This window comes from Ranitomeya imitator, chromosome 4, assembly GCF_032444005.1.
Source record: "Ranitomeya imitator isolate aRanImi1 chromosome 4, aRanImi1.pri, whole genome shotgun sequence".
NCBI lineage: Eukaryota > Metazoa > Chordata > Amphibia > Anura > Dendrobatidae > Ranitomeya > Ranitomeya imitator.
Genome location: NC_091285.1, coordinates 575,872,315 through 576,138,853, shown reverse-complemented (window position 1 = coordinate 576,138,853; position 266,539 = coordinate 575,872,315). Strand labels below are relative to the sequence as shown.

The window sequence follows — 266,539 nt, the reverse complement described above, 5'->3', positions numbered from 1 at the left end:
AGCGCAAACTCCGTTCAGGTCGCAGAACTAACCATTGCCGCCTTCAAGATCCTTCTACTTAGGCTGGTGTCTGTAAAATTTGGCGAACGTCTGGATGGAAGACCAGTTTGCCGTTTTAAAGAGTTGTAGAACAGAACGCTGTGGTGTATCACCCAGGAGGCGCCTACTGCCCGGCAGAGTGTGCCTTAAGGTACCGTCACACTAGACGATATCGCTATTGATCCGTGACGTTGCAGCATCCTGGCTAGCGATATCGTCCAGTGTGACAGGCAGCAGCGATCAGGCCCCTGCTGTGATGTCGCTGGTCGGGGAAGAAAGGCCAGAACTTTATTTCGTCGCTGGCTCTCCCGCTGACATCGCTGAATCGGTGTGTGTGACACCGATTCAGCGATGTCTTCGCTGGTAACCAGGGTAAACATCGGGTTACTAAGCGCAGGGCCGCGCTTAGTGACCCGATGTTTACCCTGGTTACCATCGTTAAAGTAAAAAAACAAACACTACATACTTACCTACCGCTGTCTGTCCCCGGCGCTGTGCTTCTCTGCTTTAACCCGATGTTTACCCTGGTTACCGGCATCGTTGGTCGCTGGAGAGCTGTCTGTGTGACAGCTCTCCAGCGACCAAACAGCGACGCTGCAGCGATCCGGATCGTTGTCGGTATCGCTGCAGCGTCGCTTAGTGTGACGGTACCTTTAATCCCGGGGAAACAGGGAGGTGCTCTGCTCTTGACTTGGTACGCCTCCAAGTTTGCCATCTGGATCCAGGGAGCAATCGAGGCCAGGAGGCCTATAAGTCCTTCTCTGGAATGACAAAAAGTGAGTCGGTCTTCCGGAAGGGGGCAGCCCGAGCCAGATAGGCGCGTATTGCCCAGACCAGGTCCAACCTGTTCAGTGAACACTCCAGAGGGTGAATCTGAGCCAGGCAAAAGGCAGGGAGGACAATATTCTCGTTAAGATAAAAGGCGGACACCACCTTGGAATGGAATGAAGGCATTGGTTGCAAAACCACCTTGTCCTGATGGAGAACCGGGAAAGTGGGACCACAGGAAAGAGCCGCCACCTCCGATATGCGCTTAATAGAAGTGATTACCACAAGAAACACCACCTTCCAAGAAAGAAAACATAGATTTTTCTAAGCGGTTCAAATGGAGAACTCCTGAGGGCCTCCAAAACTAAATTGAGGTCCCAGAGATTAACAGGTGTCCAGTATGGAGGTGCTGCATGGGCCACTCCCTGGAGAAAAGTTCTGACCCGAGAACAGGATGGTAAGTTCTTTTGGAAAATAACAGAAAGTCCTTACACTTGGCCCTTTAGAGAACTGAGGGAAAGGCCTGAGTCAAGTCCCACCTGATGAAAGGCCAGAATAAAAGGGAGAGAAAAAGACATAGGAGCGATGTGATTAGCTTCACACCAATGGAAATATGCTTTCCAAATCAGATAATAGACCCAAGATGTGATGGCTTCCTAGCCAGGATCATGGTTTGAATCACTTGTCCTGAAAACCCAGATGCTCTTAGAACTGTGGTTTCAACAGCCGCGCCATTAAATAGAGCGACCGAGAATTCTGGTGAAAGATCGGCCCCTGGCAAAGAAGATCTGGTCTGTCTGGGAGCTTCCAAGGGGTGTCTGAGAGATTGACGACTTCTGTGAACCAAGACCTCCTGGGTCAATCTGGTGCAATTAGAATGACCAACACCCCTTCCGCCTTTATCTTTATCAACATCCTGGATGGGGGAGTATATCTTTGGCACCAAGGAAAGTGCGAAGAGCCAAGGCTAAGCGCCAGATTTGGCGCATCTAATGAATACGCCATTTCTGTGGCAGCTGAGGGCTGATGTTCTTAGTCTGGGAGGGGGCCAATATCCATGGCCCCATCTCAGCCTATTAATATCAGCACACAGCTGGCTGTTTAGCCTTTGCTGGTTAGTAAATATAGGTGGGAACCCACATCATAATATATAAATAGCTGTGAGTTGTTAATAATACTCTGGGAACCTTTATGGCTATTGGCCCTTCCCCAGAATATTGACACCAGCTCCCAGCTTTCCCTCAGCTTGTTCGGAAAATTAAAGGGAAGGTACCGCGTTTGTAGATCATTAATTAATCAATGTAATGTAGCATAACATGCTGTTATAACCCAGATTTGAATGCATGTAAAACAGATTTCGTGTGTTATATGAGTAGAAAGAATGCACTGGGGGCTGACATCTTGGTTTTGCAGCAGTAGCACGTCACTATCAGTGTCAGATTACGGCACCCCATGGACATAGGAGATAATAGACCGGCTCGGACCCTATCTGTAACATTGCAGCATCATTAGCAGTGAGCTGGGCACGCCTCTGTGGCTCACTGCTGTAGGTGTGACTAGCTGCCATTTTATAATAGCCCAGTGCTATTTGTTGAGCGCCACTTGCTCTCTATCGCAGGACAGAAGCACTGACTGCTCCTCTGTACTCCAGGCACTGCAGGTTCTGGGCAGACATCCTCTGCTCTCACACGCTGCCCTGTGTGCTTCTCCTGCTCTGTCTCCGCCTCCCCACTTGCACACAGTCCCAGTGATCTGCGGTAAACTGCACTCTCCCCCTGTGTCGCTCTACATCTCTGTGCGGCGTGGGGGGGTCTCTGTGCGCCGTGGGGGGTCTCTGTGCGGCGTGGGGGGGGGTGTCTCTGTGCGGCGTGGGGGGGTCTGTGCTGCGTGGGGGGGTCTCTGCGGCGTGGGGGGGGTGTCTCTGTGCGCCGTGGGGGGGTCTCTGTGCGACGTGGGGGGTCTCTGTGCGGCGTGGGGGTGGGTCTCTATGCGTGTGTGCAAGCATCGTCCGATGGGAGTACAAGTCCCATCGGACGATGCCTGCTACAATGACAGTACATACATACTCCATATATACATGCTACATACATGCTGCATACATGCTACATACATGCTACATACATACATGCTACATACATGCATGCTACATACATGCGGCATACATGCTACATACATGCTACATGCATGCTACATACATGCTACATACATGCATGCTACATACATGCATGCTACATACATGCATGTTACATGCATGCTACATACATGCCGCATACATACTCCATACATGCTACATACATGCTACATACATGCTACATACATGCATGCATGCTACATGCATGCTACATACATGCTACATACATACATGCTACGTACATGCTACATACATGCTACATACATGCTACATACATGCATGCTACATGCATGCTACATGCATGCTACCTACATACATACTGCATACATACTCCATACATGCTACATACAATACATTCATACATTACATACATATAGACATACAGTACATTAAACATAGATTTCATACTCACCATTACTTGTCATTTTGTTCCCCGAAGCCAGTGTCATCTGTAAAAAAATATGAAAAAAACAAACAACCAATATACTCCCTGTCTGCAGAAATCCACGAGTGTCCCACGACGATGTCCCGTGGAGAGCAGCAGCATCAGATAATGCGACTGCTCTCCAGGGGCTCCAGGAACACAATGACGGCAGGAAGGTATCCTTCCACCACTGTATTCCTCCGCCGCTGTAAAAAAAAAAGTGTCTCTGTCTCTCTCTCTCTCCCTCTCTCTCTCTCCCTCCCTCCCGGAACTCAAAAACCATGCGCAGTACATAGAATCGGATCCGGCTAAAAAACGGATCCGGTGCATCAGTTTGCATCCGTTTTTTCACTATTTACACCGGATCCGTTTTTTAGCAAATTTGCCGGATTGTGCCTGAAACCAAAAACCTGATATGTGAAAGTAGCCTGAGTGATGCACTGCAGGAGCCATTGTCTCCTGTCAGTGTGTCACTGAGGGTCCTATAGAGCAGTGACATCACCCGATGTCACTGTTCTATAGGGGAGATCGTCGTGGGACACTCGTTATTAATTGGACTATGGCGGACAGGTAGTATACGGTTTATTTTACGTTTTTTGCAGGCGCTGAAGTATGGTAAGTATGGTTAAATGAAGAATATTAAAATACTTTTTTCCTAATGTGTGTGTGTTTTATTAACCCGTTATTACTATTGGATTAATAACGGATAGGCGTCTTATTGACGCCTCTCCGTTATTAACCCGGCTTAATGTCACCTTACAATAGCAAGGTGACATTAACCCTTCATTACCCCATATCCCACCGCTACACGGGAGTGGGAAGAGAGGGGCTACGTGCCGGAATTGGCGCATCTTGCAGATGCGCCATTTCTGGGGCGGCTGCGGACTGGTATGTGTAGCCCGGGGGGGGGGGGGGGGCAATATCCATGGCCCCTCTCTAGGCTATGAATATCAGCCTGCAGCTGTCTGCGTAGCCTTTCTGGCTATAAAATATAGGGGGACCCCACGCAATTTTTTTGGGGGGGTCCCCCCTATTTTAATAGCCAGTAAAGGCTATGCAGACAGCTGCGGGCTGATATTCATAGCAGGCTACAGATATTGGCCCCCGGCCGTCGGCTTTCCCCCTCTGGCGCAGAAAATTGCACGGGCGCCCACGCGTTTTTTTTTTGTTTTTTTTTAATTCAACCCTCATAAAGGCCTCTTTCACACTTGCGTCGGTACGAGTCCATCGCTATGCGTCAGGCCGACGTACCGACACACGTTGTGAAATTTGTGCCTGACGTGGGCAGCGGATGCAGTTTTTCAACACTTCCACTGCCCATTCTGAAGTCTGGAAGGAGGGGGCGGAGTTTTGGCAGCGCATGCACGGTAGAAAATGGCGGACGCGCTGCACAAAAAAAGTTCACTTGAACGTTTTTTCGTGTCGACGGTCTGCCAAAACACGACGGATCCGTTGCACGACGGACGCGACCACGCGACGTGTGGCCATCCGTCACGATCCGTTGCTAATACAAGTTTATGGGAAAAAAACGCATCCTGCGAGCACATTTGCAGAATCCGTTTTTTTCCGCCAGATCCGTTTTTTTTCCATCGGATCCTTTTTTTCCCGCCTGATCCGGTTTTTCCCGCCGGATCCGTTTTTTTCCACAAGTTCCTATTTTTTATCTGCCAGTTCCGTTTTTTCCCGCCAGATCCGTTTTTTTCCACAATTTCCTTTTTTTTCTGCCAGATCAGTTTTTTTTACATCAAATCCTTTTTTTCCCGCCTGATCCGTTATTTTCCGCCGGATCCGTTTTTTTCCACAAGTTCCTTTTTTTCTGCCAGATCAGTATTTTTCCGCCGGATCCGTTTTTTCCCGCCAGATCCGTTTTTTCCCACAAGTTCCTTTTTTTCTGCCAGATCAGTTTTTTCCCGCTGGATCTGTTTTTTCCCACCGGATCCGTTATTTTCTCATTGAGTTGTATTAGAGCCGGATGGCCACACGTTTCATCCGTTTTTTTGCAGGATCCGTCAAAACAGCTGTTCCGCCGGACGGAAAACACATACAGAGGAACGATTGAATCGCGATTTCTCCCGCCGCTATTGCGGGCACATGTCAGCTGTTCAAAACAACTGACATGTCCCGGCTTTGATGCGGGCTCACCACCGGAGCCCGCATCAAAGAGGGGGATCTGACCTCGGACGTACTATCCCGTCCAAGGTCAGAAAGGGGTTAATAAATCAATGTAATGTAGCATAACATGCTGTTATAACCAAGATTTCATTGCATTTTCATTGCATTTGCACAATTCACAGCAGTGGGAGTGTTCGTCTGCCATATTCATAGAGCCCTCCTCTGTCGATTTGTCGCCTGTCATTAGGGTCTGCTAACAGCATTACTGCTTCAGAACAGATCCTAGATTGAGAGGAGTAAAATGCGTGAGAAAAGCCCGGGCGCTGCAGGCAGACTATCAGAGACTACAAAGACATCAAGGAGGCACAGTGTGGGAGCAGCATTATCAGAGTGGAGCTGTCACTAATCCCTCAAGAAGATAAGAAGGAGATCTAGGTATGCAGAGAATAGCCAGGCATTATGGAGGGAGGGGAGAGATACTTTAACCCCTTTCTGACATGGGACGTACTATCCCGTCGAGGTGGGGTGGGCCCCCATGACCATGGACGGGATAGTACGTCCAGCGCGATCGGCGGCGCTCACGGGGGGAGCGCCGCCGATCGCGGCCGGGTGTCAGCTGTTTATCGCAGCTGACATCCGGCACTATGTGCCAGGAACGGTCACGGACCGCCCCCGGCACATTAACCCCTGGCACACCGCGATCAAAGATGATCGCGATGTGCCGGCGGTATAGGGAAGCTTCCCGCAGGGAGGGGGCTCCCTGCGGGCTTCCCTGAGCCACCCGCAGCAACGCGATGTGATCGCGTTGCTGCGAGGGTCTCACCTCCCTCCCTGCTTCCTCCAGCCCCGGATCCAAGATGGCCGCGGATCCGGGTCCTGCAGCGAGGGAGGTGGCTTCACAGAGCCTGCTCAGAGCAGGCACTGTGAAGGCTGCAGCGCTGCATGTCAGATCAGTGATCTGACAGAGTGCTGTGCACACTGTCAGATCACTGATCTATGATGTCCCCCCCGGGACAATGTAAAAAAGTAAAAAAAAAATTTCAAAATGTGTTAAAAAAAAAAAAAAATATTCCTAAATAATGAAAAAAAAAAATATATATTATTCCCCTAAATACATTTCTTTATCTAAATAAAAAAAAACCAATAAAAGTACACATATTTAGTATCGCCGCGTCCGTAACGGCCCGACCTATAAAACTGGCCCACTAGTTAACCCCTTCAGTAAACACCGTAAGAAAAAAAAAAAAAACGAGGCAAAAAACAACGCTTTATTATCATACCGCGGAACAAAAAGTGGAATAACACGCGATCAAAAAGACAGATATAAATAACCATGATACCGCTGAAAGCGTCATCTAGTCCCGCAAAAAACGAGCCACGATACAGCATCATCAGCAAAAAAAAAAAAAGTTATAGTCCTGAGAATAAAGCGATGCAAAAATAATTATTTTTTCTATAAAATAGTTTTTATCGTATAAAAGCGCCAAAACATAAAAAAATGATATAAATGAGGTGTCGCTGTAATCGTACTGACCCGAAGAATAAAACTGCTTTATCAATTTTACCAAACGCGGAACGGTATAAACGCCTCCCCCAAAAGAAATTCATGAATAGCTGGTTTTTGGTCATTCTGCCTCGCAAAAATCGGAATAAAAAGCGATCAAAAAATGTAACGTGCCCGAAAATGTTACCAATAAAAACGTCAACTCGTCCCGCAAAAAACAAGACCTCACATGACTCTGTGAACCAAAATATGAAAAATTATAGCTCTTAAAATGTGGTAATGCAAAAAATATTTTTTGCAATAAAAAGCGTCTTTCAGTGTGTGACGGCTGCCAATCATAAAAATCCGCTAAAAAACCGCTATAAAAGTAAATCAAACCCCCCTTCATCACCCCCTTAGTTAGGGAAAAAATAAAAAAATGTATTTATTTCCATTTTTCGGCTAGGGTTTGGGCTAGGGTTAGGGTTAGGGCTAGGGTTAGGGCTATGGTTAGGGCTAGGGTTAAGGCTACAGTTAGGGTTGGGGCTAAAGTTAGGGTTAGGGCTATGGTTAGGGCTAGGGCTACAGTTTGGGTTGGGGCTAAAGTTAGGGTTGGGGCTAGGGTTAAGGCTACAGTTAGGGTTGGGGCTAAAGTTACGGTTAGAGTTTAGATTACATTTACAGTTGGGAATAGGGTTGGGATTAGGGTTAGGTGTGTGTCAGGGTTAGAGGTGTGGTTAGGGTTACTGTTGGGATTAGGGTTAGGGGTGTGTTTGGATTAGGGTTTCAGTTATAATTGGGGGGTTTCCACTGTTTAGGCACATCAGGGGCTCTCCAAACGCGACATGGCGTCCGATCTCAATTCCAGCCAATTCTGCGTTGAAAAAGTAAAACAGTGCTTCTTCCCTTCCAAGCTCTCCCGTGTGCCCAAACAGGGGTTTACCCCAACATATGGGGTATCAGCATACTCAGGACAAATTGGACAACAACTTTTGGGGTCCAATTTCTCCTGTTACCCTTGGGAAAATACAAAACTGGGGGCTAAAAAATAATTTTTGTGGGAAAAAAAAAGATTTTTTATTTTCACGGCTCTGCGTTATAAACTGTAGTGAAACACTTGGGGGTTCAAAGTTCTCACAACACATCTAGATAAGTTCCATGGGGGTCTAGTTTCCAATATGGGGTCACTTGTGGGGGATTTCTACTGTTTAGGTACATTAGGGGTTCTGCAAACACAATGTGACGCCTGCAGACCATTCCATCTAAGTCTGCATTCCAAATGGCACTCCTTCCCTTCCGAGCCCTCCCATGCGCCCAAACGGTGGTTCCCCCCAACATATGGGGTATCAGCGTACTCAGGACAAATTGGACAACAACTTTTTGGGTCAAATTTCTCCTCTTACCCTCGGGAAAATACAAAACTGGGGGCTAAAAAATAATTTTTGGGGGAAAGATTTTTTTTTTCAATTTTCACGGCTCTGCGTTACAAACTGTAGTGAAACACTTGGGGGTTCAAAGCTCTCACAACACATCTAGATGAGTGCCTTAGGGGGTCTAGTTTCCAAAATGGTGTCACTTGTGGGGCGTTTCTACTGCTTCGGTACATTAGGGGCTCTTGCAAATGCAATGTGACACCTGCAGACATTCCATCTAAGCCTGCATTCCAAATGGAGCTCCTTCCCTTCCGAGCCCTCCCATGCGCCCAAACAGTGGTTCCCCCCCACATATGGGGTATCAGCGCACTCAGAACAAATTAGACTACAAATTTTGGGGTCCAATTTCTCCTGTTACCCTCGGGAAAATACAAAACTGGGGGCTAAAAAATAATTTTTGTGGGAAAAAATTTTTGTTTTATTTTTACGGCTCTCCATTATAAACTTCTGTGAAGCCCTTGGTGGGTCAAAGTGCTCACCACACATGTAGATAAGTTCCTTAAGGGGTCTACTTTCCAAAATGGTGTCACTTGTGGGGGGTTTCTACTGTTTAGGTACATTAGGGGTTCTGCAAACGCAATGTGACACCTGCAGACCATTCCATCTAAGTCTGCATTCAAATGGCACTCCTTCCCTTCCGAACCCTCCCATGCGCCCAAACAGTGGTTCCCCCCACATATGGTGTATCATTGCACTCAGGACAAATTGGGCAACAAATTTTGGGGTCCACTTTCTCCTGTTACCCTCGGGAAAATACAAAACTGGGGGCTAAAAAAATAATTTTTGTGGGAAAAAATTTTTGTTTTATTTTTACGGCTCTCCATTATAAACTTCTGTGAAGCCCTTGGTGGGTCAAAGTGCTCACCACACATGTAGATAAGTTCCTTAGGGGGTCTACTTTCCAAAATGGTGTCACTTGTGGGGGGTTTCAATGTTTAGGCACATCAGTGGCTCTCCAAACGCAACATGGCGTCCCATCTCAATTCCTGTCAATTTTGCATTGAAAAGTCAAACAGCGCTCCTTCCCTTCCGAGCTCTCCCATCCGCCCAAACAGTGGTTTACCCCCACATATGGGGTATCAGCGTACTCAGGACAAATTGTACAACAACTTTTGGGTCCAATTTCTTCTCTTACCCTTGGGAAAATAAAAAATTGGGGGCCGAAAGTTAATTTTTGTGAAAAAATATGATTTTTTATTTTTACGGTTCTACATTATAAACTTCTGTGAAGCACTTGGTGGGTCAAAGTGCTCACCACACATCTAGATAAGTTCCTTAAGGGGTCTACTTTCCAAAATGGTGTCACTTGTGGGGGGTTTCAATGTTTAGGCACATCAGGGGCTCTCCAAACGAAACATGGCGTCCCATCTCAATTCCAGTCAATTTTGCATTGAAAAGTCAAATGGCGCTCCTTCGCTTCCGAGCTCTGCCATGCGCCCAAACAGTGGTTTACCCCCACATGTGGGGTATTGTCGTGCTCAGGACAAATTGTACAACAATGTTTGGGGTCTATTTTCTCCTGTTACCCTTGGTAAAATTAAACAAATTGGAGCTGAATTAAATTTTTTGTGAAAAAAAGTTAAATGTTCATTTTTATTTAAACATTCAAAAAATTCCTGTGAAGCACCAGAAGGGTTAATAAACTTCTTGAATATGGTTTTGAGCACCTTGAGGGGTGTAGTTTTTAGAATGGTGTCACACTTGGGTATTTTCTATCATATAGACCCCTCAAAATGACTTCAAATGAGATGTGGTCCCTAAAAAAAAATGGTGTTGTAGAAATGAGAAATTGATGGTCAACTTTTAACCCTTATAACTCCCTAACAAAAAAAAATTTTGGTTCCAAAATTGTGCTGATGTAAAGTAGACGTGGGAAATGTTACTTATTAAGTATTTTGTGTGACATATCTCTGTGATTTAATTGCATAAAAATTCAAAGTTGGAAAATTGCGAAATTTTCATAATTTTCGCCAAATTTCCGTTTTTTTCACAAATAAACGCAGGTACTATCAAAGAATTTTTACCATTGTCATGAAGTACAATATGTCACGAGAAAACAATGTCAGAATCACTGGGATCCGTTGAAGCATTCCAGAGTTATAACCTCACAAAGGGACAGCGGTCAGAATTGTAAAAATTGGCCCGGTCATTAACGTGCAAACCACCCTTGGGGGTAAAGGGGTTAAGGTACCTTCACACATAACGATTTCGTTAACGATATCATTGCTTTTTGTGACGAAGCAACGATATCGTTGACGAAATCGTTAAGCGTGACAGCGACCAACGATCAGGCCCCTGCTGGGAGATCGTTGGTCGTTGGGGAATGATCAGGACCTTTTTTTGGTCGCTGATCACCCGCTGTCATCGCTGGATCGGCGTGTGTGACGCCGATCCAGCGATGTGTTCACTAGTAACCAGGGTAAATATCGGGTTACTAAGCGCGACCCTGCGCTTATTAGTAACCCGATGTTTACCCTGGTTACCCGGGGACTTCGGCATCGTTGAAGACAGTTGCAACAATGCCGAAGTTGTTCCCCGGATCGTTGGTTGCTGGAGAGAGCTGTCTGTGTGACAGCTCCCCAGCGACCACACAACGACTTACCAACGATCACGGCCAGGTCGTATCGCTGGTCGTGATCATTGGTAAATCGTTTAGTGTAACGGTACCTTTAGTATGGCTGAGAGAGACTGATGGGAGAGACAGGTAGTATGATGAGTGAGACACATATGGAGCATGATGGGGAGAGATACACATGGAAAAGCAGGGGTGAGACACTTGGCTTGCTATGAGTGCCGACCACAGGGTGGCGCTCACAGCAGGCCGGCATCAGTAACCATAGAGGTCTCAAGGACCTCTATGGTTACCATCCTGACGCATCCCCAACCCCTGATCATGTGACGGGGGTGGACGATGCGCTCATTTCTGGCCGCGCGGCTGGAAGTGGTAGTTAAATGCTGCTGTCAGCATTTGACAGCGGCATTTAACAGGTTAATAGCGGCGGGTGAATTGCGATTTCACCTGCCGCTATTGCGCGCACATGTCAGCTGTACAAAACAGCCGACATGTCGTGACTTTGATGTGGGCTCAGCGCCGGAGCCCACATCAAAGGGGAGACACGACATGCGCAGAACCTGTTGCGTTTTTTACTGCGATGCGTTTTTTCCCCAGAAAAAACGCAACATATGCACAAAAATTGCGGAATGCATTATAAATGATGGGATGCATATGTATGCATTTTTAAATTGTTTTTATCGCATTTTTATAGCGAACAAACGCAAAAAAAATGCGAAAAATCCTGAACATGTGCACACAGCCTCAATGTGTATCTCCCCATCATACTCCATATGTGTCTCACTCATCATACTTCATGCCTCTTTCTCTCCCATCAGTCACTCTTAGCCATACAATGTATCTCTCTCCTCCCTCCATAATGCCTGGCTATTCACTGCAGACCTGGAGCTCCTTCTTATCTTCTTGAGGGATGAGTCCCAGACAGCTCCTAATGCTGCTCCATGCACACCAGATGTCTTCACTCTTCTTGGGTCCAGATGCTGCTGAGCCCACTGTGTTCTGCTCCTCTGTAAACAAGCTCTGACTCTGATGCAGTAACTGCTGGTGATAGCAGGTCACAGGGCAGTCACACACAAAATGGTGCTGCCCTGTGATGCTGCTCTTCTGCCCCAGGGATATTAGACCACCCAAAAGGGGAGGGAAATGGTGATGTCAGCAGTTACTGCCCCAATTTTGCTGCTGGTAAATCTTACTATAGCTGCTTGAGGTCTAAAACGGCAAATGCTCCCCCTAGTGGTAAATATGTATATTTGTAGAAAAATATATAATATTTTTCATATAGAAATGTTTGCAAACAGTGCAAACATTGCATTAATACATTTTAATTACTATTTTAAGCTTAATTTCACAAAAAAACAAAATACAAGAAAACTGGTGGCACCTTCCCTTTAAGGACCCCAGGCCTTTTTTTTTTTTAATTTAATAAGCGCGATACACAGGCGGTGCTGACTAGAACTCTCATCTTCATCTTGCTGATTGCAGAGAGACCAGGTGACAATGATAAGATCTTCATTCAGTACCCAGTGCTTGGGAACAGCGCAAACTGTACTGCTTTTTCCCAGGTGCTGGTATGTGTCACATGGCTGCCAAACACATGCTTCACACAGACAACACTGGTACTGGTTTTTCCAGTACCGGAGATATCAGGATGTGTGAAGGATGCCTAAGGGAATGCCATGCAATATTGCACATCATAGGCTGTGTTTATTGTGGCCGATCAATTAAACACACCTTCCGTCCCATCTCCTCCCTTCTCTGGCTCAATGATTCCAGGTCCCTCAATTAAAGAGGGGCGCATATAGCATGAAAACAAGCAGGTGGGAAAGTGTATTCAGTTGATTGGCCCCGTCAATGTGCCTTGAGCACCTGCACTTGGTTTCAGCAGTCCCTTTTAAAGGGATTGCCAACATCTTATTTTCATATAAAAATGGACTTGGCTTAATCTAAATTAAAAAAACCCTTATATATTACAGATTTTTAAAGAGATAAAACATAACTTTTATTCTATCTAAAAATATACACAATTAACTGTGCTGGCTACCACCACCCTAATATTTGTCACCTATTAGAAAAAACCTACCTAACAGTGGAGGTTGGCACCCTAAACACAAATTGCGAGATTGGCGCCCCCGCTCCACGACGGCTATCCCTCAGTCTCCTAGATATCCCTGTATTAGTGGGTCATGCAGACACCCATTTATGCAAACAAGGAAAAGGAGTGTATAGGGATTGCCATTTAGAGGACTGATAATGAGGTAGGCAAAATTGAAAAATGTGCAAAGACAGTGAAGACAATACTACATAGACAAAGTGACAAGTGCAAACAATTGATTCCTTGCTGTCCTGTTCCCTGTAACTGTATGACCTACCTAAAGCAGAGGTTGGCACCCTACTGGTCAGCGGAATGGCGCCCCCGCTCACGGTGGCTGTCCCTTGAAATCCCTGATATAACTAGGTTGATAACACAAGGGCAGCCATTAACAAAGTGTGAGGTAAGTATACATACAGAACAATGCCATAAGCCGATGCCCTAATTAGCATTTAAAGCACAGGATAAGTGCCAAATATTGATAACAGTAAGCTTAGGGATACTGAGGATTAGATGATAGTGATGAAACCTCAACGCGTTTCTCCATATTGGATCATCAAGAGGTGAGATATGCAGATGCATCTACATATCTCACCAGGTATCAGGTATCCAGACCTCTACTGCAGTATTAGAGTGTTGTTTTTTTTTTTTTACTATGCCCACATCTACTGGGTATTCCATCCACAGTGAGTCATCGCAGCAGCGGTACTAGTGCTCTGTTCCTATAAAATCTAGCAAAAAGAATCAGAATGTTCTGCTCTAAAAATCAATGACCAATCAGCAAAGACTATAAATTACAGCATGGCCAATCCCAAAAATACTAAAACTTAACATTTATTATAATATTAAAATCTAAGACCAACATATAACCAAAATTGAACAATACAAGTGCTCATGATCACCAGTGCTCGAGTAAAAAGATTTGGTTCAATCTCACCCATATGAGTTTCTCCTTCTTGTTCTTCAAAGTTTTATTCTTCTAGAGATAAATTAGCCTAGCAGGACAGAGCAGTAAGGGGGACATTTGGGTCTATTTCTCCTTGTCGTGCCCCTGTATATCTCCTGCCCTACCAAGGGCGTACTGCTGTATTTTACTTCTGAAGTCCTTCTTGAAGAACAAGAAAGAGAAACTCATATGGGTGAGATTGAACCAAATCTTTTTACGCGAGCACTGGTGATCATGAGCACTTGTATTGTTCAATTTTGGTTATATGTTGGTCTTAGATTTTAATATTATAATAAATATTAACTGGGTGGTCCAGGATCAAATCTAAATCTGCGAACTCGGCTTCAGGAAAATGGCCACCGTGATCTCCATCTGCGCACGCGCGGCTTCCCGCGGCCATTTTCCTGAAGCCCCGGGAAGCAGAGCACTACATCTGTGCACGCGCGGCCTCAGGAAGATGGCCGCCGCCACCGAGAAACCGGTAATTAACCCGGCTCTGCTGCTCACATTGGATATCGGGCCCCTGCGTCACCTTACCCATGGAAGGGACCCTGCTCACACCATACCACTCATTATCCCCGCACCTCTGCCGTCGCCACACCACTGCTGCAACCCCCCCATGGACACCAAGCCGTGGCGTCGCCCACCTAACCAGGAAGGGACCCTGCTCAGGTGCACGCCGTACCGCATCACCCACCTCTGCCGACAAAATGCCTCCTGTGACTCTGCTCTGTCACCGCCAGCCCCTAGGTAGGATACTGTAAATTCAGATAATAAGACGGACCCCCATCTTATAAAAAATCTTTTTTTCTGCAATTTTCACCCCAAATTTGGGGTGCGTCTTATGGTCCGGTGCGTCTTATAGTCCGAAAAATACGGTATATCATACGATGTGAAGTTATGAAAAAAACATAGTAAACATGCAAAAATGTGCAAGTGCTATATTCACAAAAGTCATTTGCTACTAGAGATGCATACCGTGCACGCCACACATAATATGGGCAAAAAGTGCTATATGCAGATATGATCAAACGCTACTTACTTATGAAGATTGAGGAAATGTTCCAGGACCGCCAAGTGCTTGATAGTGTGCACCCCGACGCGCGTTTCGGAAACACAGTTCCTTCGTCAGGGTGTGTGTGTAATGTGTGAACAAGGGGTTTATATACAAACATCAGAGTGAATACGAACGCCGATGTCAGTGCCCACAGTGTGTGCGGCGCATGCGCCGCTCGGACAACCCGGAAGCCCAGGACGCAGCGCCACGTGACCGGACGCACATGATAGTACATGGCGTTACCAAGGACACAGTGACGTTGCAGCCCAGACTCCAAAGTGCCGCACGCGCACTGCTGTATGGGAGATTACAGGTGTGAATACAAGTGTAAATTACAGGTGCAGCTAAAAACATGAGTGTGTGTTGTGGTGGGGTATGTATAATATGTAATCGAAAAATTAGTATCCAGAAATCGGAGGGAATACAAACGCTGATATTAGTGCCCACAGTATGTACGGCGCATGCGCCGCTCGGACGACCCAGAAGCCAGGGATGCAGCATCACGTGACCGGACACTCATAATACATGGCGTTGCCAGGGTCACAAGGACGCCGCGGCCCAGACACCGAGGCGGCAGACGCGCACTACGGTGGGCACGACGTGGGCGACTGTAAAAATAAGTGAAGGTGGTACTACAGTTGTGCATTATGGTGATGTGAATAAAGAAAGATATAATATGATATACCATGACAGTAGAGATTATATACAAAAATAATTAACATAATGAATTATAAATAATTACTCAAAAAAGAAAAGTAACTAAGAGGATACTAATATATAACATTATATAGAAGTCAGATAATCTCCATAATTGTATATAAAAAGGCATCAGGAAAGTGAATATATCGCAAAAATAGTGAATGTAATAAACAAATTGTAAATATTACATTTGACATCACAACAAAATTATTTCATCATTCAGATATATTCCAGCCGGAACAGGCATCAAAGGAAAGTCCGCACAGCCAGATCCAGGACATAAGCAGGAGAAGGACCTCCGAACCAAAGCAGATGTGTCACACGGATGGGAATCCCACCAGGGGGCCTACACCAGAAGAGCACCCACAAAGGTAAAAAATATCAATTTCCTATGATGATATAAAAGTATTAATGATTAATACAAGAACATTTCATTAATATACCAATGTCGGTCAAAACTATATAAATATAAAAGTGTATACATATACAAATGAATAAAAGTACAAAAAGTGTAAAAAATGTAAAGAATGTAAAAAATGTGCGTGTGTATATTGGTACATACACAATGAATAACTAAAGAACAATAAAAGTATATATAAATATACACACACGCACACATACACACACATAAAAAGGTATACAATGATGGAGTAAATTTATAACCAGGAGTGTCATAAAAAACGGGGCAAAGCTCAAATTTTCATTTAGGCCGTTGGGTGAGACTGTATCCAATAGCCAAATCTATTTTGTCTCTAATTGTGCCAAGGGTATACTAATGTTTCCCCCTCTCTCATTTGGTTCAATCTTATCTATCCCAAATACTCTTAGAAGGCATCACAATTATGGTATAACTTAAAGTGTTTAGGTATGGTTTTCAATACTGTGACATCTTTAATATCCCTAGCTGCTTGTATTCCAAGTACATGTTCACGTGTACGAATTTTTAGTTGGCAGGTCGTCATCCCTATGTATATAAGGGAGCAGGGACATACAGCATAGTAGATTACAGCACGTGATGTACATGTAATCGAGTGTTTGATCTTGTATGTCACAGTATCCTTGGCATTTTTAAAAACTTGGGATCTCATAATGTTGGGGCAGGCCACACATTTACCACACGGTTTGCAGCCCAATTGGGGTTTAGTCTTGGCTAAAAAGGTGGAAGATGATGTTGGGTCACTAATATAGTGACTTTTCAGAAGGGAGTCGCCAAGGTTACGTGATCGCCTGAATGTAATATCGGGGCGTTTACCAATATACTTGGACAGTATTGGGTCACTTTGAAGAATTGGCCAAGATTTTGTCAAATAATGACGCCTTAGGTCTATCTGGCCATGAAATTGAGTGATATATCTAATAGGCTGCCTCCTAGTTGGTAATTTCATGGTGTACAGGGCCTGATGTCTTGTAGTATGTTTAGCCTGATTATAGGCTTTCTTAACTGATCGGCGGCTATATCCCCGAAGAATCTGCCCTTTAAAATGTCTGCCTGTTTTTCAAAATCCTCTTCATTCGAACATACCCTCCGGAGGCGTAAAAATTGGCCAGTAGGTATAGAGTTTATCATAGCTTTGGGGTGTGAAGATGTCGCATGCAGAAATGAATTAACTGCTGTCGGTTTGCGATATAGATCGGTCTGGAGAAAATTATCAACCCCCCTCTTTACACTAACATCTAGGAATTCAATTTGATTCTGATCACATTTATACGTTAGATGTATGTTATATGGATTTTGATTAAGTTGAAGCATAAAGGATTCAAGAGATGTCAGTGACCCCTGCCAAAGAATAAAAATGTAATCAATGAAGCGTACCCATAATAGGATACTGTTCATTGCTGGCATCAGGTCAGACATCAGGAGGTCCTTCTCCCACAGCCCCAGGAATAAATTTGCATATGTTGGCGCAAATGACGCACCAATAGCAGTGTCCTGGAGCTGTAGGTAGAAGGACCCCCTGAATAGAAAGAAATTATGAGACAGGGAGAACTCTAAGAGTTTCACAGTCAATTCACTCATGTTTGTAGGTGTAGAGGAAGAGTCCAAAAAATAGCGAACCGCACGTAATCCATCACTATGGCGTATATTCGTGTAGAGTAATTCCACATCACATGACACCAGAAGAGTGTCATTATCGATGTGTAAGCCATCTATCTTTTTGAGGAAGTCATTAGTGTCCTTAATGAATGACGGAAGTTCCTCAACCAATGGTTGTAGCCTGGAGTCAATAAATTTATTAATGTTCTCCATAAGATTACCACAACCCGAAATGATGGGTCTACCTGGTGGTGTAATTTCATTTTAATGGATTTTGGGTAATAAATAAAAAGTAGGTACAGTCGGTTCCATGATTTGTAGGGCAGCGAATAGATCTTTAGTTATTACCTCTCTGTCCCTGGCCTCTTTAAGAATAACCAATAATTCATAACGAAATTTATCCAAGGCGTTAAAGGTTAATTTCTTGTAACAAATATCAAGCGCGTCTGGCGCTTCGGTGTCTGGGTCGCGGCGTCCTTGTGACCCTGGCAACGCCATGTATTATGAGCGTCCGGTCACGTGATGCTGTGTTGCGGGCTTCTGGGTCACCCGAGCGGCGCATGCGCCGTACATACTGTGGGCACTAATATCGGCGTTTGTATTCCCTCTGATTTCTGGATACTAATTTTTCGATTACATATTATACATACCCCACCACAACACACACTCATGTTTTTAGCTGCACCTGTAATTTACACTCGTATTCACACCTGTAATCGCCCATATCGTGCCTACAGCAGTGCGCGCCCGGCACTTTGGAGTCTGGACCGCGACGTCACTGTGTCCTTGGTAACGCCATGTACTATCATGTGCGTCCGGTCACGTGGCGCTGCGTCCTGGGCTTCCGGGTTGTCCGAGCGGCGCATGCGCCGCACACACTGTGGGCACTGACATCGGCGTTCGTATTCACTCTGATGTTTGTATATAAACCCCTCGGTCACACATTACACACACCCTCTGACGAAGGAACTGTGTTTCCGAAACGCGCGTCGGGGTACACACTATCAAGCACTTGTCGGTCCTGGAACATTTCCCCAATCTTCATAAGTAAGTGGCGCTTGATCATATCTGCATATAGCACTTTTTGCCCATATTATGAGTGACGTGCACGGTATGCATCTCTAGTAGCAAATTACTTTTGTGAATATAGCACATAGCACTTTTTGCACATTTTTGCACATTTACTATGTATTTTTGATAACTTCACATCGTATGATATACATTTATTTTCTGATTTTTATACACAATCAATTTTTTCGGTGTTTTTATCACTTTCTATAGTATATGCAGTATATAGTCCCCATTCTTTCTGGATACTTGTTTTGACTACTGGGGTATTTAGTATATAATATAAATTGACCTGCCTTCTGCAATTGAATATTGCATTATATTTCTCTTGATATGTGCACATGTAAAATATACATATACATATTTATATGATTTTATTCTTGTGTATTTTAATGGTTTTTTCTATTGCTTTGGAATAAAATATATATACTTTTAAATATTCTCTGTCATCTTTCCATTGGTCCGGTTCATGCTTGGAGCATGTTTTTTCCTTCTCTTTAGTGGTTTCACTATGGTTTTTGACACATTTGGTGACTCTGGGATTGCTATTAGGACTGAATTATATCAATTTTGCAATTAAGTATTGAATATTTCTATTGATAGTACCTGGGTGTCATTTCTGTGTTCATTTGATTAACATAAATACTGTGTTTTGCACAGGCCCTTCTCCTGCCCCGAACATGGATTTTAGCACCAGGGAACAATCTTGGCAGGGACAAATTAATGCGGTGTTTGGCAATAGTGGTAACCTGGTAACCACGAATGGTGGTATACAATTTGATGATCTCTTTTATGCATTTTTGGAGAATTATGTCCAAAGGCAGCTCATTCCAATAGACCTACGGATCCAGATTACACCATCATTTCCAGTTAATGATGAAGATTTTATTAATAAATGGGAAACTATATGCAATGAGACATCAAAGAAACTGATGGAGTTACTTATACAATTTTATATAAAAATTTTAACTGAGATTGATAAATCTCTGGAGGAGGCCCTTACAAAGGCCAAAGGGAGCCTAACCATAGAACAATTTGAAACAATCAATCCCCAATTGGAGAAATTGGTGGACCAGTGGGTCAAGGATATACAGGGTAAACAAACAAATAAATTACTTAGAGACAAGAGGGATCTTGCAAATGGGAGAATCTACAGATGGCGCAAGATGCCAACAAAGGACATGGTCCGTGAACGCACAATGTCTACATCATCTAGCGTGATCAACGGTGATATTTCATGTGCCTCCTCTTCCGCCTCAACTTCTGCTTCCATTGTTTCCACTCCTAAACGGAAATGGGAACCTCGTTATATATCAACAAAACGAAACTTTAGATATTCCCCCGAAAATAATGGAAACAATAAGGTACCGGTAATAATAATAATAATAATAATCTTTATTTTTATATAGCGCTAACATATTCCACAGCGCTTTACAGTTTTGCACACATTATCATCACTGTCCCCGATTGGGCTCACAATCTAGAATTCCTATCAGTATGTCTTTGGAATGTGGGAGGAAACCGGAGTGCCCGGAGGAAACCCACGCAAACACGGAGAGAACATACAAACTCTTTGCAGATGTTGTCCTGGGTGGGATTAGAACCCAGGACCCCAGCGCTGCAAGGCTGTAGTGCTAACCACTGCGCCACCGTGCCACCCACGGTAATTAATTTAAGTTCTCATGATTTTTCACAAACAGAACTTGATATACTAAATAGGGGTTTAATGTTCTGTCCTACAGCTAATTTTGACAAATTTACTGCCATCAAAGACTTGCATTTATTTGCGAGGAAACTACTTTTTAAACGACACTTTTATAACGAGGATACAAATTTATTATTCCCCACAGAGGAGGAACAGGAGGCACTGAATACTCTGGAAGAACTAGCACGTGAACATAACGAACCTGAGGGAGGTAAGATCCCAGATTCAATAAAACCACCATTCACGCAAATTTCCACCTTTATCATCTTGTTCCACCCTTGATATTTTTGTACAAACTGTAAGTAGGGAGTTTGATAAAATTCCACGCTACCCAAATATGGAAAATTTAAGCAAAAAGGAAAAAAGGAGTCTAATAAAACTACAGGGGATGCAGGATATTCTGGTTATACCCACCGACAAAGGCGGAAACATAGTGATTTGGTCTAAATCCCTATATGAGGCAGAAGCATTCAGACAGTTAAGGGTTGATATTTGTTACAAGAAATTAACCTTTAACCCCTTGGATAAATTTTGGAATGAATTATTGGTTATTCTTAAAGAGGCCAGGGGCAGTGAGGTAATAAATAAAGATCTATTCGCTGCCCTACAAATCATGGAACCGACTATACCTACTTTTTATTTATTACCCAAAATCCATAAAAATGAAATTACACCACCAGGTAAGGTAGACCCATCATTTCGGGTTGTGGTTATCTTATGGAGAACATTAATAAATTTATTGACTCCAGGCTACAACCATTGGTTGAGGAACTTCCGTCATTCATTAAGGACACTAATGACTTCCTCAAAAAGATAGAAGGCTTACACATCGATAATGACACTCTTCTGGTGTCATGTGATGTGGAATCACTCTACACGAATATACGCCATAGTGATGGATTACGTGCGGTTCGCTATTTTTTGGACTCTTCCTCTACACCTACAAACATGAGTGAATTGACTCAAACTCTTAGAGTTCTCCTTGTCTCATAATTTCTTTCTATTCAAGGGGTCCTTCTACCTACAGCTCCAGGGCACTGCTATTGGTGCGTCATTTGCGCCAGCATATGCAAATTTATTCCTGGGGCTGTGGGAGAAGGACCTCCTGATGTCTGACCTGATGCCAGCAATGAACAGTATCCTATTATGGGTATGCTTCATTGATGACATTTTTATTCTTTGGCAGGGGTCACTGACATCTCTTGAATCCTTTATGCTTCAACTTAATCAAAATCCATATAACATACATCTAACGTATAAATGTGATCAGAATCAAATTGAATTCCTAGATGTTAGTGTAAAGAGAGGGGTTGATGATTTTCTCCAGACCGATCTATATCGCAAACCGACAGCAGTTAATTCATTTCTGCATGCGACATCTTCACACCCCAAAGCTATGATAAACTCTATACCTACTGGCCAATTTTTACGCCTCCGGAGGGTATGTTCGAATGAAGAGGATTTTGAAAAACAGGCAGACATTTTAAAGGGGAGATTCTTTGAGCGGGGATATAGCCGCCGATCAGTTAAGAAAGCCTATAATCAGGCTAAACATACTAAAAGACATTAGGCCCTGTACACCATGAAATTACCAACTAGGAGGCAGCCTATTAGATATATCACTCAATTTCATGGCCAGATAGACCTAATGCATCATTATTTGACAAAATCTTGGCCAGTTCTTCAAAGTGACCCATTACTGTCCAAGTATATTGTAAACGCCCCGATATTACATTCAGGCGATCACGTAACCATGGCGACTCCCTTGTGAAAAGTCACTATATTAGTGACCCGACATCTTCTTCCACCTTTTTAACCAAGACTAAACCCCAATTGGGCTGCAAACCGTGTGGTAAATGTGTGGCATGCCCCAACATTATGAGATCCCACAAGTTTTTAAAAATGCCAAGGATACTGTGACATACAAGATCAAACACTCGATTACATGTACATCACGTGCTGTAATCTACTATGCTGTATGTCCCTGCTCCCTTATATACATAGGGATGACGACATGCCAACTAAAAATTCGTACACGTGAACATGTATTTGGAATACAAGCAGCTAGGGATATTAAAGATGTCACAGTATTGAAAACCATACCTAAACACTTTAAGTTATACCATAATTGTGATGCCTTCTAAGAGTATTTGGGATAGATAAGATTGAACCAAATGAGAGAGGGGGAAACATTAGTATACCCTTGGCACAATTAGAGACAAAATGGATTTGGCTATTGGATACAGTCTCACCCAACGGCCTAAATGAAAATTTGAGCTTTGCCCCGTTTTTATGACGCTCCTGGTTATAAACTTACTCCATCATTGTATACCTTTTTATGTGTGTGTGTATGTGTGCGTGTGTGTATATTTATATATACCGTATATACTCGAGTATAAGCCGAGATTTTCAGCCCAAAATTTTGGGCTGAAAGTGCCCCTCTCGGCTTATACTCGAGTCACGGTAGCGGTGGGGTCGGCGGGTGAGGGGGAGAGGGCGCTGAGGTATACTTAACCTAGTCCCAGCGATCCTGGCGCTCCCCCTGCCTGTCACACGGTCTTCTGTGCTGCAGCTCTTCCTGTCAGCGGTCACGTGGGACCGCTGATTAGAGAAATGAATACGCGGCTCCACCTCCCATAGGGGTGGAGCCGCATATTCATTTCTCTAATCAGCGGTGCCGGTGACCGCTGATAGAGGAAGAGGCTGCGGCACCGAAGACCGTGTGATAGGCAGAGGGAGCCGGACGCCGGGAGCAGGTAAGTATGTCATATTTACCTGTCCCCGTTCCACACGCCGGGTGCCGCTCTGTCTTCGCGTCTCTCCGCTCTGACTGTTCAGGTCAGAGGGCGCGATGACGCATATAGTGTGGCAGCTATGGGGCAATACTGAACGGCGCAGAGCACTATATGGCAGCTATGGGGCAATACTGAACGGTGCAGGGCACTATATGGCAGCTATGGGGCAATACTGAACGGTGCAGAGCACTATATGGCAGCTATGGGACAATAATGAACGGCGCAGAGCACTATATGGCAGCTATGGGGCAATAATGAACGGTGCAGAGCACTATATGGCACAGCTATGAGGCAATACTGAAGGGCGCAGAGCACTATATGGCACAGCTATGGGGCAATAATGAACGGTGCAGAGCACTATATGGCACAGCTATGGGGCAATAATGAACGGCGCAGAGCACTATATGGCAGCTATGGGGTAATAATGAACGGTGCAGAGCACTATATGGCACAGCTATGGGGCAATAATGAACGGTGCAGAGCACTATATGGCACAGCTATGGGGCAATAATGAACGGCGCAGAGCACTATATGGCAGCTATGGGGCAATAATGAACGGTGCAGAGCACTATATGGCACAGCTTTATATGGCACATCTATGGGGCAATGATGAACGGTGCAGCGCACTATATGGCACAGCTTTATATGGCACATCTATGGGGCAATAATGAACGGTGCAGAGCACTATATGGCAGAGCTTTCTATGGCACATCTATGGGGCAATAATGAACAGTATGGAGCATTATATATGGCACAGCTTTATATGGAGCATCTTATGGGGCCATAATGAACGGTATGGAGCATCTATTTTTATTTTTGAAATTCACCGGTAGCTGCTGCATTTCCTACCCTAGGCTTATACTCGAGTCAATAAGTTTTCCCAGTTTTTTGTGGCAAAATTAGGGGGGTCGGCTTATACTCGGGTCGGTTTATACTCGAGTATATACGGTACTTTTATTGTTCTTTAGTTATTCATTGTGTATGTACCTATATACACACGCACACATTTTTTACATTCTTTACATTTTTATTCATTTGTATATGTATACACTTTTATATTTATATATTTTTGACCGACATTGGTATATTTATGTAATGTTCTTGTATTAATCACTAATACTTTTATATCATCATAGGAAATTGATATCTTTTACCTTTGTGGGTGCTCTTCTGGTGTCGGGCTCCCTGGAGGGATTCCCATCTGTGTGACCCATCTGCTTTGGTTCGGGGGTCCTTCTCCTGCTTATGTCCTGGATCTGGCTGTGCGGACTTTCCTTTGATGCCCGTTCCGGCTGGAATATATCTGAATGATGAAATAATTTTGTTGTGATGTCAAATGTAATATTTACAATTTGTTTATTACATTCACTATTTTTGCGATATATTCACTTTCCTGATGCCTTTTTATACACAATTATGGAGATTATCTGACTTCTATATAATGTTATATATTAGTATCCTCTTAGTTACTTTTTTTTTTAGTAATTATTTATAATTCATTATGTTAATTATTTTTGTATATAATCTCCACTGTCATGGTATATCATATTATATATTATATCTTTCTTTATCTATTCACATCACCATAATGGACAACTGTAGTATCACCTTCACTTATTTTTACGGTCGCCCACGTCGTGCCCACTGTAGTGCGTGTGCGCGTCTGGCGCTTCGTCGTCTGGGCTGCAGTGTCCTTGTGACCCTGGCAACGCCATGTATTATGAGCGCCCGGTCACGTGATGCTGCGTCCCAGGCTTCTGGGTCGTCCGAGCGGTGCATGCGCCGTACATACTGTGGGCACTAATATCGGCGTTTGTATTCCCTCTGATTTCTGGATACTAATTTTTCGATTACATATTATACAGACCCCACCACAACACACACTCATGTTTTTAGCTGCACCTGTAGTTTACACTTGTATTCACACCTGTAATCTCCCATATCGTGCCTACAGCATTGCGCGTCCGGCAATTTGGAGTCTGGACCGCGAAGTCACTGTGTCCTTGGTAACGCCATGTACTATCATGTGCGTCTGGTCACGTGGCGCTGCGTCCTGGGCTTCCGGGTTGTCCGAGCAGCGCATGCGCCGCACACACTGTTGGCACTGACATCGGCGTTCGTATTCACTCTGATGTTTGTATATAAACCCCTTGATCACAGATTACACACACCCCCCGACGAAGGAACTGTGTTTCCGAAACGCGCGTCGGGGTGCACACTATCAAGCACTTAGCGGTCCTGGAACATTTCCCCAATCTTCATAAGTAAGTGGCGCTTGATCATATCTGCATATAGCACTTTTTGCCCATATTATGTGTGGCGTGCACGGTATGCATCTCTAGTAGCAAATGACTTTTGTGAATATAGCACATAGCACTTTTTGCACGTTTACTATGTATTTTTGATAACTTCACATCGTACGATATACATTTATTTTCCGATTTTTATACACACAATCAATTTTTTCGGTGTTTTTATCACTTTCTATAGTATATGCAGTATATGGTCCCCATTCTTTCTGGATACTTGTTTTGCCTACTGAGGTATTTAGTATATAATATAAATTGACCTGCCTTCTGTAATTGAATATTGCATTATATTTCTCTTGATATGTGCACATTTAAAATATACATATGATTTTATTCTTGTGTATTTTAATGGTTTGGAATAAAATATATGTACCGGTACTTTTAAATATTCTCTGTCATGTTCCCATTGGTCCGGTTCATGCTTGGAGCATGTTTTTTCCTTCTCTTTAGTGGTTTCGCCATACTTTTTGACACATTTGGTGACTCTGGGATTGCTATTAGGACTGAATTATATCAATTTTGGAATTTGGAATTAAGTATTGAATATTTCTATTTATAGTACCTGGGTGTCATTTCTGTGTTCATTTGATTCTCTTCATCTGGGCCTAGGGCCTCTTACACCATTCATCATGCCTCTATTCGAAGCTCTCTAAGCTGTGTCTCAGTTATCTGTTATTACCTTTTCCAGGTTCTACAGAATACTCCTTGACTTTCGAGCCTTGGCCGTCCTTTTTTTGCACAATACAGTGGCCGATCTCCAAGTCTCTCTGATGCTCGTTCATTTGACTACTCCTTTTAGTCTTCCCACCCTTGGGGACTGCTTTGGGTCATCTCATGGTTTCTTGTGTCCCCCAAAGAAGCAATAGCAAAGTTAAGATTTTGGGTTCTTACCTTGATCCAAGAAGTATTGTTTCTCCTTGCGGAGAGTGACATGTTAAGCATGTCGAGGTGAGGAGACTTAAAGCCGCAATGCTCCTCTGGGAAATATGCAAATTGTCTCTTCAGAGAGGAAGAGGACTAGAACTCTAGTATATAGTATAATGTTGCAGGGTATATATACTAGATTCCTTGATAGGGCGTTGATCCAGGGAACTAGTCTGATTGCCATATGTGGAGTCGGGAAGGAATTTTTTTCCCCAAAGTGGAGCTTACTATTTGCCACATGGGTTTTTTTTGCCTTCCTCTGGATCAACATGTTAGGGCATGTTAGGTTAGGCTATGGGTTGAACTAGATGGAAGTCTTCCTTCAACCTTAATAACTATGTTACTAACTATGTAGTGCCACCTATTGGAAGTAGCAATCCTAAGGCTGCCGTCACACTAGCAGTATTTGGTCAGTATTTTACTTCAGTATTTGTAAGCCAAAACCAGGAGTGGGTGATAAATGCAGAAGTGGTGCATATTTTTCTCTTATACTTTTCCTCTATTTGTTCCACTCCTGGTTTTGGCTTACAAATACTGATGTAAAATACTGACCAAATACTGCTAGTGTGACCGCAGCCTCACAATCAATGTCGACCCTTTAACGAGCCTTGTCACATGACTTAGGATAAGAGCCAAACCAGATCTCAATTTGCAGACACTGTTTCAGGATACTGCCCCTCGTCAGTGCATAGTGGAGATCTGGTTTGGCTGATTGAGAGGCGTCTGACCGGGATCCAAGAAGTATCGTTTCTCCTTGCGGAGAGTGACATGTTAAGCATGTCGAGGTGAGGAGACTTAAAGCTGCAATGCTCCTCTGGGAAATATGCAAATTGGCTCTTCAGAGAGGAAGAGGACTAGAACTCTAGTTCTTACCTTAAAATCTTTCTCGGAGCCTTCATTTGGACACAGCACCCACTATTTTCTAAATGCCTCTGTTGGGCCAGTCTGTATTTTGTTTTAAGTTGCTTCTCTTACGGCTTTCACTCTAACTGATCAACTTGGCTTCAGTTGGATGTGTATACTACTGAGGAGGAGCTAACTTTTTTATTGCCCACTGTCAGCAACATGATTTTTTGTGTCCCCCAATGAAAGCTCCAAGAAAGATTTTACAGTAAGAACCACATGGCTCCCCAAACCAAAGGCAGCATGAATAAGTCTGGTTGCAGTATTGCAGCAGTGCATGTTTTACGTTGAAATGCTGCAGGATTTCATAGAAAACATACTTTGAAGATTCAGTCGACTAGTCTGAGCCAGTTCTCGCAGGCTTCTATCCTCCCTGCTCCCATAAACTAACAGGCCTATCACTTTGGGTGTGTATAAGGATAGACCAGTCTGTCAGCGATTGGGGCAGGGATAATGCGCCAGGGACCTGCTTCTGACTAGTCATCCAAGACACAGACATCGTCCGGCCTTTGAAAGCAAGCTTAAGGCCGTGTTCAGTATTTGGTAAGTATTTTACCTCTGTATTTGTAAGACAAAATCAGGAGCCGGTGATAAATACCGAAGTGGTGACGTGTTTCTATTATACTTTTCCTCTGATCATTCCACTCTTGATTTTGGCTTATGACTACGGAAGTAAAAAACTGACCAAATACTGAATGTATAAATGTGGCCTAAGCGTTTCAGAGCAAGACATGCACAGCTGCATTAACAGAGCCAGTCTGATAACTGGTTCAATTTACGCTGAAAAGCATTCATCTATGGAGAGCAGCGTATACACATCACTTGTGATAGGGAGAGCGTATAATAATTGGATGTTATGGTGTGCAGCTATACACCCTTCATATACAGTACAGACTAAAAGTTTGGACACACCTTCTCATTTAAAGATTTTTCTGTATTTTCATGACTGAAAATTGTACATTCACACTGAAGGCATCAAAACTATGAATTAACACATGTGCTGGTTCAGTATGCCTTCAATGTTGAATAAATCTCCAACAGTGTCACCAGCAAAGCACCCCCACACCATCACACCTCCTCCTCCATGCTTCACGGTGGGAACCAGGCATGTAGAGTCCATCCGTTCACCTTTTCTGTGTCGCACAAAGACACGGTGGTTGGAACCAAAGATCTCAAATTTGGACTCCTCAGACCAAAGCACAGATTTCCACTGGTCTAATGTCCATTCCTTGTGTTCTTTAGCCCAACAGTTGTTGTAGAGATGTGTCTGCTGCTAGAACTCTGTGTGGCATTGACCTGGTCTCTAATCTGAGCTGCTGTTAACCTGTGATTTCTGAGGCTGGTGACTCGGATAAACTTAAACTCAGAAGCAGAGGTGACTCTTGGTCTTCCTTTCCCGGGGCGGTCCTCATGTGAGCCAGTTTCTTTGTAGCGCTTGATGGTTTTTGCCACTGCACTTGGGGACACTTTCAAAGTTTTCCCAATTTTTCGGACTGACTGACCTTCATTTCTTAAAGTAATGATGGCCATTAGTTTTTCTTTACTTAGCTGCTTTTTTCTTGCCATAATACAAATTCTAACAGTCTATTCAGTAGGACTATCAGTTGTGTATCCACCAGACTTCTGCTCAACACAACTGATGGTCCCAACCCCATTTATAAGGCAAGAAATCCCACTTATTAAACCTGACTGGGCACACCTGTGAAGTGAAAACCATTCCCGGTGACTACCTCTTGAAGCTCATCAAGAGAATGCCAAGAGTGTGCAGTGTGCAAAAGCAGTCATCAAAGCAAAAGGTGGCTACTTTGAAGAACCTATAAGACATATAAGACATATTTTCAGTTGTTTCACACTTTTTTGTTAAGTATATAATTCCACGTGTTAATTCGTAGTTTTGATGCCTTCAGTGTGAATTTAAAATTTTCAGTCATGAAAATACAGAAAAATCTTTAAATGAGAAGATGTGTCCAAAATTTTGGTCTGTACTGTATGTCTTTCAATGTGAATCATGATTCCAAAACAATCAAATCTGGTACAGTAAAAATCTCAGTCCTTTATTATACACACATATTCCATGTATCCATAATCCAGCAAGAACACATAGGTAACTCTGGTGGCTCATCACATGCCTCCGGATGCAGGTAATAAACCGTTATTTGGACGCCAGCCTTTACATATTGCCAGAAATACTTTAGTACTACAAAATAAATCATTGAATTCATCTCTTAAATACAGATTCAGAACCTGCTGATGCTAATTTGGGTAGTCAGAATCATAAGCCGTTGTGCCATGCTTTGTGGTAAGGAATGTTCATAGGGACTTTTGTGTGTCTCATAAAATATTCTAGAGGTGTAAATGACAACTGTCAGCCTCCATTACTAGTACTGTGAAGGTGATGGATGGTATAGAGCAAAGGCCCTGTCTAAAAAGACAGATGACACCAGAAAGACGCAAAAACATATCCCAAAGTTTACTTTGGACCCGGTTTGTCTTATTCAATGGCTCCTTCATGGGCACGTCTGAATCCCATTTTTTTCTGGATCCAGATGGAAGCACCAGTCAGAAACATGAACAGGCCCTAAGAAATACACATATTCATTTGTTCCCAGAAAGGAAAACAAAAAGAAAAAACAATGGAGGGGAAGGATGAAAAGAAAAACAACAAAAAGCTAAACAATAGAAGAGTTTTAAATTCCTCATTCCACAATCTTGGAAGAAAACCCCAAAACTGATAGCCATCAACGCATCTTCTTCTGCCGACTTCCCAAACGTCTGCGTCTTTGTTTGAGCAAGTGACGGAAGTTGATGACAAGTCCTGTGATAGAATAAAGGATTTAATTATTTTTCAGTTGTATCATCATTTTATTTTTAGATAAATGAACAAGAAAAGAATATTTGAGGTTTTATAGTAATAAAAATATTAAAGTCAAGCAACACATTCTCATTTTTGCATATTGATATTCGCATACTGGTTTATGAAATTTGTGGAGATCTTGTAAGGGCTTGCGAGGGATAGATTGATATATACATAGAATGAATCATATATATATCTCATTCTATCTCCCTTATAGTGTTGACACCCCGGGGTGTCACTAAGTGATTAGTGCAGGTTCTTGTTGAGTTATTCAAAATTGTGAATAATCTATCTGTATGTGAATGCATAAAATGTTCATTAACGTAGCTACTAATGCTGAAAATCTATATACTACTACGTTGTGCCTGTAATGAAGAAAACTTTTAAGTGCTTTATTCAGAGAAATTCATCCTGTCTTTATCCTTGATGTCTATAGCACACTGCTATAGCTCCTTACATGCTAGGGGTTCTGAGACTGAATCCCAAGAAAGCACAAACTTCAGGGGAAAAAATCATTAACCAGTTAAAAAGGTATCTTATGAGCACAGACAGATGCTGGGGGCTTTTCCTTCAAGGTCCTGAGCTGTTGAAGGAGCAGGTGCCCCCCATAAGGTGGAATCAGAGGAAGAGAAATCAGAAGGAAGACATCACTGTCCTGACTGAGCAACATGGCCTCCGAGACAAATCCCTATTAACACCTCATTGGTCTTAACGAAAATTATCATATAAACTTTACTAGCCAATATCTCCACAATGGAGATGAGAAAAAAAGAAACAAACAAAAAAAAAAATCAAACAGACATTTTATTTAGCTCCAAAAGCATGTTAACCTGACACATCATGATTTACTGGCTGAAATCTTGTGAAAGGTCTTCTTTAAATGCTAAGTGAGTGCATTCATATAATATACTAGTAGAATACCCGTGGCTTAGTTCGCAGAAAATATGTTAAATTGTTGGTTATGTAGCTAAAGTAAAATTTTGAGTGTCACCCTGAAATTGACATTTTCAGAGTGCTACAGTAATTTTTTTTTCCCACTTTCAATTTTTATTATTTTGGCATTTTGCTAATTTGTTGCAACATTGGAGTGAACAACAACTTTTTTTTTATTTCAACATTTTTATTGATTTTACATATTCAATACATATTATTTTTTAATTTAAATAGATTTTAATTAAGAATAAACATAAACATTACATTTTATCCATCTTCCAGTGTGTTACAAACAAAGTTTCTTCATTTTCAAAACCCCCAACAAATCCCAATCCCCCCCCCATGACAGCTCCTCTCCAATGATACTTTTATTACTAGTATTGATGACTCTATGAACCGCTTAACTCCCTTATGACCGCTTATTCGTCTAGCAATTTCCCCCATTCAAAGGCCCTCAGCCTCCCATTTCCTTTACCTATTCATCCCAGCTCGAGCCACGGAGACCACATTTTGTCAAACATTTCTATTTTCCCACGTCTTTTGTATACCCCCTATTCCAGTTTGAGACCATGTTTAACATATTTCAGGAATTCACCCCTTGCAGGTGGCTCCTCCTTGATCCAATTCCGTGCTATCACCTTCCGAGCCATATATAATAGCCTAGCAATTGCTATCTTCCAGGTGTTATCCACTCTAATTTCCTCCACATATCCCAGTAGGCACACTATCGGATCTCTCGGCACCCTGCATTTATACGCCCCTTCCACACGACTCAGTACTACCAGCCAAAAAGCAACCAGCCTTGGACATGTCCACATCATGTGATATATTCTTGCATTCTCAGTCCCACATCTCGGGCATTCAGAGTCAGCACGCAACCCCGCTCTGTGTAACACTTCCGGTGATTTATAGACTCTGTGCAAGATGTACAGCTGCGATAGTCTATACGGCTCGCTTAGTGACACTCGTGGAACCCATTCCATCACCGACTCCCAGGTTTCATTCTCCATTGGGCCTAAATCTCTCTCCCACTTAGCTCTCGCTTTTAGAGGAAAATCCAACAAATATGCATGCAGTAGGTCTTTATAAAGGGTGGAAATGACTCCCCTTGTGGTCCCATCCCCACACACGTATTCCAAAACTATGTCCTCTTGGATCCTAATGCCCTCGCCCCTGTTTTGAGCTCCAAAAGCGTGTCTCATCTGAGCATATTGATACTCCCCAGAAGGTCTCAGTCCAAACTCCCCCTGTAGCTGAGAAAAGGATTTTAACACTCGTTGAATTATCTGACCAACAAAATAAATTCCTTTAGCCTGCCACTCTGTCAGCACTCCCAGAGCCGCAAACTCTACTAAATTATTATTAAGCCATATCGGTGTAAATTTAGTCAATCCCGTAACCCCCCGAATCTGTCGCAGTCTGGTCCATAGCTTACGTATCAAAAACATAGTTGGATACAATTTCCCCAATGCTCCCAAGGAGCCATCCTCCAGACACTGCACCACCGGGCGTCGGTTTGTCACCCCTTCCATCAAGTGTTGTACCGCACTGGAGGACGCCTCCCGCGCCCAGCCCTTCAAATGCTGGCTTTGGGCTGCAAGAAAATATAAGTCAGGGTTGGGCAAAGCCAAACCCCCATCTTCCTTGGGTCGCTGAAGCGTCTCCAGGCTAATACGTGGGTATTGCCTCCCCCATATCAAGTTTCTAAAAAGAGCATTAATCTGCCGGAATTTCCCACGTGGAATCCAAACTGGCGCGTTATGAAGGACGTAAAGTATTTTGGGCATCAGAACCATTTTAATAAGATTAACCCTACCCACCACCGATAGATGTAACTTATTCCACGCATCCACTTTTGCCTTAAGCGCGCCCATGAGAGGGGTCAAATTCCTATACAAAAACTCCGTAACTGGCATCGAGATCCATATTCCCAGGTATTTAAAATGAGATGCCACCTTAAGCCGCCCTTCTCCCAATGGCTCACTACCACTCTCTTCCACCCCATCTACATCAAAGAGGACCGATTTATCCCAATTTATCCTCAACCCCGTCAAGGCACCAAATCTCTCAATGATCTCGATGGCCCCTTTCAAGGCATCATCCGGGTCCGCCAGGAATAGCAAAATGTCATCCGCATATAACGCTATCTTTTCCTCAACACTCCCATATCTAAACCCAGGGACCTCATCAGACTGTCGAATCTTGGCGGCCAGGGGCTCCACAGCCAGAGCAAACAGAAGGGGCGACAGTGGACATCCCTGCCTCGTACCTCTGGCCAACTTTATAGGCTGAGAAAGTTCCCCATTCACTCTGATTCTAGCTGTCGGTAATGAATATAGCAGTTGAATCCAAGACACAAATTGCGGTCCAATACCCATTCACTTCAACACCTGCCAGAGATATCCCCACTCCACACTGTCAAACGCCTTATGGGCATCCAAGGACGCAATAACCCTCCGGCCACAATTGTCAGACTTCAGCTGCAGATTCATATACAGCCTCCGCAGATTGACCGCTGTAGACCTGTCAGGCAAAAAGCCGGACTGATCCGGATGTACAAGGTTAGTAATGACACTAGACAGACGGGAAGCTAACACCCTGGCCAAAAGCTTGACATCGATGGTTAACAGAGAGATTGGGCGATATGACTCCAGTTTCCCCAGATCCTTATCCTCCTTCGGAATAACCACTATAATGGCCTCCCTCATAGATGCTGGGAGATACCCCTGGCATCCAGCCTCCTCCAGTACTAACTTTAATCTGGGAATCAACACTTCCCCCAAGCTTTTATAAATTTCGGCTGGTAACCCATCAACTCCAGGCGCCTTCCCATTGGCCATAGACTTCAGCGCCCGACTTAGTTCCTCCTCCGTGATAGGGGCATCGAGGCTCACCCTATCCTCCTCACTCAATTTCGGCAACCCCAGACTCTCCAAGAAAGTCTCTGTATCTCCGACTGACTCATCAACCCTGGAGGAATATAAGTCCGCAAAAACCTTTATAATCTCAGATGTTTCAGATATCTTGCTCCCACCATCAGAAACTAACGAGTGTACATATGAGGTACTTCGCTGAGCAGAAGCCACCACCGATAGCATGTGTCAAACTATTTCTCCCTCCTGAAAATAAGTCACCCTTTGAAACTCCCGCTTCCTTTCAGCTTTTCCCAGTAGAATCTTCTCCATATGAGTTTGCGTTGTTCTCAACCTTTTCCCTGCCTCGGAAGTTCCCAATACTACCATCTCGTCCTCTGCAGCCTTCAACTCCTCCACCGCCACTCTCTCTGCCTCCCTCGTCTTCCGCTTACACCTACTAATATCTCTAAATAGTAGCCCTCTCAGGTACGCCTTCATTGCATCCCAAACAGTTAGAGCATCTGTACTCCCATCATTTAAAGCAAAGAATTCCGTCACCTCCTTCCCTATACTTTCCAAGTCAATACTATGTAACCAGTTGGGATGGATCTTCCATTCTCTCCCGCTTGCGGCCTGTGTCCCCAACAACCCAAACTCCACCTCAATTGGACTGTGATCCGAAAGGGCCCTCGGCAGATAACGCACCTCCCCCACCATTGTGTCCAACAGACGGTTACCCAGCGCCATATCAATTCTGGACAGCGTAGCATGAGCCATTGAATAGCACGAGTACCCTCTCTCCCCCACATGTCTAACTCTCCATAGATCGATCATGCCTATTTCACGAACATAGGTACCAAATGTTGTAGTGTGCCCCCCCGACCTGTTCTGGGTGTTCTTATTTTTATCCCAAAAATCATCACAAATATTGTTCAAATCCCCAATAATTAGTAGTGGTAGCGGTCCCCATCGTTCCACCTTCTCCAACACCTCTCTAATCTTCTTGCTTGAATATGGAGGTGGAATATACATTGCCGCAACACATACCCTCACTCCATATAATATACACTGTATCGCCACATACTGACCATCCACATCCACACATACCTTCACCTCTTCATACTGCACTCCCACCGGCACCAATACTGACACACCCCTTGAGTACATCGAAAAGGTAGAGTGATACCCCTTCTGAATCCATCGTCTATTTAGTACGTCCACCTTCTCCCGTATCAAGTGTGTCTCCAGCAAACATATCATAGAGGCCCGTTGATCCCTTGCATACTGCAAGCTCGCAGCTCGCCTAGACTTATCCGCCATACCTCTCACATTCCAACTCAATATCTTAAAGCGGCCCCCTAATATATGACTCATCATCTTTAGTTATGTCGTTACTCCCGGTTCTGAGCTGTCTAACTTCCCTACCCTCCCTTACCCAGACCCCCCGTCCCCCGCACTCCCCTCCAATACTAAACATTCTGCCTCTTATCAAGAGTGGGGCACCATCACCCATTGCGAACACTCTTGTTAACGTAACCTTCTCCTTCCGTCTCCCGCTACCGTTTATAACAAAATTCGGTGCAATTCTTAAAAGAATAAAATATTTCAACATGTATTAAATTACAACTGCAAGGAAACTAAGTAAACTTTTAGTCCGCTGCACACCCTTCCTCCCTCGTAACCAACCACCATTTCAGCACTCCCAGGGCATTTACTTGAGTAATGCTCAGCTCCACCCTCAAACCTTCACATCCCCATTACCAATGTACTGTCAGTCACCAATCTCTTTTCCTTTTAACAGTGAAATACCCCCCGACCGGCCCACCCCATATTTTCAATCTCCTTTTCCGTTAAGCCTTTTAGCATTGAGATCTATCCACTGGGTAGCGTCCTCCGGCGTCTGGAAAAAATGAATCTTATCCAACGCAACCACTCTCAGTCGTGCCGGAAACATCATGGAGTATTGCACTCCCAGTTCCCTCAGCCGTCTCTTGATACCCGTGAACATCATCCGTTGTTTCTGTACCAGGGCGGAATAGTCAGGGTAGATAGCAATTCTTTGACCTCCAATTGTCAAATCCGTCATGTCTCTAGCCTTCCACAGGATAATGTCTCTGTCTCTGTAATTTAGAATTTTGGCAAGCATGGTACGGGAACTCGCTCCAGGGACAGGTGGTTTCGGTGGGACCCTGTGGGCTCTCTCTACCGCAAATACTTTTGTCAATGCTGCATCACCAAAGGTCTCAAGGAGCCAGCTTTCAATATACTCCGTGGGATTCCTCCCCTCAGTTTTTTCAGGGATACCCACTATACGGATGTTATTTCTTCTGGACCTATTCTCCAGATCCTCGTTTTTTGCAGCTAGCTCCGATATTGCTTGAGCAAACTTCTTCTCCACTTTCTGCAGCTGCACTATATGATCTTCCGCAGTACTCACTCTTTCCTCTATAGCCCCCACACGTTTGTCAATCTTCTGCAGGGCTGCATTTATCTGGGCTGTGTCACCCTTGACCTCCTGTAGCTGCTGGGTCAGGGATTGTTTGCATGAGGACACCAGTGCAAAAACGTCTCTGAGGGTGGGCTCTGCTCCTGGCACCGTATCCTCAGATCCCCCTACTGCCACCGCCATGCTGCTATCCCTGCTCCCCTGCTGTACCTCTTGCTCTTCTGCTGGGCTTTCCTCCTCCTCTTCTGTGTCAGCTCCGGCTTCCTCCTCTACTTTCTCTGCGTTCTCTGCGGCCTCCACTCTAGCAAACTGCTGGAGCTTTGCCGCCACAGCCATTCGCTTCTGGCATGCAGCGTTCTCCTTTTCCGCCTTCTCCCTGGCGTCGGCGCCATCTTGGCCGGTCCCTGCATCGCCGGCTCCGGCGTCTCTTTGCCTCCTCCTGGTCATACTCGCTGACCCCGGGGCCGCCGCTGTACACCGCCGCACTCCCGGAACTCTCCTGCAGCCGGTAAGCACCGCAAATCGCCGCTCAGCTGCGGCTTATGAGGATAATGGTGAGATTAGTAGCGGGAGCGCTCTGCCGCGCGTCCGCTCACATGGACATTCAGGCCACGCCCCTCATTCAAGACATATTATGCAGTATAAACTATTACAACTATTTTTTTAACTTTTTTTTTAATCAAAAATGAAAATGTATGCATCTTACTCAAACATATAAAACATTTACACCCAATTAACAACATAGTGCATCCCTTCCCCACTCTCTCCAGTGCAATTTATAAGTAGTTCACGGACAAAAGAGTAAAATTGGTTTACAGTTAAACAACTATCTATTGTAGTGCTTTTTGGTAAACAATGTTTCTGATTTTACCTTCAGGTGCATGTATGAAAAGATTTTTGGGGTTACCCACTCTAGAGCAAGCAGCGTACAACTGTCCATGTGAAAAACACGGGCTCTTCTTTAAGTGATTGACCTTGTGCTTTGTTTATAGTCATAGCAAATGCAAGTCGGATTGGGAACTGCAAACGCTTAAAATTGAAGGGCATGTCGCTTGGTAGCAAAGGAATACATGGAATGAAACCATTTGCTCCCTTAGTGTTTCCCATAAGAATAGTGGCTTCAATAACATTGGGCATGAGACTCTTTTTGCACAATCTTGTGTCGTTATCCATTTTTTGGGGGTCAAGGTTCCGAAGCAAAATTATTGTGGCTCCTATTCTTAAAGTGAGCTTATACGGTGGCATTCCAGGAGGCTCAGGAACTCCAAGGGATACATTATGTCTTGTTCACTCTCCATGGCTGAATCAATTGACATGTATGTGGTCCTAGACCAGGCAGCATTCCCTGAATTAATAGATTTATGGAGCTGACACTATTATTTTTAGGCGCTAGGATTGCACGTTCACAAAGCCACTGATATTTGTTAAAATTGTTACAAATATCAGGGAAAACTTGGTCAATAAGTTCCATTACTGAAGATGTCATTTCACAAAAATCTTACGGAAAGGAAATGAGACCAGTAGTGGAATCAGTAGGGAACCTGTCATTTCCAAGGCACAGTGGTTGGTGTGTAAATTTGTCCGCAGTTGTTTTTCCCATCAAATGAACCCGCATATTAGTAGGAAGAGTTTGCTTCTGAACATGTATCCACAGATAAGAAGATTTTAGACAGGCATTCAGCTCATCCGCTGGTGTTACTCCCTTAAGAACAGGTAATGTCTGGCAGAGGTCACCTGCAAAAATTACAACATTTCCCCCCATTAAACGATCAGTTCCCCGCAGATCTTTCAAGGTGTGATCAAGGGCCTCGACCGCTTTCTTGTGCGCCATGGTACATTCATCCCAAACAATTACTTTGCAAGTTTGTAATACCTTAGCTTTCCGAGAGCCCTTAATGATATTACAGACAGGAGTTTCTGACAGCGCTATATTAAAGGGCAATCCTAGTGCATCCTCCATCTAAAAGAGTGGCCGCAATCCCAGATGATGCAACAGCTAAGGCTATGGCACTGTTTGAGCGAATTTCTGCAAGCAGCAAATTAATGAAAAATGTTTTACCAGTACCTCCTGATGCATCTAGGAAAAATAGTCCCCCATTTCCACTGGAAATCTGAGCCATAATTGCCATATAGGCCGATCTTTGATCATCAACCAAAAGAGGCTTATTTAATATGACAAACTCTTTACATTTTTCCAAATCATAGCTTTTTTCTTGCAGAATAATATCAAAGTCTGGTCGATTTGGTGCTGGTAAAACCTAATTCTACTAGAGTTTTGATAGATATGCACCTTTCTTCTAACATCAAGAGGGCTTTGTTGAATATGTCAGCAGTGAAATACAAGTCTAAGTCTGGATTAACGCTCCTTTGCACTATAAGAATATCTTCGCTAACATATTCTTTGTATTTGTCCCAAAGCGCACAGGGATTGGAACATGCGCAGGTTGTAATTATTATAGCAAACAGAGATTCTTCCTGCAATGTCATGTCCCAGTATTGATGGTCTTCGACCAGACCACGCTTTTGGCATGCTTCCCTGTAAGTTTGACACAGCTCTCCATCAACTATTTTCAAACCTGTGAAAGAAGTTTGGTCCACGGACAGCGTGAAGCAGTAATCGGAGGTAGTAGCACTCTGCGGTTTGGATGCACTGTATACACACGTCCAAGAGCATCACTGGAACGTCCGTCCCATCCTGGGACCCTTGCACCTTGTTTCCTCTTGCAAAATACTTTTCTCGATTTATTCCATGTATAATATTTTGGAACATCTGAATATAATAAGTCCTTGCAAATGGATCTGCTTGACATAGGAGAAAGAAAGCTGTCAATGTTGTATTGGGTGGTCGAGCAGCTCTTTCCTCTGCATTGTTAGGAGTAAAATAAACTTGTCCATTTTCAAGATGGACACTGAGATGAACTACAGTCGGTTGCCTTTCATGGATGGAAAAATTTAATAATCACCACACGGCTTCATTACTACTTACCGTATTTTTCGGACTATAAGATGCACCCAGGTTTTAGAGGTGGAAAATAAGGATTACTCACCGTAAAATCCTTTTCTCCGAGCCACTCATTGGGGGACACAGAACCATGGGTGTTATGCTGCTGCTGCTAGGAGGCTGACACTAAGTTGAGACAAAAAAGTTAGCTCCTCCCCTGCAATATACACCCTCATGCTGGCTTCCAGAGACCCAGTTCAGAGTAAAAGCAGTAGGAGATCATTTACAACATATAACATAATATTAGAGTACAACATGTCAGAGTAAGCAAAGAGCCAAAAAAGAAACGAGCCATAATCTAACAGGGTGGGTGCTGTGTCCCCCAATGAGTGGCTCGGAGAAAAGGAATTTACGGTGAGTACACAAAAATCCCTATTTCTCCTTCGCCACATTGGGGGACAAAGAACCATGGGACGTTCCACAGCAGTCCCTGGGTGGGAAACTACATAACCGAATAACTCTGTGTACCAACTGACTATAAATGCGCTACAGCCGCTTGCAGAATACGTCTGCCAAGGGCCGCATCAGCAGATGATTGAGTATGGACATTGTAGTGCTTCGAGAAAGTATGCAGGCTGGAACACGTTGCGGCCCTGCAAATCTGTTCTGCCGACGCCTGATGCCGAATGGCCCAGGAAGCACCCACCGACCGAGTTGAGTGTGCCCTAATCCCCGCCGGGATAGGTCTGCCCCTGATCCAATAAGATTCTTGAATAGCTGACCGGATCCATCTGGCTATCGTGGCTTTTGAAGCGGCTAAACCCTTTCTATGACCCTCAGGGAGCACAAAGAGGGAGTCCGACTTACGGAAGAGAGTGGTTCTAGAAATGTTTCTCCTGAGAGCCCTTACTACGTCCAAGGTGTGAAGGGCCTTTTCAACCCGATGTCTTGGCTGTGGACAAAAAGAGGGAAGAACGATATCTTCATTAAGGTGGAAGGATGAAACCACCTTGGGTAGAAAGGACGAGATGGGCGAAGGACCACTTTGTCCTGGTGGAAGGTAAGGAAGGGGGCCTGGCAGCACAGGGCAGCCAACTATGAGACTCGTCTGATAGAGGTTACTGCCACAAGGAAAGCAACTTTCCAGGAGAGAACAGTCAGCGAAACATCTTGCAAAGGTTCAAAAGGGGACTCCCGAAGAACACTCAGGACCAAATTGAGATCCCAGGTCTCTAACGGCATCCTATAGGGGGGTACTATGTGGGAGACCCGTGAATGAAAGTTCTGACTTGCAAGTTAGAAGCAATCTTACGTTGGAACAACACAGATAACACCGAAATCTGACCCTTGAGGGAGCTGAGCGCCAGACCGGAATCCAAGCCGGACTGGAGAAAGACCAGAATGGAGGAAACTGAAAAGACAAGAGGAGAATGTCCATGGTGCCTGCACCATGAGAAGAAGGCTTTCCAAGTGTGGTGATAGATGCGAGTGGATGACGTCTTGCGAGCGCTAACCATGGTGGAAACAACTTCCTGGGAGAAACCAGCTTGAGTTAGGATCCAGGTTTCAACAGCCAAGCCGTTAAACGTAGGGCCCTTGAGCTCTAGTGGTAGATCGGCCCTTGGCGAAGCAGATCTGTGTGATCTGGTAGCCACCAGGGAACGTCGGAGACGAGTAGTGCTAGCTCCGCGTACCACGCGCGACGTGGCCAATCTGGGGCGACTAGGATCAGAGGAACCCCCTCCATCTTGATCTTCCGGATAACCTTCGGTATTAAGGGAAGCGGAGGAAACACGTACGGGAGATGGAAAAGATGCCATTGGGATACGAGTGCGTCTACCCCGATGGCCTGAGGATCCCGAGATCATGATATGAAATTGAGAACCTTTGCGTTCAGTCTGGACGCCATCAGATCCACGTCTGGAATCTCCCAGCGGAGACAAATCTGCTGGAAGACCTCCGGATGGAGTTTCCACTCTCCTGAGGCAAGACCCTGATGGCTGAGAAAATCCGCCGCCCATTTCTCGACGCCTGGGATGTGCACTGCAGAAATTATCGAGCGGTTGTTCTCGGACCAATGGAGAATGTGGGACACCTCCCTCATTGTCGCCCTGCTGTGGGTACCCCCCTGATGGTTTATGTATGCCACCGCTGTGACGTCTGATTGAATTCGAATTGGGCGACCCGCGAGGAGATAGTGGAAACGTCTCAGGGCAAATCTGATCGCTCGAATCTCTAAGCTGTTTATCGGAAGTCTTGACTCCCGAATCGTCCAGCACCCTTGGGCAGTGTGGTGGCAAAATACTGCTCCCCACCCGAGGAGACTGGCGTCGGTAGTCACCACTAGCCAGTGAATTGTGAGAAAAGACCTTCCTTGGCTGAGTGACGAATCCAAAGTCCACCATTTGAGCGCTTGCCTGATCCGCGGGGACAAAGGATATGGCCGATCGAGGGATAAGTGACTCCTGTCCCAATTGTCCAGCAGCGCCTGTTGCAAGAGGCGGAAATGAAGTTGGTTGAAAGGGACCGCTTCCATTGCTGCCACCATTTTCCCCAGGATCCTCATGGCAAATCGGATGGAATGAGGGGCGGGACGACAAAGTGTCTGGGTTCCCTGCTGGAGAGCTTAGGCCTTGGACCGAGGGAGCAGGATCAGCCCCTGGGACGTGTCCCGTATCATACCTAGGAAGGAGATCCGTTGGGCTGGTACGGGGGAGGACTTGTCCAAGATTATCAGCCAGCCCAGGCGTGAAAGAGTATCCAAGGTAATGCGGACGCATGAGTCGCAAGCATGATAGGACGGTCCCTTGATCAAGAGGTCGTCCAAGAATGGCAACACGACCACTCCTCGGTAGTGAATGGCCATGACTGCCGCCATGACCTTCGTGAATACCCTGGATGCGGTGACGAGGCCGAAGGGTAAGGCCGTGAATTGGAAATGGTCCTCATGGATGGCAAAACGCAGGAAACTTTGGTGTGGCGGGAAGATTGGTATATGGAGATAAGCATCCCTGATGTCGATTGATGCCAGAAACTCTCCTCTTTCCATTGAAGAAATGACCGACCGGAGGGATTCCTGAAGTACCGGACCTTGACAAATTTGTTTAGCAGCTTTAGATCCAAAATGGGGCGCACCGTCCCGTCCTTTTTTGGAACGACGAAGAGGTTCGAGTAAAAACCTCTGAATCTCTCATGCTCTGGAACCAGAACAATGACCCCGTTTCGCCGGAGACTTTCAATGGCGCAGTGAAGTGCGTGAGCCTGAGCCTCTGGATTTGGGAGGCGAGAAGGGAAGAACCGTGCCGGAGGGGAGGCGGATAATTCTATTTTGTAACCAGAAGACACCAGGTCTCTGACCCATTCGTCGTGGATGACGGAAAGCCAGACATGCTGAAAAAGAAGCAGGCGACTGCCTACTTTGGTGGTGTCGACTGGAAGACTCCCCGAGTCATTGTGAGGAGAACCTGGAGGGCCTGGTTCCCCTGATTCTGGGTTGCCTAGGTTTACCTCGCCAGGACTGGTTCGGCCTGTATGAGGGCCGGGTCTCTCTCTCTGTGCACGTGGTGATCGTCCTGATCTGAACGAAGTTGTTGGGGTAGACCAGAATGAGCTACTGCAAAAGGGCCGAAAGAGTTGCTGATGCTGAAAAGTAATCTTGGGCCTTTGCTGCGGGAGGAATTTGCTTTTTCCTCCTGTAGCATCAGAAATAAGCTGGTCTAACTTTTCTCCAAACCGACGTCTGCTCTGAAAAGGCAGAGAAATTAAGAACTTTTTAGAAGAGGAATCCACATGCCACTCCCTAAGCCATAGTGCTCTCCTAATGGTGACGGCGTTTGAAGCTGCAAGTGCAGCGCAGTTCGCTGCATCTAAAGACGCATACATCACATAGTCCCCAGCAATGGCAATTTGTTTGGCGAGATCCGCAGCCTCAGACGGAAGAGCCTGGTCCTGAATGGATTTTGCAAGGGCATCTGCCCAGAAAACCATTGCTTTTGCGACCCATGCCGCAGTGAAAAGAGGGGGAGAGAGGAACCTGAAGCTTCGTAAACCGAGCGAGCAAGGGAGTCTGACGGTCTGTGGGATTTTTAATTGAAGCCCCATCAGGTAAGGATAAAAGCGTTTTGGTAGCCAAGCGCAACACCAGAGGATCCACTAATGGAGGTTCCGTCCAATCTTTGACAATATCTGCGGAAAAGGGATACTTTGTTTCCAGGGACTTTTTTCCTGTAAAGCGCTTATCCGGTCGCTCCCTGTGTCGCCGGACTATGTCTATAAAGTCAGGATGAGAGGCGAACACCCTATGAGATCGCTTGGTTCTTTTAAAAGACACTTTAATCAATCGGGACCACATGGTTTCCCCAGCTCTGATTCCTGCAGCCCAGCGGTGGGGACATTTTTCTGCCTCCTGCGAGTCGGATCCCAGTGCGATCCCACTTGCCGCTGCTCCCTCCCCACGTTACATCCCTACCATAAGACGCTGCTCCCTCCCCACGTTACATCCCTACCATAAGACGCTCCCACTTTCCTCCCAGATTTGGAGGAAAAAAAGTGCATCTTATGGTCAGAAAAATACGGTATATACAGTGGGGCAAAAATGTATTTAGTCAGTCAGCAATAGTGCAAGTTCCACCACTTAAAAAGATGAGAGGCGTCTGTAATTTACATCATAGGTAGACCTCAACTATGGGAGACAAACTGAGAAAAAAAAATCCCAAAAATAACATTGTCTGTTTTTTTATCATTTTTTTTGCATATTATGGTGGAAAATAAGTATTTGGTCAGAAACGATCAAGATTTCTGGCTTTCACAGACCTGTAACTTCTTCTTTAAGAGTCTCCTCTTTCCTCCACTCATTACCTGTAGTAATGGCACCTGTTTAAACTTGTTATCAGTATAAAAAGATACCTGTGCACACCCTCAAATAGTCTGACTCCAAACTCCACTATGGTGAAGACCAAAGAGCTGTCAAAGGACACCAGAAACAAAATTGTAGCCCTGCACCAGGCTGGGAAGACTGAATCTGCAATAGCCAACCAGCTTGGAGTGAAGAAATCAACAGTGGGAGCAATAATTAGAAAATGGAAGACATACAAGACCACTGATAATCTCCCTCGATCTGGGGCTCCACGCAAAATCCCACCCCGTGGGGTCAGAATGATCACAAGAACGGTGAGCAAAAATCCCAGAACCACGCGGGGGGACCTAGTGAATGAACTGCAGAGAGCTGGGACCAATGTAACAAGGCCTACCATAAGTAACACACTACGCCACCATGGACTCAGATCCTGCAGTGCCAGACGTGTCCCACTGCTTAAGCCAGTACATGTCCGGGCCCGTCTGAAGTTTGCTAGAGAGCATTTGGATGATCCAGAGGAGTTTTGGGAGAATGTCCTATGGTCTGATGAAACCAAACTGGAACTGTTTGGTAGAAACACAACTTGTCGTGTTTGGAGGAAAAAGAATACTGAGTTGCATCCATCAAACACCATACCTACTGTAAAGCATGGTGGTGGAAACATCATGTTTTGTGGCTGTTTCTCTGCAAAGGGGCCAGGACGACTGATCCGGGTACATGAAAGAATGAATGGGGCCATGTATCGTGAGATTTTGAGTGCAAACCTCCTTCCATCAGCAAGGGCATTGAAGATGAAACGTGGCTGGGTCTTTCAACATGACAATGATCCAAAGCACACCGCCAGGGCAACGAAGGAGTGGCTTCGTAAGAAGCATTTCAAGGTCCTGGAGTGGCCTAGCCAGTCTCCAGATCTCAACCCTATAGAAAACCTTTGGAGGGAGTTGAAAGTCCGTGTTGCCAAGCGAAAAGCCAAAAACATCACTGCTCTAGAGGAGATCTGCATGGAGGAATGGGCCAACATACCAACAACAGTGTGTGGCAACCTTGTGAAGACTTACAGAAAACGTTTGACCTCTGTCATTGCCAACAAAGGATACATTACAAAGTATTGAGATGAAATTTTGTTTCTGACCAAATACTTATTTTCCATCATAATATGCAAATAAATTGTTAAAAAAACAGACAATGTGATTTTCTCGATTTTTTTTTCTCAGTTTGTCTCCCATAGTTGAGGTCTACCTATGATGTAAATTACAGACGCCTCTCATCTTTTTAAGTGGTGGAACTTGCACTATTGCTGACTGACTAAATACTTTTTTGCCCCACTGTACCTTCCCATCTGATACAGCATAATCTCATCAGATGTACGTTTTGGATTCTCTAGTTGGAAAACTGCCATATCACTGCCCTTGTTAACATAATTGCAAATGTATTTAATTGACTTAACAGTTACAATATTCTACACTAATGTGTGCCTCAAACATTTTTGAAAGCAGTGGAGAGTAAGGTACAACCCATCGATTATCTATTTCAATATCTGTGTTTTGTTTAACCCTTTTTAATCTGATTGTTGCAGTACTGTATATCCTCCCTGTTCAGGTTTCAGTCTTCTGTAAAGAGGATAACCATCATCTCCTGTTTGTGTTTCTACAATCAAGTTGCGAGGATACTTTTTAGTACATTTTCCTTCCTTCATACATGGCGATCTTGGGTTAAGTGGCCCACATGGGCCATGGATCATATTTTTACCAATAGTTTCAATAAGTACCGGGTCCTCATCTGGATTTGTACGCTCAGCAGAAATAACACTGTCAATTTGATCAGGGCGTATCTTATCCTTTAGCCATATCAGTAAATGAGCATGTGGAAGACCTCTAATTTGCCACTCAATTCAATACAGCGAACACTGACTTTCACCAAAAATGTAACACTTTGTAATTACATCCATGAGCTTGATCAGTTTTTGTTTAAAAACCCTTGCTGTTAAATCATGTCGATCAGAGGGGCCTTTACCATTCAGAAGCTCTTCCCTTATCTCTGGCCAAGTTGGATTACATGTAACTGTAATAAAAAATCAGGACGACCATATATCCGAACATATGTCATGGCATCCTGAGCATACTCATGCATATGTCTGGGACTTCCAGTAAATGTAGCTGGTAAAATAAACATACGCCCAATGTCATCCACGTTGCCATCATTAGCAACAGCATCCCTTAAATGAATGTATTCATCCACTCTAAGTTTTTGTTGGTTCAATTGTATGTATAAAAGACGCTCACTTTCCACCTTGGCATACATATCAATTATAAATTGATGAAAAAGTTGCCTACATTGTAAAATGTGGTTAGAAGACCCATGTCTGATCAATATTTGGTAGGCATAAAAGTCCATAGCCGATATTTTTTTATTGGTTGGCCTAGCAGTCTTGGGATCAGTCTGTGTTAGATTAAAGTGATAGCCATCTTGGACATTCCAAAATATTATAGGATATTGCAGAGCACCATATGATCTATGTGTTTCTGCAATACGTTGAAGATTGTCGCATCGTCGCTGAATAATTATATCTCGGCTTTGAAAGTCCTGTCCAACCAATAGCTACTTCGTTAACAGTGGGAGAATTAAATCGCCTTTCATGCTCCCCAACCGGTATCTTGTCTGCTCTTATTACAACTTGATATTCATCACTTGGCATTCTTTCTAAGGCTATTTTGAAAAGGTTTACTGATTGTTCTGATGGAAAAATCTTTGTGAATTCAACACAATCTCTTTTTTTGTCTCAAGTATAGCTTCACAATGTCTATCAGATTGCATTTGTTCGTCTCCCAAAAAATACATTTGTAAAAACTTTGGATCTTCTTTTGCTACAGGAAGTATTGAACCGATTTTGGGATATATTTGTCCCTGGACTTTAAAACATGGCATAAATTCTGCTTCCTGGAGTACAGCTATCGTACCAAAGGACGTCATCTGGAAAGATGAATGGCATCTCCTAATATTTGGCAGAAAATGCTTGGACTCGGGAGTTGTTCCTGACATGTATGAAAGTAGTGGTTCATGAGGTAGATCTAAAGGTGGCAAACTGACTTTGCCATTTGAGAAGCACCAGGCGATTCCAAGTTAAACTTCTTTGCTTGACAATGTTTGCATATTATGGCCATTTTGCCAATTATGACTTTCTGATGTGACAGATAGTCTTGAATTGGGTTGTAGTGAAATGCTTCCAAACTCAAATCAGCCTGCCTACATCTTTTCACAACATTCATCCTTTTGTTCAGATGTTTCCATATTCCTTACTTCAGCCTGCCTTATCCGATTCTTGTGAAGACGACATTTCCGTTGCTCTGATGTCTCAGCTGCCTTACATTTAGCCTGTCTCATCCGTTTGACACAATTTTGCTTTCTTAGCTTTTGGGTGAACTTGCCCAATAGATGGTCGTTTTTTGGGTGGCATTTTAAAAAACAGTCCTTAAGGTACCGTCACACTCAGCGACGCTGCAGCGATATAGACAACGAGCCGACCTAAACTAGATCGCTGGAGCGTCGCTGTTTAGGTCGCTGTAGAGATGTCAAACACAGCAACTCAAGAACGATGCAGGAGCGATCCAGTGACGTAACGGCGACTCACTTATCGTTTTCGCTGGTTGTTAGCTCCATGTAAAACATTGCTGGCGTCGTTGCTTTTGCTGTCAAACATGACGATACACGCCGACCTGACGACCAAATAAAGTTCTGGACTTCTAGCTCCGACCAGCGATGGCACAGCGGGATCCTGATCGCTGCTGCGTGTCAAACACAACGAGATCGCTATCCAGGATGCTGCAATGTCACGGATCGTTGTCGTTCTCATTGCAAAGTTGCTGAGTGTGACGGTACCTTTAGTATTATGAACCTTTAGTATTCACCCGACACTGATAAGAGATGTAATAGGATGAACAGTAAATACAAAGCAGCCCTCACATAGGATTACTATGACCTGAAGGAGCTCACATCTGAGTCCACCTCACAGGCAGACTTGTCTAGCTGCCCATAGCAACCAATTAGAACTCAGCTTTCACTTTACCTCAGCAGTTTCAGTGAAGTATGTGTGCTGTCTGTGATGTTTGTATGGTGTTTGTGAAATGTTTGTGTGTGGTGGTGGGGCCTCTTTAGCGCCGTCGCTATAATCCGCCCCTGTCAGTCACAACTGTTTACCCCTCAGCACTTTTACTTTCACCTTCATATTTCTCCATTATATATATAGGGCCTAACTTCGGGGACCCCAATCTCATGACAGGGTGACGCTAGCGAGATTTAACATGTGCAATATTTTGCTCCTGTGGGTGGATAGGGGGAGTGTCAAATATCACCCTAATCGGACGAGAACTGTGGATTTGTATAGAGCGGGCTACTACAAATTTTGAGTTTCATATATATAGATTCAAGAAGTATCGTTTCTCCTTGAGGAGAGTGACATGTTAAGCATGTCGAGATGAGGAGACTTAAGGCCACAATACTCCTCTGGGAAATATACAAATTGCCTCTTCAGAGAGGAAGAGGACTACAACTCTAGTGCCACCTATTGGAAGTAGCATTGACTGTTAGGATTGCTACTTCCAATAGGTGGCACTAGAGTTCTAGTCCTCTTCCTCTCTGAAGAGGCAATTTGCATATATATATATATATATAGATTAAAATTAACCTACGTGTGAGAAAAATTCCCTCCATAACTATACAGTACATGTGCAGTATAGCTGACTCAGCATACAAAATTGAACTGAAATCAGTAGATGGTAACCACTGCTTAGCTTTACGCCTTTGACTTAAATTTGTATCTTTCATCTTAAGGCTGGCCTCACAGCTCCAAATGTCATAGTCCCCATATGGTCTGTGATTTTCAGACTGGCATATGGGTTTCTTGAGTCTAAACAGTCTTATAAGAAGATCTTAAGTTCAGGTCAGGAGACGTGTGGATGGTCCGCAATTATAATTTGTGTCCGCCCTTTACGCATAACATTTGGTTAAACAGGTGGATGGCTTTTTAAAGCTGTGCCATGGTACTATTTACAGTAATGGTCAAAAAGTTTGGACACACCTGTTCATGCAATGATTTTCCTTGTTCTTATTGGAATGTGCACATTTAAGATATATTATCAAGATAGTAGCAATTTTTTGTTTTGGTTTAACCGACCTTTAAGTGCAGTCATGAAAAAAACAACTATCACTTTGATAAAACTGGCTTTCATGAGATCTGCCCCAGGAAAGGAAGACCAAGAAATATCTCTGCTGCAGAGGATAAGTTCATCAAAGTTACATAACTGCAAATTGACTGTACATTAGATAACAGCAGATACCTCAACATCAACTATCCAGAAACCACAGTAAGTATGGCTTTATGGTCAAATTGCTGCAAAGAAGCCACTATTGAAAACCGCAAACAGCAAGAGACTTGTTTTAGCCAAGCAACACAAGGAATTGAAACTAAATCAGTGGAAATCTGCACTGTAGTCTGATGAGTTAAAATTTGGGATTCAAAACACACATTCTCAGAATGGCTTCCACAGCATTCTGCACATACATGCCATACCATCTGGTTTACCCTTTGTCCTGTTGCAACACAAATGTTGTTACCCCAATGACCCAAAGCACACCACTAGGCTATCTGACTAAATAGAGGGATGGAGTGTTGCATCAGATGACATGGCCTTTACAATCACCCGATGTCAACCCAATAGAGATGGTTTGGGATAAGTTGGACCACAAAGTGAAGGTAAAGCAGCCAAAAAGCACTCATCACCTCTGAGAAGGACTGTACTTCCAGACTATTGGAAATATATTCTAGATGACTTTCAGGTGAAACTGCTTGAGTGAATACAAAGGGGTTGCAATGCTGTCAGAGTAAAAAGGAGACTTGTGTACTCACCGTTAAATCTTTTTCTCCGAGCCAATCATTGGGGGACACAGGACCATGGGTGTTATGCTGCTTGCCACTAGGAGGACACTAAGTAAACACATAAAGAATTAACTCCTCCTCTGCAGTATACACCCCCTGACTGACCAGTAATGACCCAGTTCGGTAGTAAAGCATTAGGAGTATAAAAAAAACAAGACAAGTAAACTATGTCAAAACCGAGGAACAAACAACAACATGCTGTGCCCCCAATGATTGGCTCGGAGAAAAAGATTTTACGGTGAGTACACAAAAATCTCCTTTTCTCCTATGCCTCATTGGGGGACACAGGACCATGGGACGTCCTAAAGCAGTCCCTGGGTGGGGAGCAATTGCACTGCTAAAACCCCATGTACCACTGGCTTACTGAAGTACCACTGTCTGCAGAATGCGCCTGCCAAGGGCAGCGTCTGCCGAAGTTGGGGTATGAACTTGATTCGTAAAAGTATGCAGACTGGACCAAGTCACAGCTTTGCAAAGCTGTTGTGCTGAAGCCTGGTGCCGAATGGCCCAAGAGGCACCGACTGACCGAGTCGAATGCGCCTTAATCCCTGCTAGGACAGGAGTGTTCCTGACGCGGTAGGATTCCTGGATAGTTGAGCGAATCCACCTGGCTAGAGTGGCCTTTGAGGCGGCTAGACCTTTCCTATGTCCCTCCGGAAGCGCGAAGAGGACGTCCGACTTACGGAAGGGAGCCGTCCGAGATATGTAGGAAGAGCCCTAACTACATAAAGAGAATGGAGAGCTTTCTCGATACGATGGGTTGGTGCCGGACAGAATGACGGCAAGACAATGTCCTCATTTAGGTGAAAAGAGGAAATGACTTTAGGTAGGAAAGAGGGAGAAGTCCTCAAAACTGCCTTGTCTGGGTGAAAAATCAGAAAAGGGGGTCGGCAAGAAAGAACCACCAACTCAGAGACTCGCCTGATTGATGTAATCACCACTAGAAAGACCACCTTCCATGAAAGGAGGGTCAGAGAGATGTCCTGCAATGGTTCGAAAGGGGCCTCCTAAAGAACTCCGAGAACCAAGTTGAGATCCCATGAAGCCAATGGCATTCTATAGGGAGGGACCACCTGGGAGACTCTTTGGATGAACGTCTTAACCGGCAGTCTGGAAGCGATCTTTCGTTGGAATAGAACTGACAATGCGGACACTTATCCCTTGAGTGAACCTAGGGCAAGGCCTGACTCTAAACCTGATTGGAGGAACTCCAGAATGGACGGAATGGATAACACCAGAGGAGAACGTACATGCGCATTGCACCACGAAAAGAAAGTGCACCAGGTGTGATGATAAATGCGCATGGATGCGGGTTTCCTAGCATGAATCATGGTAGAAGAAACCCCTGGAGAGAATCTGGCTTGGGCTAAAATCCAGGATCCAACAGCCACGCCGTCAAAGACAGGGCCCCAGAGTTCTGGTGGCAAATCGGGTCCTGTGAGAGCAGATCCATGCGATCTGGAAGCCGCCAGGGGACGTCGGCGACCATCTGGACGAGTTCCGTGTACCATGCACGGAGCGGCCAGTCCGGCGCAACAAGGATCACCGGTCTCCCCTCTGCCCTGATCTTCTTGATGACCCCCGGGAGCAGAGGAAGAGGAGGAAATATGTACGGCAGCTGGAACCGATGCCACGACACAACCAGAGCATCTGCTCCGATGGCGCAAAAATCGCGGGATCGAGCAATGAACTGGGGATTCTGGTTGATTAGCCTTGAGGCCATGAGATCCACATCCGGCGTCCCCCAGCGAAGACAAATCTGCTGGAAGACTTCCGGATGGAGGCACCACTCGCCCGACGCAAGACCTTGGCGATTGAGGAAGTCCGCTTCCCAATTCTCCACACCCGGTATGTGCATCGCCGAGATGAGCGAATGATTGGTCTCGGCCCAGCATAGAATGTGGGTGACTTCCCGCATGGCCGCGCTGCTGCGGGTTCCCTCTTGCCGGTTGATAAACGCCACCGCCGTGGCATTGTTGGATTGGATTCTGATGGGATGGCCTGCGAGAAGGCGGTGAAAATTGCATAAGGCAAGTGTGATCGCTCGAATTTCCAAGACATTGATTGGGAGACGCGACTCTTGCGTGGACCAACAACCCTGTGCCGTGTGGTGATTGAAAACTGCGCCCCAGCCCAAAAGGCTGGCATCGGTGGTCACCACTAACCAGCGCACTGGGAGAAAGGACTTCCCTTGGTTCAGGAAGGACTGTAGCGTCCACCACCTGAGGGTCTGCCTGACCTGTGGGGACAGACGAAAATGACGGTCGAGGGAAAACAGACTCCTGTCCCAGGCTAACAGCAGTGCCTGTTGCAGGGGACGGAGATGGAACTGCGCAAACGGAACGGCTTCCATCGCCGCAACCATTTTCCCGAGGATGCGCATCGTGAAGTGAAGGACTGGGCGGGAGAGCTTGCGATCTCCCTGTTGTAAGGACAAGACCTCTGGAGGGAGAATGACTAACCCGCGGGAAGAGTCCAGAATCATGCCCAGGAAGAAGATTTGCTGAGCCAGCACTGGAGATGATTTCTCAAAGTTGATTTTCCAACCCAGGCGAGAAAGAGAATCCACGATGATACTTACAGACTCCTCGCAGGCAGAATGGGACGGACCCTTGATTAATAGGTCGTCCAGATACGGAAGAACTACCGCTCCCGAGCGTGAAGAATGGCCATGACAGCTGCCATGATCTTCGTGAAAACTCTGGGGGCAGTGGCGAGTCCGAAGGGCAAGGCCACAAATGGAAGTGTTCATCCTGGACTGCGAAACGCAGGAACTGCTGATGAGAGGGAAAAATTGGGATGTGGAGATAAGCATCCTTGATGTCTATAGATGCAAGGAACTCTCCTTTTTCCAGGGACGTGACAACGGAACGGAGTGAGTCCATCCTGAAGTGTCGAACCCGTATGAACTTGTTTAACAGCTTGAGGTCCAGTATGGGCCGTAGAGTCCCATCCTTCTTTGGTTCTTTGGGACCACGAATAGATTCGAGTAAAACCCCCTGAACCTTTGGTCTCGAGGGACCGGAACGATGACACTGTCCCTTCGAAGCACCTGTATGGCCTGAAGATCTGATGCTCTTGATTTTGGGGGGGGAGGGGAATGGAAGAAAACTCGATTTTGCATCCGGAGGACACGAGCTCTCTGACCCACTCGTCATGAACTACCGAGAGTCAATTTTGACGGAACAAAAGAAGACGCCCGCCTACTTTGTCGGTGTCCGCCGGACACGTCGACGAGTCATTGTGTAGAAGGTTTAAGGGATGCGGATGCCTTAGGGCCAGAAGGTCTCGGTCTGGGTTTCCAGGAACGGTTAGGTCTGTATGAGAACTGGGGATTGACCAACTGGAGTTGTTACGAAAGGACTGGAATCGAAACTGTTGATTCCGAAAGGGCCGGGTAAGTTTTTGCTGAGGAAGAAATTTACTCTTCCCTCCGGTAGCGTCAGAAATTATTTGGTCTAGTTTCTCTCCAAATAAACGACCAGCTTGGTAAGGTAAAGAAGTCAGCGACTTTTTAGAAGCAGAATCTGCTCGCTACTCCCGGAGCCACAAGGCCCTCCTGATGGAGATTGCGTTTGCAGCCGCTTGCGCTATGCAATTAGCCGCATCTATGGAAGCGTTAACTACAAAGTCTCCGGCCTGAGCTATCTGGTTAGCGAGTCTGGCCACTTCTGGGGGGAGATTACTGTCGTGGACGGTAGAGGTTAACACCTCTGCCCAGGCAACCATTGCATTAGCCACCCAGGTAGCAGCGAAAGATGGAAGGAGTGCTGCTCCTGAGGCCTCAAAGACTGAGCGAGCCAGGTAGTCAATTTGACGGTCAGAAGGGTTTTTGACTGATGAACTGTCGGACAGCGATAGGATTGTTTTGGATGCGAGTCGCGATACGGCAGGATCCACAGAAGGAGAGAGAAACAACTCCTTCATTAGGTCCTTGGAGAAAGGATATTTCGCTTCCATGGCCTTATCGCTTATCCGGGTGTTCCCTGTGTTTTTGGACAATATCCTGAAACTCAGGGTGATTAGCAAAAATCTTTTCGACGCGTTTAGTCTTTTTAAAAGACACGACGTATTCCTGAGTGGATACAGATTCCTCGTCCACCATTAGCGTTTTGTTGACTGCCTCAATAAGGGAGTCAAGTGTCTCCTGACCGATCGAGGAGTCTTGAGTTAAAGATTCCTACGACTCGTATTCATGTACGCTGCGACCCTCGGAGGAAGGGGAGCGAGAAGTTGAGCTCAAGTGTGTACGGGGGGCGAGGCATGGGTTCTTTTCCTGGAACCCCGAGATTCCCGTAGTAGAGTACGCCCCCTGTGGTCGGACAGCCCCGTACCGGTGCCAGATTCCGCCACGGTCGAGTTCTGGCTTAGGGAAAGAGTCCAGTGCCTTGGCCAAAGAATCCATAGACCGTGACAAGGAAGCGGCCCACTCAGGAGGGTTAGGCTCGGCGGGGTCGGTGGAGACATTGGAGGTGGAAGCAGAAGGCGGCTGCGCACAGGCCGGGTCACAGTTCTGGCACAAAGGAGTATTGTGGGCACGTGGCTAAGCAGAATTGCAAGTGGCACATGAAGTAAAAAATACAGTGTGCTTTTTATTGCTCCTTTTTGCCTCCTTAGATTGAGACATAGTGTATGTCTATTCTCTACAATAAACTGCGATAGCAGGGCTATGGGTGCAGAGAAGGGGTTAAGCTTTTCCCTCTAGTGTGAAGCAGCTTACCCACGGTCCTGTGCTGGTGTCCCCAGGGAGGAAGAGAGAAGATCTAGCGTTTTCAGCCGATTTCTCCGCAGAAGTGGAGTCCCAAGATGGCGCCTGAGATTTGCAGGGCTCTTCTCGTTCAGAGCTTCGCGTTGAAGCGCCTGAGTAACATAGTAACATAGTAACATAGTAAGGCCGAAAAAAGACATTTGTCCATCCAGTTCAGCCTATATTCTATCATAATAAATACCCAGATCTACGTCCTTCTACAGAACCTAATAATTGTATGATACAATATTGTTCTGCTCCAGGAAGACATCCAGGCCTCTCTTGAACCCCTCGACTGAGTTCGCCATCACCACCTCCTCAGGCAAGCAATTCCAGATTCTCACTGCCCTAACAGTAAAGAATCCTCTTCTATGTTGGTGGAAAAACCTTCTCTCCTCCAGACGCAAAGAATGCCCCCTTGTGCCCGTCACCTTCCTTGGTATAAACAGATCCTCAGCGAGATATTTGTATTGTCCCCTTATATACTTATACATGGTTATTAGATCGCCCCTCAGTCGTCTTTTTTCTAGACTAAATAATCCTAATTTCGCTAATCTATCTGGGTATTGTAGTTCTCCCATCCCCTTTATTAATTTTGTTGCCCTCCTTTGTACTCTCTCTAGTTCCATTATATCCTTCCTGAGCACCGGTGCCCAAAACTGGACACAGTACTCCATGTGCGGTCTAACTAGGGATTTGTACAGAGGCAGTATAATGCTCTCATCATGTGTATCCAGACCTCTTTTAATGCACCCCATGATCCTGTTTGCCTTGGCAGCTGCTGCCTGGCACTGGCTGCTCCAGGTAAGTTTATCATTAACTAGGATCCCCAAGTCCTTCTCCCTGTCAGATTTACCCAGTGGTTTCCCGTTCAGTGTGTAATGGTGACATTGATTCCTTCTTCCCATGTGTATAACCTTACATTTATCATTGTTAAACCTCATCTGCCACCTTTCAGCCCAAGTTTCCAACTTATCCAGATCCATCTGTAGCAGAATACTATCTTCTCTTGTATTAACTGCTTTACATAGTTTTGTATCATCTGCAAATATCGATATTTTACTGTGTAAACCTTCTACCAGATCATTAATGAATATGTTGAAGAGAACAGGTCCCAATACTGACCCCTGCGGTACCCCACTGGTCACAGCGACCCAGTTAGAGACTATACCATTTATAACCACCCTCTGCTTTCTATCACTAAGCCAGTTACTAACCCATTTACACACATTTTCACTAGTAGTGGGTGAGTAGTGGGCGGGGATTTCAACTGCGGCCTAGTCTGGCTGAAAAAGCCGGGGACTAAATTTATAAAGTCTGCCGGCGGGCAGCGACGTAGAGCCGACTGATCGTTGCTGGCTTCCAGCCAGCAGCACCTCTCCCCAGGGACCCGGACCGCACCTTCCCACGCAGGCAGCGTGAGGAAGGTAACTACTCACCGCCACCGAGCAGAGATGCCGCCTCCACTGCGAGGGAATAAGCTTAATCGATCCTCCCTTTGCCGGGGGATGGAGAGCCTCTGTCCATCTTCATATGTGCCTGCCGCAGGGGACTTACGGCTGTGCCTGCTGCAGGGCACTTACGACTACTGTGGGGACTACATGACGCTGAGATGAGGGCTTGATTGCGGTGGAGCCCGGGAGATGCACATAAGAGCCCATGTGCTCGCCATCTTACAGGGGGGAGATCGGGACCGTATAGGAACCGTCGCCCTAACGTAGATTAGGTGTGCCCCAGTCGTCGCAGGAGAGGTACGGGGAGGTATACACACCGTGCTCGCCTGTTGATGGTTCAGGGGAGAGCGGACCCTAGAAAGGAATCCGTCGCCCCCTTCACTTCGTTAATTAAAAAATAAAAATTTACAGAAAATAAAAAACGGTGGGGTCTGAAAACAGACCCAAGTGCCTTCTACAGACACTAAGCAAGAACTGGGTCATTACTGGCCAGTCAGGGGGTGTATACTGCAGAGGAGGGGTTAATTCTTTATGTGTTTACTTAGTGTCCTCCTAGTGGCAAGCAGCATAACACCCATGGTCCTGTGTCCCCCAATGAGGCATAGGAGAAAACAGGATTTTGGTTGCTTACTGTAAAATCTGTTTCTCGGAGCCTCCATTGGGGGACACAGGAACCATGGGTGTATGCTGCCACTAGGAGGCTGACACTATGCACCAAAAAAGTTAGCTCCTCCTCTGTAGTGTACACCCCACCGACTGGGATTATACTCTTCAGTTAGTGAAAAAGCAGTAGGAGAAAAACAGTAAGGTTGAAACATAACGACAAACATGAGAACTGTAAACATGAGAACAGTCATAGAACAGCGAAAACTAACATGGGAGGGCGCTATGTCCCCCAATGGAGGCTCCGAGAAACAGATTTTACGATAAGCAACCAAAAATCCTGTTTTCTCTATCGCCTTTCATTGGGGGACACAGGAACCATGGGACGTCCAAAAGCAGTCCCTAAGTTGGGAAAAACAGACTTCCATCAGGTCAGAGGACTCACCACTGCCACCTGCAAGATCCTTCTGCCTAGGCTGGCGTCTGCCAAAGCGTAGGTATGGACCTTGTAAAATTTGGCGAACGTGTGGATGGAAGACCAAGTTGCTGCTTTGCAGAGCTGTACGGCGGAAGACCTGTGGTGCACCGCCCAGGAGGCGCCGACTGCCCGGGCAGAGTGAGTCTTTATCCCAGGAGGGGGAACTCTGTTCTTGACCCGGTAAGACTCCAAAATTACCGTTCTGATCCAGCGAGCAATAGTCGCCCTGGAAGTCAGCAGGCCTCTGCGCGTGCCATCAAGAATGACGAAAAGAGAATCCATCTTCCGGAAAGCGGACGTTCTATCCAGGTAGATCCTCACTGCCCTGACGAGGTCCAGCTTGTTCAACGATGGCTCCAGATTATGAGTCGGAGCTGGGCAAAAGGAAGGTGGAGGCCTGAGGACCACCTTGTCCTGGTGGATGACCAAGAAAGGAGGTCGGCAAGAAAGGGCCGCCAACTCGGAAACGCGGCGGATAGAAGTGATGGCCACAAGAAAGGCCACCTTCCAAGATAGAACGGACAGGGAAACCTCCCTGAGAGGCTCAAAGGGGGCACCCCTCAGAACGTCCAGCACAAGATTTAAATCCCATGAATCCACCGGGGCCCTGTACGGCGGGACAGCGTGGGCTACTCCTTGAAGAAAGGTCTTAACCTGTAGCCGAGAAGATAACGTCTTCTGAAAAAGGACAGAGAGCACAGAAATTTGGCCCTTTAGGGAACTGAGAGCGAAACCCGAATCCAGCCCTGCCTGAAGGAAGGCCAAGATGGAAGGCAGGGAAAAAGACATAGGTGAGACGCGGTTGCACTCACACCAATGGAAGCAAGCCTTCCAGGTACGATAGTAGATCCTGGAAGACGAAGGCTTCCGAGCCTGGATCATGGTGTGAATCACCCGGTCCGAAAGGCCGGACGCTCTTAGAACTGCGGTCTCAACAGCCATGCCGTTAAACTGAGCGACCGAGAATTCGGGTTGCAGATCGAACCCTGAGATAGCAGATCGGGCCTGTCTGGAAGGCACCAGGGGGCGTCCGCGAGAAGGTTGACGATATCCGAAAACCAAGCTCACCTGGGCCAATCCGGGGCGATCAGAATGACCCGCACCCCTTCCGCTTTGATCTTTTTCAACAGCTTGGGAAGCAAGGGAAGAGGTGGGAACAGATAGGGCAGTACGAACTGCGACCAAGGAATGGCCAGAGCGTCGACGCCCACTGCGAGAGGGTCACGCGATCTGGAGACAAACCGAGGAACCTTCCTGTTCATTCGGGATGCCGTGAGGTCCACATCCGGAGTCCCCCATCGAAGACAAATCTGATGGATGACCTCCCGATGCAAGGACCATTCCCCTGCCGCAAGACCCTCGCGGCTGAGGAAGTCGGCGGCCCAATTGGACACGCCGGGGATATGCACTGCGGATATCACCGGAACCGTTGCCTCTGCCCAGAGGAGGATCTTGGATACCTCTGCCAGGGAACTCCGAGTCCCCCCCCCCCTGATGGTTGACATAAGCCACAGCCGTGGCATTGTCTGTCTGGATTCGGATTGGAAGACCCCTGAGAATCCTTTCCCAGTGACGAAGGGACAGGAAAATGGCCCGAATCTCGAGAACATTGATCGGCAGAGTTGACTCCTGCGCCGACCAATGGCCCTGAACAGTCAGGTGGCGAAACACCGCACTCCAGCCGAGCAGGCTGGCATCCGTTGTCACTACTTGCCAGTGAACTGGAAGGAAGGACCTGCCCTGGGAGACGAGAGGTGACGCCAGCCACCAGTTGAGAGACTGTTTGACCCGGAGAGAGAGTCGGATCGGACGATCCAGGGAGAAAACAGATCTGTCCCACTGAGACAGAATGGCTTGCTGAAGAGGTCGCGAATGAAATTGGGCGAAGGGAATCGCTTTCAATGTTGTTACCATCCTCCCCAGAACCTTCATGGCCAAACAGAAGAAGGGAGGCCGAGGACCCAGGAGCAAGCGTATGTCCCGACGAAGGATGGATCTCTTGTCCTCGGGAAGGAAGACTTTGGTCTGACGAGTGTCGAAGAGCATGCCCAGAAAACCGAGGCGCTGGGAAGGAATAAGGCAGGACTTCTTCCGGTTGACCAGCCACCCGAAAAGGGCTAGGGTGTCGAGGACGATGGACAGATTTTCATGAGCCTGAGAAAAGGACGGAGCCTTGATGAGGATGTCGTCAAGGTACGGAAACAGGACCAGGCCTCTGACTCTCAAGATGGCTATCAGTGCCGTCATGATCTTCGTGAAAACCCTGGGAGCGGTTGCGAGGACGAACGGCAGGGCGACGAACTGAAAGTGTTCCTGGAGTAACACAAAGCACAGGAATCGGTGATGTCCTGGGAATATCGGAACATGGAGGTAGGCGTCCTGAATATCTATGGAACACAGAAATTCCTGAGCCTCCATGGAAGCAATTACTGAACGAAGGGATTCCATTCTGAAGTGATTCAGACGAACTCTCCAGTTCAACAATTTGAGATCCAGAATGGGACGAACCTTGCCATCTTTTTTTGGCACCACAAAAAAGTTTGAATAGAAATCTGTGAACCGTTCTTTTTCTGGGACGGGAACGATCACTCCGGCTTTGAGGAGAGAAGCGATGGCTGCAAAGAAATCGGGAATTAGAGCGTGATCTCTTGGAGGTCGGGATTTGAAGAAACGATCCCGAGGTTGTGAAACAAACTCTATTTTGTATCCCGAGGATACAACTTCCCTGACCCATGCGTCCTCTACTGAGGAGATCCAAATGTCCCTGAAAAAGAGGAGACGGTCGCCCAGCCAGGGTAGAGGACTAGGGTCTTGTCGCGAGTCATGCGGAGGTGGATCTTCCGGTCCTGGACCTGGAAGATCTACCCTGAGAGTAGTGGGGATGCCAGGAAGGAGTGGGTCTAAAGGACACCGACTTCTTCTCTTGATGTGCCTGTGGCCTCTGTTGCTGTTGGTAAAAGGAGTTGGACGCCTCGAAGCGACGAAAAGGTTGAAAGGACCGAAATTGTCATCTAGGAGGAGGGCGACGAGGTTTGGACTGGGGAAGAAGAGAACTTGTGCCCCCGGTGGCGTCCTTAATGATTTGGTCTAGTTTAGAACCAAAAAGTCGTGAACCCTGAAAAGGCAGGCTGGTAAGAGACTTTTTAGAAGACACATCCGCCTGCCAGGCCTTGAGCCAGACGGTCCGACGGATGGCACTAGCATTGCTGGATGCCTGAGCCGCACAAGACGCGGCGTCCAGGGAGGTGGAGACCAGGTATTCACTCGCATGAGAAATCTGGTCGGCAAGCTCCGCCAGCTGTCCGGGAGGAGCCACGTCCAGGATGCCCCGACAGAGCTGTTTGGCCCATTTGGATATGGATTTTGAAACCCAAGTGGAAGCAAAGGCCGGGCACAGAGTAGCTGCAGCTGCTTCAAAGGCTGATTTCGCGAAGGATTCTATAACCCTATCGTTAGACTCCTTTAGAGATGCTCCGCCGGACAGTGGGAGGACCGTGTTGGTGGATAGTCTAGAGACTGGTGGATCCACCGAGGGAGAGACAGTCCAATTTGCGGTAAGATCTGGAGGAAAAGGATATAAAACGTCAAGACGCTTTCCTCTCTGAAAACGTCTGGTCGGGTTCTCTCTTTCTCTGGTCATGATCTTATCGAATTCAGGATGCGGAGCGAAAAACTTGGAAGGTGGTTTAGACTGTCTAAACGAAGCCGCCTGATCTGCGGGTTCCGTAGAGGTATCCTTGATGCCACAGGTCTAATGTATCGCTCTAATGAGATTCTGAATCATATCCCTCATGGTAGCGATTTGGTTAGAATCCAGCTCCGAAATATCCTCTGAGGGCGCATCAGAGAACGCCTCACCAGACTCAAGGGAGGAGGACCGGGAGGAAGCCGCCTGCAGGGAAAGACCGTGTGGTGAGATGGAGCGGGAAGAGGACTCAGACCGGTGTTCCTGTCTGGACCTTTTGTGGCTTATAATGGAGGGCTCGGACGGAGGCTCCTGCGACCCGCTGGCTACTGCGGGGGTCTGCAGAGGTAATCGATCCAGCACGGACAACAGGGTTTGAGACACCTGTGTTAGATCGGCCACCAATTGTGACAGAGCGGAAGCCCAGCTTGGGGTGGGGGTATCACTCTCGGGCGGATCGGCCGGGGGATCCTGGGCAGTGGGAACAACCGGGTTGCTGCAGGCCTGACAGAGTGGAGAGGACTGACCTGAGGGAAGTTTGCAGTCACAAGACGAACATGCAAAGTACTTGACTAAGGCAGAAGAGGAAGAAGTAGGAGGACGAGAGCAGCCTCCCTTAGAGGTAGACATTTTGACGGGTCCCTGAAGAAAATGCCAGAGGGTTAGGAGACAGGGGGGCAGAGAGGAGTGTCAGTCTGCAGTGCAGAGCTACTCACGGCAGACGAAAACGGAATCCAGGTGAAGGAAGATGTTCGTGCGTGGTGGACCTCAGGGGAAATCTTCAGACAGGCAGGCGATATGAGCTCCTGCCGCAAATCAAGAAGAGGAACCGCAGGAAAACGCCAGACTGCGCGCTCTGCAAGGTGGTGGAGCAGTGATGTGTGGCGCCACAAAGTCGGGAGGGCGGAGCCTGCTGAGTGCCCAGGAGCACCAAGATGGCGCTGGTGGGCGGAGAAAGCGGGGAGAAGGTTGTCGGGTGGGAGAAAAGCCCGCCCGAGCAAACCGGAAGTGGCGGAGCCTCGGCGCCGGAAGTAGGCCCCGGCCGAAGCCGGGACCTAAGTTAGAGGCCGGCGCCGCCGGTAAAGAGAACCGCGGCACCGGAACAGTGCGCCGCAGGGACTAAGCGGCGCGGCAGTCTGCCAAGGCCACCGCGCAGACACAGGACACATTGCGGCTGCCGAGCAGTGCGGCCGCAGAGGGAAGCGGCGCGGCAGCCTGTCAGGCTGTCGCGATGTAAGTGAAGACCCCACGGCCACAGAGCAGTGCGGCTGCAGAGAGAGCACTGCAGCCGCCGAAGAAGGGGGCAGATCCAGTGTCCCTCCAGACTTCCGCAGCTAGAATGGAGCGCGGCCTAAAAGGCCGCCGCGCGAAGATTATGCCCGTGTGGCTGCCCCAAAGATCCCTAATAAAAAAGAAGGTAAAATTTGTGCATTTCCTAAGGGACCCTTCTCCCCCACACTGCGAGTGATCTGGGAATGGGAGGGGAAAATACTCACCTAAACATCCCACGCAGTTACTAACCTGAGGGGAATGAGACGTCCAGGAGCTGATGGACGTCCTCGTCTCCTCCAACCGACAGGCTCTGGTGGGCGAGTGGGTGGGGGACGGAGCCAGGACCGGACTTCTAAGCACGCTTGTGTGCTAGGATCTTGGTCCTGCTGAGGGATCTATGAGGATACGGGGTGGCAGTACACGCCGTACTCATAGTCCGCATAGTGGGACTACAGGTGTGACTGTTCACCCTGTATTGCTCAGGAGAACCTAAAAGAAAAACGACGCACATTGAGGTAGATAGGGGTCTAATAAAAGACCCGTGTCCACCTCCTACTGACACTAAAGGTACTGTCACACTAGACGATATCGCTAGCGATCCGTGACGTTGCAGCGTCCTTGCTAGCGATATCGTCCAGTGTGACAGGCAGCAGCGATCAGGCCCCTGCTGTGCTGTCGCTGGTCGGGGAAGAAAGTCCAGAACTTTATTTCGTCGCTGGACTCCCCGTAGACATCGCTGAATCGGCGTGTGTGACACCGATTCAGCGATGTCTTCACTGGTAACCAGGGTAAACATCGGGTAACTAAGCGCAGGGCCGCGCTTAGTAACCCGCTGTTTACCCTGGTTACCAGCGTAAAAAAACAAACAGTACATACTTACATTCAGCTGTCTGTCCCTTGCCGTCTGGTTCCTGCACTGACTGCTGGCCTTAAAGTGAAAGCAGAGCACAGCCACAGCGGTGAGTCACCGCCGTGTGACTCACCGCTGTGCTGTGCTTTCACTTTCACTTTACGGCCAGCAGTCAGTGCAGGAACCAGACTGCAAGGGACACACAGCTGAATGTAAGTATGTACTGTTTGTTTTTTAACGCTGGTAACCAGGGTAAACAGCGGGTTACTAAGCGCAGCACTGCGCTTAGTTACCCGATGTTTACCCTGGTTACCGGGGACCTCGGGATCGTTGGTCGCTGGAGAGCTGTCTGTGTGACAGCTCTCCAGCGACCAAACAGCGACGCTGCAGCGATCCGGATCGTTGTCGGTATCGCTGCAGCGTCGCTAAGTGTGACGGTACCTTAAGCTAAACTGAAGAGTATAATGCCAGTCGGTGGGGTGCACACTTCAGAGGAGGAGCTAACTTTTTGTGTGCATAGTGTCAGCCTCCTAGTGGCAGCAGCATACACCCATGGTTCCTGTGTCCCCCAATCAGAGGCGATAGAGAAATAGGGGTGCTTTGAGAAATCTAAGGTAAAACATACATTTTGGTTTGCTTCACGTGTTCCTCTACACCTTTCTATATGCATTATTTTGGGGTTTTGCCGCTTTGAGCCTGAATTTACAACGTGCACATTAAAATAAATGCAAGGAAAACCATTTTATGAACACGTGTGTCCAAATTTTTGACCAGTACTGGACATTGGCTGTTGAGCGATTGCACATTCAAATATCCGGTTCCATGTTGTCAGAGACTGCAGTGTAAGAGCATTGTGTGCAGAATAGTGATCCCGGTGACTCAGCCACAACAACAGTCACTGTAATACCACTGTACAGCCACAGTTTCAGGTGAAATCTGTGCCAAGTACAGTGTAAAAATATTACAGAATAAAAATAGTGATGATGATGCCACCCCACAATAGCCTTTTTGATCTTTGTGGGGCTAACTATAGAAATAAAAAAATTAATGAAATATTACGTATAACCTCCCTTTTCCATTAATTAGTATCAAAATGCAGAATATATGTAAAATGTGTATACAAATGGAGCAAAAACCCTGCATTAGTCATAAACGGAAGAATCATGTGATTAGCCCAAGAAATAAAAAACAGAACTTACCTAAAACTAAGATCAGTAGATAAATGTAAAGGAAGATGGAGAAGCTGATGTTTACATTCAGAGGAGATGGGAGATGGAGGCCAAATATCCCAGTCTCCGTAAATATAGGCATTGACAGGAGGACACAAACAGCTGCGGGAGAACGAAAAGTTAGGATCACATCCATATACGCATCGGCTATTACATTGGATAATCAGCAATCAATAGGTTAACAGCAGCAGAGGTCTCTAGTGTCCCAGAACTCCTTCCCATCAAATCCACAATGTGCACCAACAATAGGATGCCCAATTTAGGTCAGGATTTCCATGGACTGAAGTCTAACTACTTCCGTGCTTTCCCAAATTGTGGAATCGTGAGGGAACAAGCTCCAAATCCTCTGCTTATGGAATTTCCTGACATAATTTCAGCCTAATCTCACCTTGAGGCTGGAGTCACACTAGCGATTTTGATACAGGAAAGATATATATCTTGGTACCGTGTTAGCCAGTGGATAGTAAAATATTTAGAATTGAGAGTCCTCAGTGGTTGATACCTTTTAATGGCTAACTGAAAGGATGGTAACAAATTGCAAGCTTTTGAGACTACTCAGGTCTCTTCATCAGGCATAGACCACGCCTGAAGAGACCTGTGTAGTCTCGAAAGCTTGCAATTTGTTACCATCTTTTCAGTTAGCCATTAAAAGGTATCGACCACTGAGGACTCTCAATTCTAAATATTTTACTAGCGATTTTAAAATCAGTCTGATTTTGCTCCTGCAAAGTCAGACAAGTGCAATGCAAGTGTCATGTGTTTTTCATGCGAGTACAATCCGAATTTTCACACCTAGCATCCGATTAACATTCGAATGCAGTGCGATTGCAATGCGATTTTAACATGAACTTTTACATTTACACATCATTTTCAAAGGAAATATTGATCAAAACACACATTATATATATATATATATATATATATACACACACACACACACACACACACACAGTACAGACCAAAAGTTTGGACACACCTTCTCATTTAAAGATTTTTCTGTATTTTCATGACTATGAAAACTGTAAATTCACACTGAAGGCATAAAAACTATAAATTAACCCCTTCCCGACCTTTGACGCACCGTATGCGTCATGAAAACCTGTTCATGAAAACCGGTGCCAATCCGACCTGTGACGCAGCATATGCGTCATGGTCGGATTGCGCTCCTGCAGGCTGGGTGAAAGGGTTAACTGTAATTTCACTCGACCTGCAGGGACAGGGGGAGTGGTACTTGAGCCCAGGGGGAGGGGGGTTTCACTTTCACTTTCAATCAGAGCGATAGTAATATTTCACCAATGAAAATTGGTGAAATATTACAATCCAGCCATGGCCGATGCTGCAATAGCATCAGCCATGGCTGGAGATCGTGATCTGCCCCCCACCACCGATCTCCTCCCCTCCGTCCTGTCATCTAGTGTCCTCCGCTCCCCTCCATCCTCCTGCCCGCTCCCCCCGCAGTCCGATCTCCCACCCCCCCGCTGTCCAATCCCCCCCCATCATACTTACCGACCTCCCGTGTCCCTCCCGGTGTCCGTCCGTCTGTTCCATGGGCGCCGCCATCTTCCAAAATGACAGGCGCATGCGCAGTGCGCCCGCCGAATCTGCCGACCGGCAGATTCGTTACAGGTACATTTTGATCGCTGTGATAGGTTCTATCACAGCGATCAAAATAAAAAAAAATAATAAATAAACCCCCCCTTTATCACCCTCATAGGTAGGGACAATAATAAAATAAAGAAAAAATATATATTTTTTTTACCCCACTAGGGTTAGGGTTGGTTCACACTGCGTCTAGGCAGTCCATTAGACGGACTACGTAACACCGCGGCATAAACGTGGTGTAACGTAGTCCGTTACGGCCGCCATTGACAGCAATGGGCGTGCGCTAGGGATGTGCCATCATTGAGTGACGGACCCGGAGACCCGGGCTGCAACGTTTCTGGGTCCGTCACTGCTAGCGCTGTAAGACTCATGCTGGTGTGGTAGTTGGAGGCAGGTATATCTCGCCCAGGTGTTTGTCCTATGTGAATTAGGCCACTCAGTATCTTCAGGGTGCTAATGGGTTAATGATTGCAGGAATAAAAGATGACCAGCTGGGGGTTTCCAGTGTCTGCCTGGGGCACACAGATTGCCTGTCTGTGTGAGACAAACGTGAGTGAGAGCTCTGCTCAAGAATTGTGTGATGTTAGCTGGGTGGGAGAAGCCCCCCAGTTGTTAAGTTAGCAACGTGTTTGTTTAGTTAGTGCCGGACAGGCTAGGATTTGTTTTTATGTTTTGTTTTTCTGTGTTGCTTTCACTTTAATAAATCTGACCTGAGGTCAGCCTACTTGGAAACCTGCTGTGCGCCTCAGAAATTCAATGCACAAACCACGTGACCTTTGACCCCAGCAAAGGCGATCCCGGAGTGTTTTGTCACATTGTGGTGGAGAATGCGGGCATACTGTGGCACAGGCGACAGCATGGAAGACGTGGTGAAAGCCTTAGTACAGTCCACTGCCGTACAGCAGCAGGCCACTGCCGCACAGCACGAAGCTAATCGCTTGATGGCCGCACAGCTGAAGGAGTTAGTGGACATGACTGTTGCAGACTGCCAACTTCTCCAACAGGTGGCGCAGCGCCTGGTGAGCATGCCTGACGCTGACCCGGAAGCAGAGTCCAGGAGGATCCATGTGAGTCGATACTGGCAAAAGCTGACTGCAGAAGAGGACGTCGAGGCATACCTGACAACGTTTGAGCGGACAGCATTGAGAGAGAAGTGGCCGAAGGCACGATGGGCCGATTTGATTGCCCCGTTTCTCTCCGGCGAGGCTCAAAAAGCTTACCATGATTTGGACCCGGAGGTCGCTCAGGACTTTGAGAAACTGAAAGCTGAGATCCTGGCCCGGCTGGGTGTGACGACGGCTGTCCGGGCACAGAGGGTACATCAGTGGACATACCAGCAAGATAAACCGGCGCGGTCTCAGATGTTCGACCTGATCTACTTAAAGAAATGGCTGCAACCCGAGGTACTGACAACACCCGAAATAATCCAGCGGGTTGTCCTGGACAAGTACCTGAGAGTACTAACCCCAGCGCTGAAAAGGTGGGTAAGCCAAGGAAATCCCACGACAGCGGATCAACTTGTGGAGTTGGTCGAGCGTTATTCCGTGGCAGAAGGACTTCCCGACGACACCGCCAACCCCCGGTCTGTGCCTCCTCCTCGTGGAACCGGTAAGACTGTTCCAGGGACCACGGGTGAAGGAAAATCGCTTAAAACTGTGGGGGAGGAGTCCGGGACTGCTCGCACTCCGAGACCAAGAGTATTGGACGGTGGTCTCAGTAGGGGACCTGTTAGGTGTTTCTGCTGCCATGAGAAGGGTCATGTTTCTGCGAACTGTCCTGTTACCGCTGAACCCATGCAGTGCGACGTTATAGACTCTAGAAAACGCATGTCTTTGGTTACACAGCTAGTGAGTGTGAATGCGGGTCAAAATGATACAGCGAAACACCTGTGTGAATTATCTGTTGATGGGAAAAATGTTGTGGCATTACTAGACTCTGGAAGTGTGGTGACTCTGGTGAAAGCTAGTCTGGTGGCACTTCCGTCTGGTCTGTCTGACAAGTTTTCTGTGACGTGTGTGGATGGTGACACCCGCTCGTACTTAACAGCGGTCATATGGATTTCTACTCCCTATGGGACAGTGAAGCGCAAAGTGGGACTCGTTCCCGCATTGTTACAGGATGTAATCCTGGGTAGGGATTTTCCCTATTTCTGGCAGTTGTGGGAGAATCGGTTGCTCCTTCACGGTAGCTGTACCCGTGAATCTTCTCCCATGCCATCTGGAGGTCCCGAGTCCCTAGAGGAGACCCCACAGGAAGATGTTGCTCGGGAGGTTAGTGAATCTAACCTTCAGTACCCCTTCTCCGTCATGGCGGGGGAAACAGAGGAAACTGAGGAACCTCAGCGAGAGGCGGAGGCAGACAGCCATCCGGCACCCTGCCTGCCAGATTTGGGAGTCCAGGTGGATGACTTCCACAGCGAGAAAATGAAAGATCCTACCCTGACTCCGGCTAGGAAAAATGTAAAAATGATAGATGGGGTACCCGTAGAACCTGACACTAGGCTAGCGTACCCGTATATGGTTCTGGAAAATGATTTGCTCTACCAGGTAGAAAAAAAAAGGGGAAGACACAGTGCAACGGTTAGTGGTACCCAAACCTTATCGGCGGAAGGTACTGGATTTGGCCCACGGACATATAATGGGGGGACATCTGGGGGTACAGAAAACCACAGAAAGGATATTGCATTGTTTTGTGTGGCCTGGAATACATTATGATGTGCGTAACTATTGTGAGTCCTGTCCAGAGTGCCAAATCGCGGCCCCTAAATCTCAGTTCCGTAGCCCTTTGGTACCCCTTCCTATCATCGGGGTCCCTTTTGAGAGAATTGGGATGGATTTGGTTGGGCCCCTTCCCCGATCCGCACGTGGGCACCAACATATCCTTGTCATTGTGGACTATGCCACTCGTTACCCGGAAGCCGTCCCTTTGCGTAACACAGCTACCAAGACGATCGCCAAGGAATTGGTACAAGTGTTTAGTCGGGTGGGAATTCCAAAACAGATACTCACCGACCAGGGGACTCCCTTTATGTCGAGGGTAATGAAGGAGCTCTGCAGGCTCTTACAAATAGACCCGTTGCGTATGTCTGTCTATCACCCTCAAACAGATGGCCTGGTTGAGCGCTTCAACAAAACCTTAAAACAGATGCTCCAGAAGACGATAGACAAGGATGGGAAGAACTGGGATTACTTGTTACCCTATTTGCTGTTTGCCATTAGGGAAGTTCCCCAGTCTTCCACAGGGTTTTCGCCTTTCGAACTGTTGTACGCCCGTCGTCCCCTGGGACTGCTGGACGTCGCAAAAGAAACCTGGGAAGGTCAAGTCACTCCCTTTAAAACAGTGATCGACCATGTAACACAAATGCAGGATCGTATTGCCGCTGTCATGCCCATTGTTAGGGACCATATGTAACAGGCCCAGGGAGCCCAGAGGCAAAGTTATGATAGAGGCGCTAAGGTCCGTACATTTGCACCCGGCGAAAGGGTGTTGGTCCTAATCCCTACGGTGGATAGTAAATTCCTGGCGAAATGGCAGGGCCCATTTGAGGTCCGAGAAAGAGTTGGTGAAGTGAACTATAAAGTGTACCAGCCGGGTAAGAGAAAACCGGTACAGATTTATCATGTGAATCTGATAAAATCCTGGAAAGACCGCTCTGCCCTAACGGCGGATCTGCCCCGTCCGGTTTGTTCACCTACTGTACCGGAGGTGCAGGTTGCCGAGACTCTCTCAGAACGACAAAAATCTGAGGTTAAGCAATTTTTGTTACAGAACCGACAGTTTTTCTCCGAAAAACCTGGCCGGACTAAGTTGGTGAAACATGAGATTGTCACAAAGCCTGGCGTCACTGTTCATGTGAAGCCCTACCGGATTCCGGAAGCCCGCCGTGAAGCCGTCTCCCGGGAAGTGATGGCAATGTTGGACTTAGGAGTCATTGAGGAGTCACACAGCGCCTGGTCCAGTCCAATTGTGTTGATACCTAAACCGGATGGCTCCATCCGGTTTTGTAATGACTTTAGGAAACTGAATGCAGTTTCTAAATTTGATGCGTACCCTATGCCCCGGGTCGATGAGTTGATTGACCGGCTTGGTAAAGCCCGATACATTACGACCCTGGATTTAACAAAGGGGTACTGGCAGATTCCTCTGGCCGAGGCGGCCAGAGAGAAGACGGCATTTGCTACACCGGAAGGTCTGTTCCAGTATGTCTATATGCCGTTTGGACTTCACGGAGCTCCCGCAACGTTCCAGAGATTGATGGATCGAGTCTTGAGGCATCACAGACAGTATGCTTCTGCCTACCTGGATGACATCGTAATTTACAGCATGGACTGGGAAACTCATCTCCAGAAGGTACAAGCGGTGATTGATGACCTGCGAGATGCAGGTTTAACGGCAAACCCCAAGAAATGCCACATCGGGCTTGAAGAAGCCCGATACTTGGGCTACGTGATTGGCCGAGGAGTGGTTAAACCCCAGATCGACAAAATACAGGCAATTCAGGGCTGGCCACAACCAGTGAACAAAAAACAAGTACAGGCTTTCCTGGGGATTGCCGGCTATTATCGCCGGTTCATACCCAATTTTGCAGCCATGGCTACTCCCTTGACGGATCTTACCAAGGGGAAGGGTTCCGTCATGGTAAAATGGACCTCAGCTGCTGAAGAGGCCTTCCACAGCCTGAAACGGGCTTTGTGCTCTCAGCCCGTACTAGTGACTCCTGATTTCAGCAGCGAGTTTGTGGTGCAAACTGATGCCTCTGATACTGGTGTCGGAGCTGTACTTTCCCAGGTGAGGGACGGAGTCGAACACTCGGTCCTCTATCTCAGTCGTAAACTGAATGTACATGAGCAGAGGTATGCGGTGGTTGAAAAAGAGTGCCTAGCCATTAAATGGGCTCTCGACTCCCTCAAGTATTACCTGGCCGGTAGGAAGTTTAGGCTGGTCACAGACCATGCCCCTCTCAAGTGGATGCACCTCCACAAAGACCGTAATAGTCGGGTAACCCGGTGGTTCCTTGCCCTGCAGGCTTACTCTTTTACGGTGGAGCACCGACCTGGGGTGCAGATGGGGAACGCCGATGCCCTATCCCGAGTGCACTGTTTCAAGAGTGTTCTTGCTCGACCGGAGTGGTCTGAGCAAGGGGGGGGGGATATGTAAGACTCATGCTGGTGTGGTAGTTGGAGGCAGGTATATCTCGCCCAGGTGTTTGTCCTATGTGAATTAGGCCACTCAGTATCTTCAGGGTGCTAATGGGTTAATGATTGCAGGAATAAAAGATGACCAGCTGGGGGTTTCCAGCGTCTGCCTGGGGCACACAGATTGCCTGTCTGTGTGAGACAAACGTGAGTGAGAGCTCTGCTCAAGAATTGTGTGATGTTAGCTGGGTGGGAGAAGCCCCCCAGTTGTTAAGTTAGCAACGTGTTTGTTTAGTTAGTGCCGGACAGGCTAGGATTTATTTTTATGTTTTGTTTTTCTGTGTTGCTTTCACTTTAATAAATCTGACCTGAGGTCAGCCTACTTGGAAACCTGCTGTACGCCTCAGAAATTCAATGCACAAACCACGTGACCTTTGACCCCAGCAAAGGCGATCCCGGAGTGTTTTGTCACAGCGCAGATAGAGCTAGCAGATGCTCTATCTGCGCTAGCGCAATGCAAACGTCGGCACTTGTGCTAGCAGCAGCCCATTAGCGTATGTGCTGAATGGGCTGCTGCTAGCGCAGTGTGAACTTGGCCTTAGGGTTTCGGCTAGAATTAGGGTTAGAACTAGGGTTAGGGTTAGAATTAGGCTATGTGCACACGGTGCGGATTTGGCTGCAGATCCGTAGCAGATTGGCCGCTGCGGATTCGTAGCAGTTTTCCATCAGGTTTACAGTACCATGTAAACCTATGGAAAACCAAATCCGCTGTGCCCATGGTGCGGAAAATACCACGCGGAAACGCTGTGTTGTATTTTCCACAGCATGTCAATTCTTTGTGCGGATTCCGCAGCGTTTTACACCGGTTCCTCAATAGGAATCCGCAGATGAAATCTGCACAAAAACACTGGAAATCCGCAGTAAATCCGCAGGTAAAACGCAGTGCCTTTTACCTGCGGATTTTTAAAAAATGGTGCGGAAAAATCTCACACGAATCCGCAACGTGGTCACATAGCCTTAGGGTTAAGGTTGGAATTAGGGCTAGGGTTGGAAATATGGTTAAGATTAGGCTGTGGTTAGGGTTATGGTTAGGGGTGTGTTGGGGTTAGGGTTGGGATTAGGGTTAGCGTTGGGATTAGGGTTAGGGGTGTGTTGGGGTTAGGGTTGTGGTTAGGGGTGTGTTGGGGTTAGGGTTGTGATTAGGGTTATGGCTAGAGTTGGGATTAGGGTTAGGGGTGTGTTGGGGTTAATGTTGGAGTTAGAATTGAGGGGTTTCCACTGTTACAGCACATCAGGGGTCTCCTAACGCAACATGGCGCCACCATTGATTCCAGTCAATCCTGCATTCAAAAAGTCAAATGGTGCTCCCTCCCTTCCGAGCCCGGACGTGCGCCCAAACAGTGGTTTACCCCCAGATATGGGGTACCAGCATACTCAAGACAAACTGGGCAACAATTATTGGGGTCCAATTTCTCCTGTTACCCTTGTGAAAATAAAAAATTGCTTGCTAAAACAATTTTTGAGGAAAGAAAAATGTTTTTTTATTTTCACGGCTCTGCGTTGTAAACTTCTGTGAAGCACTTGGGGGTTCAAAGTGCTCACCACATAACTAAATAAGTTCCTTGGGGGGTCTAGTTTCCAAAATGGGGTCACTTGTGGGGGATTTCTACTGTTTAGGCACATCACGGGCTCTGCAAACGCAACGCGACACCCGCAGACATTCCATCAAAGTCTGCATTTCAAAAGTTACTACTTCCCTTCCGAGCCCCGACGTGTGCCCAAACAGTGGTTTACCCCCCACATATGGGGTATCAGTGTGCTCAGGACAAACTGGGCAACAATTGTTGGGGTCCAATTTCTCCTGTTACCCTTGTGAAAATAAAAAAAATTGCTTGCTAAAACATCATTTTTGAGGAAAGAAAACCATTTTTTTATTTTCACGGCTCTGCGTTGTAAACTTCTGTGAAGCACTTGGGGGTTCAAAGTTCTCACCACATATCTAGATAAGTTCCTTAAGGGGTCTAGTTTCCAAAATGGTGTCACTTGTGGGGGGTTTCCACTGTTTAGGCACATCAGGGGCTCTGCCAATGTGACATGGCACCCGCAAACCATTCCAGCAAAATCTGAAATCCAATATGGCACCTCTTCCCTTGTGAGCTTTGCTCTGGCCCTCAAAGTAGTATCTCCCCCCCCCCCCCCCCCCAACATATCACATATGGGGTATCGGCGTACTCAAGAGAAATTGACAACAAATTGTATGGTGCAATTTCTCCTGTTACCCTTATGAAAATGCTAAATTTGGGGCAAAGGGCAGCAGCATAACACCCATGGTCCTGTGTCCCCCAATGAGGCGAAGGAGAAAAATTTTTGTGGGTAAAATGTTTTTTGGTTTTTTTTAATTATAACAGCTCAATGTTATAAACTTCTGTGAAGCACCTGGGGGTTCAAGGTGCTCAATACACATCTAAATCAGTTCCCTAAGGGGTCTAGTTTCCAAAATGATGTCACATGTTAGGGGTTTCCACTGTTTAGCCACATCAGGATCTTTCCAAATGGGACATGACGTTCGCTAATGATACCAGGATATTTTACATTCAAAAAGTCAAATAATGCTCCTTCCCTTTTCGAGCCCTGCCATGCGCCCAAACAGTAGTTTCTCCCTCACACTGGGTATCGGCGTACTCAAGAGAAATTACACAACAAATTGCATGGTGCAATTTTTCCTGTTACCCTTTTGAAAATGCAATAGTTTGTGCTAAAAACATTTGTGGGGAAAATTAGATTTGTTTTTACTTTTACGACTCGACGTTAAAAACTTCTGTGAAGCACCTGAGGGTTCAATATGCTCACCACACATCTAGATAGTTCCCTGAGGGGTCTAGTTTACAAAATGTTGTCACTTGTAGCGGATTTTCACTGTTTAGGCACATCAGAGGCTCTCCAAACGCAACATGGTGTCTGCTAATTATTCCAACAAAATTTGCTTTCAAAAAGTCAAATGAGGCTCCTTCCCTTCTGAGCTCTGTCATGCGCCCAAACAGTGGTTTTATCCTTCATATGGGATATCTGCATGCTCAGGAGAAATTACACAATAAATTTTGGAATCCATTTTTTCCTGTTATCCTTGTCAAAATAAAAACATTTGGATTTGAAGTAATTTTTTTGTGAAAAAAAGGTAAATGTTCACTTTTTCCCTCACACATTCGGTAAATTCTTTTGAAGCACCTGAACAGTTAATAAGCTTCTTGAATGTGGTTTTGAGCACCTTGAGGGGTGCAGTTTTTAGAATAGTGTCACTATGGGGTATTTTCTATCATACAGACCCCTCAAAGTGACTTCAAATTTGATGTGGTCCCTAAAAAAATGGTTTTGTAAATTTTGTTGGAAAAATTTTTAAAAAAAAAATCGCTGGTCAACTTTTAACCCTTATAACTTCCTAACAAAATAAATATTGGTTCCAAAATTGTGCTTATGTAAAGTAGACATGTGGGAAATGTTATTTATTAACTACTTTGTGTGACATAACTCTGTGATTTAAGGGTATGAAAATTAAAAGTTTAAAATTGCGAAGTTTTCTAAATTTTCGTTTTTTTCCACAAATAAACACAGGTCATACTGAAGAAATTTTACCACTAGCATGAAGTACAATATGTGACGAAAAAAACAATCAGAGAATCAGTGGGATCCGTTGAAGTGTTCCAGAGTTATAACCTCACAGAGTGACGGTGGTCAGAATTGTAAAAATTGGCCTGGTCATCAACGTGCAAACCACCCTCGGGGGTAATATCCATGGATCTTTCCAGGCTATTAATATCAGCTCATAGCTGTATACTTAGCCTTTACTGGCTATTAAAATGGGGGACCCCCAAAAATAACGTGTGTTCCCCCTATAATTAATAACCATCAAAGGCTATGAAGACAGCTGTGGGCTAATATTAATAGCCTAGGAAGGGGCCAAAGATACCGCCCGCCCCCTCCAAGGCTAAAAACGTCAGCTCTCAGCCGCCCCAGAAAAGGCACATCTATAAGATGTGCCAATTCTGGCACTTAGCCTCGCTCTTCCCACTTGCCCTGTAGCGGTGGCAAGTGGGGTGATAGTTGGGGGGGTGATGTTACCTTTGTATTTTCAGATGACATCAAGCCCCAAGGTTAGTAATGGAGAGTTGTCAATAAGACACTCCCATTACTAACCCCATAGTCATATTGTATAAAAATACAGACACCCAGAATAAAGTCCTTTAATTGAAAGAATGACACAGACTGCTTTAATAAATCTTAATTAAACCATACTTATGACTTTGCCTATTCCACCGACGCCATTGTCTTCTGCAAAAGAGTTCAAATAAAAAACAACAATATTCCTCCCCTTTACGCAGAGAAGATGCTAATCAATTTGTCCACGACGGGTCTAGCTCTGCTACATCTAGATGGCAGGCTGCGAGAGTAGGAAAGTTCTCCTGCTCGCAGTGCCGTCAGACAGATCCTGGGAGTTCACAGCCAATGAACTCACTTCACCTATCTGACGTCAGTGGGAGCACCGTGGAAAAATTACCACCTCCAAACTTCTTTACAAACTCACTTCGGACCTCTTTAAGGAATCAGTTTTCCAATAGGTTTTCACAATGAAAATATATTCCTCCAAACTATATCTGAACATTGTTATGAAATTCGGCAGAAGTGAAATGAAGCACCACACAAACTACCGATACTCAGAAAGGCAGCAAGTATATCTTGTAGTCAAGATGACCGGCGGGGATACAAGTCAACAAGACCACTTGGATCGAGGATGTTTCTCATTGCTGTCATGGAGAGTCATTGCACCCTCACATTTCATGAGACAAAGTATGTACAGTCCAAGTTTCAGTATGGTTGACGATCTCTTTCAGAAGTTACAGCAATTTTTCTGGGTAAAGTAACGAGTGAATTATCCTGTATAATGGCACTACTTTCTAATGAGATAAAGCAAGGGTAGTACATTAACCCCTTTACCCCCAAGGGTGGTTTGCACGTTAATGACCGGGCCAATTTTTACAATTCTGACCACTGTCCCTTTATGAGGTTATAACTCTGGAACACTTCAACGGATCTTGGCGATTCTGACATTGTTTTCTCGTGACATATTGTACTTCATGATAGTGGTAAAATTTCTTCGAAATAACTTGCGTTTATTTGTGAAAAAAAAACGGAAATTAGGGGAAAATTTAGCAATTTTCCAACTTCGAATTTTTATGCCTTTAAATCACAGAGATATGTCATGTAAAATAATTAATAAGTAACATTTCCCACATGTCTACTTTACATCAGCACAATTTTGGAACCCAAAATTTTTTTTGTTAGGGAGTTATAATGGTTAAAAGTTGACCAGCAATTTCTCATTTTTACAACACCAATATTTTTTAGGGACCACATCACATTTGAAGTCAATTTGAGGGGTCTATATGATAGAAAATAACCAAGCGTGACACCATTCTAAAAACTGCACCCCTCAAGGTGCTCAAAACCACATTCAAGAAGTTTATTAACCCTTTAGGTGTTTTACAGGAATTTTTGGAATGTTTAAAAAAAAATTAACATTTAACTTTTTTTCACAAAAAATTTACTTCAGCTCCAATTTGTTTTATTTTCCCAAGGGTAAGAGAAGAAATTGGACCCCAAAAGTTGTTGTGCCATTTGTTCTGAGTATGCCGATACCCCACATGTGGGGGTAAACCACTGTTTGGGCGCACGGCAGAGCTCGGAAGCGAAGGAGCGCCGTTTGACTTTTCAATGCAAAATTGACTGGAATTGAGAAGGAACGCCATGTTGCGTTTGGAGAGCCCCTGATGTGCCTAAACATTGAAACCCCCCACAAGTGACACCATTTTGGAAAGTAGACCGCCTAAGGAACTTATCTAGATGTGTGGTGAGCACTTTGACCCACCAAGTGCTTCACAGAAGTTTATAATGCAGAGCCGTAAAAATAAAACATCATACTTTTTTCACAAAAATTATATTTTCGCCCCCAATTTTTTATTTTCCCAAGGGTAAGAGAAGAAATTGGACCCAAAAGTTGTTGTATAATTTGTCCTGAGTATGCTGATACCCCATATGTGGGGGTAAACCACTGTTTGGGCACATGGGAGAGCTCGGAAGGGAAGGAGCGCCGTTTGACTTTTCAATGCAAAATTGACAGGAATTGAGATGGGACGCCATGTTGTGTTTGGAGAGCCCTTGATGTGCCTAAACGAAACCCCCCACAAGTGACACCATTTTGGAAAGTAGACCCCCTAAGAAACTTATCTAGATGTGTGGTGAGCACTTTGACCCACCAAGTGCTTCACAGAAGTTTATAATGCAGAGCCGGAAAAAATAAAAAATAATTTTTTCACAAAAATGATCTTTTCGCCCTCAATTTTTTATTTTCTCAAGGGTAACAGGAGAAATTGGACCCCAAAAGTTGTTGTCCAATTTGTCCGGAGTACGCTGATACCCCATATGTGGGGGGAACCACCGTTTAGGCGCATGGGAGGGCTCGGAAGGGAAGGAGCGCCATTTGGAATGCAGACTTAGATGGAATGGTCTGCAGGTGTCACATTGCGTTTGCAGAGCCCGTAATGTACCTAAACAGTAGAAACCCCCCACAAGTTACCCCATTTTGGAAAATAGACCCCCTAAGGAACTCATCTAGATGTGTTCTGAGAGCTTTGAACCCCCAAGTGTTTCACTACAGTTTAAAACGCAGAGCCGTGCAAATAAAAAATATTTTTTTTTTTCCACAAAAATTTTTTTGTAGTCCCCAGTTTTGTATTTTTCCAAGGGTAACAGTTGAAATTGGACCCTAAAAGTTGTTGTCCAATTTGTCCAGAGTACGCTGATACCAGATATGTGGGGGGGGAACCACCGTTTGAGCGCATGGCAGAGTTCGGAAGGGAAGGTGCATCATTTGGAATGCAGACTTAGATGGATTGGTCTGCAGGCGCCACATTGCGTTTGCAGAGCCCCTAATGTACCAAAACAGTAGAATCCCCCCACAAGTGACCCCATATTGGAAACTAGACCCCCCAAGGAACTGATCTAGACGTGTTGTGAGAACTTTGAACCCCCAAGTGTTTCACTACAGTTTATAACGCAGAGCCGTGAAAGTAAAAAATCTTTTTTTCCCACAAAAATTATTTTTTAGCCCCCAGTTTTGTATTTTCCCAAGGGTAACAGGAGAAATTGGACCCCAGTAGTTGTTGTCCAATTTGTCCTGAGTACGCTGATAGCCCATATGTTGGGGTAAACCCCTGTTTGGGCACACGGGAGAGCTCGGAAGGGATGGAGCACTGTTTTACTTTTTCAACGCAGAATTGGCTGGAATTGAGATCGGAGGCCATGTCACGTTTGGAGAGCCCCTGATGTGTCTAAACAGTGGAAACCCCCCTAATTATAACTGAAACCCTAATCCAAACACACTCCTAACCCTAATTCCAACGGTAAACCTAACCACACCTCTAACCCAGACACACCCCTAACCCTAATCCCAACCCTATTCCCAACCGTAAATGTAATCCAAACCCCAACCCTAACTTTAGCCCCAGCCCTAACTGTAGCCTTAACCCTAGCCCCAACCCTAACCCTAGCCCTAACCCTAATGGGAAAATGGAAATAAATACATTTTTTTAATTTTTTAATTTTTCCCTAACTAAGGGGGTGATTAAGGAGGGTTTGATTTACTTTTATAGCGGGTTTTTTAGCAGATTTTTATGATTGGCAGCCGTCACACACTGAAAGATGCTTTTTATTGCAAAAAATATTTTTTGAGAGCTATAATTTTTCCATATTTGCGTCCACAGAGTCATGTGAGGTCTTGTTTTTTGCGGGACGAGTTGACGTTTTTATTGGTAACATTTTCGGGCACGTGACATTTTTTGATCGCTTTTTATTCCGATTTTTGTGAGGCAGAATGACCAAAAACCAGCTATTCATGAATTTCTTTTGGGGGAGGCGTTTATACGGTTCCGCGTTTGGTAAAATGTATAAAGCAGTTTTATTCTTCAGGTCAGTCCGATTACAGCGATACCTCATTTATATCATTTTTTTATGTTTTGACGCTTTTATACAATAAAAACATTTATAGAAAAAATTATTATTTTTGCATCGCTTTATTCTGAGGACTATAACTCTTATTTTTTCGCTGATGATGCTGTATGGCGGCTTGTTTTTTGCGTGACAAGATGACGTTTTCAGCGGTATATCTGTCTTTTTGATCGCGTGCTATTCTACTTTTTGGTTGGCGGTATGAGAATAAAGCGTTGTTTTTTGCCTCTATTTTTTTTTTGTTTACGGTGAACACTGAAGGGGTTAACTAGTGATGTAGTTTTATAGGTGGGGTCGTTACGGACGCGGCGATACTAAATATGTGTAATTTTATTGTTTTATTTTGATAAAGAAATGTATTTATAGGAAGAATATATATATATTTATTTTTTTTTACACATGTGAATATTTTTTTTTTTACACTCTAACATTCGCCCAGGGGGGGGCATCATGTTACAGTGTAAGATCGCTGATCTGACACTTTGCTGTGCACTGTGTCAGATCAGGGATCTGACGTGCACTTCTCCTGGCTTCCCGGCGCCTGCTCTGAGCAGGCGCAGTGAAGCCACCTCCCTGCAGGACCCAGATGCCGCGGCCATCTTGGATCCGGGCCTGCTGCAGGGAGGAGGAGGTAAGAGACCCTCGCAGCAACGCGATCACATTGCGTTGCTCCGGGGGTCTCAGGCAAGCACGCAGGGAGCCCCCTCCCTGCGCGATGCTTCCCTATACCCTATACCGATCATGTTTGATCGCAGTGTGCCGGGGGTTAATGTGCCGGGGGCGGTCCGTGACCGCTCCTGGCACATAGTGCCGGATTTCAGCTGCGATAGCCGATCGCTATGACGTACTATCCCGTCGAGGGTCAGATAGGCCCAGGTCACCTCAACGGGATAGTACGTCTAAGGTCAGAAAGGGGTTAAAGGGGTTTTCCCACAAAGTACATTTTAATCACTAGATCTTGGAATAATAATAATTTCCACAATTGGATATGTTAAATAAAATGTTCCTGTGCTGAGATACTCTTATATATGTGCCCCTGCTGTGTCCTGTGTAATGTCTGTGTCTTACCATACAGGGACATGATCTGATCATACCATAGCTCCTGGGCAGGGGAGGAAGCAAAAGAATATACAGACATCACAGCACGCAATCCCTGCTGATTCTTTCTGTGAGTTACGACATTTCACTGTCTGTTTTTAAGCAATACTTTACCTAGAAAAAATCAACAATCATTAGTGATCCCCTGCTGTAATGTCTGTATACTCTTGTTCTTCCCCGCCCAGTAGCTGTGATATGATCAGACCATGTTCCTGTACGGTCAGACACAGATATTACACAGTACACAGCAGGGGCACATTTATAAGATTATCTCAGCACAGGAACATTTTATTTAAACACATCCGTTATTACTCCAAGATCTGTTGATTAACATTAACTTTGTTTGTAGTAAAACCCCTTTAATGTCTTTTACAGAGCAGGTATTAATATCTAACAAGCAGCCTATGCCTGCATGCATCAGAATTGATGTCTCTATACCCTGCCATTGCCCATATTACGTACCTTCTGACAAAGCACCCAGTGGGTAGAGTGGAATCCAGATGGTGTACCTGATCCACGTAAGCAGCTTCCAATGCACGTCTATGCAGGCCAGCATGTAGAACGGATACCTGGGGGCAACGGTCAAGAACATTGGCTCACATGCAGGGTTGAAAGACTTTTGGTTCAACACTGGTTCGGGGATAACGTATGATTTTTGGAAAAGCCCTTTAATTAATGATCTGAATAGATCTACCTGAAAATCTCGATGATGCTCCACAGATAAAACACAAAGAAGACCACTCCGTTGCTCTGCATTTCATCCAACTGCCCAAGAATGATAAAAAGTATGAAGTTTCTTCCCATGACCTAAAAAGAAACAGAAAATGTGCTTGACAATTGCACAGTGTAGTCCAAAAGCAAGGGACAATATAGAAAGCATAGGCACACAGGTAAGACTGCTGCTGGCAGAGCCTCTCGCTGGAACGCTGGAGGCAAACAAGACCAGCGCTGTTGGTCCAAGTGGTCAACAACCGGTCACCTATCCTAGGATTGTGGAAGCTCATTTCACATTAACTTTATAAAAGCCAAGACATATTTACAGGATCAATTTTCATACAGATCCCGATGACTTGACTTATAATGGATGACTACATCCTCACCTTCAGAAATGCTGAAACCCCCGCAGGAAACCTTAACGTGTGATCAGAGTCTTAGACTTGTCACAGATCAAATCATTGAGCTTTACCAAAGGGGCTTTCATTTTGCTAATTGGTGTCATGGGATTCACAGATTTTACATGGGATGTGAGAAGGTCTTGATAGTCATTGGCCATTCACATACAGCTCACGCACGGAGACCAAACGCACCTATATCCCGAATAAAATCTTACAGGATACAATAGGTTATATGGGTTGTTCCTTACGATTTTCATGGGGGTCCGACACATTCAAAGAAATAGGAGCTGAGCTTTATGTAACCAGCTCCATTCACTGCTTATTGGTCATTACCAAGGTTTATATCTGGCCGCTGCTGGAGCTGATAACTAAGCAATGGGGTGCTGGTTATAAGACCCCCCATGTCTCCTGCTCCTATAATCAATGGCTTACCCTAAGGAAAGCACATCAATATCAATTTAGTGGACAACCCCTTTAAAACTACTTTCCATTGGTAAACACCGGAGTCTCTCTTGTATACCCAGGATCCTAGGTCCCTCCATGATAAATGTCCTATACGTGTAGGGCTGGCCATTATCACAGCAGTAATGCTCATAATACCTGGATCAATGCTGGCACAATTCCTGTTTTCACCAATCCTATTAAGGGATTTATAATCTCCAAAACAGCCAGAGTCTGGCAGAAATACATCATGTCAGACATAGTGTGAAACGTGTCGTAGAACGAGTCTGAAAGCAGAGACAGAACAGCCGGGATTAGTCACAAGCTGCAAGTTTACAATGAGGAATATAAGGTGAATTAAAGCAGAAACGCGGTCATATATCCCAATGGCGAGACCCAGATCTGTAACCCTATATTATACTCACATGGCGTACGCCGCTGCCAAGGGAATGGATTTCCTACATATTCCCCATTATCTGCTCCCGCCTCTTGAATTTACATATTTAATATATGCAATTAATTACCCAGTAATCATGGCTTACGGCAGCACCAATAAAATATTCCAATTGTCCAACCTTTCCATGACTGTAGTTAATATCCGTAACAATGCCAATACTTTACTTTCTTCCCACCAGCGGGGTCTTTGTAAGTCTATGTTCACATTTGCGTTGTGCGATGTTGCGTTGGCGACGCAACGCACAACGCAAACAAAAACGCACGCTAAAACGCATAGTTTTGCAACGCATGCGTCCTTTTTTGCCGAATTTTGGATGCAAAAAAAATGCATCTTGCTGCGTCCTCTGCGCCCTAACCCTTGCGGCAAAAAATATAGTTCTTACCGATAACGGTATTTCTCTGAGCCCATGACGGCACCACGGAGAGGGGATCCGCCCACCAAGGACAGGAAACCTACGGATAAAAAGGCGGTACCACTCTCCTGCATCAGTTGTTTACATAGATAACGATGGGAGACTACTAAGACATTTGTAAAATTTTAACTGTTTAGCATAACAAGATACCGCGTGACTTTAAACTTATAATAGATTATGGCACTATTTCAATGTGTGCACCCATAAGTGAAGGGAGGGAATGTATGGGTGCCGTCATGGGCTCAGAGAAATACCGTTATCGGTAAGAACTATATTTTTCTCTGATCGCCCATGACGGCACCACGGAGAGAATTACATAGATAGTACATTCAGGGAGGGACCACCGCCTCCAGAACCCTTTTACCAAAAGTAAGGTCTGAAGAGGAGATTAAGTCCAATCTATAGTGCCTATAGAATGTGGATGGTGAGGACCAGGTAGCAGCTCTACATATCTGGTCTATGGAAGCTCCGGCCTTCTCCGCCCAGGAAGTCGCTACTGCCCTTGTTGAGTGAGCCTTAACCTCCCCGGGAACGGACATCCCACTTGCTGAGTATGAGAGACTGATGGCGTCTGTGATCCATCTTGCTATGGTGGCTTTAGATGCTTTTTTTCCCCTTCCGGGGACCCTGGAAACACACAAACAGAGAGGAATCCTCCCTACTCTCTCTAGTGACTTCTAGGTAATGTAAGAGACATCTCCTTACATCTAGTGTATGTAGTTTTTGTTCCTCCTTATTTTTAGGATTAGGACAGAAGGAGGGGAGAGATATCTCTTGAGACCTGTGAAATTTTGAAGCCACTTTCGGGAGATATGCTTGGTCTGTTTTTAGAACAACCCTATCCTCTAGAAATTGTGTGTGAGGGGGATTGGCTGAAAGGGCCTGTAAGTCGCTGACCCTACGGGCAGAAGTGAGGGCGACTAAAAGAGCTGTTTTGAGAGATAGCGTTTTTATTGTAGATTCATGTAATGGTTCAAATGGGGAACTAGTCAGGGCATTAAGGACCAAATTTAAGTCCCATTGAGGAACCACTTTTACTGGCAGAGGCCTAGATCTTCCTGCCGCCCTAATGAATCTAGAGACCCACCTATTTGAAGCTAAGTCAAAATTGAATAGGGCACCTAATGCTGCCACATGAACTTTTAGGGTACTGGTGGCTAAACCCATTTCCAATCCATTTTGTAGGAACTCTAATATGGCATTAATGGGAATTTCTTTCCCTATTTTAGTACCTGAAAAGGACAGGAACTTTTTCCATATTTTGCCGTACTGTTTTGTTGTAACCGGCTTCCTACTTTTCAACAGAGTTGAGATTAACCCTGAAGAGAATCCTCTGCTTTCTAATATTTTCCTCTCAAGAGCCAGGCTGTCAAGTGTAAGTTCTTGACCTGCGGAAGATAGATTGGGCCATGTGACAACAGACCCTGGAGGTCTGGTAATACCCAAGGGTCGGATATTGACATCTTCCTCATCCATGAGAACCAAGGTCTCTTCGGCCAAAACGGGGCAATTAAGATGACCAGCGCCCCGTCCTCCCGAATCTTCCTCAGCACTGCTGGAATCAGAATGAGAGGAGGAAAGGCATAGACCAGATGGTGACCCCAAGAAATCAGGAAAGCATCCACAGCTACTGGGTTCCCCAGGGGAGATAGGGAGCAAAAGGAGGCTACTTTTTTGTTTAAATGGCTCGCGAAGAGATCTATTTTGGGAACACCCCATTTTTGCGTGATCTGGGTAAATATTTCTGGATTTAGTTCCCATTCCCCCTGTTTTAGGCTGGATCGACTGAGGAAGTCTGCCTTGTAATTGTCTATCCCTTTTATGTGTAGGCTTGTCAGGGATAAAAGGTTGTTTTCGGCTATTTGAAGGATCGAGTTGGCCACTTCCATTAGACTTTTGGAACGGGTTCCCCCCTGATGGTTTATGTAAGATACTACCACCTGATTGTCCGACATCACCCTTACATGGTGAGATTGAAGGACTCCCAAGAATTCCTGAAGGGCAAATTTTACTGCCAGGAGTTCCTTCATGTTGGAGGAATTGTTTGCAAGGGATGGAGACCAAATGCCCTGAGCTACTAGGTCGCCCAGATGAGCCCCCCACCCTGAGGGGCTTGCGTCCGTGGTTAGGACTTTTGATATCGGGATTACCCATGGGACTCCCTGGGAAAGATTTTCCTGCAATGTCCACCAAGTCAGAGAGAGATTGGTGCGAGGAGACAATGTTAACTGCCCGTCTAAATGCTCTCCTAGGAGGATTTGCTCTGACAGTAGCTGCCATTGGAGATCCCTCGAATGTAGTTGGGCCCACTGGACTGCCGGGATGCAAGAGGTCATAGAGCCTAACAGTGACATGCCCTGTCGGAGAGTTATAGAGGGGAGAGATTGTACTCTTGATGCTAAGCTTTTTATCTTTTGTAATTTGCTCTCTGGGAGCCGGCATTCCATTTTTCTGGAGTCTAGAGTGAGACCTAGGTACTCCTGAACCTGAGAAGGCACTAGTCTGGATTTCTCTAGGTTTATTAGCCAGCCCAGGTCTTTTAGAGAATGAATCACTAAATCTAGTTGATTCTTGCAATGTTGCGGGGAGGAGCCTATCACCAGGAAATCGTCCAGATATGGTACGATCAGGGTGTTTTTTTCCCTGAGGTGAGCCATTACCTCCGCGACCAGCTTTGTAAAGACCCTCGGGGCTATTGCTAGGCCAAATGGAAGGGCTGTGAACTGGAAGTGGCTTAGGACTCCCTTGATGTGGATTGCCATTCTGAGGAATCTTTGGTGCTCCTTGTGTATTGGGACATGATAATATGCGTCCTTCAGGTCCAGGACCACCATGAAGCACTGAGGAAAAAGCATTTTGATCGATGACTTTATCGTTTCCATTTTGAATGCTTGAACCTCTAAGTAATTGTTTAGATTCTTCAGATTGATAATGGTCCTGAAGGAACCATCTGGTTTCTTTCTCAGGAATAGAGGGGAATAGTACCCTTGTCCTCTTTCTTGGGGGGGAACTTCTAGGAGTACTCCTTTTTTTACTAACCCCACAATCTCGTTTTCTAGTGTTCGCTGTTCTTCTGCCGAGGATCTGGTAGATGTCATCTTGAAAGAGGGACGAGGGTACTTCTTGAATGTTAACCTCAGTCCTGATTCTATGATGTTTAGGATCCATTGACTGGAGGTAATCTTTTTCCAGGCTGGGAGAAAGAGAGATAATCTCCCCCCCACCTGGGGTGAACCTTCATTGTGGAGGTTTTTTGCTGTCATTGAGGTTTTTGTTGAAGATAAATCCTTTATTCTTATTTTTCTTATCTTCCCACTTCCCCTGGCCTCTCCCTGGGTTCTTACGGAAAAACCTCTTGTTCCGAAAGGGCTTCCGATAAGAGGGGAGACCCAGAGAGGGGAAGGATTTTTTCTTGTCCCCGGCTTTTTCCAAGATGTCATCTAGAGTCGACCCGAACAGGAACTCTCCTTCACAGGGGATGGTACAGAGTTTTGTTTTTGTTTGTAGGTCGCCCGGCCAATTCTTAAGCCAGAGGGCGCGCCTGGCCGCATTAGCAAACACTGCTGCTCTGGCGGATAGCCTGATGGAGTCGGCTGAGGCATCTGCTAGGAAAGCCGCAGCCCCCCTCATTATGGGTAATGTGTTCAGAATTGAGTCCCGGGAAGTTTTCCCCTTTAATTGACCCTCTAGTTGGTTCAGCCAGATCATCAGAGAGCGAGAAGTGCATGCTGCTGCAACTGCCGGCTTCAGGCCTCCTCCCGCTGCCTCCCAGGAGCCTTTGAGAAAGGCATCTGCCTTCTTGTCCATGGGGTCTTTTAGAACCCCCATGTCCTCAAACGGGAGGGCGAATTTCTTTGAGGCTTTAGCAATTGCTACATCTAATTTGGGGGCCTTTTCCCAAAAGGAGCACGATTCTTTTTGGAGTTAAGAGGGTCTTCCTCATGGGCTTCTTCCATTCCTTCTTAATTAAGGCTGAAATTGCTTCGTTAAGCGGAAAAGCTCTCCTCTTTTTCTGTTCTAGGCCCCCAAACATGATGTCTTGTACTGTTTTTTTAGGATGGGAGTCTACCAACCCCATAGTACTTCTCACTGCCTTTATGAGGCCATCAGTATCCTCTAGAGGGAAACAGTTGTGTCCCCCCGAGGAAGAAGTAGATGACGAAGATGAGTCGGAGGAGTCGGAGGACACTGAACTCTCACTATCACTTTCGGATTTTGAGACTGGAGATGGAGACCTATGCCTGGTCTTTCTCCTTTTTTTCCCACTTTTTAGTGACTTAAAAGTGTCCTCTACTTGCTCTTTAATTAGGCTCTTAAGATCTGATGCAAACCCTGGAAGGTTTTCAGATACAGTCTGCTGAATGCAAGTATTGCATAGTCTCTTATCCCATGTAGGTGGAAGATCCTCTCTACAGATGGCGCAACTTTTGTGTTTAGTTTTAGCTACGCTTTTCCTCCCCTAAAAGAGACAAATAACACTCTTACTGTCTCTGACATTCACGAAGATCCACTTACCACCTCCAGGACCCATAAATACCGATTGGGGGTTCTCTGCCTCTGGCTTTTTCCCCGACGCCGTACTGGACTCCTTACTGTGTTGAGACCTTTGGCGTTCTTTGCTGGTGTCCTGGTGCCCCTTCTGCTGTCGCCTTTTTTGCTGCTGCTGCTGCTGCGGCGATACTGCAGGTGGAGGTGATTCGGGCAGAGGTGATGCCGGGTCGCTCATACTGCTGCTGGTCTGCGTGCCTTGAAACTCGGCTGAGTTGGCGCTCCTATTCCCCTTGAGGCTCCTGCCTACTACTGCAGAGCCACTGGGAGGATGAGGGTTCTTCTATTTGAATCCTCCCGCCGCTTCCCTGCACTTGCGCAGTAGCGACCGTCGTAGGAGGAGCGCCGAACGCCGGCGCCTGCGCAATAATCCGAGCCACACACTGCTCAAAGGCGCTCTAGCGGTAATCCCGCCGGCGCCTGCGCAGACCGAACCGCCCGGAAGTCCTACCGGCGCCTGCGCATAGCGCACCAAGCGCCCGGCCAGAAGCCCCGCCGGCGCTTGCGCAGAGCGCACCAAGCGCCCGGCCGGAACTTCACCGGCGCCCACGCAAGCGCATCAAGCGCCCGGCCAGAAGCCCCTCCGGCGCCTGTGCATACCGGCGCACGACCTCAGAGCCTGTGTCCTCGCGAGACCAGCTGGATACCGGGCATGCGCAAAAGCGGCGCCCGGAAGCAGATATGGCGCTGCTGACCGGCACCCCCGGTCCTATGCAGCCCCTGAAGCGCGATTCCTGCACGCCCGATGGCGGTGCAGTGTGCAGACTGACGCTTGATTTAGGGAGGGTTTGCGCTGCACCTCCCGCAACCACAGAGGGACCCCCCTGGATGTTGCCGCTGCTGCATCTTACCTGGGGAGGTGACCGCGAACTCCTTGTCACCTCCCCCGCACACCCTTTCGGCCCACTGGCCCCAGCGGTGGCGCTTCGGGTCACCACCCTAGCCGAGGCAGAGGGACCCCAGCTGCCTGAATCGGACTGGTTGGCCCCGGAATTCCAACGACGAACTGGTAAGTCCGTAGGTCTCCCATCAAGGACAGGAAACCAACTGATGCAGGAGAGTGGTACCGCCTTTTTATCCGTAGGTTTCCTGTCCTTGGTGGGCGGATCCCCTCTCCGTGGTGCCGTCATGGGCGATCAGAGAAAAAAAACGCATGCATCGCAAAACGCATGCAAACGCATGTCCATGCGCCCCCATGTTAAATATAGGGGCGCATGGCGCATGAATCACCGCGGCTGCGCCCGATGCAGCCCGGCAGAACGCAAATGTGAACGTAGCCTAAGGACCACCGGTATTCACTGAGGCTGAAAATCAATGGCTTTTTGAAACATAAGGTGATTTCCAAAATACCTCTCCTGCCTGTCCTTGGCCATAATGAGCACGGGGTGAGGAAGGAGAGTTCACTGGCTGCCCCCTCTCCTGGCTACACTGACGGTACAGAGTGATGGACACTTCATGCCCCTCCACCACTTATGACACTTCACAATTACAGAGCGCACCGTCCAATATTTGTGTACTTCTTGAATGTAGTGAAGTGTTCTCAGGATACTGGACTTTGGAACGATGGGACACACATTCCTTCAGCCATTCTTCCCCCCTTCCTTCAGCCCTTGTAACAGGTCACATCATAGAAAGAGGTCAGAAGTATTAGTAGAGTTCAAAGTGACGAGACCCCACAACTAATGAAGGGCTCTGAGCTTTGCCCCTTCCGCTGCCATCAGAAAAAGTGCTTTCCCCCTCCCAACCAAAAACTTGAGACAAATATATATTTTTAATGTTAGTGACTCTTTACATCAGCGCTATATGACAATTAAAGTGAATCTATCACTAGGTCTTTGTCCTGCAATCTGAGAGCAGCATTTTGTAGAAGCAGAAATCCAGATTCCAGTGATGTGTCACTAACTGAACTGCTTGCTGCAGATTTGATAAAATCCCTTTTTTCCCTGCTGAAGATCCACCAGTTTGCAGAATGCTGCGCTCTGTATAACCCTGTCCACATCAGTGATTGGCAGCTTTCGGTGTACAATATACATTGACAGAGCTGTCAATCAGTGGTGGGGGCGGGGTTACACAGAGCAAGAGGACTACATGGCACGAAACTAGTAGTCCTCTAAGGATAATCGGCTGCCGATAAAACATCAGTTTTAATGAAAACTACAAGAAGCAGTCCAGTAAAGGTACCGTTACACTAAACGATTTACCAACGATCACGACCAGCGATACGACCTGGCCGTGATCGTTGGTAAGTCGCTGTGTGGTCGCTGGGGAGCTGTCACAGAGACAGCTCTCTCCAGCATCCAACGATCCGGGGAAAGACTTCGGCATCATTGAAACTGTCTTCAACGATGCCGAAGTCGCCGGGTAACCAGGGTAAACATCGGGTTACTAAGTGCAGGGCCGCGCTTAGTAACCCGATATTTACCCTGGTTACCATTGTAAAAGTAAAAAAAAAAAACAGTACATACTCACATTCTGATGTCTGTCACGTCCCCCGCCGGCGTCCACAGGGTTAAAACTGCTTTCGGCAGGAGCACTGCTAATGCACGCGCTCCGGCCGAGAGCTTCCCTGCACTGACTGTCAGTGCCGGCCGTAAAGCAGAGCACAGCGGTGACGTCACCGCTGTTACTGCCGGCGCTGACAGTCAGTGCAGAGAAGATCTCGGCCGGAGCGCGTGCATTAGCAGCGCTCCTGCCGAAAGCAGTTTTAACCCTGTGGACTCCAGCGGGGGACATGACAGACATCAGAATGTGAGTATGTACTGTTTTTTTTTTTTTACTTTTACAATTGTAACCAGGGTGAATATCGGGTTACTAAGCGCGGCCCTGCGCTTAGTAACCCGATATTTATCCTGGTTACAAGTGAACACATCGCTGGATCGGCGTCACACACGCCGATCCAGCGATGACAGCGGGTGATCAGCGACCAAAAAAAGGTCCTGATCATTCCCCAATGACCAACGATCTCCCAGCAGGGGCCTGATTGTTGGTCACTGTCACACATAACAAGATCGTTAGCGGGATCATTGCTACGTCACAAAAAGCGTGACGTTGCAGCGATATCCTTAACGATACCGTTATGTGTGAAGGTACCTTAAGTGACATCACTGGAATCAGGGTCTCTGCCCCTACATCATGTTGCTCTCAGATTAAATAGCAAAAACCTGGTGAGATTCCCTTTAAGGGTTTGACCAATCAGCCACTTGTTTAATTCTAGCCGTTAAGCAATCAACTGATCGCTCCCGTACTGAGTTCAGAAACCAGTGTCAAGAACAACAGATTCCTGACAGCAGATGGGAAATGTAGTACTAAGTCATTCTAATGTAATAGATGACTGGGCTACGACCACTGCCATGAGATTCACACAATATAAGTGGTCCCTTACTATTGCTCACTCAGATGGCCTGACCAGTTAAGGAGGGCCATGTTCATTTCATGGGTGTTCATTTTAGAGTGTCTACAGCTGTCATAGAGCGTTTAGGCCACTTAATGCTGTCCACCCAATTAAGGATTACGGTATATTATAAGAGAATGTAGAAATCAAAACACATTGTCAGGTTATTCAGTTCCCCTAACTGGTAATAAGCTGTTTTGCACCTAGTAAATATCCATTCATAAAATTGGCGTTAAAGTGAATCTGTGGCCAGACATCACAATAAAATTTGTATATAAATTAAACAGATTACTTAAAGAGAACCGGTCAGCAGGATTTTGTCAGATTCTCAGTGTTACACTGAGTGAAATGATACGTGGGGTGAAGAAATCTGTCTTGTGGTTCTTGTGTAATCAGTGTTAGTTGATGAGAGTCTTGTGCTTCAGGGCCGGACTGCCGGCAGAGTCTTATCTTCCTGCTGTAAGCCACAGAAACATAGGAGTGATCTGCCCACAGGCCGCCCCGAAGCAAAGACAGTGTCTTTATAAGGAGGAATATGTTTGTGCTTCCATATCATATGGGTGATGATACTGACCACGATTTATAGAACGACCTTCCTTCAAAACCTGTGTGCAAGTACAATTATACCTAGAAGAATTGATGCTGAAGGCAAAGGGCGGTCACATCAAATATTGATCTTAGCACATGATCATCACTAGTGTTTAGTTAGTATTTTTTTTCCTTTTTAATTCCCAGAACACCAATCCACCAAGCTTCGGTCTAGCAATAGTTAACTTTTAAGGATTATTATGTCACCTGCTAATAATTTGTTCTTCATTTTTATATTGGCAAAAAATACTTTTTGATTCAGCTGTAACAAAGCTGCTAGTGGTGATAGGCACTGGGTGCTTCTCCCACGTCCTTGGACCTGGTATTTGTTTTTCATTTAACCAGTGCATCGCTGGCCACTCGTGTCATGCTTTGTAGCACCGATGGAACATTATTTGTTTCTTCGCTTTTTTCTTTTGTATTTGATTCATGATTGACAGCTTCTATTCTAATAGATGTGGCGATACATTTTCTATTCTTGTTTGTGGACGCTCGTGCTTGTAGGACTGATCGTGATTGCAGCATGTTGCATTATGATTTGTGCATAATATGATACTTGGTTGATCGTAGCAGGATATTATGAAGGGCAGGATCACACGAGCGTATAAGAAATCGTTCAGAGTAACGGTCATCTGCCATTGTAACATTGGTCTAAGTGTGGTCTGTTTTTTTCACGGATAGCACTAGAAGTGAAAATATGGTTGTGTGAACAAGCCCATATCGTATAATTAGGGCCCTTTCTGAGCAGAACTCTTGCCACTTGCAGTACAGAGACAACACTTATTTGGTGGCCGTCCAAGATACAGTCATTTTAAAATTCAAGAACTAATAAAAACAGACCGATGATAACACCAAAACTTTTTCCCCACTCATGGTTAGTGGTTGGGTGAAGCCATTTATTGTCAAACTACTGTTTTCTCTTCTTAAACCACAGAGTCGAGTGCATCACCGGTTTCTCAGCGGCCATCTTCCTTAGGCTGCGCGTGTGCAGATTGAGATCTCGGCAGCCCTCGGCTTCAGGAAAATGGCCGCCGACATCTCATTCGGTGCACGCGCGGCTTTCGGCGGCCATTTTCCTGAAGCTGAGGGCCGCCGAGATCTCAATCTGCGCAAGCGCCGACTCCGGTGGCCCACAGCTTCACGAAGATGGCTGCAGGGAAACCAACGATGCACTCCGCACCGCCGACATCGAGCCAAAGCATCGCCACACCTCTGCTGCAGCCCGGTAAGCCTGTGTTCAAACTATAAGAAGCAACCCCCCATTTTCCTCCCAAATTTTTTTCGGAAAAAAATTATAGTCTAAAATATACGGTATCTCTCTGATTTAAGGGCACAAAAATTAAAAGTTTGAAAATTGCAATATTTTTGGCAAATGTTCTTTTTTTTCATAAATAAACAAGTCTTTTCAAAGAAATTTTACCATTAACATGAAGTACAATATGTCACGAAAAAACAATCTCGGAATCAGTGGGATTCGTTGACGTGTTCCAGAGTGATAACCTCATAACGGGACAGTGGTCAGAATTGTAAAAACTGGCCCGGTCATTAAGGCCAAAATTGGCTCCATCACTATGGGGTTAAGACCACTTGTTTATATCAGTGAGTGTAGATTGTAACGCCGATGTTTGCCCACCTTTTCCCAAAATGAAGAGTCGGACAGTCATATTGACAAATATCCAGGAGAACCCCAGGAACTGGACAAGATTATACATGAACAGGTATCCTCGCTTCAAATAGAGGAAAGCTGGTGGGAAAAAAATAAGAACAGATTATAAAAATACAACACAATGGACAGGTTGTAATGGATAAAAGAAAGCGTCATCCCAAGCAGCGACATTACGCTCCCTGCTTTGTCTTTGGGAGTAAAGGGAATTTGCCACCAGATTTTTGCCACCTAATTTGAGAGCAGCATAATGTAGAGACCCCGATTCCAGAGATGTGTCACTTACTGATGTAGTTCTGATAATACTATCAGAGGACTAGTAAACCTGCTGCCGTGTAGTCCTCCTCAATGTTCATGAGCTTTGTGCAACCTTGCCCCCACCACGTTCTGTGTACACTGTGCATAGGCAGTAAACTGGCAACCTGTGATGTGGGCAGAATTATACAGAGCTCAACATTCAGAGAACGGAAAGATCAGCTGGTGAGAAAAACGTGATTATCAAAAATGCAGCAAGCAGCACAGTAATTGGCATCACTGGAATCAGGATCTCTGTCCCTACATCACGCTGCTCTCAGATCGGGTAGCAAGAACCTGGTGATAGATTCCCATTAAGTTCAGAGGCCACATCTCAATCTGCCTGTTTCCTTTCATACAGCTAGTCTACATGGAAGGTCAGCAAACAGAACAGGAAGACAAACAGATCTGATTTCCCATTTCCTGCAAGTATAATTTTCTTTTCACCAGAACTTCCAGCAAAAGGTTGGCAGGGAGGAAGTGACAGTGGAAAAGGTTGTAGATACCAGATCATCCTATGGGTCCGAGGCGTGCAAGAGCAGGAAAACAGTGTGACCACACGTGTGTTTGCAAGAAAAAAAAATGAGGAAAAATTCCAAAATGTATATAAAAAAATATAAAAAATTGAATCAACACAGGAGAGGGGCAGCGCGGAACCCGAGACGCACCTTTGAAAAGGACATCATCACCACTGAAGAAGGCTTTTCTCTAGGAATCCTCACCAAATCTTAAAAGGAAGACATAATGGTGGAACACCCGATCTTACCCATTTTACATGCTCATCCCAAGATATCCAAGGTACACAAGGCAGCTTATCTGCCTTCTATGAGACAAATTATCTCAGGTGTTGGGTCCATTACAGAACATTTGAGTGGTTGGACTCAATACTATAACCTTTATCTCAGAGCTCCCGTGATCTCTTGAAGGATTCTAAGGATGTTCTCAGTTTGCTAATCTTGTAAGGCTAAAGGTACCTTCACACATAACGATATTGTTAACGATATCGTTGCATTTTGTGACGTAGCAACGATATCGTTAATGAAATCGTTATGTGTGACAGCGACCAACGATCAGGCCCCTGCTGGGAGATCGTTGGTCGCTGAAGAAAGTCCAGAACTTTATTTCGTCGCTGGATCTCCCGTGGACATCGCTGGATCGGCGTGTGTGACACCGATCCAGCGATGTCTTCACTGGTAACCAGGGTAAACATCGGGTAACTAAGCGCAGGGCCGCGCTTAGTAACCCGATGTTTACCCTGGTTACCATCCTAAAAGTAAAAAAACAAACACTACATACTTACCTACCGCTGTCTGTCCCCCGGCGCTGTGCTCTGCACTCCTCCTGTACTGGCTGTGAGTGTCAGTCAGCCGGAAAGCAGAGCGGTGACGTCACCGCTCTGCTTTCCGGCCGCTGTGCTCACACAGACAGTACAGGAGGAGTGCAGAGCACAGCGCTGGAGGACAGACAGCGGTAGGTAAGTATGTAGTGTTTGTTTTTTTACTTTTAGGATGGTAACCAGGGTAAACATCAGGTTACTAAGCGCGGCCCTGCGCTTAGTTACCCGATGTTTACCCTGGTTACCGGCATCGTTGGTCGCTGGAGAGCTGTCTGTGTGACAGCTCTCCAGGGACCAAACAGCGACGCTGCAGCGATCCGGATCGTTGTCGGTATCGCTGCAGCGTCGCTTAATGTGAAGGGGCCTTTAAGGATTTCTCTTGGCTAAGTTGCGATGTCGTCGCATTATATACTTCGAGCCCACATGATATCGCCATCCATGCTTTAGAATTTCATTTATCTAGATATAGCAATTACGGTATTCTTCAGATTTAGGTTTATACATCATTCATGCTACAGAATTTTTGATCACCCATAATTTTACTTCATTTTTCATTCATTTTTTAAAGAAAAGAAATTCTGGAATTTTAGGAGCTGGAATTTTTCCTCATTTTTTCTTTGGAAGTCACAATAGCTTAAGATTTACATTGACTCCTTCAGAACTTACGATCTTCTCGGACCCTAGATTCTGTTCTGATTTTTGATATTCTCTCTTCTTCCTGGAAGATAAAGGCAGAGCAGAAAGAAACCTTATTTATGCATGATCCTGCTTCCCATACTATATAGGACTGGGCGTCAATCACTCCATTATAAGCATTTGCCATTTATCAAACTTACGATACGGACCTGTCTCGAGACCACCAATAAAATCATAAATTACTGCCAGCTGCAGAGACCACTAAATGATAATTTAAAACTATAAGTGGCCATAAAAAAAAAGGATCATGTGAATCATCTGGGTCTGCGGGAACCACTGTAGCTCAGACAGTGGTCATGAACAGTATTATCTTATTACCCTTTTCCCACAAAGCCATCATAAACGTAAGATATTAATAAGTGTAATAATTTAAGAATCATACATATGAATATATGGGTGTATATAATGTACACTGCTCAAAACATTTAGGGAACTCGTCCACATCACAGTGTAACCCAAAGTCAACGAAACATCAGGGATATCAATCGGTCCAGAAAGGAAGAATAATTAATTGTGGGTCAAGGCCACCAGCTTTGGTGAAAATGAGAGTGACAATAGGTGGAACAGGAGGAGCACTGCCAGGGCCCTACAAAATTACCTCTAGCAGGCTATTGGGGTCCATGTTTCTGTCCAAACTGTCAGAAACAGACCCCATGAAGGAGGCATGAAGGCACGACGTCCTGTAATGGGACCTGTGCTCACAGTCTACCACCGTGCATTATGACTGGCAGTGAACACCAGAATTAGCAGGTTCACAACTGAGCACGTAACAGGTAAAAGAGCCTTGAGACGTCGTGGTGAACATTATGCTGCAGGAGACATCATTCACAGCTATGGCGGGGGGTAAGTAATGGTCCGAGGAGGCGCATACTTGGAGAGTCACAAAAACACAATATCCAACTGTCCCATGATTACTGTTGTCATACTTTACACCGGGACAGTAGGCCCTGGGTTCCACCTGGTAAAGTACAATTCTCCAGCTTCAAGTAGATAGTTCCAGGATGATGAAGACAATGATGCCATTCACTTGCCTCCATGATCTGCAGATCTGAGTCCAGTTGAAAACCTTTGGGACATTATTTTTAAGCGCTGTCATTTAGCTACACAGACAGTCCAGGAGCTCATGAATGCCCTGATCAACGTTTGGGAAGAGATCCCAAGGACACCATCTGCCATTTCATCAGGAACAAGCCTGAATGTTGTTGGGATGGCTTACAGACGCGTGACGGCCATACACACCATTGAGTTAGTGTATTCTGAGGAAATTCACGCATATTGGTTCCATTTGTAATTTCCATCTTATAAATTTTCATGGTGATTTGGAAAAAGACCTCAGTTGGTTGATGATTTTGACTTCCATTGACCCTTTCTGCATCAAAACAAATCATACTTGAATGTTTTGTTTGTTTGGATCCGGTGTGTGATTTATGTGCTTGAGCAGTGCATATTATATCTCTAGTAATTGGAGATAGAAACCCAAACACTTTTCCTACCTTCTCCCTGAGCTCCATCTCTGCATCAGATTCATCCAGCCAGCGGTCAAAGTCTGGAGACAGGAACAATGGTTTCCGTTCCTGCTTGGTCAAGCGGGGCCACCAGTGGCTTTCACTCTTCTTCACAACTAGACTTACATGGCGCTGAGTGGATCGCTGCAGAACCTGGCCAGTTTCCAATCATGGCAAAAGACAATATGTTATGGTAAATATAAGTTACGCCCCTGTGGATCACAGAGAGTACATATTGCAAGAGGACAGGACTTACCTTTGTCTTTACAGGTTCGAGGAAATCCAGCGCAAACTCATACGTGTTCACCCCTTTAGCGCCATGCCCCAAGGCTTAAGGAAAAAAAATATTAGATTTAACATTTTGTAGAAAAAAAATAAAACTTTTTTTTAATAACATTTCTGGTTCTCACCCTTAAAGTGCAGGACATTGTTGGTAATGCTGATGTCTGGGTTCTGCAAAACAAACACGTCCATTTAGTCAGTATACTGTGTGAACAATACAAAATATATGTTAGAAATCCAGACAAATGAAATAACGGCTGCTACAGATTAGAGCCCAATAAATTCATAGACATCAAGGGAAACTTTACAAGATAAAAAAAAGCGACAGCATATATTGACTTGTGATGCAAATTGTTAATTTATACCATGTCAATTTGTGCTGTAAATTTGGACAGCATAGCTCATCCTATAGAACGCAAAGGGGTGATCTCTGCTGCAAGTTTCCAATGAAATCTGCAACAAAAGTTATTGGTAATGCAGCAGCAGACACACAAGGTATAGTAAGAGGAATCGCAGCAGCAGACACACAAGGTATAGTAAGAGGTAAAACAGCAGCAGACGTACATGGTATAGTAAGAGGTAACGCAGCAGCAGACACACAAAGTATAGTAAGAGGTAAGGCAGCAGCAGACACACAAGGTATAGTAAGAGGTAAGGCAGCAGCAGACATACAAGGTATAGTAAGAGGTAACGCAGCAGCAGACATACAAGGTATACTAAGAGGTAACGCAGCAGCAGACATACAAGGTATAGTAAGAGGTAACGCAGCAGCAGACATACAAGGTAATCTAAGAGGTAATGCAGCGGACACTCAGTTTTGAGGACACGCTGTAGTTGGAGGAAATACACCACCATCTCTTTGTGCAGTTTAAAATATCACCTCCCACACTGACAAACGGGGGTAAAAGCCCCTCTTAAAAGTGACATTACCTGAATGCTCTGTACTAGCGTTGAGCAAAAACATTTGCCGGACCCTAGTCCAGCTGCCCTGTCGGTGGTCCGTGGCATGTAATCATATTGCCAAAAATTGAAGAAATTGAATGTATCAATATTGTAGAATATTGTATCAGAACAATATTGTATCATACAATTATTAGGTTCTGTAGAAGGACGTAGATCTGGGTATTTATTATGATGGAATATAGGCTGAACTGGATGGACAAATGTCTTTTTTCGGCCTTACTAACTATGTTACTATGTTACTATGAATGTGGACTTTACATAACTGATCTGTGCCCATTTTCCCCATTTTTTTTTTAAATCAGATATTTTTTATTAAACCATAAATATTGTACATAAACAATAAAAAAGGAATACTTTGTTATCAGCAATATACAGATGTACAATACTTTTTTAGAAAAATTATTTAGTCCCAAACCAAACTCCTACCCCCTTTCCCCCACCCTCTAGAGACCTGTCAAGAGTCGCCCCTCCCTACTATATCATATATAAAAGTACAAGAAAAGGAAGATGACTTGTCAATAATACTCCCAATGGGGCAAAAGGCCTTTAGATCACATTGATTCAAGCCACGGGTTCCACAACCTGTCAAAGAGGTCCATCTTGTTCCTCCCAGCGTAGATACTCCTCTCCAAAGCAATAATATGGTCCACTTGCTTCATAAAGTCTCTCCCTGTTGGTGGCTCTTCCCTAATCCAGAATTTGGCGATCAACTTTCGTGCAATAAATAACAGTCTAGCAATAACCATTTTATACAACTTATCAGTTATAATCTCCTCCACATAGCCCAAAACACATACCAAAGGATCCCGCGGCACAGTGCAACTGTATGCCAGTCCCACTTTATTCAGCACCACCACCCAGAAGGAGGACAACCTGGGGCACTGCCACAACATATGAAGGATGCCCGCCTCGGACTGCGAGCATCTAGGGAATTCTGAATTAGGTCTCAATCCGGCTTTGAATAACATGTCCGGGGTTCTATAAGCCCTGTGAATGACAAATAATTGTGACAGCCTCCCAGGCTCGCTCATTGATATCTTGGGCACATAGTCCAGTACTGATTCCCAGTGGTCATTATCAATCGCCCCCAGGTCAGCCTCCCATTTCGCCCTTGCTCTAATAGGGTGCTCCTCCAAGAAAGAGAATAGAAAGAATTCATATATTCCCGAGATCACCCCCTTCGTTCCTCCCCCTACAAGGATAAAATCCAGCATAAGATCCACCTGGATCTCCACGGGTCCTCTCCTACACTGTGCCCGGTACGCGTGAGAAAGACGGCGGTATTGAAACATCTCAGAGTCCGGGAGTAAAAACTCTTCCTGCAATGCCTCAAAGTTTCTAATTCTGCCCTGGTGTAAAATCTGGCCCATCCGAGAGATGCCTGCCTCCCTCCAAATATGAAATCCTTCCATCTGTCTAAACTCTTGTAGGAAACAGTTATTCCAAATGGGTGAGAATCTAGTAAGTGCCCGCACTCCCCTAATCCCCTTAACTTTGTCCCAAACCTTGTGAATGAGCCTAATAGTACAAAATTTAGAACCTTTCTCACGGAAATGCCCCCCCTCCAAGCCCTCACTCAATACCTTCATCCCAATCAATGATCTCAGGCTACAGGGTGCCCGCGTCCCCCCTGACACATCACCCCATCCCTTGAAATGCTGACACTGTGAAGCCAAAAAATACAACCACGGATTAGGCAATGCCACCCCTCCCTCCGTCTTTGGTCTCTGTAGAGTTTCCTGTTTAAATCTGGGGCTCTTTCCACCCCAAATCAGCTCGCCAAACAAGGATCTAATCCTCCGAAATCTATTCTGCGATATCCATATAGGGGAGTTGTGCAGCACATAAAGTAGCTGCGGCATCACAATCATCTTTATCAGGTTTATCCTGCCGATTACTGATAAATGTAACTTTTTCCACGCCTGGACCTTATTACGTATTTTACGCAGAAGTGGTGCCAAATTCAGTTCCTCAAAACTAGTCAAAGGGAGAGCGATCTGAATCCCCAAGATGCAAACTCGGCTTTGGGAAAATGGCCGCCGCGATCTCTAATGCGCACGCGCGGCATCCCGCGGCCATTTTCCTGAAGCCCCGTGCAGCAGAGCACTCGATCTGCGCACGCGCGGCCCCAGGAAGATGGCCGCCCCCACCGACGAAAGGGATGACAGCGCAGATCGCGCGCTGCTTGTTCACCACTACGCCACCAACGTAAAGCTGAGGAAGAACCAGCGCTGTGAACACGCCCTCCCGACCTGACCAGCCTGATTGACAGGCGAAAACGGCGACTTTGGTAAGTTATTTCTCAGCATAGGTGGGGAATCGGGGTACACTACATACACTATAGTAACACACAGCGCAGGCCCTATTTAACAGTATTTATAGCTCAATCTCAAAAAACGGGGTGACAGGTTCCCTTTAAATCAGAGAGGTATATCACGAAAAATAGTTAATAAATAACATTTCCCACATGTCTACTTTACATCAGCTCAATTTTGGAAACAAAATTTTTTTTGTTACGGAGTTATAAGGGTTAAAAGTTGACCAGCAATTTCTCATTTTTACAACACCATTTTTTTTTAGCGACCACATCACATTTGAAGTCATTTTGAGGGGTCTATATGATAGAAAATAACCAAGTGTGACACCATTCTAAAAACTGCACCCCTCAAGGTGCTTAAAACCACATTCAAGAAGTTTATTAACCCTTTACATGCTTCACAGGAACTGAAACAATGTGGAAGGAAAAAATGAACATTTAACTTTTTTTTGCAAACATTTTACTTCAGAACCATTTTTTTTATTTCCACAAGTGTAAAAACAGAAATTTAACCATAAATTTTGTTGTACAATTTCTCCTGATATTTGGGGGTAAACCATTGTTTGGGCGCACCGCAGAGCTTGGAATTGAAGGAGCGCCGTTTGACTTTTTCAATGCAGAATTGGCTGGAATTGAGATTGGATGCCATGTCGCGTTTGGATAGCCCCTGATGTGCCTAAACAGTGGAAATCCCCCACAAGTGACACCATTTTGGAAACTAGACCCCTTAAGGAACTTATCTAGATGTGTGGTGAGCACTTTCAACCCCCAAGTGCTTCACAGAAGTTTATAACGTAGAGCCGTGAAAATAAAAAATCGCATTTGTTTACACAAAAATGATCTTTCGCCCACAAATTCTTATTTTCACAGGGGTAACAGGAGAAATTAGACCATAAAAGGTATTGTGCAATTTCTCCTGAGTACGTCAATACCCCATATGTGGGGGTAAACCACTGTTTGGGCGCACCGCAGAGCTTGGAATTGAAGGAGCGCCGTTTGACTTTTTCAATGCAGAATTGGCTGGAATTGAGATTGGATGCCATGTCGCGTTTGGACAGCCCCTGATGTGCCTAAACAGTGGAAACCCCCCACAAGTGACACCATTTTGGAAACTAGACCCCTTAAGGAAATTATCTAGATGTGTGGTGAGAAATTTGAATGCCCAAGTGCTTCACAGAAGTTTATAATGCAGAGTCGTGAAAATAAAAAATATTTTTATTTCCACAAAAAAGATTTTTAGCCCCCAAGTTTTTATTTGCACAAGGGTAACAGGAGAAATTGGACCCCAAAAGTTGTTGTCCAATTTATCCAGAGTACGCTGATGCCCCAGATGTGGGGGTAAACCACTGTTTGGGCGCACGGCAGAGCTCAGAAGGGAGGGAGCACCATTTGACTTTTTGAGCGCAAAATTGGCTGTCGTGTTTGGAGGCCTCCTGATGTACCTAAACAGTGGAAACCCCCCAATTCTAACTCCAACCCTAACCCCAACACACCCCTAACCCTAATCGCAACCCGATCCATAATCCTAATCACAACCCTAACAATAATCACAACCCTTACCCCAAAACAACCCTGTCAACCCTAACCATAACCCTAATCAAAACCCTAAATCCAACACACCCCTAATCCTAATCTCAACCCTAACCTCAAACCTAACCCTAATCCCAATACACCCCTAACCCCAACCCTAACCTTAACCCTAATCCCAAACCTAACCCTAATGCCAACCCTAATCCAAACCCTAACCCTAACTTTAGCCGCAACCCTAGCCCTAACTTTAGCCCCAACCCTTATTTTAGCCCCAACCCTAACTTTAGCCCCAACCCTAACTTTAACACTAACCCTAACTTTAGCCCCAACCCTTAGGCTACTTTTACACTTGCGTCGTGTGGCATCCGTCGCAATCCATCGTTTTGGACAAAACACGGATCCTGCAAATGTGCCCGCAGGATGCCTTTTTTTCCCATAGACTTGCATTGCCGAGGGATGGCTGTTGTGAATTCTGTGGTCAGGCTCCCTCCTGTGGTCATGAGTGGTACTTCGGCTGGTTCTGTCCATGAGCTTCCTTTGGTGGATGTGAGTGGGGCTGCGGCTTCTGAGTTTCCTTCCTCAGGTGACGATGTTAAGTCGTTAGGTGCTGTTCTATTTAACTCCACCTAGTTCTTTGTTCCTGGCCTCCAGTCAATGTTCCAGTGTTGGTCTTGCTCTCTCCTGGATCGTTCTTGTGGCCTGTCTGCCCTGCATAAGCTAAGTTCTGCTTGTGTTACTTTTGTTTGCTATTTTTTCTGTCCAGCTTGCTATATTGGTTTGTTTTGCTTGCTGGAAGCTCTGGGACGCAGAGGGAGCACCTCCGTACCATTAGTCGGTGCGGAGGGTCTTTTTGCGCCCTCTGCGTGGTTGTTTGTAGGTTTTTGTGCTGACCGCAAAGCTATCTTTCCTATCCTCTTTCTATTCAGTAAGTCGGGCCTCATTTTGCTAAAATCTATTTCATCTCTGTGTTTGTATTTTCATCTTTACTCACAGTCATTATATGTGGGGGGCTGCCTTTTCCTTTGGGGAATTTCTCTGAGGCAAGGTAGGCTTATTTTTCTATCTTCAGGCTAGCTAGTTTCTCAGGCTGTGCCCGAGGCGCCTAGGTCTGGTCAGGAGCGCTCCACGGCTACCTCTAGTGTGTTGTGATAGGCTTAGGGATTGCGGTCAGCAGAGTTCCCACGTCTCAGAGCTCGTCCTATGTTATTAGTAACTATCAGGTCATTTTCAGTGCTCTTAACCACCAGGTCCATTGTGGTTCTAAATCACCAGTTCATAACAGATGGCCACACGTCGCGTCCGTCGTGCACTGGATCTGTTATGTTTTGGCAGACCGTCGTCACAAAAAAAGTTCAATGTAACCTTTTTTTTGTACGTCGCGTCCGCCATTTCCGACCGCGCATGCGTGGCCGTAACTCTGCCCCCTCCTCCCCAGGACATAGACTGGGCAGCGGATGCGTTGAAAAACTGCATCCGCTGCCCACGTTGTGCACAATTTTCACAACGTGCGTCGGTACGTCGGGCCGATGCATTGCGACGGCCCCATACCGACGCAAGTGTGAAAGAAGCCTAACCCTAGCCCTAAATTTAGCCCCAACACTAACCCTAAATTTAGCCCCAACCCTAACCCTAATGTTAGCCCCAACTCCTCTCTCCTGCCGGCCGGCAGATGGCGAGCCCACTGCGCATGTGCCCGCCATTTTCTTTCCCGATGAAGAAGCCGGAGGGCAGGAGGGGACGCAGGGGGACACAGGGACACCGGTAAGTATGATCGGGTCCCCGAATCCCCCTATTTCTCTGTCCTCTGATGTGTGATCACATCAGAGGACAGAAAATGACAGATCGCTTTTTTTTTTTTTTTTTTTGCGAGCGCCAGTAAACAATTACCGGCGATTGCAAAACAGGGGTCAGTAAAAACCGACCCCGATCATGTTCTTTGGGGTCTCGGCTACCGGAAAAATATGGCGGCGCCCATCGGGAGCCACGAGGAGCCCAGGGGGAGACAGATGAGTATCGGGGGGCTATCGGGGACCCCATTTCTCTGTCCTCTGATGTGCAATCACATCGGGGGACAGAGAAATTAAAAGGGAAATCGCGTTTTTTGGGGGGTTTTTTTGCGATCGTCGGTAAACGGTTAATTACCGGCGATCGCAACCCAGGGGTCATTAAAAAAAAAACCCCGAATCATGTTCTCTGGGGTCTCGGCTACCCATGGCAACCGAGACCCCAGAGAAAATCCGACTCTGGGGGGCGCTATTCACTTTTTCCACAGCGTCGTTAATTAACGGAGCTGTGGTTTAAGTACCCTTAACTGCCGCCGTTAAAAGGCGTATCGGCGGTCGTTAAGGGGTTAAACCTGCTGAGGTATATAAAGCTGGCGGCCCTGTTCTGATGCAAACGGTGACCAAACTATTCCAATATATGTGGACAAAGGAACAGGTTCCACAACAGATGAAAGATGCCAGCATAATTCACATATACAAGAGGAAAGGTAATCGACAATCTTGTGACAACCATCGAGGCATCTCCCTTCTGTCCACTGCAGGCAAGATATTGGCCCGTCTCTTGCTCAACCGCCTTTTACATCACCTTGATCCAGGACTATTACCCGAAAGCCAGTGTGGTTTCCGTGCTAAACGTGGAACAGTAGATATGGTCTTTTCAGCATGTCAACTTCAGGAAAAGTGCCAGGAGCAACACCGTGACCTTTATGTAACTTTTGTTGATTTGACCAAGGCTTTCAACACAGTCAGTAGAGACGGCCTGTGGAAGATCATGGCAAAATTCGGCTGCTCGAGCAAGTTCATCTCAGTCATCCGGCAGTTCCATGATGGCATGATGGTGAAGATTCTGAACGATGGAGACGTATCTGAGGCTTTCCCAGTAACAAACGGCGTAAAACACAGCTGTGTGCTTGCTCCAACCCTGTTCAGTATGCTGTTCTCTGCAATGTTAAGTGATGCCTTTAACAACTGTGAAGATGGAATCCAGGTTAGGTACAGGACTGATGGCAAGCTTTTCAACTCAACACGCCTGAAGGCGGTTACGAAAGTGCATGAGACTGTTATCTGTGAATTATTATTTGCTGATGACTGTGCACTTAACGCTAGCACGGAACAGCAGATGCAGCATGAAATGGACTGTTTTTCGCAAGCTTGCGACAGTTTTGGTCTCGAGATCAACATTAGAAAAACAGAAGTCATTTATCAACCGGTTCCAGGAAAACTGTACAAGGAGCCACGTGTCACTGTGAAGGAGCAAAACCTCAAAACAGTCGATAACTTCACCTACTTAGAAAGCACACTTTCCCGTGAAGTAACCATAGACGCTGAGGTTAACAACAGAATCGCCAAAGCCAGTGCCGCCTTCGGGAAACTGCGTAAGAACGTCTGGGAACGAAGGGGGCTCAGCCTTACCACCAAGCTGAAGGTCTACTGCGCGGTGGTCCTCACCACACTTCTCTATGCTAGCGAGACCTGGACAGTGTACAGCCGACATGCTAAACAGCTTAATCATTTCCACATGAGTTGCCTCCGCAGACTCCTCCACATCAGGTGGCAAGACATTGTCCCGGACACGGCAATTCTGGAACAAACTGGGCTCTGCAGCGTTTACACTCTCCTGCTGAAAGTCCAAGCCAGGTAGGCTGGACATGTGGTCAGAATGCCTGACAGCCGACTACCGAAACAACTGCTGTACGGAGAACTGTGCCAAGGAAAGCGAGCAGTTGGGGGGCAGAAGAAGCGCTATAAAGACTGCCTTAAGGTGTCTCTCAAAAACCTGGAAGTCAACACCAGTGAATGGGAAGAGCTTGCCCTGGATCATCCAGGTTGGCGGGGCAGGATCACCTCAGGAGCACGTGCAGCTGAAGATAGGAAAATCTTTGACGCAAAAAGAAAGCGCGCTGTACGCAAGGCACAAGTAGAATCTGGTGTACTGACCACATGTGCTTCCTTATGTCAAGTATGTGGGCAAACCTTCAGGGCCCAGATTGGACTCATCAGCCACCTCCGGACCGATAACTACTAATTCTCTTCTAACCCTGAAGTCATGGTCATCGAAAACGAAGGACGAACATCAGTAAGAGGTAACGCAGCAGCAGACATACAAGGTAATCTAAGAGGTAATGCAGCGGACACTCAGTTTTGAGGACACGCTGTAGTTGGAGGAAATACACCACCATCTCTTTGTGCAGTTTATAATATCACCTCCCACACTGACAAAGGGGGTAAAAGCCCCTCTTAAAAGTTACATTACCTGAATGCTCTGTACTAGCGTTGAGCAAAACCATTTGCCGGACCCTGGTCCGGGTGCCCTGTCGGTGGTCCGTGGCATGTAATCATATTGCCAAAAATTGAAGAAATGGAATGTGGACTTTACATAACTGATCTGTGCCCATTTTCCCTATTTGATTGAAGGTCCCTTAAAGGGACACTGTCACCTGAATTTGGAGGGAACAATCTTCAGCCATGGAGGCGGGGTTTTTGGGTGTTTGATTCACCCTTTCCTTACCCGCTGGCTGCATGCTGGCTGCAATATTGGATTGAAGTTCATTCTCTGTCTTCCATAGTACACGCCTGCGAAAGGCAAGATTGCACAGCGCAGGCATGTACTACGGAGGACAGAGAATGAACTTCAATCTAATATTGCAGCCAGCATGCAGCCAGCGGGTAAGGAAAGGGTGAATCAAACACCCAAAAACCCCGCCTCCATGGCTGAAGATTGTTCCCTCCAAATTCAGGTGACAGAGTCCCTTTAAAGGGAATTTGTCAGTAAGATCCACCCTCCTAAGACGTCTATATGGGCATGTAGGTAATAGGAAACTGAGTAAAATTACATCTTGGCATTGCCTTTTGAAAAAAATAAAATAAAAAGTTTAAATCGCATAGTAGTTTTGTGAGTGAACTCCCGCCTACTGCCCAACCGAGCAATGATCGACAGTATAGCAATCCTGATAGGGCCTCTTATGGGAATGTCTCACATTCCTGTAGGGATATTTTTGTTTTTCATATAAAGACTGATTTGATCACTGATCAAAAAAAGGTCTGTTAACCGAAACGTCGCTACAGGAGGCAGAATAAAAGTAAGCTCTTATTTTTTCACCATCCATTGTGGCGCTGTCTTTTTGTTCTTTGTGGTCTTGATTTGATCACTGAGCTGCACAAGATTCACAACCCAAAGTATCAATAAGGTAAAGTCTTATTTGCATTTTTGCCTAAATAAGTGAACTTGTCACCTGGAATAACACAAGGTAGAGCTCAGGGTCAGCAGTGGGCAGGTTGTGGGGGATGGTGATCCGACTCAGCAGATTCAGCCCAGCATACTGAAACTTACACGGATTTCACAATAGTTTTTAGCCTTTTTTTTTTTAAAGCTGACTTTTTTTTTAAAGTGGTCACATCTCCCGATGTGACTGTATTACACGTGAGATCGCCATAAGACACTCGGGATTACGTGGACTAAGCGGACAGGTGAGTATATGGTGGCTTATTATTTTACATTTTTTTATAGGTGACTAGGGCGTCGGGGATTTGGTGTTAGGTGAGTATAATGTGCTTTTTATTTGAATATGCATGTACCGTACTTATTTACATGTTTTGTCTTTTTTTTTACGCACAGGCACCGGTTGATGAGAGACTACGTCTCCAATCAGCGGCTCCTGCCATCACTGCTATTAGTGACAGCAGACATAGGCTGATGGGAAGAGTAATCCCATCAGCCCACGCCTGCTGACCAGCAGTAAGCTTTTTACCGCAAGTCACAGCTGTGGGGTCACGCTCACATCTGACAGCATGACCCGCAGAGCTCTGACTGACGGACTTACTGGCAGTAACATTACCACCGATAAGAGCCACCGCACCGGTGTTTCCAACGATGTCACACCACACAGATGACAGCGTGGGAAACAGAATAGGAAGACAGTAAAAATGCAAGCAAAAACTCAACAAGTACGCAAACATTTTTACACCTGCATTTTTGCTGCAGATTTGACTGACTCAGGCTGGTTTCACATTTGCGGGGTTTTTTTTTGCGTTTTTGCGGTAAAAAACGCAAAAAAACGCATGCGTTTTTTCCCTATACTTAACATTAAAAACGCATGCTTTTTTGCATGCGTTTTGCCGCATTTTTCCACCGCATGTGTCTTTTTTATGCATGCGTTGTGTTGCAGAAATGCAACATGTAGTAATTTTAGCAGCGGGTTTTTTTTGCCGCAAAAAAACGCATACGTTTTTTTGCGGCAAAAAAATGCATTGCTGTCTATGTAAACGCATGCGTTTTTAACCACATGCGTTTGCATGCGTTAAAAACGCATGCGTTATTAAAAAACAAACAAAAAAAAACACACTGATAAACCACCCCACACCATAAAATTGATAAAGGAATCCTACCCCTAACCCCTTTAAGGGTAGGGTTAGGATCCCTTTAGGGTTAGGATCCCTACCCCTAACCCTAGCTCTTTCTGTTTATAGTGGGTTTTTTACTTTATTTTGATGATTGGCAGCTGTCACACATTTATCTGCATGCGCTTAAAAAACGCAAACGCATTAAAAAACGCATGTAAACGCGGTAAAACGCCGCGTTTTTTCCACCACATGCAAAAACGCATGCGTCAAAAAAACGCGGCGTTTGCACGCGTTTACATGCGTTTTTTTTAAACACATGCGTTTTAAAACGCAAGTGTGAAACCAGCCTCAATTGAAGTCAATGGGTGCAGAAACGCAAAATCAACCAAAGAGATGCCAAAGACGCTTCAGGAAAAAAACACTGCCAGTATTTTCCAGATGAATCTTCATCTTCAAAAACTGTGTGCACACCGCCTTACGGAGGGCATTCTGTTTGTAAACAGCTAGCCTAGACGCTACTCACACGCACATCTTAGATAATTATACGGATTCACAAGCATTCGATTATAGTGAAGAGCAATGACCAGAGGGACATTAATCCCAACGCAGCTGCTCCTGGGGCCTGAAATCTACCATGGAACAGTCCACCATATGTAACCTGATCATGAGCGCCATGAACAGGATTATATCTGGCTTCCTGTTTTACAGAACTATTTGCAAAAGAGAATAACAGTCAATGTGTAACTAACTTTTTAAGCAATTTTTGTGTGTGTTGTAACCAGGTCTGTGGTTACAAGAGGTGAAGGAGAAACAGGGATTTTTGTGTACTCACCGTAAAATCCTTTTCTCTGAACCACTCATTAGGGGACAAAGCAAGAACAAGAACTATGGTAACTTCTACAGTCCATGAATGACCGGTTTCCCAGAAACCCAAATCACCACACTAGTACCATCCCTTCCCCCCAGGTAAGCGCACACATGATGTAATTCATTAGAATACTTGCACTGCTCCATGGTCCAGTTGTGACGCTCACGTGTCCATTTAATTCAATGTCAGATTCTTTTGTACACTTCCCTGCGCTTATTCTTCATTTGTGTGCAGTCTTGTAGGTCAGACCCCCATTGTGCCCCTCTTGGCTTGTTAGCACTTACGTGACCCCCCCAGCAATTTGAATTGTGATGCTCTTTTGTACAATTATGCTGTTTTGAACAGCTGACATGTGCCCGGAACAGCCGCAGGTGGAATCGCAAACCACCAGCAGCTGTTAACTAGTTAAATGCCACTGTCAAACTATGTCATCGGCATTTAAAGTGCACTTCCGCCCATCAGTGATCCCTGTCACGTGATTGCGGGTCACTGATGGGTTGGCATGACAACTAGACATCTTCTGCAGACCTCCACGGTTGCCACTGCCAGATTGCTATGAGCGCCGCACTGTGGTCCCAGCTGTCTTCAGGTCATTGACCAGGTCCTCCTGTGTAGTCCTGGGCTGATTCCTGACCTTTCTCAGAATCCTCCTTACCCCCCGAGGCGAGATCTTACATGGAGCCCCAGGCCAAGGAAGATTGACAGTCATCTTGTGTTTCTTCCATTTTCTAATAATTATGACAACAGTTGTTGCCTTCTCCCCAACCTGCTTGCCTATTGTTCTGTAGCCCATCCCAGCCTTGTGCAGGTCTACAATTTTGTCTCTGGTGTCCCTAGACAGATCTCCCCGGGGTGCTCGCGAGGGGGGCACATATAACAATACCAACTTTGTGGCTGAATCCTACTCCCCCGGGGCGCTCGCGAGGGGGGCACGCCTAGCTACTCCCTCGGGGAGCTCGCGAGGGGGGCGCGCGTGGCTACTCCCCCGGGGCGCTCGCGAGGGGGGCGCGCGTGGCTACTCCCCCGGGGCGCTCGCGAGGGGTGCGCGCGTGGCTACTCCCCCGGGGCGCTCGTGATGGGTGCGCGCGTGGCTACTCCCCCGGGGCGCTCGCGAGGGGGGCGCGCCTGGCTACTCCCCCGGGGAGCTCGCGAGGGGGGCGCGCGTGGCTACTCCCCCGGGGCGCTTGCGAGGGGGGCGCGCGTGGCTACTCCCCCGGGGCGCTCGCGAGGGGGGCGAGCGTGGCTACTCCCCCGGGGCGCTCGCGACGGGGGCGCGCGTGGCTACTCCCCCGGGGCGCTCGCGACGGGGGCGCGCGTGGCTACTCCCCCGGGGCGCTCGCGAGGGGGGCGCGCGTGGCTACTCCCCCGGGGCGCTCGCGAGGGGGGCGCGCGTGGCTACTCCCCCGGGGCGCTCGCGAGGGGGGCGCGCGTGGCTACTCCCCCGGGGCGCTCGCGAGGGGGGCGCGCGTGGCTACTCCCCCGGGGCGCTCGCGAGGGGGGCATGCGTGGCTACTCCCCCGGGGAACTCGCGAGGGGGGCGCGCGTGGCTACTCCCCCGGGGCGCTCGCGAGGGGGGCGCGCGTGGCTACTCCCCCGGGGCGCTCGCGAGGGGGGCGCGCGTGGCTACTCCCCCGGGGCGCTCGCGAGGGGGGCGCGCGTGGCTACTCCCCCGGGGCGCTCGCGAGGGGGGCGCGCGTGACTACTCCCCCGGGGCGCTCGTGAGGGGGGCGCGCGTGGCTACTCCCCCGGGGCGCTCGCGAGGGGGGCACGCGTGGCTACTCCCCTGGGGCGCTCGCGAGGGGGGCACGCGTGGCTACTCCCCCGGGGCGCTCGCGAGGGGGGCACGCGTGGCTACTCCCCCAGGTGCACATGTAACAATACCAACTTTGTAGCTGAATCCTATCGGTTGAGCATTTCCCACGGTACATGGCAGTGGGGTGCTCAGTGGTGGGCATGCACCTGTCCTATAGACCCCCGGTGCAGCAGGGACACAGGCAGGATGCTGAGCCCAGTGGTGACTGAGGACGTTACCTGCACGTCGCTGAGCTCCACCCGGATATACAGCTCATGGTGCCGCTGTGCCCAGTACACCTGCGGGGTCAGACTCATCCTGCCACCACCTTGCTGACTGCTTCGCTACTAGAACAATCCGAGCCAGCAACCGTCCTGACACTGCTCTACCCTGTGGGCGGGTCCAGAGACTGAGGACGGCCATATTGAGTAAGGGCATAAGTGCAATAGAAAGCAGCCAGTATCCATGATAACTGAGGGCAAGCCTGGACGGAAAATAAAAACATAAGCCGGGACAGAGGCCGCTTTCTCTCCCGCACAGAGGTGTGTGCGGACAGCGGAGAGTCGCACAGAGCCTGGCTCTAGCACGGAGCTCCGGCCAGTGTAAGAGCGCCTCCGGCCGGCAGGGGGAGCCCGCGCACGCCGCTCCTCGCAGTTCTCCAGGAAGCGGATGTGTGAGCGGCAGTTGTACTGGGAGTGCGAGCAGCCAAGTCATAACCGGGGACACGGAGAGCACAGGACCGGGCTCGGCCGCCACACGTCTAATTCCACATGCTAGGTGAGCTGTCCTGGAAAGGCGGGACGCCGGGTGGGTGATGGGGATGCACGGTGGCGGCGGGGAGGGCAGTGCGGGGGCTCGCCTCTCCCACGTACACGGCCCCTGTGCCACACCACCTCCCCCCTGTATACGGCCCCTGTGCCACACCACCTCCCCCCCGTATACGGCCCCTGTGCCACATCACCTCCCCCCCGTATACGGTCCCTGTGCCACACCACCTCCCCCCCGTATACGGCCCCTGTGCCACACCACCTCCCCCCTGTATACGGTCCCTGTGCCACACCACCTCCCCCCCGTATACGGCCCCTGTGCCACACCACCTCCCCCCTTTATACGGCCCCTGTGCCACACCACCTCCCCCCTGTACACGGCCCCTGTGCCACACCACCTCCCCCCCCGTATACGGCCCCTGTGCCACACCACCTCCCCCTTGTATACGGTCCCTGTGCCACACCACCTCCCCCCCGTATACGGCCCCTGTGCCACACCACCTCCCCCCTGTATACGGCCCCTGTGCCACACCACCTCCCCCCTGTATACGGCCCCTGTGCCACACCACCTCCCCCCCGTATACGGCCCCTGTGCCACACCACCTCCCCCCCGTATACGGCCCCTGTGCCACACCACCTCCCCCCCCCCCCCGTATACAGCCCCTGTGCCACACCACCTCCCCCCCCCCCCCTGTATACGGCCCCTGTGCCACACCACCTCCCCCCCCGTATACGGCCCCTGTGCCACACCACCTCCCCCCCCCCCGTATACGGCCCCTGTGCCACACCACCTCCCCCCCCCCCCCCCGTATACGGCCCCTGTGCCACACCACCTCCCCCCTGTATACGGCCCCTGTGCCACACCACCTCCCCCCTCTATACGGCCCCTGTGCCACACCACCTCCCCCTGTATACGGCCCCTCTGCCACACCACTCCCCCCTGTATACGGCCCCTGTGCCACACCACCTCCCCCTGTATACGGCCCCTGTGCCACACCACCTCCCCCCTGTATACGGCCCCTGTGCCACACCACCTCCCCCTGTATACGGCCCCTGTGCCACACCACCTCCCCCCTGTATACGGCCCCTGTGCCACACCACCTCCCCCCTGTATACGGCCCCTCTGCCACACCACCTCCCCCTGTATACGGCCCCTCTGCCACAGCACCTCCCCCCCCCCCCATACGGCCCCTGTGCCACACCACCTCCCCCCCGTATACGGCCCCTGTGCCACACCACCTCCCCCCTGTATACGGCCCCTGTGCCACACCACCTCCCCCCTGTATACGGCCCCTGTGCCACACCACCTCCCCCCCTGTATACGGCCCCTGTGCCACACCACCTCCCCCCTGTATACGGCCCCTGTGCCACACCACCTCCCCCCTGTATACGGCCCCTGTGCCACACCACCTCCCCCCTGTATACGGCCCCTGTGCCACACCACCTCCCCCCTGTATACGGCCCCTGTGCCACACCACCTCCCCCCTGTATACGGCCCCTGTGCCACACCACCTCCCCCCTGTATACGGCCCCTGTGCCACACCACCTCCCCCCTGTATACGGCCCCTGTGCCACACCACCTCCCCCCTGTATACGGCCCCTGTGCCACACCACCTCCCCCCTGTATACGGCCCCTGTGCCACACCACCTCCCCCCTGTATACGGCCCCTGTGCCACACCACCTCCCCCCTGTATACGGCCCCTGTGCCACACCACCTCCCCCCTGTATACGGCCCCTGTGCCACACCACCTCCCCCCTGTATACGGCCCCTGTGCCACACCACCTCCCCCCTGTATACGGCCCCTGTGCCACACCACCTCCCCCCCCCTGTATACGGCCCCTGTGCCGCACCACCTCCCCCCTGTATACGGCCCCTGTGCCGCACCACCTCCCTCCTCGTCCGGTATACGGCCCCTGTGCCGCACCACCTCCCTCCTCGTCCGGTATACGGCCCCTGTGCCGCACCACCTCCCTCATCGTCCGGTATACGGCCCCTGTGCCGCCCTACCACCACCTCCTCGTCCGGTATACGGCCCCTGTGCCGCCCTACCACCACCTCCTCGTCCGGTATACGGGCCCTGTGCCGCCCTACCACCACCTCCTCGTCCGGCATACGGCCCCTGTGCCGCACTACCACCACCTCCTCGTCCGGCATACGGCCCCTGTGCCGCACTACCACCACCTCCTCGTCCGGCATACGGCCCCTGTGCCGCACTACCACCACCTCCTCGTCCGGCATACGGCCCCTGTGCCGCACTACCACCACCTCCTCGTCCGGCATACGGCCCCTGTGCCGCACTACCACCACCTCCTCGTCCGGCATACGGCCCCTGTGCCGCACTACCACCACCTCCTCGTCCGGCATACGGCCCCTGTGCCGCACTACCACCACCTCCTCGTCCGGCATACGGCCCCTGTGCCGCACTACCACCACCTCCTCGTCCGGCATACGGCCCCTGTGCCGCACTACCACCACCTCCTCGTCCGGCATACGGTCCCTGTGCCACACCACCTCCCCCCTTTATACGGCCCCTGTGCCACACCACCTCCCCCCCGTATACGGCCCCTGTGCCACACCACCTCCCCCCTGTATACGGTCCCTGTGCCACACCACCTCCCCCCTGTACACGGCCCCTGTGCCACACCACCTCCCCCCCCGTATACGGCCCCTGTGCCACACCACCTCCCCCTTGTATACGGTCCCTGTGCCACACCACCTCCCCCCCGTATACGGCCCCTGTGCCACACCACCTCCCCCCCGTATACGGCCCCTGTGCCACACCACCTCCCCCCTGTATACGGCCCCTGTGCCACACCACCTCCCCCCTGTATACGGCCCCTGTGCCACACCACCTCCCCCCTGTATACGGCCCCTGTGCCACACCACCTCCCCCCGTATACGGCCCCTGTGCCACACCACCTCCCCCCGTATACGGCCCCTGTGCCACACCACCTCCCCCCCCGTATACGGCCCCTGTGCCACACCACCTCCCCCCCCGTATACGGCCCCTGTGCCACACCACCTCCCCCCCCGTATACGGCCCCTGTGCCACACCACCTCCCCCCCTGTATACGGCCCCTGTGCCACACCACCTCCCCCCCCGTATACGGCCCCTGTGCCACACCACCTCCCCCCCCGTATACGGCCCCTGTGCCACACCACCTCCCCCCCCCCGTATACGGCCCCTGTGCCACACCACCTCCCCCCCCGTATACGGCCCCTGTGCCACACCACCTCCCCCCCCGTATACGGCCCCTGTGCCACACCACCTCCCCCCCCGTATACGGCCCCTGTGCCACACCACCTCCCCCCCGTATACGGCCCCTGTGCCACACCACCTCCCCCCCGTATACGGCCCCTGTGCCACACCACCTCCCCCCCGTATACGGCCCCTGTGCCACACCACCTCCCCCCCCCCCCCCCCCCGTATACGGCCCCTGTGCCACACCACCTCCCCCCCCCCCTGTATACGGCCCCTGTGCCACACCACCTCCCCCCCGTATACGGCCCCTGTGCCACACCACCTCCCCCCTGTATACGGTCCCTGTGCCACACCACCTCCCCCCTGTACACGGCCCCTGTGCCACACCACCTCCCCCCCCGTATACGGCCCCTGTGCCACACCACCTCCCCCTTGTATACGGTCCCTGTGCCACACCACCTCCCCCCCGTATACGGCCCCTGTGCCACACCACCTCCCCCCCGTATACGGCCCCTGTGCCACACCACCTCCCCCCTGTATACGGCCCCTGTGCCACACCACCTCCCCCCTGTATACGGCCCCTGTGCCACACCACCTCCCCCCTGTATACGGCCCCTGTGCCACACCACCTCCCCCCGTATACGGCCCCTGTGCCACACCACCTCCCCCCGTATACGGCCCCTGTGCCACACCACCTCCCCCCCCGTATACGGCCCCTGTGCCACACCACCTCCCCCCCCGTATACGGCCCCTGTGCCACACCACCTCCCCCCCCGTATACGGCCCCTGTGCCACACCACCTCCCCCCCCGTATACGGCCCCTGTGCCACACCACCTCCCCCCCCGTATACGGCCCCTGTGCCACACCACCTCCCCCCCCCGTATACGGCCCCTGTGCCACACCACCTCCCCCCCCCCCCCCCCGTATACGGCCCCTGTGCCACACCACCTCCCCCCCCGTATACGGCCCCTGTGCCACACCACCTCCCCCCCCGTATACGGCCCCTGTGCCACACCACCTCCCCCCCCGTATACGGCCCCTGTGCCACACCACCTCCCCCCCCGTATACGGCCCCTGTGCCACACCACCTCCCCCCCGTATACGGCCCCTGTGCCACACCACCTCCCCCCCCCCCCCCGTATACGGCCCCTGTGCCACACCACCTCCCCCCCCCCCCCTGTATACGGCCCCTGTGCCACACCACCTCCCCCCCCGTATACGGCCCCTGTGCCACACCACCTCCCCCCCCCGTATACGGCCCCTGTGCCACACCACCTCCCCCCTGTATACGGCCCCTGTGCCACACCACCTCCCCCCTGTATACGGCCCCTGTGCCACACCACCTCCCCCCTGTATACGGCCCCTGTGCCACACCACCTCCCCCTGTATACGGCCCCTCTGCCACACCACTCCCCCCTGTATACGGCCCCTGTGCCACACCACCTCCCCCTGTATACGGCCCCTGTGCCACACCACCTCCCCCCTGTATACGGCCCCTGTGCCACACCACCTCCCCCTGTATACGGCCCCTGTGCCACACCACCTCCCCCTGTATACGGCCCCTGTGCCACACCACCTCCCCCCTGTATACGGCCCCTCTGCCACACCACCTCCCCCTGTATACGGCCCCTCTGCCACACCACCTCCCCCCCCCCCCCCATACGGCCCCTGTGCCACACCACCTCCCCCCCGTATACGGCCCCTGTGCCACACCACCTCCCCCCCGTATACGGCCCCTGTGCCACACCACCTCCCCCCTGTATACGGCCCCTGTGCCACACCACCTCCCCCCTGTATACGGCCCCTGTGCCACACCACCTCCCCCCTGTATACGGCCCCTGTGCCACACCACCTCCCCCCTGTATACGGCCCCTGTGCCACACCACCTCCCCCCCCCCCCCCCCCCGTATACGGCCCCTGTGCCACACCACCATCCCCCCCTGTATACGGCCCCTGTGCCACACCACCTCCCCCCCTGTATACGGCCCCTGTGCCACACCACCTCCCCCCTGTATACGGCCCCTGTGCCACACCACCTCCCCCCTGTATACGGCCCCTGTGCCACACCACCTCCCCCCTGTATACGGCCCCTGTGCCACACCACCTCCCCCCCCCCCCCGTATACGGCCCCTGTGCCACACCACCATCCCCCCCCTGTATACGGCCCCTGTGCCACACCACCTCCCCCCTGTATACGGCCCCTGTGCCACACCACCTCCCCCCTGTATACGGCCCCTGTGCCACACCACCTCCCCCCTGTATACGGCCCCTGTGCCACACCACCTCCCCCCTGTATACGGCCCCTGTGCCACACCACCTCCCCCCCCCCCCCCCCCCCGTATACGGCCCCTGTGCCACACCACCATCCCCCCCTGTATACGGCCCCTGTGCCACACCACCTCCCCCCCTGTATACGGCCCCTGTGCCACACCACCTCCCCCCCCCCCTGTATACGGCCCCTGTGCCACACCACCTCCCCCCCCTGTATACGGCCCCTGTGCCGCACCACCTCCCCCCTGTATACGGCCCCTGTGCCGCACCACCTCCCTCCTCGTCCGGTATACGGCCCCTGTGCCGCACCACCTCCCTCCTCGTCCGGTATACGGCCCCTGTGCCGCACCACCTCCCTCATCGTCCGGTATACGGCCCCTGTGCCGCCCTACCACCACCTCCTCGTCCGGTATACGGCCCCTGTGCCGCCCTACCACCACCTCCTCGTCCGGTATACGGGCCCTGTGCCGCCCTACCACCACCTCCTCGTCCGGCATACGGGCCCTGTGCCGCACTACCACCACCTCCTCGTCCGGCATACGGCCCCTGTGCCGCACTACCACCACCTCCTCGTCCGGCATACGGCCCCTGTGCCGCACTACCACCACCTCCTCGTCCGGCATACGGCCCCTGTGCCGCACTACCACCACCTCCTCGTCCGGCATACGGCCCCTGTGCCGCACTACCACCACCTCCTCGTCCGGCATACGGCCCCTGTGCCGCACTACCACCACCTCCTCGTCCGGCATACGGCCCCTGTGCCGCACTACCACCACCTCCTCGTCCGGCATACGGCCCCTGTGCCGCACTACCACCACCTCCTCGTCCGGCATACGGCCCCTGTGCCGCACTACCACCACCTCCTCGTCCGGCATACGGCCCCTGTGCCGCACTACCACCACCTCCTCGTCCGGCATACGGCCCCTGTGCCGCACTACCACCACCTCCTCGTCCGGCATACGGCCCCTGTGCCGCACTACCACCACCTCCTCGTCCGGCATACGGCCCCTGTGCCGCACTACCACCACCTCCTCGTCCGGCATACGGCCCCTGTGCCGCACTACCACCACCTCCTCGTCCGGCATACGGCCCCTGTGCCGCACTACCACCACCTCCTCGTCCGGCATACGGCCCCTGTGCCGCACTACCACCACCTCCTCGTCCGGCATACGGCCCCTGTGCCGCACTACCACCACCTCCTCGTCCGGCATACGGCCCCTGTGCCGCACTACCACCACCTCCTCGTCCGGCATACGGCCCCTGTGCCGCACTACCACCACCTCCTCGTCCGGCATACGGCCCCTGTGCCGCACTACCACCACCTCCTCGTCCGGCATACGGCCCCTGTGCCGCACTACCACCACCTCCTCGTCCGGCATACGGCCCCTGTGCCGCACTACCACCACCTCCTCGTCCGGCATACGGCCCCTGTGCCGCACTACCACCACCTCCTCGTCCGGCATACGGCCCCTGTGCCGCACTACCACCACCTCCTCGTCCGGCATACGGCCCCTGTGCCGCACTACCACCACCTCCTCGTCCGGCATACGGCCCCTGTGCCGCACTACCACCACCTCCTCGTCCGGCATACGGCCCCTGTGCCGCACTACCACCACCTCCTCGTCCGGCATACGGCCCCTGTGCCGCACTACCACCACCTCCTCGTCCGGCATACGGCCCCTGTGCCGCACTACCACCACCTCCTCGTCCGGCATACGGCCCCTGTGCCGCACTACCACCACCTCCTCGTCCGGCATACGGCCCCTGTGCCGCACTACCACCACCTCCTCGTCCGGCATACGGCCCCTGTGCCGCACTACCACCACCTCCTCGTCCGGCATACGGCCCCTGTGCCGCACTACCACCACCACCTCCTCGTCCGGCATACGGCCCCTGTGCCGCACTACCACCACCACCTCCTCGTCCGGCATACGGCCCCTGTGCCGCACTACCACCACCACCTCCTCGTCCGGCATACGGCCCCTGTGCCGCACTACCACCACCACCTCCTCGTCCGGCATACGGCCCCTGTGCCGCACTACCACCACCACCTCCTCGTCCGGCATACGGCCCCTGTGCCGCACTACCACCACCACCTCCTCGTCCGGCATACGGCCCCTGTGCCGCACTACCACCACCACCTCCTCGTCCGGCATACGGCCCCTGTGCCGCACTACCACCACCACCTCCTCGTCCGGCATACGGCCCCTGTGCCGCACTACCACCACCACCTCCTCGTCCGGCATACGGCCCCTGTGCCGCACTACCACCACCACCTCCTCGTCCGGCATACGGCCCCTGTGCCGCACTACCACCACCACCTCCTCGTCCGGCATACGGCCCCTGTGCCGCACTACCACCACCACCTCCTCGTCCGGCATACGGCCCCTGTGCCGCACTACCACCACCACCTCCTCGTCCGGCATACGGCCCCTGTGCCGCACTACCACCACCACCTCCTCGTCCGGCATACGGCCCCTGTGCCGCACTACCACCACCACCTCCTCGTCCGGCATACGGCCCCTGTGCCGCACTACCACCACCACCTCCTCGTCCGGCATACGGCCCCTGTGCCGCACTACCACCACCACCTCCTCGTCCGGCATACGGCCCCTGTGCCGCACTACCACCACCACCTCCTCGTCCGGCATACGGCCCCTGTGCCGCACTACCACCACCACCTCCTCGTCCGGCATACGGCCCCTGTGCCGCACTACCACCACCACCTCCTCGTCCGGCATACGGCCCCTGTGCCGCACTACCACCACCACCTCCTCGTCCGGCATACGGCCCCTGTGCCGCACTACCACCACCACCTCCTCGTCCGGCATACGGCCCCTGTGCCGCACTACCACCACCACCTCCTCGTCCGGCATACGGCCCCTGTGCCGCACTACCACCACCACCTCCTCGTCCGGCATACGGCCCCTGTGCCGCACTACCACCACCACCTCCTCGTCCGGCATACGGCCCCTGTGCCGCACTACCACCACCACCTCCTCGTCCGGCATACGGCCCCTGTGCCGCACTACCACCACCACCTCCTCGTCCGGCATACGGCCCCTGTGCCGCACTACCACCACCACCTCCTCGTCCGGCATACGGCCCCTGTGCCGCACTACCACCACCACCTCCTCGTCCGGCATACGGCCCCTGTGCCGCACTACCACCACCACCTCCTCGTCCGGCATACGGCCCCTGTGCCGCACTACCACCACCACCTCCTCGTCCGGCATACGGCCCCTGTGCCGCACTACCACCACCACCTCCTCGTCCGGCATACGGCCCCTGTGCCGCACTACCACCACCACCTCCTCGTCCGGCATACGGCCCCTGTGCCGCACTACCACCACCACCTCCTCGTCCGGCATACGGCCCCTGTGCCGCACTACCACCACCACCTCCTCGTCCGGCATACGGCCCCTGTGCCGCACTACCACCACCACCTCCTCGTCCGGCATACGGCCCCTGTGCCGCACTACCACCACCTCCTCGTCCGGCATACGGCCCCTGTGCCGCACTACCACCACCTCCTCGTCCGGCATACGGCCCCTGTGCCGCACTACCACCACCTCCTCCTCCGGTATACGGCACCATTGCATACTCCTCCACCCCCCCAGCCCCCAATGAACAGCTCCTGTGCCGTAAGAAGCTCCCTGATATGCCGCTCTTATGCTGTATGCCTCTTTGATATGCCGCACTGTGCCGTATGCCGCCTCCGAGGCGCGTTCGGCATATACTGTCAGCACGCTAATATACTCTATTTCTGATTAGCACGGTGACCGCTCTGGAGATCAGCCTTCTGTATAACACGTGTAGCTATCTCCCTGATAGTATATCGGGGATACTTCGGCCTCACACATGACTAGCCATAATGCTACAGTAGCTGCAACATTTTTTTTTTAGATATTCCACACCTGGATAACAATATATAACATACTATCCATCCCCACTTATTTGTCAGGGTACGCTCCGGATTGCTGTGTATTTATGCAGCGTCAAAAACGCAGTGACCAGATGTTACGCTATAGTGGATGTCCACTGTGCACCTGCGGACGCTGACATGCTGCGTGTCTTTGAGGTCTGCAGCATGTCAGTTTCTCTTGCTGGTACACATGCAGGTTTTCTCCATAGACTTGCATTAGTGAGGAAAATCCATGTGTAAAAAAACGTAAATGCATCGCCGCTAATTTGCATAATAGGTTTCTTTGTCTGCTGCCCGATCCCTGTGCTTCCACCTCCAGTGATCCCATGTCTGTACATGTGACCTCTGCACCAGCCAATCACAAGACCCGCCAGGGGACCAGCCCTACCACTGGAAAGGCAGAAGTTTGGGAAAGTGAATATATAGTTTCTTTGTTAATTGTTTTGTTTTACCGTACTTTAGGCTAATGTCTGCGCGTGTGCGTTTTTAATTTAAATGGTTAATCTCATATTAAATGGGTAGAATTGCAAGGTGCTTCTAAAGGAAAAAAAACAGCTTTTCAACGTTCTTGTTAATAAAAATCCTATCTGTTCTCAAGAATTGAGAAAAACTACTTGTTGCCTAGGTTACCAACCATCGCTTTAATCTAGAGGTGGCTGGTTTCCCTGGCAAGAAGCACTGTGCTTACAAGCTCTTCTCTATAGAGCTGGCCAGACGCCTGTATCATCCGTGTATCCTCTGTCATCCAATGATGAGATGGTCCCTTAAATAAATGTGTCCCAGTAAATTCCGTGTCATAATTCCGCCACCAGACCTTAGTAATTCTTAACATGCATAGATTGGATCTGCTCCCACACTTCATCCTATGGGCCACATTAATGTAAGTCGGCTGAACTTATCTGGTGTGTATGGGAGCCCCCCGACACCTCCCACCTCATCGGATAGGACTGATGGAATTTAAGGGATCGGACCATTTGTTTTCTGGGAAGATAAAATGCATCAATGGTGTCTCAGTATACGGGGTGTAATAACCGTTTCCTGAAAACATGGCCAGCTTTATTCTCTATCATTACTGTTGCTCACAGACGAGCTCGTTTTGTATGACGCCCTTAGTACAAGTCACCTCTGGGTAACAAATGTCCTTCACATTGGCAGGATGTAACATGGCGGCTGCTATGGAGACTGAGCCGGTTGGGCTAGAGGTATTTGAGTCCGCAGAGCAAAGTGGGGGAGACCCAAAATGTGAGCCCTTCTATGTGGAGCGTCATTCATGGAGTCAGATGAGGAAGCTGCTTGCAGACACCAGGAAATACCATGGATACATGATGGCCAAAGCCCCGCACAGCTTCACGTTTGTGAAGAGAAACGACCCAGATAGCCCTCACTCCGATCGCATGTACTACCTGGGTATGTGTAAGTATCGCCATATTTCTGTAACCAAGAACTGAGCTGTGCACAGGTAACAGACGTCATAGGTTAGTCTTAGCCCTCCGATCACATGTACTACCTGGGTATGTGTAAGTATCGCCATATTTCTGTAAGGACTGAGCTGTGCACAGGTAACAGACGTCATAGGTTGGTCTTAGCCCTCACTCCGATCACATGTACTACCTGGGTATGTGTAAGTATCGCCATATTTCTGTAAGGACTGAGCTGTGCACAGGTAACAGACGTCATAGGTTGGTCTTAGCCCTCACTCCGATCACATGTACTACCTGGGTATGTGTAAGTATCGCCATATTTCTGTAAGGACTGAGCTGTGCACAGGTAACAGATGTCATAGGCTAGTCTTAGCCCTCCGATCACATGTACTACCTGGGTATGTGTAAGTATCGCCATGTTTCTGTAACCAGGGACTGAGCTGTGCACAGGTAACAGACATCATAGGTTGGTCTTAGCCCTCACTCCGATCACATGTACTACCTGGGTATGTGTAAGTATCGCCATATTTCTGTAAGGACTGAGCTGTGCACAGGTAACAGATGTCATAGGCTAGTCTTAGCCCTCCGATCACATGTACTACCTGGGTATGTGTAAGTATCGCCATGTTTCTGTAACCAAGGACGGAGCTGTGCACAGGTAACAGACGTCATAGGTTAGCCGTGTGACTACTCTTCATGCTTCCCTTATAGCTAGCTGTATACATTGGATGTGTATCAGCCAAATCCTGTTGGTTATTAATGTGCCCAGTTGACAACACCTGTTTTGGAAGTTTTCTTTCTAGCATAATTGTCCATTGACCTTGAGGAGGGTGAGTGGCTGCAGGACATCGTTGCCATTGTTCACCAGCATCCATAGACTTTGCATTGTTCGTCCTGTAACATGTCGTTTTTTTCTTTCCACAATTGACCACGTTAAATGTTCTTAATCTTGCAGAGGAGTTATCTTTCGAAGTCAGGGAAAGGAAAGTTACTGGTGACAAGTGTCGTATGTGGGTACCGTGTAATCTCCCCTCTGACACCTAGCGCCTCCATAGGTGGGGGTATTGGGGTTCACTGTAGTCACAAATGCACAGTTAGGTTTCAAGTTGTTAAAGGTTTTCTGGTTTTTCGAATCTCCCCCATCTGCAGTTTGTTTTAAAAACAAGCCCACGGTGCTTCATTCACCCTCCCCATGTCCTGCATGGAGTCTCCACCGTTGCTCTTGGTGTCTGTTCTTACTGGCAGCACTGAAGTGACATTGACAGCGCTGCAGACAGTCGGTAAGTTTAGCTGCTCTGCCTGAGCTGACAGCACAGTGCCGCTAGGCAATCTTATTGGCTGCAGCGTTGTGGATGCGATGCAGAAAATAAGACATCGGCGACCAGTGGTGGAAACTTAATGAAGGTTTTTGTTTTATTTTGTTTAACAAACTGAAGCCAGAAAGGGGGGGGGGGGGGGTTACAAAACTGGCAAATCCCTTTAAGGCCATGTTCACACAGTGCGTTTTTTACCGCGGAACCGCGGCGGTTTTGCCGCTGCGGTTCCGCAGCTGTTTTCCATGCAGGGTACAGTACACTGTACCCTATGGAAAACAGGACACACTGTGCACATGGTCCGGAAATTGTAAAAAAAAAGCCGCGCTGAATAGCTCCCGGAAAAAAGAAGGAGCATGTCAATTCTTTTTCCGGAGCCGCAGCGGTTCTGCACCCATAGACCTCCATTGTGAGGTCCAAACCGCAGTAAAACCCGCAGATCAAAAATATATCTGCGGGTTTTACTGCGGTTTGATGTGCAGAACCGCTGCAGCAGGAAGTGCGGGGAGCGGGCGGAAGTGCGTGGGCGGAGTGTGGCTGCCCCCCCCGTGTTCCGATCCCGCCCCCCCAGTGCTCCGATGCCCCCCCCAGTGCTCCGATGCCCCCCCCCAGTGCTCTGATGCCCCCCCGTGCCCTAATCTCCCCCCCCCTTATACTCACCCGGCGTCCCGGTGTCCGTCCGGCCGTCTTCTCCCTGGGCGCCGCCATCTTGCAAAATGGCGGGCGCATGCGCAGTGCGCCCGCCGAATCTGCCGGCCGGCAGATTTGTTCCAAAGTGCATTTTGATCACTGAGATATAACCTATCTCAGTGATCAAAATAAAAAAATAGTAAATGACACCCCCCCCCCACTTTGTCACCCCCATAGGTAGGGACAATAAAAAAAATAAAGAATTTTTTTTTTTTTTTTTTTCACTAAGGTTAGAATAGGGTTAGGGGTAGGGTTAGGGGTAGGGTTAGGGGTAGGGTTAGGGGTAGGGTTAGGGGTAGGGTTAGGGGTAGGGGTAAGGGGTAGGGGTAGGGTTAGGGTATTTTCAGCCATTTTAACCCTAAAAAAATTCCTAGAAAACACACAGACTCTGGCTAGAAAACTGCATCAAAAAACGCATCAAAAACGGACCAAAAAAGGACCAAAAAAAGGACCTGCGTTTTCTGCCAAGAGCTGCAGTTTTTTAAAAAACAGTCAGGAAAAAAAAAGGATGGAAATCCTGAACGTGTGAACATACCCTAAATGAATCATGTCTAGCGATGAAGAATTAATTTCTCAGAATCTCAGATTGTACCAGGAAGGTGAATTGTCAGTCACATTTCACATGGGAGTTTCATGGTTTAGGTTTTCATTCATTATAATGAATTGGGGGGGGGGGGGGGGGGGGGTGAGGACAACCCCAAAATGCATTGAAAATTCTAGATCTAGTGTGTTTTGTAAAATGGCCACTGGATGAAGGTACATAAGTGCTAACTATCTGAACCACACAACCACCGTCACACTGATCTCCAAACCATAATAAATCTTTGTCAATATTCACATGGATCTGAATTAGGCTTCTTTCACACTAGCGTCGGAATCTCCCCGTCGCAATGCGTCGGGGAGAGATTCCGACGCTAGCGTTTAACGCTTTGCACAATGGGTGCAGCGGATGCATTTTTCCGGCGCATCCGCTGCCCCATTGTAAGGTGCGGGGAGGTGGGGGCGGAGTTCCGGCTGCGCATGCGCGGTCGGAAAAAGCGGTCCGTCGGGAGAAAAAAACGTTACATGTAGGGGTTTTTTTTTCCCGACGGTCCGCCAAAGCACGACGCATCCGTCGCAAGACGGATGCGAAGTGTGCAAATCCGTCGCAAATGCGTCGCCAATAGAAGTCTATGGGGAAAAAACGCATCCTGCAAGCACTTTTGCAGGATGCGTTTTTTCTGCAAAACGACGCATTGTGACGGATTTACAAAAACGCTAGTGTGAAAGTACCCTTAATCTGACATCTATTTACTATTGGATCGTTAATGGAAATCCAAGGCTAGTGCTGGGAATTTTGCAGCAGGTGTGCAGTGTGCTGTAGATCATATTACGATTAACCCCATTTTCATTTCAAGGGGGCAATCCTCAACTTTTCTGCATAGAACTTGCAGAAATACTGTAAGTAGCTTGCTACTTATCTCCACTGACTTGTTTTGTTTTTTTTCTCCTTTATCCATATGTTGAGGATCTCTTAATTTACTTAATGTACCGTCACACTCAGCGACGCTGCAGCGATATAGACAACGAGCCGACCTAAACTAGATCGCTGCAGCGTCGCTGTTTAGGTCGCTGTAGAGACGTCAAACACAGCAACTCCAGAACGATGCAGGAGCGATCCAGTGACGTAACGGCGACTCACTTCTCGTTCTCGCTGGTTGTTAGCTCCATATCAAACAGCTGGAGTCTACTGATCCGACACACATCTAGGGGCTCTATGCTCGTTGCTGGCGTCGTTGCCTTTGATGTAAAAAATGATGATATACTCCGACCTGGCAACGAAATAAAGTTCTGGACTTCTAGCTCCGACCAGCGATGGCACAGCGGGATCCAGATCGCTGCTGCGTGTCAAACACAACGAGATCGCTATCCAGGACGCTGCAACGTCACGGATCGTTGTCGTTCTCTTTGCTGAGTGACGGTACCTTTAGACTGTATATCCCCTCCCATGGAGCCCCTATATCCATTGATGCCCTCAGTGGTTTTCTGCTAGCAGATCACACTACAGGGGATCCAGTGTCAAATGTTTTTACCTGTCATGTAAATCTGACATTTGTGGTATAACCTCGGCATATACAGCTCTGGCAAAAATTAAGAGACCACTGCAAAATGTTCAGTTTGTCTGATTTTTCTCTTTATAGGTATATGTTTGAGTAAAATGTAAATTGTTCTTTTAGTCTATAAACTTCTGACAACATGTCGTCCAATTTCCAAGCAATAAATTTAGGTTTTTTTTTTCCGAAAAAGGAGAAATTGTCATCAAAAACAAACAAAAAAAAAAAACGTGCTTTCAGACCTCAAATAATGCAAAGAAAACAAGTTCATAACCATTTAGAAACAACAATACCGATGTTTTAACATCAATATTTTGTGGAATAACCATGATTTTTAATCACAGCTTTCATGCGTCTTGGCATGCTTTCCACCAATCTTTCACACTGCTCCTGGCACAAACATTTAAGCAGTTCTTTGTTTGATGGCTTGTGACTATCCATCATCCTCTTGATTACATCCAGAGGTTTTCAATGGGGTTCAGGTCTGGAGATTGGGCTGCCCATGACAGGGTTTTGATGTGGTGGTCTCTTAATTTTTACCAGAGCTGTAGATTCCTCACTGTAGATGGATGCAGGCGTGGGTAGATGTTGGTATGAATCAGATTGATGTGAAACTGCTTCCACAAAATGACATTCCTACATGGCTCCTCCGTGTGCTGCCCCAATAGACCAGGCACTATTGTCGTGTACTACATAATGTTTGCACATAACACTTATCTCACACTTTGTGTTTAGCAATGTCTGGAGAAAACCGAGAGAATACTCTATTTTACTCTGAGATCCCGAAGAACATAAACCGCGGAGCCGTCCTCATGCTGTCCTGGAAGCCTCTGCTAGATACTTTTCAGGTGAGACCTCAGTCTGAGGTGCTCGGCGAGTTGGCACCTGCTGCTTGACATGTACTTTTCTCTAGCTTACCCCTTATCTTGGCTCGTTCAGTTTACGTTGTTCACCAAAACAATGGCACATGTGTTATGCCAGCGGTTATAGGGATATTTAGGCTGGCATGCCCCTTTGTCTTCATTCCCTTTACTAGACACTTTCAAAACTGTCTTCTGTGGCATAAAAAGTGTCTAAATGCATCATTTGATGCCCAGCATTTCTGACATTTTCTGCACTGTCCATTGCCTAGTTATGTGGTTGGTTTTGTCGCAGAGATTTTCATATTGGTGGGTGGGGTATGTATTATGGCAGCCAGTCCAACTTCACTGTTCCTCTTTTAGGCCACCCCTGATTACGGGATGTACTCTCGGGAAGAAGAGCTGCTTAGGGAAAGGAAGCGTATTGGTACAGTGGGCATTTCTGCGTTTGATTATCATGCAAAGAGTGGAACTTTCCTATTCCAAGCAGGAAGCGCCATCTACACTGTCCGCGATGGAGGCACCCGAGGGTTTACGGTAAGCAGAAAAGCTGCATTCTGTATGTTCTTCTGTTGTAACCTGCTTAACCTGTTTGCATCATCAGGGCTTTATTTTATTGATACATACTACAGAGAAATATCTGTAGAGGATGATGCATATCTGTGTTTACGAATATGCAGTGCTTAGAAAGTGTTCATACCCTGTGATCTCTTCTACTTTTTTTTCCACTTTACACCTACACTTACTGTAAATGGTTTTTTTATTTGGATTTTATGTTATATGCTGAAACAAGTAGCAAGTATTTGTGAAGTGTAAAAGAAATGCCACCTTGTTTCCTAAATATTTTAAATATCTAAATCTGAAGATTGTGACATGCATTCGTATTCAGCCCCCTGAGTCAATACTTTGTTGGATCACCTTTCTCTGTAAGTACTGCTGAAGGTCTTCTGGGGTATGTCCAGTGTCGGACTGGAGTACCTTGGGCCCACCAGAGAAAAATCATTCTTGGGGCCCACCATGCCGTAAAAATACCACACAGGATAGATCCTATATACTACACCACACAGGAGAGTGGACAGATCCTCTATATACTACACCACATAGTAGAGCTCACAGATCCTCTATATACTACACCACACGGGAGAGATGACAGATCCTCTATATACTACACCACAAGGGAGAGCTGACAGATCCTCTATATACTACACCACACAGGAGAGCTGACAGATCCTCTATATACTACACCACACAGGAGGGCTGACAGATCCTCTATATACTACACCACAAGGGAGAGCTGACAGATCCTCTATATACTACACCACACAGGAGAGCTGACAGATCCTCTATATACTACACCACACAGGAGAGCTGACAGATCCTCTATATACTACACCACACAGGAGGGCTGACAGATCCTCTATATACTACACCACACAGGAGAACTGACAGATCCTCTATATACTACACCACACGGGAGAGCTGACAGATCCTCTATATACTACACCACACGGGAGAGCTGACAGATCCTCTATATACTACACCACACAGGAGGGCTGACAGATCCTCTATATACTACACCACACAGGAGGGCTGACAGATCCTCTATATACTACACCACACAGGAGGGCTGACAGATCCTCTATATACTACACCACACAGGAGAGCTGACAGATCCTCTATATACTACACCACACGGGAGAGATGACAGATCCTCTATATACTACACCACAAGGGAGAGCTGACAGATCCTCTATATACTACACCACACGGGAGAGCTGACAGATCCTCTACATACTACACCACACAGGAGAGCTGACAGATCCTCTATATACTACACCACACAGGAGAGCTGACAGATCCTCTATACCACACAGGAGAGCTGACAGATCCTCTATATACTATACCACACGGGAGAGCTGACAGATCCTCTATATACTACACCACACGGGAGAGCTGACAGATCCTCTATATACTACACCACACGGGAGAGCTGACAGATCCTCTATATACTACACCACACGGGAGAGCTGACAGATCCTCTATATACTACACCACACGGGAGAGCTGACAGATCCTCTATATACTACACCACACGGGAGAGCTGACAGATCCTCTATATACTACACCACACGGGAGGGCTGACAGATCCTCTATATACTACACCACACAGGAGAGCTGACAGATCCTCTATATACTACACCACACAGGAGGGTTGACAGATCCTCTATACCACACAGGAGAGCTGACAGATCCTCTATACCACACAGGAGAGCTGACAGATCCTCTATATACTATACCACACAGGAGAGCTGACAGATCCTCTATACCACACAGGAGAGCTGACAGATCCTCTATATACTACACCACACGGGAGAGCTGACAGATCCTCTATATACTACACCACACGGGAGAGCTGACAGATCCTCTATATACTACACCACACAGGAGAGCTGACAGATCCTCTATACCACACAGGAGAGCTGACAGATCCTCTATATACTACACCACACGGGAGAGCTGACAGATCCTCTATATACTACACCACACGGGAGAGCTGACAGATCCTCTATATACTACACCACACGGGAGAGCTGACAGATCCTCTATATACTACACCACACGGGAGAGCTGACAGATCCTCTATATACTACACCACACGGGAGGGCTGACAGATCCTCTATATACTACACCACACAGGAGAGCTGACAGATCCTCTATATACTACACCACACAGGAGGGTTGACAGATCCTCTATACCACACGGGAGAGATGACAGATCCTCTATATACTACACCACACAGGAGAGCTGACAGATCCTCTATATACTACACCACACAGGAGAGCTGACAGATCCTCTATACCACACAGGAGAGCTGACAGATCCTCTATATACTACACCACACGGGAGAGCTGACAGATCCTCTATATACTACACCACACGGGAGAGCTGACAGATCCTCTATATACCACACCACACGGGAGAGCTGACAGATCCTCTATATACCACACCACACGGGAGAGCTGACAGATCCTCTATATACCACACCACACGGGAGAGCTGACAGATCCTCTATATACCACACCACACGGGAGAGCTGACAGATCCTCTATATACCACACCACACGGGAGAGCTGACAGATCCTCTATATACTACACCACACGGGAGAGCTGACAGATCCTCTATATACTACACCACACGGGAGAGCTGACAGATCCTCTATATACTACACCACACAGGAGAGCAGTAATGTAGGTCCACTATGTGTAGTAAAATACTTACCGGTGGCCATATTCCACTGCAATGAAGAAGACAGAAGCAACGACACAGCGGCAGAAGACGGCGACTGCTGCATATTTTATTACACACAGGGAAGGTTTCTGTTGGGAGCGAGACATTGTTTTCATTAGTATGATTTTGGGATAAATGTGATTTATTTTTTTTTTTTTTTTGTGGAATTGTGGCGACCCGAAAAAAGGACATTTGGAATTCTTGAGTTGTTTCTGTTTACGGTGTTTACTGATCGAGTTAATTGTTTTTATATTTTGATAGATCGGACGTTGTTTTTTTATTTTTTAAATATATTTATTTTCAATTGACTTAAAAGGGGTGATTTGAACTTTTAGGAATTTTTTAAATTTTGTTTTTACCTTTCACTGGTACAGATAGCCCCCTTAGAGGACATGAGGATGCGATCATCCGATCGCATGTGCTATAATATGCAGTGATACCACGGCATCACTGCAGATAGCAGAAATCAGTCTCCTTTAACGCCTGGCCACAGGAAGAAGACCCCTGGCTGTCATTACAACCCATCGGCGACCCACGATCACATCATGGGCGCCAATGGGTGAGAGAATGATGCGCACGCATGCTGGCATGTGTTATATGCTGCTGTCAGAGATTGACACGCGCCATACATGTAAGGCTGATGTCGTAAAGGTGTTACCTGAGGACCCCCGTCACCACTGTTACCCAATATCCTGTGGGCCCCCTCCCCCACTGTGCTACCTCTATTTTCCTGTGAGCCTCCTCCCCCACTGTCACCCAATATCCTGTGGGCTCCCTCCCCCACTGTGCTACCTCTATTTTCCTGTGGGCCCCTCCCCCCACTGTGCTACCTCTATTTTCCTGTGTCCCCTCCCCCACTGTCACCTCTATTTTCCTGTGTCCCCTCCCCCACTGTCACCTCTATTTTCCTGTGAGCCCCCTCCCCCACTGTGCTACCTCTATTTTCCTGTGTCCCCTCCCCCACTGTGTCACCTCTATTTTCCTGTGTCCCCTCCCCCACTGTGCTACCTCTATTTTCCAGTGGACCCCCTCCCCCACTGTCACCTCTATTTTCCTGTGAGCCCCCTCCCCCACTGTCACCCAATATCCTGTGAGCCCCCTCCCCCACTGTGCTACCTCTATTTTCCTGTGGGCCCCCTCCCCCACTGTCACCTCTATTTTCCTGTGGGCCCCCTCCCCCACTGTCACCTCTATTTTCCTGTGGGCCCCCTCCCCCACTGTCACCCAATATCCTGTGAGCCCCCTCCCCCACTGTGCTACCTCTATTTTCCTGTGGGCCCCCTCCCCCACTGTCACCTCTATTTTCCTGTGTCCCCTCCCCCACTATGTCACCTCTGATTTCCTATGGGCCTAGTCAAAGAGGGAAAGGGGAGCCACAGTAAAATAGAGGTGGTTGACACAATAGGGGTGGGGGCCCACAAGAAAATTAGAATATCACTGTTGGCCCCCTAACTGCCTCTGTGGCCGAAGATCTACTCAGGGTGCAGGCATCATAGACTTATTTACTTAGTCACACTGACTGCAGCCATCAGACTCCTTCTGCTCAACTGCTGCTTGGGTAGGACTGCTGACCAATCACAGCACAGCTCCTTGCCTGAGCTGTGAGCTCAAACAAAGAAAACTAACGCTGACTGGCTGAATTGCAGCCAATCAGCGTTTACACTGCTGCCCAGGGCTTTATGGATTATGGAAGAGGAGCAGAGATCATACCCAGCACAGGAGACAGGTGACTGCGGGTCAGCTGCTGTGTGCATGTCTCCTCTCAGCCTCACAGTCAGCTGGTCTGACAGTGCTGGCTGAAGTGAGGGTCCGCACACACAGCTCTCCTGGCAGAGTAATGACAGCGGCAGCAGGTGATGTGAAGGAGCTGCTCCTGCACTTCCCATCACCTGTGCAGTCTGCCAGCTGTGCCGTCTATACAATAAAGTGCGCACTGCTGTGCGCAAGCTATGAGCATGCAGGGCAGGCACAAATGAAGGAGGCAGGAGATGGGGGGGCGGGGCCCACCGGAGGATCCTCCGGTGTCCCGGTGCCCTAGTCCGACCCTGGGTATGTCTCTACCAGTTTTACGCATCTTGAGGCTTACATTTTTTTTTCCTATTCTCTTTGCACTCTAGCTATGTGAGATTGGATGGAGGTGTCCGTGACAGCATTTGTTTAAGCCTTGCCACAGATTTTCAATGGGATTTAGACCTCCACTGTGACTAAACCATTTACATACATGAATATGCTTTGATCTAAAACATTCTATTATAGCTCAGGCAGTATGTTTAGGGTCGTTGTCCTGCTGGAAGGTGAACCTAGGTCCCAGTCATAAGTCTTCTGCAGCTTCTAACCAATTTTATTTCAGGATTGCCCTGTATTTAGCTCCATAGATCCTCCCATGAGCTTTGTTCAGCTTGCTTGTCCAGCTACCTTGTTCCTGCTGAAGAAGAGCATCCCAACAGCATGATGCGGCCACCACCATGTTTGACTGTGGAGATGGTGTTTTCAGGGTGCATTGCAGTGTTAGTTTTCCGCCACACATAGCGATTTGCATTTAACCGAAAAATTGTCATCTGACCAGAGCATCTTTTTCCACATGCTAGCTGTGTTCCCAAAATTACTTTTTGCAAACGTGACGACTTATGGTTTGCTTTCAAAAATGACTTTTTGCCACTCTTGCATAAAGATCAGATTTGTGGAGTATATGACTAATAGTTGTCCTTTGGACAGATTCTCTTACCTGAGCAGTGGATCTCTGCAGCTTCTCCAGAGTGACCATGAGCCTCTTGGCTGCTGCTCTAATTAGTGCTCTCCTTTCTTGGGATGTCAGTTTAGGTGGACGGCCATGTCTTCATAGGTCTGCCGTTGTGCAATACTCCTATTTTTGGATGATGGGTTGAACAGTGCTCTGATGTTCAGAGCAATATTTTTATAACCTAACCCTGCTTTAGGGTATGTGCACACATTGCAGATTTTTCTGCGGATTTTTCTGCACTAAATCCACAGCTCTGGGCAGAAAATGCAGATGCGTTTTTGATGGCTATATAAAGATGTATTATTGAACAGAAAGAGATTTGTCATGTCTTGTCCAACCTCCTTTTACATTTGTCCAACGCACACTCCATTACACACACAGACAAATAGATATAGATATATGGATAGTTGGGCTACTTTACAACATCAGGTTTTTGCCGTCAGGCCTAATCCGGGGAGTTTTGGGAAAAAAAAACGGATCCGTTTTTTTTTTTTTTTTTTTTTCCCTCATAGAATTGTATTAGCACTGGATTGCGCCTGATGGCCAGACGTTTCATCCGTTTTTTGCCGGTTCCGTAAACTGTTTCCGGCGGACAGAGGAAAGGTGTGTTTTTTTTTTTTTTTTTTTTTTTCTTCTGTCCGGCGAAAAAATGCCCAGCGACTGATCTGGCGAAAAACGTATGAAACTGAGATGTGAAATGATGAATCTGGCCTCCGGATCTGGTTTTTCAGGCATTTTCCCATTGAAATCATGTATCTCTCTCTCCTTTCTTTCTTGAAACGTATCCGTTTTTTCAAAAACTTGGTGTGAAAGTAGCCAGATAGATCTATAGTTATGGCCATGTTTCTTAATAAATATTTAGTTAAAAAAAAAAAAAACAAACAAAAAAAATGGCATGGGCTCCCGTGCAATTTTCTGTGCCAGAGGGGGAAAGCCGGGGGCCAATATTTGTAGCCTGGTAAGGAGGTAATACCCATGGCCCCCTCCCAGGCTATGAATATCAGCCTGCAGCTGTCTGCATAGCCTTTACTGGCTATTAAAATAATTCCGGCACTTAACCCCTCTCTTCCCACTCCTGAGTATCAGTGGGATATGGGTTAATAAAGGGTTAATGTCACCTTGCTATTGTAAGATAAGATGACATTAAGCCTTGTTAATAATGGAGAGGCGTCAAGACGCCTATCCATTATTAATCCTAGAGTAGTGAAAGAGTTAAAAAAACAAATGAAGACAGCGAGAAAAGTATTTTAATATTCTTAATTTAACCATACTTGGCATACTCGATCGCTTTTATAAAAATTAAAAATAAACTTCCTGTCCGACGCAGTCCAATTAATAACGAGTGTCCCATGACTATCCCGTATATCGGGTGATGTCACTGCTCTATAGGGCCTTCAGTGACACACTGGCAGGAGACAGTCTCCTGCAGTGCATCACTGAGGTTACCTGAGTTCAGGGTCTCACTTTTTGGCATTGCTGCTGGGGAGCTTTCTCATACAGCAGTGCCACAAGTGCGACTAGGGACTAATTTTTTACAGTGGCAGAGGAATACAGTGCGGAAGGATACCTTCCGTCATTGTATTCCTGGAGCCCCTGGAGAGCGGTCGCATCCGCTGATGCTGCTGCTCTCCACGGGAGATAGTCGTGGGACACTCGTTTTAATTGGATTTCTGCGGATCAGGGAGTATAGTGTTTGTTTTAATGTTTTACAGGTGACACTGGCTTCGGGGATCTAAGTGACAAGGTGATGGTGAGTATGTAATCTGTTATATGTACTGTATGTCTGTATGAATATGTTGTATGTATTTTTTTTTTTTTTTTACACCCAACACATTAGCCGGATGATGGGACTACTACTGCCCCATCATTGGCTAATGCGTCAATCACTGTCATTGTAGCAGGCACAGCCCGATGGGACTTGTAAAAAAAAAAAGGAATACTAAAATACCACATGCTAGATATCACTGAAATACTCCAGTTGCAAATATTTATTCATTACATAGTGGAATGTGTTGAGATCAATAAAACACAAAAATGATTCATTTTTAAGTTCTGGACAGTCAGTAGTGCAAAGTGGCACAACGTGGCATTGGTGGATGTCCCAAATATGCCGTATTGGATTCAGGTCTGGGGAACAGGCAGGCCAGTCTATGGCATCAATACCTTCATCATTAGGAATTGTTGACATACTTAATTCACATGAGGCCTAGCATTGTCCTGCATCAGAAGGAACCCCAGGGCCCAGTGCACCAGCATATGGTCTCCCAATAGGTCTGAGGATCTCATCCCAGTACCTAATGGCAGTGCGTGTACCTCTGGCGAGCACATAAAGGGATGTGTGGCCCTCCAAAGAAATGCCTCTCCACACCATTACTGACCCACTGCCAAACCGGTCATGCTGGAGGATGTTGCCTTCTCCACGGCGTCTCCAGACTGTCCTGTCTCACATGTGCTCAGAGTGAACCTGCTCTCATCTGTGAAGATCATAGGGTGCTAATGTTGAATCTGCCATTCGTGCTGTTCTGGCAAATGCTAATTGCCCTGCATGATGTTAAGCTGTAAGCGCAACATCCACTTGTGGACGTTGGGCCCTTATACCACCCTCATAGAGTTTGTTTGAGCAGACACATGGATGTTAGTGGCCTGCTGGAGGTCAACTTGCACTGCTCCTCCTCAAAGGCTGAGGTAGTGATCCTGGTGCTGGGTTGTTGCCCTCCTACAGCCCCCTCCACTTATCCTCGATCTGTATCTGCTCCATGCTGTAGGCACTTTGCTGACACAGGGTTAACCACCTTGTCACAGCTCACATTCATATGCCATCCTGGATGAGCTTTTAGAAATACCCTGGTTTAGGGAAAGAGGGGGAAAAAAGAGACAAGTGCGGCGCTTCCTCTGAGCGTAATAAGTTTTTACCAACAGTAAAAAAAAAAAATCTTTTAGTTGTGGTTATGCTCACCTTCTATCGGTAAGAAATGCACGTTATGATTCTCAAGGAATCAATTCTTTAGGCAACTCTTCTCCATATGTTGTATAATCCAATAAGGTGTGCAGCTCACTTTGGAGAACTGTGTTGATCCTCCTTCGGATCCACATACTGTAGGTGGTGAATTCAAAGGGAAAATAAACTCCAAGCAAATGTGGCGCTAAGCACCTTAGGATTTTCTGAATGCATCCACTCCCAGTGAAAAATGTTAATAAAAATTAATTTGTTTTCTCAAAACAAAAAAGGAAAATAATATATATTAAAATATTTTTAAAATAGGGTTCCCCTTTTTCCTCTGCAATATCCTCATCATGACGAGAGTTCGGAGCTAGCTGCTCGGTTCTTTCAAACGTTTTTCCCTTATTTCCTTCAAGGCAAAGTTGTCCTCGGGCCATCCCCGTCCCTTGTTACCATGGTGGTATTGTATTAGCACTGTTGAGGGTATAGTTCTTCCCTCATCCCTTTCGACACCAGTCCACATGATGGAATGAGTTCCCCATTTTCCGGTCGAAGTGAGTTCTCTGAGTAGGTACATCTTTAACAGCATCCTTCCGAAGGTTGGACACTTTATCTTGGGCTTCCTGACGTTTACAGGAAGGGTAAGGCTACTTTCACACTGGCGTTTTTTGCAATACGTCGCAATGGCGTCGTTTATGGCAAGAAACGCATCCTGCAAAGTTGTTTGCAGGATGTGTTTTTGCCCCATAGATTAACATTAGCGACGCATTGCCACACGTAGCAACCGTCGTGCGACGGTTGCGTCGTGTTGTGGCGGACCGCCGGGAGCAAAAGACGTTAAATGTAACTTTTTTTGTTGCTGACGGACCGCTTTTTCCGACCGCGCATGCGCGGCAGGAACTCTGCCCCCACCTCCCCGCACCTCACAATGGGGCAGCGGATGCGCCGGAGAAATGCATCCGCTGCACCCGTTGTGCGGCGCATCAAACACTAGCGTCGGAATCTCGGCCCGACGCATTGCGACGGGCAGATTCCGACGCTAGTGTGAAAGTAGCCTTAGCCGTTTCACTGGCCGTGTTAGCCTCGTTGATTCCTTTCACCATCCTGGAGTCCTTCAGTGTTAGGCTGACATCTATCTCCCTGTCTATCGTGGGTTCTAGGCACCAGGCATCGACAAGGCACACCTGCAAGCTTGCGGATTCGTCCAGTCCGCATGCTTTCTTGAAGCACTATAATTTCCACACTTCCACAGATGAGTCTGGGCAGGCAGACTCTGCAGGCCGCGGTGGCGCACATGTAAGTAGCGGTTACACAGGGCATGACCTGATGTTGTCCCCACCCAGGGACTGCTTTGGGACGTCCCACTGTCTGTCCCCCAATGAGGCGAAGGAGAAATAGGGATTTTTTTGTGTACTCACCATAAAATCCTTTTCTCCGAGCCATTCATTGGGGGACACAGCTCTCACCCTGGTATTAGCTTATGCTTGTTTTTATAATCTGATATGCTATACTCTCATATATAATGGCATGCTTTAAGCTCATGATTGATCTCCTACTGCTTTTGCACCGAACTGGTTAGCTGAGAGCCAGCAGAAGGGTGTATACTGCAGGGTAGGAGCTAACTTTCTTTGTATCACTTGGTGTCAGCCTCCTAGTGGCAGCAGCATACACCCACGGTCTGTGTCCCCCAATGAATGGCTCGGAGAAAAGGATTTTATGGTGAGTACACAAAAATCCCTATTTCATTGTGGTTACTGAAATATATGGTTTCCTTTTGTTTTAATCTGTAGAAACAGTCACTGCAGCCACAGTTACTGGAAAGCAACTGCCCGAACATTCGCATGGACCCCACCATTTGTCCCGCAGACCCAACCTGGATGGCGTTTGTGCACAGCAACGATTTGTGGGTGGCCAATATAGATACCGGAGACGAGCGCAGGCTGACATTTGTGCACAAAGGTAAAGGCCTATAAAGTCTGGAAACATAAATAGGGATTTATTACAACTGGCATTTTAGACCCCAGTCATGTTCCCAAAGGCTGCTGGATTAAGGTTTGCATGCGCCTTAATAGCCTTTTTGGATCTTTTGGGTTGTCTGTGTGCCAGTCAGAACATGAAACGTACACAACCTCAGAGCTGGTGTAGATTTTGGCTAGAATGTACACTATTCCCATGCTATATGTTGTGGTAGGCCCTTAACCCCTTTCTGCCATTAGACGTACTATTGCGTCCATGTGGGGTGGGCTTTACTTCCCAAGGACGCAATAGTACGTCATATGCGATCGGCAGCGCTCACGGGGGGAGCGCCGCCGATCGCGGCCGGGTGTCAGCTGTTTATCGCAGCTGACATCCGGCACTATGTGCCAGGAGCGGTCACGGACCGCCCCCGGCACATTAACCCCCGGCACACCGCGATCAAAGATGATCGCGATGTGCCGGCGGTGCAGGGAAGCATCGCGCAGGGAGGGGGCTCCCTGCGGGCTTCCCTGAGCCCCCCGCAGCAACGCGATGTGATCGCGTTGCTGCGAGGGTCTCACCTCCCTCCCTGCTCCCTCCAGCCCCGGATCCAAGATGGCCGCGGATCCGGGTCCTGCAGGGAGGGAGGTGGCTTCACAGAGCCTGCTCAGAGCAGGCACTGTGAAGGCTGCAGCGCTGCATGTCAGATCAGTGATCTGACAGAGTGCTGTGCAAACTGTCAGATCACTGATCTGTGATGTCCCCCCCTGGGACAAAGTAAAAAAGTAAAAAAAAAAAAAATTTAAAATGTGTAAAAAAAAAAAATATTCCAAGATAATGAAAAAAAAAATAAAAATATTATTCCCATAAATACATTTCTTTATCTAAATAAAAAAAAAAAAGTTCACATATTTAGTATCGCCGCGTCCGTAACGGCCCGACCTATAAAACTGGCCCACTAGTTAACCCCTTCAGTAAACACCGTAAGAAAAAAAAAAAAAAACGAGGCAAAAAACAACGCTTTATTATCATACCGCCGAACAAAAAGTGGAATAACACGCGATCAAAAAGACAGATATAACTAACCATGGTACCGCTGAAAACGTCATCTTGTACCGCAAAAAACGAGCCGCCATACAGCATCATCAGCAAAAAAATAAAAAAGTTATAGTCCTGAGAATAAAGCGATGCAAAAATAATTATTTTTTCTATAAAATAGTTTTTATCGTATAAAAGCGCCAAAACATAAAAAAATGATATAAATGAGGTGTCGCTGTAATCGTACTGACCCGAAGAATAAAACTGCTTCATCAATTTTACCAAACGCGGAACGGTATAAACGCCTCCCCCAAAAGAAATTCATGAATAGCTGGTTTTTGGTCATTCTGCCTCACAAAAATCGGAATAAAAAGCGATCAAAAAATGTCACGTGCCCGAAAATGTTACCAATAAAAACATCAACTCGTCCCGCAAAAAACAAGACCTCACATGACTCTGTGGACCAAAATATAGAAAAATTATAGCTCTCAAAATGTGGTAACGCAAAAAATATTTTTTGCAATAAAAAGCGTCTTTCAGTGTGTGACGGCTGCCAATCATAAAAATCCGCTAAAAAACCCGCTATAAAAGTAAATCAAACCCCCCTTCATCACCCCCTTAGTTAGGGAAAAATTAAAAAAATGTATTTATTTCCATTTTTCGGTTAGGTCTAGGGTTAGGGTTAGGGCTAGGGCTAGGGTTAGGGCTAGGGCTAGGGTTAGGGCTAGGGTTCGGATTAGGGTTAGGGCTAGGGCTGCAGTTTGGGTTGGGGCTAAAGTTACAGTTAGGGTTTAGATTACATTTACGGTTGGGAATAGGGTTGGGATTAGGGTTAGGGGTGTGTCGGGGTTAGAGGTGTGGTTAGGGTTACTGTTGGGATTAGGGTTAGGGATGTGTTTGGATTAGGGTTTCAGTTATAATTGGGGGGTTTCCACTGTTTAGGCACATCAGGGGCTCTCCAAACGCGACATGGCGTCCGATCTCAATTCCAGCCAATTCTGCGTTGAAAAAGTAAAACAGTGCTTCTTCCCTTCCGAGCTCTCCCGTGTGCCCAAACAGGGGTTTACCCCAACATATGGGGTATCAGCGTACTCAGGACAAATAGGACAACAACTTTTGGGGTCCAATTTCTCCTGCTACCCTTGGGAAAATACAAAACTCCGGGCTAAAACATATTTTTTGTGGGAAAAAAAAAGATTTTTTATTTTCAAAGGCTCTGCGTTATAAACTGTAGTGAAACACTTGGGGGTTCAAAGTTCTCACAACACATCTAGATTAGTTCCCTGGGGGGTCTAGTTTCCAATATGGGGTCACTTGTGGGGGGTTTCTACTGTTTAGGTACATTAGGGGTTCTGCAAACGCAATGTGACGTCTGCAGACCATTCCATCTAAGTCTGCATTCCAAATGGCGCTCCTTCCCTTCCGAGCTCTGCCATGCGCTCAAACGTTGGTTTCCCCCAACATACGGGGTATCAGCGTACTCCGGACAAATTGGGCAACAAATTTTGGGGTCCAATTTCTCCTGTTACCCTCAGGAAAATACAAAACTGGGGGCTAAAAAAATAATTTTTGTGGAAAAAAAATTGTTTTATTTTTACGGCTCTGCATTATAAACTTCTGTGAAGCACTTGTTGGGTCAAAGTGCTCACCACACCTCTAGATAAGTTCCTTAGGGGGTCTACTTTCCAAAATGGTGTCACTTGTGGGGGGTTTCAATGTTTAGCCACATCAGGGGCTCTCCAAACGAAACATGGCGTCCCATCTCAATTCCAGTCAATTTTGCATTGAAAAGTCAAATGGCACTCCTTCGCTTCTGAGCTCTGCCATGCGCCCAAACAGTGGTTTACCCCCACATGTGGGGTATTGGCATACTCAGGACAAATTGTACAACAATGTTTGGGGTCCATTTTCTCCTGTTACCCTTGGTAAAATAAAACAAATTGGAGCTGAATTAAATTTTTTGTGAAAAAAAGTTAAATGTTCATTTTTATTTAAACATTCAAAAAATTCCTGTGAAGCACCAGAAGGGTTAATAAACTTCTTGAATATGGTTTTGAGCACCTTGAGGGGTGTAGTTTTTAGAATGGTGTCACACTTGGGTATTTTCTATCATATAGACCCCTCAAAATGACTTCAAATGAGATGTGGTCCCTAAAATAAAATGGTGTTGTAGAAATGAGAAATTGCTGGTCAACTTTTAACCCTTATAACTCCCTAACAAAAAAAAATTTTGGTTCCAAAATTGTGCTGATGTAAAGTAGACATGTGGGAAATGTTACTTATTAAGTATTTTGTGTGACATATCTCTGTGATTTAATTGCATAAAAATTCAAAGTTGGAAAATTGCGAAATTTTCATAATTTTCGCCAAATTTCCGTTTTTTTCACAAACGCAGGTACTAACAAATAATTTTTACCATTGTCATGAAGTACAATATGTCACGAGAAAACAATGTCAGAATCACCAGGATCCATTGAAGCGTTCCAGAGTTATAACCTCATAAAGGGACAGTGGTCAGAATTGTAAAAATTGGCCCGGTCATTAACGTGCAAACCACCCTTGGGGGTAAAGGGGTTAATAAGCCATACTCGCCTTTTTAAGAAAAAAAAATTGAAGCTCTTAAAACGCAAGAATTTGCAAAATCTCTGCATAAATGCCACCAACAACAAATTTTTACGCTTTTTTTTTTTCTTTTACATTTGAAAGCCTGTAGTAGAGGGTATAATGGAGTGTAATATTAGTACTGGTACTAGACTGAGTACTGGGCTTAGTCAGTTGATAATGATATTATGGTTTAGGATTGGTCTCTTCTGCACAATAATGAATCCGATAAAATGATTTCTATTTCCGACAGACTTGGTAGGAGTGGAAGAAGATTCCCGTTCTGCTGGCGTAGCCTCCTTCGTGTTACAGGAGGAGTTTGATCGCTACACTGGTTACTGGTGGTGTCCCCGTAATGAGACAAGTAAGGATTGCGTCCTGTAAGTCTTCTAGTCACACCTGTCATGGAGAAGCAGTGTTTAACAGTTTATCTGTATGCCGCAGCTCCATCAGGCGGTCAGATACTGCGCATCCTCTATGAAGAAAATGATGAATCTGAAGTTGAGATAATCCATGTGACTTCCCCAATGCTGGAAACCCGAAGGACCGATTCCTTTAGGTACCCCAAAGCTGGTAAGTGTTTGGTTGTGTGTTTACTGGATATTTTATTGCAGAAAGTCCTATTCATCAGAAACCACTGAATTCAGATGAGTGGAGCTGATTTTGATCTTCAGTGGCAGAAAGTTCTGCATTAACCCCTTTCTGACCTCGGACGGAATAGTACGTCCGAGGTCAGAAGCCCCGCTTTGATGCAGGGCTCCGTGGTGAGCCCGCACCAAAGCCGGGACATGTCAGCTGTTTTGAACAGCTGACATGTGCCCGCAATAGGCGCGGGCAGACTCGCGATCTGCCCGCACCTATTAACTAGTTAAATGCCGCTGTCAAACGCAGACAGCGGCATTTAACTACCACATCCGGCCGGGCGGCCGGAAATGACGTCATCGCCGACCCCCGTCACATGATCGGGGGTCGGCGATGCGTCTCCATTGTAACCATAGAGGTCTTTGAGACCTCTATGGTTACTGATCGCCGGTGGCTGTGAGCGCCACCCTGTGGTCGGCGCTCACAGCACACCTCCATTTCTGCTACATAGCAGCGATCAGCAGATCGCTGCTATGTAGCAGAGGCGATCGAGTTGTGCCTGCTTCTAGCCTCCCATGAAGGCTATTGAAGCATGGCAAAAGTGAAAAAAAAAAAAGTTGAAAAAAATGTTAAAAAAAATATAAAAGTTTAAATCACCCCCCTTTCGCCCCAATCAAAATAAATCCATAAAAAAAATATCAAATCTACACATATTTGATATTGCCGCGCTCAGAATCGCCCGATCTATCAATTAAAAAAAAGCATTAACCTGATCGCTAAACAGCGTAGCGGGAAAAAAATTCGAAGTGCCAGAATTACGTTTTTTTTTGGTCGCCGCGACATTGCATTAAAATGCAATAACGGGCGATCAAAAGAACGTATCTGCACCGAAATGCTATCATTAAAAAAGCCATCTCGGCACGCAAAAAATAAGCCCTCAACCGACCCCAGATCACGAAAAACAGAGACGCTACGAGTATCGGAAAATGGCGCAATTTTTTTTTTTTTTTTAAGCAAAGTTTGGAATTTTTTTTCACCACTTAGATAAAAAATAATCTAGTGATGTTAGGTGTCTATGAACTCGTAATGACCTGGAGAATTATGGCAGGTCAGTTTTGGCATTTAGTGAACCTAGCAAAAAAGCCAAACAAGTGTGGGACTGCACTTTTTTTGCAATTTCACCACACTTGGAATTTTTTTCCCGTTTTCTAGTACACGACATGCTAAAACCAATGATGTCGTTCAAAAGTACAACTCGTCCCGCAAAAAATAAGCCCTCACATGGCCAAATTGACGGAATAATAAAAAAGTTATGGCTCTGGGAAGGAGGGGAGTGAAAAACGAACACGGAAAAACGAAAAATCCCAAGGTCATGAAGGGGTTAATATCTGCAGCATGGGAACTCTCATATCTGTGCAATTTTTGGTAACTTTAGGGCTGCACCCTTGGACTATGTGCACACCTATTTTTTTTTATTTTTCCAAACAAACACAGCGAAAACTCCTCAATAACTGAGTTTCTGCTCCAAAAGTGCAGCATAATGACACTGTGTACATATCCTTATAGTGCTTTCCAAATTGACAATTAAATGTACGGTAGTTTGGTCTTGCAGGTAAATCTTTTGTTGAATTCTGGTCAATCAGATTTTTTTTTTCTCTTCCCCAGGGACTGCAAACCCAAAAGTGACATTTAAGCTGTCAGAAATAACTGTGGATGCAGAGGGCAGAGTAAGTGGTGCTTTTTTTTTTTTTCTTAGTTCACTTTGTATTACTTTTTCACGTGCATCCATGATACGATTTGAGCTCAAACTGTGAAACAATATGGTTTTCATCAAATACTATGCATCCTATTTTTTCCCATTATTAATTAGACTGACAGTGGAATGCCAGTTAATACAAGCCTATATGAAAATGGTCCTATAAGGTTGCAGTGGCCATAGATGGCATCTTAACAACTTTCATTGATATTGGTAGAAGTCGTGAAGCAACAAATGCTATAGTCCAGAATCTTACTTGCAGCCAGTCATTAAATTAGGTTGAGGGGAGGGGGGTGACTACCTTACTTACCCATACCTTTTCTGTCCCTTATAGGACTGTGCTTGGTGTCTGCTATAACCGGTATGTTGTTGTCTTCCAGGTGTTGGATGCTATAGACAAAGAGCTGCGGCAGCCGTTTGAGGTGCTGTTTGCTGGGTGTGAATACATTGCTAGAGCTGGCTGGACTCCAGATGGAAAATAGTGAGTTTTCTGAGACTAATGCCTGATCTAATATTTAAATATCTAACAGCAGTGACTAAGTAATGTGGGGCCTATACAGTTAGCTACTATAGGAATGTTCATTCTCTGCCAAGTGCCATGCTACCCTATAATGTTTAATCAGGCCTGTATGTGTTGCTGACCTGGTATTGGAGCTCGGCCCTGTTGGAAGTGAGTGGACAGCCAAATGAATCACTGCTGTGCCTAAATAGTGGGGAATGTAATGCTCCAGAGATGCCTACTTATCTGTTAACAGAACCTACAGAATACTAGGAGCAATTGGATCAAAAATCACAAATGTATCTATTTCTCTATCGCCTTTCATTGGGGGACACAGGAACCATGGGTGTATGCTGCTGCCACTAGGAGGCTGATACTATGCAAATAAAAAAGTTAGCTCCTCCTCTTCAGTGTACACCCCACCGACAGGAAGCAGGATATTCAGTTTAGCTTAGTGTCAGTAGGAGGTGGACACGGGTCTTTCATTAGACCCTTATCTACCTCAATGTGCGTCGTTCCTTTTCAGGTTTCCGGCGGGATACAGGGTGAACAGTCACACCTGTAGTTCCACAATGCGGACTATGAGTACGGCGTGTACTGCCACCCCGTATCCTCATAGATCACACAGCAGGACCAAGACCCTAGCACACAAGCGTGCTCAGAAGTCCGGTCCTGGCTCCGTCCCCCACCCACTCGCCCACCAGAGCCTGTCGGTTGGAGGAGACGAGGACGTCCATCAGCTCCATGGACGTCTGATATTTTCCCCAGAATGAGGTTAGTAAGGACGGCGTGGGATGTTTTAGGTGAGTATTCCAGTACCTCTGAGTCCTTCCTCAGTTCCAGGGCAATCATTTGGGGGTCCCTTGGGATATTTTTCCAGGCTGGTTTTTCATTTTCACATGGGGCGGGGGTCTTCGCCCCATTCACATGGCAGCAGCGCTATGGCAGCCGTGCTGTTCTTGGCCTTACAGGCGGCCGCGCTGTCCTTTTTCCCCCCGGCCGCATTGTGCTCTGGCCTCGTGCGGTGGCTGTGTGGCAGCCGCTGCCTCTTTTCCCCTGCGGCCGCACTGTTTCTGCCCCAGCGCGGCGGCCTTAGGTAGCCGCGCCGATTCCCTCTTACGGCCGCACTATTCTGCCCGCTGGCAGCCGCGCCGTTTTCTACGGAGGCACCGTTTCTTCTGGCGCGGCGGCTTTGCTGGCACTGCGCCGCTTCCTCCTCCGGCCACACTGTGCACTTTTGCCTCGGCGCGGCGGCCTTGCAGGCAACCGCGCCGCTTTTTCCGGCGTCGGCACTTTTCCCGCCGCCGTGGCCCTTCCTGGCGGCCACCGGCCTCAAATTTAGGCCCCGGCTTCTACCGGGGCCTACTTCCGGCTTCCTCCTCCGGCCACACCGTGCCCATTTGGCGCGGCAGCCTTGCAGGCAACCGCACCGCTTTTCCCGGCGTCTGCAATGTTCCCGCCACTGCGGCCCTTCCTGGCGGCCACCGGCCTCAAATTTAGGCCCCGGCTTTTCCCGGGGCCTACTTCCGGCGCCGCGTCCCCTCCCACTTCCTCTCTCTCGAGCGGGCTTTTCTCCCGCCCGATTATCACGGCAAGCTCCGCCCACCGCCGCCATCTTGGTGCTCCTGGCCTGGCGGTTAAGCCCGCCCACCACTCCCAGGCAGCCACAGATACTTATTTCTGTGCCAGGAACGTTTTTCTTCGCCCATCTTAAGAGCGCAAATTTCTGGCGTCCTCACAACTCCCCACTGGCCTGCAGGCAAGCTACATCGGACAAGAGAGTACATCGGACAAGAGAGTGCATCAGATGTGTCTGCCTGTTCTCCTAGGGGCTATCGTTCCTGAGGAGCATCTTCCAAGCCGTGCAGCCTTCCATCCGGAAACCGCAGCTTCTGCCGTGAGTACCTCTGCACAGACTCCACCCCCCCCCCCCGTCCCCTACTCTCCATACATTTCCCTCAGGGGCCCCTTTGGGCTAATTTTAAAGGTGGTCTCTCCCGGCCTCCTACTTTTTCCTGTGCCTTACTGAAACACTTTCAGGGTTCGTCTTGTAACCCCAAGCTTCCCTCAGGCAGGCCCGCAGCAACCCACATTATGTTCACCGCCTAAGGCTCCCCTGCTTCTCCGCCTCAGAGCGAAGTCCCCTCCCCAGGCTGGGCCTCCCCTCTATCTCTATCAGTAGCGGATCTCACACGGGTGTCCCAGACCCTTGTGTCCGTGTTCGATCAGTTGCCCCTGCAGACTTCCGTAGTAGCCAGCGGGTCACTAGAAGCTCCGTCCGAGTCTTCCATGCAGGCCGCGAAAGATCCAGACGGGAACGCCGGTCTGAGTTCTCTTCTCGGTCCATCTCGCCCCACGGTCCTTCTCTGTGGTCGACTTCCTCCTGATCCCCTCCCCGGAGTCAGGCGAGGCCTCGGAGGATAATTTGGGGCCGAAGTTGAACCAAATCATAGCATGAGGGATATGGTTCAAAGCCTCATTGGAGCATCCATTCTGACCTGTGGCATCAAAGATACCTCTACAGAACCTGCAGATCAGGCGGTTTCGTTTAGACGGTCTAAACTACCTCCCAAGGCATTCGCTCCTCATCCTGAGGAGCTACTGGCCAGAGAAAGAGAGAATTCGACCAGACGTTCTCAAAGAGACGAGCGTCTTGGAGTCTCATATTTCCTTCCTCTGGATCTCATTGCCAACCGGAACGAGAGGCGTTAGAGAACGACCTCTCCCTCTGTGGATCCGCCGACTGCTAGACTTGCCACCAACACAGTCCTCACGCTGTCCGGTGGGGCGAATCTGACAGATTCCATCGATAAGATCATGGAGTCCTTCGCGAATTCGGTTTTCGAAGCTGCCGCATCATCCCTGTGCCCGGCTTTCGCTTCCATTTGGGTTTCGAAGTCTATCCAAAGGGGCTAAACAACTCCGTTGGGGAATTCAAGCCGGAGCTCCACCAGACTGGCTGGCGAAAGTTGCCACCCAGATTACTTGCTCTGTTTGGCTCAAGGGTCATCAAGAAGTCCCTTACGAGCCTGCCTTTTTCAAGGATCACGTCTTTTCGGTTCCAAGCTGGACTAAATTATCAAGGACGCCACTGGTGGCACCAGTTCTCTTCTTAGGCAGCAACTTCGGTCCTTTCGGCCCTCTTTTTCGTCGTTTTCACGGCATCTGACCCCTTTTTCGCAACAGCAGAGGCCACAGGCACGTTAAGAGAAGAAGGTATTCTTCGACTCACTCCTTCCTGGCGTTCCCGCTACTCCTAAGGTGGACTCTCCAGGACTGGGAATTCCACCTAGGCAGGACCCACGACTAGGCCCCAGCCCGTCTCCTAGGCCGGGCAGCCGTTCTCCTGTTCCCCAGGGACGTCTTTGTTTCCTCAACAGAGAACGCATGGGCCAGGGAACTTGTATCCTCTGGAGACGAAATAGATTAATTTCACGGTCCTGGGATCGTTTTCTCTAATCCCAACCTCCAAGAGACCCCGTTCTAGTCCTGGGTTTCTTTACAGCCATTGTTTCCCTCCTTAAATCCGGGGTAACATTCCCGTCCCTGAACAGGAACGGACGGTTCACAGGCTTCTCTTCGAACCTACTTGTACTGAAAGAGGACGACAAGGTTCGTCCCAGTGCGGATCTCAAATTGCTGAACAGGAAGTTTCGTCTGAGACACTTCAGGATGATATTCCCTCGTTCAGTAATCACTTCCATGGAGGCTCAGGAATTTCGGTTTCAGGCTCCCGAAAGTCTATCCCTCTTTCCCGACACTCTAGCCGTTGCGGTGGCTCATCAATAGGAAGAAGTTCCGTCTTGTTGCTCCAGGGTTCTCGGCTCCCCTCTTTTCTGATGGACCATAAAGGTCCTAAGGAGGTTGGTTGCAACACCGGAAGCAATTTTTCCCTTCGCCCGTTTCATTCAAGACTTCTTCAGCAGTCTATCCTATCACAGGAGGACAGGTCTGTCTTCTCCTTGCATCATCCGATCCGTCTTTCTACCAGGATCAAACGGTTCCTCCACTGGTGACCGAGGTCTCTGCTTTTATCCCAGAGCAGATCCTTCCCAGCTTATCCTTCCTTCCAGTTTCCTGGCAGGTGGTGACGACGGTCGCCAGCCTTCTCGGCGGAGGCGTGGGGTTTTGTCACCTGTTCTTTTCATGGTTGTTGGTCAGCACAGGAGTACTCTCTGCCGATCAATGTCCTCGAGTTCCGGATCTTCTTTCTGTCTTTCCTTCACTGGGTAAGGATTCTCAGCAGCCTGCCAATTCGAACCCAGACAGACAATGACACACAGCTGTGGCATATGTCAACCACCAGGGGTGGACGTGGAGTTCTCTGGCCTTGGCCGAGATTCCAGGATCCTCCTTTGGACTGAGTCAACAGTCCTGGTGAGATCCTCAGTGCAGGTCACCGGCGTGGACATTTTGGCCACCGTCTTCCTCAGCCGCGAGGGCCTCGTGGCAGGGGAATGGTCCTTACTTCAGGAGGTCTCTTATCGGATTGCTCTTCGTAGGGGGACTCCAGAGGTGGTCCTCACGGCGTCCCGATTGAGCAGGAAGGTCCCTCGGATCGTCCCAAGGTCCCGCGATTCTCTCGCAGTGGTGTTGACATTTTGGCCATTCCTTGGTCGCAGTTCCTGCTCCCCTATCGGTTCCCACCCCTTTCCTTGCTTTCCAAGCTGTCGAAAAAGATCAGGTGGGATGGGTGCCGGTCATTCTGATCGTCCCGGATTGGCCCAGGAGGTCTTGGTTTGCAGACATCGTCAATCTTCTCGCGGACACCCCTGGTGCCTTCCAAACAGACCCGATCTGCTGTCTCAGGGTCCAATCTGCCACCCAAATTATCGGTCGCTCAGTTTAATGGCGTGGCTGTGGACTCCACAGTTTTAAGAGCGTCCGGCCTTTCGGGCCGGATGAGTCACACTATAATCCAGGCTAGGAAGCCTTCGTCTTCTTCCAGGATCTACTATCGTACCTGGAAGGCTTACTTTCGTTGATGCGAGTCCAACTACTTGTCACCTATGTCCTTTTTCCCTGCCTTCCATTTGGTTTTCCTTCAGGCAGGACTGGATTCGGGCTTCGCTCTCAGTTCCCTAAAGGGCCAGGTTCCTGCGCTCTTCTTCTTCCCTTTAAGAAGACTTTATCTTCTCAGCCACAGGTTAAGACCTTCCTTCAAGGAGTAGTCCACGCTGTCCCTCCGTACAGGGCCTCTGTGGATTCATGGGATTTAAAGGTTGTGTTGTTGTTCTTAGGGGTTCCCCCCTTTGAGCCTCTCAGGGAGTTTTCCCTGTCAGTTCTATCTCGGAAGGTGGCTTTTCTCAGGTCCATCTCTTCGATCCTCCGCGTTTTTGAGTTGACGGCCTTTTCCTGCCGACCTCCTTTCTTGATTTTCCACCAGGACAAGGTGGTCCCAGGCCTCCGCCTTCCTTCCATTTCTCAAGATGGTTTTCATCTTTCCACCTCAATGAGGACATCGTTCTACCTTCCCTTTGTCCAGCTCCGACTCATCCTCTGGAGCGAACGTTTAACAGGCTGGACCTCGTCAGGGCAGTGAGGATCTCCCTGGCTAGCACGGCCGCTTTTCGAAAGATGGATTCTCTTTTCGCCATCCCTGATGGCGTGCGTAGAGGCCTGCCGGCTTCCAAGGCGACTATTGCTCGCTCGTTCAGAACGGCAATTTTGGAAGCTTACCGGGTCAAGCACAGAGGGCCCCCTCCTGAGATGTAGGCTCACTCTACCCGGTCGGCGCTTCCGGTGCGGTAAGTCACAGGGCTTTCGCTGACAGCTTTGCAAAGCGGCAACCTGGTCTTCCATCCACACGTTTCGCCGAACTACGGTGGACTCCAGCCTGGGCAGAAGGATCCTGCAGGCGGCAGTGGTGAGTCCTCGGACCTGATGGAAGTCTGTTTTTCCCACCCCAGGGACTGCTTTGGGACGTCCCATGGTTCCTGTGTCCCCCAATGAAAGGCGATAGAGAAAACAGGATTTTTGGTTGCTTACCGTAAAATCTGTTTCTCGGAGCCTTCATTGGGTGACACAGCACCCTCCCAAGTTGAACAGCTCTGTTTACTGGTTACGTTTGAGTTCTTTGAACACTCTTTGGGTGTTTGAATCTGTTAATCTGTGAAGCGCCGTGGATTTTGTTGGCGCTATATAAAGTTTATTATTATTATATTATTTCTCTTTTACATGTTGCTTCTCCTACTGCTTTCTCACTAACTGAATATCCTGCTTCCTGTCGGTGGGGTGTACACTGCAGAGGAGGAGCTAACTTTATTTGCATAGTGTCAGCCTCCTAGTGGCAGCAGCATACACCCATGGTTCCTGTGTCCCCCAATGAAGGCTCCGAGAAACAGATTTTACGGTAAGCAACCAAAAATCCTGTTTTTCATTCTAAATACATCAGTGCCATTAAAAATGGCAACCATATGTGAAGTGGGGATAATAAGTATTTGATACACTATCGATTTTGCAACTTTTCCCACCTACAAGGAATGAAGGGGTCTGCAAATTTAATCGTAGGTACACTTCAACTGAGAGCCAGAATCTAAAAATCCGAAATTCACATTGTATGACTTACATAATTCAATTGCATTCTGTTGCATGAAATAAGTATTTGATCACCTACCAAGCAGCAAGAATTCTGGCTCTTACAAACCTGTTAGTTATTCTTTAAAAAGCCCTCCTACTCTGCACTCATTACCTGTATTAATTGCACCTGTATAAACTAATTACTTGTATAAGACACCTGTCCTGATACTCAATCACACTCCACTCTCTCCACCATGGTCAAGACCAAAGAGCTGTCTAAGGACAATGGGGACAAAATTTTAGCCCTCCACAAGACTGGGATGGGCTAAAGGACAATTATTAGAAAATGGAAGAAACCCAAGATGACTGTCAAATCTTCCTTTGTCTGGGGCTCCATGGAAATCTCGCCTCATGGGGTAAGGATGATTCTGAGAAAGTTTGGGGCCGATTCCTGACCTACACAGGAGGTCCTGGTCAATAACCTGAAGAGAGCTGGGATCAGTCTCAAACATGACTGTTAATCCATGACTGCGTAGTGTTTTTCTAAAATCCTGCAGGGCACGCAAGTCCCCCCTGCTTAAACCTGCATGTGTCCAGGCCCGTTTGAAGTTCACAAATGACTCTGGATGATTCAGAGGATGAATGGGAGAAGGTCATGTGGTCAGATGAGACCAAAACAGAACTTTTTGGCATCCACTCCACTTGCCATGTTTGAAGGAAGAATGAATGAATACAACCCCAAGAACACCACCCCAACTGTGAAGCATGGTGGGGAAAACTCATACTTTGGAGGTGCTTTTCTACAAAGGGGACAGGGCGACTGTACTGTACTGAAGGGAGGATGGTTGGGGTCATGTATCATGAGATTTTGGCCAACCACCTCCTTTCCTTATTAAGAGCATTGAAGATGGGTCGTGGCTGGGTCTTCCAACATGACCATGACCCGAATCGCACATACAGGGCAATTGTTTTGTACAATTTTGTGGTGGCCTACATAGGTTCAACATTTGTATGGTATTGATGTATTCTGTAAGAAAATACATTTTGATACCTTTTAAAGATTTTTGTTGCTTCTTCTTGTACTCCTGCAGGTTCTATATGTTGTTAAATGAAGTGATTTTGGATTTCGTAGAGGATCATGATGTTTTCATTATCTGTTAAGTCTGTTCTAATGAAAACCCCCAGATGGTATTTCCATGTTGAACGGTTTTTTTCTTGACTTTATGTAACTCCCGTCGACTTCTATAAGGAATATCTTTGCCTGCTCTTGGTCCCAGAGCTAAGTCCATCATTTATGAAGCATTTATGATATATCTGCAGACAAGGCACTATTTTAATGATGAGCTCACTCATGGGTACAAATATATGCAGGCTGTTATTTTCATTTAAGTAAGAGGTCCAGGTCAGGAAATGGTTGTTGATGATCTTTGTGATCTGTTGTGTTTTCTCATTTGTATATATCTTTCCTTGCAGTGCATGGGCTATCCTACTAGATCGTCCTCAAACGCGTCTGCAAATTGTTCTTATTCCACCCTCCTTGTTCGTGGCTCCCTACAAAGAACTTTCCGATCATCACCGGTTATCAGATTCTGGGTCTGAATATGCAACACCCCTTGTGATCTATGAGGAGACAACAGATATTTGGATAAATGTATGTCAGTAACACAATTGTGACTCCAATGTAGATAATTTTAACTTGCTGTCTCTAAGGACGTTGTATAGAACTGCTGATAATAGTGTGAAATGTGCACAATGTCATGACTGCTCATTCTTTAGAAGCGTTCCATCAGCAGCTCAATGTTTCCTGATATTTCAAGTGTGCCGTGATATACAAAATATATTAAATTGGTAGAGTGCCCAGTATGTCTTGTAAATGTGATCTGATGTAGGAAGTACACTTTAATAAGTAGGAAAATTATGCAGCAGAACATATGCCGTTTCGAGTGTTCATCTACCACCTTAAGGTGTGGTTGAGACGGCATTTTTTTTATGTTCTGTATATGAACTTCAATGACCGGTCTGATGAATGGTCTCCTGACCCAATCTTACAAGTTCATAAGCCTATTGGGCTGTAAGTTTGTGTCAGGAGACCCATCGTCGGTCAGAGTGGGCATGGCGGGCCATTTGTGGACTGCAAAACTCTGGTGTATTCAACTGTCCTTATGGGGTTTCCATTACAATAATAGACCTATCCTTCAATAAGTCATTAATATCTGATCAGTTCAACATTTGGCATCCCTAGTAGTGATGAGCATGTAGACTTGTTACTTGGGTTTCCTCGAGCATGCTCGGGTGATCTCCGAGTATTTGGATGTGCTCAGAGATTTCGTTTCTGTCCATAGCTGCATGATTTGCGACTGCTGAACAGGCTGAATACATGTGGAATGGAATTCCCTAACAAATAGGCATTCCACACATGTACTCAGGCTGTCTGGCAGTCGCAAATCTTGCAGCTATGGAGACAGAAACTAAATCTCCGAGCACATCCAAATACTCGGAGACTACGGAGCGTACTTGGGGAAACCCGACTAACTAGTACACTCGCTCATCACCAATCCCTAGCGATCAGCGGTTGCCAGCAGCAGGCAGATAAACCAGCTGTCTGACTGTGTGCTGCTCTGCGGATTTTAAACTGTTTTTCTCCTACGCTTCATTTCAGGACACAGGACCATGGGTGTTATGCTGCTGCCGCCACTAGGAGGACACTAATACAGAAAGAATAGCTCCTCCCCTGCAGTATACACCCTCCTGCTGGCTCCAAGTGAACCAGTTCTTGCCTAGTGTCTGTAGGAAGCACTTGGGTCTGCTCCCAGACCCCACCGTTTTTATTTTTATTCTATTTTACCCTTAGCGGAGCGAATGGGGGCGACGGACCCTTTCTAGGTTCCGATCTCCCCCGAACCATGAAACAGGCAAGAACGCGGAGCGTCCCGCCCCGTACCCTTTCCTGCACCGTTGGATGCCAGCCCTGAGCTCACCTTACGGGCGACGTTTCCTTCACGTTCCGATCTCCCCCCCTCTATAGCAGGCGACCACATGGAGTAGCCTTCCATTTACCTCTCCTGGAGCCAGGTGCATAGCTGGACATGATGTTTATGGCATCCGTGCAGCCCCCCACTGCATCACCACTGTTATAGCGGATGATGGAAGGCGGCAGAAGCTCTCCACCCCCTCCCTGACTATGGCGACGGTGGATTGAGCACCGGCCCATCGCATCTACCGTGAGTACACCTGCGGGGCCGAGGAGTTGGGGGGGTCCTGGTCCCTGGGATAAGGGAGGTCCGCAGATACCTTAAAGCCCGGGTCCGTGAGTCACGTCGCACAAATAGCGGTAGCGGCACTACAGGCCGCAAGCTTAAAATTTAGCCCCCGGCTTTTCCCTCTTCCAGGCTGGAATGTTGGCTCCGCCCACTCTGGCGCTTCTCGTTCTGCGAGAAGCGCCTTCTCTTCCTGATCTCCGCAGCCATCTTTGGACACCACACAGGCTGATGCTGTAGCGCTGTTCCAGCTTTTTTAATCACAGCTTCAGGGAGCGATTTCTGTGGACATTGCGGACCTCCCCCGGGGACTCAAGACACAGGCCCTGGGTAAGCTGCAGAAACAGCTTAACCCTTCCCTTGCTAGTAAGCGCTCTCCTCAAGGCTACACTCAGTCAAAGCCTAACAAAGAGTCTGGGAAAACCCACACCTTTTTTTGCTGCTTGTACCTCTTGTAAGGTATCTCTACCCCGGGGTCACAATACTGCATTATGCTCAGCTTGTGAACTGGTGACTGCTCAGGAACCACCTGTTACTGATGCCAAACCCTGTGTGCCTAGTCCCACTGAATGGGCTACCTTCCTTACCCGGTCTATGGCCAAAGCGTTAGACTTGTTCCGAGACGCTTCCTCTAACCAGGGCACTCTTACAGACAACACTTCCGATGATCAGAACCCCTTGTACTCTAGGGGTCGTACCTTTTTTTTTTTGAATCAGATATTTTTATTAAACCATCAAAATTGTGCATAGACAATAAAAGGAATAGTTTGTTTTCAGCAATATACAAATACACAATACTTTTTATTTTTGTTAGAAAACTTATTTAGTCCCAAACCAAACTCCCACCCCCCTTCCCCCCACCCACTAGAGACCTGTCAAGAGTCATCCCCCACTAAATTATCACATACAAAAGTACAAGAAGAGGAAGATGACTTGTCAAAAAATATTTCCATAGGGGCAAAAGGTCTTCAGGTCACATTGATTCAAGCCACGGGCTCCACAACCTGTCAAAGAGGTCCATCTTATTCCTCCTAACGTAGATACTCTTCTCCAAAGCAATGATATGGTCCACTTGCTTCATAAAGTCTCTCCTTGTTGGTGGCTCTTCCCTAATCCAGAATTTGGCGATCAACTTTCGCGCAATAAATAACAGTCTAGCTATAACCGTTTTATACAGCTTATCAGTTATTACCTCCTCCACATAGCCCAAAACACATACCAGAGGATCCCGAGGCACATTACAACTATATGCCAAACCCACTTTATTCAACACCACCACCCAAAAGGAGGACAGCCTGGGGCACTGCCACAACATATGAAGGATGCCTGCTTCGGACTGCGAGCATCTAGGGCATTCTGAATTAGGCCTTAATCCGGCTTTGAACAACATGTCTGGGGTTCTGTAAGCCCTATGAATGACAAATAATTGTGACAGCCTACCAGGCTCACTCATTGATATCTTGGGCACATAATCCAATACTGATTCCCATCGGTCATCATCAATCGCCCCCAGGTCAGCCTCCCATTTCGCCCTTGCTCTAATAGGGTGCTCCGCCAGAAAAGAAAATAGAAGGAATTCATATATACCCGAAATCACCCCCTTCGTGCCTCCCCCTTCAAGGATAAAATCCAGCATAAGATCCACCTGGATTTCAACAGGCCCTCTCTTACACTGTGCCCGGTACGCATGAGAAAGACGACGGTATTGGTACATCTCAGACTCCGGGAGTAAAAATTCTTCCTGCAATATCTCAAAGTCTCTAATTCTACCCTGATGTAAAATCTGGCCCATCCGAGAGATGCCTGCCTCCCTCCAAATATGAAATCCCTCCATCTGTCTAAACTCCTGTAGGACACAGTTGTTCCAAATGGGTGAGAATCTAGTGAGTGCCCGTACACCCCTAATTCCTTTAACTTTATCCCACACCTTGTGAATGAGCCTTACAGTGCAAAATTTAGAACCTTTCTCACGGAAATGTCCCCCCTCTAGGCCCTCACTCAACACCTTTGTCCCAATCAATGATCTCAGGCTGCAAGGTGCCCGCATCCCACCTGACCCATCTCCCCATCCCTTGAAATGCTGACACTGTGAGGCCAAAAAATACAACCACGGATTGGGCAATGCCACCCCTCCCTCCGTCTTTAGTCTCTGTAGGGTTTCCTGTTTAAATCTGGGGCTCTTCCCACCCCAGATCAGCTCACCAAACAAAGATCTAATCCTCCGAAACCTATTCTGCGATATCCATATAGGGGAATTGTGCAACACATAGAGTAACTGCGGCATCACAATCATCTTTATCAGGTTAATCCTACCAATTACCGATAAGTGTAGCTTTTTCCACGCCTGGACCTTGGTACGTATCTTACGCAGAAGAGGTGCCAAATTCAGTTCCTCAAAGCTAGTCAGAGGGAGTGCGATCTGAATCCCCAAGTACTTAAATTTCTCAACTAGCCTCAACCTTGTGACAGAGTCCCCCCCATCACCGTCCCCACTATCCCCATCTATCAACATCATATTCGATTTGTCCCAATTGATCCTTAAGCCCGAATAACTCCCGAATTCCTCAATAATGGCCTCCGTCTTTACCAAGGTCCCCTCGGAATCCTCCAAGAAGAGCAGGATATCATCAGCGTATAACGCTACTTTTTCTTCCGCCTCCCCGTACATAAAACCCTTCACCTCCCGGGACCCTCTGATCTTTGCGGCAAGGGGTTCCACCGCCAAGGCGAAGAGCAGCGGGGACAGAGGGCAGCCCTGTCTAGTACCTCTAGATAAAGAGAGTCTCAGAGAGAGCGTCATTCACTCTAATTTTGGCCACCGGAGAAGAGTACAACAGCCGCACCCATGAGATAAATTTAGGTCCAAACCCCATTCGTTCCAGTACTGACCACAAATGACTCCACTCCACGCAATCAAAAGCCTTATGAGCGTCCAAGGATACCACAACCCGTTTGCCAACATTATCAGAAGGGATTTGCAAATTTAAAAATAACCTTCTCAGATTAAGTGCCGTTGATTTATTGGGCATAAAGCCTGACTGATCCGGGTGAACCAGTCTGTCAATCACCCTAGATAACCTGTTTGCCAGAGCTTTTGCCAGTATCTTAATGTCAGCCGTCAAAAGTGAGATTGGTCTATAGGATTCTGGTAATTGTGGGTCCTTGTCGGCCTTAGGGATAACGACCACGATAGCCTCTCTCATTGAAACAGGTAACTCCCCTCTTTCCAATGACCTATTATACACCTCCGACAGTTTGGCCAACAAAGTTTCTTTCAATACCTTGTACATCTCAGCTGGAATACCATCCGCCCCCGGAGCCCTACCCCCAGCAACCCCCGCCAAAGCGGCCCCCAATTCTTCCTCCCCAATCGGCTCCTCCAACAACTCACAGTCTTCTTTACTCAACCTAGGCAGGTCAATCCCCTCCAAGTAGTCCGTCATGTCCTCAGCCCCCCTGTCCACACTTGAAGTATATAGCTTATTGTAGAATTTCCTAAACACTTCCAAAATCTGCTCCCCCTGAGTAACCAATATTCCATCTTCCCTCCTAATGGAGTAGACATGAGAGGAGTCCCTCTGTGCAGACGCCACTACCGAAAGTAAATGCCCCACCTTTTCCCCCTCTGAATAAAAAGACGCTTTTTGAAAGGCCCGCAATCTCTCCGCCCTTCTCAAATATAATTGATTGACCTCCTCTTGGGCCTTCCTCATCCGACTCTGAGACTCCTTAGTACAATGGGCCCCCAATGCTGCCTCAGCTGCCTTCAGTTCTTCCAGAATAGCTTGATCCTGTACTCTAGTCCTAGTCTTATGTCGTGAAATGTCACGAAACAGAATCCCCCTTAAATACGCCTTCATGGTGTCCCATACTACGTGGCATTCCGCACTCCCATCATTAATCCTAAAAAACTCCTCTATTTCAGCCCCCACCCTTTCCATGTCCAAGAGTTGTAACCAGGAGGGGTGGACCTTCCATCCCATCTTCCGTGAACCAACCTGTTCAGATAATTTTAATGATACCCGAACTGGACTATGATCTGATAGAATCCTGGGATTATATTCCACCTCACTTAACAATTCGTTCATCCCATCATTGCCCATGGCGACATCGATACGAGACATAGAACCATACGTGGTCGAGTAACAGGAATAAGAATAAGTATTAGCGTTTCGAACCCGCCATAAGTCAATCCAGCCTATTTCTCTAAGGTAATTCCCAAAAGGAGTGCCATTACCGTCCCTACGTAGCGGAGCGTGATTACTCTTATCCCAATGGTCGTCGGCAATATTGTTCACATCTCCAACCACCAGAAGAGGAACCCCGACCCACCCTCTCATATGCCCCAAAATCTCTTGAATTTTCTTACCAGAATACGGCGGGGGTATATATATTGAAACAATGCAAATCAGACGGTTAAGAATTTTACACACCAAAAGGACATACTGACCATCTTTATCAATTTTAACCTCAACTTCCTCAAATGGAGTACTAGTATGGATCAAAACAGACACCCCCCTTGCATAATTAGAGAAAGTCGAGTGATATGCCCTGCGCACCCATTTTTTCTGTAACATATCTACTTTTTCCTCCACTAAGTGAGTTTCTTGCAGGCATATCACCGAGGGCCTCTGTTTCACTAAGTACTGAAATATTGCCGCACGTTTAGTAGCGTCCGCTAGCCCCCTAACATTCCAACTTATAATATTAACCTTCCCTCCCATTTCCTTAGAAAAAGGTATAAAATAAGAATCGTCTCTCCCAGGTCTCCCCCAATGCCCTCCTCCCCCCCCCCTTCCCACCCCCCATCCCACCAACTAACCCAACCTTCCCCATCTAAAACTCAAGATAACTCAGATACTCCGAACTTTCTTTCTCTATATGAGAACCGAGGGCACTTGGTATACCCTAGAACTAAGTCTTTTGCCGTCCATCTCTTCCCCCCACACCGCGACCAATATGAAATATTCATTACGCCGCCGAACATAATACTGTAAACGTTAGGTGCAGTTGAACCATCTACAACAGTAACATTCAGAAAGGACCCCTCCAACGAAGAGAGGCAGAACCAGCAGAGTCACAATCCTTCCGAAACATTCTTAACGGTTTCGCTCAGTGCCAATCTTCTTGGCGTTGGTGTCCAGCCATTGCATCGCCTCCTCCGGATTTTGAAAAAATTGAACACGGTCCAGCGCCACGACCCTAAGCTTAGCTGGGTAGAGCATTGAGTATTTTAGGTCCAGTTCACGGAGCCGTCGCTTGACCTCCCCAAACTTCATTCTAAGTTTCTGCACCGATGCCGAGTAGTCCGGATAAATGGAGATCCGATTCCCATTTATACTCAGGCCATCACTCAGCCTGGCCTTTCTCAGTAAAGTCTCCCGATCCCGGTAGTCCAGAATTTTTGCCAATATGGCACGAGGGGCCGAGCCGGGCGGCAGAGGGCGAGTGGGGACCCGATGAGCCCTTTCCACCGAGAAATGTTTGGTAAGGTCTGCTCCTCCCACCGAGTTCTTGAGCCATGCCTCAATATATTCAGTGGAATTATTTCCCTCCACCTTCTCCGGCACCCCAATTATTCTTAAATTGTTTCTCCGAGATCGGTTTTCCAAATCATCTGTCTTAAATTCCAGCTCTGCAATTCGTTGAATATATTTCTTTTCTCTTTTTAACAGTTCGTTTGTCTGATCCTCCACACTGCCCACACGCTCCTCCACCACCTCCACTCTTTTCTCCACTTTGCGCATAGCAGAGTTAAGGGACTTTATTTCAACTGTCAGATCATCCACCCTCAGATTCAGCGCGGCCAGGGCAGATTTGCAGTGAATAACGACAGAGAAAATGTCCTGCAGTGTTGGTTCCCCCATCCTTGGCTGCAGTACCACATCAGAGTCATTGGTCTGCACAGGGCTAGCAGCAGGTGTCACACTTTCTGCACTGTGCGCTCCCTGCGCCCTCCCTGGGGAACATTGCACCTCCACTTCACCGGTCCCAGCGTCCCCTCCACTTTCTTGCCTCATCAGGGCTTCCTCCACCTCAAGTCCCTCTGGACCCAGCAGCAGGGCTCCCCCCTCCTCCGTGCAGGCAAATCGCTCCAGCCGGGCTATTACCTCCAGCCTCCGGCGGTATGTAGCGCTGGCCCTGGCCGCCTCCTCCTCGGCCACGGCGCCATCTTGAATTTTCGCGCCGGCTGCAGGCGCCGACTGTTTGCGGCGCGGCATCTCCGCTCCTCACCGCTTATCAACTCCGGAGCCTTCTTCCCCTCGCCGGGGACTTGCGGGGTCCCTCTGCCCGGTTTTCGGCGTTCGGCGGCGCCTGAAAGGGTAAGTTTAAGGAGCGGTGCAGGGAGAGAGACCCTTCGCACGTCCGCTCACATTCGTCGCTAGGCCACGCCCCCCAGGGGGGGGTCGTACCTTACCAAGGAGCTCTTGCTCTTCCAGGAAAAGGACTCATGCCTTGTCCCCAGACCATCATCGGGAATCTGGGTCTGAGAGTTCCATTTCTCGTTCCCCCTCCCTTGGGGCTAGTAGAGAACCTGTCTCAAAGGACGATTCTGACACGTTTCTAGATCAGGAATTTCAACACGATCAGGAGACTCTCTCGACTCTCTGAGTCAGTAAACAAGGCCCTGAAGCTAGATGAGGAACCTTTATCTAAAACGGATCATGCTATGTCCTTTAAGAGGACCAAGCGGGCTCAGTGTTCACCAATCATCCCAAATTTAAGGAAATCGTTGTATAAATATTCCTTTGCTCCTGATCTAAGAAAAGATTGGTCACAGTCTCCTCCGGTTGATCCATCTTTTGCCGCTACGTGGGTGGCTAAGGCTATGACCCATTGGGCTGAGGTCTTATCTTCAGTTGTTCTGGATACCAATCTTCCCCCCGAGGTAGCAGACCTTGCTACTCAGATAGCCAAAGCTGGGGATTTTCTAGTGACCGCGTCTCTGGATGCCGCTGACTGTGCAGCAAACGCCATCACCATTCAGAGGTTCTTTATGGCTCGGGACTGGTGCGCGGATTCTGCTTCCAAAAAGTCATTGACTTCTTTACCATATCAGAGCGGTCGCCTTTTTGGCGAAAAACTTGATCAATTAATTTCCAACGCCACTGGAGGGAGGAGTAAATTTCTCCCACAACAGAGACCCTTTCGGCCCTTTCAGAACCAGCAACAGCAGGCTCAGTCCCGTTTTTTTTTTTTTTTTTTTTTTCTCCCCCATGATGACACCACAGAGAGGGGATCCTCCCACCAAGGACAGGAAACCTACAGATAAAAAGGCGGTACCTCTCTCCTGCATCAGTTCGGTTCCCTGTCCTTGATGGGAGACCTACAGAAAACATACCTCGTTGCGGGAATTCCGGGCCCAATCAGTCTGACTCAGACAGCGGGGGTCCCCCTGTCTCGGCTGGTGTGGTGTCCCGAGGTGCCACCGCTGGGGTCAGGGGCCTCTAGGGTGTGCGGGGAGAGGCGGCAAGGAGGAACGCGGCCACCACTCCGGGTAAGAAAAAGAAATGCAGGAGCAGCATCCCGGGGGAGAAGAGACTATGTAGCTCATGCATCCAGCAGGCAGTATGTGAAGGGCTTCCCGGGTTTGCCACAGACCTCTGAACCCTGATAAAAACCAGGTGGAAGACCCCTTCAAATCCCTACATGGGAGGGGGGAATGGAGAAAGATCAGGCACAGATCACCTACACCAGAATCCAATGACTCAGATAGTGAAGAAATGGATACTTCTAGTTCTTCCTCCACCTCATCTTCCACCGGTGGTCGTAGCTGCTTTCCCATCGAAGAAACTGACAGCCTTATTAAAGCAGTCAGAAACACTATGGGGCTGAACGGCCCTCATCCAAAAAAGTCAGTACAGGACATCATGTTTGGGGGTCTTGAGCAAAAGAGAAGGGCCTTTCTGCTTAATGAGAAAATTCCAGGCCCTGATTAAAAAGAGTGGAAAAAGCCCAGGCGGTTTTCTCTAACGCGGCTAGGTGGGCTCTCTGGCTAAAGTGTTGGCCTGGGGACCTTCAAACAAAGTCCAAGCTGTGTACCATCCCCTGCGAAGGAGAATTTTTATTCGGGCCCACTCTAGATGACATCCTGGATAAGGCGGGGGATAAGAAGAAATCCTTTCCCACTCTCGCTTACCCCTCCTACAGGAGGAGACCCTTTCGGAACAAGAGGCTTATCCGTAGGAAGAACCAGGATATGTGGGAGGATAAGAAAAATAAAAACAAGGGGTTCATGTTTAACAAGAGCACTACTGATAACAAAAAACCCGCCCAATGAACTTTTGCCCCAGGTCGGGGGAAGACTGTCTTTGTAATTTTTTTTTCCCAGGCTGGGAAAAACAAACAGTCCATGTATATTGGACATGGTCAAAACAGGACTGAAACTACGTTTCCACAAAATTCCTCATCCCTCATCCCCCATACATGACAACACCTTTCAGATCGTCGATAGAGGAACAGCTCGCGCTAGAGCAGGAAATAATGACACTAGCAGACAAAGCTACTCTTCTGGAAGTTCCCCCCCCCCCCCCCCCCAAACCCCCCCCTCCCCAAGAAAGAGGGAAAGGATTCTATTCCCCCCTCTTCCTGAGGAAAAAGCAAACGGGTCCTACAGGACAATTATAAATCTGAAAAGCCTAAACAAGTACCGTACCGAATTGTACAGCCCTTCAAGATGGAAACAGTTAAGACATCAATAAAAATGTTGTTCCCTCTGTGTTTTATGGCAGTTCTAGACTTGAAGGATGCATATTACCACGTCCCTATTCACAAAGACCATCAAAAATGCCTCAGAATTGCGGTCCACATAGGGGGGGGTAATAAGACATTTGCAATTTGCAGCCCTCTCATTCGGGCTAGCCATAGCACCCCGTGTCTTTACCAAGCTAATGGCGGAAGTGATCGCTCACCTAAGGGAGCAGGACACCTTAATCGTGCCATATCTCGACGATCTCCTAGTAATCGGCAACTCCCAACAACATTGCGAGAGACAGTTAAGAGATCATGCAGTCCCTAGAGAACCTGGGCTTGCTGGTGAACTTGGCAAAGTCCAAGTTTAATACCATGCCAAGTCCAGGAATATCTGGGCATCACATTGGACTCTCAGGCAGGATTGCCGCCTTCCCTACGAGTAAGTGAAAAAAAATGATCAGCTTAGTCTCCAGAATGAGGCATCTCCCCTCCATATCCCTGCGTCAAGCAATGTCTCTTGAGGTCCATGACTGCTTGCATCCCTGCAGTTCAGTGGGCTCAACTCCATTCAAGGGATCTTTAATGGCAAATTTTGTCAGAAGTTTCTCTAGGAGGAAATCAGTTCAGTTTTGTCACTAAACACAATAATCTCCCTAGATTGGTGGACGTCTTGGGACAATCTGTCATGTGGAGTCCCCTGGGTAACCCCAGTCTCAAAAATAGTGACCACAGATGCAAGTACCAGTGGGTGGGGGGCCCACGTGGACGATCTCATAGCTGGTCAGACAGCTTTAAAGAGTTTATCTTCCAACATGAAGAAACTTCTCGCAGTCAAGTTCACCCTCTTAGAATTCATAAATCCCCTTCACTCTCAGCACGTCAGTCATGTCTGACAACAGAGTTGTGGTAGCATATCTGAATGATTAGGGGGGTACCCGTTACCGTCCCCTAATGGAGGTGGCAAAATCAATCTTCCAGATAGCAGAAAAAACCTTCAGTCCTTGACAGGCCTTCACATAAAAGGAGTGGGCAATCAGAGCGGACTTCTGAGTCGGTCCTGCTGAAACAAGGGGAATGGGAACTAAATTAGGCTGTATTCAACCAGATCTCGGAGAGGTGGGGAGTACCTAAGGTAAACACATTTTGCTCTATAACACCTCTGGGGAACCCAGTAGCATTGGACGCATTCCTGATTCCCTGGGACCACCAGCTAGCTTATGCTTTTCCCCCACTAGTTCTAATTCTAGCAGTCCTGAGAAATTCGGGAAGACAGAGCTCATGTAATCCTGATAGCTCCATTTTGGCCAAAAAGGCCATGGTTTGCCTGGATGAGGAGGATGTCCGTCTCCATCCCCTGGGTACTTCCGGATCTCCTCCTCCAGGGACCAGTAAAACACCCTCAGGTTGCAAGTTTACGCTTGACAGGCTGGAATTTGAAAGGGGACTATTAGAAAACGGGGTTTTCACCAGGGCTAGTACTAGTATCTACCCTACTACAAAGTAGAAAACCTGTAACAACTAAACAATACGGGAAAATCTGGAAAAAAAAAATTCCTTTCATCTGCAGGCGCCACAAAAGGTGAAGAAATTCCCCTGAATGCCATTCTAGAGTTCCTACAAAAGGGGTTAGAAAGGGGTCTGGCCACGAGCACCCTAAAAGTACATATAGCAGCTTTGGGGGCGCTGTTTAACTATGACTTGGCGGGGAATCGTTGGGTTTCCAGGTTTGTCAGAGCAGCAGGGAGGTCAAGACCTCTGGCCTCGCGCAGCACCCCTCAGTGGGATCTAAATCTAGTCCTTACGGCCCTGACTAAACCTCCCTTCGAGCCCTTAGCAGATGCCCCGTTAAAAACCTTATCTCTTAAAACTTCACTATTGGTCGCCCTCACCTCAGCACGCAGGGTTAGTGACATACAAGCTTTCTATCAACCCCCCTTTCATTCAGATCCTGGATGACAGGATAGTTCTCAAAACTAATCCAGCCTAACTCACAAAAGTAGCTTCCCGATTCCATAGAGCACAGTAGATATCCCTTCCCTCCTTTTGCCCTAACCCCAAAAACAAGCCGGAAGAATCCTTGCACACATTGGATGTTAGGAGATGCTTGATACACTATATGGAAGCCACTAAGGAGTGTAGGGAGGATGGATCTTTTTATCTGTTTCCAGGGTCCCCAAAAAGGAAGAAAGCAGCAAAAATAGGGATTTTTGTGTGTACTCACCGTAAAATCCTTTTATCCGAGCCACTCATTGGGGGACACAGGACCATGGGGTGTTATGCTGCTGTCACTAGGAGGCTGACGCTAAGCTGAGACAAAAAAAAGGTTAGCTCCTCCCCTGCAGTATACACCCTCATGCTGGCTTCCAGAGACCCAGTTCAGTGCAAAAGCAGTAGGAGAATAATAACAAAATAGCAAGTAACATTAGAGTATAACATGTCCAAAAAACAGTCAAAAACTGAAAAAGGTAACAAGCCGAACAGGCTAACAGGGTGGGTGCTGTATCCCCAATGAGTGGCTCGGAGAAAAGGATTTTACGGTGAGTACACACAAAAATCCCTATTTCTCCTTCACCACAGGACCATGGGACGTCCCAAAGCAGTCCCTGGGAGGGAAACAATACAACCAAATAACTCCGTGTACCATCTGACTACAAACGCGCAACAGCCGCTTGCAGAATACGTCTGCCAAGGGCCGCGTCCGCAGAGGAATGAATGCGGACATTGTAGTGCTTTGTGAAAGTATGCAGGCTGGACCACGTTGCGGCCTTGCAAACCTGCTCCGCTGTTGCCTGGTGCCGGATGGCCCAGGAAGCACCCATCGACCGAATGGAGTGTGCTCTAATCCCCGCCGGGATAGGTCTGCCCCTGACCCGGTAGGAATCCTGGATAGCAGATCGAATCCATCTGGCTATCGTGGCTTTAGACGCAGCCAAACCCTTTCTGTGACCCTCCGGGAGCACGAAAAGGGCGTCCGATTTTCTGAAATGAGCGGTTCTGGAAATGTACCTCCTAAGGGCTCGTACCACATCCAGGGAGTGAAGGGCTCTTTTGACCCTGTGTTTTGGCGGCGGGCAAAAAGAAGGGAGAATGATGTCCTCATTAAGGTGAAAAGTTGAGACCACCTTAGGAAGAAAGGCCGGAGATGGGCGAAGGACCACCTTGTCCTGGTGGAAGGCAAGAAAAGGAGCCCGGCAGGACAAAGCGGCCAATTCTGAAACCCGTCTGATGGACGTCACAGCTACAAGGAAGGCAACCTTCCAGTAGAGGACAGAAAGCGGAACGTCCTGAAGAGGCTCAAACGGAGGTTCCTGAAGAACCCCCAGGACCAAGTTGAGATCCCAGGTCTCCAACGGCATTCTGAAGGGGGGTACCACATGGGAGACCCCCTGAATAAAAGTCTTGACTTGAAGGTTGGCAGCGATCCTACGTTGGAATAACACGGATAACGCTGAGATCTGACCTTTTGAGGGAACTCAGCGCCAAACCGGAATCCAAACCGGACTGAAGGAAATCCAAAATGCAAGGGATGGAGAAAACGAGCGGAGGACGACCTTGGAGCCTACACCACGAGAAGGTTTTCCAGGTGCGGTGGTAGATGGAAGCGGAAGACTCCTTGCGAGCGCTTATCATGGTGGGAATGACCTGCTGAGAGAAACCAGCTCGAGTTAGGATCCAGGTTTCAACAGCCACCCCGTTAAACGTAGGGCCCCTGAGCTCTGGTGGCAGATCGGCCCTTGGCGAAGCAGATCTGGGCGGTCTGGTAACCGCCAGGGAACGTCGGCCACGAGCTGAACGAGCTCCGCGTACCAAGTGCGACGAGGCCAGTCCGGAGCGACCAGAATGACCGGAACCCCCTCCGTCTTGATTTTCCGGATCACCTTCGGCAGTAAGGGAAGCGGAGGAAACACGTAAGGGAGTTGGAACTGATGCCACGGGGATATCAGCGCATCCACTCCGATAGCCTGGGGATCCCGGGAGCGAGCAATGAAATTGTGAAACTTGGCGTTCAATCTGGACGCCATCAGATCCACGTCCGGGGTCCCCCAGCGAAGGCAGATCTGCCGAAAAACCTCTGGATGGAGTTCCCAGTCCCCCGAGGCAAGGCCCTGCCGGATTAGAATGTCCGCCCAGTTTTCGACGCCCGGAATGTGCACCGCGGAAATGGTGGAGTGGTTGGCTTCGGCCCAGCGAAGGATGTGGGAGACTTCCTGCATCGCCGCCCTGCTGCGGGTACCCCCTTGGTGGTTTATGTATGCCACCCCTGTGACATTGTCCGATTGGACTCGGATTGGGTGACCCGCGAGCAGGGAGTGAAAGCGTCTCAGAGCGAGTCTGATCGCACGAATCTCCAGGATGTTTACAGGGAGCCTCGACTCCCGCACTGTCCAACGACCCTGGACAGAGTGGTGAAGAAACACCGCACCCCAACCGAGTAGACTGCTGTCGGTAGTAACCACTAACCAGCGGATCGGGAGAAAGGACTTCCCCTGGAGGAGAGATGGACCCAGGGTCCACCATGCAAGGATTGTCTGATCCGCGGAGACAAAGGACAAGGATGATCGAGGGATAAGGGACTTCCGTCCCAGTTGTCCAGCAGAGCCTGTTGTAGGGGGTGGAGATGGAGTTGAGCGAAGTGGACCGCTTCTATTGCGGCTACCATCTTGCCCAGGATCTTCATGGCGAACCGAATGGATCACGGGCGAGGATGGCAGAGCGTCCGGGCTCCTTGCTGAAGCTCTTGGGCCTTGGACCGAGGAAGCCAGACCAGTCCCCTTGAGGTGTCAAGGATCATTCCCAGAAAGGAGATCCGACGGGCCGGAACGGGGGAGGACTTGTCCAAGTTGATCAGCCAGCCCATGCGCGAAAGAGAATCCAAGGTAATGCGGACGCTTGCCTCGCAGGCCTGATAAGACGGACCCTTGATGAGGAGGTCGTCTAAGTAAGGTAACACGACCACTCCTTGAGAATGAAAAATGGCCATGACGGCCGCCATGACTTTCGTGAATACCCTGGGCGCTGTGGCAAGACCGAAGGGCAAGGCCGTGAATTGGAAATTGTCCTCTAGGATGGCAAAGCGGAGAAACCTTTGATGTGGCGGGAATATTGGAATGTGAAGATAGGCATCCTTGATGTCTATCGATGCCAGGTATTCCCCTCTCTCCATCGAAGAGATGACCGACCGGAGCGATTCCATCCTGAAATGTCGAACTTTTGCGCACTTGTTCAGGAGCTTCAGGTCCAAAATGGGGCGCACTTTCCCGTCCTTTTTTGGCACAACGAAGAGGTTTGAGTAAAAACCTCTGAACCTCTCATGTTCCGAAACCGGAACAATGACCCCGCTCTGGCGGAGGGAACGAATGGCGCACAGAATGGCGTGAGACTGAGCCCCCGAACTGGGGAGACGAGAGGGAAAAAACCGAGCTGGAGGGGAGGCAGAGAACTCTATTTTGTAGCCAGACACCAGATCCCTGACCCATTCGTCGTGGATGACGGAGAGCCAGACTTGCTGAAAAAGAAGTAGACGACCGCCTACTTTGGTGTCGACTGGAACAGTTCCCGAGTCATTGCGAAGGGAATCTGGCAGGCCTGGACCCTCTGGTTCTGGGTTGCCTGGGCTTTACTCGCCAGGGCTGATTTGGCCTGAAAGAGGGACGAACGTCTGTCTGAGCGAGCGGATCGGTCCGATCTGGAAGAGGCGGCAGGATTGGACCAGGATGGACTGCTACGAAAGGGCCAAAAACGAAAGTATGGTTGGCGCTGAAAGGCAGCCTTGGGCCTCTGTTGGGGAAGGAACTTGCTCTTTCCCCCTGTAGCGTCAGAAATATGCTGGTCTAGCTTTTCTCCAAAAAGACGCCCTCTGAAAAGGAAGGGAAATCAGAGACTTTTTAGAGGAGGAATCTGCGCGCCACTCTGAGCCAAATGGCTCTTCTGATGGTGATGGCGTTTGAGGCCGCCGTTGCTGCACAGTTCGCTGCATTGAGGGATGCGTACATCACGTAATCACCAGCCATGGCAATCTGTTTGGCAAGGTCCGCCACCTCAGACGGGAGATCCTGCTCCTGAACAGATTTTGCTAGGGCCTCTGCCCAGGAAACCATCGCCTTGGCCACCCAAGCCGCGGCGAAGGAGGGAAATAGGGAAGAACCTGAGGCTTCGTACACTGAGCGAGCTAGGGAATCTAGCTGGCGTTCTGTGGGGTTCCTAATTGAAGCGCCATCTGGAACGGATGAGTTTTGGAAGCAAGGCGTGAAACCGGAGGATCTACCAAAGGGGACTCCGTCCAGTCTTTAACGAGATCTGCGGAAAAAGGATACTTCGATTCCAGGGCCTTCTTGCCCGTGAAACGCTTATCCGGACGCTCTGTGTCGCCTGACTATATCCAGGAAATCTGGGTGAGAGGCGAACGTCTTATGAGAACGTTTGGCCCTAGTAAAGGAGACTGAGTGGTCCGGAGCCGAGTTGGGGTCATCTTCCACCTTGAGGGCGTGATTGACTGCCTCAATGAGGGAGTCCACTGTAGATCTAAACTCCGGAGCATCTGGGTCTAAGGATACATCAGACTCATATTCAGTCGTGAACGCTACGAGCCCCTAAAGAGGGTGAGCGAGAGGTGGAGCTGCCAGAAGCTGAGTGGCGAGGAGAGTGCTCAGGAGAGGTAGTGCGGATCCGTTTTCTGGATGACCGTGCCTCTTTCCGGAGAGAGCGGCCCCTGCTGGCCGACTATTCCCCTGTTACGGAGGGATCTCTTAACCCAAGAAAAGGATTGCCTCACTCCCCAGGGGGGTTCTGAATGGATTTGATGGCATTGGCTAAAAAATCCACGGACTGAGACAGAGAAGCGACCCACGCAGGGGGACTGGCTACCCGGGGCTCGGTGGCGATGGAGGGCTCCTGGGCACCCCCCTCCCTGAGGCACTTACCCCGAAAAGAGGGGGAACGCCGACTCCTGCTGCACATAGGTGAGCTGTGCCCAGGGATTTGTAGACAAGGACGGTGCAGGGATTGAGGAACCTCCATCCACCATCCCCTGAGAAGGGGGGTGGAGAGGAACCGTCCGCCTCCTTCCATCAACCGCAGAGTCAGTGGTGATGCACTGGGGGCTGCACGGACGCCACAAAGTAAGGTGCCTCTGAGCAGCCGAGGGGTAAACCTGGTGGGCAGGGCAGATGTCCGGCAAAAAAGACCTGGCTGCAGAGGAGGATACGTGGAGGACACTCCATGTGCTCGTCTGTAAGGGGGGTGGGGGAGATCGGTCCCTAGAAAAGGCCCGTCGCCCCCAAAAATCAACTCAGGCAGTGGCATCCCACGTCGCAGGAGAGGATACGGAGAGGTGAACTCCCGTGCTCGCCTGTTGGTGGTTCGGGGAGATCGGAGCCTTGAAAGGATCCGTCGCCCCTTCGTCCAGTAAAAGAGCGTTAAATCCAGTGTGCCTCCTACGGACACTAAGCTTGAACTGGGTCTCTGGAAGCCAGCATGAGGGTGTATACTGCAGGGGAGGAGCTAACTTTTTTTTTTTTTTTTGTCTCAGCTTAGTGTCAGCCTCCTAGTGACAGCAGCATAACACCCCATGGTCCTGTGTCCCCCAATGTGGCGAAGGAGAAGGCACAATAGCAAGATGGATCAGAGATGCCATCAGCCTGTCGTACTCATCGAGTGGGGTACCAATCCCGGGAGAAATCAGAGCAAACTCAACTAGAGCCGTAGCGACCTCCTGGGCAGAAAGGGCCGATGCTTAAGTTGATCAGATCAACATTCTATAGGCACTATAGATTGGACCTTATCTCTTCCTCAGATCTCCCCTTCGGAAAAAGGGTTCTGGAAGCTTTGGTCCCTCCCTAATGTACAGTCTCTGCAATTCTCTCCGTGGTGCCGTCATGGGGGACAGAGAAAATTGTAGTTACTTACCGATAACTGTATTTCTGAGCCCATGACGGCACCCGTACATTCCCTCCCTTCACTTAAGTGCACATTGATAGAATGTACCTTTACTAAACACCTAAAGGTACCGTCACACATAACGATATCGTTGCTTTTTGTGACGTAGCAACGATATCGTTACCGAAATCGTTGTGTGACAGCGACCAACGATCAGAACTTTATTTTGGTCGCTGATCTCCCGCTGACATTGCTGAATCTGCGTGTGTGACGCCGATTCAGCGATGTCTTCACTGGTAACCAGGGTAAATATCTGGTTACTAAGCGCAGGGCCGCGCTTAGTAACCCAATGTTTACCCTGGTTACCATTGTAAATGTAAACAAAAAAAAACACATACTTACATTCCGGTGTCTGGTCACGTCCCTCGCCTTCAGCTTTCCGCACTGACTGTGAGCGCCGGCCGGCCGTAAAGCAGAGCACAGCGGTGACGTCACAGCTCTGCGTTACGGCCGGCCGGCGCGCCGCTCAGTCAGTGCGGGAAGCTGAAGGCGAGGGACGTGACCAGACACCGGAATGTAAGTATGTAGTTTTGTTTTTTTTTACATTTATAATGGTAACCAGGGTAAACATCGGGTTACTAAGCGCGGCCCTGCGCTTAGTAACCCGATGTTTACCCTGGTTACCCGGGGACTTCGGCATCGTTGGTCGCTGGAGAGCTGTCTGTGTGACAGCTCTCCAGCGACCACACAGTGACGAAACAACGAGGCTGCAGTGATCGGCATCGTTGCCTATATCGCTGCAGTGTCGCTTAATGTGACGGTACCTTAAGTAAATAGCCACGTGGTATCTCGGTTAAAGTCTTCAAGTAATGTTGATTTTAGATTCTGTGTTAACTTAAGCTCCCATCATGCTCTGTAAACAACTGGTGCGGGAGAGAGGTACCGCCTTTTTATCTGTAGGTTTCCTGTCCTTGGTGGGCGGATCCCCTCTCTCCGTGGTGCCATCATGGGCTCAGAGAAATACCGCTATCGATAAGTAACTACAATTTTTTTTTTTCTTCCAACCTAAATTGGTCATCTACTTCCACATCTTCCGGACCCGGCCGGGCACAACGTAGGGATAGAGGTCCCCAGACCACTTACAAACCTTCATGGAGAGGCAGGCCTAGGCAGTCAGGATCCAGGGGGTCCAGACCGGGCAGATCTCCCACACAATGACTCCCGGTGGTATCCGGAGGACACCCTCAAAGTAGGCGGCCACCTGCTTTCCTTCACCGACGCGTGGCCCTCGGTCATTCACGACAGATGGGTCCGCGACCTAGTACCCTCCTGATACAAGATAGACTTCTTATCTCTTCCACCAAATCGTTTTTTTCCTGTCTTCTCCTCCCAAGGCAAAGGCATCAGAGTTCTTCAAAGCCATAAGCTCTCTAAAGAAGACGGAAGGTTTCAAGGTTTTTATTCAAACCTGTTCATTGTTCCAAAGAAGGGCGGTACAGTACGGCCCATACTGGACTTAAAACTGCTGAACAAGTCCATCAGGGTACGACGGTTCCGAATGGAATCGCTTCGTTCTGTCATCGCCTCCATGGCAAAAGGGGAGTTCCTAGCGTCTATAGACATCCAGGGCGCATACCTCCACATTCCAATTTTCCCTTCTCACCAGAGGTTCCTTCCCTTCGCAGTTCAGGAGCAATGCTTCCAATTCGTTGCTTTGCCTTTCGGACTCGCCACCGCTCCCAGGGTATTTACCAAGGTCATGGTGGCCGCCATGGCCATCCTTCTCACCCGAGGCATGGTGGTGCTACCGTATCTAGACGATATCCTCATCAAAGGCCCCACTTTCCGCGCCTGCAAGGAGGCCGTGAACATCACAATAGATTCTCTCTCGCCTGGGTTGGAAGATAAACTTCAAAAAATCTTCCCCAGTACCGGGTCAGTGGACTTCCTTTCTAGGAATGATACTGGACTCGTCCCAGGGGTTGCTGCTTCTTCCGATCAACATCTTAGAAATTCGGGCAATCAGGTTAGCTCTTCTCTAATTCCATCCCTTCCTGGCGGGTCATCCCATCAGGATTCAGTCCGACAATGCCACTGCAGTGCCATACATAAACTGACAGGGGGAACCCGCAGCATGGCAACCATGAACGAGGTAGGCTACATTCTCCGTTGGGCCGAGGGATACCGCTCAATGATTTTTGCGGTTCACATCCCGGGAGTGGACAATTGGGAGGCAGATTTCCTCAGTCGACAAGGCCTCGACTCCGGGGAGTGGTCTCTTCATCTGGAAATCTTCCACCAGATCTGCTGTTGTTGGGGAACTCCGGACGTGGATCTGATTGCCTCATGGCTAAATTCCAAGGTTCCCGACTTCATAGTTCGGTCCCACAACCCAGCAGCCATTGGGGCAGATGCTCTCATACTCCCGTGGCATCATTTTCAGCTTCCGTACATAGTCTCAAACCCCCCCTGCTCCCCTTATTGCTGAGATTCATCAAAAAGATCAGAGCGGAGGGAGTACCGGTAATCCTGATTACGCTGGGCATGGTACGCGGAACTACTTCAACTAGTCACCGATGTTCCCTGGCGATTACCGAATCGTGCAGACCTGCTATCACAGGGCCCCATTTACCACCAGAACTCCGAGGCCCTGTGTTTGACAGCATGGCAGTTGAATCCTGGGTTCTAACCCAGCCAGGTTTCCCTCCGGAAGTCATCTCTACCATGATCAGCGCTAGAAAGCCTACGTCTATGCGCATTTCTCATCACACTTGGAAAACCTTCTTTTCCTGGTGCAACGACCGGGGACGTTCTCCTCTTGAATATTCCATTCCTTCCATCTTCAAATTTTTACAAACTGGTTTGGACTTAGGTCTCGCCCTTAGTTCTCTCAAGGGGCAGATTTCAGCCCTGTCCGTTCTGTTTCAACGCAGGATTGCCAACAGATTTCGAGTGAAGACATGCATTCAGGGAGCCTCCCATAGGGTGCCACCCTATAAGATGCTGATGGGACCTTAATCTGGTCCTCGGAGTCTTGCAAGAAGCTCCTTTTAAAACCTCTACAGGAGGTTTCCCTGTCCTTTTTTCATGGAAGGTTACCTTCTTAATTGCGGTCACGTCCATTAGATGAGTCTCAGAGCTGGCGGATTTGTCTTGTCAAGCTCCGTTCCTGAATTTATCAGGATAAGGTGGTTTTGAGAACATCCCCGTCCTTTTTGCCAAAAGTTGTCTCATCCTTTCATCTCAATCAGGAGATTGTCTTACTGTCTCTCTGTCCGGCACCAGTACATCTCATTGAGAAGGCCCTCCACACACTGGATGTAGTGAGAGCTCTCAAGAGATAAGTCTCACGGACGGCGTCCTTCTGCAGGTCGGATGCCCTGTTTGTGCTCCCAGTAGGGCCAAGGAAGGGGTTTCCCACTTCCAAGGCGACAATAGCCAAATTAATTCGTTCAGCTATTCAGTAGTCCTACCGAGGTCAGGTCATCCTGTCCCAGCAGGGATTAAGGCTCATTCCACTCGGTCAGTGAGTGCGTCTTGGGCCATCCGGCTTCTGCAGCACAAGTTTGCAGAGCTGCGACCTGGTCCAGTCTGCGTACGTTAACTAAACATTACCATATTCATTCTCAAGCCTTGGCAGATGTGACCGTCGGCAGACGAATTTTGCAGGCGGCTGTGCCGCATCTGTAACCTGTGGCTACGAGGAGCAATTACAGTTGACTGTTCCCCAGGTGCTGCTTTAGGACGTCCCATGGTCCTGTGTCCCTCAATGAGGCTTAGGTGAAACAGGGATTTTTTGTGTACTCGCCGTAAAATCCTTTTCTCCGAGCCAATCATTGGGGGACACAGCACCCACCCTGTTAGCCTAACGGCTTTGGTTTTCTGTGTTGGCTTGGTTTTGACATAGTTCATCCTGGTTAAATGTTAAGTTCCTACTGCTTTGTTACCCAACTGGTTCACTTGGAGCCAGCAGAAGGGTGTACACTGCAGGGGAGGAGCTATTTTTTTCTGTATTACTTAGTGTCCTCCTTGTGGCAGCTGCATAATATCCATGGTCCTGTGTCCCCAAGTGGTTGGCTCGGAGAAAAGGATTTTACGGGGAGTACACAAAAATCCTTGTTTCTCTGAAACATAGCATTGTTTGAGTTAAATAAATATATATGACTGAAATCATTCAGCTAGTGCCTGATGCATGCTGTCTGATCCACTGCCAGCATGTTTGCTGTACCTTTAAAAAAAAAAAAAAAAAAAAAAAAAAAAATTATCTAAGCAATAATTCCACTAGTGAAGATGGTAACCAATATACTCTTCAAGAAAATTGGTTAAATGCAGCAGAAGAGATCTAAAACCAAACTTTTATGAAGTACGGTTAAGAGCTCCATTCAAAAATAAAAAAAATAGTGCTCAATGGTATTAAAAGTAACGGTCTCGCCCAATTATTGTAGTGGATCCAAAATAATTTATAATAATAATTTACAATTCCACATAGTCATTTCTATTTGAGAGTGGGGATTCATGCCCAGGTGCCTAGATTTGGATTCTGCGGCCATGAATACCTATTGGATATATCCTGCATAAAGGACGTCACATTGATAATGCAGTTTTATGAATGTATGTATCTGACTGGCATACCTCCATTGTGGGGTTTATATACCATAAATGGCAGTAAGTGTTTCCAAAACCAGTACATAATCTGTTGGATTGACTGTATTATCCTTTTAATGAATGTATACTGTTCCAACCCCATGGTTCTGGGGTTGCCTGCTCCAGTGGTCTCCAACAGAATGGGGAATGGAGGACTTCTTGTTTTTAATAAGTTTGTTACCTGGTTGCTACAGCCAGTCACAGACCTCGGGATGTTATCCCTTACTGACATGGCTGAGACCACCGGAGTGATCTGCCTTGCAGCCACAGGGGTTTGAGCATTAACACACCTTTTTTAATGTTTGCATTTTGGCAGCCCATAAGAGTATGTTACAGGGTGTCCAAAAATGTAGTAGACTCTTTATGGGTGTTGTGTGGCAATGGGACACAGAATAGTTAAGTGGGTTAAGTTACCAGCTGCTCAGTTGTACAATGTGGCCATTTTGATGTATTATACCTCTTTTAGGCTAATTTCACACTAGCGTTAACTGCAATCCGTCACAATGTGTCGTTTTGCAGAAAAAACGCATCCTGCAAAAGTGCTTGCAGGATGCGTTTTTTCCCCATAGACTTGTATTGACGACGCATTGCAACGGATTGCCACACGTCGCATCCGTCATGCGACGGATGCGTCGTGCTTTGGCGGACTGTCGGCACAAAAAAAAAAAACGCTACATGTAAAGTTTTTTGCTGCCGACGGACCGCTTTTTCCGACCGCGCATGCGCGGCCGGAACTCCTCCCCCACCTCCCCGCACCTCACAATGGGGCAGCGGATGCGATGAAAATCTGCATCCGCTGCACCCGTTGTGCGGCGCTTACAACACTAGCGTCGGTAACCTCGGCCCGACGCTAGTGTGAAAGAAGCCTCAGGCAGTATATATGATAGATTTTTGACTTCGTGTCTGATAACATGGTCTTACAGACCAGAGAGGAAGCCTATTTCTCCAAGCAATTTATTTGGTAGTCTAAATGGCAAGCCCTTCCTGTGTGCCCTGTTAGCATCAGTCTTTATTACTGTATTTTCTGGTGTATAAGACTACTTTTTAACCCTTGAAAATCTTCTCAAAAGTCGGATATCGTCTTATACGCCAGGTGTTGTCTTATAGGGCAGGTGCGGAGTAATCTGCGGTCGCCGCGTATTGTGGGGGGAGCGACCCCAATGACAAGGAGAGGGGGCATCTCACCGGGAATGTGTAAGTAAAGCAGAGGCAGAGAAGGAGATAATGGGATACAAGGGTGAGCCAGATTAGTGAAAGAGGAGTGTTTTTCTAGGCACCGCACCGCTCTCTCTTATTTGCATACCCCTGGCATCCCAGACGCTGACAGTTTGCTTCACTTACACCTTCCTGGTGAGGCGCTCCCTCACCTCGTCATCGGGACCACTCCCCCCCACTATATACTTCGACCGCAGATTGCTCCGCACCCACCCTATAAGACGACACCCGGCATATAAGACAACCCCCGACTTTTGAGAAGATTTTATATTTTAACTGGAAAAGTTGGGGGTCGTCTTATACGCCGGAAATACTTGCTGTGTTGTACCCTAAACCTCTTGCATAGGCCTGGTAACGGAACGGTCACCCAGAACGATCTAGTATTTTTGTCACGTCTCATTCCTTAATATAACTCTCTCTATTTTTAATAGATTCATGACATCCTGTACTTTTTCCCCCAAACACGAGACGATGAAATCCAGTTCCTTTTTGCCTCGGAGTGCAAGACGGGATTTCGGCACCTATACCGGATCACCAGCATATTGAGAGCTGCCAGTACTGGTAAAGCCGGAGCCGATCTTCTAGGGCTCAGTGAGTTGCTTGCTACCCTTTATATACACCTTGACATCAATGTGTCAGATCTGTTTAGCTCTAATCTGAATATACTTTTTTTTTTTTTTTTTTTTATCTCTATTAAATGTCTTCTCCCCTCATCAGCACGCATGTGACGTATGGATTTTTGTTGCCATGTAAACATGTTTCCAAGAAACCAGAGTAATATATTCATTCTGATTGCACTGAACAAAAATATAATCCTGACCAGAAACCGTTAACTGCCAACTATAGTATATGCACTATATATTGTACACCTCTCTTTGCAAAATTCATCAACCGTGCTTTGGTTGATATTTTGATTGCAGATTAAAGGGAACCTGTCGTCCTGATTCACGAGCAGCTTGGATCAGACAGCGGATTCAATATTGCAGCACTGTATATTGAAAATTGTCTGGGGACTGTGTCTCTGACTAGTCCTAGGCAGGTCCCCAGCGGATTCTCGCCGCCCCTGCTCCCGTAATCAACAGGTCTCTCCCTATGCGAACTCTTATAGGATGAGAATAGTATTTCTAGGGGGACGGCAAGAAATCTCTGGGGTCCGGTCTTGGACTGACTGTAGATTTCAAAGTAAAACTTGCACAGCTACAATAAGTGTCTGATTCATGCTATCTGTGATTTTGGCAGCACGAATCAGATGACTGGTTCCCTTTAAAGGGAACCTGTCACCCCCCATAATCAAAGATGAGCTAAGCCCACCAGCACCAGGGGCTTATATACAGCATTCTGGAATGCTGTAGATAAGCCCCCGATGTATCCTGAAAGATGAGAAAAAGAGAACATTTATTAGGTTAAATCCTCAAATAACATCTACATGTACTAACAAACTTGACTACATCACGCAGTTGCCTCATTGAAATGTTATTGAAGGAGGCGATCATCAGAAATGATGTGTTGAATAAATCGGGTTTTGTGTTAAATTTATTTTTAAACAATGCTTGGCAATGTGTTTCTTTTTTTTTTTTTTTTTTGCCCAGTCTATATTAAATATGTAACATTTTCCTGTTTTCATACTGGCTATTTGGGCTTCTTTTTAGAATCTTTCATGTTTCAGGAAACAACACATGTACATTGCCACCATGATCAGACTCAGATCCTTTTTTTTTTTTGTATTGAAACATCTGAGTGTGTGCAAATGTCATTGGGAAGGGGAGCTGTGGCATCATATATTGTAATTGGTGGATCCGGTTTTATCAGCTGTCTATAGAGGTGTTACCTGTCATTGTAATCCTGCTTCCTGGCCTTTCAGAAGTTTTCTTATCAGAAGCATCCCTAAAAATAAAAATCCCTTTCCAGTGTGAAAATTGCAAGATTACTAATTTTATTTGCTTTAATAAGGATGGTGGTACGGAAAAAAATAGACAAATGGTTTTAAAAATACACGTAACACAATAAGCTGAATTTATCAAGAAGTCCTTTCCTGGTGATGGCTTTTAAGTAAAACAATACTCGACAACAGGACTGCTAAGCTTTGCTTTTGTTCCCAGATCACAGGTCGCCTCAGTTAAATGTTAGGGATTACTCATGTAATTTTGAGCATTAAGTTTATCCAAGCCTATTACTCGTACGTTGCAAATGAGGTCATTATGTTTCATCAGTATTTGTACACCAAAACCAGGGGTGGATCCTAAGCAGAGGGGAAATATGATCGAATGATTCATATTTCTTTTGTTTGCATCCACCTCTGGCTCTAAAATACTGAACTAAACTGCAATCTGTGAATAAGGCTTAGTATTTGGGGAGTTTTAGAAGATGCTTGGGAAAAATGTTCAGGAAAATGTCTTGAGACTGAAAACACACACCTTTTGTAATTCAGCCTCCGCTCTTTTCCAGATAAATCATAGATGCACAAAATACAAAAATATTGCTAAAGCATCTGCTATGTATGGGGGTCCTCATGACTCAATCCCCACCCCCCATCAGATGAGGTCTGGGATCAGAAAAGATTACTGTCCAATGTAAATGCTTGCCCCTTTTATATGCGCAAGCAAATTCTGTGTATACCTTTTCTAATTTTACAGAATTGTATGCTTGGTCTCCATTTTAGGTGATTTCCGTTGTCCTGTAAAGGAAGAGGTGGCAGTGACCAGTGGAGAGTGGGAGGTTCTTGGCAGACAGGGATCCACTGTGAGTTATACAGAAGTCTGTAGTTGGCCTACTTTATTAAATAATCTTCCTGTAGCTGTGAGTACTCCTAATTTTTCTGCTTCGTTAAAAATGTATATTTTCATACTTGGATTCCCCCACGATCCTGAAAACTGAGTTGTTTTTTTCAGAGCTACATTTCATTGGACCGGAGGTTGAACATGTACATCAATGCTCCATTAATGGTCTCCGTTCACTGGTGGAGATGGCAGAATACAGCACTCTGCTCTTTCCGGCAGTCCCATACACCATGAATAGAGCAGAGGTACACAAGCTCTACCTACGCTCCATTCAGACGGTGCGCTGCAGAACCCCCACGCTCCATTCAGACGGTGCGCTGCAGAACCCCCACGCTCCATTCAGACGGTGCGCTGCAGAACCCCCACGCTCCATTCAGACGGTGCGCTGCAGAACCCCCTTTTTTGTCCTAACAGTCAGGCTATATGCACACGATGTGGATTTTGCTGCGGATCCACAGCGTTTCTGCAGCTGCGGATCCGCAGCACTTTCCCCTGCGTTTACAGTTCAATGTAAACGTATGGGGAAAAAAAAACGCTGTGCACATGCTGCAGAAAAAAACGCGCGGAAACGCAGCGGTTTACATTACGCAGCATTTCACTTCTTTTGTGCGTTTTCCGCAGCGGATTTACAACTGCCCTTATGGAAAACCGCAGTTATAAATCCGCAGTGGAAACTGCAGGAAAACCGTGGTAAATCCGCAATAAATCTGCAGCGGTTTTCCACTGCGGATTTATCAAATCTGCTGGAATCCGCTGCGGAAAAATACGCAGTGGACCTAGACTACGTGTGCACATAGCCTCAGGCTACCAGAGATCAGAAAGTTACCCCTTTTCCTATGGAAAGTTCATAACTTACTATCTTGGAAAATAATCCTTTAAAATATAGTCTAAGAAATTTTGTTATATCTACTCTGCTTTAGTTACTTGTGTTGTTTTCTCAGACCTAAGGCGTCTGAGAAATAAAGTCCTGTCCATTAGCTTGGCATACAGCCATGTAAAAAAAAAAAAAAAAAAAGTAGTAAGTTTTGCCTTGAAAGCTGTGTAATAAATGGAAAAATTCTCAATTCTTCAGATTCGAGTAGATGAGGTCAATAAACTAGTCTATTTTGAAGCGACAAAGGACACTCCTATAGAACATCATCTGTATGTTGCAAACTATGAAACTCCAGGAGAGGTGAAGCGGCTCACGGACCTTGGCTTTTCCCATTCCTGTTGTGTTAGCAAGGTGAGTGTTTTGTTCTTGTCCCCTTCCTGTCCCCTTCCCCGCCCCTCCTTTCTAGTGTATAGTGATGTCAGGTTTTAAAAATTGCTGCAAAATCTCCATTTCAGTATGGACGCCCCAAAAAGTGAGCATAGCGTGCAGCAATGTCAAAATGACGTTGCAGTGTACATGTTGTCTTATTTATTTATTTTTTTTTTTAAACCACTTCATGGTCTGGAAACCACTAAACCTGGGAAAAATTGTCTTCTGCTTCGGCGTCTGAATGTGCACATACCCTTAGTGTTGTTTTTAAGTTTTGTTGTTTGTTTTTTTTTCTCGCCCTCCTGCTTACTGTTGCCCCTTTTGTAACTATCTGATTCTAAAATGAAGATTGGATTAAGTGGGGAAATCTAATCCCGCAGACGTGCCCAGGACTATGCACGCTGTGGCATAACCTCAGAGTAACATCTTATTACATTGTGTTTTCTTCTTCTTCTTCTCAGCACTGCGATATGTTCATTAGTCGGTACAGTAGCCAGACCCTTCCACACGCCGTGCATCTTTTTAAAATGAAAGGCAATGGATCTGATCCAACACAAAAGGATAAAGAATTTTGGGCTACCCTTCTGGAGTCACCAGGTGAGGTGGCACGTTATATGCTGATGTCTGTGGCATGAAACATTCCATGAAATTCACGATTTGTTTTAATGTCCTTTTTTCTATTTTAAATAGAATTGTGTTTTTTCTTCATTAGGGACAGTTCCTGGTTACATAGCCCCAGAAATTTTCTCTTTCCCAAGTAGAACAGGTTTTACTCTTTATGGCATGATGTATCGACCACATCAGATGCAGCCAGGAAAAAAATACCCTACTGTCCTTTTTATTTATGGAGGTCCACAGGTAAGGAGGTTTTTTTTTTTCAAACAAAAGAAATTACAGTATACTATCGAGCTAAAAAAAATGCATAGGGGAGCCCTGAGACTGGCGACTTTAAGGATTTGTCCATTACTTTTCAATACTTTATCAATGGGCTCAGAGTGCTTCCAAAATTTAAAAAAAAAAAAAGTAAATTCTTGCTGACATAACACTCTGTTCTGCTCCCGGTGTCCTCCACTGGGCTCCCAGCATCCTCCTAGTGGGTAGCTGTCTGCCTGTTCCTGTGTGTCTGTACTCAGATTGTTGCTCTTCTATCTGGATTCTTAGAGGAGTCCAGAATCGGATATTAACCATTGGTTACTTTACCATTTGTATCAGGAGCCAATAATGGCTTTACATTTTTGATGCATGTTCTTATTTTATCAGAGTCCTCTAGTTTGCAGTCTGCATTCGGTGTCAATGTGCAATAAAAGACTATTTTCTTCTTAGGTTCAGCTTGTTAATAATCGATTCAAGGGGGTTAAGTATTTCCGTCTGAATACCCTTGCGTCATTGGGGTATGTCGTTGTCGTAATCGACAATCGAGGTTCCTGTCACCGTGGTCTAAAGTTTGAAGGAGCATTCAAGTACAAGATGGTGAGAAAAGGCATTAACGTAGAACTAAAGAAGTAAACCTTCATGAAGAAAACAAAAACGTCCATTCTACGACTGTGCCCCTGTGTAATTAGTATTTTCCCTTTCTATGCAGGGTCAAGTGGAGATAGATGATCAGGTGGAGGGGTTGCAGTATCTGGCTGCTAAGCATAGCTTCATAGACCTTGACCGCGTCGGTATCCATGGCTGGTCATATGGAGGCTACCTCTCACTAATGGCTTTGATCCAGAAACCTGATATATTCAGAGTAAGTTACATTAAAAACTGCATAGACAGTTAGGTGCTGTCAGTTCTCCTGTCTGAGTTTTATTATTGTACTTCCTGCTAGAAATTTAGGATGATAATGACAACTGGGTGTAACTATTTGGGGAGGGGTCAAGTGGGAAACTTGCACTCGCAATGTCCAACTGGTGATGATGGTGGTACCATATTCTCCACTTTTTTTTCTTTTTTAAAGAAAGTGAACACCCAGTTATATATTTTATAACATATTTTCATTTCTAGAGGGAACTACAGGCACTGAACAGCAATATCATAGGTGCTCAGAATTGTAATTTTTTGTGGGAAATACAGTTTATTTACTTAAGTCCACTTTGAAGAGGACCGATCAGCTCTCCTGACTTTTCTATTTATCACTTCCTAGGAAGCTTCATAAAGTTAAAGATAAAATATAAAACTTTCTCAAATATAAATAATTAGGAGAATTAAAACACTTCCTCATTAATTTAGTTACAAAAGCTCTGGCCCTTTAAGACAAGGAAACTGAAGTCTGCTCAAGTCAGTCTCACTAATTGACGGCTATGTGTATAGGGTGTATACAACACGAGTCTCTTCACTTCATGCTGACTGTAGTTATATATGTGGCAAAATCAGCTTAATCCCTGTTTGAAGCACCTAGATTGCCTTTATTCATTGCTCCCATAAAGTATGATGCTGGCAGATGCAGTGACAGAGAGGAGACAGATCAAGGGTTAACAGGTTTTAATAAAACATGTGAGGTAAAATGCGGGCAGAATAGGGAAAACGTAAGGTTTTGATTAGTGAAAAATCAATGCAGGAATAACAAAGAAAGTCATTCTCAAAGAAGTCACTCATCCATCGGGCATCTTCCTGACAAACGGTCCTGGAGTAGATAATGGCGCCAACAGCCATCTGCACGACGTGGATCCGGTGTGGTATTGAAGAAGGCGATGACCCTTTCCCAGCTGGCAACGTTGAGTCTTTGAAACGTCCCGTGGGGTCCTCAGGAGACTTCGGTGGCCGGCAATGGTATAGGCCACAGTCCTGTCAAAATTAAGCGAAGCTCGACGAATATGCATCGGGATTCAGGAAGTGGTACCTGGTCCACGTCTGTCAAGCGGCACATTCGCAGCACTGACCGTTATAGAGCGATTGGCACCTCGATGTCTGGGAGCCAACCTGCACACGGCGGGCTTCTAGTCAGTCTCCGCGGTAGGTTCCTCTCGGGGACGGGCGCACATCTCTGCTGCTAATGGTCCCTGAAGCAGGAGCTCTATCTCCATAGCCGCGCCTTCCCGCCAACTGTCTGTTCCCGCACGCTGCGCTGCCCCTGGTAACTCTTAGCCACGCCCCCTGTCAGCCAGTTCAAAGATCTGTCCGGTTGCTTAAACTTTCCCCCCTGGACAACAGAGGAGACAGCCCCGACAGTTCCAGACCTGGCACAAGAAAGGCACCCCCAGCCCGGTTTCTCTTACGCTTCCACAGTACCCTCCACACACACTGCATGATGAATGATAACCCTACTGTACCCCTCTCCCTCCCCCCCCCCCCCACCCTCAATCAGCCGCTGGCAAAATATGGTGACCCCCACACAGTATGATGTCCCAACAGTGATCAACACACAACCCTCCACACAGTATAATGGACCTCCATACAGTACAATGGCCCTCACACCCCTCCACTCAGTATGATGACCCCAACACAACCATAGCCCTCCATACAGTATGATGGCTCCCACATAGCCCTCCATTCAGTGTGATGGCCCCATATTAATAATAAATACCTCTGTTCCCCAGCTGCTCCGGTCTCTCCAGCCTGTCTTCTGAGCCCTCTTCACTGCTCGGTGCAGTGGGCACACTCCAGTGACATCGTGCCTTCGCGCCGACACAGTTCTCAGACACCGAGGGGAATGATGCTAAGGTAGCGACAGCTGACTGCTCCCTCTCTCATCATTGTTTTCAGCTGTATCGGCATCCAGGATGCCAATACAGTTGAAAGTATGATGCTGGGGCTGTTCCGACGCCCGACTCACTGGCCCCATAGTGGTTGTGTGGTCTGCCGCCATTGGCAGTGTGCCACTGCCCTTTATAAACTGCTATGTCCTCTTCCTCTAGTTGGTCTGCAGAATACTCAAGACATCTTACCATATATTTGATAAATGGCAATAGTCCATTTAATATCAAGTAAAGTTCAGACTCTTGGCTGAAGGGGAGGAACATTTTCACCTGATTTGTGTCTCACTGGCTCATTGAGATGCATTTGTGATACAATTCACTATTTTTGTGAATCTGTTAAAGAAAAGTTATGAAAAAAATTGGTAATTGGGGAAATGAGTTTTCCCTTTGTATTCAATAGACCAGTGACTTGACAAAACATGCAAATTGAGTCCACCCTAAATCTTGAAGCTCTATGTACCATTGAAATGCTGTATAGGACCGCCCCAGCCCCTTTCACACCTGGTACATCCCAGTCTCAACACATTTTGAGCTCACTGGAAAGCTGCTTCACTGCAACACTGCGAGAAATCGGCAACTCTGCTAATAGCAAGTGTTTGAGAAAAGTCTTAATTTCATCTACTGTCAGTTCTTGCATTTTTGTCAAAGCATATAAGTCCCATGTGAATGATAAAGCTCTGTTTGCCTGCTGCCACCACAAAGGAGAGCTTGCTTCTTAGGCCTCTTTCACTCTTCCGTTTTTACTATCTGCACAGGATCCGTCAAAATGTTGAAACGCCAAATCCTGTGCAGATTGTAAAAAAACGGGTGCACTGGGCCAGTTTTTCTGACGGACCCATCGAGGCGATGTTCACCTGTTGTATATGCTTCTTCACGGTGGTTTTCCGCTGCGAAAACGCATACACAACAAAACCCAGGTTAAAAATAATGAAAAAAATAAAAATTGCAATATTCTCACCTTCCGGCGTCCCGCACAGCGTTACCGATGCTCCCGGCAGCTAGAGTTCCCAGTAATTCCTTGAGTGCAATGACCTCTGACGACGTAGTGGTCCCGTCGCTGGATTCCTGCTTTTGACAGTCAGTGGCGGATCCTTCGCCCATAAGCTTCCATTATAGCCAACGACTGACAGAGCAGAACCCGTCACTGAGCGATTTTCCGACGTGCAGAAAAAATGTTCCTCAGAACGATTTCTCTGCCCGACGGACAGCGATTTTCCGACGGATCCAGTGCATGACGTTTGAAACGGATAGCCATCCGTCACAATCCGTCGCTAATACAAGTCTATGGGGAAAAAATGGATCCAGCAGAAAAATTAGCTGGATTCTGTTTTTCAAAAATCTACGGATTTCGACGGGAGCTGAAAGATGGAATTGTGAAAGAGGCCTTACTGTTTATATGTTGGAATAAATAATGGTATTCCTTAAAGGGAATCTGCCACCTTGTTTTGCTGCTATAAGATGCGGCCACTGCCTTTCGGGGCCTATATACAGCATTCTGTAATGCTGTACATAAGCCCCCGGTCCGACCTGAAAGAGCAGAAAAACAAGTGATCTACTCACCCGGGGGGCGGTCCGGTCCTATAGATGTTGCAGGTCCCGGGTCCGGTGCCTCCCATCTTCATGCAATGACTTCCTCTTCTTTGCTTCCTGCTGCGGCTCCTGCGCAGGCGTACTTGATCTGCCCTGTTGAGTGCAAAGTACTGCAGTGCGCAGGCGCCGGAAAAGGTCAAAGGCCCTGCGCACTGCAGTACTTTGCTCTGCCCTCAACAGGGCAGATCAGTACGCCTGTGCAGGAGCGCGGCACGAAGCGAGCAGGATGATATCGCATGAAGATGGGAGGCGCCGGACTCTGGACCTGCGACACCCATAGGACCGAACTGCCCCCGGGTGAGTATAATAACACTTGTTTTTCTTCTCTTTCAGGTTAGACCGGGGGCTTATGTACAGCATTACAGAATGCTGTAGATAAGCCCCGAAAGGCAGTGGCCGCATTTTATAGCAGCAAAATGAGGTGACTGGTTCCCTTTAAAGGCGTTTTCCACTTTACAGACAAATTGGGAAATGTATTGAACTGTGCTGATGTGTTGGGAAAACCTAATTTAGATTGTAAACTCCAGTGGGGACAGTGATGATGTCTGTAAAGCGTGGAGAATATGTTGCTGCGATATAAGCAAGCATAATAAATAAATGCCATCATATCGCCCCCTCACTATGCAGATTCAGGAACTTCTGAGGTCTGTATCTGCAGAAGAGCTGGAGGCTTCCAGAATCTGCACAGACAAGGAGGCGGCTGTGCTATAATGCCGTAGCTGCCAACTGGTTCCTCGTATCGACACTGAGACTTATCTGTAGACGTCCCCATCACTGCATGCCTTCCTTTGTGGTAGTAGTGAGGATATCCTTATCTATTAGGTGATGAGTGCAGAATATTTAGTTAATTTACTTATGAGTGGTGAATAATTCTGGTCTTTGTCCCAGGTGGCGATTGCTGGAGCACCGGTAACACTTTGGATCTTCTATGATACAGGATATACAGAGCGGTACATGGGTCATCCAGACCAAAATGAACATGGCTACTACCTGGGCTCTGTAGCAATGCAGGCAGAAAAGTTTCCCTCCGAGTAAGTTTCATACTAGGTTTACATGTAACTTGGTTACTGGTGGCTCGGAGTTCACTTACTGGTTGCGATTAATAGTATAGCTTTTAGATTATTCTCGTTTATAGCATCTTTCCTACCAATTCATGACGTGTGTTTATAGATCTTCTCTTATGTATTACTAGATGGTGGCCCGATTCTAACGCATCGGGTATTCTAGAATATGCATGTCCACGTAGTATATTGCCCAGCCACGTAGTATACAGCGCCCAGCTACGTAGTATATTGCCCAGCTATGTAGTATATTGCCCAGCTACGTAGTATATTGCCCAGCCACGTATGTCACAGGTTAAAAAATAAACATATACTCACCTTCCGATGGAGCCCTTGTAGTCATGTCGCCTGTGTGCGGTGCACTCGGCAGCTTCCGGTCCCAGGGTTGGTAGCGCAGGACCCGTGATGACGTCGCGGGCACATGACCGTAACGACATGGCAGGTCCTTCTCGCGGAGGACCTGTGATGAGGTCGCGGTCACATGACCGTGACGTCATGGCAGGTCCTTGTCGCATACCATCCTTGCCACCGGAACCTGACGCTTGCATGGAGCGGTTACCGGAGCGTCGCGAGGAGCGGGAAAGGCGGCGGAAGGTGAGTATATAATTTATTTATTTATTTTTTATTATTTTTAACATTGGTTCTTTTTACTATTGATGCCGCATAGGCAGCATCAATAGTAAAAAGTTGGAGACACACAGGGTAATAGCAGAGGTAACGGAGTGCGTTACCCGCGGCATAACGCGGTCCGTTACCGCCGGCATTAACCCTGTGTGAGCGGTGACTGGAGGGGCGTATGGAGCTGGCGCCGGGGAGTAAGGAGCGGCCATTTTTCCGCCGGACTGTGCCCGTCGCTGATTGGTCGTGGCTGTTTTGCCGCGACCAATCAGCGACTTGGATTTCCATGACAGACAGAGGCCGCGACCAATAAATATCTGTGACAGAAAGACAGACGGAAGTGACCCTTAGACAATTATATAGTAGATGGCTTATTGTATTTTTGTTTTTCTTTGTCCTGTAGACCCAGCCGTCTTCTTCTATTGCATGGTTTCCTAGATGAGAATGTGCACTTTGCTCATACAAGCATTCTCCTTAGTTTCTTAGTGCGCAGCGGGAAACCGTACGACCTACAGGTGAGCACTATTGGAAATTTGCTAAAGGTCTGGTACAGCAGTCTTGCTCTTTGCATTACTAAATTATGTGGTTTTTAAATTTTACATTGACCATTTTAATAAAACCTCGGAAAAGCCCTTCTGCTATTAAACGGGTTATCCAGGAAAATATGTGTAATTTTTTTTTTTTTTTTTTTGAGTACCTTCTACAATTGCTGCTGATCCACCGCTTCTACAACATGTTTTGTTTTTTTTTTTAATTTTTCGTGTTCCGTTATTCAAATTTTCCCTTTACCCAACTGGGCGTATACCACAGAGCTTCGGTGGGCGTGTTTTGATTGGCCAGCGTCGGTGGAGAAAAAGCAAACGCCCACAAAAGTTCTGTGGTGTACGCCCAGTTGGGTAAACGGAAGATTTGCACCATTGTTACGGGGGGCATAACTTTGTAACAGAGTGGCACAGAAGAAAACTAAAAACTGTTTCAGAATCTGCAAAGCTGCACTAGTTTATTGGAGGAACTCAAAGATCCATTTAACCCCTTAGTGACCACCAATACATCTTTTTACTGACCTGATATAAGAGAATAGCATCCCCAGATGGGTGACAATCCAGCAGTTAGCAGCTGTCCGCTACAACTGAGAACTTGCTAAACACATCAACTTAAATTTACAATTATCATAAAGTATAATGTGTCACCAAAAACCGTCTCAAAATCAGTGGGATATGTTGAAGCATTCCAGAGTTATTACTACATAGGGGAACACTGGTCATATTTATTTATATATATATGTATATATGTATGGCTCGGCCACTAAGGAGTTAAAAAGGACCTGTCACTGTGTTTTTGTTTTTTCTTTAATTCATTTATCTGCTACCCATTATTACCTTCTGTATGCCATGATATTGCATGCATTATGCATTGTGAGCTAGTAACATGATTTCTTCTTTGCAGATCTATCCTCAGGAGCGTCACAGTATCCGGGTTCCTGAATCGGGAGAACATTATGAACTGCACCTCCTGTATTATCTGCAAGAAAATCTGGGCTCTCACATAGCCGTTACCAAAGCTTTGTGAGCAAAGTGTTAATGGTGGTCAGGGTGGGGATGAAATGCGGCAGCCCTGTTACCGCCGGTGAATGGCACCTGTAGACCCCATATACACAGCTTGGTTCTAGGCTGACCGTCAGAGGAGAGGGAATCTTAGGCATAATCCCTTTTCTACACAATATCACACCACAGACTACCAGTCAGAGAGGATAAATGATGTCAGCCGCAGCTCCTAACTGCATTTCACATAATTGGGGAAATTCGTGACGCAGAACACTACACGATGTGGGTTTGTTACTTTGGAAAGTGTTTGCTCGGTTTTCTTTTTCCTTCTCACCCACACAACCTTCAATAACTCCATACATTGCCTGGGAGTAACAGATCGATCAGATTACAATATCTTTGCTTCAGATTTACCGCAAGTTTAGCACCTGCGAGCTACAATCTGCGAACGTCGAATGCAGTAGTTTGGAAAACTATTTATTTGCTTTGCATATAGTCCCTGATACGACATCACATGCCCAAAGTCTCTTTAGGTTTGATTTCTTGCACCACCTTTTGGCTCAATTTTGTCCCATCACCATGCTTTAATGCCTGATCCAGGATATCCCAAGCAGGACTGTGCCTGGATGCATCTAATCTATAAGCATCCTCCTGCATTGGGTGCGAATGGGCACTAGAAAGGCGTAAATTTCAATTTTTACTTTATTCCCATTGTGAAAGCTGCTCTGTGTTTGAGCAACACATCCCTTTATATTTGGAGTGCCTTTCTTCTATTCCTCTCTATCCACTCCTCTTCTGGTTATGACCTTTATGGTCAATTACCAATTGCTTTATATGCGTTTGCAAAAAGCTAGAAGTAGTATTATTAATTTTTAATTTTTTTTTTTATCATTTACTCCCCTGTCCATTTCCAGATCACAATACACCTCCATGTTTTACAGTGCAGTCTTATCTGAGGAAAATAAGACTTCTCCCAAAATTTTAAAGAATCTCATGACTGTAATTATTTAACTCCACATTAGCGGAAAGATGTAATTAAATGTGCTGTTATCAGTGTAGCTCTTCTTTTGCAGGACCATCATGCAGTGTATAGCTCTTCTTTTGCAGGACCATCATGCAGTGTAAATTGCCCAGTTTCTACCCCATGGAGATCTTGTACAGCACTTTATACCATGTAAACAAAACAAAAAAAGCAAAAGGTGCTACTTTAACTACTTGAACATTTTTTTTTTCTCAGTTTGGAAATGCAGTGGCTTGATGCATCTTACCAAAACCTCTAATGTTGATGATGGTTTTAAGGATTGCAGTGGGTGGAACATGCTACTTTCCCATATTGGCTGTAAAGCAATGCTGGCTGCTCTGATACCTCACAATGTGTCATCTTGTCCTCTCTCCGCATGATGTATAACGGTTTCCTTTTCAATTTTCCTATAGGAAACCCAACGTGGATAGCGTTGTACTATATATATTATATATATATATATATTTTTCTTTCTTTCAAAGGCCGTCATGAACCCAATTGAAGTAGTAACAGTTGACTTGCTATAGTATGTATCCCCCTTAATCATATGGCCGTCATCTAACCGGCAAACCTGGTGAGATTCGGGTTGCTAACTCATTGTACAGAACAGCAGACAGGGCTGTGATCTTGTACTCCTTTTTGGCCCAGCACCTGACTCCACATTCCCCATATAGTCAGGAATATAGGGGGTTAGGAGGATTTCCCACTGATTTGGCAGCACCTCTGTGTCATCAGTAATAATTTGGAAGAATTAATTCTGACTTTTACTATTCTGATTAAGAATACTGACAGATGTACAATGAATTATTACTAAGCACCTATAGTTATAGGAATTATGGGGGCTGACGTCTGCCTTACATTATCCCCTGCCTTAAAAGTGTGGTGGTTTGATATGCAGGGGACTACTGCATAGCTTAGATTTACCATTCAGCCCAAGCGGGACAAATCTGTCTCCCTCCTTTTCAGTGACCCTGTACAAATTTCTAGAGTGTCAAGTGTTTTAAACTAAACTTGTAATTATATGAATTTTTATTTTAATTGTTAAGTCTTGAGCTATTAATCTCATCATGTCACTGTCATTAATTCAGTATGCTCTCTTCTCACAAAGTCTCTTTTAAAGGTGCCATATTCTGCTATGTTTGGAAACTAGAGATGATATAGTCTTTAAAAAAGAGGGAAACCACTTGTCTGTGTCTTTTGGTCATTTCCTTTTTTATTTTGAGGAGCGTCCAAGAGTGCCATGTGGAACATGCTGTGGCTTATATATCATGTGATTTGTATTGATAGCCCTATGGTAGCTTTAGCATTTGAACATCTGTTTTTCTCAACTTTGTTTTGTCCGTTTTTGTAAGACAACACCCAGACCCATAATTTAATTGAACTTTGGAGCTTTATCTGTATCCGTTTTTCTTTAATGCCATGCATGTGCTTTTTGTAATCGGTCTTGACCCAAAAAAAAAAAAAAATTTCTAGGATGTCCCTCCTGACAGTATCATGGGGGTCGTCCTTCTCCTCTTCACATGGACAGGAAATGCATAGAAAGTTTTAAAAGGCCCTTCTCACCCACCTCAGTGTTTTTTTTTGGTTTGTTTGTTTTTGTTTTTTCTGTCCCTGCATAGATGGACGCATAGAGATATCGCAGCGCTTACCGGAGGGCTCAGGGGGATCGTGCGGCCGTGCCTCTCATTTCCCCCTGTCAAGAAGTCCATGGCTGACTCTCCCCGGAGGGGGGCCTCAGAGACTAGTTAGCAACCGAGGCTCCTGGGTAGAGCAGCTTCCCTCTTATTGGGGGGCTCTCGATTCCGACACATGTCGGAGATGTGCAGACACACATCCGCTGAGATCAGTCGCACCAGCATCTGACTTCTGATGGCGTGCGTTCCACGGTAGAACGTGGAATACAGGTAATATAAAAAGATTACCTATGTCTCTGGGGGGCTCTTAATGCTGCGTTTTGCAATGGAGGAAGCAGGCATAGAGCAGGACTGCATGGTAAGTAAATGTGCAGTAAATTTCACCGTTAATGCAGGACCCGGACTATGCTTCCCCTGTTTTGTTTGTGCTGATTTAGGAGAATGTTACCCTGGTCCTGTCAGTCCCTACCCCTAAAAAAGCGGGCATGGCTGTTATGAAGTCCAGGAGGTGCCCCATCTGTAATATTAAATTACCAGAGGCATTTGGGAAACTTCTATGTGAAGGCTGCACCACCAAGTTTGTTAGGGACAAGCAGCCGTCCTTACTGGCAGAAATGCGGTCTATAATAAGAGAAGTCCAGGCTTCTATCTCTAACCTCACCCCACTCCAGACTACCAGACACTAGAGCTAAGAGACCATGTTGGGAAATGAAGCTGAGCTCAGAAGAGGAACCCCAGTTCTTGGGCTCAGAGGAGAAGGAAGGAGAGCGGTTTGTAGAACGTCCTGACAGAGGCAGAAGATACCTGTTTACCTCAGAGGACACAGACGAGCTTATTCAGGCAGTCAGGAGCACAATTCAGGTGAAGGAGGCCCTAAGATCATGGTCTATCCAGGATGAGACATTTGGGGGTCTCAGATCCCAGAAACGGCAAGTATTCCCGGTGAACAGTCATATCCGAGCGATGATCCTGGTAGAATGGGAGGACACAGTGAAACGTCTGGTGATACCATGTGACTTCAGGATTTAGATGCCCTTCGAACCTGAGGATATCAAGCTGTGGGAAGAGGTTCCCAAGATCGACGTTCCAGTGCCCAAAAAGTCTTCCTTACACTTTGAGGACTCCGCCCGTTCAGGACCAAGGTGGCAATGACTCCAATCATATAGGGGGAGGCTCAGACAGTTCGCAAAGAACTGGCAACAGATCATCCAGGATCAATGGACACTTATCACCATTGCGGAAATCGTTATAATGCCTCGCTCCCTGGCCACCAGTTCCCTTGTGTGCTCAGACATAGAACTGGTGGATACAGCAGTGGTAATACCAGTTCCTCGGATGGAGGAAGGCCGAGGTCACTACTCAAACCTGTTTACCATCAAAAAAACCCTCAGGTAAGCCCGCACTATAGGGAATCTAAAACCGTTGAATTTCTGGGTGAAGTACAAGAGGTTCAGGATTGAATCTATAAGGTCAACAATTCCCCTGATAAAGGGGCAGTTATGTGCACTTTAGACCAGGGATCCCCAACTCCAGTCCTCAAGGCCCACCAACAGGTCATGTTTTCAGGATTTCCTTTGCATTGCACAGGTGATGCAATTATTACCTGGGCAAGACTAAGGAAATCCTGAAAACATGACATGTTGGTGGGCCTTGAGGACTGGAGTTGGGGACCCCTGCTTTAGACCAGAAAAGTCCTATTACCAGGTACTGGTACATCACTCCTCTCCGAAATTCCTTCAATTCATGGTGAAATTTCAAGATCTGAACTTCCAATTCCAGTGCCTTCCCTTTGGTCTGGCCTCTGCTGCCCGGGTTTTCATGAAACTGGCCACGGAAATCGTGGCCTTTTTAAGGCAGAAGGGTATAATTATAATCCTGTACCTGGACAACTTTTTGCTGGTAGCCAACTCAGTGGAAGAACTTCAGGCTCACAAGCAGAGGACGATAGCAACTTTGGAACATCTAGGTTGGATCCTAAACCTGAAACAAAATCGCTCAGTACTAAAGGGTCAACATGTGAAGATCATGTAGGACAACATGACGTGTGTCAATCCTGTGCCATCAAGGAGGTCCAAAACATCGATTACTTCAGGATTTGTCCTAGGACCGTTTTTTCAGCACATGCGAAGATGCCCGATCGGTCTCTGCGGTTCATCTGGAAGGAGCCCAGAACAACGTGACGGGATTATCTGAGCAGACGGAAGATCTGGCCTACGGAATGGAAATTGAACATGTACAGTACACAGCAAAAGTTTGGACACACCTCATTTAAAGATTTTTCTGTACTTTCATGACTATGAAAATTGTAAATTCACACTGAAGGCATCAAAACTATGAATTAACACATGTGGAATTATATACTTAACAAAAAAGTGTGAAACAACTGAAAATATGTCTTATATTCTAGGTTCTTCAAAGTAGCCACCTTTTGCTTTGATGACTGCTTTGCACACTCTTGGCATTCTCTTCATGAGCTTCAAGAGGTAGTCACCGGAATGGTTTTCCAACAACCTTGAAGGAGTTCTCAGAGATGCTTAGCACTTGTTGGCCCTTTTGCCTTCACTCTGCGGTCCAGCTCACCCCAAACCATCACGATTGGGTTCAGGTCTGGTGACTGTGGAGTCCAGGTTATCTGGCGTAGCACCCGATCACTCTCCTTCTTGGTCAAATAGTCGTTACACAGCCTGGAGGTGTGTTTGGGGTCATTGTCCTGTTGAAAAATAAATGATGGTCCAACTAAACGCAAACCGGATGGAATAGCATGCCGCTGCAAGATGCTGTGGTTCAGTATGCCTTCTATTTTGAATAAATCCCCAACAGTGTAACCAGCACACATCCTCCTCCATGCTTCACGGTGGGAACCAGGCATGTAGAGTCCATCCGTTCACCTTTTCTGCGTCTCACAAAGACACGGTGGTTTTAACCAAAGATCTCAAATTTGGATTCATCAGACCAAAGCACAGATTTCCACTGGTCTAATGTCCATTCCTTGTGTTCTTTAGCCCAAACAAGTCTCTGCTTGTTGCCTGTCCTTAGCAGTGGTTTCTTAGCAGCTATTTTACCATGAAGGCCTGCTGCACAAAGCCTCCTCTTCACAGTTGTTGTAGAGATGTGTCTGCTAGAACTGTGTGGCATTGACCTGGTCTCTAATCTGAGATGCTGTTAACCTGCGATTTCTGAGGCTGGTGATCCGGATAAACTTCTCCTCAGAAGCAGAGGTGACTCTTGGTCTTCCTTTCCTGGGGCGGTCCTCATGTGATCCAGTTTCTTTGTAGCGCTTGTTGGTTTTTTCCACTGCTCTTGGGGACACTTTCAAAGTTTTCCCAATTTTTTGGACTGACTACTTTAAGAAATGAAGGTCAATGATGGCCACTCGTTTTTCTTTTCTTGAATTTGTATTGTGGCAAGAAAAAAGTAGCTAACAGTCTATTCAGTAGGACTATCAGCTGTGTATCCACCAGACTTCTGCACAACACAACTGATGGTCCCAACCCCATTTATAAGGCAAAAAATCCCACTTATTAAACCTGACAGGGCACACCTGGGAAGTGAAAACCATTTCCGGTGACTACCTCTTGAAGCTCATCAAGAGAATGCCAAGAGTGTGCAAAACAGTCCTCAAATCAAAAGGTGGATTCTTTGAATAACCTAGAATATAAGACCTATTTTCAGTTGTTTCACACTGTTTTGTTAAGTATATAATTCCACATGTGTTAATTCATAGTTTTGATGCCTTCAGTGTGAATGTACAATTTTCATAGTCATGAAAATACAGAAAAATCTTAAAATGAGGTGTCTCCAAACTTTTGCTCTGTACTGTAGGTATTTCAGCAGTCATGCCAACTTCGGGGGACTCCCCAGATCTATTTGCAACAAGGAAAAATGCAAAGGTCTTCAGATTTTACTCCCTGAAACCTGCAGACCATCCAGAAGGGATCGACGCATTAAGCCAGGAGTGAATCTGAGGGATATCATGCGCCTTCCCGCCAATAACACTTATTCCAAGGGTACTCGGGAAGATTCAGGAGGATCAGGCAAAGGTACTTCTAATTACTCTGTTCTGGCCAAGAAGAAGTTGGTTCCTTCTGCTGAAGGCCATGGCTCTGGAAGATCCTGTGTTGCTGTAGGAAGCCAGTCACCTCGGCAATTTTATAATAACATTTGGAAGAGGTCCTGTTTGGAGTGTGGCAGTGCCAATTTTGACCTCAGGCCTACCAGACATCCTAAAAATTTTGGATTTCATCCAAATGCAAATTGCCTCTTCTGAGAAAAAGAGGACTTAAACTCTATAGCGCCACCTGTTGGAAGTAGCGATCCTATAAGTCACAATCAACCCTTTAACGAGTCGTGCAATATTACTTCATCCAGGGAGGCTTTCACAAAGGTATTAGGCTAAGCACACTTAAGGTTCAGATCTCAGCCTTGAGTGTCTCCCTAGATCATCCCATAGCATCTCACCCGTGGGTGTGTAGGTTTATTAAAGCAGTGCAGAGAGGTTGAGACCTACTATAAGACGATCCATGCCCCCTTGTGATTTAAACGTAGTGCTTATTGCCCTTTGTAAGGCCCCATATGTGCCAATAGATCAAATAAGTATATCCAGACTCCCTTTCAAAACAACATATTTGGTGGCCGTTACTTCTGCTAAAAGCATAGGGGAGATCCAGGCTCTGGCTATCCGGGATCCATATATCCAGATTCTGGATGACCAGATAGGTCAAATATAACCTAAGGACTTTCTGCCCTAGGTAATGTCTGTCCAGAAGCTAAACCAGGCGATAGTACTACCCTACTATTGTGAACATCCAGCAAATCAAAAGGAATCTTTTCTTTGATGCTCTGGATGTTAGGCAGGCGGTCATCAGGTACTTAGAGGCCACAAGCAGTTGGAGGCAGCATTCCAATCTGTTCGGTACAGGGGTAAGCATAAAGGTTAGAAAGTTCCCAAGGTCACTAGAGCAAGGTGGATCATTTCGGCAACTTCCCTGGCATATAGTGCAGAAGGGGTTTCTCTTCCAAAAAAATTTAAAGGCGCACTCGAATCGAGCAGTCTCCACCTCCTAAACTGAGAGGGTAGGGGGCATCAGTCAAGCAGATCTGTAGGTCCGCAACTTGGGCCAGAGTAAATATGATTTGTAAGCATTATAAGTTGGACTTGTTATCAAATAATCAACTACTTTTGGAAGGAAAGTTCTCCAGGCAGTAGTCCAACCCTAAGGCCAGGGTCACACTTGCAAGTGCAATGCGAGAAACCCGCACGAGTCTCTCGCATCAATACCTGGCACTGCCGCTGGCTCTCAGGAACGGAGCGTTCAGCTGTATAGAAATACATGCAGCTGCACACTCCCGAGTATCGGCGGCAGTGCCGGATTTTGATGCGAAGGTTTCTTGCATTGCACTCGCAAGTGTGACCCCGGCCTAAGTGAGGTACTTTGGTATTCTCCATGGTGCTGTCAGCCGGGATCTCCTGGGAAACTGGTATTAGACCTACTGTAACTATGTGTCCAGGAGTTCATCCTGACAGCACAGTTAGTTGCCTCCCAGATGAAGTTACTATTGTGTTAAAACATTGTATGGGAATTTAATACATTTAAGTTGCATCAATCATGGCTGTTTCCTTTCATTGTAAAGATGAGAAGGACGACCTCCATGGTGCTGTCAGGATGGACTCCATGGAGGTCTTATTTTTATAAATCTAGTATGGACTAGGTTCTTGTTCATTCTCCGGACCAGTTTTTATTAATAAGCCTACAACAAAAAACTGCATGTAGATATAATTAGTGATACGATATTCAAGTTGTGTGAATTAATGAAGCAAAGTATGGTGTGAATGGAGTTGAAGTTGTCCATGCGAGACTAACCATTCCCTCTCTAGCCTGTTGTCACTTTTTTTTTCTTTTTTTTTTTATCAAACACTTATCAATGTTAAGTCTTATTCCTCATGTACTCGCACAATACAGCTTATTCTGAAATTGCAGGTGTGCTTTTTATGTTTTAATGTAAAAAGTTGTGCAAATGTTGTAAGGATCCATAGAGAAGAGAGTATCTTGCTTTTCCTCATCTACAAAGAATGATTTAAACATTTTCCTTGTATGAGTGAATTACCAATTACCCCCAACTTAAAGGTTAAGCTGTCAGAGTGCAGTAAGGATTTGAGCTATAAAAGGTTACAGCTCTACTAACGAGCCAAATAGCATGGTAATGTTAGGGGGTGAGAGAGAAACACACTGATATGAATTGCTAGCAGTATGTACCAATTTGTGTTGTCAGTCTCTGTAGTCAACGCTGATCATACATCCTTTTCTCCACATGCTGTATCCTGAGTTGCTTAGTATGGGCTCTAACATTTAACCCCTTCCCGACCTGTGACACAGCGTATGCGTCATGAAAGTCGGTGCCAATCCGACCTGTGACGCATATGCTGTGTCACAGAATCGCGTCCCTGCAGATCGGGTGAAAGGGTTAACTCCAATTTCACCCGATCTGCAGGGACAGGGGGAGTGGTACTTTAGCCCAGGGGGTGTAGCCCCGACGTGTGCACAAACTGTGGTCCCCCCCCACATATGGAGTATCAGCGTACTCAGGACAAACTGAACAACTTTTGGGGTCCAATTTCTCCTGTTACTCTTGTGAAAATAAAAAATTGCGGGCTAAAAAATAATTTTTGAGGAAAGAAAAATTATTTTTTATTTTCACGGCTCTGCGTTATAAACTTCTGTAAAGCACTTGGGGGTTTAAAGTGGTCACCGCCCATCTAGGTTAGTTCCATGGGAGGTCGTTTTCAAAATGGGGTCACATGTGGGGGAGCTCAAATGTTTAGGCACACAGGGGCTCTCCAAACGCGACATGGTGTCCGCTAATGATTGGAGCTAATTTTTCATTCACAAAAGTATCACTGTACTCAGGAGAAATTGCCCAATAAATTTTAGGATCCATTTTATCCTGTTGCCCATGTGGAAATGAACAAATTGAGGCTAAAAGAAATTTTTTGTGAAAAAAAAAAAAAAGTACTTGTTCATTTTTATGGATCAATTTGTGAAGCACCTGGGGGGTTCAATGTGCTCACTATGCATCTAGATAAGTTCCTTGGGGGGTCTAGTTTCCAAAATGGGGTCTCATGTGGGGGAGCTCCAATGTTTAGGCACACAGGGGCTCTCCAAACGCGACATGGTGTCCGCTAAAGATTGGAGACAATTTTTCATTGAAAAAGTCAAATGGCGCTCCTTCCCTTCCAAGCCCTTTTGTGCGCCCAAACAGTAGTTTCCCCATCCCCCCCCCCCCCACACACACACACACACACACATGTGGGGTATCGGCGTACTCAGGATAAATTGTACAATTAACTTTTGGGGTCCAGTTTCTCTTTTTACCCTTGGGAAAATAAAAAAAATTGTTGCTAAAAGATCATTTTTGTGACTCAAAAGTTAAATGTTCATTTTTTCCTTCCATGTTGCTTCTTCTGCTGTGAAGCACCTGAAGGGTTAATAAACCTCTTTAATGTGGTTTTGAGCACCTTGAGGGATGCAGTTTTTAGAATGGTGTCACTTTTGGGTATTTTCAGCCATATAGACCCCTCAAACTGACTTCAAATGTGAGGTGGTCCCTAAAAAAAAAAAAGGCTTTGTAAATTTTGCTGTAAAAATGAGAAATCGCTGGTCAACTTTTAACCCTTATAACTTCCTAGCAAAAAAAAAATTGTTTCCAAAATTGCGCTGATGTAAAGTAGACATGTGGGTAATGTTATTTATTAACTATTTTGTGTCACATAACTCTGGTTTAACAGAATAAAAATTAAAAATTTGAAAATTGCGAAATTTTCAAAATATTAGCAAATTTCCATTTTTTTCACAAATTAACACAAAAATTATCGACCTAAATTTACCACTAACATGAAGCCCAATATGTCACGAAAAAACAATCTCAGAACCGCTAGGATTCGTTGAAGCGTTCCTGAGTTATTACCTCATAAAGGGACACTGGTCAGAATTGCAAAAAACGGCCAGGTCATTAAGGTCAAAATAGGCTGGGTCATGAAGAGGTTAAAGGCCGTATATGTAGATAATGTTAGGAAATCTTGTTACAAAGGAAAATTACTATATGTACAGCAATATGACACTTCTAGGGTATGTAGTTGATCAGATAAGTCCCCAACCCATAACTCATAATATATAATGAATTTGTCACTCTTTAAAATAAATGTTTGCATCAGCCAAAGCATAGGGGTATAATGTACAAGATGTTACATTTAGGTCTTAAATTACCTCCATCAAACATACAGTGGAAAGTATTCAGACCCCTCTCCATTTTTCACTTTGTTTCATGCAGCCATTTGGTAAATTCAAAAAAAAATTTTTTTTTTCTTCTCATTAACCCCTTCACCCCGAAGCTGGTTTTCAACTTCCTGACCAGGCCATTTTTTTCAATTCTGACCACTGTCACTTTGAGGTCATAACTCTGAAACGCTTCAACGGATCCTGGTGATTCTGAGATTTTCTCGTGACATTTTGTACTTTATGATAGTGGTAAAATTTCTTCGCTTTGACTTGCGTTTATTTGTGAAAAAAAATGGAAATTTGGCAAAATTTTGCAATTTTAAACTTTTAGTTTTTATGCCCTTAAATTAGAGAGTAATATCATTCAAAATAGTAAAAAAAAATAACATTACCCACATGTCTGCTTACATTAGCACAATTTTGGAAACATAATTTTTTTTTATTAGGAAGTTATAAGGGTTAAAAATTGACCAGCGATTTCTCATTTTTACAATAAAATTTGCAAAACCATTTTTTTAGGGACCACCTCACACTTGAAGTGATTTTGAGGGGTCTATATGACAGAAAATACCCAAAAGTGACACCACTCTAAAAACTGCACTCCTCCAGTTACTCAAAACCACATTCAAAAAGTTTATTAACCCTTCAGGTGCTTCACAGGAATTTTTGGAGTGTTTAAAAAAAATTAAACATTTAACTTTTTTTCACACAATTTTTATTTCAGATCCAATTTGTTTTATTTTACCAAGTGTAACAGGAGAAATTGGACCACAGCAGTCGTACAATTTGTCCTGAGTACGCTGATACCCCATATGTTGGGGTAAACCACTGTTTAGGCGCATGGCAGAGCTCGGAAGGGAAGGAGCGCCATTTGACTTTTCAATACAAAACTTGCTGGAATCGAGATCGGACACCATGTCGCATTTGGAGAGCCCCTGATGTGCCTAAACAGTGAAAAACCCCACAAGTGACATCATTTTGGAAAGTAGACCCCCTAAGGAACTAATCTAGATCTGTGGTGAGCACTTTGAACCTCCAAGTGCTTCACAGAAGTTTATAATGTAGAGCCGTAAAAAAAAATCATATTTTTTTTTTTTTTCACAAAAAATGATCTTTTCACCCAAAGGGTAACAGGACAAATTGCACAACAACAATTGTTTCACTAAAATTTAGAATGTAGAGCCGTGAAAATGAAAAAATAATTTTTTTCTTTCCACAAAATGATCTTTCAGCCCGCAATTTTTTTTACCAAGGGTAACAGGAGAAATTGGACAACAACTTTAGTGGTCCAATTTCTCCTGAGTACGCTATTACCCCATATGTGTGGGGAACCACTGCTTGGGCGCACGGCAGAGCTTGGAAGGGAAGGAGCGCCGTTTGGAATGCAGATTTGGATGGACTGGTCTGCAGGCGTCGCGTTGCATTTACAGAGCCCCCGATGTGCCTAAACAGTGGAAACACCCCACAAGTGACCCCATTTTGGAAAGACCCCCTAAGGATCTTATCTAGATGTGTGGTGAACCCCCAAGTGTTTCGCTAAAGTTTATAACGCAGAGCCGTGAAAATAAAAAGTCATTTTTGTGGAAGAAATTTTCTTTTAGCACTCCCCCCCCCATTTTGTATTTTCCCACGGGTAACAGGAGACATTGGACCGCAAAATTTGTTTACCAATGTCTCCTGAGTACGCTGATACCCTGTTTGGGTGCACGGGAGAGCTCGGAAGGGAAGGAGCACGGTTTTAGTTTTTCAACGCAGAATTGGCTGGAATTGAGATCGGACGCCATGTTGTGTTTGGAGAGCCCCTGATGTGCCTAAACAGTGGATACTCCCCCAATTCTAACTGAAATCCAAAAACACCCCTAACCCTAATGCCAACCATAACCCTAACCACACCCCTAATCCCAACCCTTATACCAACCGTAAATGTAATCCAAATGCTAACTTTAGCCCTAATGGTAAAATTGAAATAAATACATTTTTTAAAATTTTATTATTTTTCCCTAAGGGAGTGATGGAGGGTTTGATTTACTTTTATAGCGGTTTTTGGTGGATTTTTATGATTGGCAGCCGTCACACACTAAAAGACGTTTTTTATTGCAAAAAATTAGTTTCTGCATCACCACATTTTGAGAACTATAATTTTATCCATATTTTGGCCCACAGTCATTTGAGGTCTTTTTTTTGCGGGACGAGTTGACTTTTTCAGCGGTACCATGTTTATTTATATCTGTCTTTTTGATCGCATGTTCCACTTTTTGTTTGCCGGTATGATAATAAAGCGTTTTTTGCCCCCTTTTTTTTTTGCGGTGTTCACTGAAGGGGTTAACTAGTGGGATCATTTTATAGAGCGGGTCGCTACGGACGCGGCGATACCAAATGTGTACTTTTATTGCTTTTTTTTATTATTTACATAAATGGATTTATTGGGATTTTTTTTTTTTCTTTATTTGGGGATTTATTTATTTTTTTTGTACATTCTATTTTTTTTTTTTTTTTCTTCTTACTTTCTAACATTGTCCCAGGGTGGGACATCACTATATTAAATCAGATCGGTGGGAGAGCTCAGGGAGCCAACGTCCCTGCGCAATGCCTCTCTGTCACTATTGTCAGCGGCATCAGAGGGGTTAAATGCCCACGATCGGCGCTAGCGCTGACATATATACAGCTGACATCTGCACGCAATTGCTGCGGCACTCACTGTGAGGCCGTGCGATCGTGCTGCCGTACTCGTACTGCAGTTTGCGGGAACTCAGTTCTTACTATTACGGCGCATGTCAGGAAGGGGTTAATGTACACTCTGCACCCCATCTTGACTAGAAACGAACCCCCCCCCAGACCCTTTGCTCAGTATTGAGTAGAAGCACCTTTTGAGCTAGTACAGCTATGAGTCTTTTTGGGAATGATGCAACAAGTTTTTCACACCTGGATTTGGGGATCCTCTGCCATGCTTCCTTGCAGATCCTCTCCAGTTCCGTCAGGTTAGAAGGTGAAAGCGGGTGGACAGCCATTTTCAGGTCTCTCCCAGAGATGCTCAATTGGGTTTAGGTAAGGACTCTGGCTGGGTCAGTCAAGAATGGTCACAGAGTTGTTCTGAAGCCACTCCTTTGTTATTTTAGCTGTGTGCTTAACCCTCCGTTGGGGGCAATATGTTTCATAACGAGTTTAGGGGCATTGCGCCTGTCCGGCACAGGCTAGAAAATTGGCTATATTTTCCTTTTTTAAAAATTTTCAGTGCTCTAAAAGTGATCAGTTACCTTAATAGGAATGTAATAAATGAGAATACATATAATCAGGTGTAAAAAAAAAAAAAATGTTTAATAACTAGAAAAGTAATGTTTCTATGTCTCGAGCATCCTCCTCACTCTCTCCATCTTGATCTGTATCAGACACATCTGGACATTCTTCCACATTATCTTCTGAATCAGTCACTTTCTTCCCCTAAATCTTCTAGCTGTAAGGGGTCTGTCTCATCATCAAGCAGTATATTTTGCACTTGCTCAACATGAAGGGCATTGGACAAGTCAAATATTCTCCTCGCCATTTCATAAGAAAGCAGAAGCAAGAGAGACAGCAGTGGCGTATCTAGGGGGGGGCAGCCGGGGCATGTGCCCCGGGTGCAACCGGCAGGGGGGGCGCAATTGGGCCGCCTAATGCGGCAGTCCAAAGTGTCTCCCCCCCCGGCGGCTGCATTCTGCGCCCCCCCCCCCCCGCACTAGGAGTCAGCTGTTCTCTGTGCCGACTGTCAAGCTGACAGTCGGCACAGAGAAGCTGCAGCGCGCCGGCTCCTGGAGATCAATTTTAATCGCATCTACCAGCTGCGAGTGCAATTGAGGCTCTGACCGCTGGGTCAGAGTGACGCCAGCAGCGTGATCAAGTCATGTGATCACGCTGCTGATGTCACTATCCGGCGCGCAGGAGAAAGAAGAGACCTGGTGGGAAGTGCTCCTGTAGTTGTGGAGCTGAAGACACCGAAGATTCATCATGGGGCGGGTTTATGGGGAATGTTTATTCAGTGTTTGGGGGAGTCAGGATTTAATCAGTGTGTTGGGGAGGGTTAGGGATTTATTCAATGTGTGTGGGGGGGATTTATCCTCTGTTGGGGGGGATTTATTCAGTGTATGTGGGGGGGATTTATTCAGTGTATGGGGGGGATTTATTCAGTGTATGGGGGGTTTTATTCAGTGTATGGGGGGGTTTATTCAGTGTGTGTGTGTGGGTTTATTCAGTGTGTGTGGGGGGATTTATTCATTGTGTTTGGGGGGGCTGGAATTTATTTAGCATGTGTGGGGCAGGGTGCATTTATTTTGTGTGGAAGGGGATGGATTTATTCTATCGGAAGGGCAGTGGATATATTCTGTGGGGGGGAGATGGGGGTGGACACAGTAGCGAGGGGAAAAATGTGCTGACACAGTATTGGGAGCAAGGGTGATGGGATGTGTGAGGACAGTATGGGGAGTCGGGGGAATGTGTGAGGAGGAAATATGGAGAGCAAAGGGGTATTTTAGTAGGGGGGATGTACATGAGGAGGCTATTAGAAATGTGTGCAGACAATATGGGGGGGATGAAAGTGAGTGGATACAGAATAGATACTGAGTTGTGTGAGGGTAACAGCCAAGAGGAGACAGTATGCCAAGTAGGACAGTAGGCACAGTAGAGAGACTGGGGTCTCTGTGAGGGACACCGTATGAGAAGGCAGTGTGAAGTATGGAAAAGAGAGAGGGTAGTGTGGATGGCATGTACCATAAGAGGGACAGTGAGGGTCATATTATGTGCTGGGAATAAAGTGAGGGGCAATTATTTACTCAGGGGCTCAGCCTAGGGCAGATATTTTTATTCCGGAGCATTATAATAACTGCTATCTTTAAGGGTGTTGTGTCGGGATGTGCTGCAGAAGACAGGAGAAGATGGAAGTCTGCAGAAACGAGCTCTGCCGGTGGATAAGAAGAGTCATCATGGCATCTGGACAAGATGAAGATGAAAAGAGGCGACTCCACAAACAACGTCATCTATCGGGTACCTGGATGTAAATATGTTTTTTTGTGATACTAATTCTCATATTTTTATTTGTTAGGAACATTAAAGGGGATGTCCAAGGTTGTGATGAGTCTGCAGTCATACTATGTGACTGCAGACTTCTGAATACTCAGTGCACACTGCTATCATAATTCTCTGATGTTGGTGATTTACATACATGTGGTCACGTGCTGACTAGACATGTGTGGCCTCATTCAATGAAAATGAATTGACTGAGGCCGGACACGTCTAGTTAGAATGTGGCCAGAAGTATCCAAATCACATACTTGTGCTGTCATGACCGTCCACTCTGGCCACCGGCAAGGGAGAATCCTAAAAGTGTGCAGTGCTTGCGCTGTGAGAATTCAGAAGCCTGCAGTCACATAGAATGACTGCAGACTTTCATCTCAAACCTGGACGCACCCTTTAATTATAAAATTAAGCCCTTTAGCCAGTCCTAACAACGTGTAATATCCTGTCAGGATTAAGCTCTGCTGTCATGTGACAATGAGGTTTTCTTCCTGCTTCTCAGTATTTCACTGAACATTGAGAGAATTAGTCGCGCGCCAACGAGCTGCTCTCCCTAAGTGTACAAATCGCGTATGTGGGGAGGGGGGGGCGGCGCCAAAATGAATTCTTGCCCCGGGTGCCAGAAAACCTAGATACACCTCTGAGAGAGAGAATGTGTTAGGGCGCAATGTGCCTGAGAAGCACACTCTTATTTCTAACAAAACCTTCTATGACAAATCCACAAATTTAGCACTAGCTATTCATAAAACAAGCTAAAAAAAACAATTGGGATGAATACAAACAGCAAATTCTAATCGTCAAAGGTGTGACGCATTCGGGGGCAATGAGCCTGAGAAGCCAAAACACTGATAGCTGATCTCCTGCAGCTCTGCAACACAAGAGGCTTCTCAGGTTTCACACAGCCTTTAAGTTATGGTACTGGGAGGAGGGTGGTTCCCAGACAAACCACTGAAAATAGAGAAATGAAACTAAGTGAGCTGTGCAAGTCAGATCAGCTGCCCCTGACGGACGGTTAAGGTCATTGGCCAAAGGTTCACCTTCCAACAAGACAAGTCTGAGGTTCATAGCACTCTGGAAGAGGTTTTCATCTAGGATATCTCTGTACTTGGCCGCATTCATGTTTCCTTCAATGGCAACCAGTCGTCCTCTCCCTGCAGCTGAAAAATACTCCCATAGCATGATGCTGCCACCACCATGTTTCACTGTTGGGATTGTATTTGGAGGGTGATGAGCAGTGCCTGGTTTTCTCCAAACATTCCGCTTAGAATTATCACCAAAAGGTCTAGCTTCGTCTCATCACGCCAGAAAATCTTATTTATCCTAGTCTGGGAGTCCTTCATGTGTGTTGTTTTTTTTTTTGTTTGTTTTTTAAGCAAACTATGCGGGCTTTCATATGTCTTGCACTGAGGACAGGCTTCCGTCTGGCCACCCGACCGGTGGAGGGCTGCAGTGATGGTTGACTTTGTGGAACTCTCCCATCTCCCTACTGCATCTCTGGAGCTCAGCGACGGTGATCTTGAGGTTCTTTACCTCTCACCAAGGCTCTTCTCCCAAGATTGCTCAGTTTGGCTGGATGGCGAGGTCTAGGAAGACTTCTGGAGGTCCCAAACTTCTTCCATTTAAGGATTATGGAGGCTACTGTTGTCTTAGGAGTCTTGAGTACTGCAGAAATTCTGTTGGCCAGATCTGTGACTTGCCACAATTCTGTCTCTGAGCTCCTTGGCCAGTTCCCTTGACCTTATGATTCTCATTTGTTCTGACATGCACGGTGAGCTGTGAGGTCTTATGTAGACAGGTGTGCCTTTCCAAATCAAGCCCTATCAGTTTAATTAAATTTGCAAAAATTCTAGATTTGTTTTTTTTTTCAGTCAAGATGGGGTGGAGAGTGTACATTAATATGAAAGAAATGAATTTGAATTTACCCAATGGCTGCAATGAAAGTGAAATTTAAAGGGGTATGGATACTTTCCGTACCCACTGTACACTGCACAGAATACAGCATACATTAAGAAAAAAAGTCATATATAGTTGAAGGGGTATTCCCGTCTCAAAGATCCTATCCCAATATGTAGTAAGTGTAAGAATAATAACAAATCCCTCCAATTAGAAATGTATAGTTTTTTTTTTTATTTGCTATGTCTCTTTCCTCATGTGCAGGCATTCCAGAACCTTAGGTATCCATGGTTATGTCCACTGGGAAAAAGTGACAATTGACTAGTTGCTAGTGGTCGTATTTATGAATACCTAAGGTCCTGCACATGAGGAAAGAGACAGACAGCGAACCAGAAAAACTATATTACATTTCTTATTATACCTCCTCCATCTTGGGATAGGATCTTGGAGATTGGAATACCCCTTTAACAAAATCAGATGGCAAAATGTATCAATATTGCAAAATAGCATTACATTATTACATCATAGTGTTATTTTTTGAGGAAGGTAATTTCAGGCTGAAACATTACATTTTGTACCCTACACCCCTATGCTTTTGGGTAACATGAATAAATATTCTCCTTAAGAGGTTAGGACAACCCCTTCTTCTAATTCTCAGGTTTGACCCCGTTAAAATAAAAACACCTATACTCGCGCCCGATGCCGTTCCAGCAGTGTCGGCGCTCGTGTTCCTGGGGGCTTTTGTGAAGATGTTATATCACGTGAGCCCTACGCCCTGGAGTAGACCTATTGAACATCAGGGAGTCAGGGCTGTGGCTGTGATTTATCGGAAGGTGGGAACACTGACTCCAGCACTAAGTGGGCGCAGGGCTCACGTGATATAACCTCAAGTGAGCCCTGGGACTGTGAGTGTCTGCACCACTTAAACTGCATCGGAGGAGAGGTTGTGATTTTATGTTAATGGGGCCAAACCGTAGTGTAGCCATGTAGTGGACAGCCCCTTTAAGCGGATTCATTTTATGTTCCACTTTGGAGTGATTCACTTTGGAGTTTCCTGTAAGTGCTACACAAACGTGAGACTAGTATAAGGATGTAACTTACCTGTATTTACTTAGGGGTATAGTATATGTAACATCTGCACCAGCTGTCTGTCTATGAACCAACTACCGAATTTGACTCTCTTTGATCAGTAGAATCTTGAGGATCTGGGGGTTGTATCCGGAACATGGCCAAGGTCTACTCTGCTCCCCCATACACATGCACACTCGACTCAGCTGATCTTTCATGTATATTTTAAAAGGAAATGGGCTAATGCCAGACACTTCTTACCTGGAAAAGGGCATCTGTCATGGCCACCTTATACTTTTGTCTGCCTAAATTGGTGGGTTTACAGAATTTTGTGTAATGTGTTGGGGCATCTTTCAAAGCATTATATGGTCTTTAATTGGCATTCTGCACAGGTTTTCCGGTATTGCAGCTGATCCTCATGAACTTTAATGGAGCAGAGCTCAGCTGTAATGCCCAAGACAACCAGGTGACGGATGTGGCACTATTTTTGGAAGAAAGCATCCATGCTTTCCTTATCCTATACAAGCCATGAACTGAATGGGATAAGGTTAAGATGATTTGTTTCCAGCCTTTTTCTCAGGTCCTGGCATAGAGATCATCTTGGACTTTCCAGAGATGATGCAGATTGGTTATAGAAAGCGCGCAGATGACATCTTTGTCACACCCAGCAACATTGCACACACAAAACAAGAAACCGTTCCCTTGTAATGATTTTGCCTTAACTAGAAACAAAATGTACTTTTTCTAAAAGTAGTTTTATAAAGTGCGAAACTGATGTCATTTTGAGCTGGATAATCCAGTGTAACACCCTCCTGTCATCTGGTCATTTATATTGTCTGCCTTTTAGCATGTCTATGAAGGGAAATCTACGTTTAATAAGCACATTAAAACCCATCGCTGGCACTTATGACATCCTCCACTGGAAGGGGGCTATACTACAGCTTCAATATGTAAACGGACTGACTGATTCTTCTGCTGTGTTGTTACAGAAATGTCTGCAATCGTCCCATAGGTCTGAATGAGGTTTGAAGAAATCTATGCACATGGTATAGAAACAACCTCAATAAAGCCAGGTTTAGACTATTAAAAAAAAAAAAAATCCACTTGCATCTGTAAATTGTATTGGAGCAGCTTTTTTCCTCGCAGACTGTTAGTCATTCAGGAAAATTGTTTAGGTACACTGGAAGAGTGTATGCAATCAGTGGCACTCATGGACAGCAATTATACACTTGCAACATGTAGAGCTGCCATATTATTATTTATTATAGTGCCAGAGACGGACTACACCTCAACAAACCTGGGAAACACACATTCGCCAGAAGACTCGCTACACTCATCAGGAGGGCGTTAAACTAGAAGAAGAGGGGACGGGAAGAAAAACATTAGACTTGAACAAAGAAGACCCAGGAAAACCTACTCAGATGGGAGGTAAGAACATTTCTAAAACAATCCACAGCAAGGAGATTGGAACAAAACAAAATCCTCTAAACTGCATGCTCGCAAACGCCAGAAGCCTGACAAACAAGATGGAAGAACTAGAAGCAGAAATATCTACAGGTAACTTTGACATAGTGGGAATAACCGAGACATGGTTAGATGAAAGCTATGACTGGGCAGTTAACTTACAGGGTTACAGTCTGTTTAGAAAGGATCGTAAACATCGGAGAGGAGGAGGGGTTTGTCTCTATGTAAAGTCTTGTCTAAAGTCCACTTTAAGGGAGGATATTAGCGAAGGAAATGAGGATGTCGAGTCCATATGGGTCGAAATTCATGGAGGGAAAAATGGTAACAAAATTCTCATTGGGGTCTGTTACAAACCCCCAAATATAACAGAAACCATGGAAAGTCTACTTCTAAAGCAGATAGATGAAGCTGCAACCCATAATGAGGTCCTGGTTATGGGGGACTTTAACTACCCGGATATTAACTGGGAAACAGAAACCTGTGAAACCCATAAAGGCAACAGGTTTCTGTTAATAACCAAGAAAAATTATCTTTCACAATTGGTGCAGAATCCAACCAGAGGAGCAGCACTTTTAGACCTAATACTATCTAATAGACCTGACAGAATAACAAATCTGCAGGTGGTTGGGCATCTAGGAAATAGCGACCACAATATTGTGCAGTTTCACCTGTCTTTCACTAGGGGGACTTGTCAGGGAGTCACAAAAACACTGAACTTTAGGAAGGCAAAGTTTGACCAGCTTAGAGATGCCCTTAATCTGGTAGACTGGGACAATATCCTCAGAAATAAGAATACAGATAATAAATGGGAAATGTTTAAGAACATCCTAAATAGGCAGTGTAAGCGGTTTATACCTTGTGGGAATAAAAGGACTAGAAATAGGAAAAACCCAATGTGGCTAAACAAAGAAGTAAGACAGGCAATTAACAGTAAAAAGAAAGCATTTGCACTACTAAAGCAGGATGGCACCATTGAAGCTCTAAAAAACTATAGGGAGAAAAATACTTTATCTAAAAAACTAATTAAAGCTGCCAAAAAGGAAACAGAGAAGCACATTGCTAAGGAGAGTAAAACTAATCCCAAACTGTTCTTCAACTATATCAATAGTAAAAGAATAAAAACTGAAAATGTAGGCCCCTTAAAAAATAGTGAGGAAAGAATGGTTGTAGATGACGAGGAAAAAGCTAACATATTAAACACCTTCTTCTCCACGGTATTCACGGTGGAAAATGAAATGCTAGGTGAAATCCCAAGAAACAATGAAAACCCTATATTAAGGGTCACCAATCTAACCCAAGAAGAGGTGCGAAACCGGCTAAATAAGATTAAAATGGCTAAATAAGATTAAAATGGATAAATCTCCGGGTCCGGATGTCATACACCCACGAGTAGTGTTGAGCATTCCGATACCGCAAGTATCGGGTATCGGCCGATATTTGCGGTATCGGAATTCCGATACTGAATTCCGATACTTCCCGCGTATCGGATACCGGAATCGGAAGTTCCCAGAATTCAAATTGAACGCAGCAGCCAATGAGGAATGAATGAAAGTGTGGGCACATCCTGTTTAGCATGGTGGGCATGTAAGTACTGGCAAGGCTTGGATTGGCTGCTGAAATGATGTCACTCTGCACTATAAAAAAGCGCTGCCGCCATTTTGCGCTCACTCTGCTGTGATTTCAGTTAGGGACAGGACGCTGTGTTCTAACTGAGGGCCAGTTGAGCTTGCTAATTGCTTTATTTTCCTTTCCAAAGGCTAATTTAGCAAAACGCTGTGTGTTCTTCACTGTTCACCTTGCTCTTGCCTTGCAGCGCTGTTTTAACAGCGTTCTGCAAGGTCTCTGTGTGTGTGTGTGTGTGCAGCTCACTCTGTAGTCTGTGTGCAGTCATATACCCGGTTGTATTCAGCTCAGGGGGGGTTCACACTGCCTCACACAGTTGTTCTTTTTTGCTCTTAGTGCAGCCTGCTGCACATTTTTTCTCAACTTTCCTATTAGTGTTTTTCCACCAGTCTCCAGCTCTATTGTGGAAAAACACTACATAGGATAACCTAGAGGGGGGTTTTTGGGCCTTGCAGCGCCGTTTACGGCTGTCTGCACGGTCTCCGTGTGAGCCCAGCTCGCCCTGTAGTCTGTGTGCAGCCATAACCGGTTGGATTCAGCTCAGGGTTCGTTACTGGCTCATACCTTGAGAAAAATTTTCCTTTTTTTCAAATAGTGCAGCCTGTTTAAAATTTGAAAAAAAAAATTCCTATTAGTGTCTTTCCACTCGTATCCAGCTAAATAGTGGAAAAACACTATATAGGATAACCTAGAGGAGGGTTTTTTGGCCTTGCAGCGCCGTTTACGGCTGTCTGCACGGTCTCCGTGTGAGCCCAGCTCGCCCTGTAGTCTGTGTGCAGCCATAGCCGGTTGGATTCAGCTCAGGGTTCGTTACTGGCTCATACCTTGAGAAAAATTTTCCTTTTTTTGAAATAGTGCAGCCTGTTTAAAATTTGAAAAAAAAAAATTCCTATTCGTGTCTTTCCACCAGTCTCCAGCTCAATTGTGGAAAAACACTACATAGGATAACCTAGAGGGTTTTTTTGGGGCCTTGCAGCGCCGTTTACGGCTGTCTGCACGGTCTCTGTGTGAGCGCAGCTCGCCCTGTAGTCTGTGTGCAGCCATAGCCGGTTGGATTCAGCTCAGGGTGCGTTACTGCCTCATACCTTGAAAAACAATTTCCTTTTTTTCAAATAGTGCAGCCAGTTTAAAATTTGAAAAAAAAAATTCCTATTAGTGTCTTTCCACTTGTATCCAGCTAAATAGTGGAAAAACACTATATAGGATAACCTAGAGGAGGGTTTTTTGGCCTTGCAGCGCCGTTTACGGCTGTCTGCACGGTCTCCGTGTGATTTAAACTAGCTCTGTAGCCCGATCTGCACCAAAAAAAAGGTTAAGTTCACCAAACACAACTTACACTTGTGTAGGCCACATTTGAAAAATAATAAAGTTTAGTCCACAATTTACAACATTAGTGTTTCTTACACCTGTTAGGAGGAGCATTACAGGAATAAGCACACTAAGGCCTTAGTACTTTTCTGCTTATCTTTATCTGTCAACCAAGATGAAGAGGGCAGGGAGTAAGGCACGTGGGCGTGGGCGCGGAGCAGGGAGAGGAGCAGGGAGAGGACGTGGTGATTCTGTGCCTGCTGCGGGCGCCGGTGACTCGTCGTCACTCAGTTTCAGCAGGGAACAGTCCTTCATGCGCAGCTTTGTCGGAGAGCGCCGTGCACCGCTGCTGCGTGAAGACCAAATTGAAGCCGTTGTCGGGTGGATGGCAGCTAACGCCTCGGCATCGACTTCAGTTAGTGCCACATCCTCTCAGGCACAGAGCACTGGAGAGCAGCCATCTGTCTCTTCACCACCTGCCAAATTGGCCAGGCAGTCAGAGAGCCCAGGACAGGAGCCGTCTCTACTTCTGTTCTCTGAATCTCTTGGCTTGGAAACAGGGGGCCAGCCAAGCAGCATTGGAGAAATGGAAGAAGAGGCAGTGTGCAGTGATGCCCAACACCTTTTTCTCTCTGACTCTGAAGAGGCAGGTGGGCCAGTGCCTCCGGTGACCACAGCGCAGTACGCATCTGATGATGAAACTCAGGTGCCGCTTTCTCGTGCGTACTGTGCTGCTGAGACTACCCAGGAGGAGCAGTTGGTGGCAGAGGGTAGTGGAGATGATGAGGTCCTTGACCCATCGTGGCGTGAGGAACAGGAAGGTGGTGGGAGCAGCTCAGAGGAAGAGCTTCCTCTTACGGGCCAAAGAGGGAGAGGGAGGGGGAAGACTGCGGAGCCTGTAGCCTCCACTTTGGCACCCGTTAGGAGCCTGTCTCTTTCCAAAGCCAAAAAGGGCGCTCCCAAGACTTGCAGTGCCTGGTCCTTTTTTGACACAGTTGCAGATGACATTTGTTTTGTCAAATGCAAGCTGTGTCATCATAAAGTAAAAAGAGGGAAAAATGTCAGCAACCTCAATACCACAAATATGTGGAAACATGTGCGGACCAGGCACGCGGTGGAGTTACAGAAACACACTGAAGATGTAGGCCAACCAACAGCGGCAGCTACCACCTCTTCAGCTCGTGTTGCCTCTTCCTCCAGCTCACGCACAGCTGGTTTGGCTTCCTCCCAGAGACCTTGTGTAATTCCACCCACAGCACCACCTTCCCAGTCATCCTCACACTCCCAGTCTACTCTACAGCCATCGGTAGTACAGGCATGGGAGAAAAGGCGGGCATTCTCGGCCAACCACCCCCGAGCACAGGCTCTGAATGCAGGCATTGCCAAACTGTTGTCCCTGGAAATGCTCTCGTTCAGGCTGGTGGAGACTGACAGCTTCCGTGACTTGATGGCATTGGCAGTCCCACAGTACAAGGTGCCCAGCCGCTTTTACTTCAGCAGGCAGGCTGTCCCTGCCCTGCACAGGCATGTTGAGGCAAACATAAAACATGCGCTACTGAACGCCGTCAGTAGCAAGGTCCACCTCACCACCGATGCGTGGACCAGTCAGCATGGACAGGGGCGATATGTTTCCCTCACTGCCCATTGGGTTAATGTTGTTGAGCCAGGTACAGATCGTGCGAGTGGCGCAGGACGTGTCCTGCCCACTCCAAGGATTGCAGGAATCCAGTCTGTACGCATCGACTCCTCCTCTTACACCAGTTCCTCTGATTCCTCTCTGCAGGATCCGTCACAGTCCACCCCCACATGGACCCGTGAACGTTTACCTATGACCGACATGAGCACAGCCGTGGCCAAACGTCAGCAGGCCGTCTTGAAACTAGTTTCATTGGGGCATCGAAGCCACACAGCGCAGGAGCTCTGGAATGCCATAAAGCAGGAGAGCGATGTGTGGTTACTGCCAGCGAATCTCCAGCCAGGCATGGTAGTGTGTGACAATGGCCGAAATCTGGTGGCAGCTTTGGCCCTTGGCAACCTCACTCACATCCCATGTCTGGCACATGTGCTCAATTTGGTTGTGCAGAGTTTTCTGAGGGACTATCCGGATCTTGATGCCCTGCTGCACAAGGTCCGCCTAGAGTGTGCTCACTTGCGGCGTTCCAGCTTGGCCAGATCCCGCATTGCTGCTCTGCAGCGCCGATTCCGCCTTCCGGAACACCGCATCATATGTGACCTACCTACCCGGTGGAATTCCACGTTACATATGTTGGAGCGGTTGTGTGAGCAGCAGCAAGCAGTTATGGAGTACCAGCTGCATCAGGCGCAAAGAAGTCGCAGTCAGCGCCGATCAGACTTCACAACCACAGAGTGGGCCACTATGAAGGACGTCTGCCAGGTTTTGCGTCCTTTTGATTATTCCACGCGGATGGCAAGTGCAGATGATGCACTAGTCAGCATGACTGTCCCCCTTATCTGCCTGCTTCAGCAAACTTTGCAAGGGTTAAGGGATGATGTGGTGGAAGAGGTGGAGGATGAGGAGTCACCTTTTCCATCAGCTTCTGGAGAGTCAGCGCCACGTGGTTCCTCACAAAGGGGTACGCAGGGGCCAATTTGTGAGGAGGATGAGGAGGAGTCAATGGAGGAGGAAGAGCTCCGTCCAGAGGAGGGAGCGACACAATTGTCCAGTGGTCAGTGTGTACAGCGAGGGTGGGGTGATGACGAGCGGGCAGAGATCATGTCTCAAGCAGGGGACAGCGTTTCTGGGCCGGTTGGCACTCTGCAGCACATGGTGGATTTCATGCTGCAGTGCCTGAGAAACGACCGCCGCATCGACCACATTCTCAACATGCCTGATTATTGGGTGTTCACCCTCCTCGATCCTCGCTACCAGGACAACGTCCAAAACCTCATCCCTGCGTTGACCCGGGAGCGTAAATTGCGGGAGTACCACGACACACTGGTGAATTCCATCATCTTCTCCTGTCCAACTGAGAGGAGTGCTGCTAGTGCTTTACAAAGCAGCTCAGTGCGTCGAGGCAGTGGGGGAGGCTCTGCCCAAAGAGGGAGCAGAAACAGTGCCTCTGCCCAAGGCAAGCCCAGTATGGCACAACTCTGGCACACTTTTGTGTGCCCGCCCCAAATGTCTACACCATCACCGGCGGCTCCAGTCAGCAGGAGGCAACGGTTCCGTCAGATGGTGACAGACTACATGGCTTGCCCTCTTACTGTACTCCCAGACGGCTCTTCCCCGTTCAAGTTTTGGGTCTCTAAGCTGGATACATGGCCAGAGCTAAGCCAGTATGCATTGGAGGTGCTGGCTTGCCCTGCGGCTAGTGTCTTATCGGAACGTGTCTTTAGTGCCGCAGGTGGTGTACTAACAGACCGTCGCATGCGACTATCCTCCGATAACGTTGACCGGCTTACTTTCCTGAGAATGAACCAGGCCTGGATCTCGCAGGAATTTGCCACTCCTCTGCCTGATTAAGTAATTGGGTGTCATCCAGGTCTCCTGCTGTGTTCATCTTTCTACCACCTGAACTGCTATTCCTGGGCTCCAACACCGCCAGTTGCGGCTCAGAAGTGCAGGCTGCACAGTAAAAACATACGACCCAGTGTTATTGGGTTTCAGTAACGTCAGCTGATCCCCAGCTGTGTAGCCGGCAATGTGTCCTGCGACCGCCACGCTGGCACAACAACCTAAATGTAAGGGAACCTGTCCCCCCCCCCCCCCCCCCCCGTCGTTTGTTACTGAAAGAGCCATCTTGTGCAGCAGTAATGATGCACAAGGAAAAGGTAGCTCTTTTTTTTTAGCTCTTTGCACACGCAGAACTTAACACTTATAAAATGTGTTCACTGATACCGTTATACCGTCCCGGAGCTGGGACTTTCCTTCGTAATGTGACGCAGCACAGCCGTCATTCCTACCCCCTTGGTGCCATGCGCTGCCTCCTCAGCGTTGTTTTAAGCTGTCACGGAGCCTGCGCTGTTCTGTTATCCCTTGGGCATGCCCTATTTGCGCTGCCTGTCTTCTGACATAATTTGGTGTCAGGCTGGCTGCGCCTGTGCGGCCGCGGTGCCCGAGATCCCGCCTCGCAGTGTCTTCTGATTGAGTCACACTGCGGGCCTGGGATCCATGGGCATGCGCAGTGCATATCTACCCCTCGGGCTCTCGCTCATTTCCCTCCGCCTTCTTTAGACTGTGCGCCGTCAGCTGATCCCTAGCATGCCACGGCCGTGACACCACACAGTCTGAAGAAGAGGGAAGGAGGGGAGTGAGAGTCGAGGTTATGCACTGTGCATGCCCATGGTTCCAAGGCCCGCAGTGGGATTACGTTAGATGAGACTGCGAGGTGGGATCTGGAGCAGCGTGGACGCACAGGCACTGACAGCCTGACACCAAATTATGTCAGAAGACAGGCAGCGCTAATTGGGCATGGCCAAGGGCTAACAGAACAGCGCAGGCTCCGTGACAGCTTAAAACAACGCTGAGGAGGCAGCGCACGGCATCAAGGGGATAGGAATGACAGCTGTGCTGTGTCCCATTACGAAGGAAATTCGCACCTCCGGAACGGTTTAACGGTATAAAGGGACACATTTTTAGTGTTTACTTCGGTGTTTGCAAGGAGCATAATTAAAAGAGCAACCTTTTCCTTTTGCATCCTTAGTGCTGCACAACATGGCTCTTTCAGCTACAAACGTCTTGGGGGGGGGGGGGGGGTTAAAGGTTTCCTTTCAACTTGCTCCAATCAGGCTTCGGCCTACACTCTGTTCCTCTGCTCCTCCTGCTGTCCCTGGGCTCTAACACCGCCAGTTGGTGCCTGGAAGTGCTGTGTGCACAGTCAACAGTCGCTCCTCTGTTATTGGGGTTCAGTAACGTCAGCTGATCCCCAGCTGTGTGTGCGGCAATACCTCCAATCTGCTCCTCCTGCTGTCCCTGGGCTCTAACACCGCCAGTTGGTGCCTGGAAGTGCTGTGTGCACAGTCAACAGTCGCTCCTCTGTTATTGGGGTTCAGTAACGTCAGCTGATCCCCAGCTGTGTATCCGGCAACGTGTCATGCGACCGCCACGCTGGCACAACTAAAATGTAAGGGGACCTGTCCCCCCCCCCCCCCCTAGGCGTTTGTTACTGAAAGAGCCACCATGTGCAGCACTAATACTGCACAAGGGAAAGGTCGCTCTTGAAATTATGCTCCTTGCAAACGCTGAACTACACACTCATGTAATGTGTCCCCTCACACCGTCCAACCGTCCCGGAGGTGGGACTTTCCTTTGTAATGTGACGCAGCACAGCCGTCATTGCTACCCCCTTGGCACCGTGCGCTGCCTCCTTAGCGTTGTTTGATTCAGTCATGGACCCTGCGCTGTTATGTTAGCCCTTGGCCATGCACAGTTTGCGCTGCCCGTCCTCTGACATCATTTGTTGTCGTCCTGGCTGCGCCTGTGCGTCCACGCTGCCCGAAATCACACCTCGCAGTGTCGTCTAATGTGATCCCACAGTGGGCCTGGTATCCATGGCCATGCGCAGTGCATATACTAGCCTCTCACTCCCCTTCTTCACGCTTCTTCAGACTAGGCGGCGTCAGCTGATCCCTAATAGCATGCCACGGCCGTGACGCCGCACAGTCTGAAGAAGCAGGAAGGAGGTGAGTGAGAGGCGATGATATGCACTGCGCATGCCCATGGATCCCTGGCCCGCAGTGGGACTACATTAGATGACACTGCAAGGTTGGATCTCGGGCAGCTTGGACGCACAGGCACTGCCAGCCTGACACCTACATGATGTCAGAAGACGGGCACCGCTAACTGTGCATGGCCAAGGGATAACATTACAGCGCGGGCTCCGTGACAGAACCAAACAACGTTGAGGAGGTGGTGCCCGGCACCAAGGGGGTTGGAATGACGGCTGTGCTGTGTCACATTACAAAGGAAAGTCCCACTTCCGGGATGGTTTGACGGTGTGAGGGGACACATTATATGAGTGTGTACTTCAGCGTTTGCAAGGAGCATAATTTTCGGAGCCACCATTTTCCATGTGCAGTATTACTGCTGTACAAGATGGCTCTTTCAGCAACAAATGCCTGGGGGGGGGGGGGTTAAAGGTTCCCTTTCAACTTGCTCCACTGCAGGCTTCGGCCTACACTCTGCTCCTCTTTGATTCCCTGGGTTTCAACACTGTCAGTTGCCACCTGGAAGTGTTGTCTACACAGAAAAAACACTAGGTGATGTGTCAGTGGGGTTCAGCACCGCCAGCTGTTCCCCTGCTGTGTAGTCGGCAACGTGTCCAGCACAAGCCACGCTGGCACAACAGAACAAAAGCTGCCACCAGTGCAGGCTTTGGCCTACACTCTGCTCCTCTCCTCCTCCTGCTGACCCTGGGCTCAAACACCGCTAGTTTTTGCCCGGAAGTGCTAGCTGCACAGAGAAAAACACCAGCCAATGTGTTAGTGGGGTTCAGCAACGCCAGCTGTTCCCCTGCTGTGTAGCCGGCAACGTGACCTGCAAACGCCATGCAGGCACAGGAACTGAAATTAAAAGGGAACCTGGCCCCACCCCCCCAGGTGTTTCTATGTATAACAGCCACCTAGTACAGCAGTACTGCTGCATTTGTACAAGGTGGCTGACTTTTTCTCCTTGCCCACGTGGAACTCAACACGTACAAAATGTGTCTCATTGAGACCATTCCACTGTCCCTGAGGTGTGACTTTCCTTTGTAATGATACGCAGCACCCCCCTTGGTAGCGTTTCCCGTCTTTTGTCATCATGGTTAGCTGGCTGCGCCTGTGCATCCGCCCTGCTAGAAACAACGCCCCTCGTTGTCATATTTATTTTGTCAGCGAGGGTGTGGTTTATGGGCACGAGCAGTGCATATGTTCGCCTGTCTTAACTCATCTCCTTCCGCCTTCTTCAGACTGTGCGGCCTCCTGGCCGTGGTAGGCGATAAGGGATCAGCTGAGGCCGCCCAGTCTGGAGCAGGTGTAAGGACATGTGTAAGCGGCAAACCTATTTACTGCACAAGGCCACGAATCCCAGCCACGCAGTGTGATTTTTTGAAAACACACTGTGGGTGTGGGATTCATGTCCATCGCTAACCGCAACGGCCGACATGAAATGAGGTCAGAAGACAGGAAGCGCTCACAGCGCATGGCCAAGGGATCACAATAGCGCAGACTCTTGTACAGCAAATAACAACGCTCAGGAATCTGCGCCCAGTACCTAGGTGCAAATTTTGACACCTGTGCTGCGTCTCGTTAAAAAGACAAGTCACGCCTCCACAACTGTTTGACAGTATAATGGGCTAAATAGTGTACGTGTTTTAGTCAGCGTGTGCAAGGAGCAAAACAAATAGAGCAACCTTTTACTTGTGCAGCATTAATGCTGCACAAGGTGTGGCTCTTGTACCTTGCAACACCTGAGGGGGGGTTAAAGGTAACCTTTGAAATTGGTTCAACTAGGCTTCGGCCTACACTCTGCTCCTCTACTCCTCCTGCTGACCCTGGGCTCAAACACCGCTAGTTTTTGCCCGGAAATGCTAGCTGCACAGAGAAAAACACCAGCCAATGTGTTAGTGGGGTTCAGCACTGCCAGCTGTTCCCCTGCTGTGTAGTCGGCAACGTGTCCAGCACAAGCCACGCTGGCACAACCGACCAAAAGCTGCCACCAGTGCAGGCTTCGGCCTACACTTTGCTCCTCTCCTCCTCCTCCTGCTGACCCTGGGCTCTAACACCGCTAGTTTTTGCCCGGACATGCAATCTGCACAGAGAAAAACACCAGTCAATGTGTCAGTGGGGTTCAGCAACGCCAGCTGTTCCCCTGCTGTGTAGCTTGCAACGTGACCTGCAAACGCCACGCAGGCACATGAACTGAAATTGAAGGGAGCCTGCCCCCCACCCACAGGTGTTTCTATGTATATCAGCCACCTTGTACAGCAGTACTGCTGCATTTGTACAAGGTGGCTGACTTTTTCTCCTTGCCCACGTGGAACTCAACACGTACAAAATGTGTCTCATTAGAGACCATTACAATGTCCCTGAGGTGTGACTTTCCTTTGTAATGACACGCAGCACCACCCTTGTTAGCGCTGCCCGTCTTTTGACATCATTGGTTAGCTGGCTGCGCCTGTGCATCTCCCCTGCTCGAAACAACGGCCCTCGGTGTCTTTTTTTTTTGGACAGCGAGGGTGTGATTGATGGGCATGTGCAGTGCATATGTTTGCCTGTGTTCACTCATCTCCTTCCGCCTTCTTCAGACTGGGTGTCCTCATGGCCGCGGCAGGCGATAAGGGATCAGATGAGGCCGCCCAGTCTGAAGCAGGTGTAAGGACATGTGTGAGCGGCAAACATATTTAGTGCACCAGGGCACGAATCCCAGCACCGCAGTGTGATTTTTTTAAAAACACACTGTGGGTCTGGGATTCATGTCCATCGCTAACCGCAACGGCCAACATGAAATGAGGTCATAAGACAGGAAGCGCTCACAGCGCATGGCCAAAGGATCACAAGAGCGCAGACTCCTGTACAGCAACTAACAACGCTCAGGAAGCTGCGCCCATGCAAAAAGGTGTTGTTTTCGACACCTGTGCTGCTTTTCTTTAAAAAGACAAGTCACGCCTCCACTACTGATTAACAGTATAATGGGCTAAATAGTCTACGTGTTGCATTCAGCTTGTGCAAGTAGAAAAATTAATAGAGCAACCTTTTACTTGTGCAGCATTAATGCTGCAGAAGGAGTGGCTCTTGTACTTTGTAACACCTGAGGGGGGGTTAAAGGTAACCTTTGAAATTGGTTCAACTAGGCTTCGGCCTACACTCTGCTCCTCTCCTCCTCCAGCTGACCCTGGGCTCTAACAACGTTAGTTTTTGCCCGGAAATGCTAGCTGCACAGAGAAAAACACCAGCCAATGTGTTAGTGGTGTTCAGCACCGCCAGCTGTTCCCCCGCTGTGTAGCCGGCATCGTGTCCAGCACAAGCCACGCTGGCACAACCGACCAAAAGCTGCCACCAGTGCAGGCTTCGGCCTACACTTTGCTCCTCTCCTCCTCCTGCTGACCCTGGGCTAAAACAACGCCAGTTTCTGCCCGGACATGCTAGCTGCACAGAGAAAAACACCAGCCAATGTGTTAGTGGGGTTCAGCACCGCCAGCTGTTCCTCTGCTGTGTAGCTTGCAACGTTTCCTGCAAACGCCACGCAGGAACATGAACTGAAATTGAAGGGAGCCTGCCCCCCACCCCTCCAGGTGTTTCTATGTATAACAGCCACCTTGTACAGCAGTACTGCTGCATTTGTACAAGGTGGCTGACTTTTTCTCCTTGCACACGTGGAACTCAACAAGTACAAAATGTGTCTCATTACAGACCATTACAATGTCCCTGAGGTGTGACTTTCCTTTTTAATGACACGCAGCACCCCCATTGTTAGCGCTGCCCGTCTCCTGACATCATTGGTTGGCTGGCTGTGCCTGTGCGTCCCCCCTGCCCGACACAACGCCCCCCGTTGTCTCATATATTTTGACTGCGAGGGTGTGATTGATGGGCACGAGCAGTGCATATGTTCCCCTGTTTTCACTCCCCTCCTTCCGCCTTCTTCTGACTGTGCAGCCTCATGGCCGCGGCAGGCGATAAGGGATCAGCTGAGGCCGCCCAGTCTGAAGCAGGTGTAAGGACATGTGTGAGCGGCGAACATATTTACTGCACAAGGCCACGAATCCCAGCACCGCAGTGTGACTTTAGGAAAAGCCACTGTGGGTCTGGGATTTATGGCCATCGTTAACCGCACCGGCCAACATGAAATGAGGTCATGAGACGGCCTGCACTAACAGGGTATTGCCAAGGGATAACACAAGAGCGCAGTTTCCTGTACTGCAAATAACAACGGTAAGGAATCGGCGCACAGCACCTAGGTGTAAATTTGTACACCTGTGCTGCGTCTCCTTAAAAAGACTAGTAGACTAGTCACGCCTCCACTACTGTTTGACAGTATAATGGGCTAAATAGTGTACGTGTTTAATTCAGCGTGTGCAAGGAGCAAAATTAAATAGAGCAACCTTTGACTTGTGCATCATTAATGCTGTTCAAGGTGTGGCTCTTGTACCTTGCAACACCTGAGGGGGGGGTTAAAGGTAACCTTTGAAATTGGTTCAACTAGGCTTTGGCCAACACTCTGCTCCTCTACTCCTCCTGCTGACCCTGGGCTCAAACACCGCTAGTTTTTGCCCGGAAATGCTAGCTGCACAGAGAAAAACACCAGCCAATGTGTTAGTGGGGTTCAGCACCGCCAGCTGTTCCTCTGCTGTGTAGTCGGCATCGTGTCCAGCACAAGCCACGCTGGCACAACTGACCAAAAGCTGCCACCAGTGCAGGCTTCGGCCTACACTTTGCTCCTCTCCTCCTCCTGCTGACCCTGGGCTAAAACAACGCCAGTTTCTGCCCGGACATGCTAGCTGCACAGAGAAAAACACCAGCCAATGTGTTAGTGGGGTTCAGCACCGCCAGCTGTTCCCCTGCTGTGTAGTCGGCAACGTGTCCAGCACAAGCCACGCTAGCACAACAGAACAAAAGCTGCCACCAGTGCAGGCTTCGGCCTACACTTTGCTCCTCTCCTCCTCCTGCTGACCCTGGGCTCAAACAACGCCAGTTTCTGCCCGGACATGCTAGCTGCACAGAGAAAAACACCAGCCAATGTGTTAGTGGGGTTCAGCACCGCCAGCTGTTCCCCCGCTGTGTAGCCGGCATCGTGTCCAGCACAAGCCACGCTGGCACAACCGACCAAAAGCTGCCACCAGTGCAGGCTTCGGCCTACACTTTGCTCCTCTCCTCCTCCTCCTGCTGACCCTGGGCTCTAACACTGCTAGTTTTTGCCCGGACATGCAATCTGCACAGAGAAAAACACCAGTCAATGTGTCAGTGGGGTTCAGCAACGCCAGCTGTTCCCCTGCTGTGTAGCTTGCAACGTGACCTGCAAACGCCACGCAGGCACATGAACTGAAATTGAAGGGAGCCTGCCCCCCACCCACAGGTGTTTCTATGTATAACAGCCACCTTGTACAGCAGTACTGCTGCATTTGTACAAGGTGGCTGACTTTTTCTCCTTGCCCACGTGGAACTCAACACGTACAAAATGTGTCTCATTAGAGACCATTACAATGTCCCTGAGGTGTGACTTTCCTTTGTAATGACACGCAGCACCACCCTTGTTAGCGCTGCCCGTCTTTTGACATCATTGGTTAGCTGGCTGCGCCTGTGCATCTCCCCTGCTCGAAACAACGGCCCTCGGTGTCTTATTTTTTTGGACAGCGAGGGTGTGATTGATGGGCATGTGCAGTGCATATGTTTGCCTGTGTTCACTCATCTCCTTCCGCCTTCTTCAGACTGGGTGTCCTCATGGCCGCGGCAGGCGATAAGGGATCAGATGAGGCCGCCCAGTCTGAAGCAGGTGTAAGGACATGTGTGAGCGGCAAACATATTTAGTGCACCAGGGCACGAATCCCAGCACCGCAGTGTGATTTTTTAAAAACACACTGTGGGTCTGGGATTCATGTCCATCGCTAACCGCAACGGCCAACATGAAATGAGGTCATAAGACAGGAAGCGCTCACAGCGCATGGCCAAAGGATCACAAGAGCGCAGACTCCTGTACAGCAACTAACAACGCTCAGGAAGCTGCGCCCATGCAAAAAGGTGTTGTTTTCGACACCTGTGCTGCTTTTCTTTAAAAAGACAAGTCACGCCTCCACTACTGATTAACAGTATAATGGGCTAAATGGTCTACGTGTTGCATTCAGCTTGTGTAAGTAGAAAAATTAATAGAGCAACCTGTTACTTGTGCAGCATTAATGCTGCAGAAGGAGTGGCTCTTGTACTTTGTAACACCTGAGGGGGGGTTAAAGGTAACCTTTGAAATTGGTTCAACTAGGCTTCGGCCTACACTCTGCTCCTCTCCTCCTCCTGCTGACCCTGGGCTCTAACAACGCTAGTTTTTGCCCGGAAATGCTAGCTGCACAGAGAAAAACACCAGCCAATGTGTTAGTGGGGTTCAGCACCGCCAGCTGTTCCCCCGCTGTGTAGCCGGCATCGTGTCCAGCACAAGCCACGCTGGCACAACCGACCAAAAGCTGCCACCAGTGCAGGCTTCGGCCTACACTTTGCTCCTCTCCTCCTCCTCCTGCTGACCCTGGGCTCAAACACCGCTAGTTTTTGCCCGGAAATGCTAGCTGCACAGAGAAAAACACCAGCCAATGTGTTAGTGGGGTTCAGCACCGCCAGCTGTTCCCCTGCTGTGCAGCTTGCAACGTGACCTGCAAACGCCACGCAGGCACATGAACTGAAATTGAAGGGAGCCTGGCCCCCACCCCCAGGTGTTTATATGTATAACAGCCACCTTGTACAGCAGTACTGCTGCATTTGTACAAGGTGGCTGATGTTTTCTCCTTGCCCACGTGGAACTCAACACGTACAAAATGTGTCTCTTTGAGACCATTCCACTGTCCCTGAGGTGTGACTTTCCTTTCTAATGATACGCAGCACCCCCCTTGGTAGCGCTTCCCGTCTTCTGACATCATTGGTTGGCTACTTGCGCCTGTTCGTCCGCCCTGCCTGAATAAAATGCTCCTCGTTGTCTTAATTATTTTGACTGCGAGGGTGTGATTGATGGGCACGAGCAGTGCATATCTTCGCCTGTCTTAACTCATCTCCTTCCGCCTTCTTCAGACTGTGCAGCCTCATGGCCGCGGCATGCGAGAAGGGATCAGCAGAGGCCGCCCAGTCTGAAGCAGGTGTAAGGACGTGTGTGAGCGGCCAAAATATTTACTGCTCAAGGCCACGAATCCCAGCACCGCAGTGTGACTTTATGAAAAGACACTGTGGGTCTGGGATTTATGGCCATCGTTAACCGCACCGGCCAACATGAAATGATGTCATAAGATGGGCAGCGCTAACAGGGCATTGCCAAGGGATAACACAAGAGCGCAGACTTCTGTACAGCAAATAACAACGCTCAGGAAGCTGCGCCAAGCACCAAGGCGTTATTTTGGACACCTGTGCTGCGTCTCATCAAAAAACCAAGTCACGCATCCACTACAGTTTGACTGTAGAATGGGGTAAATTGTGTATGTCTTTCATTCAGCGTGTGCAAGTAGACAAATTAATAGAGCAACCTTTCACTTGTGCAGCATTAATACTGCACAAGGTGTGTCTCTTGTACTTTGTAACACCTGAGGGGGGGGTTAAAGGTTTCCTTTGAAATTGGTTCAACTAGGCTTCGGCCTACACTCTGCTCCTCTCCTCCTCCTCCTGCTTCAACACGGGCTCTAACATCGCTAGTTTTTGCCCGCAAGTGCTAGCTGCACAGAGAAAAACACACGCCATTGTGTTAGTGGGGTTCAGCAACGCCAGCTGTTCCCCCAGTGTGTAGCCGGCAAAGTGTCCTGCAAACGCAACGCAGACACAAAGCTGCCTCCAGTGCAGGCTTCGGCCTACACTCATCTCCCCCTGCTTACCCTTTGCTCCAACACCGCTAGTTGGGGCTCTAGGAAGACAATCTTTAATAGGCAAGGCAACGCATCTGGGTTCCAGCACCGCCAGCTGGTTCTCGGCAGTGTTCTTGTCACAGGTACTCCCTCGTGCCAAGCCTGGTTTCAGCACCGTCAGCTGTTTCCGGGTTGTGTCAAGCTCACTGAGACACCTATGCTTGCCTCGTCGTGGTGCGGTCGGGTTAGCCAACTCCAGGGTGCCTCCAGTTTAGGAGCTTCCTATGTGGGCTGCGTGAACTGGTAGTCAAGGCTGGTTCTGTAGTGCCAGTAGGCCCAGCTCCCCCTGTAGGACTGTTGGGGTTCGGTAACTGCGGCTGCCTCGCGGCCTAGCTGTTCTCTCCTCTCCTGTGGGCCTTGGGGTCCACCACCTGGTTCCAGCACCGTCAGCTGGTTCCGGGCCGAGCCTTTGGCTTAGGTGCCTCCTCCTGGGTATCCGAGTTCCGCCAACGCCAGGCGGTCCTTGGTAGTGCTTTTAAGCGCGGGCACCTACAGCTTAGTAACCGGGTTCCAGCACCGTCAGCTGGTCCTCGGTCGTGCCATTGGCTCTTGCACACTGGGGCAACGCATCCGGGTTCCAGCACCGCCAGCTGGTTCTCGGCAGTGTTCTTGTCACAGGTACTCCCTCGTGCCAAGCCTGGTTTCAGCACCGTCAGCTGTTTCCGGGTTGTGTCAACTTCACTGAGACGCCTATGCTTGCCCCGTCGTGGTGCGGTCGAGTTAGCCAACTCCAGGGTGCCTCCAGTTTAGGAGCTTCCTATGTGGGCTGCGTGAACTGGTAGTCAAGGCTGGTTCTGTAGTGCCAGTAGGCCCAGCTCCCCCTGTAGGACTGTTGGGGTTCGGTAACTGCGGCTGCCTCGCGGCCTAGCTGTTCTCTCCTCTCCTGTGGGCCTTGGGGTCCACCACCTGGTTCCAGCACCGTCAGCTGGTTCCGGGCCGAGCCTTTGGCTTAGGTGCCTCCTCCTGGGTATCCGAGTTCCGCCAACGCCAGGCGGTCCTTGGTAGTGCTTTTAAGCGCGGGCACCTACAGCTTAGTAACCGGGTTCCAGCACCGTCAGCTGGTCCTCGGTCGTGCCATTGGCTCTTGCACACTGGGGCAACGCATCCGGGTTCCAGCACCGCCAGCTGGTTCTCGGCAGTGTTCTTGTCACAGGTACTCCCTCGTGCCAAGCCTGGTTTCAGCACCGTCAGCTGTTTCCGGGTTGTGTCAACTTCACTGAGACGCCTATGCTTGCCCCGTCGTGGTGCGGTCGAGTTAGCCAACTCCAGGGTGCCTCCAGTTTAGGAGCTTCCTATGTGGGCTGCGTGAACTGGTAGTCAAGGCTGGTTCTGTAGTGCCAGTAGGCCCAGCTCCCCCTGTAGGACTGTTGGGGTTCGGTAACTGCGGCTGCCTCGCGGCCTAGCTGTTCTCTCCTCTCCTGTGGGCCTTCGGGTCCACCACCTGGTTCCAGCACCGTCAGCTGGTTCTCGGCAGTGTCTTTTGCTCTTGTACCTTCTGCTCCCCATCCTGGTTCCAGTACCGTCAGCTGGTTCCGGGCAGAGCCTTTGGCTTAGGTGCCTCCTTCTGGGTATCCAAGTTCCACCAACGTCAGGTGGTCCTTGGTAGTGCTTTCAGGCACGGGTACCTCCTGCTTAGTAACCGGGTTCCAGTAACGTCAGCTGGTCCTTGGTAGTTCCATTGGCTCTTGGACCTTCGGCTACCCATCCGGGTTCCAGTACCGTCAGCTGGTTCTCGGCAGTGTCTTTTGCTCTTGTACCTTCTGCTCCCCATCCTGGTTCCAGTAACGTCAGCTGGTTCCGGGCAGAGCCTTTGGCTTAGGTGCCTCCTTCTGGGTATCCGAGTTCCGCCAACGTCAGGCGGTCCTTGGTAGTGCTTTTTAGCACGGGTACCTCCTGCTTAGTAACCGGGTTCCAGTAACGTCAGCTGGTCCTCGGTAGTTCCATAGGCTCTTGAACCTTCGGGTAGCCATCCGAGTTCCAGTTCCATCAGCTGGTTCTTGGCATTTTCTCAGCCTTCTTGTACCTTCTGCTACATTTCCAAGTTGAAGACCCTAACGTCGACAAGCCGGAAGACCACCCCGATGACGACGACCCGGAAGACCACCCCGATGACGACGACGGCGGAGACGACGACGGCGGAGATGACGACACTGGAGACGACGACCCTGGAGACGACAACATGGAAGACCGAGAAGCAGAAGAACAAGAGGCTGCAGAACAAAGAGCAGAAGAACATTAAGCATAAGACTTAATATCAGAGCAAAAGATATTATCTAAATTATATGCAGAAGAAGACTAAGCAGTGTATGGGGGTGAGTCCGTTCCTCCTCGTGGTGCCCCTGGATAAAGCCTGATGCTGCAGGCCAAACTGAACGCGGACAAATGTAACTTTTGTGACTGGCAGAACGGAAGGTGTAATCTTCCAACTTTTATAGATAACAACTACGGGAATGCCTGTCACAAATGAGAATATGATGAAGAAGTAGAATAGGAAGAATAATAACAGTGGAATAAAAAGAATATGTAGAATAGGAAGAATAATAATAGTTGAAGAAAATGAATATGAAGAATGTAATAAAAAAAAAAAAATAGGTAGAAGATGAAGAAGAAGATGAATAAGGTGAAGAAGTTGATGTCAAAGATGCTGATGATGATGATGAAGATGAAAGTGTGGGAAAAGGAAAAAAAAGAAGGGGAAGGTCGTGGAATAGTGAAACATCAATATCTGACAAAATAAAAAAAATTTACATAGTCAATATCTTTTTCAATCCGAACGTCTTTAAAAAAAAAAAAAACATGCTATTCTATTTGATTGGACTAATCCTCATTGCCTTTAATGTCTCCGCCACCTCCCCCATACATCCTACATTATTCTTAGTTGTTTTCCTTCATGTAGAATGAACCTACAAGGAAAGAAAGGGTTTATTTTAATTCCGATATTTTGGTCCCATTGACTTGCATTGGGATCGGGTATCGGTATCGGCGATATCCGATATTTTTTGAATATCGGCCGATCCAAACCGATACCGATACTTTCCGATATCGGAAGGTATCGCTCAACACTACCCACGAGTACTAAGAGAACTAAGTAATGTAATAGATAAACCATTATTTCTTATTTTTAGGGACTCTATAGCGACAGGGTCTGTTCCGCAGGACTGGCGCATAGCAAATGTGGTGCCAATATTCAAAAAGGGCTCTAAAAGTGAACCTGGAAATTATAGGCCAGTAAGTCTAACCTCTATTGTTGGTAAAATATTTGAAGGGTTTCTGAGGGATGTTATTCTGGATTATCTCAATGAGAATAACTGTTTAACTCCATATCAGCATGGGTTTATGAGAAATCGCTCCTGTCAAACCAATCTAATCAGTTTTTATGAAGAGGTAAGCTATAGGCTGGACCACGGTGAGTTATTGGACGTGGTATATCTCGATTTTTTTCCAAAGCGTTTGATACCGTGCCGCACAAGAGGTTGGTACACAAAATGAGAATGCTTGGTCTGGGGGAAAATGTGTGTAAATGGGTTAGTAACTGGCTTAGTGATAGAAAGCAGAGGGTGGTTATAAATGGTATAGTCTCTAACTGGGTCGCTGTGACCAGTGGGGTACCGCAGGGGTCGGTATTGGGACCTGTTCTCTTCAACATATTCATTAATGATCTGGTAGAAGGTTTACACAGTAAAATATCGATATTTGCAGATGATACAAAACTATGTAAAGCAGTTAATACAAGAGAAGATAGTATTCTGCTACAGATGGATCTGGATAAGTTGGAAACTTGGGCTGAAAGGTGGCAGATGAGGTTTAACAATGATAAATGTAAGGTTATACACATGGGAAGAAGGAATCAATATCACCATTACACACTGAATGGGAAACCACTGGGTAAATCTGACAGGGAGAAGGACTTGGGGATCCTAGTTAATGATAAACTTACCTGGAGCAGCCAGTGCCAGGCAGCAGCTGCCAAGGCAAACAGGATCATGGGGTGCATTAAAAGAGGTCTGGATACACATGATGAGAGCATTATACTGCCTCTGTACAAATCCCTAGTTAGACCGCACATGGAGTACTGTGTCCAGTTTTGGGCACCGGTGCTCAGGAAGGATATAATGGAACTAGAGAGAGTACAAAGGAGGGCAACAAAATTAATAAAGGGGATGGGAGAACTACAATACCCAGATAGATTAGCGAAATTAGGATTATTTAGTCTAGAAAAAAGACGACTGAGGGGCGATCTAATAACCATGTATAAGTATATAAGGGGACAATACAAATATCTCGCTGAGGATCTGTTTATACCAAGGAAGGTGACGGGCACAAGGGGGCATTCTTTGCGTCTGGAGGAGAGAAGGTTTTTCCACCAACATAGAAGAGGATTCTTTACTGTTAGGGCAGTGAGAATCTGGAATTGCTTGCCTGAGGAGGCGGTGATGGCGAACTCAGTCGAGGGGTTCAAGAGAGGCTTGGATGTCTTCCTGGAGCAGAACAATATTGTATCATACAATTATTAGGTTCTGTAGAAGGACGTAGATCTGGGGATTTATTATGATGGAATATAGGCTGAACTGGATGGACAAATGTCTTTTTTCGGCCTTACTAACTATGTTACTATGTTACTATGTTACTTACTAACTATGTTACTATGTTACTATATTTATTCCATGGCGCTTTACATGTGATGAGGGGTATACATAATAAAAACAAGTACAATAATCTTGAACAATACAAGTCACAACTGGTACAGGAGAAGAGAGGACCCTGCCCGCGAGGGCTCACAATCTACAAGGGATGGGTGAGGGTAGAGCTGGTCGTGCAGCGGTTTGGTCGACTGGTGCTTACTGCAGGTTGTAGGCTTCTCAAAAGATGTGGGTCTTCAGATTTGGTAGGCGAGAGTCTGATGTGTTGTGGTAGAGCGTTCCAGAGTAGGGGTGATTCGCAAGATAAATCTTGTATGCGATTGTGGGAAGAGGAGATAAGAGGGGAGTAGAGAAGAAGATCTTGTGAGGATCGGAGGTTGCGTGCAGGAAAGAACCGGGAGACGAGGTCACAGATGTATGGAGGAGACCGGTTGTGGATGGCTTTGTATGTCATGGTTAGGGTTTTGTACTGGAGTCTCTGGGTAATGGGGAGCCAGTGAAGGGATTGACAGAGGGGAGAGCGGCTGGGGAATAGCGGGTGACAGGTGGATTAGTCGGGCAGCAGAGTTTAGAATAGATTGGAGGGGTGCAAGAGTGTTAGAGGGGAGGCAACAGAGCAGGATGTTACAGTAGTCGAGGCGGGAGATGATGAGGGCATGGACTTGGGTTTTTGTAGATTCTTGGTTTAGGAATGTACGGATCCGTGAAATATTTTTGAGTTGAAGGCGGCAGGAAGTGGAAAGGGCTTGGATATGTGGTTTGAAGGAGAGATTAGTGTCAAGGATTACCCCAAGACAGCGAGCTTGTGGGACTGGGGAGGGTGGACAGCCGTTTACTGTAATGGATAGGTTCGTTGGGGGGGGGGTCGCATGAGATGGGGGAAAGACAATGAATTCTGTTTTGTCCATGTTAAGTTTTAGAAATCTAGCGGAGAAGGATGAAATAGCGGACAGACATTGAGGGATTCTGGTTAGTAGGGTGGTGATATCTGGTCCAGAGATGTAAATCTGTGTCGTCAGCATATAGATGATACTGAAATGCGTGAGATTCTATGAGCTGTCCCAGTCCAAAGGTGTAGATGGAGAAGAGCAGGGGCCCTAGAACTTAACCTTGCGGGACTCCGACAGGGGGCGAGGTGAGGAGGAGGTGGTGTGAGTGGGAGACAATGTCTGGTCTGTTAGGTATGACGAGATCCAGGATAGGGCCAAGTCTGTGAAGCCAAGTGATGAGAGGGTCCGCAGCAACAGGGAATGGTCCACTGTCAAAGGCAGAGGACAGGTCCAGTCGGAGGAGTATAGAGTAGTGTCGTTTGCTTTTGGCAGTTAATAGGCCATTGGTGACCTTAGTTAAGGCAGTTTCAGTGGAGTGGTGTGACCGGAAGCCTCATTGTAAGCAGTCGAAGAGGGAGCAGGAAGATAGATGGGAGGACAGTTCAAGATGGACGTGTTGTTCCAGTAGTTTTGAGGCATAGGGGAGAAGTGATATAGGGCGATAGCTAGAGATGGAGGATGGGTTAAGAGAGGGCTTTTTGAGGATAGGTGTGATTGAGGGTGCTTAAAGCTTGAGGGGAAAACACCAGTTGTTAGTGATAGGTTGAAGAGATGTGTTAGGGTTGGGATGAAGATTGGCGAGGTTTGGGGTGAAGTGGGATGGGATCGGGTCAAGTGCACAGGTGGTGAGATGCGATCTTGAGAGTAGAGTGGAGAGTCGATCTTCTGTAATGGTGAAGTTGGTTTTGGAGGTGGAGGTCTAGGTAGTTGGGAGGAAGGGCTCTGGGGGGTTGTCCACTAAAACTGTCTCTGATGTTCTCTCTCTTCTGCTTGAAAAATGAGGCAAAGTCTTCAGCTGAGATGAGTGGGGAGGGAGAAGGTGCTGGGGGACAGAGGAGCGAATTGAAGGTATTGAATAACTGTTTAGGGTTGTGAGACAGGGAGGATATGAGAGTAGAGAAGTAGGTTTGTTTTGCTGTGGCAAGTGTGGTCTTGAAAGCAGTGAGGGACTGTTTGAATGCGATAAAGTGCTTGTTGGAGTGGGATCTTTTCTATCTGTGCTCAGCAGCCCTGGAAGCTCGCCTCAGTTCTTTGGTCAGGATGGTGTGCCAGGGCTGTCTGATTTTGTGAGTTTTGGTATGTGTGAGAGGGGCAAGAGATTCCAAAGCTACAGCTATTGTGTTATATAGAGCGGCAGCGTCATCTGCATTGTGTAGGGAACTTATGTCTGAGCGGGAGGAGGGATTCAGAGAGTGAGTGTAGATTATTATTATTTATTGTTATAGCGCCATTTATTCCATGGCACTTTACATGTGAGGAGGGGTATACATAATAAAAACAAGTACAATAATCTTAAACAATACAAGTCATAACTGGTACAGGAGGAGAGAGGACCCTGCCCGCAAAGGTTAAAAGTCTACAAGGGATGGGTGAGAATACAGTAGGCGAGGATAGAGCTGGTCAGGCAGCAGTTTGGTTGATCAAGGTGTTTAAGATTTCTGCGAGGGTGTGTAAGTTTGTGGGGTGGGGATTGTAGACAAGGAGTGGAGAGGGAAGAGAATGTGAGTAGATTGTTGTCAGGAAGACGTGAGTTAGGTTAGATAGGGAGCAGAGGCGGGTGAAGATGAGGTCCAGTGTGTGACCATCTTTGTGAGTGGCTGCAGAAGACCATTGAGTGAGGCCGAAGGAGGAAGTGAGAGATAGAAGTTTAGTGGCAGCTGAGAGGGAAGTGTCAATGGAGATGTTGAAGTCGCCCATGGTGATAGTGGGGATGTCCGCAGAAAGGAAATGAAGTAGCCACGTGTTGAAGTGGTCATAGAAAGTGGTGGCTGGCCCTGGGGGCGGTAATTGACAGCCAGTTGGAGGTGGAGTAGCTGAGCACAGAGTGCACCTCCAAAGGAAGGGAGGGTAACAGAAGGTGGAAGTGGGATTGGGGTGAAGGAGCAGTTATCTGACAGGAGAAAACCAACTCCTCCGCCATGCTTGCTGCTGGGGTGGGGTGTGTGAGAAAGGTGGAAGCCACCATATGAAAGTGCAACATGAGAGGCTGTGTCAAAAGGGGTGAGCCAGGTTTCGGTGATGGCGAGGAAGGAAAGTTTGTTAGTAATAAAAAGATCATGGATGTAGGAAAGTTTGTTGCAGACAGAACGAGCGTTCCATAGAGCTCCTGTTAGTGGGACTGGGGAAGTGTGGGCCGGGCAAATGCGTATAAGGTTAGAGAGGTTACGGAAATTTGTGATAGAGCATGGATGGGAGGAAGAACTGACTGTGGGGATATGTGGTGAGGAGGACCATGATTTAGAGAGATATCACCAGCAGTGAGAAGGAGCAGAGAAAGTGTTAGCAGGAGAGAGCATGAGGGAGCTGTCTGTGCTTGGAGATAGGATTGTATGTTGAGGAACAGTTCTGAGGAGGTGAGATGGATGGGAAGGATTGAGGAAGAGATGAACATTTCCTTACTAGGTGTAGGGATTAGGGGAGTTAGCAGAAAGTGAAGAATTATAGGGGTAAAAGTGAAAACAAACAGAAACATTGTTTACAGTGACTGGCCAGTTACCTTCCATTCCCTTCTGGTTCAATTCTGGTTTTAATTCTACATTAATCTTCACACTTATAGGACACACTTATAGGAATCACACTGCAGACTAAAGTCATTGCAGACTTGTGCTATGCAATATACAGTATGTACAACTAAGTGCATTCAGGTGTGAAGCAGAGAGGAGTGGTCTCTGTTCATCTTGGTCAGAGAATTAAGAGTGGACCAGATGCATATAATCGAGCCATATAAATATACCCTTATGGTTCCCCTGAATATTTTACTTTTTTTTTCCCCACAACAGCCTTGATTATTTCTCTTGTCACGTTACAGAAAATTTCAGCAGCAACAACTGTAACCCAAAATCCGCATGATTTGACCTCTTGTATACATTAAATGGATAATGATGAATGCCATACAGTGAAATCTGGTCATCCAATGACTTGTGAAAATGTTATTTAAAAAAAAAAAAACACTTTCTCACCCTGTCTGGGTCCAGCGATAAATCTCCATTGTTCCCTATATCTGTAATTGTCTGCAGCGGTGAAGTCATGTTGACAGCACTGCTGCTATTAACTGCATTTACATAGCTCACTAATTGGCTGCACCCCTGGTGACAATACCACACACCAGGATCAGCAATGGCACTCTGCGCCGCACCCAGGGTGGGTGGGTAAAGCAACGGTTGTCTTTAAAGAAAACAAACTTTAACCGGGGAAGAGGGGTTTTGTGAAACCCCCCTTTCGTATCTGTTGGCTGGACTAGCACAGTTTTCTACTCCTATGGTATAATGAAATGATAGTTGTAATTTCAAGTAACTTTTTGGAATAGGCTGTCCTGTTGTCCTGTGTGTGTACATGATGAATAATAATGCTATTTCAGGCCAGTATATGATTGTAGACCATCATTTTTACCTCTGCAAACTTATTTTTTGCAATTGACCCTGAGCTGATGCAAGGCCACTGTTTTGATCTCTTCCACACACAGCACAGCACACAGACAAGGACTCCTGCACTGCATTCCTAGCACCCAGACAATATACAACAGTACTGAGTTCTGTAGATGTGAATATTAGTGATGAGCGGATATCATTTTATCTGAGTATCTCATGCATGTTCGAGTAATCTGTTCAAGTCCCCGCGGCTGTATGATTCACAGCTGTTTAGACATCCGCAACACATGCAGGGATTGTCTAACAAACAGGCAATCATGGTGTGAGTTGCGGCTGTAAAACGGCCGCGAATCATACAGCTGCGAGGACTTGAACATTTCAAGTGCTTCTCACAAAATTAGAATATCATCAAAAAGTTAATTTTTCAGTTCTTCAATACAAAAGGTGAAACTCATTTTATATAGAGCCATTACAAACAAATTGATCTATTCCAAGTGTTTTATTTCTGCTAATGTTGATGATTATGGCTTACAGCCAATGAAAACCCAAAAGTCATTATCTCAGTAACTTAGAATACTTTATAACACCAGCTTGAAAAATGATTTTAACCCCTTCCCGACCCATGACGCCACGTAGGCGTCATGAAAGTCGGTGCCAATCCGACCCATGACGCCTATGCGGCGTCATGGAAAGATCGCGTCCCTGCAGGCCGGGTGAAAGGGTTAACTCCCATTTCACCCGATCTGCAGGGACAGGGGGAGTGGTAGTTTAGCCCAGGGGGGGTGGCTTCACCCCCTCGTGGCTACGATCGCTCTGATTGGCAGTTTCACTTTCAACAGCCAATCAGAGCGATTTGTAATATTTCACCTATTATAACGGGTGAAATATTACAATCCAGCCATGGCCGATGCTGAAATATCATCGGCCATGGCTGGAAATACTAATGTGCCCCCACCCCACCGATCGCCCCCCCAGCCCCCCGATCTGGCCGGTACACTGCTCCGGCTCCCCTCTGTCCTGTGCTCCGCTCCCCCCCGTGCTCTTGTCCGCTCCCCCCGTGCTCCAATCACCCCCCCTGCACTCCGATCCACCCCCCCCGGTGCTCCGTTCCACCCCCCCCGTGCTCCATTCCAGCCCCCCCGTGCTCCGTTCCACGCCCCCGTGCTCCGTTCCACCCCTCCCGCGCTCCGATTCCCCCCCCGTGCTCCGATTCCCCCCCCCCCCCCCCGTGGTCCCCCCCCACCCCATCATACTTACCGATCCAGCCGGGGTCCCGTCCGTCTTCTCCCTGGGCGCCGCCATCTTCCAAAATGGCGGGCGCATGCGCAGTGCGCCCGCCGAATCTGCCGGCCGGCAGATTCGTTCCAAAGTGCATTTTGATCACTGAGATATAATATATCTCAGTGATCAAAATAAAAAAAATAATAAATGACCCCCCCCCCCCCCCTTTGTCACCCCCATAGGTAGGGACAATAAAAAAATAAAGAAATTTTTTTTTTCCACTAATGTTAGAATAGGGTTAGGGTTAGGGGTTGGGGTAGGGTTAGGGCTAGGGTTAGGGTTTCGGTATGTGCACACGTATTCTGGTCCTCTGCGGATTTTTCCGCTGCGGATTTGATAAATCCGCAGTGCTAAACCGCTGCGGATTTATGGCGGATTTACCGCGTTTTTTTCTGCGCATTTCACTGCGGTTTTACAACTGCGATTTTATATTGGAGCAGTTGTAAAACCGCTGCGGAATCCGCACAAAGAAGTGACATGCTGCGGAATGTAAACCGCTGCGTTTCCGTGCAGTTTTTCCGCAGCATGTGTACAGCGATTTTTGTTTCCCATAGGTTTACATTGAACTGTAAACTGCTGCGGATCCGCAGTGTTTTCCGCAGCGTGTGCACATACCTTTAGAATTAGGCTATGTGCACACGGTGCAGATTTGGCTGCGGATTCGCAGCAGTGTTCCATCAGGTTTACAGTACCATGTAAACATATGAAAAACCAAATCCGCTGTGCCCATGGTGCGGAAAATACCGCGCGGGAACGCTGCGTTGTATTTTCCGCAGCATGTCAATTCTTTGTGCAGATTCCGCAGCGTTTTACACCTGTTCCTCAATAGGAATCCGCAGGTGAAATCCGCACAAAAAACACTGGAAATCCGCAGGTAAAACGCAGTGCCTTTTACCCGCGGATTTTTCAAAAATGGTGCGGAAATATCTCACACGAATCCGCAACGTTGGCACATAGCCTTAGGGTTAGGGTTGGAATTAGGGTTGTGGTTAGGGTTAGGGGTGTGTTGGGGTTAGGGGTGTGTTGGAGTTAGGGTTGTGATTAGGGTTAGGGGTGTGTTGGGGTTAGTGTTGGAGGTAGAATTGAGGGGTTACCACTGTTTAGGCACATCAGGGGTCTCCAAACACAACATGGCGCCATTGATTCCAGCCAATCTCGTATTCAAAAAGTCAAATGGTGCTCCCTCACTTCCGAGCCCTGAAGTGTGCCCAAACAGTGGTTTACCCCCACATATGGGGTACCAGCATACTCAGGACAAACTGCGCAACAATTACTGGGGTCCAATTTCTCCTGTTACCCTTGTGAATCTAAAAAAATGCTTGCTAAAACATAATTTTTGAGGAAAGAAAAATGATTTTTTATTTTCACGGCTCTGCGTTGTAAACGTCTGTGAAGCACTTGGGGGTTCAAAGTGCTCAACACATATCTAGATAAGTTCCTTGGGGGGTCTAGTTTCTAAAATGGTGTCATTTCTGGGGGTTTCTACTGTTTAGGCACACCAGGGGCTCTGCAAACACAACGTGACACCCGTAGACCATTCCATCAAAGTCTGCATTTCAAAAGTCACTACTTCCCTTCTGAGCCCCGACGTGTGCCCAAACAGTGGTTTACCCCCACTCATGGGGTATCGGCGTACTCAGGAGAAACTGGACAACAACTTTTGGGGTCCAATTTCTCCTGTAACCCTTGGGAAAATAAAAAATTCTGGGCTAAATAATTATTTTTGGAGAAAGAAAACGTATTTATTATTTTCACGGCTCTGCTTTATAAACTTCTATGAAGCACTTGGGGATTCAAAGTGCTCACCACACATCTAGATAAGTTCCTTTCGGGGTCTAGTTTCCAAAATGGGGTCACTTGTGTGGGGTTTCTACTGTTAAGCCACATCAGGGGCTCTGCAAACGCAACATGACGCCCACAGAGCATTCCATCAAAGTCTGCTTTTCCAAACGTCACTACTTCACTTCCGAGCCCCGGCATGTGCCCAAACAGTGATTTACCCCCACATATGGGGTATCAGCGTACTCAGGAGAAACTGGACAACAACTTTTGGGGTCAAATTTCTCCTGTTACCCTTGGGAAAATAAAAAATTGCAGGCTAAAAGATCATTTTTGAGAAAATAATTTTTTATTTTTATTTTCATGGCTCTGCGTTATAAACTTCTGTGAAGCACTTGGGGGTTCAAAGTCCTCACCACACATCTAGATTAGTTCCTTTGGGGGTCTAGTTTCCAAAATGGTGTCATTTCTGGGGGATCTCCAATGTTTAGGCACACAGGGGCTCTCCAAACGTGACATGGTGTCCGCTAATGATTGGAGCTAATTTTCCATTTAAAAAGCCAAATGGCATGCCATCCCTTCCGAGCCCTGCCGTGCGCCCAAACAGTGGTTTACCCCCACATATGGGGTATCAGCATACTCAGGACAAACTGGACAACAATATTTGGGGTCCAATTTCTCCTATTATCCTTGGCAAAATAGGAAATTCCAGGCTAAAAAATCATTTTTGAGGAAAGAAAAATTATTTTTTATTTTCATGGCTCTGCGTTATAAACTTCTGTGAAGCACCTGGGGGTTTAAAGTGCTCAATATGCATCTAGATAAGTTCCTTGGGGGGTCTAGTTTCCAAAATGGGGTCACTTGTGGGGGAGCTCCAATGTTTAGGCACACAGGGGCTCTCCAAACGCGACATGGTGTCCGCTAACAATTGGAGCTAATTTTCCATTCAAAAAGTCAAATGGCGCGCCTTCCCTTCCGAGCCTTACCATGTGCCCAAACAGTGGTTTTCCCCCACATGTGAGGTATTGGTGTACTCAGGAGAAATTGCCCAACACATTTTAGGATCCATTTTATCCTGTTGCCCATGTGAAAATGAAAAAATTGAGGCTAAAATAATTTTTTTGTGAAAAAAAAGTACTTTTTCATTTTTACGGATCAATTTGTGAAGCACCTGGGGGTTCAAAGTGCTCACTATGCATCTAGATAAGTTCCTTGGGATGTCTAGTTTCCAAAATGGGGTCACTTGTGGGGGAGCTCCAATTTTTAGGCACACGGGGGCTCTCCAAACGTGACATGGTGTCCGCTAAAGAGTGGAGCCAATTTTTGATTCAAAAAGTCAAATGGCGCTCCTTCCCTTCCAAGCCCTGCCGTGCACCCAAACAGTGGTTTACCCCCACATATGAGGTATCAGCGTACTCAGGACAAATTGGACAACAACTTTCGTGGTTCAGTTTCTCCTTTTACCATTGGGAAAATAAAAAAATTGTTGCTAAAAGATAATTTTTGTGACTAAAAAGTTAAATGTTCATTTTTTCCTTCCATGTTGCTTCTGCTGCTGTGAAGCACCTGAAGGGTTAATAAACTTCTTGAATGTGGTTTTGAGCACCTTGAGGGGTGCAGTTTTTAGAATGGTGTCACTTTTGGGTATTTTCAGCCATATAGACCCCCTCAAACTGACTTCAAATGTGAGGTGGTCCCTAAAAAAAAATGGTTTTGTAAATTTCGTTGTAAAAATGACAAATCGCTGGTCAAATTTTAACCCTTATAACTTCCTAACAAAAAAAAATTTTGTTTCCAAAATTGTGCTGATGTAAAGTAAACATGTGGGAAATGTTATTTATTAACTATTTTGTGTCACATATCTCTCTGGTTTAACAGAATAAAAATTCAAAATGTGAAAATTGGGAAATTTTCAAAATTTTCGCCAAATTTCAGTTTTTATCACAAATAAACGCAGAATTTATTGACCTAAATTTACCACTAACATGAAGCCCAATATGTCACGAAAAAACAATCTCAGAACCGCTAGGATCCGTTGAAGCGTTCCTGAGTTATTACCTCATAAAGGGACACTGGTCAGAATTGCAAAAAACGGCAAGGTCTTTAAGGTCAAAATAGGCTGGGTCATGAAGGGGTTAAAATCCGAAATGTTGGCCTACTGAAATGTATGTTCACTAAATGCACTCAATACTTGGTCAGGGCTCCTTTTGCCTCAATTACTGCACCAATGCGGCGTGGCATGGAGGCGATCAGCCTGTGGCACTGCTGAGGGGTTATGGAAGCCCAGGTTGCTTTGATAGCAGCCTTCAGCTCGTATGCATTGTTGGGTCTGGTGTCGCTCATCTTCCTCTTGACAATACCCCATAGATTCTATATAGGGTTATAGTCAGGCGAGTTTGCTGGCCAATCAAGCACAGTGATACTGTTGTTGTTAAACCAGGTATTGGTACTTTTGGCAGTGTGGACAGGTTCCAAGTCCTGCTGGAGAATTAAATTTCCATCTCCAATAAGCTTGTCGGCAGAGGGAAGCAAGAAATGCTCTTACAGGGAACCTGGCAGCAGATTTTGCCGCTGTAAGATACAGCCAATGCCTTTCAGAGCTTATCCACAGCATTCTATCATGCTGTAGATAAGACCCCGGTCCAACCTGCAAGTGAAAAAAAAATAAGTTATATTATACTGAACTGCTCGTTTCGTTACGATGGGTGTCGCAGGTTCGGGTCGAGCACCTCCCATCTTCTTGCGATGCCGCCCTCCTGTTCCTTCATCACTCCCCGACATCACACTCCTGCGCAGATGTACTTCTCTGCCCTGTAAAGTACTGCAGTGAGCAGGCGCTGGACCTCTCTGACCTTTCCCAGCGCATGTGCACTGCAGTACTTTACTCTGCCCTGAACAGGGCAGATCAATATGCCTGCACAGGAGCGATGAAGCAGGAGGGCAGCGGCGCATGAAGATGGGAGGCGCTGGACCTACGACATCCATCGGACCGGATCACACAGGTCCGCCCCCCTGGGCGATTATAATATACCTAACTTATTTTTGTTCACTTGCAGGTCAGAACGGGGGCTTATCTACAGCATTATAGAATGCTATAGGTAAGTTCTGAAAAGCAGTGGCCGTATCTGCGGACAGGTTCCCTTTCAATTTCCTGGTTAAACGGCTGTGCTGACTTTGCTCTTGATAAAACACAGTGGACCTACACCAGCAGATGACATGGCTCCCTAAACCATCACAGATTGTGGAAACTTCATACTAGACCTCAAGCAGCATGGACTGTGGCCTCTCCACTCTTCCTTCAGACTCTGGGACCTTGATTTCCAAATGAAATGCAACATTTACTTCCATCTGAAAACACCTTGGACCACTGAGCAACAGTCCAGTTCTTTTTCTCCTTGGCCCAGGTAAGACGCTTCTGACTGTTATCTATTGGTCATGAGTGGCTTAACACAAGGAATGCGACACTTGTAGCCCATGTCCTGGATACATCTGTGTGTGGTGTGTTATGACCTGGTGGTCAGGACAATAATGGACCTGGTGGTTAAGAGCACACGGAATGACCTGATAGTTACTGATAATAAGGACGAGCTCTGGGACGTGGGAACTCTGCTAACCGCAATCCCTAAACCTATCAAACACACTAGAAATAGCCGTGGATTGCGCCTAACGCTCCCTATGCAACTCGGCACAGCCTAAGAAACTAGCTAGCCCTGAAGATAGAAAAATAAAGCCTACCTTGCCTCAGAGAAATTCCCCAAAGGAAAAGGCAGCCCCCCACACATAATGACTGTGAGTAAAGATGAAAATACAAACACAGAGATGAAATAGATCCAGCAAAGTGAGGCCCGACTTACTGAACAGACCGAGGATAGGAAAGGTTACTTTGCGGTCAGCACAAAAACCTACAAAAAGACCACGCAGAGGGCGCAAAAAGACCCTCCGCACCAACTCACGGTGCGGAGGCGCTCCCTCTGCGTCCCAGAGCTTCCAGCAAGCAAGACAACAAATTAAATAGCAAGCTGGACAGAAAAATAGCCAACCAAAGAAATACAAGCTGGAACTTAGCTTCTGATGGGAAGACAGGTCACAAGAACAATCCAGGAGTGAACTAGACCAATACTGGAACATTGACAGGTGGCATGGAGCAAAGATCTAAGTGGAGTTAAATAGAGCAGCAGCTAACGAATTAACCTCGTCACCTGTGAAACTCAGAAACACCCACCAGAGGAAGTCCATGGACAGAACCAGCCGAAGTACCATTCATGACAACAGGAGGGAGCCCGACAACCGAATTCACAACAGTACCCCCCCTTGAGGAGGGGTCACCGAACCCTCACCAGAGCCCCCAGGCCGACCAGGATGAGCCAAATGAAAGGCACGAACCAGATCGGCAGCATGAACATCAGAGGCAAAAACCCAGGAATTATCTTCCTGACCATAACCCTTATAATAATAATAATAATAATTTTATTTATATAGCGCCAACATATTCCGCAGCGCTTTACAAATTATAGAGGGGACTTGTACAGACAATAGACATTACAGCATAACAGAAATACAGTTCAAAACAGATACCAGGAGGAGTGAGGGCCCTGCTCGCAAGCTTACAAACTATGGGGAAAAGGGGAGACACGAGAGGTGGATGGTAACAATTGCTTTAGTTATTCAGACCAGCTATAGTGTAAGGCTCAGGTGTTCATGTAAAGCTGCATGAACCAGTTACCTGCCTAAGTATGTAGCAGTACAGACACAGAGGGCTAATACTGCATAAAGTGTATGAGAACATGATGCGAGGAACCTTTTTTTTTTTTTTATTATTATAAATAGGCCACACAGGGATCGTTAGGTTAATGCATTGAGACGGTAGGCCAGTCTGAACAAATGAGTTTTTAGGGCACGCTTAAAACTGTGGGGATTGGGAATTAATCGTTAACCCTTCCACTTGACCAGGTACTGGAGTTTCCGTCTCGAAACACGAGAATCCAAAATCTTCTCCACCACATACTCCAACTCCCCCTCAACTAACACCGGGGCAGGAGGATCAACGGATGGAACCACAGGCGCCACGTATCTCCGCAATAACGACCTATGGAACACATTATGGATGGCAAAAGAAGCAGGAAGGGCCAAACGAAATGACACAGGATTGATAACCTCAGAAATCTTATACGGACCAATGAAACGAGGCTTAAACTTAGGAGAGGAAACCTTCATAGGAACATAACGAGATGACAACCAAACCAAATCCCCAACACGAAGTCGGGGACCCACACAGCGCCGGCGGTTAGCGAAACGTTGAGCCTTTTCCTGGGACAATGTCAAATTGTCCACCACATGAGTCCAAATCTGCTGCAACCTATCCACCACAGTATCTACACCAGGACAGTCTGAAGACTCAACCTGCCCTGAAGAGAAACGAGGATGGAAACCAGAATTGCAGGAAAATGGCGAAACCAAAGTAGCCGAGCTGGCCCGATTATTAAGGGCGAACTCAGCCAACGGCAAAAAGGACACCCAATCATCCTGATCAGCAGAAACAAAGCATCTCAGATATGTTTCCAAAGTTTGATTAGTTCGTTCGGTTTGGCCATTTGTCTGAGGATGGAAAGCCGAGGAAAAAGACAAATCAATGCCCATCCTAGCACAAAAGGATCGCCAAAACCTTGAAACAAACTGGGAACCTCTGTCAGAAACTATGTTCTCTGGGATACCATGTAAACGAACCACATGCTGGAGAAGTAATGGCACCAAATCAGAGGAGGAAGGCAATTTAGACAAAGGTACCAAATGGACCATCTTAGAAAAGCGATCACAAACCACCCAAATGACCGACATCTTTTGAGAGACGGGGAGATCCGAAATAAAATCCATAGAAATATGCGTCCAGGGCCTCTTCGGGACCGGAAAGGGCAAAAGCAACCCACTGACATGAGAACAGCAGGGCTTAGCCCGAGCACAAGTCCCACAGGACTGCACAAAAAAACGCACATCCCGCGAAAAAGACGGCCACCAGAAGGATCTAGCCACCAAATCTCTGGTACCAAAGATTCCAGGATGCCCAGCCAACACTGAACAATGAATCTCAGAGATAACTCTACTAGTCCATCTATCAGGGACAAACAGTTTTTCCGCTGGGCAACGGTCAGGTCTATCAGCCTGAAATTTTTGCAGCACCCGCCGCAAATCAGGGGAGATGGCAGACAAAATTACCCCCTCTTTGAGAATAACCGCCGGCTCAGGAACACCCGGAGAGTCAGGCACAAAACTCCTTGACAGGGCATCAGCCTTCACATTCTTAGAGCCCGGAAGGTACGAAACCACAAAATCAAAATGGGAGAAAAATAACGACCATCGAGCCTCTCGGATTCAACCGTTTGGCAGACTCAAGATAAGTCAAATTCTTGTGATCTGTCAAGACCACCACGCGATGCTTGGCTCCTTCCAGCCAATGACGCCACTCCTCGAATGCCCACTTCATGGCCAACAATTCACGATTACCAACATCATAGTTACGCTCAGCAGGCGAAAACGTTCTAGAAAAGAAAGCACATGGCTTCATCACCGAGCCATCAGAACTTCTCTGCGACAAAACAGACCCTGCTCCAATCTCAGAAGCATCAACCTCAACCTGAAACGGAAGCGAAACATCTGGCTGGCACAACACAGGGGCAGAAGAAAAACGACGCTTCAACTCCTGAAAAGCCTCTACAGCCGCAGAAGACCAATTGACCACATCAGCACCCTTCTTGGTCAAATCAGTCAATGGTTTAGCAACAGTAGAAAAATTAGCGATGAAGCGCTGATAAAAATTAGTAAAGCCCAGGAACATTTGCAGGCTCTTCACAGATGTCGGCTGAGTCCAATCGTAAATGGCCTGGACTTTAACAGGGTCCATCTCGATAGTAGAAGGGGAAAAAATGAACCCCAAAAATGAAACCTTCTGAACTCCAAAGAGACACTTTGACCCCTTCACAAACAAGGAATTCGCACGAAGGACCTGGAACACCATTCTGACCTGCTTCACATGAGACTCCCAATCATCCGAAAAGACCAAAATATCATCCAAATACACAATCAGGAATTTATCCAGGTACTCTCGGAAGATGTCATGCATAAAGGATTGAAATACTGATGGAGCATTGGAAAGCCCGAATGGCATAACCAGGTACTCAAAATGGCCCTCGGGCGTATTAAATGCTGTTTTCCATTCATTGCCTTGTTTAATACGCACAAGATTATACGCCCCTCGAAGATCTATCTTGGTGAACCAACTAGCCCCTTTAATACGAGCAAACAAATCAGACAGCAACGGCAAAGGATACTGAAATTTGACAGTAATTTTATTAAGAAGGCGGTAATCAATACAAGGTCTCAAAGAACCATCCTTCTTGGCCACAAAAAAAGAACCCTGCTCCTAACGGTGATGACAACGGGCGAATATGGCCTTTCTCCAAGGATTCCTTTATATAACTCCGCATAGCGGCGTGTTCTGGCACAGATAAATTGAACAATCGGCCCTTAGGAAACTTACTACCAGGAATCAAATTAATTGCACAATCGCAATCCCTATGAGGAGGTAGGGCACTGGCTTTGGGCTCATCAAATACATCCCGATAATCTGACAAAAACTCTGGAACTTCAGAAGGAGTGGAAGACGAAATAGACAAAAATGGAACATCACCATGTACCCCCTGGCAACCCCAGCCGGACACAGACATAGATTTCCAGTCCAATACTGGATTATGAACCTGTAGCCATGGCAACCCCAAAACGACCACATCATGCAGATTATGCAACACCAGAAAGCGGATATCCTCCTGATGTGCAGGAGCCATGCACATGGTCAATTGGGTCCAATACTGAGGCTTATTCTTGGCCAAAGGCGTAGCATCAATTCCTCTCAATGGAATAGGATACTGCAAGGGCTCCAAGAAAAAACCACAGCGCCTAGCATACTCCAAGTCCATCAAATTCAGGGCAGCGCCTGAATCCACAAATGCCATAACAGAATAGGATGACAAACAGCAAATCAGAGTAACAGACAATAGAAATTTAGACTGTACCGTACCAATGGTGGCAGACCTAGCGAACCGCTTAGTGCGCTTAGGACAATCGGAGATAGCATGAGTGGAATCACCACAGTAAAAACATAGCCCATTCCGACGTCTGTGTTCTTGCCGTTCAGCTCTGGTCAAAGTCCTATCACATTGCATAGGCTCATGCCCATGCTCAGATAGTACCGCCAAATGGTGCACAGCTTTACGCTCACGCAAGCGTCGATCGATCTGAATGGCCAAGGACATAGACTCATTCAGACCAGCAGGCATGGGAAACCCCACCATGACATCCTTAAGGGCTTCAGAGAGACCCTTTCTGAAGATTGCTGCAAGGGTACATTCATTCCACTGAGTGAGCACAGACCACTTTCTAAACTTCTGACAATATATCTCCGCTTCATCCTGACCCTGACACAGAGCCAGTAAGATTTTCTCTGCCTGATCCACTGAATTAGGTTCGTCATAAAACAATCCAAGCGCCAGGAAAAACGCATCAACATCACGCAATGCCGGATCTCCTGGCGCCAGGGAAAATGCCCAGTCTTGAGGGTCACCACGTAACAAAGAAATAATGATCTTTACTTGTTGAACAGGGTCACCTGAGGAGTGAGGTTTCAAGGCAAGAAACAATTTACAATTATTTTTGAAATTGAAGAACTTAGATCTATCACCAAAAAACAAATCAGGAATTGGAATCCTAGGCTCTGACATCGGATTCTGAACCACAAAATCTTGAATGTTTTGTATCCTTGTAGTGAGATTATCCATCCAAGAGGAGAGACCTTGAATGTCCATGTTTACACCAGTGTCCTGAACCACCCAGAGGTAAAGGGGAAAATAGAGACAAAACACAGTGCAAAGAAAAAAAAAAGGTCTCAGAACTTCTCTTATCCCTCTATTGAGATGCATTAGTACTTTGGGCCACCTGTACTGTTATGACCTGGTGGTCAGGACAATAATGGACCTGGTGGTTAAGAGCACACAGAATGACCTGATAGTTACTGATAATAAGGACGAGCTCTGGGACGTGGGAACTCTGCTGACTGCAATCCCTAAAGCTATCAAACACACTAGAAATAGCCGTGGATTGCGCCTAACGCTCCCTATGCAACTCGGCACAGCCTAAGAAACTAGCTAGCCCTGAAGATAGAAAAATAAAGCCTACCTTGCCTCAGAGAAATTCCCCAAAGGAAAAGGCAGCCCCCCACACATAATGACTGTGAGTAAAGATGAAAATACAAACACAGAGATGAAATAGATCCAGCAAAGTGAGGCCCGACTTACTGAACAGAGCGAGGATAGGAAAGGTTACTTTGCGGTCAGCACAAAAACCTACAAAAAGACCACGCAGAGGGCGCAAAAAGACACTCCGCACCAACTCACGGTGCGGAGGCGCTCCCTCTGCGTCCCAGAGCTTCCAGCAAGCATGACAACAAATTAAATAGCAAGCTGGACAGAAAAATAGCCAACCAAAGAAACACAAGCTGGAACTTAGCTTCTGATGGGAAGACAGGTCACAAGAACGATCCAGGAGTGAACTAGACCAATACTGGAACATTGACAGGTGGCATGGAACAAAGATCTAAGTGGAGTTAAATAGAGCAGCAGCTAACGAATTAACCTCGTCACCTGTGAAACTCAGAAACACCCACCAGAGGAAGTCCATGGACAGAACCAGCCGAAGTACCATTCATGACCACAGGAGGGAGCCCGACAACCGAATTCACAACAGTGGTGGCTCTTGAAGCAATGACTCCAGCAGCAGTCCACTCCTTGTGAATTTCCCCCCAATTTTTGAATGGCCTTAACAATCCTTTCAAGGCTGCGGTTATCCTGGTTGCTTGTGCACCTTTTCCTACCACGCTTTTTCCTTCTATTCAACTTTCCATTAATATGCTTTGATACAGCACTCTGTGAGCAGCCAGCTTCTTTAGCAATGAACTTTTGTGGCTTACCCTCCTTGTGGAGTGTGTCAATGACTGCCTTCTGGACATCTGTCAAGTCAGCAGTCTTTTCCATGATTGTGGAGCCTACTGAAACAGACTAAGGGACCTTTTTCAGCACTTAGGAAGCCTTTGCAGGTGTGTTTTGTGAATTATTCTAATTTACTGAGATGATAACTTTGGGGTTTTCATTGGTTGTAAGCCATAATAGTCAACATTAACAGAAATAAACACTTGAAATAGATCACTCTGTAATGAGTTTGACTTTTTGTATTGAAGAAATGAAATAAATTAGCTTTTTGATGATATTCTAATTTTGTGAGAAGCACCTGTATTACTTGAGCACTCGGAAAACTCCTGAACATGCTTGCTCATCAATAGTGAATATGTAAAGACTTGTTAGAAAGCTCAAGACAATCTTTCTTTGTATCGCTCTGCCTGGTTTTCCCCATCAATAGAAAAGGGGTCCCAAATATGTGCCTCAGGAGCGATAGCTGTAAACAGAATGATACTACCCGTCAGGAGAAGCTTGAAGCTTGGTGTGATAGTTTGATGGGAGTGCTTTATGCAAGAATAGTGAAGGCGAGAACCCTTGGGCGTAAGTACTCCACCTCGGTGTGATTCTAAAAGAGAAGCTTTGGCTGTCATACCGATAATTGCGGCTCTTGGTATCACTACTTGGGGAGCTCTGGTTCTGGCTAACGACCTTCCAGCTGAGCTGAATGATGTTCTGGAGGTTGCAAAGTTTGGGGACCAGTGCTATAGAATGTAGGATAACTCTTCTATTTTCAGCCATAAACCACAATAAAAAAACCATCCAGGACATATTGTGCCCTCCCTATAACTCTTGGGTTCCTGTAGACATGCTAGGGGCACTCATTAGGCCATGTGAACACGTTCAGTATTTGGTCAGTATTTTACCTTGGTATTAGTGATGAGCGAGTGTACTCGTTGCTCGGGTGGTCTCCGAGTATTTGTAACTGCTCGGAGATTTAGTTTTCGTTGCTCAGCTGCATGAATTACAGCTGAAAGACAACTTGAATACATGTGGGGCATCCCTAGCAACCAGGCAACCCCCACATGTACTCAGGCTGGCTAGCAGCCGTAAATCAAGCAGCTGCGCCAACAAAAATTAAATCTCCGAGCAGTCAGAAATACTCGGAGACCACCTGAGCAACAAGTACACTCGCTTATCACTACTCGGTATGTGTAAGTCAAAATCAGGAGTGGAACAATCAGAGGAAAAGTTTAATAGAAACACGTCACCGCTTCTGTATTTATTTTTAGTTTGGGCTTACAAATACTGAAGTAAAATACTGAACGTGAGAATGTGGCCTTTCAAGATTTCCCCTGACCTACTTCCTGTGGACTGAGACCAATGAAACTTGGCACAGTTGTTAGTCCTTCTCTACATAGGTACCACCTATGGACAATCACTTCTCCAATCTCTTTAAGCAACTGTAAACACCTCCCGTGTAGAAGTCGACGGGTTGCTCCATACGCCACGTTGTGACTTCGGAAATCAGAATCTCATCATCTGGAAAATGCTTGCCCTTCTAAAATAACTTAATTGTTTGAAAGAGGTGGAAGTCTGATGGTGCAAGGTTGGGTGAATAAGGGGATGCGGTAGAACTTCAAAGCCACAGGAGCATGCTTCCATTTGGGCTACATGTGAGTTGTGAACTGGTGCATTGTCTTGCAGAAGGCAGACTCCTTTTGGTGGGCATGCCACATCTCTTGGTTTTGATGGCCTCCCACAATTTCTGCAGCAGTGAAGCATAGTATGCCCCAGTGATCATGGTACCCTTTGCTAGGAAATCCATCAATACTATTCCATGCTGGTCCCAAAATACTGTGAGCATGACCTTGCCTGCTGAGGGTTCGGTACGTGACTTCTTTGGAGGCAGAGAGTCATGATGCTTCCGTTGCAGCCACTGGACTGTAGTCTCAGGATCATAGTGATGGACCCAGTTTTCATCCTCCGATCAGTCTGTTGAAAAAGTCCTCCTGTTTCCATGGCACATTGTCAATACAGCCTGAGAGCATTCAACTTTTTCCTGCTTCTGGAAAGGTGTGAGCAGCCGATGAACCCAGCGAGCGGATACCTTATGCATGTGAAGATGGTCTTGGATGATTTTTCTCAAGGACCCCACGCTAATCTTGACATTCTGGGCTAGGTGGTGAAAGGTTACGCATTGATTTTCCAAAATTAGTGACCTCCACCTGCTGGAAGGTGTGTTCATTAATAGAGTGGGGACGCCCTGGAATTGGAGCTGTTTGCACCGAAGTCTGACCACATTTGAATTCATTATGCCAGTTCTTGACTACATCATATGATGGGGAATCCTCACCATCAACCTCTTTCATCTCATCGAACGTCTCCTTTGGTGTGTTGCCTTTCAGGTAAAGGAACTTGATGACTGCTTTGTATTCCATTGAGTCCATTATCAAACCTCACACCACTTCAGCCCCTGTAAAATCAAGATGGTTATCAGTTCTAAGTTGCAAATTGGCACGTAACCTATAGAGACTTAAGGTACCGTCACATTAAGCGACGCTGCAGCGATATAGACAACGAGCCGATAGCTGCAGCGTTGCTGTTTAGATCACTAGGAGACGTCAAACACCGGCAACAGCTGAACGATGCAGGAGCGATCCAGTGACATACTTATCGTTCTCGCTGGTTGTTCGCTCCATGAAAAACCATTGCAGGCATCGTTGCTTTTGCTGTCAAACATGACGAATCACGCCGACCTGACGACCAAATAAAGTTCTGGACTTCTAGCTACGACCAGCAATGTCACAGCGGGATCCTGATCGCTGCTGCGTGTCAAACACAACGAGATCGCTATCCAGGATGCTGCAATGTCATGGATCGCTGTCGTTCTCGTTGGAAAGTTGCTCAGTGTGAAGGTACCTTTATATCATTACACATGCAATTTCAGCGTCCTGTGATAAATAGAAGTGGGTCAGGGGAAATCTTTAATGAATGCCCTCCTAGACCATAACAAAAATATAATGCTTTTTAGCCCCTCCTTTTTATTATTTTTAATAAAGTTTTGTTTGTAGTGGGTGGGTCTTTTTTAGTGTTGTGTAAAAATTGGGACCTAGATTTATATTTGAGTTGTTTTCTCTATTTTCAGCTATACCTATTGCAAGCAGGTGTATAAAATCAAGCACACAGCCGCGCATGCTCCATAAAAAATCTTGTTGGTAAAACCAAATAAATTGAGCCAGAACACATGTTGGTATAAATGCAATGCATAGGTCTGCATTCACACTGGCCTTTAACCGATCTCAAGATAGAAACAAAATGAGCAAATATCCTGTAGTAAGTGAATAAAAAGTAATATTACATGTAAATAACATGGGGTACTCAGTTTACATTTTTTTTTTTTATCTTAAAGTTAACGCCATCCCACTCAACAAGATGTTCCACATCGGGACGGTACCTAACTCTTGTAGTTCACCTCACTGTCGGCAAAGACAAAAATGTATAAGGGCAAAGTAGGTCGCTGTTCAGATCCTCCCTGTGGAAAGTCATATAAACAAAATGAACAGCCAAAAAGTAAGGGCAGTCAAGATCCTTGTTTGTACAAAGTTCAAAAACAAACTAAACCACAGAATATATGCTCATTTAGTTTTTTTGTTTTTTTTTAAAATCTTGGGTTCTGTTTAAGTGGCCATAGTTTGAACGCACAACTATGCATTGCACCTATACAAACATGGGCACCGGCTCAACAAATCCTGTTGGTAGTGGCATGGGTCAATGACTTTAATGGGGTTGTCCAGGCTGGGAGTTCAGGTCTGCAGTCACTCAATGATCAATAGAAGTGAAGTGAGGCCAGGCACGACTAGACAGAATGTGGACGGAAGAATGCAAATCACATCCTATGGTCAGCGGAGAATCCGGACAGTGCGCATTGTTCTTATTGTGAGGATTCACAAGTCTGCAGTCATATAGAGTGACTGCAGACTTGAGCCCTAAGCCTGTACAACCTCTTTAACCCCTTTCTGACGTCAGATGGGATAATACGTCCGACGTCCGTATCCCCGCTTTGATATGGGCTCCGGCGGTGAGCCCACCTCAAAGCCGCAACATGTCAGCTGTTTTCAACAGCTGACCTGTGCCCTCAATATGCGCGGGCGGAATCGTGATCTGCCTGCGCCTATTAACTAGTTAAATGCCGCTGTTAAACTCTGACAGCGGCATTTAACGCGTGCTTCCGGACATCGGGTCGGAAATGGGTGCGTCCGCATAACAACCAGAGGTCTCCTTGATGCCGGATTGCTAGCAAGTCTGTAATTCTGCTACATAGAGGTGATCTGGGCATCACCTCTACGTAGCAGCCGATCAAGTTATGGCAGCTTCTAGCCTCCCATGGGGGCTATTGAAGCATGCCAAAACTTAAAAAAAAGTGATTAAAAATATGAAAAAAATAAAAAAACATAAGTTCAAATCACCCCCGTTTTGCACTATTCAAAATAAAACAAAAATAAAATCAAACATAGATATATTTGAAATGGCCGCATTCAGAATCAGCCGATCAATCAATTAAACAAAAAAAGATTAACCTGATCGCTAAACAGCGTAGTGAGAAAAATAATAAAATCCCCCAAATTACCTTTTTTTTGGTCATCACAACATTGAATTAAAATGCAATAACAGCGATCAAAAGATCCTATCTGCATAAAAATGGTATCAATAAAAATGTCAGCTCGGCTCGCAAAAAATAAGCCCTCACCCAACCCAAGATCACGAAAAATGGAGACGCTACAGGTCTCAGAAAATGGCGCAATTTTTTTTTTTTTTACCAAACTTTGGAATTTTTTTTCACCACTTAGATAAAAAAGAACCTAGACATGTTTGGTGTCTATGAAATCGCAATGTCCTGGGGAATCATAATTGCAGGTCAGTTTTAGCATTTAGTGAACCTAGCAAAATAGCTAAACAAAAAATTGCACTTTTTTTTGCAATTTCACCACACCGCTGGTGAATGATGCTGTGCTCTCTGCAGCTCATTCACCAGTGGTTTTCAGCTGGGATGGTCACATGTTGGCACCGTCCTGGTTGAAAACTATTTATACCACAGACTTGGATTACAGCGTGGGACACAACGACGGACAGGTGTGGTATATTGTTGGTTTATTATTTACTTTTATTACAGGAGATCGAGGGCATCGGGAATTAGGTGTGGCAGTAAGTATGGTTTAATTTAGAACATGAAGGCTGCCGTCACACTAGTAGTATTTGGTCACTATTTTACATCAGTATTTGTAAGCCAAAACCAGGAGTGGAACAAATAGAGGAAAAGTATAATAGAAACATATGCACCACTTCTGTATTTATCACCCACTCCTGGTTTTGGCTTTCAAATACTGATGTAAAATACTGACCAAATACTGCTAGTGTGACTGCAGCCCAAAGGTGTCTGTGTAATTTTTTCAAACAAAATACTTTATTCTAGCCGTGTCTTTAACATTACCACTATAGGATTAGAAATGGATAGGTGTCTTATAGACGCTTTTCCATTACTAAGCCGTCGGCTTGATTTCACCTGATAGGTGACATCAACCCCACAAATATTACCCCACTTGCCACCGCTAGTGGGAAGAGCCGGGCAAAGCGCCAGAAAACGAGCATCGAATAGATGTGCCTTTTGTGGGCAGCTGGGGGCTGCTGTTTATAGGCTGGGGGGGCCTATATTAATGGCTCCTTACCATTCTGAGAATAGCAGCCCTCAGCTGTGAGTTTTAGCAAAGCTAGTTGTCAAAAATGGGGGGGGACCCCATGCCGTTTTTAAATTATTTAAATAATTAAAAAAACAGCGTGGGGACCCCTCTATTCTTGATAACCAACTTTGCAGAAGCTGACAGCTGGGGGTTGCAGCCTCCAGCTGTGAGTTTTGTCTGGTTGGTTAATAAAATAGGGGGAAACCCACGTCGGGTTTTTCATTCATTTATTTCCGAACGATCGCAGTCGGTGGCTGTGGAATACCCCGATCATCCGCATCTACTGTCACTGTTCTAAGCAACAGCAGGTGTCGGATGTTGGGGGTAACAGTCCCAAAAGCCACCACCTGCTGTCATTTGGACTTTAATATAATGCTCATCATTCTCCTCTGCTCACTGGCAGAGCAGGGGAGAATGATAGCCGGCTTCAACACCAGCCGCCGGGGAACAGCGCTTGCTGTAGCGCTTCTTCCCCGGTGGCTGTCCCATGTGGTACTGATGCGGCACACGAGTGCCACACTTAGTACACACAAGGACACATATCTCCAGTGCCATTTTTCCGATACTGGAGATATGTGTGAAACTGGCCTAATTGTGCAGTGGAAGCACAGCCATGAAGCAGTAGACTCTTGCTCCTTTTTTTCTAAAGTAGATATGGTTCTAATAATGACTTTTTAATTTAACCATACTATTTAATTTGATCTTTTTTTTTTTTTTTTTATCTTAAACGTACCTGATTTTTTTTTTCTGGGCGGGGTGTAAATTCAGACGGGGTGAGAATTTGCTTATCCATATGTTTAAGGCTTAATTCTGCATTTTTGCACAGTTGTATTGCAATCCCATAATGGAGTTCAAAATTGAATTAGTTTTTTTGCACACTGAAAGACTATTATGTAACATTTTAAAGGCAAAAAAATACGCATCTTTGACTTTGCCCCAATTCATCAAACACTCTGTGCCCATTTTGATTAATTTTACAGTAATTTCGTCAGCGCAAAATATATTAAAAACAAAACAAAAGCTGCAAGTTATAAATTGGACCTAAGAAGCACTATGTGTTGAAGCATTTTTCATGTAGAAATCCTCTATATTTAACACGGTTTAAGGCCGGCTTCACACTTGCGAGTTTTACGGACGTAAGAGCGCAGAAACTACGTCCGTAAAACTCGCAAAAAATACGGCACAATTATTCTCTATGCCCCTGCTCCTATCTGCCGTATTTTACTGATCAGTATTATACGGCTTTCTACGGCCGTACAAAATCGCAGCATGCTGCGTTTGTCACCGTACTGCGCAAGAAATACGCCAATGAAAGTCTATGGAAGCGTGAAAAATACGGATTACACACAGACAAGCAGTGTGACATGCGAGAAATACGCAGCGCTGTTAGAGAGAAAAGCCGGCAATTCAGTGCGGTGTACAGTAAAATCACACTGACAGCTTACGGTCCAATAGGTAGAATAAATGTGTATGTACACATAGAATAGGTATATATATATATATATATATATATATATATATATATATATACCTATTCTATGTCAGTGAGACACATATATGTATATATATTAATATTTATTCCAGCGCTAGACAGCTTGAAAGCCGGTAGTTCAATTACCGGCTTTTGCTTTCTCCTTCCTAAAACCCGACATGATTTGAGACATGGTTTACATACAGTAAACCATGTCTTCTCTCCATTTTTTTTGCAGATTCCACACTACTAATGTCAGTAGTGTGTTTCTGCAAAATTTGGCCGTTCTAGCTCTTAAAATAAAGGGGTAAATGGCGGAAAAAATTGGCGTGGGCTCCCGCGCAATTTTCTCCGCCAGAGTAGTAAAGCCAGTGACTGAGGGCAGATATTAATAGCCTGGAGAGGGTCCATGGTTATTGGCCCCCCCCGGCTAAAAACATCTGCCCCCAGCCACCCCAGAAAAGGCACATCTAGAAGATGCGCCTATTCTGGCACTTGGCCACTCTCTTCCCATTCCCGTGTAGCGGTGGGATATGGGGTAATGAAGGGTTAATGCCACCTTGCTATTGTAAGGTGACATTAAGCCTAATTAATAATGGAGAGGCGTCAATTATGACACCTATCCATTATTAATCCAAATGAATGAAAGGGTTAAAAAAAAAACACACACACATTATTAAATATTATTTTAATGAAATAAAACCAAAGGTTGTTGTAATATTTTATTTAACGCCCCATCCAATCACTGAAGACCCTCGTTCTGTGAAAGAAAAAACATAATAAACCAACAATATACTTACCTTCCGCAGATCTGTAAAGTCCAACGATGTAAATCCTTCTGAAGGGGTTAAAACATTTTGCAGCAAGGAGTTCCGCTAATGCAGGCTGCTCCTTGCTGCAAAACCCCGAGGAATGAAGCTAAAAATAGGTCACTGATCTATATTTAGCTTCATTTGCGGTGAGGCGCCCTCTGCTGGCTGTTCATAGATCGTGGGAACTTACCTAGAAAGCTCCCAGGCTTTTATGCTTTTTTATGTTTTTTCTTTCACAGAACGGGGGTCTTCAGTGATTGGATTGGGCGTTAAATAAAATATTACAACAACCTTTGGTTTTATTTCATTAAAATAATATTTAATAATGTGTGTGTTTTTTTTTAACCCTTTCATTCATTTGGATTAATAATAGATAGGTGTCATAATTGACGCCTCTCCATTATTAATTAGGCTTAATGTCACCTTACAATAGCAAGGTGGCATTAACCCTTCATTACCCCATATCCCACCGCTACACGGGAATGGGAAGAGAGTGGCCAAGTGCCAGAATAGGCGCATCTTCCAGATGTGCCTTTTCTGGGGTGGCTGGGGGCAGATGTTTTTAGCCAGGGGGGGGCCAATAACCATGGACCCTCTCCAGACTATTAATATCTGCCCTCAGTCACTGGCTTTACTACTCTGGCGGAGAAAATTGTGCGGGAGCCCACGCCAATTTTTTCCGCCATTTAACCCTTTAATTTAGTAGATAGAACGGCCAAATTTTGCAGAAACACACTACTGACATTAGTAGTGTGGAATCTGCAAAAAAAATGGAGAGAAGACATGGTTTACTGTATGTAAACCATGTCTCAAATCATGTCGGGTTTTAGGAAGGAGAAAGCAAAAGCCGGTAATTGAATTACCGGCTTTTTGCTATATCGCGGCTGTATGAAGTAATAATATATATACATATATGTGTCTACTGACATACATATATATATATATATATATCAGTATATATGTTTTTGTCGGTTTGGCAAGCCTGCGATAAAAACACGCAGTACGGCTGCCATACGGATTACATACGGAGGATGCCATGCGCAAAAAACGGTGACACACCCTGCCTACGGAGGAGCTACGGACCACTATTTTCGGGACTTTTCAGCGTATTACGGCCGTAATATACGGACCGTATTTGCATACGCTGTGTGTGACGCCGGCCTAAAGGGTAATGTTTCTCCTAGTAGAGAATGGCATGTCAGTGTGAGGAGGCTTATAAGCTGTGCAATGCACCTCCTGGAAATTAAATCTTCAAATTGCCTCTTCAGACAGGAAGAGGACTAGAACCCTAGTGCTACCTATTGGAAGTCGCAATCCTAAAAATCAATATCGATGCTTTACCGAGCTTTGTACTAGAGTTCTACTCCTCTTCCTCTCAGAAGACGCAAGTTGCATACTACACTTGATGCATCGCTCACTGCATAATTACCATCTACCTCGAGGGATTTGAGTAGTGAACTTCCAAAAGATATCAACTACTTCTCAGTCCAAAACTAAATGAGAATTCTGTTGCTGATGGTTCTGGTGAAAATCCCTTATGTATGGGTTATTCCCAAAATAAGGCGATATTCTCTAGCCGTAGGACATGGGGCAGAAGGTCTGACCACTGCATCCCCCAGTCATGCATCGAGGGTCGGCAGCTCCAGCATGAATGAAGCAAATGGTGGGGATTTTTTACCTCTGCTGCATTCACTGTTTTTTGGGACTGCTGGAAATCTTTGCGTATAGCACTTGGCTTTCTCCGGCAGTCACTCAGACAATGTATGGATCAGAGGTTGAGCGTGGCCACTATTCATGTTGGGGCTGTCCGTATGGCTGAGGAACTTGGGATGTGGGATAACTTGTGATTTTGAGAATAACCCTTTAAGTGCTGAAAAACGTGATATTCTCAGTGCACTCATGCTGCGTATCGGCACAGTGCATGCTCGCTGGTGAGGGCTGCACGTTTAAGGGATAACACGACCAGATGCCAGCTGCTTTCCATTCTCACTCTCTGGGGCCTTCCCAAGCCTTTTTTTTTTTTTTGTCATCTTGTCTTGGAGTCCACATCGCCATGGTAACAGGCGCTGGCATGCAGAAGCCTGGCGAGACCATACTGTTAATCAGGACAGCTGCAAGGCTGGCCACTCCAAGAACGAAACAGATGGGAACCTCCAGCAGTACAGGCACAGAAGGTTGTCATTAAAATACTCCAGAAATGATGATTCTGTTTACCCATATACTCAGAGCAGTGTATCCGAATGACGGCATAAGGGCAGCTGTCGAAATGCTGAGACTTGTAGTTCCACGCCGCATGCCAGCGCTGAAGTTATTACACAGCCATGCTCTAGGAGAACGTGTCGACAATGCAAATAGCCCAGCGGTACGGTGACACCCTAATATTAATGATCAGTCACTGTTATCATGTGGAACACGTACCAGCGGGCCATATCCATCATCTGACTGTGCAATCTACAGACAAATAGCTGCCGTCTCCATAGTGACTACAGGCCCATTTACATGGAGCGATTGCCAATAAGCAATGTCTGAGTTAGTGACGGGCTATGGACATGGCGCCTGTTTACAGCTATCGTAACATTCCCAGCAATTTCACGGAAATGGCTCCATTATCATCTGAATTTATCAGTGTGCTCACTGAATTTCCAGACGTTATGTACCATGGCCACTGACTGTCACTTGGTTTTCCAGCTTTGTATCAGTAAAGGAACTCGCTGTAAAATAAAGACTTTTGTAACTTTCTGATACTTTAGGCCAAATACATAAGTGAAACCAAAGAGATGAGTTGGAACAAATGTTGGCGTAAGTGCAATGTGTAAGTGCTCATTCACACTGTGGCCATTAACAAACAGAACCTTGGGTAAAACTGTGGAACAAAAGACATGGACCACACACCCAAAAAAATCATACATTGATCTAATGCTACGAGGCAAAAATGTACAAACTGGACATGAGGTTCTTAGTTTAACATTCTGCCCAAACTTTATGAAGCCCACAGCCATGTCACGGCGAACCTCTCAGTGGGTCCCTGGCCTACAAGGTGTGGCATGTGTGCAAACCACTGTTTCAGCGACAGTGCCCCACCAAGGAGGGCAACCAGCTACCCCACAGGACACATGAGGTGAGGCTGAGTCCTCATGACTCCAGGTCAGGGCCGGCTCCAGGTATTTGTGGGCCCCCCCATTCGTCCAGGGCCCTGGAACTTGCCCAGGTGCGACAGGTCATGAAGCTGGCCCTGCTCTAGGTCAGGGCCTTTCCAAAGACAGAAAACCACAGCAACAATGACTGCAACCCACCACCAAGTGAATGGATGTAAAAAAAAACCCTGACCTTCCACATGTTCTCAGACTGAAAGAAAAAATTAGCGAACCCCTCTTGCAGTCTTCTACTGAATTAAAAACACCAGAGCCTAATGGGAGGAGTGCTGGTCCAAGTACTACAAATAAAGAAGGGACAATCATGCAATATGCCAAAACTGTAGAAAAAGACATGGATCACACAACCAAAAATTATACACATTAATCTAATGCCGCAAGGAAAAAAAATAGCCTTTTCTGAGGTGACGGGTTGGAGCAATCTGATTGGGCAGCAGTGACACATATATATTGGCATAATATGGTATATAAACAAAATGAGCAAATACCCTGCAGTGAGTAAATAGTAATCATACATGCAAGTAACATTGGGTACATGGATGACACTATTGTTGATCATAACGCATAAAAGCCATCCCACCGCGACAAGGTATGCCCCATCAGGATGGTCATTTCTCTAGCATTAAACGTCTATATGTGCCCGCAGACCTCTATAAATGGGGGCAGAGCTGGCACCTGCCCGTGGAAAGCTATATGGACTAAATATCCAGTCCATAAAGGGGAAGGGGGGACAAAGCAAAATCAAAGAAACTTGTTGGTATAAGTGCAATGTGTAGGTATGCATTCTCACTGTAGCTGCCATGGGGCCCGATGCCTGTCATCACACATTCAAAAGTATCAGCCTATTGGATGCCACTACAGTTAAAAGTATTGTTGAGAGAGAGAGAGTGTTAGCTGAAGCTCCTTCTCCCATCATTCCTCCTCGGCGTCTGACGCCACTACAGAGACCAGTATAGTATTTTTTTTTTTAATCCGAGAGAACACTGGTGGTCATAATACTGTATGGAGGACTATGGGGTGGATTATAGGGTATGCAGGGCTATGTGGAGTGCATTATACTGCATGGAGGACTATGAGCAGTACATTATACTATATGGAGACAAGGAGGAGTGCATTGTACTATTTGGAGGACTATGGGGTGCATTATACTGTATGGAGGACCATGGGGTGCAATATACTATATGGAGGACACTGAGGAGCGCATTGTACTACATGGAGGACTATGGGGTGCATTATACTATATGGAAGAATGATAAAAAATGGGGAAAGATTCCGGCACAACAATCCAGGAATAAAATGGATTCTTTATTTAAACATAGTTAAAATACTAAAAGGCGAGGCCTCGTACCTGATGCGTTTCAGATGTATACACACCGTTAGTCATAGGCTAACTGAGGCATAAGTGTAGCAATCCAACATACGAGTATATACATTGTCTAAACAAAAGGACAGTTACAATAGGTTAGAACAAAGTCAACGGCCATAACCCGTATTCTAACCTATTGTAATTGTCCTTTTGTTTAGACAATATATGTTGGATTGCTACACTTATGTCTCAGTTAGCCTATGACTAAGGCCGGAGTCACACTTAGGAGTTCAATGCGAGAAACTCACGCGAGTCTCTTGCATCAATACCCGACACTGCTGCCGGCACTCAGGACCGGAGTGTGCGGTTGCACACATGCATCTCACCATATGGAGGACTATGGGGAGTTCATTGTATTATACAGAGGACTTTGTGGAGTGCCTTATACTATATGGAGGATTATGGGGTGTGCATTAAACTATATGGAGGACTATGAGGAGTGCATTAGACTATATGGAGTACTATGAGGAGTGCATTTGATTATATGGAGTACTATGGGGAGTACATTAGACTATATAGAGTACTATGGGGAGTGCATTAAACTATATGGAGGGCTATGGGGAGTACATTACACTATATGGAGAACTATAAGGTGCATTATGCTATATGACCAGCTCTATCCTAACCTACTGTATCCTCACCCATCCCTTGTAGATTGTGAGCTCTCGCGGGCATGGTCCTCTCTCCTCCCGTACCAGTTGTGACTTGTATTGTTCAAGATTATTGTACCTGTTTTTATTATGTATACCCCTCCTCACATGTAAAGCGCCATGGAATAAATGGCGCTATAATAAATAATAATAATAATAATAATAATATGAAAACCTATGGGGAGTGCATTTTTCTATATGGAGAACTATGGTGAGTGCATTGTACTGTATGGAGGATTATGGGGCCCATTATACCATATGGAAGGCTATTTTGAGGCCTTTATAATATTTGCAGGGCTACGTGGGAGCCTTTATACTTTATGGAGGGCTATGTAGGGTCATTATGCTATATGCAAGGTATTATGCAGAGTGAAGGTTTGAGTCGGGTCCACCATACTGTGTGGAGGGCTGTGTTGGGGCCATTATACAGTGTGGTGAGGTCTGGAACTGCATTGGGGGTGTGTGGGGAGTCACAGTGAGGGTGAGGGGGGTCATACTGTGTTGGTGTCACCATATTTTGCTGGGGTAGTTGAAGTAGGGTACACTAGGGCCATCATGCTGTGCATGTGGAAGGTACTGTGGAGGAATTCAATATGGGGGCATGATACTGTGTTTGGGGGGGCACTTTTGTTGGCATCATAGTTTGAAAGGGAAAATTATTTTGTTAGGACTGCAAAGTTGTGAGATATGCTCTTCTATGACCCACGCTGAATACTATTTTTTTTTTGTTTGGGGACCCATGATTTCTATATATGCCATTATCAAACATAACCTAGGATAAAAACGAAATGAGCAAATGCCCTACATTACGTACCCCTATGTTATTTACATGGACTATTACTATATACTTACTGCAGGGTATTTGCTTATTTTGTTTTTATCCTACGTTATGCTAATACATAAGTGTCAGTGCTGCCCGATCAGATTGCTTCTACCATTTGCCTGCCGATGTTAATCTGTACGGAAATAATATAACATTACTGCCTGTCCACCTTACGGAAAGTGTGGCTACCTGGAGAAAAATAATTATTCTTTCGGTAGCCGCCAGCTTTCAGTCATGAATGCTTTCACAGAGGGGCTTCAGTCACGACTCATTCTCACTATATTGTCTAAGCACAAACTGGGACTTTGATTGACAGACGGCTCTGCAGCACACTTTTTTGCGGCGTGAGTAGTATATCATGGGGCTGGGGCGTGCTTACAGCCGTTCTCTGCACACCTCCATGACTCAAAGCTGGCCACACTGTTTTTTTTGCTTTTTTTTTTGTGGAATAAATATAATGATATTAGTTTTGGCAGTGAAGCCTGTGGCCAATTTTTGTTTTCTTTATTAGAAATTGTAGATATTTGTTTTCTATACATTCTTTCATTTGTTTCTGTGGGGACTTTAACCTGTGTTTACATGTATAATACACTGCAATACTATACAGTAAATTATCTCCCATGAAGCCTGGCAGAACGTATTTACAGTGGACCTCCGACAACAGAGGTCCTTGAATGGCAAAGGGTGAAACTCGCTCCTACAGCCGCAGCATAAATTTACCTGCAGCTCCTATCAGTTTATGAAATGGATAGTTTTCGCAATATGTCCATAAGAATGATTTCTTAGAATTTCACGCACATTGCTGGCATTGTACAGCACAGCAGATTTTCCACATGTGAATACCAAGCGAAAAATCCACTGTATTTTCGCATCATGGAAATTTAACCTAATTGGTCACTCTATGTGACTGCAGACTTGCGATTCCTCACAGTGCACACAATGCACACTGTGAGGACTCTCCAGTGTCAGCGCCGCGAATTGCGGTCAAGTATGTGTTATGCACGCTCCCGTCCAGAAGCCGACAAGACTGTTTCCATTGCCCTCAATACAAGTGTATTGCGCTAGGCCGGAAACAGTTCAGTTGCATTTTGGCCGGTGGGTATGCATATCGCATATTTGTGGTCACGTGACATCGGAGACTCCTCACAGCGTGCAGTGTGTGCACTGTGAGGATTCACAAGTCTGCAGTCACATAGAATGACCGCAGACTTGTCGTTTTAGACTGGACAACTAGAAATGAGCAAACCCAAACTTAAAAGTTTGAGGTTCGTACTGGGCATTCAGTATCCGTTTTAATGTTCGGAGCTCTGGGCAAAGTACGGGCATGAGAGAGGGAGAGTTTTACAGATCCAAAGTTCTGGTCTCCATTGTCTTCAATGTGGTTCGGGTTCTTGTTCTAGTTAGAGTACAGTTCTGGTACCGAAACCAAACTTTGGACTAAAGTTCAAGTTGGGTACCAGAACCAGAACTTCTACGGATCCGCCCATCCCTCCCTACTGACAACCCCTTTAACCCCTTCGTGACATGCGCCGTACTAGTACTGCGCTGCCGGCACTGCATTAGTGCCAGCAGCAGTACTAGTACGGCGCACCGATCACCGCGGTCTCGCGCTGAGCGCCGCGGTGATCGGGTGCGGGTGTCAGCTGTATATGACAGCTGACACCCCGCAGCAATGCCCACGATCGGCGCTATCGCCGATCGCGGGCATTTAACCCCTCTGATGCCGCTGTCAGTAGTGACAGCGGCATAGAGGGGGATCGCGCAGGGACGGGGGCTCCCTGCGCTCTCCCACCGGAGCAACGCAATGAGATCGCGTTGCTCTGGTGACCCGGAAGGAGTCCCCGGATCCAAGATGGCCGCCGGACTCCTTCCGGGTCATGAAGTGACCTGGCTAGCCGGCGCCTGCTGAGAGCAAGCGCCAGAAAGCCACCTAAACTGTCTGTCATTTCGTTGATCTGACAGTGTGCTATGCACAGTGTCAGATCAACGATCTGATCTAATACAGAGATGTCCCACCCTGGGACAATGTTAGAAAGTAAAAAAAAAAAAAATAGAATGTGTAAAAAAAAATTAAAAAAAATCCCCCCAAAAAAACAAAAAAAATTTCCCAATAAATCCATTTATTTATGTAAAAAAAAAAACAAACAATAAATGTACACATATTTGGTATCGCCGCGTCCGTAACGACCCGCTCTATAAAACTATCCCACTAGTTAACCCCTTCAGTGAACACCGCAAAAAAAAAAAAAAAAAAAACAAGGCAAAAAACAACGCTTTATTATCATACAGGCGAACAAAAAGTGGAATAACACGCGATCAAAATGACGGATATAAATAACCATGGTACCGCTGAAAACGTCATCTTGTCCCGCAAAAAAAAAGCCACCATACAGCATCATCAGCAGAAAAATAAAAAAGTTATAGCTCTCAGAATAATGCGATGCAAAAACAATTATTTTTTTATATAAAATAGTTTTTATTGTGTAAAAGCGCCAAAACATAAAAAAATTACATAAATGAGGTATCGCTGTAATCGTACTGACCTGAAGAATAAAACTGCTTAATCCATTTTACCACACGTGGAACGGTATAAACGCCTCCCCCAAAAGAAATTCATGAATAGCTGGTTTTTGTTCATTCCGCCTCCCAAAAATCGGAATAAAAAGCGATCAAAAAATGTCACGTGCCCGAAAATGTTACCAATAAAAACGTCAACTCGTCCCGCAAAAAACAAGACCTCATATGACTCTGTGGGCCAAAATATGGATAAATTATAGCTCTCAAAATGTGGTGATGCAAAAACTATTTTTTGCAATAAAAAGCGTCTTTTAGTGTGTGACGGCTGCCAGTCATAAAAATCCGCTAAAAAACACGCTATAAAAGTAAATCAAACCCCCCTTCATCACCCCCTTAGTTAGGGAAAAATAATAAAATGTAAAAAAATGTATTTATTTCCATTTTCCCATTAGGGCTAGGGTTAGGGCTAGGGTTAGGGTTAGGGCTAGGGTTAGGGTTGGGGTTTCAGTTATAATTGGGGGTTTCCACTGTTTAGGCACATCAGGGGCTCTCCAAACGCGACATGGCGTCCGATCTCAATTCCAGCCAATTCTGCTTTGAAAAAGTAAAACAGAGCTCCTTCCCTTCCGAGTTCTCCTGTGTGCCCAAACAGTGGTTCCCCCCAACATATGGGGTATCAGCGTTCTGAGGACAAGTTGGACAACAACTTTTGGGGTCCAATTTGTCCTGTTACCCTTGGGAAAATAAAAACATAGGGGATAAAATATCATTTTCGTGGAAAAAAAAATATTTTTTATTTTCACGGCTCTGCGTTATAAACTGTAGTGAAACACTTGTTGGTTCAAAGCTCTCACAACACATCTAGATAAGTTCCTTGGGGGTCTAGTTTCCAATATGGGGTCACTTGTGGGGGGTTTCTACTGTTTAGGTACATCAGGGGCTCTGCAAATGCAACATGACGCCTGCAGACCAATCCATCTAAGTCTGCATTTCAAATGGCGCTCCTTCCCTTCCGAGCTCTGCCGTGCACCCAAACAGTGGTTCCCCCCAACATATGGGGTATCAGCGTTCTCAGGACAAGTTGGACAACAACTTTTGTGGTCCAATTTCTCCTGTTACCCTTGGGGAAAAAAATTGCGGGCTAAAGCATCATTTTGTGGAAAGAAAAAATGATTTTTTAATTTTCACAATGCTACATTCTAAACTTTAGGGAAACAATTGGGGGTTAAAAGTGCTCACCACACATCTAAATAAGTTCCTTAGGGGGTCTTCTTTCCAAAATGGGGTCACTTGTGGGGGGTTTCCACTGTTAAGGCACGTCA

General features: G+C 47.2%; 2 protein-coding genes across 4 annotated transcripts; one reads left to right on the top strand and one right to left on the bottom strand.

Moving 5' to 3' along the window:
* Positions 1-29,525: 29,525 nt before the first annotated feature.
* On the bottom strand, positions 29,526-111,687 carry HACD3 (3-hydroxyacyl-CoA dehydratase 3). The gene is made up of 11 exons (XM_069766364.1): positions 111,301-111,687; positions 97,376-97,418; positions 97,222-97,295; positions 96,954-97,118; positions 95,431-95,482; positions 93,105-93,215; positions 82,235-82,362; positions 81,214-81,326; positions 80,982-81,088; positions 64,597-64,728; positions 29,526-30,307 (listed from the first exon to the last, which is right to left on the bottom strand). The coding sequence occupies exons 1-11, from the start codon at positions 111,376-111,378 to the stop codon at positions 30,231-30,233; spliced, it is 1,080 nt and encodes a 359-aa protein (XP_069622465.1). The 5' UTR covers positions 111,379-111,687; the 3' UTR covers positions 29,526-30,230.
* On the top strand, positions 111,549-191,933 carry DPP8 (dipeptidyl peptidase 8). Of its 3 annotated transcripts, none has more exons than XM_069766361.1 (20): positions 111,549-111,838; positions 122,385-122,642; positions 127,482-127,594; positions 127,970-128,143; positions 138,368-138,536; positions 142,426-142,536; positions 142,617-142,745; positions 144,420-144,481; positions 144,891-144,991; positions 153,002-153,179; positions 177,645-177,804; positions 179,873-179,952; positions 181,063-181,215; positions 181,695-181,830; positions 181,946-182,091; positions 182,557-182,703; positions 182,816-182,968; positions 187,395-187,537; positions 188,589-188,700; positions 189,632-191,933. In XM_069766361.1, exons 1-20 carry the CDS (start codon positions 111,832-111,834, stop codon positions 189,752-189,754), a joined length of 2,655 nt encoding a protein of 884 aa, XP_069622462.1. In that variant the 5' UTR covers positions 111,549-111,831; the 3' UTR covers positions 189,755-191,933. The 3 variants fall into 3 exon arrangements, with proteins under 3 accessions (XP_069622462.1, XP_069622463.1, XP_069622464.1); XM_069766362.1 differs by having other exon boundaries at positions 111,709-111,838; positions 122,385-122,636; positions 189,632-189,900; XM_069766363.1 differs by lacking the exons at positions 111,549-111,838; positions 122,385-122,642 and adding an exon at positions 123,227-123,262 and having other exon boundaries at positions 189,632-189,900.
* Positions 191,934-266,539: the final 74,606 nt, after the last annotated feature.

Bases quoted from the DNA above. Each gene is read 5' to 3' on its own strand.
- HACD3 (XM_069766364.1), bottom strand. From the start codon at position 111,378: ATGAGTCTGACCCCGCAGGTGTACTGGGCACAGCGGCACCATGAGCTG. The intron at 81,327-82,234 runs GTATTATGAGCA...GTTTCTTTTTAG, and splicing joins TTGTGCCAGCATTGATCCAG to GTCATGGGAAGAAACTTCAT. The intron at 64,729-80,981 runs GTACGTAATATG...GTTCTCCCGCAG, and splicing joins ACTGGGTGCTTTGTCAGAAG to CTGTTTGTGTCCTCCTGTCA.
- DPP8 (XM_069766361.1), top strand. The intron at 138,537-142,425 runs GTAAAGGCCTAT...TATTTCCGACAG, and splicing joins GCTGACATTTGTGCACAAAG to ACTTGGTAGGAGTGGAAGAA. The intron at 179,953-181,062 runs GTGAGTTATACA...TCAATTCTTCAG, and splicing joins TTGGCAGACAGGGATCCACT to ATTCGAGTAGATGAGGTCAA.